The following is a 263,254-nucleotide window of genomic DNA, read 5'->3' on the forward strand; positions in this document are numbered from 1 at the left end:
CCCTTCATGAAAAAATAACTTTCAAATATTTATATAAAAAATCTAACAAACACAGCATACTCTGGATTGTTAACCATCATCGTGCAATTATAACATTTTTGCGGCTATTATTGCAATACCCCAATATTCAACTTAATTAAAAAATTCTCATCTCAATTACATCGAATAATAAATCGTTATTCGGTAATCTATGTTTCAAAATGTTTGCATTGAAAATCGTTATTCTCACAATTCTTTTATTTACATAAATCTTGAGGCTGAATCTCTGTCGAAGAAGTTAAATCGATAATCGATCACTTGAAGTTAATCGATCGGGTCGGTACTGCATCCATCCAATAGCGTGTCCCGACCTCTTTTTCCGATTTCCCTTACCACTGATTAATATATTTACATATGTACATAACTGAATACTCTGTGGCTAAGGAGTTTAGATGAAGGATTTTATGTTTAAAATATTGTTCAATGTAGAAGGAATATGTGTGGTTTTATAATGTAAATCGTAAACTATGGAGTGTGATTGAGGAAGGAAGCAAAATTCGTTACACTTTTGTGTGGAAATCGATCTTCGGGATAGATCGCTGAGTTTTGTGATCATTTATTGTAAAAAATGGCCGACTTGGAAGCTGTGCTGGCTGATGTCAGCTATCTCATGGCAATGGAGAAATCAAAATCTACTCCAGCCGCCAGAGCAAGCAAGAAAATCATCCTTCCTGACCCAAGGTACGTAAAAATTCCAACGGGCACCTGCTAAAGGGTCTGATCAAAACATAGTTCCCCCGATCGTCTGCATTAAAATATTTCATTTGAATTAAATTGATATAGAATGTAATGATTACTTTCTTCTTATTTTGCAGTGTAAGGAGTGTTATGCATAAACATTTGACGAAAATGGGTGAAGTAACGTTTGACAAAATATTTGGACAAAAATTAGGTGAGTAGAGATTTGCGGAAGTGATGAGGCGGCTCGCGCAACATCAGCTACATAATCTATACAGAGATGATAATCTATCAATATAATGTGTAATCAGACTGAGTACACACAGCTTCAGTGGGCAATGAGTAATGGATATTTAGTTCTGTTGATAGAATATTGGAATTGGTGTCTTACTTGTGATTGGGGATTGAAAATTTACTCTTTACCAATGTTGACCAATTTGAAAAAAAACTTAGTCAGTGCTTCAGTAGGTTTATTTTGATTTTTCAATGAAGTTAAACAGAATTTTTAATTTTTTTTCATTTGGTTTGTTCTTCAGTTAGATTATGCTTCAGATCCTCATTCAACATGTTCGGGACAATTCATAAAATATGGCTACCCAGGCCTGTATACACAAGGGGGGATGTGGTTGCACCCTCTTTGAACAAAAAAAAAAAAAAAAGCACAATTAAACTGTTTGTTTTGCTCCTTGTATGACCATTGAAGTTGACATTCTGTGTGAAGTCTGCACCCTCTTTGAATAAATCCAGTGTACTGGTCTGGTACCTTCCTACATGGATTTTTTCTTGTATATATCAAAGTAGAAATTTATTGTGAATGAATTTCAATGAAATATGAAGATAAAATTAACAAAAATAATTTTTTAAAGATGGGTTTGTTTTTATGAGTAAAACAGGCAAACTGGATATCTAGAGCTCCCAACATTATTTGATGTTCATGACTTTTTATGAGTAACTCCATGGGTATTTCTAGAGAAGCAGAGGATGCTTACCCTACTGGTGCACCTGGTCCATGCTCCCAGGTTTTAATGGAGTCTGAGTTGCTCATTTGCTTTTGTTACTTTGAATGATTTTATTTACTTTATGTTCTTTGTTGTGTATGTCTGTTTTCCATGTCAGGTCTTTGTCCCTGGATTACATTCTTTTGATTACTGCTTTAACCTTGGTTCCCTTGATAACTCTTTCATGTGTGTTTCCAAGGTTTAAAAAGAATGCTTGGGAAATTGGGTGTGACATACATGTACATGTATGGGTATATGTAGTAATCATAGGTATTTACAGGCAATACATCTGCATTTGACACCTTGTAATTGTCTGAGGAGACAATGAATGAGGGATAAATTGTTCTATTTGTACAGAGGCGTTGGTCTGAACCCTTCTTCATTGGTCCTATGTTTTTAATCAAAAAGCACAATGTCATGTGAGCATTTCTCTTTTTCAGGATTTTTATTATTTAAGGAATATTGTGAACAAATCTGTGATGAGCCAGTTCCACAACTAAAATTTTATGAAGAGGTAAGTGATTTGGTAAATTTATTGGTGTTTGCAATGTACTGATGATTGGAGATGGATGGATGGAGAGTGAAGTCTCCTGTAGGAATGGATGGAAAGTAAAGTCTAGTGAAGACTCCTATGGGAATGTATGGAGAGTAAAGTCTCTTATAGTTTGAATAGTGATATAGGAAATTTAATCTTCCATGGTTTGTTTGTTATACACTTGCTGGGGAACAGCTTTAATTTTTTTTTATATACATTTACATGTGTACGTGTACATGCACATTTACATTTATATTGTAGTTTGTACTACATGTATGTCACAAACTTGCTCGTGACATATACATACATATACGAAAGGGCATTGTTTTATGGACTTGTAGAATAAAACATTTTCTATTCATATTAGTTTAGAGATATAACAATAAATATCTAGGGCAAATCAAAATCATTAAAATCATTAAATTATGGATGTGTGTTTATGAGACCAATTAGTAAATTAACATGTATTTATATTTATATTCATGTTCTGTTGTATTCTGTCACTTTTACCATAATGAAAAATAATGTGTTGGAGTTGGGTGGCATGCCTACACATCTACATATACATGTATGTACATGTGTGCTGTTGTTTCTTTGAGCTAGCATGTTAAAGATCTGACTCAGTATGTTATTTTAGTACAAAGAAAGGTCTGTTTGATTGGTTCACATCCTGAAATGCATGAAATATCTGCCATAGGATGCTAGACTTGTCGCCATAATCAATCAACCAATCAGTCTACAGCCTTTCAAAACTTGAAACCTAATATGATTGGAAAGAAAACACAATCAAGATTATTTTCTTGGGATCGCTTTTGATGTCCTATTTGATATAACAGAAAATCAAGGTTAGGATGACTTGTAAAGGATTTTGGCCCTCTACTTGTTGGAATTAGTCAAGAAGATACAAGTGTACCACTCTGAAGGAAAGTGAAGAACTTTTTGCAGTATTTTGAAGATACAATACCAATTTTTCATGGGAATCATGTTGAGTAATTGCAGATCTGTAAATTTACAGTAAGACTTAATTACATTTTGATAAGAACACTTTTTTGTATTGTTTGTGTAAATATGAATCCTATGAAAATTCAGTAGAAATATAGCAACATTAACAAAGATGGCTAAGAATACCTCTATAAAAAGAAAGTCAACATGGGTACTGATATCAAATTGTACATGTATTTTGTATGTGTAATTTACTTCCTGGTTTTGCAGATATTGAAAATTGCAGGCTTCTTTTAACAGTGATTTAGATCAAGTACATGTAGTGCAGTTGAGACAGTTTACAAATACATTTAAGGAAACTTAAGTGTATATACTTATACATGTACAAAAATATATGTCTCACTTTTGTTGAGAAAACACAAATATGTTATGATTTACTTTGAGTCTATTTTTGCAACAATTTAATGCCATGGTGATTTAGTGATTTCAATCCCTTCTGTGGAGGTCAATCTCACAATATAGATTTTATCTTTTATATAGCTAATGTAGTAGGGTATTTAAGAGATAAGATGTGTAATAAAATGCTCATTCAAAATATGGAGTGGGTGTGTTTGGAAGAGTAACCACTATGAACATTGTCCAAGTACTTGCTAGAGTAAAATATTTGGTGTTTATGAAGAATTAGAATAAGTTTATAGGACTATCTCTGATGGATGAACACATATACATGTACATGTACATGTGCACTCTAACCACATACAATTAGATTTACATTTGTAGATACATATACAACTACTTGCGAACTGTACACATTTTCTAGCTTTTTGGGGGTATTTCGATGCATTTCCTTTCAGGCTGTGGGTACTTGTATCTTAGGAAAACCAGTAAAATTGTGAAAATTTAAATGTAACGCTACATGCATATCCCTATAGTTTCATCATTTGTATACAGTTTTATTTTAAAGAGTATGCATGTTTATGAACAGTCCAATTTGTCATAGAGATCAATGGATTTTAAATGAACAATTTGAAGACAAACAACAAGTAATCTACATATACTTGTCATTTCCTTCCATGTTCATCTCAGTCAGTATGTGTAGTATATGATCAGTTGAGTAGATGCATGTATTTGTGTTAAGCAGTCTCTCATTTATTAGGTTAATTTTAAGTACCTGTAACTATCAGCTGTTTAAGCAAATTAAAGAATTTATTTTCAAATTATTTCTTAGAGGTGAAATACAGAATACTTGGCTCACCTGAATATACATGTACATGTACATGTACCTCAATTTTTTATCAATTTATACTTACATGAATTACTTCAAAGTTTTCTGCTAATGTGCAGATCTTAAACCTTTGTGCATAGACAGGTGTTTTCCTGGAAGTTAATACATTGAAATGTACTTGTAGTATATGTAATATATATGAACTTGGTGTTCTAGCAGTCTGTAGTGCTCTCTTCATGAATTCTTCATATCTAGCAAATATCACTGCCATTTAGTAAGGGTAGATATGTACCGGTACATGTACAATGTACACATAGAAGTCACTATTTTTATTTTGATTTAAACATGATATGGTATAGTGGTTAATGAACATTTACATGTTTATCACAATCTTTCTTATTATTCTTGCCAACTGTCTTTATAGCAAAACCTCTTAGAAAAAATAAATACAAAGAGTTTTTTTATAAATGGGTCATGAAATAATAGGTTCATTTCAAGTCATCCTTAACCACAACAGCTTATGTCAGAGTTAATAAAGGGTAAATCATTCCACTTTCATCTTGTTAATGCTCGAAATTCCTCTACAAAAATGTATATTTCTGTGACTGGGGCATTCTAATCAGAGTATCAGGTATACATATTGATTAGATCATTGGTAGAAAGATATACTCTGTGTTTTCATTGTATTGCTTTTTAATATATTAGTAAATAACTATTAAGACTTGGCTATGTGTTTAGTGGAATTTACATACATGTACATAAAATATACATGTATGTGTTCTTTCTGGGATACCTGGAGTCATGTTGGGTATTGGACTATGTATGATTGCTGGGATACCCTAAGGCATGGTGGATATTGGACTATGTACGATTGCTGGGATACTCAAAGGCATGGTAGGTATTAGACTATGTACGATTGCTTGGATACCCTAAGGCATGGTGGGTATTGGACTATGTACAATTGCAGGGATACCCTAAGGCATGGTGGGTATTGGACTATGTACGATTGCTGGGATACCTTAAGGTATAATGGGTATTGGACTTTCCTGTTGTCTGTATGTACATGTACATGTACATGTACATGTGTATGTATCATTTTTAGCTCACCTGGCCGAAGGCCGTGTGAGCTATTGCCATCACTTGGCGTCTGTTGTCGTCATCAACAATTTTTCAAAACTCGTCTTCTCTGACACTACTTGACCAATTGAAACCAAACATGGTATGAATGTTCCTTGGGGTATCCTGCATAGAACTGGTGTGGGGATTTTTGATCCGTTGAAAAACATGGCCACTGTTACTAAAAATAGAACATAGGGGGTCAGACAGTAGTTTTTTGCATATATCTCCATAATCGTTTGGTTTAGCCTAATTCTTTCAATAGCTGAATGATCCTTATTATTAGGACTACAAAAGTCTTCAGGCATAAAAATTGTCGGACAACTCCTTGTAAGAGTTATTGCCCTTGAAAGTAGAAAAATGACCTTTTTTTTTTACAGTTTTCAGCCAATATCTTGAAAACTATGATAGATAGGAAGAAACTTTCAATTGCTGAAATGATCCTTATGATAAATCATACCAGAGTCTTCTTGAGTCAAAATTGTTGGACAACTTCTTCTTAAATTTATTGCCCTTGAAAGACAAAATTCAACCAGGTGAGCGATTCAGGCTCCTGTGAGCCTCTTGTTTGCTTGTGCCATGGATTATTATCAGTTTTAATTCGAGAACCCTCTATGCACATGTCCGATACGCATCTTCAGCATGATGACAAGCATATTGGAAGAGGTAGGGTCAATGGTATATACTGAAAACTTATTTCCTGGTTTAATAGCTATTAAATTCACTTTGGGTGACACATTTTGAGAACCCTGTATACTTGTACATATGACAACTGAAATAACCTTTCTGTTAATCAAGCGTCTCATTTGTAGCTTGAGGAATATTTAAAAAAAAAACATTACACTGTGTGAATGGATGTGCATCTCACTAGCAAGGTTGTATTATGACATGTTTTATTGTGTAATTTATATAATATACAATGTACATATTACATTTTGCAAAATAGACCTGGATTTCACCTCTAAACACATTGCAATAGATAACATAATCTTAAATATCATAGTGTAGACATCACATTGACTAGAATTAGCATATGAACTTGATGGTTTTTGTAAATATGTCCTTTGATGATTGTAGAAATGCCCAAGGTGTCAACATAATCATATGCATAACATTTTCATTGCTATACATGTACATGTTATATCTGATGCACTTGTTGATGATTTAATCTTGCAGTTTTTGTGGTTTACTGTATATGTTATATACCACTACATGTACAATGTATACTGACAATGTTTACAAATATCCAAAGGATATTGAACAGAACCAGCTGTTGCCTTAATTCTTAATTTCTTGCAATTGTTCAAGGGGGCAAATACTGTTACAGTCAATGTAAATATTGGCAATTCTGAATCCAGGTTTAAGATGTACATTGTAGTCAATCATTGGTAATCCATGAATGTAATGCATTTCTCTATTAACTGTTTTACATGTACATTTATTTGTTTGTATCACACTGTGGAGAACAGTAGCTACAGTGTACATGGAGGGTGTTTGAGAGTGGTAAAGAAATCTACTATTTCTGTACATACACATGTATGTAATAAAATGCCCTGCCAACTTGATTTTCAAAGTGTGTTGTTACATGTACGGTACATGTTGCTGTCTGTCTGTCATACTGGTCCATTATTCCATTTGTACCTTTTGTTAAAACTGAATCAGGGTAAAACTTGGTACAGTTGTACCTTTAGCTTAGTAGTATACAATGAATCTAAGATAGATGCTATTTTATGGCTATTACTTGGCAGTGTTGATCAAGGAACATTACTGCCAAATTGACCCATTTCTTGTTTTTCAATTAATTGCCTTGAGGATGGTTCATTGATACATACATCTGTCTTCAAAATTTGAATTTGATTGTATTTTATCATGCACAGTAATTTATAGAAATGTCATTTTTAGATAACAGTAATGTTGAAAAAATAATTTGATAAAGTCTGAATGTAATATTGGATCAAAATATATACGTGGGTGGAATATTTTATCACTGGATTGAATGTCAGTGTGATAATAGCTTAACAACAGATGGTTGGAGAATGTATGGTAGAAAAAAGGGGGAAGACCATTTGCACTAATTGTATTGTTTAGTGGGAGACCAATAAAGTGCTGATTACTCTGAAGGTTAAATGTTTTCCAGGTCATGGCTATGATTTCATTTCCACTTTGCTTCAAGAAGTTTCTAATTATTAGTCCCATAGACAAAAAAAATTAGAGATTTAACAAGAAGCAAACAATAAGTGTAGAAAATCTTCCTATAAATAAAAAAAAGAAGAAATTTACATTCACATTAACCATCAGAAACTTTGATGAGACTAAGTGTATGTTTATATGTGGATCATCTTACCCTACCGGTGATCTGGTCCATGCTGCCTGTTTTTACTGAAGTCCTGCTCTATTTTCCCTATCTAGTCTTTATCCTTGGTAATTTATTCTTTTGATTTCCGCTTTAATCTTGATTCTCTTTTGCTCCACAGTTTCTTTTTCAAACAGAATTTTCAGAAGTTAAAGAACACAAAGGTTGTCTTGATGTACATTATGTACTTAATACATGTACAGTATACAAGTATGTTGTTTCTTGGTGTGTCAGCCTTTTAAATACAGTGTACATGTATGTGTGTTTTATGCAAGTACATACATGTACATGTACATGTAGTTTCTTCATGCTGTTACCCCTTTAATCTGTTTTTTACAGTATGTGAAAATAGCAAATGACCTTTTCACCCTTTTCAGATTTTTACCACAATGGTACTTATAAAATGAATACATGTGGATGACAGAACTGCTTTGATTTTAAGGACAAATGTTCAAAATGTACACATACGTGTTGTACATGTACATATTACTTGACAGCATTATCATAGCTACATGTACATGTAGTCCACTGATTTTACTATTCAAGTATTATACAACTGAAAACAATAATAGAGTATTAGACACAATGACCTTGAAACAAAGATAACAGATAATTTACATCAATTACAAATGTGTGGAATGACCATTTCATATTGATGGGAATCAAGTGGTATCCCCCAGTGTTCTAAGTTAAAAATGTTTCATGAGTGTTTTTAAAAAAAATGTAGACAATTCATATCGCTGTTGCAATTTTGTAAAAAACCTGTGATAATTGATTTTTGCTTTCAAGGGAAAAAACCAAAGGTTAAATAGTCAACTTATCTATGTTGAAATAATTAATACTCCTATTTAATTTGTGTGTGGGTTAAGAATGTTCACATTTAATACCTGGTGTAAGTTCATTGCAAGGTGAAAAAACTCGTTAGCATCCATATTTTAATGAAATGTAATTTGAAATGAATATAACGCTGAAGTCTACTACTGTATTCTCAATTATTTCATTTAATAAAATTGACATGAATCAGAATCGGTTTGATAGGTTCTGATGTTCATGAGGCAGAAACAGATGCCTCATTCTCAAAAATGAGTTGGTTTGGTCCTTGTAAACAAAAGGACTCTAAGAACATTTTTCATTATTTCCAATGATAGACTGGTGATGATACAATTAAATGACCTAGGAGTTCTATGATAATTTTCATAGGTTAAGTATTAAGTGTAACTGTTTGTAAGAATCAGGCAAAATGGGAAAAATTCGAAATATACATATCAAAACCCCAATGATCTGACAATTTAAAATCACTCAAAAATACTTTCTTAATTAAGACCCCGCCTTAGGCGGATCACCCTATAGTGATCAGTGGTCAGTCATTCTGTAATAAATTCGTGTCCGCTCTATATCTAGAGAACCGTTATGATTTCAAAGTTTATACTTAACACGTATTTTGACCAACACCAGAGGGTGTGTCATAATGAATGTACAACTTCCTAGGTCAAAGGTCAAGGTCAAAAACTTTGGTTTCAGTTGACAACCCCATGTCCTGTGTTAAAGATTAAGTCTGCTCTATATCTTGAGAACTGTTATGATTTCAAAGTTTATACTTGACATGTATATTAACCAACATCAGAGGGTAAGTCATAATAACTTCAAATAATGCTGTATATCAGCTTATTTAACACATGTTATTAACAGTGGAGCCCACAGAGATGGCTCCCATCTCAATGATATCTAGTTTGAAAAGACCTCTGCATCATTGGCTTTGTTCAGAAATTTTTCAATAGATTTTTAGAAAAATGAGGTTTGTGATAGAGTTATCTACCCTTGAAATGTTCATTTTTAGTGCATTTCAATGAAATTTTATAACTCGATGCACCAACATGATATGGAAAATATCATCTTTTTTCCTTGATTCTGATGGTGCAAATAGTCAAATTACACTTTCAAAATGATGTTTTTTTTCATACTATGTTTCACCCACTGCCTGATTCTTACAGAGACTGACACTTAAATCTTTTAAAAGAAACAGAAGCATAAAACTTACAGTTGTAGGTATGCCAACCTTTTTTGTACCTTGTACTGAGTAGTTGTTTTTCATATTTGCAAATTGCAAGCAATGTTGGCCAGTTTTTCAAAGAGTCTTAACCCACCAATGCACAACAATCTGGTTGGCAGTCTCATTGGAGAAAGAAAGAACTGTAAACATTTTCCTTGGAATCTTACACTATTTTCGCTTTTGTAAGTATGTGAATGGTTTGAAATGAGTTGATTAAAGGTATCATTGTACTTACTGCAACTTAAATAAATTGAATATTTGAATTTGAAGTCTTTTGTTGTCCACTGCTCCAATTGGACAGTTAACCAGTCTGTTGGGTTGGAGAGTTACCTGCCTTTGTTTAAAATTTTAAAACTGTTCCCTGTGAAAGGTAAATTGACGGCTTATTCTGTCTTATTAGCTGGGAATTTTTTGCATTGTTTCTTATTGCAAGGAAATAACCCATCAAAGCAGGTTATTTAAAAATCACAAATCTGGAATACAATTCCATTGCAGAAAATCACATTCTTGCCAAGACACATTGACATTTATTTTCAATATCGCCAAGTACCACACATTAGGCAATAGATCTTACATCACCCTGAATTCTTTCATCTGTGTTTCCTCTGATTGTGAACAAGTTTTTACCAGAAGTTTCAATACTTAACAGCCTTGTTGTCTTTATCAGAGGTTGATGAGATTTCAATATTGATCCATCAAGGTCAGTATAATTTATATACCATAATGATTCTGACAAGTTGATACTAAATGGTCACAGGTGTTAGATCAGTAATGTGTAGAAGTTCAATTGAACTGCACTGTGAGAGGTACATTCAGGGAGGATTCGGAGGTGATCAGGAGGTTGATATAACGAGAACTTATTTTAAGCTACCTGGCAGTTACATTTAGTTGAGCTACTCATTGGGAGGAGCACTTGGTTAGGATTTAGAAGTCATGGGTCTAGAGTAGTTTAAACTACTCATTTTTGGACTTATTCAGGGAGGATTATTCTCAGTCAAAGAATGGATTGGGTACCTTTCATTGGCAGAGGAGGTTGGAGGTTGATTGAATAATTCACCTGGAGCTGCACTCAGGATTGAGAGGTCATTGATCAGGAGGTTGATTTGGATTTTTGTGAGGTCATTTGAAAGTACTCATATAGGAGGTGCACTTATTGGATTGGATGGTGCATTTAATTTTTAACTTACTTGTTTGATTTAATCAAGTACCTCTAAGTTTGAATTCAAAAGTATTACTCAATCTAGTGGTATCCTTTTTTTTTAATACTACCTTTGTGATACAAGTATTTATGTTGTTTTATCTGTTATCTTATTAAATGTACACTCACAAAGAAATTACCTATAGTTGTCTGTTGTACATGTTGCTTTCTGAATGTACATTTAAGCAATTGCATTTAGGGAGGTTACTTTAGTCTTTCTCAATCATTTGCTACACCCCCATGATTGACTGTTGATAATTTGGGTTTTTGATTATCACATGTAACTCTTTTGTACTGTATGAAACAAAAGTACATTTGGTTGCATGTAGTGCGATGAAGGTAAGGATTTCAGGTTTATCCTGACTGTGTCATTAGTATTATTACATCATATATCTTCATAAAAAAATCATTTATAATCTGTAGCATCAACCATTATTGCTAGTAAAGGTTGAAACAAGTACGGTAATCTGAAATATTTCTTTCTAATGAATTTAAGTATGCAGTGTGCCAGAGTAGTAAAGTAGTGGCGACAAAGTTTTGTCCCCTGCGATGCGTTGCGAGGTGACATGGAAATGCCATCTGTCCATCCATCCATGTTTTCCACTTTTTTTGTAATGCTTTTGCCAAATAAGTTTGTTTTTGGTATTTTGCCTCATTATGAAGAGTTACAGATTAAGTTGGACTTTGGTTAAGGTTGAATAATTTTTACTGAAGTTACAGCCCTTGGACTTTGAAAATTTCTGTGAATTTACAGTTTTCAGCACTTTTATTGTAATGCCTTTACCAATTGATTTGATCTTTTGAATGTAGTCTATGAGAAGTTACAGATGTTTGTACTACAAAAACATTAACAATAGATTACAATGCATGTAATACAAGTAAATGACCTTGTTGACACCAATGAAAAATGCTCACTGCTTTAGGAGTTCTGGGTTTCTTGAATTATCTCTTGTTTTTTTAGTCCATAGTGTTGGTTAGACTACAGGAAACACTGAATTTTCTTTATAAGGCCTAAGTTTTAATATCTTTGGGTTGTCAAGGATGCTGCTATTCACTGTCATCAGCTCTGTCTTCTTGAAGCAAGATTGAATCATTCTCACTGATGCATTGTGGGATGAAAAATCAATTTTGTGTGCATAAAACACTATCTGAGGTAATCATGTTTTTATCCAAATTTGAACAGACAGAGGAAGAAAATAGATTTTACCCAATAATGGGCTTGATGCTACAGAAATTGATCTGAAATTGATGGCTCGTCGAAAAATACAATCAGATTGTTTGTGGTTTTTGTCTGGAAATTACTGAGAATTTATTTCTTTTTTCCGACCAGACACTGAATTGATGATCATGTCATTGGCCAAGTAGACTGAAATATTAGTGAGAAAGTATAGGAATTAGCCTTGTGCAATATATACATGCTAAATATGGATTTTTATGACTTAACTGTATTTTTCTTTGAAATTCAAGTTAAAGACATAAGCTATTTGTTCTGTATAGAACAAATCTTTCATGATAGAATTAGTCTTAAGATAGGATAATGTGTTGTATGTATATCATTTCAGTTGTTTTTTTAGGGTTTTTTTCTGTCTCACCAGATTGATAGTTACTTTATATGAATAAACTTTAAACTTTTTGTACTGAAATCATGAGCAATGGCTGACAGTTGCTCAGCATAAAGCACATGCTATGAGTGAACCCTGATGGGACCTGTTTGTTAATATATAATCAGTAGTTTGAAATAAAGAGATGACTAGTGCTCTTGTCCTTAGGTGCTCAAGTCCTTTTGGCCTTTTAAAATATGATTTTCTATTAGTACATCTCAAGGCCACCCATGGGTCTTCAATAAATGATAAGAAAATCCTGACACCACAAGGGAGGCTGCAGTTGGCCCCAGAACAACAGATTTCATATAGAATCTGTGATCCTACAGAAAGACCAACACACTCTCTTGCAGTTTTGAAGTGTCTGTTTTATTATTTTTATACAAGCTTTTACTCCTTAGGCACAAGCAGGTTCAACTTTTGACCCCAGTTGTGTTGAATTTATGATCATTTTACTGCTTTGAAAAATACATTATATACACCTACCCATCAAAATATGCCAGATGGAACTGTATGTATCTGATTCTGATAGGGGAATAGTACACAGTAAATAAACTATGGTTTTTGATTTAGAGTAAATAGTAGCTAAAGTAATAATCAGTAAATGTCAAATTTTTGGCAACTTTAGAGATGTAGGTGCATACCTGGGTATTAACACATAATTAACTATCAGTTATTAATGTGAATGCACTCTAATAGTGTATGGTTGTTATTTTGTTAGATTTATTGGATTACAATAAATTATTTCAATAGTGACCTTGTTTCTTTCTTTGGTGATCTTGTTTTCAGGCAAACCAAAAAAATAACATTTTTGTGTTCTTATTCTCTCCTAAATTGTAAATTTTAGTCAGGCTCCAGAGGTTGGAACTGTTCTTTATTCAAAAACTTTGTTTATCTTGTGGAAACTTTGGGCTAAAAATGAATGGATAATAGCCTGGAATTCACCATTTTTCTGAAACACCCCATTTTCAAAATCTTTGGATCTGTAACCATAGTGTTAAGTCTGGTCAGGTAAAAATTTAGTCACACCTGCCTGGTAAATGTATGGTGGCTGTATATCTTTCATATGAATACTCTATTTTCTGAACTTTTCTTCCCTTCACTATATTTTTTTGAAGTATTTGGTCAGTTTAACACAATTCTGTTCTAATGCTTAAGATCAATACAGCTTAAATATCAATAAGAGGTACACACTTCTGTTCTGGACACTAATTCCTCCAATCAATCATTTTATCCAGAGTATCTATCATAACCTTGAAGAGATTTATCTTGATGTAGAGACAATAAATCAATACAAAAGCAATATTTGACAAAGAACCTTGCTAAAGCTTTGATTCAGCATTACTTAACTTCTTATCAGATTGTAAAAGAGATTTGATAGGTGTATTTGTATTTAGACAACATTTATTGAAACACACCTTAAAGCCTACGATACATGTTCCTATAATGTACATGTAGTGCTGAGAGTCCTGGATTTGTCAAGGGTTTGAAGGGAATGGTGCTGAAGACTAGATTTGTCTAGGGTCTAAAGGGAATGGTTCTGACGACTAGATTTGTCAGGGTCTAAAGGGAGTGGGCCTGAAGAATAGATTTGTCAGGGGTCTGAAGGAAATGGTTCTGAAGACTAGAAATGATTACCCTTTCATAGTATTTACGATAAGTTTCATCATTTACTTTTGTTACTTTATGCTCTTTGTTGTGTGTGTGTCTGTTTTCCATGTCTGGTCTGTGTTCCTGGATTACATTCTTTTGATTTCTGCTAGAATCTTGGTTCCCTTGATAACTCTTTCATAATGAGTGAAAGTTGAATATTGCAAAATATCAACTCATTTTATTTAATTTCAACATCATAACAAAAGAGCCTCTGTGAGTTAATTAAATGTAACCAGTTGATGTTTTGACATATTCAATTTCGACGAGTTATACATGTAAAGTCCTGTTTCTCTATTATTTCTTTGGAATATTTTGACCACTTGACCTTCAGCGTCTGTCATGGTGAAAATTCTAGCAATCATCTGTCTATTGGTGTCGGAAGAACGGAAGAACAATGTTAGAAATGTCACAACATTGCTTTTGACCAATCAGGTCTTATAGAAAATGATACACAGTCACACAACAACCATTCACAATGGCAAATACTTCATATCACTTGTTCTTATCATGTCATCCACGGTGTGATATCACAAATATCTAGCCATCCAAGAAGTACATGAAATAACCAAATCATAGAGAATTTGATTGATGTATAATGAACTGAAATCATGTGGTGTGCAACCTGTGCAGCCAATTATTTTCAAGCATGTACCATATCTGTTGAGGTTATTTTCAAATAGATGGATAAAATATTTCAATTATTTCTTACGATTTAATTTTTAATTTTAAATTTCAGCAGACAATATTAATTGATGTAACAGTCACATGATAAAACTACAGGGACTTAGCTAGGCCTGTTTTATTTGTACGCAAAATTACGGGGAGGGGTCCCGGGGGGGGGGGGGGGTCGCTCAAGGCCCCCAGTGAGTCATTGCATAGAACCTTTATTTCATCTTTAAAATGTGTGTTTTTATTTTTGTTACTTTTTCCGAAAGTACGTAACTGTGTATTTGCGTATAGGCAGCTACACCCCTGAACTAGCTAAAAAAAAAAATTGTTACATGAAAAATGCAACCAATCAGAATTCAAGTTTTACCAAAAAGTTAAATTATGACTAGATGCATGACTTTTTAGTCGTGATATTGTCAGTTCATAAGCTGTTCTCATTATTGATGCCCTTAAGAACACTTACGTTCTCTATGCTTGTGTACATTGTATAAATAACAACAACTCATTTGGTAATGAATAGTTCATTTCCATATAAGAATAAAGATGACTGAATCCACAACAATTGCTGTTTCAGGAATGACTTCTCAAGACAAAAGAAGATGATTTTAAAATTACCATTGTGACTTTCACCTGCTGACATAATTTTATTTCTGGGTTAGTAAGCTTTCACTTAAGAGGTTTTATAGGGATGCATACTGATGATATTGCAGCAACGGCAACACTTTTGTTTGTTTCAAGTCATTTGGCTGCCATCTTAAACCAGAAATGGATTTTGAGGAATGTCTAATTCCGGACCAATTAGTTGCATCACTTTTTAGTGTTGATATTGTCAGTGAATCCATGAGCTGTTCTCATTACTGATGCCCTTATCACTTTAACGAGCCTTAATAGACTGTTATAAAGGGTAGTTTAAGTGGATGTATGATATAACATACTACATTTTAATGTTAATGCCAGGTGAGCTATTGCCATCACTTGGCGTCTTCTTCATTGTTGTTAACAATTTTCAAACGTCTTCTCCTGCGAAACTACTGGATGGATTTGGATGAAACTGAGCATGATTGTTCTTTAGGGTATCTTTCACAAATTTCAGGCTTTTACCCTGATATTGCCAGTTGCTTTACAGGCCTAGATTTTATCAGTTTGGTAATTTTGTTATTACCCTACATACAACAATCGTTATTTCACAATACTGTCCAGGACTTCAGTATCATGTTTTTGACAAGAATATCACTTCCTGCACACTTTCAGTGCTTTGAGGTCATGATTTAGTCATTGGCCTTTTTGTAGTGGTAAAAACAATGAGATTTATGTAAGGACCTTTTAAGGTCATGACCTTCTGGTACTGTAAGGTTAACAACATTCAAAGCACTGAAAAGGTCAGGATATTGTCTCTCAGTGGAATTGATATTATTTTGTTATTTTGATGTCTCAGAACTACATGTTCATGCAGCATTTTAAAATCAAGAGTATTGTAAGAATTAGTAAAGTTGAAATTTGTTATACTGTTAGTACATGTAATACCCTGTCTGTTATAATATACATCCTTGAAGGTCATTCTATTGTTGGAGGTCTTAAGAGAATCATATTCATTGGACACTCTATAGTTATTATTTTCCAATGGTTATATATATCACTGATATGTACCTTGTCCTAACTTCAAATATTTCATGTAGGTTTCTGTTGTATAACTCTGTCAAGTCTCCTGTTGAGAAATTTGAGAAATTATGAAATTTGCACCCTTACTAATAGCTACGCATAGTTGAGTTTATGAATACATGTATACCTTACTACACTTAAGGTAAGTGGTATTATTATGTAGGAGGGGAAATGTATTTGTAGGTGAAATAATTGCATTAGAGGAATATTTTGGCTGTTTAAATCACTTGAGATGATGTACTTGTATAATGATCATGTAACATTTGCCAATCAGGTATGTATGTCGTGATTGATGTTATTTTTGAGTCTTGGCTGCAATGCTTTGTGACAAAGCTGAGGTAACATAACTTTACAAAATAATTGAAGGCTGATAGAATTAAGTCTCTCCTTAGATCACCCATTTATCACTCAGTCAGTCACACCTCAGATCATCTATTTATCACTCAGTCAGTCACACCTCAGATCATCTATTTATTAGTCAGTCAGTCACACCTCAGATCATCTATTTATTAGTCAGTCAGTCACACCTCAGATCATCCATTTATCACTCAGTCAGTCACACCTCAGATCATCTATTTATTAGTCAGTCAGTCACACCTCAGATCATCCATTTATCACTCAGTCAGTCACACCTCAGATCATCTATTTATTAGTCAGTCAGTCACACCTCAGATCATCTATTTATTAGTCAGTCAGTCACACCTCAGATCATCCATTTATTAGTCAGTCAGTTACACCTCAGATCATCCAGTTATCACTCAGTTATTCAATAACCTCAGATCTTCCATTTGTCAGTCAGTCTTCAGATTGTTGAATTGTGGGTCAGTCTGTCACTCTGCTGATTATTGCATGTTACAGTCATGAATGGGGGGTCAGGAGCCCCTGAAGGGTCATTCGTGTAAAAAAATGAGGATTTTTTCCAATTTTTGGCCTCTGTTTGTCCATAAACTGGAAGTAGTCAATACAAGGGGTTGTCATCGAAATGGTGGTGACAGAAATCATTCTTATTTAGTTTCCAGGTGAAATAGAGTACTACAGATTAATTCTGCTCTGGCGAGGGTCAGAGAAATGAACCCTTTCCCCCAAAAAGCGGAAACTCCTGACCTCTTCTTTTATCTTTCAAGTCATTATTTATTAACAAGCTATCTCAGATAGCCTCATTTTAAAGCACAGTCATGCTGCTTGCAGATGGACACAGATTGTGCTTTCCTAAACTCATTTTACACTGCCAGAACCAATAAAGCAGAACATGGTCCAATCCCGAACAGGTCTGTGCGTAGCACGACAAGGGTTAAGATAAGAGGATGGTAATACAATGTTTTGTGTGCTCTTTTGTATTCACTATCATGTAATTCTAGCTCTCACTATATAATCAAGGACAGCTTTCTTTGTCCTTCATGTCATGCACTTTTTTTCCCTACTAATATTTGCTTCTTGGAATCTGCACTGTAAAGACAAAGATTTAGAGTATGGAATCTATTGGTGCAGGCTAAATTTTGATACTTTATTTGAAGTATTTTTTAAATAAGTTCTCTGCCAAGATAGAGTTTTTGGAAAAAGGTGAATTTAAAACTCAACAAAAATTAATATAAAAACTGGTAGTTCAGCTAGATTATCTGTAGTCTACTGTCTATTAATTTTGAAATATTCATGAGCACTATAGAATTTGATTTAGATTCTGTTTAAAAGTCCTCCTACTAAAACATGCATTTATTTATGTCAAGGAGATAATATTTAGTTTCAAACATTTAAAAGTTAGTCAGGTTAAGTATATGTAAAGACTTGTACAATGTTTATCAGCCTTAAGATGGAAGATGTGGGAAGTTGAGTTTCTTCCTTATTTCTGAGGCTGTAATTATTACTGGTATATGCCTGTCATATGGTCTTACTGTAGTTGTATTGTGGTACATAATTTGCTATCCAACTGTCTGCCTTTCCACCTGTTTGTCTGTCTGTCTGTCTGTTTATGAGTTTGCTTCTTGCTCCATACATTACAAGGTATCTTTTTGTGGGTTTTTATAAGAGTTTGTCTTGTTGATAGGATACTGTTTTCATTCCATTTTTCATCATTTCCTATTTTGCATTTTTAGATTTTAAAAGCCATATTTGAAGGATGGTTATATCATGTACGGTTGTACAGCTTTATTTTTTATTTAATTCATGTCTAAAAGTCCTTTGTTTTTTCACTAGTGGTCAGTATTGAAACTGCTAGTCAGTTCCATTTTAAGGTTGTTTTAATATCAATACCGTCCATATAAGGGTTCATACAAGATTACAATTTCAGTGATAAGCCTATAAATAAGGAAATTAGTGTGTAACAGCTTAATCATTGAACAGTATGTCACTAACATACAGAATAAGGGCAGTTTTAAAGTGGAGACACAAAATATCACAGAGGTTTAATCATTGAACAGTATGTCACTAACATACAGAATAAGGGCAGTTTTAAAGTGGAGACACAAAATATTGCAGTCAGCCTAAGAGAGACCTTTATAACTGGCATTATTCTATTTATTGGTGTTGTCACTGATTTGATGTAACATTGTCAATGGAAATTTTAGTATCAAGGTAATTACTTTGGATAAAAAATATCAGGCAGTATTTCAAGAGCAGTGAAAAATGATAAAGGTACTAATAAGTTGATATTAACAGTTAGGTGCTCTTTTAGTCTTAGTTACAACATTATATCTCAGTAGTTACAGAATCGCCTTACACTGTTCTGGTTCTGTGTGTATATTACTTATAAGCTTTACATTCACTTAAAAAGCTCTTTTAAAGGTTTCAGGAATACTTTTTACCATTTGATGGACATTTTTTGTACCAGTTGTGGTTTTTATATGAAATGAGGGAAAAGTTCAATGAGTCTATTTCTATTTGATGACTTTCCCTGCTAAATATTTCTGTAGATTGAACTGTCACCTGATGCCATGGGAGGAAGTATTTTATTTCTGTACTAAGAATGATAGAAGATGGATATTGAGTTTTCACCAATATAGCATGTGTATCTTTTGGGTCATATTTTATATCATTGTAAATACATGTACATGTCTGATATTTAACTATGTTTACTAATATAAAATAAAGTAATTCTTCAAAATATAAAATAAAGTAATTCTTCAAAATATAAAATAGAGTAATTCTTCTAGATATAAAACTAGAGTAATTCTTCAAAATATAAAATATAGTAAGTCTTCAAAATATAAAATAGAGTAATTTTTCTAAATATAAAATAGAGTAATTCTTCTAAATATAAAATAGAGTAAGTCTTCAAAATATAAAATAGAGTAATTCTTCTAAATATAAAATTAGAGTAATTCTTCAATTGAAAAAGGAATAGATATGGTGAAACACATCAAACTTACCATTGTATAACCCCTATCGGAAAAATGGAGATCACCAAATAATCTTCAGTTAGTGTGAACAGACCTTCAAGTTAGCTCTGAAAGGCCCCAACAGCACAAGTAATAAAATCCACAGTAACAGAACAATGACACTTCATCAAAATAATTTAAAAGTCAAATAATAACAACAGATTAATGACCAACATTTCCTGACTGTGGACAGACCATGTCTGTGATATGGATTAAGTACATTAAAGACCATAAGTTTAGGATGCTTTGCTCAACCAAACAAAAATATTTTTTGTCCTAGAAAATTACAAATAAGTGGTAGGAATTTCTTAATATGTATTTGATAGAAAAACAGCAATTTTTGAACTGATCTATTCTTAGATAATGGGAATAAATTGTATACAGGTGCAAAAAATGAGAAAAATGAAATTATGTATAATTGATAAGTGCAGTCAGACTGTGGCAATCATGCTTCCAATCTATTGTTATTTATTTCTGGTGATTGAACTTCTATTAATAATACAATAATTAGATCTTATATCAATAAGTAATATATAAAGAACACATATTGTTATAATGATAAGATCGTGTGATCATATTTTATTTTTATAAAACAAGACTGTGTTTATTTTGACTACATTATACATTAATCTTTTTTTATCATCAAGAATCTAGTTAATTGGTTGATAAATATTAAAATTGTTAATAATTCTAAGTATGAGGTTAAGTAGAACATGATTCAAATTTGTTATGTTGTATATTGTAAATGTCCATTTTGCACTTTTGAATTTGATTTTTGTCAGAATGTATTATTCTTCTCTATTGTATAATTGCATTTTCATGAAGTCTTATTTTAGAGCACAATGGAACTTGATTGGTGTTCTATGTGTATTTTTATAGGCCAAGAACAAAAAATGAGAGTTACATACCTCATGAAAATATGGTACTCTGTAGTTAGGTAGGGTTTCTTTTTTCACAATAATTTAACCTTGAGATCTAAAGTTTAGTGATGGCCATGCCAAATGTTCATAAAAATGCACACGTTTTTTATTTAGCCTTAGTGGTTTTGGGTTCTGTAGTCAAAGAGTAATCAAGGGAACCAAGGTTATCAAAAGAATGTAATCCAGGGACAAAGACCAGACATGGGAAAACAGACATACACAACAAAGAAAATGAAGTAACTAAAATCATACATACAAAATAACAAAAGAAAATGAGCAACTCAGACTCCACTAAAAACTGGGAGCATGGACCAGGTGCACCGGTAGGGTAAGCGTCCTCAAAAGTATGACATTCTCTTTAAAACAAAACAAATGACTGTCTCAGAATATGTAACTCAAAATATTGATAGTGGTAATTTTCACATTTAAGTGAGACTGTTGCAAGTCAAACAAATTTCCGCAATTTTTCTCTGATCTTTTTATTTTTTCCTTTAATCTTCTAAAAGTTATACGCAAGAGGCTTCTCCAAAATTGGCAACTCTTTAAGTAGTCTATCTAAACAATATATTTTGGATGATCCAATATTTTACCCAGAATTCCTATTGATAAGCTTGTCTAGAGAGGTTACTATTACAGTATGACCTTGAAAACTGTCAACATATTGTGACATGGTATAGAAAATCAATACTCCACATCAGTATCTGTTACAACCTTCTGAAGAGGAGCATCCTTTTGGGAGAACCTGTGATGTTTATTGCCAGACTCCCAGCCTACCAATTTATAATGTATGGCTTTTTTCAATTTTACTTATTGTTTTGATAATAAAATATGCTGATTTTTCCGACTTTTGACTGTTTTACTTTACAGCTTCATGATCAATGATTTTCTAGTTACAAAACAGAGGATTCAAAGGTGTATCATGTTGTATTATATCAAGTTGTTTCTTGTTAAAAATGTTTTCATGGTAATGAGTTAAAGATAAGAATATGAAAATCTATCTGATATGGTAGATACTGCTAAGTATTTACTGCTAGTTCAAAAGTTTTTACTTTTTCAATTATCTAAATTTTGATGGAATATAAATGAATAAATTGTATAAGTGGAAATTTTAATGATTTTGACTAAGTCATCATAAATATATTAAAATTGGTTTTTGATGTTTTTTTGTGATCCTCCTCTAACTTCATTTCTATGATAATTTTCTGTAGTTATTGAATTCAAATTCTGTATTATTACATACTCTCATGGTCATATTTCATTTTTAAAAATCAAAAAGTAATTTTCTAGAAAATTCATTTTGAAATATGATCCTGAATTACACCAAGGTTGCATGATCTTTTAGTTTTAACCTTGTATCAATTAGATTAACTGTTGAATATGTTAACATCCCAATATGTAATTGATAAAGAATCTCTTCATCATTGATATACAATGAAGTATTGACAGACACCATCAACTTCAAGGGGAGTGAACGGAAAGTTCTGACTGACTGCTGCTTACATGTAATAAAGAGAAAAAAAAAAGATAGATATTGACTCTGTTGCTCTTGAGACATTCTAAATTCACTTTTCACTGCAAGATGACCATCATTTATGCAGAAGTATGAGGGGTCACAGGACGCTTACTTTTCAGGGGTTCAGATTTATTTCCAAGAGACAGAGGTCCTGGACATTTTCAAGTTTTTAATCAAAAGTCTGTTGGAGGAAAAAGTCCTAAGTTAAGTTGCTATTAATAAGTTAGGAACATCCTTGACCTTGGTTTATGAAAAGTTTAAGGTTAGAAATTGATAGTCCTGGACCTCCGACCCACACTAAAACTGATCCCCTGCTATTAACCTTATCACTGGCACTTCCCTGCTCACTATCGGGTTCAAATAAACAAGCACTATGGCGAATGTTTATTAATGTCAGTCAATCTGTTGGGTTCAAATAAACAAGCACTATGACAAATGTTTATTAATGTCAGTCAGTCTGTCAACCTATGTTAAATATATTTAACCACAACTGAAAAAAGCTTCATAAAGACCATTTAAAGTTTAAATTTGTTTCTGATCATAAATTGAAGGTCAAATTAGTGTTTGATTAATTAAGATTTATCATGGAAGAGTTGTTGCCCTTAACAAAAATTGTCTATTTTTTACTTTTTGTGAAGCTGGCTCTATATACCTAATAGTGTGCTCATTTGTTCAGATAGAAAGAAGTATGATAAAAACCTGTAGAAAAATTTTAATGACAACATTTTTTTCTTAATTTATATGTATATGTATATCCTATGTGACAACTTCTGATTCCTGGTTTGTTAATATTTTTTGCTGATATAAAGATGCATTTCAGCATATCATCAGCTGTTTTCACACCCACTCAGTCATTATATTTCATATGTCCTTGTAGTTACATCTTGTTATAGTCGACATTTGTGTGTAAGGTATATGAAAGTCACTTGAATATATCTGTTTCCTTAATCATGATGATACCTGCCATTTTAAATCATAAAGAATATGAAACATATTTAAAGTGCTTTCAGTTCCTTTGATTATCACAGTTAGTTACGGGAAGCATACTTTTAAATGAGGAGGATAAATATGTTGAATGATGTATAGTTTCAGTATAGTTTTTTGTATTGTAAATTATTGTAATAATTGAAATACCCATTAGATGGTAGAACTTGGTCTGGCTTTTAGATGTCTAAAACTGATAATATACTTACTGTAGACCAAGTTATTTTCACAGCAAGAAAAATGCAAAAAAATCACAGTAAGTCACATTTGAGAGTCATTAACTATGAATTCAAATTGATATCCTAAATCATGAAAAATGTGTCAATGAATTGATTTTGGGTCCCAGTAATGCTTTGGTTGAAGAATTTCCTTTATTACTGAAGTCAAACCTCACATATAAATGTGTAAACATCCCATGATTTTGTCGATGTCCTGCAGTGATCTTAAAGGCTTGCTCACTTATTGCTCACTTAAACAAGTAAAAAGATCTCAATGGACTACTCTTGTTTTCAAAAAGTTATTCCCCTTGAAATGCAAATTATGATGATGATTTTCCTTGTTTAGGGCTTCTATTATAAATAAGAAAAACTTGAAAGGCCTATTGCGAACAGTAAATCACATAACCTACATTTAGTACTGACCAAGCTACAGTTGTATCTGGGATTTACTCATTTGCCTTGAAAACTGGATTCTGGTTTTTTGATGAGCAATGCAGGCTCTAAAGAACCTCTGGTTTTATGACTCTGTTAATAACTTACATAGTATGAGTAAATTGACTATTTATTGCAAGAAATCAGTGCATATGGAGCCCAGTAAGTTTTGTTGATTAGCCTTTTCAAGTATTGAATGTTTGATCCCAGTATTTATGTGCTTCTGTTTTTCTAAGACTATTAGTTAACTTATCCATTAATGAATTTATAATCAGTAGTAAAACCATCCCAAAGCTTTTTCTAGAAACCAGTGCTTTTACACTCAGCTATTTTATCAATCTTCTAGAGTGGGTTTGACAGACGTGAGATGGAATTTCTCAATTAAAGCCAAATTTGGTTAGTTCCATATATTTTGGAACTATTTATGGTCTATATTATTCTAAATTGGAAGGTTTTGTTTACAGTAGAATAAATAAGGACAGATAACAGAGGCTTACAGACCAGTGATATTATGATTGACATACTTTAGATTTGATTTAGGTGGGTAGGTTCAATTAAAATTTCAGTAACTTTTTGTTTTCCATACACTGTTTTGCATTTTGGCCATATACTGGAATTTTAATATCTCTAAAGTGTCTTTTTATTTTGATGGTTTGGGATATGATTTAGAGCTGATAAACTTGCCTGAAATGAGCAGATTAAAATTGGATTTAATTAACTTTTTTAAATGGATAGAATCAAAATGAACTTGGTTAAGTTGCCTAAAATGGGTGGATAAAGAGTTGATTTGCTCTTATAGGTTGAAGATTTAAGTCAGACTTGAATAACTTACCCAAATCTAAAGAAGCAATTCCATTCAATTGAATGGTTAGATTAAATTTTTAGAGTTAATAATCTTGCCTAAGGCCATAATAGAAAAGAATTCCAAGATTTTTTTCCCTGCTTGACCTAATTTTTCACACCAGCCCTGATTTTTTTTTATTTTCAAATATCTGGAAATATTCCATCTCTTGTCTGGACCCAGTTTTTAATAATTGTTACTTAGTAACTTCTGGTTTGTAAAACATAGTTTTGGCTGTTTTTTTTTTTTTTTTTTTTTTATAGAAAAATGGTTTCAAATTGATGGAAACTGGTAGGGGTGTATTAGTAGAGAAGCACATACATTTTGTACTTTGATTAAGCTGTTTCTATTTGTCTGTGCTTGTGAAATCAGTAGCAGAGCTCAAGAAGATGACGATAACAACAATAGTTTTCCAGCATGGGGGATAGATACTGTAGGAAAAATAAAAAAAATAAAATTTGTTCCTCCCCACCCAAATCTTTCAGAAACGTTTTATGAGAATCTAGGATTTTTTTCTTTTATCATGGCCTAATGGTGATTAACTTGTTGGAATATAGCTTCAGAATTGTACTATTTTCATCATGAGTTTGAGTTGCCTATTTAAGGTAAGTTTTCTGTTCGTATTTTTTGAGTTCCTGCATGATTTTAATGTTTTCTCTTGGAATTTTTCCAATAAATTTTTGATTTGACTGTAGCAGTGGTTACCCAACTTCCTGGATTTGACTTCTGCAGTGGTTACCCTTGACTTTACTGTATATAGCAACAGACAATTAAGAATTTAATTAACTTTCCTGAATTAATAAAACTACAAGTAAAACTCGGATAGAAAATTTGAACACTACAATGTAAGTTTCCATATTGAACATGGTAACAGTATGTGTAAAGAAATCAGTGTATTGATCCAGGCTATTAGAATTGATGTTCGCATTCCCATGGTCACTGGTGTGATCATCGACTAATAATATCATATCATTATTCCCGGTAAAGGGGCTTGAATAATTAAAATTGATAGAGAAATCAATTGGAGTTTCTGGACATGATCATTTGGGATTCTTGGTAACTTAGGTGAAAATATAGAACTGCTTAGTAACTTGATTTATGTGTTTTCTTATATTTTGTTTTTAATTTAATTTTAATCTAACTTATTTTTATTTAAGTAAAGATTAAACAGAATGAAATATAAAAATAACAGGATAAATTATTTTGTGTTTTTCTCAGAAAACAGAATCTGTTTCCTGCTTAGCTTAAAAATTAAAGAATTTTCAAATAACAGGAAAAATTCAAAAATAAAATCCTGCTCTTTGAATACAGAATATTAGGAGAACTTTTGATTTAAGAATTTAATAGCTGTTTTGGAATGAAATATTTCTGTGGAATTGGTAATGACTTATATCAACTACACATACAGATATTATATCTTTCCCATTGGAATAATTTTTCCTTTAATGTCAGTTCTGACAAATTTCTGAGTAATCTTAGAATTGTGATTTAAGCTGAAACAGTAATACCATATAGAGCTACAGACATTCAGTACACTTGGGAGAAGTCTGTTATATGATATTACTGAACCTTTGTGGTGCTGATTTCTGCAGACAAATTATGCAAATACCTAATCAACAGCGGTACAATCAGACAATTGGAGTGACCAATATGAAATTAGGTTATGGTTTGAATATTTTGGAAGACAATCCTCCATAGATTTTTATAGCTGAAGTTTGCTGTACCCCAGCACTGAATGTATTCAGTGTCTTATGATATTTATAAATATTGATCAATTGTTCTGGTGATGTAAGGTTATTTGATGTTTTCACAACCAATTTATGCACTGCACTCCAGATTCAATACTTTCATAAAAAATTCACTAGATAGTGAAGCAAAGATTGAGAAATGCCCATGAGAAAAGAATTGCAGTGATTCAAATCAGATGATAAAATTCAACAAGAAAGTAGCACTGAGAAGAACCAGTTTTTAACAGCAAGTTATTTGTCAAGTCATCAGCAAGTACATGTATTATGGTACACATAGCATGGTTGTGGGTAGTCTTGTGTGGAAGAAGAGTTGGAAAGTGTACTGATAATTAAGTACTGTTATATACTAAAAATTCTGATTGACTGCTTGAGTACTTTAAGGTGATATATGAGACTGGTGCTACCTGAATGGAGCCCAAAGAAACAATAACAAAACTCAAGTTCTGAACCGGTGTCTGTATATATAGTGTTCATATCAGGACAGTCTTTTGCTTCAACAACAAGTACTCGTTAGTGAAAAATTCACATATATTCAAATATATTCCCGGTGATCCAGTTGTGTCCAATTTGCAGAATTTGTTTAGGGGGCATAGCATTTCATATCCTTAATTTTTATATTTGTAAGTTTTGGACTCTTGATAATAGCCTTGTATACAACTTTCCATGCAGTTAAGTTTTTGGAAAATGGGAATGCTATTCTGTCAGTTTGTCCTCTAAACTATATCCAAAGTATACTGCCATTGAGTTCTGCTTACATGTGAACCATTACACATCTATCAATTTTTGTCAACTGTTCCAGACATCAGTATAGAACTATGAAGACAGGGTCACATCATATTCAAATTTGGTACACATGTTCAACACAAAATTAACTTGTATGGCAGTGATCTCCCCAGAGGTATATAGCATCACATTACCCTGATGCTATTTTTTTTTTACTAAGATGTTATCCATCAGAGCATGAAGATTCACATTTCCACATTACCCAAAGAAAGTGAAATATTGCACAGGAAAGGTATTGTCGGTACTTTCCATATGGAAAGTCGTTTTTTGCAAGCCTCAACCTACCCTCCCTAGCAGGGTTGTCCCACTTTGCAGGCTTCACCAAGGGATAGTGAAATTTCTTCAGGGAAAGTGAATTATTTTCTTAACTTACACAAGGGAAAGTGAGATTTAAAATGATTTAAAATGATTCTTCATGCCCTGTCCATAGGGTCTATTACAAATGTGATGCTATAATTTTTAGATGCACAATGCTGTAATGAAAATGAGAGGTTACCAGGTTGCTAATGGTCCTAGTTTTGAACATGTCATATGGAAATCTGTTGTGTGTTTGTTATTACCTTTTCATGTTCTTCTGTTTGAGTCTTTCATTTTAACGTTTCATATATTGTTGAAAAAATTCATTGCATATTACTAAGTTAAAAAGTAGTTTGATAAAAGAACATAAAAAAACTATGCAATTAACTTAAACAATGAAATAAAAATAGGAAAGAAAAATTAGATTTGACAGGCAGTTCAATTGAGGTGTATGTTATTACATCTTTTTAATCGACTAGAACGGCTCTTGAACCTCTTTACAATAGGAAACCCTAATGGTTTATGACAGAGATAAAGGGAGATAATTGCATTATGTAACATGCTGTTGTAAACCTGGCATCAATTCTTATCTTAAATGGGGTCTCATAATCTTCTTTTCATGGATTGTTTTTTGCCAGTGTTTCTATTCTCAGATTTGTGTAAGTAGGTGAGAGAGATGATTGAGGAATTGAATGATACAGATCAAATATGAATAAAAGTAGCTTATCTGGTAGAATCTATAAATACTTCTATAAACTTTGTAATAAACACTGACTACCACCTTGTGTTTTAGTTAACCAGCTGTCTGTATCATTGTGTCCAACTTTTCATGTATAGTGAGCAGTAGTTTCAATTCTCATCTTAATTATTTTGTCTTGAAACAATGTGTTTCTAGAACTGCAATAAACAAAACTACATCTATGCATGTATAAGTTGGTTTACTTGAATTTTGTAATTTTTTTAAATTTGAATTTGATAGGTTAAAGGGGCTATATGAAAAAATGGTTTGTTTTGGAGAGTTAGATCACTGTGTCTGGTAACTTATAGTGCAAAACAGCAGTATGAATTGACTTATTGATTTAATGCTCTCAGTAAAAAATCAATCAATCAATCGAAATTGTATGTGGGAGATGTTTTTTGTCGCCATGTTGAAAAGTAGTCAAATATCTGTATGCGTGTATAATTTTTTATTTGAACAATTCAACACAAATGATGAAATGTTATTGAACTTCAGTCAGTTATTGTCAGCAGCTGTTAGTTTTAATCATTTCATGTACTGATGACTTAAAATGTTTAACATTAGTGATGCACTATATTTGTCTTATGTTAGCATTTGTAGGGTTTTCTGATAAGTTAAAAACACTGTGAACATTGGTAAACGAAAACATTACACTTTCACAAGCTCTCTTCCCATCTATTTATGATCAGAGCTCTTTGCATCTTTGACTGGAATGAAGTTTCTTTATTATTCAACACATTGCCTAGAAGTGTAAGCACATTTCAATTAGTAACTCTGAGACAATATAATACAAGTTTAAGATGTGATTGGAAACAAACGTTGATATTGTGTTTTTGCTCCACCTATACCAATTTAAAAAAAAAGAAAAAGATAATGATATTATATGGTTCATGTTATCAGCATGTTTACTGGTAACAATAGCACTGTATTGTCATTCTGCTAATTATTGGCATATGGTGAACAAGTGTTTATTCCTAAGAATCTCTTAAAGCATTAAGCAGAAAAATGCTGCTGTCACTTTTGAGTTATAAATAAGTTTATTTCATGATTCAGTTGCACGTCTTTAAAACTTTTTTAACTAAAAAGTTATTTGCAAAGCATTTTACTATCTATTAGGGTTTCAAGTTTACTTTTAACTAAGGAAGGACTTTTCATAGTTTCAAATTAATAGTCCATTTGGGGAAAACCAGAAGTTCTTATAAATTGTTAGTGAAAAAGGTTGAAGGTGCAAAAGGCCCTAATTGAGTGTCCTTGACTTTTGACTTGTGCTGATTTGAACTTTTGTCTATCTGTAAGAAAGAGTTTGATCAAATAATTAAATATTTAAATAGAATGTTCAGAATGCTTTTGACAGAATGGTGCTAGATTTTATAGGTTAATTTATGATCATGTCAAGTTGTCCTGCATGGTGTGTTAATGACCATTCCTGCCTTGGGAATGATATTTATAGGGGTTCTTACATTCAGTATTGTTATGATGTCATTGATACAATGTTCTAGAGTGTACAAAGTTAGGTAAATTTGATTTGTCTAAGGTGGTCATAACTCTCAGCTAATATATCTTCGTTTATTTTTGTGTTTTAGGAGATGTTATCTGTAATAGTGACTGTATGGTCTTAAATGTATTCCAATAATGAGTCTGGATAGCGAAATTGAGTCATATCCTTTGACAGAACTCTCCCCTTTTGTATGGTGGCAACTGGTTTTCTGTTAGAAATTGATATTTCTCATAGAAACCAGACATATCTTGTCAGAATTGCAAGTCAGTATGTCACTCAGACAAGGGAGAAAAGAATGATACAGTTGAAGATCGGCCTCTTGTTGGCTTATAGTTCAGACACTGTCAGATAAATTGATAAGAAATTGTGGGTCTTAAACTGACAAGTAGGAAAGAGCAGCCATGCCATATATAAATTGGTCATGTGTTGGAATCTCAAAATATTGATGGAGATTCATTTGTCTTGGGCAGGTAGTCAAAACTGATTGAAATTCTTGACATCTTATGTCAACTTAGCTGAGTAACATCATAGTTAAAGCAAAAGATTGTATGTTAAATATTTACAACCAACTTCATGTACATGTAAACAAAAGTTGCAGGTTTTCAGAAATGATTTAGATAATTAGGTAAGATTCAAAAATGATAAATTCATTATTTTTTTTATCTTTAAAACAGTGAACATCTTTTCATTTTTACATCTCTTTAAATTTTTCTGTGTTGATGTTTTCTTATTTGTGGTTGGCGTAGGAAAATATATGAACTGTTATCAGAAACATGGTAGCAATGAAAACAGTACCTATTGTAGCTATAGTGTTGAACTAAAGTTGGGGCTCTGTTTCATGAATTGAGGATTTCTTGAAATCCAGGAGTTTTTTCCTTAAATCTTTTATTTCATTTTATCTGTTTGGTAAAAGTTTTAAATAAGGAAGGATTTGAGGAAAGAGTAATCAAGGGAACCAAGGTTCTAGCAGAAATCAAAAGAATATAATCTAGGGACAAAAACCAGACATGGAAAACAGACATACACAACAAAAAACATAAAGTAACTAAAATCATACATACAAAGTAACAAAAGCAAATGAGCAGCTCAGACTCCACTAAAAACTGGGAGCATGGACCAGGTGCACTGGTAGGGTAAGTCTCAGTTTTGGATTTTTTTCTGAAATCTAGAGAATTTTTATTTCTTTTCTTCAATATTTCCAATGATGGCAAATATCAGTACTTAAAATGATCCTAAAATAATGTGCCAAGACCAATATAAACTGACAGTAATACAACTCAACATACTATCATTTGCTAGATACATGTATAGAGCATTACCTTGTCTGTAATGTATTGGATGTTGAAGGAGAATAATGGGGCTTCAGTGTCAGGAGTGATTGAGAATCTGTTAATGTGGAAGATCTAATCATAGTCCTTGCTTGGCTATAAGTGATATAATAATAATTAGAAAAAACTGTTTCCAAATCTCAGGAAAGGATATCCCCCTGCTCCCCATTCTAGTAATCATATGGCCAAAATGTATGATTGATTGATTGATTGTTGGGGTTTTAATGCCTGAGCAGGTCAAAATGTAAACAAAGTTGTAAGACATGAAGTTGAGAAAGTTGCTTGTGTCTGAAATTATAAACCATGCTATAGCTTACCAATATAAAGCTGCTGTCAAAGTATCAAATGACTGGGGTAAGTAGTCACAGAGAAATCCATATTAAAAAAATAGACAGAGCAACTGACAAACGATTACCATTATTGCTTTGCAGGTATAATGAACACTACAGCTTGCCACTCAGACCTGATGGTCTTGGCTCAGTAGCTTTACTATGACTAAAATTTTAGTACATAATAGCCTTTTCTGTTGACTAAGTGAGATTCTCATATCTTCCAAAACAAAGAGTGAAGACCATGTTGACAAAAATGTCATTAAAAGGGAGATAACTTTTGCAAGTTATAAGGAAATCTTTGATAGTCCAAATTTGGTTATGATATTTCAAAATAAATGTTAAGAAAAATTGTTAAGACCTTAACTATGTTTAGAAAAAATTATTAAGATTGTCGTCAAAACTAGGGTGACTTTTGAGTTGAGATTTCAAAATTGCTAAATTGATGCTTATAACATTAGAGCTTAGTTATGTTAGTTAAAGTTATAAGTTGACATGAAATTCTTCTTTACTGTAAGCAATTGTAGATTAAAGTAAAACTTTTTAAACAACTTTGTAGGTGATAACTTTAATCACCATCTATTTTCACCACCAGACATTAGAAAAGACATGATTATCTACTAGACAGTTGATATGTGTTTTCTTCTTTTTCAGATTAAAAAATTTGAAAAATTAGAGACAGATGAAGAAAGAATAAGACTAGGAAAAGAAATTTATGACCAATTTATAATGAAGGAATTATTATCACAATCACATGCAAGTATATTTATGGAATAATGAAACTTCTTTTATAAAGGTTGCTGGGCAAAAGGAAGAGGTGGTCAACTGAGAGAAAGAAAATATAGTAGATATACTGGGATGGGGTATGCTTTTTGTTGCTTAGGAGAACAAAGGGGTAAACTGTGAGAAGGAAAATAGGTTAGATATATTGTCCTGGGAAGGGGTGTGCTTCTTGTTGGTCAGGAAGATAAAGTAACAGGTCTAAACAGAAAATGGACAACTTACAGTTGTATGCCTTTGTAAGAATCAGGCACTGGATGAAACATGGTATGAAATAACTCATGACTTTAACTGTATAATTTGACTAGAATCAAAGAATAGAGAAAAAGGTTTCCATATCATATTGTTAAAATGACTAATTATGGCACTAAAATGAACTTTCTTACTTAATCACTTCACTTTCTAACATTTTCATAATTCAAATGGCAATCATTTAAGATAGCGATGACTACTTAAAGTGTAATTTCATTGTCAGATTGGTGTATTAATGACATGCATGTTTCAAATTTTTCGCATTTTGCCAGATTATTACTAATTGAAACCAAAAAATTCAACAGAAGTTTACTGTGATTAACTTCCTCATGTGAATTTTGGTTTAGAAGTTAGAAGTATATAATCCTAATACATGTAATTCATATGGATCTTCCTGTCTTTTATTCTATTATAAGAGACTATGTTTTGGAAATAAAAACAGTCTTTTCCTCAATTAAGGAAATTATACCGTGTGAAAAACTACATGTACTTGAAAAGACCAATCATCTTTTTATAATTTACTGAGCTATTATATATGTATTTACTTCAAAACATGATGATACAACAAAATGATAATGAATTCTACATGTAAGGTACACTTGCACTAGTAATGGGAAGGTCAAAATGATGTCAGAATTTTAAATATATCACTGTATTAAAGAGTGTAGCTTACAATGATTCTGTCAAGAGGTCTGCAGGTAGCTCATGACTTCACATTAGAATAGCAATAAAGTAATGAAGATGTTAAGGTTGAGGGCTCAGTATTGTGTTTCTTTTGCATGTAATTTGGACTGACTTGTTCACCTTACAGAAAGCAGTATGGGTAAATATCCCGAATTACTCTTAATCTATTCTACAAACTTTTATAAAGGGTTCAAGAACATGATACCATAGTCAACGGGGTGTTACAATGAGGTATCACAGTTATGACCCTTAACTCTTCACATTGTATTGTTTTTCTTTGTATCTCATATTACTTAATATATCTATGAAATTTCTACCATGTGAAGTTTTCAAATTAAATAAAACCATCATGATATGACAATATTACTGTAATCTATGTGCCAGGTGTCTGGCCCTGTTGTGAGGTAACATTTCAAATTTATGACAGAAAAAACTGTGAACTAGATATCATGTTTTTGAACTTTGTATCATATTTTTTCTTGATTATCTCCCCTATTTTATTCTCTTTAAGATGATCTAGGCTTTTATGATTATGATCTATTACTATATCTCCTCAGGTATACTCTAATATAGTATTTTCTTGATATAACACATATGTAAGATCCTGTAGAAAGATTTCACCAAGGCATAATGTAATTGTCATAGTGAAATTTACTGAACTACATCCACAATTGTTCAGTGTTACTTATGAGAAAGTAAGCTTTCACAGATTTTTAAAAGTTTAAAGCTTGTCTTAGTCTGTATAAGAGTTGCCCAAGTCAGTATTCAGTGGTTTATGAAAGTTGTAGACTTGCCTAAGTCAGTGTTCAGGGGAGGGGGGTTTACGGAATTTTTAGTTTTGCATGTCAGAGATAAGGAGTTTATAAAAAGTTTTAGGATTGCCTATGTCAGAGATTTATGATAGTCAAAGCTTAGTTGTTCATGGGCAAGCTCCTAATGCAAATTACTGATATGTACCCATGTTCAATGTCTGCTTTCCAAATGAATCATTTCTATTCAAGATTTCATTGGCATAGGGAGAGTGATAAGTTACTACACATATGTACCTTTTCTCATTGAAGGGTGATGGATGATAAGAATCTTAGAACACTGGATTTAGGACTCACAATGTTGTAATTGAATATACTATTATATTTTTGGCATTGAATTTAAATAGGAATATTAAAGGTGTAGTCCATACAGTCTGAAATTTGCACCATTGAAAAAAGAATGCTGTTGAAAAAAATTTTGTATCTAGCTGCAGAACTATAAGGTAACTCTTGAAGGTCATTTTGCTACATTTGTATTTAAAAAAAAATATGGATATGGTCCACAAAAACTTTTTCAAAATAACAGAGGACTATTAATAGGTGAAGAAGTACAGATATTTTTCTTCTTTCGAACAAGTAAGTTGTCAGATTTCTACAATTGAAAAATTTATTGATTATGATTGAAGAAATAACAAATACTTCACAAATAATGTTAGGTACTATTTCGCTAATGTTCAAACCTTATTAACATTGTGAAACAAACTTATGATTTTGGTCAAAAGGAAAACCTCCCAACTTCTTTTCTGTACTGTAGTGTTTTTATATGTACTCAACAATCAACCCATCACATAATAATATTATCAACATATCCAACATCAGCTGATAAATACATGTTGTTTGATTTGCTAAAATCAATGACAAGCCAGAAAACTAATGTTTATTAGGTTCACATAGATTTATGAGAGATCAAAACATGTGCAGACATATAATAGTAACTGCTGATCATTTCAACTTACTTCCTGAGAATCAGTGGTCGATTTCACAAAAAAATCATAAATTTAAAATAAAAAAAAGTTTTGATGTCACAATAAAATTTCCTATTATGACATCATAACTTATGACTAGTTTTTACACTTTGTAAAATCAGCCACAGATAGTCACAGATATGCTAATGAGAGTACTGAAGAGATCTTCTTTGTACATTCAGAGGAATGTTGAAAAAGGAGGTGTCAGACTTTTTTTGGATAAATTTTCTTATCAGGCAGTGCACAAAACAATTCAACAAATGGTAAAAAGGGTTTTAACTTCCTGAACTAAGACCTCCTTGGATTAGCCATTGAAATTGACCAAGAAAACATTTTTAAAACTTGTTGAAATGAAGATTCATAGGATTCATAAGAGGTTTTTCTGTCTATCTCCATAAAACTTTTGATAAATACATGTATATTGAAATCTCTGAACTTCTTTTTGTCTCTTTCTCTGAATAGATATTATCAAGTATACCAAATCTTGGAGCATGTGCATATTGCCTTGCCTATATACTTGTACATGTTCTTGCCAGATTTCCCTTTGAAATGTATACATGCTTTTAGTATATTGTGCTCCTTTGTCAAGAAAGGAAATGCTGAGAATCAATGTTGCGTTAAAGTTGCTTGGAGTGTTATATGATTAAATGTACCTGGTTTTCAAAAAGAAACAAAGCTGTGGAAATCTATTTGACAGAGTTAATGAAAGAAATAGCTTATGTTAGCATTGTATCATAATCACAATTTAAAATATCACAAAACCTTCCTAGTGTAGTATTTGTTGTTTACATGTAGCATGCTGAAGTGCATTTGAAGTTCAGCACATGTACAGTTGACTGGTAATGAAGTAGTAATTGATGGTGATGGATTATTCCAACCAGAGGGAGCCACTGATGAGTTATAGCTAATTAATAAGTGAAACTGTTAGGTTAATTAGTACATCTTTTTACATTCCACAGGCAAATGAAGCAATCGGTTTATGGTTTCATCCTTTTTAAAACCATTTTTGTATATGGCTAGGTAATTTGGTATAAGAAATTCTGACTTTTATTTCAGTGAACCCGAACTGTTTTTTTCTCTTCCAATAGAGTCTGTAAGCCTTGTTCAAATTTTTAGTTTTCAGATCAGGAATTTCCAGTAATAAAAAACATCAAAACCTAATCACCAAGTTGTACTATGTTCACTTCTTCCAGGAACCAACATAGAAGACAAGTAAACCAGGATGTTATAGACTCTTCTTGTTTATAATAAATATTAAACGCTATTGTCTCAAGGGAGTTTTGGTGATTAGATAGAACTTTCATCAATTTCTAAGCAACAGATATCATTGAGACTATGGACTTTACATATTTATTTTGTATAAAGCTATAAAACTTAGTTAAAAAAAGTTATAAATTAACTTACTCTAACTTTCAATTTGTATTTTATGTAAAAACCCAATGCCAGTCCTTTGTATTGGTACATGTGATTTTGATCAGACCTAAAACATTGTAGTGATCTTGGACTGGATTTGGTCATTTATAAATTTAGGCCTATATAAACTTTATGAAAGAATTGAATAGTATATAGTAGAAAGGAATATTTTATACCTCAGACATTAGGTACAAATGTATATAGTGTCAATTACTATTAGTGTCAGTTTTCTGTCTGTTTGTCTGTCTACAACTTTTTAGTTGAAGTTTTCTCTGTTATTACTTATCACAGTGGCTTGATATGTTGACAGAAATTTTTTATAGGTATGCTATCGAGGGATTTGATTTCTGACTGAAGTGACATTAACTTCCAGTTTGACCATATGGTAACTGGATTGGGGAGAAGAGTGTATTCTGTAGTGAGCTTTTTCAGCATTCAAAATACAGGGCTCATAAAGAGTGTATAGTTCAGGCACAGTGATAAACCAAGGAAATTTCTATTTTGTAATGACCATCTGCAGATTTTTTTTTCATAAACCGTGGGAATTTTTATACATATTATAATAAATTGATTAATGTATGTATCATGAAATGCTTTGTTTAATAAGACCATTCATATGTTTTTAGTCAGTAATAATGGCCTGCAGAAGATAAATAGCCCTCAGCATTGCCTCTCGCCATTACAACCTTGGAACAAACATCTGGTACACTATGGAAAACACATTAATTAATACTATAATATCAAAATAAGCATTTTATAACCATTCAACTAAGATTTGTACAAATCTCTTGTATTCATTCTTGTATCCTGTTGTTCAGATTATGTTAGTACCCTTGTGTTTGTAAATTGTTTCAGCTATCTCTATAAATAATGGAATTATTATTTCTTTTTTTACAGACATATACAAAAGAAGCAGTTGATTCTGTTAAAGAAGCCTTAACGTTAGCACAAAGAAGTAAAGCCCTTAGTCCTAACATATTTGAAGTAAGTTGTAATGAAACGTTCTATGAAGTCTTTAGTTCAGAATAGAGCTTGCTTTTGATTATATAGAAATTAATGTGAAAAGGCTGAATGTAGTGTCTGATCCAGGGATTGTTCTCTGGTGTTAATGTTAATGACACATATTTCAGAATTGGTAACTTACATATGTCATCCGATCTCAAAGTGCAGTTATACATACTGTGACTATCCATGAAACTATTGTTACTGGTATCTGTTTTATTTACTGCTGCAATGTGTCGTAAGTTCTTCATATGGAGATGCAGAAGAGTTATTTTCCTTGATAGGGCTACTAGTTTGTTGGATAATTTTAGTAATCAGTTATTAAAGACATCCTTTTTGATAAATGTCACTCGGATGTTTTTTTCTGCGGAAATATCATTTATTCTGTGCATCAGTTAGAGGTTCGTCAATCTTCTGCCCGTCTGTGATTAATCCAGCTAATGGAATTCTGTGGCATTCAGTATTACATAAGAGATTCATACTCTGAGAAATATTGGCAAATATTTGGTTTAATTAAATGAAAGAGCAATTCGGACAAAAGCATTAAGATTTTAATTAAAAAACATCAAATCTAGAATTGCTCAATGTTTAGAATAAATGTAACGATTTTGTATTTATTTGTAAGATTTTCTGACGCGGCTGTTGAGTTCTATGTGTACTTGAAGAGTGCAGAGTACTAACAGGTAGATAGAGAGGTCTATGGTAACTTCAGTGAAGGTCTTGGAAGTTTTGTGATGTCACAAACAATTAAGAATAAGCTAAGAATTAAATAATCTGTCAAGTTTTGTGGTGCACTAACCCAGCCTCTTGTTTAAATTTCTAAATTGTCAGTATTATCAATATATGTCAGGTAGGTAGTTTGATCAGAACTTAATATTCAACCTTCTCTATACAGTGTTTTTGTTCCATGTTCCTTATCCATAGTCTGGCTTGCACAAGTTTAAAATTAACTTCACCCACCTGAACATGACTGTTAAACTAGTATTGATTAGAAAAAAAAAGTTGTTAAAAAGTTACATCAAGTCATACTTGCTCAGGATTAAATGTAATTTACACCTACTTGTTAAAAGAAATGGTTTAGAACTAATGGATTAGAATATTTCTATGGCTATAATTTTCTGATGAACATTTTAAATCAACGAGCATAGTAATAAGCAATTGATTACAAGGTAATCAAATTTGGATTACAGATGAAGACAATTGGCAAATTACTAATTTTTTTTTTATGATTAAATTGATTATCCAATAAAGTGTTTGTAGAAGGCGTAATTATGGTCCAACGTTAAACTCCAACAATGTATTCTTGTTTCGGTGTAATTAGTTGTCCTATTACACTGGAAATTGAGTGTATTGCCTGAAAGGTCTTATTTATCTGGAAGAAACTTAATCAATAGAAATATCGTATTCTGATAATATGCAAGTGACACATTTCTCCTTACATAGTATGATCATTAGATTAGATTTTATAATATTAGGGTTCTATAAGGGTATTATAGTCTAGGTTTTACAATATTAGGGTTCTATAAGGGTATTATAGTCCTAGGTACTGTTATGAAACACTGATTGCAGGGGCGGATCCTGATACATTAAAAAGGAGGGGTACCAGGCAAAGTTCTTTAGAAAAAGGGGGGTACTTGGACATTATTTGCTATTTTTGTCAATTTTACATATGAGAATGACAAATTTTTCAATAAAAAGGAGTGGTGTACCCCCAGGATCCACCACTGGATTGGTATGATTATCAAATTATATGTAACGAAAGGGATGAAAAAAAAGACGAGAAAAACCAAACCAATTAACACTTACAGCAACTGAAACACAGCAAAAAACTGAAATTCAAAAAAATAAATCTGGTATCCAAGATTGGAAACATTTATCTGGTGATGGCAAGGCAGTCTCTGCACTTTTAATAACACCTGCCAAGTCATTTCGTCAGAATTGAGCACTCTAGTATGATGACAAAATTACATTTTTTGACCTACAGAGATTTTCTTTTATCAGTTATCGTGAACATTAACTTCTTGACACCCTCTTCGTATACAAGTTATGAACTATAATTATTGTACAAAATACTCTGATGGTATATCAAGTCTACTACAAAATTTTATAAATTCTTTGTGCAACATTCAGACTCCTGATGTCCTTTTGATAAAACAACTGTCTAGAAGCAGTTGCAAATCCATAGCCTGTGGCACCATTAAATTAAATGTACTTTTCCCCAAGAAATTTGATATATAACTGTTGTGTTGCTCTATAATTTGTGCATTGCATGTTGATGTTCTTTCTGTCATAGAAATCTACGGTGATTACGATTTAATGCATTATAATGTTTTGTTCACACGTAGTGCCATTTAATTCGGTAGTACCATTTGATTCGGTAGTGCCATGTGAATCGGTAGTGTCATTTGATTGTTAGTGCCATTTTCGCAGTATTTAAGTAGCCCTCTGGATAAGTATCATGCAAAATATGATTCATGGTTGAAAAGCTTACATATTTTTATTTTTTGCTAATTGGTTTAAAATGCTTTTGTAAACAGAAAATAACATGTGGCTTTTCATATAACTCTTCTGATCTATAGAATGTATTGTAGAATTCAAAATTAAGGGAGAAAATTCTGTAAAGGACACTAAAATACTGTAGAAATTGTTGGATTTTCATTGTAGATTATCTCCTAGGAGCAGATAGATTTGAATGAATAATTATACATTTCAGCATATAGACCTGTGAAGCAACTTAATAACATAATAACAAAAGTAAACCTTCTTTTTTGGGTGTATCACATATTACAAAATTTGCCTGATTCTTACACAGACTACTACTTAATTTGTATTAGATGAGTAGTATTGATGACATTGCTAGTGTTCAGCTTGTATACAGAATGCAGATTCTAGTGCCCTACAAATCACAGCATTTATATCTACTAAAAATAAAATTAGGCATATTATAGCTTTATGTTTAAAAAAAGCCAAAATAATTTCATTGAAATATTACTCTGGGCTTAAGGATTAAAGGATACCACTAAGCATTTGCCAAAATAAGAAATGCTAACATTTTTCTTATACACTTTTCCCCTAAAATTGCAAAATTTTTGCCAAAATTAAATGCAATACAACCAATACAGTAATATAGGGTTATTGCATAAGCTTGTGAGTGCAATATAATATTCTGCTTGGGACAATATTCACCATTATTCATGCAATAACCCTTTTATTATATAGTAATAAATATTTCAGTTAACATTATACTAATTTGTTGGATACAATGCATTTAACAACGTTGTATGTGTTTTATTGAACTAGTTCAAATATAATGCATAATAAATATATGAACTAGTGCAATTTCTGAATGTTTGATAAATTGTAGTAAAATTGAAAGGCATGCGTTTTTCGTTTGTATTATTTGAAAGAAAATGGAATCACAATAACTGTCACCAAACACAGAAATATGTTGCCCATATAAAGAGGTCATTGCCATATTTATAACAACCTGTCAGTATCCTGTTCAGCCATTTTTTTTAGCAGACGACAACAGTGCAATAAATTTAAAAACATATTCGAAATGTTTCCGAATTTTTCCAGATACAAATGAAAGTTTGTGTGCAAATACCAGGATATATTGCATGTTTTGTTTTTTATTGATTTGAATAGGAAAATTTTTATTACTATGTAATAAAGAAGAAGATTCTATTATGGGTATTCATATCATTATAGTTGATTACTTATCTCTTTCAGCCATATATAGAAGAAATTTGCAATTCATTGAAAGGCCATATATTTGATAAATTTCTAGAAAGGTGAGTTAATTATATACAGTAAGTGTTGTTCAAGAAGTAAATCACAGAAGCTCCCATTTTATCATTGTTTTACCATGAGCTGACCATTTGTCATTATTTAAGCCTTCACTATTGCTCGGGGTTAAACAATGTGACATGAATCGCGAGCCTGTGGTAAAACAATGAAAAAATGGAGTTTCTGTGATTTATTTTGATTCTTATTTGACTAGTTTCTTCATATTTTTGAATAGACACAGCCTATCTACTGCACAAAGTGTTGGTCATGTCTTTATCACTTTTTTACCATGGATGTGGTCTAAAGAGCTTTCAAGCACTTCATATTAGAATTTTCTATTGTAATTCTGTTGTAACTCCTTTGTAGCATATATATATAAGTAATAGAATATGTGGACCAGCTACATCAGTACCGTGCGCCATGGGCCTTAGTCGCATTTCCTTGTAGAATGGCACAATGTGTGACTACATGTAATGTGTTGCGTCATATGCGTGCATTAAGTTTTCATCATTGATGATGGAGTGTTGTCCACTACTTGTGACAGTAAAAAAGGCATGAACTTGTCTTTTAACAATGTTTTTATTAGCTGTAGGTGGATGTTTTGATTGCCACGTTTTCGAGGGGATTTGAAGACTGGGGAATGAGACGGTACATTGTCGATTTTTTAGATTACATATTTTTTCTGAATATAATAGCATTAAAACCTATGATTTTTCAACACTGTATACTTCTATTCCCCATACTCAGTTAAAATCCCGACTTAAAAACATTATACATTGTTGTTTTTCCAAAAAAGATGGTACACCTAGATACAAATATATAGTTCTTGGTAGAGATTCCTCATACTTTGTAAGAAATAATTCCAAATCATCTTCCAAATATACAGGGGAAGATGTTTACAAAATGCTGGAATTTTTAATCGACAACATATTTGTCCAGTGTGGTGGACGTGTTTTTCAACAAACGGTCGGCATTCCAATGGGAACAAATTGTGCTCCTTTACTTGCTGACCTATTCCTTCACTCTTATGAGACTGACTTTACAGCTGATCTAATCAGGAAGAACGAATATCGTTTGGCTAGATCCTTCAATCTCAGTTTCCGCTATATAGATGACGTATTATATTTAAACAATGCTAATTTCGGGGATTTGATACATCGCATCTATCCAAAAGAACTTGAGATAAAGGATACTACAAACACTGTGAAGTCAGCCTCATATCTTGACCTACACTTAGAAATCGATGGTAAAGGAAAACTATTGACCAAACTTTACGACAAACGTGATGACTTTTCATTCAGAATTGTTAACTTTCCTTTCATTTGTGGCAACATCCCTTCGGCTCCTGCATATGGAGTGTTCATATCACAACTCATACGTTATGCCAGAGCTTACCGAAACTACGCAGACTTTTTGTATCGCGCTAGAACTCGAACAAATAGGCTTCTGGAACAGGTTTATGTTGCTACAAGATTGAAGTCATCACTACAGAAGTTTTATGGTTGTCATCCTGAACTCCTGGATCGTTATGATGTATCCATCAGCACCATGAAAACTGATGTATTCAACGGGTCATAGTTTTCCTTTCCCCGTTTGTCAACCCCGGACTTGACTTTTTATGAGCAACTCGGCGGGTGTTTCTAGAAAAGCAGAGGACGCTTACCCTACTGGTGCACCTGGTCCATGCTCCCAGTTTTTAGTGGAGTCCGAGTTTACTTTTGTTACTTTGTATGTATGATTTTAGTTACTTTATGTTCTTTGTTGTGAATGTCTGTTTTCCATGTCTGGTCTTTGTCCCTGGATTACATTCTTTTGATTACCACTATAACCTTGGTTCCCTTGATTACTCTTGATAACATACGTGTTTGAAAGAACAATAAACCTTGTTTTAACAAATAAAAATATGTTGATGATATCAGAAAAGCATGGACTGGTGGTCCCATTTGAAGACGTTTTTAAGCTAGACCCAAAACAGAAGAAATTATCTTTGTCAAAGCCCCAAAAAATATTAATGATGGTAATTACTAAAAAGTAAAAGTATTGATAATGGTGGAGACATATTATTTGAACCTGAAGCACCTCCAAAAAAAATCCAAAATCTGATTGCAGCCAAACAAAAAAGTAGACTCTTTCCTATCATTTGTCATAAACTAATAATAGCCAAGTTGGGGTCTAACTGATGGGAGATCTGTAGACTATGATAAAGGGCTAGACAATACATTTTGTACATAAGTATAAAAACTCAAACAACAGAAAAGAAAAGTGATTTCATGTGACAATTAATTGACGTGTTAATTGTTAACTCTTAATAAACATTTGATCTGCAGTGTAAATTAAAATTTGTGTATGTACAAATGTACATTTGGTCTTCAATATATCTGTCTTGCCGGCCTTAGCTGCAATTCCAAAATTTGTCTTATGTTTTTTTTTTTAGAATGACCCATTGAGATTGAAAATGTTCCATTGAATTGAAGAGTTACGGGGCCATAGTCCCATTGGCAAAATTTTTTAATCCCAATCACTGCTACATGGCCTCTTTAGAAAAAAAAACACAAACATAAACACAAGTATGCACAGAGTTAAGAAAGCTTGCTATTTTTTAGTGTTCCTTTTTAAAATAAATCTATATCAATTTGTTTTTGAATGAAGGAATAAATGAATGAACTTTAGTCTCATTTATAACTAATTAACTCTACTGTATTGTCTGTAATACAACCTGAACTGTACTTACAATATAAAGGTGTTAACCTGGCCAAAAACAAAGTCACTATCGATTTCTTGGGTTTTTGATTTATCAAAACACCTTATGTCGCTGGTTCATGCATGGAACTTCCCTACTGTTTCTGATTCTCAAAAGTTCTGATTGGTTTTGTTTAGAAATTCTTGACTTGTACATAATGTGAAATGTTCAGAATTTTCAGGATTTACCTTTTAAGAACAAGTTATTGAAGAGTTGGAGAAGAATTGAGGAAATGTAAACACAAGATGAAAACCACCCAATTTTCGAGCAGAATTGTTTGAATGTGTTAGTTTAGAACAAAAGAAGATGAAATATATAAAAGTCTAATGAAGTAAAAGAAAAAAAATCAACAAAAAACTTTGCATCCTTGCATGGTCAGGACACATTTTAATGCAAATGATTGACCTTTTATATCACCCTTTATAAGCTGCATGTAATACAGTCTGCAGTCCATAAGGATGACTTTGGAGGTTATAAAAGTGTTCATGACAAAAGGGGAACATAACCCTCAAGATAAACATAGGAATAGAATGGGTCATGGCAAAGTACATGTAATCTCATGAAGTGTACATTGTTTTTTTCACACAGACATAGGCAGTAACATGAAATAATGGTTAGAACATGTAGTTAATCAATAAAGGTATCATTATATAGTGATTTTCATATTGCCTGGGTTATAGGTCATCAGCTTGTCACGGGCAGTCTTTGACCTATAACTAAGCCAATATGAAAATGACTATATGTAAAAATACATTACTTTAACAGAGGAATTAAGTAGCTGTCTATGTAAGAATCATGCAAAATCTGAAAAATTTATACACCAGAAAAAAGGCTACTTATTTTGATTTTTGTAATTAAGTTGTTTTATGGGTCTATACTATGAAATGTGTAATTATTCATTCAAATCTGCCTGCTCTTAGGAGATAATCAACATTGAAAATCCAGTAGATTCCATTATATTTGAGCGTCATTTACAGAGTTATCTCCCTTCATTTTGAAATCTACAGTGCATTCTATATATTTTTTATCTCCTAAGAGCATGGGCTATATGAAAAACCACATGTTAATTTCTGTTTACTATAACATTTAAAACAAAATATCGAAAATAAAAATATGTAGGCTTTTTACCCATGCATCACATTTTGCATGATCCCTAGCTGGAGTGCTACTTAATACAGTGTACATGATAGTAAAGTATTTATAATTCTATAATATAACTTAATTGCTCAATGTTTTTACTATTTAAAATTATTCCAGATTAAATTTAAATACAATGTTTTTACTGTTTAAAATTATTCCAGATTAAATTTAAATACTGTGTTTTTACTGTTTAAAATTATTTCTAATTTAATTAAGTTGCAATCATTATTACCAGAAAAAAATTGGTGATTATCTTTTCCGTTTGTTACAGAAGAATTGCATTTCAGCATGTAATGGAATTTATCTCCAATATTGCAGGAAATTCCTGTTCTCTGCCTTACTGAAGAAGTACTTTCTGTTTTTGGGTAAACATGCGTCAATTTTAATATTTTGAAATTAAAACTATTCATTCTTTTCTTCTTGATTCATGATCAGACCAACGAATAGATACTAACTAATAAGGAATAAGGTATGTAAGTCTCGTCATGTGACTGTGGTTTCACCAAAAAAAAAAAAAAAAAGGTCCTAATCTACCTTTCAAATGCATGGAAACTTTGTAATTTACAAAGCATTGAGTTCAGTATTAATAGTCAAACATCTTTCTGTGTAAAAATACTGATAAAAATGACATATATTTCTACATGATAAAAGTGTTATTAAAAGCAATATATAGAAGATTTTGCATTACATGTATAATGCAGCATTCTGAGATCCGGCAAGTAAACAATAAAATGCAGATCTGTCTTCAGATTTCAATACATTCTACTTCGAATAATTCTGGTAAGGAAATAAACTAGAATGAGACTTACAAAACCTGAACATAAAAGGGATACTATTGGAGAATTTTATGGAGTTTAAAGTTTAAAAAAAGACTGCTTTTTTCTCAAGTTCAAATTCTAAGTTGAAGAAAAGGTTTAATCAATGCCAACGTTACCCTCAGCTGATATAAGAAAAAATATATGACAGTCTTGTAATGTCTTATCATTTGATACATTCAGTTTGATCTGTCAGTAAAGTTCTGAAATTTATGTAAAGTTTAAATTTCATTTGCCAAAACTTGATAGAAAAAGTAGTTTCATTTATGTATCTAAATTCCTATACATTGATTGAATATTAATTAGAATTCTCTAATGTTACCACACAGTCTTGGAAAACTAATAGGTCTGTCAGAATTTTAATTCATAATTTTTATATTCCTGGAAATGGGATGGTGATTAGAAACATTTTTACTGCAGCTGTACTCAATTTAATCTTAACTCTTAGATGTGAAGATGCAAATTAATTTTTGAAAGTTGAAAATCCTGCTTATATTTTGTGTGTGTGTGTGTGTGTTTTTTGTTTTGGTTGTAGATGCAATTCAAAGATTATTTCTCCACTATTTAATAGTGCATTCAGTTTTTTGTTTTGAGAGAACTGATTCAGCCTAGGAATACTTAACAAAAATTTTAGCATTCCCTCTGCAAAATGGGTAGATCATTGTGATCACACTGTCTGTCTGTCCAGCCATCTTTACGTCTCATCTGAAACCAATTTATGTATCAAATGACGTAATGGTGCATTTCATATTTTTTTCCATCTGATTGACTTTTGGAGTGTTGTGAAATTTTCCTGGGAGGGGGCAGGATTACTGAGGGGGGTATCACCTAGTGAGCTTTACTCAGTTTAACAGGTTTTTGGTATGTTTTTAGTGTAAATCAATTTCTTGGTGGTATTAATTGAAAGTTCCAGTGGAAACCTTCACTGATTTTTTTCACTTGATTGATTAGAACTTAAAACCTTTGTAGAGGAAAGTGGCAGATGAGTTTGCCATGTATACCTTCATATTGATTTAGTGGCATGATTTATTTCTTCACTTTCATTGTTTTATCAAATTAATCTTAATGAGTAGACGTATCTAGATGGGAGATCCCATTTGGCTCGTAGTCGTAATGAAATTTATTTCTTTCGTTCCCAGAGGCTTACTTTTACTGGATCATTTCCCTTGTTTATATTTTCATGATTTTAAATAAAAGTCTGTAAAGTTACTGTTTGCTATCTAGATGAATTAAAAATTCATGAGTGAAATTGTTTAAAGCAAATATGAGAGAAATAGAAATGCAAAAATGGACAATAACTCTGCAATCAATTATTATTTTATCACTTGAAACAAGTATTAATTTTTTACCTGTAAATGTCATACAAGTTTACTGGCATTTTCTGTCATTACAGTTCTAAAGTTTTTAATCTAATGAAGGATAAAATGGAAGTGATATAATGTAGACTAACAGGATTTTCTCTGTAACTAATAGACCATTATGAACATGTCTTCTTTGAACATTCTTTTCAAAATAGATTATTTAAAAGATAAGATTCAATTAGGAGGATTTCATTTTAATTTAACACTTCTGTTTTGTTGTATAGACAAGAACTATCTTTGTCATTGATGCTTCAGGATAAATTTAAATAGCTTTCTGGTTGTTTTCTAGATGTGTTGAATGTATTTTATGCATAAACACCAAATTGAGAAAAATGATGTACCACCCATTGCCTGATTTTTACACTGAATGGTACTAAATGATAAATATAACTTGTCTGTTAGAGAAATTTAACAGGTCTACCAACAGTGTTATCAGTCTTTGGGTTTCAACTACTGTGCTATTCTATGTATACTATTTTTATAAGTTCACTGTGGCGTAGCACCCAAACCTCGATTTGTATGGCAGGAAGAATTTGTACTTGTTTTAGTTATTCATAGCAAGTGAAATACCCTCTTTTTTTAACATTCTTAAAAAAAAAAATTATTAGTACAGCCCCAGCTGTACCTGTCGTACCTGCTGCTTGGCTACTGGTTCAGATCAGGTATCAGCAATAACATTGTCAGGCAAAAATATCTATTCAGTCACATTTGAAACCACAATATTAAAATTAATTTAAAGGGTAAACTTCCTTCAACTAGTTCTAATTTGATTCATAAATATTTATTCATCTAATCTTTGTATTCTGTTTTTGTTGATTGAAAGCAATTTATGGAAAAAGATTTCCTGGTTTTACCGGTTATTATTTCACATGCACAAGCTTCCAAGGGTTGATATTACAAAAGTTGCCTGTATAAAACTGATTGTAAAGTTCTAAAAAGTAAAACACAGTATAAGGATGGAACGTAATATAGACTATACACTTACAACTAAGTGAAATTGACCTCTGACCTGAGCGCCACAAAACTGAATATCAATCCTTCAAGTGTAAAAATATTCTTAACTTCCATGGTAACTTCTAGCAAGGACTTTGAAATTGATATTATTACAAACAGAATTTTACTAGATGTATTGCTCTGGGCCAGGCGTCAATTTAACAAAAAGTTGTAAGTGTAAAGTTGATTGTAAGTAATGACATCATAACAGAAAATAGCATTGTTGCATCATAACTTACTACACTTATGAATTCTTGTGAAATTGACGCCTGGTCTTTATATCTTGTAACCTAACTAGTAATACCTGATTAACCTTATTGGTGTAATATCACTTAATTTAAAAGTTCTGTTGCTGAATTTGTTTGATTCAGCAATTTTCAGGATCACTAACTGTTTTCATCTTTGTTAAATGAATTTTTGCATGTTTTTTTTTTTTTTGGAAAAAAGAGAGTTCTTTAAAAGGCAATGTCATAAAAATGTCTTCATACAGTTTATGCTTTTTAAGAAACAATGATATATTGAAAGTAGATATTTACTGAAAATACTACTTTCATTTTGAAAATAAGACAAATGGTAAAAGGCTGTTATGCCCTTAAATTCTGGGCTCTAAAACATTTTTCTTTACATCTAAGTTAAAAATTGTGGTTATACCAATACTGATTAGCTTTATGAGGATAACAAGCTTGTATTGACACAAGAATAAAAAGTTTGATTTTGCAAATGTTAAGCTGAAGTCCTACTGCCTCAAATATTGTACACTTAAATTATTGTGATTGCGATTTTTTTGGGTTTTTTTTTGTGCTTATGTTTTTAATTTTTTGTGGTGAAAAATCTTCTTTGGATGTAAACTTTTTTATTATGCAATTCTTACATTTTGCAAATTGATTTAGCTTGCATGAAGGTTATCCTAAGATTTTGAGTCCCATTTTATGAAACTGCTCTTGAAATAGTCTGTATATTTCTTTTATGTTAAGAAAGTTCATATGAGAAGTATCTAGTTCATGCTTAGTAGATGTATACCCATTGAAAGAAAGATATAGGAAAAAATGGTCAATTACTACTACATTATTAGTGCCTTGCCATGATGTGTAGTGATCATTCTGCCCGTCTGTAACAAACTTGTAACAAGGCAATAACTTTTTGCCTTTTGATTTAGGCTTTTGATATTTTGCAAGTGGGTAGAAGACCTAAAGATACCATGGACAGTGGCCTGTGACCTTGAACTTTGACTTCATGGTCAAAAACCCGTTTTTTCCAAGACAAACTCGTGTCGGAGCTGTAACATTTTTGTCTTTCTATGTGGTCTTTTTGTATTTGCTATGTTGATAGATCACTCATAGATGATGTGACAAATTCCATGGATAGTGGCCTTTGACCTTGAACTTTGACCTCAAGGTCAAAGAGTAATCAAGGGAACCAAGTTTATAGCAGTAATCAAAAGAATCTAATCCAGGGACAAAGACCAGACATGGACAAATTCTTGGTTTTTTTTAGGTGACAAACTCATGTCTGGGCTGTAAATTTTTTGTTTTGGGATTTGGATTCTTGATTTTTGGCATGTAAATAGATCGAAGGGACCCACAGAGATGGATTCCATCATAATGATTTCTAGTTGGATCAAATAAACACCAACAAATGAAACACAAATGAAAAAAGTTATGAAGACCAAATATCTTCTGATGTACACATTAAAATGAAAAATAAATTCTTTAATTTTACTTTAAATATTTGTCATAGTGAAGTAATGGGCTAAATGAAAACAGTGTTGAAGACCAAATATCCTCTGATTTACACATTAAAATAAATTCCTTATTAAATTTTTGTCATAGTGAAGTAATGGGCTAAATGAAAACAGTTTTGAAGACCAAATATCCTCTGATGTACACATTAAAATAAATACCTTATTTTTACTTTAAAGTTTTGTCATAGTGAAATAATGGGTTAAATGAAGAAAGTTTTGAAAGATTGAACATTTTCATTAAGGTCTCTTATGTTTTAGCAATAAAAATAATTGGATCAGGTGTTTAAAACCTAGAAAATTGAATTTGAATGGAAAATTTCCTAATTGATGATCATAGTCTTTGTGGGTATATTATAGCTATTTTTTCCTATTAGTGTAAAAAAAAATGAAGATGTATATTGAATATATATTGAAGTTTATACTTAGTGCTTAGATCACATCCATTATTTATTTTCTCTTTTCAGTGAAAAATATACCAGATTTTGCCAATGGAAAAATTTAGAATTGAACATACAGGTGGGTACCTCTTTAACAATTGTGAGAGTGGAATTCTAAAGCTTCATGTGAACATATCAGAAAAGAAACTTAAATCATTTAGTAAGAATTTACCTGCATTAGCACCTTAAGATTGTAGGTAAGAAACTATTATCATCATGACATTAGTGGAATGAACTTTTTAAAAAAAAATTTGGGCTAAATTTCTGTTTGTTCAGTAAGAATTGTTCAAACAGAATGCTGAATAAATTGGAAGCATTTCTATACTAGCCATATTTTGAAGTATTTTGAAAACTATGCCCGAAGTTTATACATGTTTAATGGTTGTAAAACTGATTATTGGTAAAGAGCTCTACAGAGCTTATGTTGTTCATTTGTACATTCATGTATATTCACTGGCAATACATAATACTTACCTTTACCTGTATCTATTCACTGACAATACATAATACAAATGTACTTACCTTTACCTGTTTCTATTCACTGACAATATATAATACTTACCTTTACCTGTATCTATTCACTGACAATATATAATACTTACCTTTACCTGTATCTATTCACTGACAATATATAATACTTACCTTTACCTGTATCTATTCACTGACAATACATAATACTTACCTTTACCTGTATCAGTTCCAATTTTTTTCCCTTGCTCTGTAGGAGAGGGTATACTATTTTTTCCCTTGCTCTGTAGGAGAGGGTATACTATACTATAAATTTCAGGTTCTGTAACTTACAGGCTGATGATTCTTTATACAAAGCTTGTTTGGGTATAGAGTATGTAAGTCTCGTCACATGACTATGTGGTTTCTCGAGAATGGGTCCCAAATTATCACTCAAATGCAAGGAAATTTTGTCTTTTACAAAGTGTTGCGTTCAGGAATAAAAATAAAACATCTTCCATTGTAAAATTACTGATACAAAATGATGAATTTATATTTCTACATGATAAAAGTGATAAGAAAAGCCATGAAGAGAAGATTTTGTATTGTAATGTAAAGCAGTATTTCGAGATCCCAGAAGTAAACAATTAAATGCAGACCGGATTTCGGATTTCAATATGTTCTACATAGAAAATTCTGGTGAGGAAAAACGATTTTAGAAGGAGTCTTACAAACCGTATACTAAAGTATGAAATGTGTTTTCTTACTCTAATGACATCTACTTCCTGTTTACCAAGTAGCGGGGTTATCACTAGTGAGCTGTCGCTCAAAGATTTTTTTATTGAATCTTGATGAAAGGAACGCACCTGTCTATATCATACATATTCTTTGGACAAGAGGGTGTTCTTTTTTAATGGACATGTTTCACTTTGTCTTTCCTCAGACTGGAAATAGGTTCTTGAATTAAAGTCAACTGAGAATTTCATAAAAGCAAGCAATAAAATTTGAAGTTCAACCTGGCTCCTTGCTACCTCTAATTTTAATTTGATTCATAAAGTAATAAATATTACTGATGATATGTCTGACAGAAAAAATCAGCTAGATAATGTACCGAGTTCTTCCCTGTCATTTCAGTGTATAAAAAAGTCAAATGTTATTTCGCTGTCTTTGAACTTACTTTTAAACCTGTGTACATCTATTTCAGAAATAATTGCAATATTTATTTTACAAACTATTCGAGGTTGTTAATGTAAGGTTAGAACATTTAAATATTAGTTATTGTTTTTCTATGTTTTATAATTCACGTTTTATTTTACTACAAGAACAAATTTTGTAAGTTTCCCATTTAAAATAATGAAATGTTTACCCATCTCGTTAGAAATAAATGTTCTCTTATCATAGTACCCTGTGTGAGATTTTCACACAGTAGGCTCATATTACATCAATTCCCCTCTTTCTTCTGTACTGTATAGAAGAGCTAGGCCTGAAAAAAAAAGGAATAGAAAAATATATTATTTATCTAGATATATGGTATCCACGTGTGTGTTTTATCTTATTTATATAATGTCAAGTAGATGTATAAACATAGTAACTAGGCCTTGTGTAACCCCATCTTTACGCCTCCTCATCACAGTGCTTCACAGTACAGAGACTGTATCAAGTGATGTGTATTGATTTTCCGGTACTTCGATTATTGTAATGGATTGCTAGTCAGTCTCTGTGGATCTGTTAGTCAAATATGGTATCCTCAGGAGTCTTACGATCAATTTAAATTCTTTGTAAATATGATTTTGAGATTTAAGCCTTGGAGTTAAAATCCATGATGCAGTAAAAACTGAAGATTCATTTCCGTAATTGTGTAGCACTCAAATGAATCTCAAGTCATTGTTTTCTGTTGGATCAATAGATCCTCATTTTCTCAGAGAAGATAAAATTTAAGCCTTTAAAACTTGTTTCTGCATTATCCAGTTCTGTTGTACTCAGTATAATTACATAAGTTTGTGTTTTAAGAGAATATAATTTTTCAATTTTTCTCTGCTTCATTCCTGAAGATTTCAACGTGGATAAGATAATAGAATTCTGTCTAGACTCAATCAAAAACAAAAAGCCTCAGTTTCCCTGGATTTACTTACAGACAATAAGCTGCTGTAGGACCTACTGTGTCTTATTGGCTCAGAGTGAATCGATCCCCCAGAAATTAAAATATGTATTATGCTTATTTTGTACTTCAAATTATTTTTTGAGACTGAAAGGAAGAAGGAAAACCAAGAGACATCATCAAAGCCAAATCCAACATTTATTCTCAGTAACAAGCAGTGTAATTTTTTAAAGCAATTTTTTACATCCCACATGTGAAGTGTCTGTCTGTTCATAAGTCTTTTAAGCATGACCTTTCGCATACAGTAAGAAGAGCTTCATTATAGGATTGAACAGCTATTTTCGGTCATTCATGCATGTATGAAAGGATCTCGGAGCTCCCAAACTCAACGAACAGCCAAAGGCCGTTCATGTAATGTTTGGGAGTGTAAAGGTCTGTTCATACATGCATGAACGACCGAAAATAGCTGTTCAATCCTTATAATTCTATCGGACAGTCAAAGTTACCCTCTGAGAGCCTCAGTCGGTTATACTGATACACTGTTTATGTTTACACTTAATACATACACATTCCTTTGCACACGTATGGGAGCGCGGACGAATATTTACACATAATGGGCTGCATGATGACAGTGAAGCGGCTAGTTGGCATTGTAAAGTACGAGGTGTAAACAATTAACAGGAATATAATTATTAAGAAAATACAAGAAAGATGGAAAATTACAACAAGTTGTTTTCAAGGGTTCAATCAGACTCAATTATAAGTTTCTTTCCCCGAGCTAAAAATTACTCTCTGTAAACAAACTTGACTGGTAAAATCAATGTACATATTCTTATGGCTATATTATGCCGTTCAGTTCGTTGCCACACTCTTTCGAACTACACGGCCGTCATTGGTTTCAAGTTCACTGGTGTTCATGCATGTATGAACGATCTGGTGAAGTTCATGCATGTATGAACTTTCTGACAACAATGTTTTTGACCAATCAAAAATGGCTATAAGCATGAATAATCTCATGATTAGAATTATAGTTAAATATGACATTTTTTTTACATGCCACATGCAAAATGTCAATCTGTTCATAAGTTTTTTTTAGCCTGACTCCTCTCATACTATTCTATTAATTTTCATGAAACTTTATTCATATGTTTCATGTCATTTACAGATAAGCATCAGCTGAATTGAGATTTAATGTAATTTATAGATGAGCATCAGTTGAATTATTGTTTGACATCTGAAAGGGGAGATAAATTTAACAATATTTTTCTCAGTATTTAACTTCATTAAAGTTAAGACTGTTTATCAGGTGTGTCTTTGGAAGATGTTATTTTATCATCTGATAAATGCAAGCGGAGATAATCAAAGAAAAAGGATTTATGTATTTAGGAGGTAACCCTTCTGTGATTCTGCCACCAAATGAAATACTGGTAGTTACCATACATGTTTTTTTTTATTGTTTCTCTACAGCTAAGATACACTGAGGACTTTTCAAATGTAAGTTGCCACTTAGTTGGCACTGAAACGTTTACTGAAATAACCAGTTAGATTTGATCACATTAATTCACTATTAAACTCTGTTGCTGTAGTGAACATACATTTTGATGATATTTTTGGGGAATTAGTTTGAATTCGTTTTCATACTAATATTTGAAACAAGTACTTTCTATGAAAAAAGTTAGCTAACGCTAAAATTTTGTTCTTTTTACTAATATTTTTCTTTATTTCATTCAATGAAATAACACATACCATGCAATTTCAATTTTCTATATAAAACGCCACTGAGTTATTAGTATTTGGCCAATCAGGAAACAGAATTGCGATCAGGTGACTTGGGTTTCCATAGAGGTGCATCTTTAAGGTCAAAGGGTAAAAAGTGATATTATATCAACTCCATCTGAAAAACATTCTCTGTAGCTCTTTTTTCCCCATATTAACTGTTTATGAGAAGATAAACCTATTCCTTTGTAAAGTGAAGACAACCAACACTTATTCAGTAAAAAACCTGAAATGTCTGCCATTTGGAGATTAATCTACATCCTTTTTGTAACACATACGTGTACATGTATATTAACCAAATCAAAGGCAAAATAATGATATGGATATAGGCATAGCAAATATATGTCAATTTATCCCCTGTAGAATAATATAGATCACTTTTCTTTGATGTATGAATCTGTATTTGATATTTTCATGCAGTATTTATTTTTATTTTTTGTTTTAAACTTCAAAATGAATATTTAGTTGATGTTTCAATGCTTTTAAAGACGAAGGTTTAGGTTCAGTTTAATTATTTTCTGTTCTGCTTTGATGGACTTCCATTAATTGTACGTCCCCAAGATAGCTTCATATAGTTTGTTACTCACATCTATTAACCACTATAATTAGAAATATCTGTACAGTGTAAAAATATTTGTCATTATGTAAAATCAATATGAGAAATACCATCAAGTAATACCAACTTCTCTACAGGTTCCTGTGTTTGATGTAGCTTAAATGCTGTACACTGTCAGTAGAGAGATTGTATTGTTAAAAGTGCTTTTCTGAAAATTTTGAATAGGTTCTTCTACTTGTAAATAAAGAGTGTTTTATTCCTGTCAAAGAGATAATTTTGAAAACTCCTCGTCCTCTTAGAAGTGTCATAGAGAATGCAGTTTCTGTCATGTTGTCTGGAAATTATCAATAAGGCTTAAACAAAATTCTTGGGTTTCCACTAACCCTACAAACCCTAATGTTTGTGCCAACCCTAATTTTGTTTTTGCTATTTTTTAAAAGCACTATTAAATTCTGAATGTTCTACAACACAAATCAGTCAAAAATATTGAAAAAAAAAATATTGCCTATCTACCAACCCTTGTTTTTATACGACTGCATCAAATTTGGGGTTTTATAATGGTATGGCGCTGCCATCATCTTTGTTGGTAAAGCTTTCTATTTATAGAATGTAAAGGGAAATCCATTGCCTAAGGCCATCGGGCTGCAAACAGACCCCCAAGCCTATTTTTATAGGCTACAAAAACAAATACAGAATATTTTCATTATTTAACTGTACAGTATAATGTAAATAAACTGAACCCTGAATAATTCAAAAACGTTTCTGTACAAGACACTTTATAAAATTCAATTGTATCTGGAACCTCGGTAAACTGGACACCTTTCTAAACTGAATAAATTACAATATCTGATACAGATTCATCAGTTTCATTGTAATAGGACCAGCAGAAAAAAACTTTGGGTGTGAGGAGGACATTTTGCAATAAACTTAGAGACATTTTTGACACAAGTAGGCTGAAAAACTGCCCCACAACTTCCAGGTATAACTGAGTGAACTTATTGGTTATATTTTTAGCTTTTCAAAACTACCCAATCCTCTTTATTGAAAGTTATGCATAATTTGTTCTATTGTTAAATTTTGGGTTATGAAATAAATGCACAAAAACATTTTTCATATGATTTGAAAATTGCCATTTTTTGCTGTGTGACTTAAGTATTTTTGTAGATTGGGTAGGCCCCTTTGTACATTAAAAAATGGATTCAACTGTTAAATTAAAGGCTTATCAAATCCTTTACCCAATATAAGTTTCTGTAGAAGTTACTTAGATACATGATGTAAAGTTAATGGTTGTTCCCCAAGGAATCCATGGAGTATACTCTCCAATAAATGTTTCCAAGTGATGTTTCTTGTCAAGTCATCTGAGTGGAAAATCTTAATGGAAAAACATTCCTTTAATGGGACCCAAAAAAATAGTTCTTTACATTGAGAAGTAAGTGTTGACTTCCTATGGTTGTAGTTCTTTATATGCCAGATAAATTTCCAAAGAAAATGTCAGCTCATTTCAAAATGGTATTTGAATTTGACTTAGCATCTAGTATTATGTATTCTGTATGGTATGGTATGGTATTCTGGTATTGTGTTTCATAAACTTCAAATGTCATTAAGTTATAAACTTGAAAAAAGTTCATGCTTGTATTGGGGTTCTTTAAATTTAGGGGAATAAAAATGTAAGGTCTGTCAGTCTATTCTTTGCTTTCTGTCAAACCCACCAAAGGTTCTTATTTACCAAATTAAACTTATTTGTCTTCGAAAATTTGTTTCTTACATTTTTAGTGTAGTCCCGTTACTTAAAACATATGATATTAATGCCCTCCTCCCCTAGTGTTTTTTTTTCCTTTAATTCTGTCCCAATAATGCTCCCCTGAGCATTTGTGTCACTTTTTTTTTGCAAATTACAAAATTGCCCTGGAATGAATGAGTGTAACTCAAATGATGAAAAAATAGTATATGTTAATGATATAGGTCAAATTCAGAATTATTTTAAATTTAATTTTTGAATTTAAAGAGTATTATTTTCAGTATGTTGTTTTATTAATCTTAGCTTAAACTAAGGATAAATGATTTGTTGATCGTTGTCTTTAATTTTTTTGTAATTTGTTGAGAAAAATGTATAAATTTAAAAAAAAAAAAAAAAAAAAAGGAGAAATGTTCATACTCACAAGTAAAAATATGTGCTCTCTATTTTCAGTTAACCATGAATGATTTCAGTGTACATAGAATAATTGGCCGAGGAGGTTTTGGTGAAGTTTATGGCTGTCGGAAGGCAGATACAGGGAAAATGTAAGTTCTCAGAGAGTTTTAAGAAATTTTTAAATCTGTGTAATGCAAAAAACCAACTAACAAAAATACACTGAAATATTGTAAATTATGAAAACAATTGTCATCTCAGATAAATAATAATCCAGAAAACATATTGGATTATTTTACCAGTATCAGTGGTACATCAGTTTGATAGGGAATAGGAACTGGTCTTTTTAAACTAGCTGTAATGTAAATTACATGCACTTATTAAGAGAGAACTGTAAACCAATCTATTTTCACAGATAATTATTTTGGTGTTTTAGAAAGTCATTTCAATTTCATTGTTGTTGAATTTCTCAAGTATTACTGATACTCTCCGATACAGTAATTATACATTCTGGTGTTGTTTAGGGTGATTTGTTTTCATGTTTCTTTTCTTGCTAACAAAGTCAAAGAAAATAAATCATGCACAAAAATAAGTTGGTTTAAAGTATATATATGACCATGTTTCAGGTATGCAATGAAATGTTTGGATAAAAAACGTATAAAAATGAAACAAGGAGAAACACTAGCATTGAATGAAAGGATTATGTTGTCACTAGTGAGCACTGGGGTAAGTAACTAGGTTGTATTGAACCATAATATCTCCCATACTATTGGCTTAGCTATTGGTCCAAGGCAAGCCAATCGCCTAGCTGAGGACTGGTAACTCAGTTAGTATGGAAAACCTTGGGCAGTCAGCCTTGAGCCGACATTTTTTAATCCTGGTGGCGTTGTTGTCTCTTTGACATATTCACCATATCCATTCTAGTTATATTTTTTGGACTAACGAGTAAAACTAGTGTTTTGCTTTGTCAAATATTGGACTGGTGACTGGTGGAAAGCAGGCAATTATAACATACAACATTGTTGTTTGCCATATTAATTGGTGGATATCGGTCTTTTATATTGAATGTATTCATCTGACTGTGGTTAAGAGTATCTGATTTAGTTTTTGTCTGCTGGTTTGGTCATCTTATGTTGATTATCTTGCATGGAGTTTTTTTAAGGGACTGTCATTTCTTATTTCCACAGGGTTATAGTGATATTGTCAATTATAGGTTATGTTGATTACATATTAGTCATGCCTGTGTCTCAAGTCAATTGTCCAGCACCAAAATCTGGTATGAATTGATTTGGCCTACAGGAAACTTCTAAAGTGAAAATGTTGAAATTAGTTTGTTTAGGCTAGTGGCTAAATAAGTTCATGTTACAGACTGTCAGTCAGAATACACAATTTGGCCCACTTTCATCATAGGTCTCCCATTGTTCCATATAACCCTTTAATACAGCCTTTCACCAATGCACAAATCTATTTAAGATGATTTAGGGAATAGATGGACTAATTAATGACATGTAACAAATCTACAATATTGATTGACTTGTTGACTGATAAGTTAATGTTCCATGACTTATGAGTCAATTATGAATGATCCAATCCAACAATAGGAAGCCATTATCATGCTCTACTAACTAATTTAGGGTGTAAATATCATATTATAGTGTACTTTTCCCAACCACTGGGGTCGATCAAGAAATTCTGATAGGAGTAGGGCCTGTTGACTGGCTTAAGTGGGGACACTCCAATTATTTCCAATTTAATCAACCAAAACTGTTAAGTCTAAAGGAAGATAATACCATTGGGCATCTCCTTGGATCTTCCTAAAACTATGCTACATTTTGTACTTACAATGAACAAATCTTAGCTGATTCTTCTTATATCAAATTCAAAATCCATGACAAGTTACATCTAAGTTACAGATAATCCAACACATGCTGTAGGTTTTATCTAGAAAACAATTTTTTAAAGATTTTAATTTATTGACCATATTCTTCCGTGTATTACACGCATCTGTGTATTCTGCGTACCCCCTTCTTGGCAAGGGAGACCAGCGAAAAAAGTTAGTTTCCGTGTAAAATGTGTACTGGGAAGCGAGGAAAAATCACCAGCAGAAGTACACATTGAGATAAAAGGATTCCGATAAATTCCCCGAAATACGTATCATTTCATCATCAATTTTTTAAATAAAAGTATTTTCTATGTTTCCCTGCATTTGCAAGCCATTTATTAATTACAATAGTTTATAAATAGCGATGTATTGGATCTGAGTTGGCTGAAATGTTTACATTTCCTCTTCGAAAACAAATCAGGTAATTCACTAAAACAATGGCATCAAGTCCGACCGTTTATAAAAAGATGTTTTAATTTGCCAAGTTGTGTATTGATATCTGGTTTTCCGTACAAACTATGAAATGCAAGGAAATGGCATTGATGGATAAAACAACTATTAAAAAGCAGTAAAACTTTATTTGCTTATTTCACATAAAACTGTTCTCAAAAACACAATACCTTGATATTGTCTTTAGTTGACAACTTTGGTTCTGATTCTCGAAAATTATGGACCTGAAAATTATGTCTCTAGAAAAAAAATGTAGAAACTCATTGTTTTGGTGTTTACTGCACATCCCTCTTCTGGATCGAAGAAAAAGTTAAAAAAAAAAGTGTGTGGTACACACGGTAGAATACGTTAGGCAAAAGTTAGTTCTAAAAAAATGCAGAATTCATTAATGCCTTGTGTCTTTATCTTGAATTTTGTTTTTCTTTTTTTTTTTTTTAATTCTCTATTGCCATGACAATTAACAAACAATGCATGACCTAGCTGCCATAAAATGTTCTATTTTTATGCTTTCTACTACAAATCATACGTTTTTACAGTCATGCTCTAGAGTGATAATGAGCTAGGAATTGAAAAATGAAATCAGATAAAAATCAGACTATTTGATTCAGTGTAAGGCATGATACAATATTTATCTCAATTGTTATGTCTTTAGCATTGCATGATGATCTGCAGCGCTGCTAGAAATTCTCTTGGGAAGTGATTCGTATTTTACCAATAATCCTCCTAATGATAATACTCTGAAATGTGTTTTTGTCATGATGATATTGAAATTGTGTATAAGAGTACTGCTCCAGGTGAAAAGCAGGTGTGAGTGACTTGATTTGTTGAAATATGTTTTCTGTCATAATGATGTAGAAATGGTATATTATTGAGTCCTGATCCAGGTTGAAGGTGTATTTTTGTGTTATGTTGAATGTTTATTTGAGTCCTGCTCCAGATTAAGATGTGTTTTATGTGTCATGTTGAATGTTCATTCAAGTCCTGCTCCAGGTTAAAGGCAGGTGCAAATGAATAATGTGGATACATGTACCGCTTAGGTTAGGAATTAAAAATAAATTCTCCATTTTTTTCTTACCAAATTCCTTAACCACGATCAACTTTTTATCGATTGAAATTGACTTTTGTCATGCACAGGTAACATCAATACCCAGAAAAATTCTAAACATTTAAGGTCATCCAGGTAAAAGTCTGCTTTTCCAATCTATTAAGATGGATAAATTCCTTCAATAAGATAGAAATTAATTGACTATGATCATGCATAGGTCGTGTCAAGGTTAATAATTGTTAGAAGACGATTGTAAGCATGTAAGTTCAGAAATCATGTTTATTTTGCCATCTTAATCAAGTATACTTCTGGAAAAAAGAGTTTTGGAAACCCAGGTTCATTGGTGGGGTTTTAAATACATTCAGCCGTACTAAAAAGGAGGAAGAGAAGGGGATTTTATCCTTCAAGTTTTTATGTTTCATGGAAGATATTGTCTTATGGTAAAGGTTTAAGTTGAAAATTAAGTACATTCTAAATTCCAAGAAAATTCTTGAACAGGAAAAAGATTCTTTATCAAGATAGATGTAAATGAGACGATATCTCTCTCATACTGTCTGATGTATTGATTCCAGAAAATGAATGATGAATTGCAGAGTAATGACATTGACTTCTTTGACCTTGAAATCTGTAATAAGTCTGTTAGGCAGAATTTTTCAATTTTTCTTGGTCAAATTTTATGAAAAGTTTGATTTTAATGTTGATTATTTGTTTTGAAGTCTTCATGAAGCCATGTACAATGATGTAGAAGTGTGATTAAAACCTGCATTTCTAAGAACTCTTTTTTGTAGAGTTTATATTTACCTAAAAATTGAGATTTGACTCATGTAGAATCTTTTGAGCCTTAAAACCTTGTTTGATCGATTATCATGTTGATGATTTTCAAGGGATAATGTTGGTCTTTTCCTGATTAAATAGCAATCACTTTACTTAACAGTTAACTGGAAGATTTAAACTTTCTTTTAATTCCATAGGTATTTAATCTTGTATCTGTTAGAAAGTTATAAAGGTCTTGTCTAATTGTCCAATTCATTTAATCAAGGGAAGACCCAACTCTATACCCCAAAAATCATTATTGTATGTGCTATAATTTAAAATGGTTTAAAATTGACAACTTCCTACATTATCATTCTGCATACTCTACAATTGCATCAATGATATTATCGTCTGAATATAGCTGAAATATTGCTGCTTGGACGTTAAACCCCAACAAACAAACAAACAAACATCAATGATATTAGTCCTTTTTTTAAACTTTTGGTCTTATATCTAGGCATTTAGTAGAGACTTGAGCAGTATGAAAAATATGTATTCCTCTTAATGAATTCCCACTCCACCTTTAAAAGACATCATATGTGGAACAAGTTTATTACAAAGTCAGGGAAGCAAATTTTTAAACAAAACTTTCTCAGGAAGCCCTAGTTAGCCTCTTAGGAGCAGTAACAAGGTTTTATTATATTTTCCTCCAGGGATGATTTAGGGGAGTTTGGCTATTTTTAAAACCGGATTTTACCTTTAGAATACTGTTGGGATATTTTGGTGGTTAGATGTCAAAATGTGAATGTTTAATTTTGATGTGTTTTATTATGATGAATTCAGAATTATAAGTTTTATTTTTGCATTATCTTCACAGTGGAATCAAACTATTCTTTATTATCATAAAAAGAATCTAACACTACCAGTGTCATATTACCTGGGCAAAAGAAAGGATCAATTTAATAGCTTTGTAGACACATATTACAATTCTAAACTTGTTTTTGTACAAACCTACCAATACACTGATACGTATTGGCTGCCTGTATTGTCAAAAACATTATATTCAGGTTTGTTTAATTTTTGCACTTTTAAGAGAGGTGCCCAATGAACCAAAATAAAATTACTGGTACAGCCAAAATTTCCCAATTTAGGGTACCTCTAATTTTGCTGGATTTTGATTTTTTGCCGGCTATGTAAAATCATCCCTGATCCTCAGTAAAAAATAAGGGCGTAATTAAAAGGACTGACTGGAACATTTTATCTTAGTAAGCAGCAGATTTGTGTTGCTAAGAGTCTTAAGTATTGATTTTTGTTCATTAAGATAAGCTTCAGCAAATTTTCTGTTTTTTTTTTTGGTTTTTTTTGTTTTTGTTTTTTTTTTTTGCCATTTATATTTCTCGTGAATTTATCATTTATACTTTTATCAAATGGAATTAGTTTTTCTCATTTAATGTAAAACAAAAAGGAAATCTTGAGTTGAGTGGTCTTTTTAGTAGGTTTTAAAGACAAAAATATCAGATGGGGAAATGAGAAAATGGTTTTAAAAGACAAAATTATCAGAGGGAGAAATGAGAAAATGGTTTTAAAAGAAAAAAATATCAGAGGGAGAAATGAGAAAAAGAAAGTAACAGAAAAAATGTAAAAAAATTGGAAGAAATTGGTAGACATTGTTTAAAAGTGTGTGAACAAACCTCTTGATTAATGTTAAAACCCAATTATAGACTATTATAAGGAAAGAAATACCTTGACAGATGTAAAGATGACCTCCATATAATAGAACTAAATTCATGAGTTTAGATTTTTTTTGACTGAAAATTTTTTCTATAAAACTCAATATTAGGTCTGACTAATTTGTGATTTTACACTCTTTTTCATGCTTTCTTTAAAAACTAAAATTTTGTTAAATTGTATAATTTGTTTTCACTCAAGATTGTTGCCTTTCTCGTATTACTTGTGTGAAGCTGAATCAGTTATTGCTAAGCATGAACCTGTTGTTGCTAAGCATGAACCTGTTGTTAATCTCATTCTTTGTTGTTATTTTTAGCTTTCTTTTTAAGTACAAATTTGTTTTATATTTTTGAGTCAATGTCTCTTTGAGAGACCTTTTAATGAAGTTTGGAGATATGAATATTTTCAGGAATTTATGTTTGAATAAATATTGTCGAATTAATGTGTCTTTCAGCAAAACCTGGTCTCTTGCGTTGTCCAAAACTCCTCTGTAACAACTGGAATGATTGTAATGAAACTTAATGGTGTGTTAGATTATCATATGGAGATATGTGTAATGTCAGGAAGTATTGTTTGAACAAAAATTGTAGAAAAGACGACTGTTGGACTTAAGCACTTTTTTAGCAAAACTTTGTCTGATGCATTGTTAGCAACTCTCTTGTCAACTTGTTATGAAACTTAATGGGGTGTTTTATTACTGTATTGGGATATACATATTATTAGGAATTTATGTTTTAACAAAAATAATAGAAATGATGACTGATGGAACTTACACATTTTTCAACAAGACCTGGTCTGATGAATTGCCTGCTTACACGTTTTTCAGCAAAACCTGGTCTGATGAATTGCCTGCAACTTTTCCTTTACAACTTGCAGGATTGTTATGTAACTCAATGTATTAGATTACCATATGAAGATGTGTGTATTGTCAGGAATTAGTAATATTCTGTTATTGTGTTGTCAACGAAAAATGGTACTGATTGCTGTTTGGAGTTGGGTACAAGAAATGGCAGCAAATTGTATGTTAAAAGTGTGTAGTCTATCAACCATAAAAATTGCGTCCAATATGAATTGTGTGTTCACATTAGTCTTCAAATGTACAGGGTTTAATACGTTACAGGCTTCGGGGGATATTAGTCCCTTTAAGGGCAATGTCTAGGCCTCACTAAAGAGACAAGATCTTCCTATTTTTAGTAATGTGAGATTTCCTTGTCTCACCCATTGATGTGACATCACAATTTTATGTTTTTATCCATTCTAAGCTAGCTGTGCTGTATTTGATATTTCATTACTTTCTTGTTGAAACATGCTAAGGACTATGGTTATGTAATGACAAAAAAGTTTTATTGTACTTTTAAAGTATTTCAATCCATTTAAAATTAATTTTAAAGTTACTGTTAAACATTATAATTAAGCTGATGACAAAAAAAACTGACATTTTAAGCCATAATTGAACCATAATTATCATTAAGTCAATAAAGAATTTGAAATGGACATTTTTCATGCTTCTAAGTAATTGTCTTTTTTCTCTTTTGAAATTTGATCACATGAAGTTATTTTTTCAAATAGCCTAGTCACACCAAAACTTAAGAACCAATCATTATCAAATTCAGACACTCCCTGAGGTAGAGGTGATTCATGGTAAAGAAAAACCCATCTAATAAATGATGCTTTTTTGGTCAACATATGCTATATTTTAAGGTAAAAATAATCCTTTCTGTATTCTGTGGTCCTTTTCTTAAAAAAATCGTAAGTGTAAAATTAGTCGTAAATTATGACGTCATAGTAAATAATAGTATTGTGACGTCATAACTTACGACTAATTTTACTCTTATGATTTTTTTGTGAAAAGGGCCACAGATCTGTATTTTAAAGAAATCGTGTATTCATATCCCACCGAAATCAACAAAATCAAACAGACTCAAGAACAATAACTCTTGCAAAGTGCCAAGTTCATTCACAATCTGTAGAATTTTCATTTCTTTAGTGCAACAAGTGAATGACAAACTAAGATTGGTTATGTGATCTATAGCTGTTTCTGAATTAGAAATAAAATGTGAATTTGGTGGGTTTTTGATATGTATGAATCACCTACTGTCTGATTTTTATGAAGACTGGTACTTGGTAGTCAGAGGTTCTCTGCCAAGCATGCAGTATTTAGGGGATAGTCTGATGTTGGGTTGGCTCAGAGTCCAAGTGGGGTGACCTGTCTTCCTATGGGATATTGCTTCTGAGCACTAGCACAATATAATTTTGGATCAGCTTGTTGGATTAGAACAAATTAGGGTCTCTTTAAATGGACTAGAACAAAGCAGGTTCTGTTTGAATGGACTAGAACAAAGCTTGGTCTGTTTGAATGGATTAGAACAAAGCTTGGTCTGTTTGAATGGACTAGAACAAAGCAGGTTCTGTTTGAATGGACTAGAACAAAGCTTGGTCTGTTTGAATGGACTAGAACAAAGCTTGGTCTGTTTGAATGGACTAGAACAAAGCTTGGTCTGTTTGATTGGTCATTGGATTTAAACCACAATCAGTTCTCCCTTTTAATTTTGCTTTGTCTTGATAATTTGGTTGCCTTCTGTGTTTCTGAAAGAAATAAGCTTCCTAGATTTATTTTCAAACTCCACCAAATATTGAGCTGATTTTTTGTTAAGCCAGGTAAGATAATGGACTACAGGTTATATTTTGTTTTGAAATGCTGATATTTTATGACTAAAAATTTAAACCTACACTGACTTTGATGTAGATATATTTTTTCCTGCATTATTTAATTGAAATTTCTCTTCTGCAGTGAGATCCAGGAGATAGATTTCAATTTGTTAGTATAATGGTCAAAATTGCACAAAGTGTCAAAGTTAATTTTAGACAAAAATATTTGTATCATAGTAATCTGTGGTATTTGATTACTGTAAAAGTAATTTCATAGTTACTAATTTCGCTGATTCTGTCAATGGAACATATTTGCGAATATATATTTTTGAGGTATCATAGAGTTATTTGTGTTACATAGTGTTCAATATGTATTTCTATGGTGCTATTTTTTCACACTTTTTATGTTCACCATAAAAACTAAAAATAGTGAAAATTAGTACACTTGAAAATTGGCAGTATCCTTCACTGATTAGGCAAAATTTTTACTAGGTCAGTTTAATTTGGTGCTTTGAAATGATTAATTAGTGTGAAATGTCTGAAAATGACTTCAGTTATATTTTATTTGTTGACATTTTAAAGCGAAGTAACCAAAGTATAGAATAAAAGTAAACCTTAATTTTGAATTTAATATAATACCTACTTAATCCTGCCACATACTTTACGTGCCTGTTCCAAGCCAGAAACCTGTAATCCAGTGGCTGTCATTGTTTTTTATGTTCTTTGTTATTTTGTATGTGTTTTTTAGATAATTTCGATTTTTGACAATTATGAATAGTTTCACTTCATTTGTTTTGGGGTTTTATACAACTTGCTTTATGATATGGGTTTTGCCCATCATTGAAGACCTGTTTGGGGTTTTATACAGCTTGCTTCATGGTATGGGTTTTGCCCATCACTGAAGACCATAGGGTGACCTGTTTGGGGTTTTCTACAGCTTGCTTCATGGTATGCGTTTTGCCCATAAATGAAGACCGTAGGGTGACCTATTTGGGGTTTTATACAGCTTGCTTTATGGTATGGGTTTTGCCCATAAATGAAGACCGTAGGGTGACCTATTTGGGGTTTTATACAGCTTGCTTTATGGTATGGGTTTTGCCCATCAATTAAAGACCATAGGGTGACCTGTTAGGGGTTTTATACAGCTTGCTTTATGGTATGGGTTTTGCCCATCATTGAAGACCATAGGGTAACCTGTTGTAGTTTAATTGTTTGTTGCTTGGTATTTGGTAAGTGACTGTCTCATTTGCAATTATCCAACATCTCTTATTTTTATATTTTCTGTACTTTCAATATGCTGTATTAGCAAAATGTACTTAGTTCCATTAAGATAATCTATTTTGAGATTCCCAAGTGAAAAATAAAACTTTGATCATCATTTCTGAATGTATATTACATTAAAAGGTCTGAACTTTAATGATACTTCTCCTTAGACAACAGCTCTATTTAGTAGATCCTTACAATTTCATGAGCAGAAACATTTTTATATTACTATGTGTAGATATGTTTTAAACATGAATTCTCTATACCCAGATAAGTCACACAGATTTAATTGAGCTGATTATATCAGATTTTCACTCTTCTAAAGAGATTTATTTTTAACTTGTTATGGCACATTGACGTCATAGTAACACATGAACTAGAAATTTTGTATATTTATATTTGTCATGAATTGACAATTAAAAGTCCTCTCTACCAGTTAAAAGTGAAATAACTTGATTATAAAATCAGATATAAGCTGAAAGCTCATATTCTTAGCAGGTTTACAAAATGGCCAAACTGACTATTTTCTGTAACAAGCATAGAAGGATCAAAAAGGGGTGCAAATACCCTCTTTTGCTCAAAAAGTTTTGTTGATCCTTAAGATAAAAACATAAAATTACTGGGGCACCCCCTTTTTGAGCTTCTTGATACAACACTGATCTGTGATTTCATAGAGGAAAATGTTCTTATATTTTGTAACTTTGTTTTTGATTGGTCAAAATTCAAGATTTGCATGTCAAGGGTTCACATCAAATGATAGGCCTGTGGGAGATCCCTGTTAGTGCCATCTCCAAATGAAAACAGTTTTATTTAGTAGGGGTTTTTGACATATTTTCATGCTGTATTTGTTCAGCATTAGAATTAGTGGGTTGTTGGTCTTTGCATTCATCTCAGGATAAAAATGCATTTCTCTGTAGATTTTGTCATAGCTGCATATGAGATTTGATTCAACAAACATTCATCTTTCATGTAACCATGAATCAAGCATTTTATCTCAGCTATTATATTTTTTTCTGAATCTACACCAAGTAGCAATAAATCTGTCCAATCTCTATGATATAATTCAGTTGGGTCTATGTGAGGTGATATTTTCTCTGACAGAGATAAAATACATTGTCACATCCTGAAACACTCTCAGGAGGAAACACATACCATTAATTTCTGGTGTGAAACTAGTTCTAAAATAGACTATAATATTTGAAACAATTTCAGTACTGGTATAAGTGTATCACAATGTTACAGAAATCATTAGGAGTCTGAGTATGGTTGGTACTATTTGGGTAATACACATATTCAGCTGGTTAACTGTGTTTATGTTATGTAGTACAGCAAGTTGTGGCTTTCAGAAGAACTAAAGAATTTTCCTTGCTGAAGTATTTATTAAGCATGCTCATAACTATCCTGCAGTTGACTTGAAAGCATCTTTACTCAGAAAAAAAACCAACAACAACAAAAAAAGCAAAACAAAAACAAAAACAAAAAAAACAGCCATATTTTTTATAAAAAATATTGCACATGAAACTGCTTTTAATTAATAAGTAATACTCTGTACTTAAGGCATTATTTATACAGAATAATGGCAGTTTTGAAGTCACGAAGGAAATATCCAGTGAGCCCAATAGAGCAAGGCCATATTCTGTTCAGACATTAAAAACTGGTCATTATTCTGTTTATCAGTAACATCACAATCAGTAGGATGTAACGTCATTGGATATTTGCCGATATTTTTCTGTATTGCAACAGTAGCCTGAGATAGAAAATATCAGGCAGTAAAAACAATAGAAAAATGATAAAGTTGCCTTTAAGTGATCATGATGTGTGTCTTATGAATGATTTGTCTGTCTACACCTTTTTCAAAACAGTTTTTTCAGCAACTACTTATTCTTTCTTGTAGCAATTTTGGCTCTCATGGTAATCTTACTGGCACATTCATATGAGATTCCTAATTTTTCAAGTTTCTGTTATGATAATATACTGAGTATTCACATGTATATATTTTAGCCATTTAGGAAAGGATTGAATGTTTCTTTGTTTGAAATGGTTTTTGACAGTTTTTGGTTATATTTTAAGTTCGTACTTTTTAAAAACTACCATTTTCAGTATGAATCTAACATATACTGTTTTTTTTTACTTTAAAAGTTCTTTTTTTTGGCTATTTTGAGAAGTTAATCATTCAGGTAGTATTATTTGAAGTTTAAATACTGTATATATTTCTTTACATTAGTGTTACTAACACAAGTTATTTTCATGACTTTTTCAGCAAGAAGGCAGCCCTTTTATTGTGTGCATGACTTACGCATTTCAAACGCCAGAAAAACTTTGTTTCATCTTGGACTTAATGAATGGTGGAGATCTCCATTATCATCTGTCTCAACACGGAGTATTCTCAGAAAGAGAAGTTCGCTTTTATGCAGCCGAAGTTATTCTGGGATTAGAACACATGCATAATAGATATGTGGTTTATAGGGATTTAAAGGTAATGGCTACAGGTGTGATGGTACTTACTACATGTACTTCTACTATTATATAAAGAATGTATGCTTAAACAGTATTTAAGTAATGTCTTTGTCCTCCTTATCAATATAGTACAGCTACAACTTGAAGCTAATACAGATTTTTTTTGCTTCAAGCACTAATTTCAAACAAATTATATAAAGATCAAATGAAATATTATTTGAATATAGAATTTTTTTTTTTTTAGAACAGGTTGTTACAGTGTTTTTTTTTCCCCACTTACTGAAAGTACTTAATTTTTGCAAGGATTTAAATGTCAATAATATTGGTGTGTGTTGTGAAGATTTCTTCGGGAATTGTTTGTATGTATAAAGCGTATACTTTAACTGACTCTTTTTTTGCTCACCTGGCCAAAGGTCATGTAAGCTATTACCATTGCTTGGCCTCAGTTGTCATCCTCTGTCTTTGTCGTTGGTGTTAACAATTTTTCTCCTCTGACAACTGCTTGACCAATTTGAACCAGTCTTGGTATGAATGTATCTTAGGATATTCTGCATAGAAGTATTTTGGGGATTTTTGATCTGTTGAAAAACATGGCTGCAGTTACTAAAAATAGAACATAGAGGTGAGTCAAATGTTTTCCCCATATTTCTCCAAAACTGTTAGGTTTAGCAAAATTCTGACATTGGGTAAAAGTGGCCAGAATGATGAGATCTATCTGTGGTTTAATGTTTTGTTTCAATTCAGTAAGCCATGTTGGAGTTATTGCCCTTTTCCTATGTTTTTTGGCTGTTATTAAAATTGTTACTTTCAAAAATCTTCTCCTCTGAAACTACATGACCAATTTGAATCGAACTTGGTATGATGTTCTGTAGGGTATTCTGCACAGAACTGTTGTGGGGATTTTTTATTCGTTGAAAAACATGGCCACAGTTACTGAAAATAGAAAATAAAGGTCAGTCAGAAGTTTTTCCTATACATCTTCAAAACTGCAAGGTTTAGCCAAATTCTGACATGGGTTTGGAGTGTTCAGAATGACTAGATCAATCTATGGTCAATTCTATCTGTAGACAAATTTTAGTTTTAATGTGTTAAGTCATTTTGGAGTAATTGCCTTTTTTCGTTGTTTTTCCCTATTTTTAATGTTTTTTTCTTTTAAGAATCTTCTTCTCTGAAACCTTCTGAACAAAGGGGTCCATCAGAAGTTTTTCTCATATCTCCAAAACTGTTAGGTTTTGCTAAATTATTTCAACTGCTGAAATAATCCTTACTATAAGGCCTACAAATGTCTGCATTAGATTTACATTGTCTGATGACTCCGTGTTAGAGTTATTGCCCTTGACAGGTGAAAAATCATATTTTTTACAGTTTTTAGCCAATAGAATGAAAATAATGGTTGATAGAAAGAAACCTTGAATTGCTGAAATGATCCTAATGATGAGGCCTACGAAAGTCTTTGGGGGATGAAAGTTGTCAGACGACTTCTTGTTAGAGTAATTGCTCTTGAAAAGTTTTTAGCCAGTATCTTGAAAACTATAATAGATAGGAAAAAACTTTCAATTGATGAAATGATCCTTATCATTAGGCCTACCAATGTCTTCTTTTGAGTCAAAATTGTCAGACAACTCCTAATTAGAGTTATTACCTTTGAAAGGCAAATTTTAACCAGGTGAGTGATTCAGGCTGCTGGGAGTCTATTGTTTAAAGTAACATTGCTGCTTAAACAATCTCTTCCAATTACACTGCATCTGGAATGGAAAAGACATTAACATGGGCAAACTCAAAAGCACAAAATTTTCAACAAATTTTTACCCTTTGACTTTTTACTGTATAACTGGTAGTTTTTGCAGAGTAAACTTCAGTGGTTAGGTGTAAAAAATGTGTATTTCATTTTTGTTGAATATTTGCAAAATATTTCAGTCCTTGACATACTGCAAAAACATATGTTGATTAAGGGAATATACCAGCCCATAAAAGGAAGATATGTGAGATATTTCAGTTGAAAATGATAAAATTGAGTTTCTATGATTTAATGCGTTGCCCAAAAAGGGGAACCATTTTGGGGCAAAATTCTTTTAAGTTGGGTATGTTGGAAATAATGGTGTCAGTCGTATGCTTATCAAAGTTTTACCATGCCTGTGATCTAAAGACCTTTAAAGAATAACATATTAGAATTATATTTCGATCAAAGTAAATTATCCCTGCCTAAGGGTAATAAAATATTGATCACAATATTGATGATCTACTTCTACACATATAGCAGTACTTGTGAACTTGTCAAGGATCTCATTCTATTCAACAAGTACCTACCTTGTAGGGCTTTTTCATTTGACCTCAATTCATGATTTTTAATTGTCAACAATTACAAACCTGACCAATCCATCAAATGACTATTGGTTGAATTGTGGAATACTACATTTTCAATTTGTGTTGTTGTAATAAAAAAATATAGTTTGTAGTCAATACTGGCATTACTATTGACAGAAATTTCCACTTGATATTTTTACAGTTTAGTTTGTTTTTATTTTATGGAAACTGCAAAATACCACTAATACACAAAAATTTCCTGATCTTAATCTTGTTATGGAATTGTGTTGCATTGTAACAACATAATCCAGGTTGAGCGGTCATAAAAATTTAAAAAGTCCAATGTAAAAAAAAAAACAAAAACAGATTAGTTTATTTGGTTGCATCCACAGATCATCAACATCATCATCATTTACATGTACAGTCACAGATAAGCAATTAATTTGGACTTAAATTATTAAAAAAACAAACCACATAGACCAATTATGTCCACCAAACAGGGTACAAAAGTTTACCTTCTCCCAACAAGGCCAACATAACAAACATACAATGTCACAAGCAGAATACAAAAACTTACAATGTCACAAGCAAAATACAAAAACATACAATGTCACACACAAAATACAAAAACAAACAATGTCACAAGCTAAATGCAGAAACATACAAGTCACAAGCAAATACAAAAATGTACAATGTCACAAGCAAATTACAAAAACTTACAATGTCACAAGCAAAATACAAAAACTTACAATGTTACAAGCAAAATACAAAAACATACCATGTCACAAGCAAATACAAAACAAACAATGTCACAAGCAAAATACAGAGACATACAAGTCACAAGCAAATACAAAAACGTACAATGTCACAAGCAAAATACAAAAACATATAATGTCACAAGCAAATACAAAAACAAACAATGTCACAAGCAAACTGCAGAAACATACAAGTCACAAGCAAATACAAAAACGTACAATGTCACAAGCAAAATACAAAAACACACAATGTCACGAGCAAATACAAAAACACAAATGAACCACAAGTCATTTAGCTTGGTAATGATGCATTCCAAGGATTGATAAATCCTTATAACAATTCATGTTAATATCTGCAATTTTTTTCATTATCTGGAAAATACTGTTGAGTCCCTTGGCCAACTTGTTATAATCCCCACAAACAAAGTTTGGGATGGGGAAATAGGAACCACCCCTTCCATCCGTCAGTCTGTCTGTCTGTCCACATTTTTTGTATGTGCAACTCCTCCTAAACCACTTAAGAGATATTAATGAAATTTTTCAATAAGGTTGGGCATCATATGTTGATGTGCACAAAAGAATATAGTTACCGTCAGAAGACTCCAAGGGGAGATAAGTTATACATTTAATTGCATCTGAAGTAGGGTGTATTCTCTTTGTGAGTTTGCTGAACATATTTTTATTTCTATTTATTAAATGATAATTCTACACAACTTGTGATATTTTTAGAATAATACCATGTGAGGGAGAGAAAGGCTTGATAGGTTGTTATCAGGACTTATTACTTCTTCACTGTTTTAAAGGCCATGAAGCAAAAGCAAAATTTGCATTTATTAAACAATGTATGACAATGTATCTATAATCATATACATGCCAACCCTACCGCTTTAGGTGGTAGTCTACTGATTTTCTGGTGTTTCTACCGCCTACCAATTTCAGAAACTTTTCTACCGATTTCAAAAATGATTTCCGATTTTTTTTTCATCTTTATTTAATTCAACTCAACGTTATGGTCGAATCCATAATGTGACGACTTTACCATTACTGAGGATGTTTAATAAAGGGAAGTGAAACACATTCCTTCGACTGGAAGCCTTCGGAAGAACTCCTTAAGAAGACTAAGTCTGCTATGTACCAGGGACTTAATCATTAATCGGTATTTCATGACGGAGTTAGATTGTCCTAAAGTTAATGTTTGATATTAAATTTTCTTCACTCTTCTTATTCTTTGTTCCTTTGCGGCTATTTGCTCACTTGAAATAAAATTCGGGGAACAAATATAAACAAGAAAAAAGTAAATTTCTTCTGTTGAACAGTTCTTATATTTTGTCCTTTTTTCTTTCAAAAATATGCCCAGCAGGATGCAGCATTTTTCTTTATCATATAAATATTGGGGAGATGGGTAAATATTATGAACAAAATGGTAAGTTTTCACTCTCCTTATCAGGTATCTTTTATCATCTAAAATTTGCCCAGGATGCAGCATTTTGCTTCCAGGATAAAAAAATTATCTGACCTCTGCTACCACTTTTGGTTCCAAAAAGGTTGGCATGTATGTAATCACCACCTCATTGGTCTGGAAGTCTGTTATCCTCAAGTGTGGAAAGGTCATGGGTTTGACTCACAGCTGATGTATGATATTTTTTATCTGTAATCACCACCTCGATGGTCTTCTGTTATCCTCAAGTGTGGAAAGGTCATGGGTCCAACTCTCAACGGAGACACCAAAAACATTAAATTGGTAGTTATCTTAGCATATGACATGCAGGCGATTATGTTAAAAGTGGTTTGATCAGAGCCAGAAGTTCTTGTCCTGAAATGCATTGAATAAATTATGTAAGACTAAAACAACATTATCAATTAACTGATTTGTAATCCTTTGTTGTTAGGGTCATCCAGATATCAAGAACAATCATAAACATAGCTAAACAACTTTTATGCCACATTTTCCCCTTTTTTCTGCCTTAAACCAACCAAGAATTTAAGGTGTCCTTTAAACTCTGTTTAGAAACAAATTAAGTATATGCATAATTTTTTTTCCAGCCAGCCAATATATTACTAGATGAGAATGGCCATGTACGAATCTCAGATTTAGGTTTAGCTTGTGATTTCTCAAAGAAAAAACCTCATGCAAGTGTGTAAGTATATAACCACTGAGATAAATACTGGTTGTTTGTTAAAAGTAAAACAACTGTTATTACCTTGTCTGTCAAGGCCAGGTTTGTGTTTAAGCTGTTCATGGCCACTTGTTCTCCTGAGATGATCTTCTGTCACCTTTAAAACTGGCCTTTACCACTTACAATAGAATGATTGTATTGGCCTACACAACATGTACAATGATTTACATAAACTATTAAGGAACATATTAGTAAACTTTTGTTTCAGTAGGTAGTAATTTATGTTTGCTTGTATCATCTTTTTTCAGGGTCATCAGTAGCTATGTATGGCTATCATTTAATGACCATTCAAGATATTTTTATGGTAGTACATGTAATATGAAAGGCTACAATTCAATACAATATCTTATTGAAGATAAAAATAGAATGGTTATTGTATGGAAACACACACAAACAAACATATTAACAGAACATATATAACCTAAGCATTGATCTATCTACCAATCAATAACCACCTCGGTCAGTTGCCTTGTGACAGCAGTGTCCTAGTAATAGACTATATATATATATATATAACTTAACTAATGAGAAATTGTCTTCTTTAGTAATCATCTTATTTCTAGTAAAGACCAGTCCCTTGAGGCTAATTAGAGATTTTATGGATCAATATCATGCTTATGTAAACCTTATATTGTGAGATTAATTGAAAATCTTTGAAAAAATACTCTCCTTACATGAAGTTAAAATTAAGAATGAAACCAGCCATGTTTTACTCAAGCAGTGCCAGTGCATCTATCGACTTTTTCTTCTATTGGAAATGACTATTGATTTAAAAAAAAATAAATAAACATTCCTTTGACTCATTAATGCAGATTGAGAAGATCCACCCAAAGTAAATAAGTGATATTTGGTATGTCCTTTCATTTGTATGGATCTTAGAGTCACACACTGCAATATTAATCTTGAACCGTAACTTAACTGTTTTATATAGTAAAAGTTTCAGTTCTTCTCTGTGATCATTTTTTAAAATACACAAAGATTCTCTTGTATCAAAGTCTTATTCCATACACATTTGTTCAACATTATAAAAATCTAACACTGCTGAGAATGTAAGACCTAAAACTTTCACACATTTTTCAGTTAGTTTCAAGTTCTCTAATGAGACATCTGTTGATTTGGAGATCTTTGAAATCTGAGAATGTCTTAGATTTTCTAATTTCCCATTTTCTGGTGGTGTGTGACTGTTTTTCTCATTTTTAAAACTATTAATGTTGTTAAACATATTGTTACCCTGTACATATGTCTGTCTGTCTGTCTATCACTTTTGTGTAAGCTCAGCTCCTCAGAAAATACAGCCTCAAATTTATTGAAACTTTTAGTTAGTTAGAATATGATATGTAGTCGTGCATATTACCAAGAATTAATGATCCACAAAGTTTTGTTGGAGGTATACCCTTTTCAGTAGGAATATTCTTATCGCGAAAGTGAGAAAAGGAACTCTCTTAGGCTAAAAATAGAAATATTCTTGCTTCAAACTTCTTGAATATATCTACATAGTATTTATGTTGTTCATTGACAGAGGAACCCATGGTTATATGGCACCAGAAGTTTTATCCAAAGGTACACCATACGATTCCAGCGCCGATTGGTTCTCATTTGGATGTATGCTGTATAAATTATTAAAAGGGTAGGTTTTAAGGCCTTTCTAAGTTTTTTCTAAGGCCCTTTGATTGAAAGGGAATTGTAAGGCCCTTTGATTGTAATGGTAAGTTGTAAGGCCCTTTGATTGAAAGGGTATCATAAGGCCATTTGATTGAAAGGGTATCGTAAGGCCCTTTGATTGTAATGGTAAGTTGTAAGGCCCTTTGATTGAAAGGGTATCGTAAGGCCCTTTGATTGAAAGGGTACGTTTTAATTTTCTTTGATTAAAGGGCTAAGTTGTTATGCCTTTTGATTGGAAGGGTAGGTTTTAAGGCCCTTTGATTGAAAAGGTTAGTTTTAAGGTCCTTTGTTACATTTTGGTAAAATTACTGTATTTTTGAAAGGGTAGGATTTTTTAGGCCCTTTGGTAGGTTTGGTTCGGTATACTGTAAAGGTCAAGTTTTGACACAATGAGCAGCCAGGTCAGTGTCTAAGAAGCAAGTACTGTGTACCATTGTAGATACCCTGCCAGTGGTGAGGTATTATGTGATGCCTTCTGAAAAGTTGTGTAACCCTTGTTCAATTTCCCTTGCTTTCCAGATGATACTGAAAGTTCTTTTTCAAACTTTGTATTCATGTAGTTAAAGAGAATCATAAAATACAGGTCAAGCTTGAATTTCGATTAGGTTATTTACAGAAAAGTTATGGCCATTTCAAATTGTTTTCACTAACAAATTTCAATTGCAAGGTGCTATACTTTTAGATGCCCATGTTTTAGTTGGGGTTTCATGCTGGTTGTTTTGTTGTGTGTACAACTTCTTTTAGTTTTTTTTTTGTATTCTTTGGTTTAAAAAGCATTTTACTTAGAGTGAATCAAACTTTTATTGAATGTTATGCCTTGCAAACAAATGCACTAAAGTCTTACCAACAAGTAGGGATAATTTTTTTTCTTTTTATTGAAATATTAATTTTGGTCCTCTCTCAAAGAGTAATCAAGGGAACCAAGAATATATGGTTAAAGCTTAATTAACTGTTTTAAAATATGGGAATGTAGCTACTACAAAATACTGTATGATGGGTTATTTTGATGAGTGAATTTTGGCAGGGTTTTTTTTTTTGGCAAAAGGGTATACTAAAACTTCATTTTTCATGTTTCATATTTTGGTGGGTGCTTCATTGTGCACAAAGTACTGAAACCTAGGGTAAATATTTCACAGAATTTATTTTGGGGCTTTTATACAGACCGCTAAACAATGTCAAAATTAATACCTGAATAAGTTACCCACTTTGCATCATTTTGTTGAATTTTAATATAAAGCTCCGATTAATTTCTTTTGGAATAATGTGGTAGCATGTACATACTCTGCAGTTGATGATAGAGATATAAACAACTTTGGGCATGTAAAGCACAATAGTCTTTTTCCATTCCACCGAAAACTTTTACATCAATCATTAGTTTCCAGTATGCTAATAAATAAGCCATTTAGAACATAGTAAAACCAATTTTATTGAAATTCAATACTAACAGAATTCAGAATTCAGCAAGACTATCAAATGGCAAGTTTCATCATATTGGAATTATGTAACTTATTAGTTAGAAATCCATTTAGAATTTTATAGTGCTTGTAATAAATTGTTGGAAAGCACTTTGAGGGTCTCAGTGGGGGTTCCTCTATTGCAAATTATAACCCATTTAAGGCCAATGATGCATTCAGGCATCTGATGTCCTGGGTCAATCCTGCCACAAGGCATCTTTAATCATATAATAAAGGAAAGAAAACATTTCCATATATAGGTAATGGTTTAGCCGCATGCCAGTCAAAAATACATTCAGTGTATACTGCCAAATGTGTCACACGTGATAATCATATGGTGCTCGATTCATATGCTAACCCTACGATATTTAACATATGATAGTAATATGATTAATATGTGATGATGCTCATATGTTAATTTTGGCTTGAAAACATATGATAGTCATATGTTCGTGAAAAACATATGATTATCAAGATAATCATTTAATAATCATATGTAAACAAACATGATTGTCATGGTGCTCGATTCATATGATAGTCATATGATGTAAACCATGTGATTCTCATGTGTGGCACATTTGCATGTGTAATCATCAGTGAGCAAAATGAGTTTTAATCTTGACCAAAAGAACCAATTAAAATAGGTTTGAATGTAGACCTAAACACTGAGTTAAATAAACCTGAAGAGTAGTTGAAAGGAGTTTAAATCTTGGGCCAAAATGAGATAAAAAGGAATTTTAATCTTTATCTAAAGAATGAGGTCAAATGAGTTTTAATCTTGACCTTAAATACATGTATATTGTAAATTTCAATATGCTGTACATGTTTCAAGGAGTAAGCATATAGAAAGATGTAAATCCAAAAAATTATTGTATACAAGAGGTACTCAAAACCCAAACTATGGAAATTGGAAGCCAGAAACATCACTGAGAGGTTGGTGAGTTAAATGGGTTAAAAAGAGTTATAATTTTGTTCTGAACTGTAAGTTGACATAAACCTAAATAGTGATTTTAAATCTTGATCTAAAATGAATTAAAATGGGTTTTAATCTTCACTTATACAGTGAGTTCCAGTGAGTTGAAATCTTCACCTAAAATGAGTAATTTTTATGTAAACAGTGAGTGAAGTGAGATTGAATGTTAGAAGCTGTTACTTTATTATCATGTCAAAATTGTGTTGTTAGAATGCCTTTAAAACTTACAGTTAAGGTGTTAAGGCCTCTAGGCACAACATAGGACATTAAAGTACAATCAGTCAATCATTTTAATATGTTTCTGATCAGTCATTCCATTTTGTCATTAATTATAATGATTTGCATTTATAAAGCTTGCTTTTACTATTCAGCAGCAATGATAGACTATTGTTAGTCAGAAAATTGAATGTGAAGTCTTAGTTTGAACTGATTGGAATGTCTTCCAGCAAAGTACAACATCATGATTGTAGTTTTTTAATGACTGATGAAGTTTAATATTCACTGTCCTTAAATTTACTTTTGTAAATGTAGCTAAAATTGCACTTGGAAAAACAATGTTTTTTGTTTACTGGTAATACAAAATATCCAGATTTTAAAAGGTAAATAAGGTAATCATTTTATTTGATAAGATTAGTAATTTTCCTAGAAAATTTCCAAAGTGATAAAAAATCCTTGAAAAATGATAGAGATAATTTATTCAATGAGAAATTTCCTTCTCATTTTTTTATTTGTGTTGTGTGAGATATACTACATTTTGTGGTTTTGTAACATCTAAGTTCACCTACAAAATAGATTCTGCCACTGAAATGCTTTGGCTGTAACCATGTGTGTTATCTGTTAAATCTGTATCAGTTTTGTATTTTTTAGGATGATTGTCACATCACTATAAAACAATATTACCCATACTTGTATCACTCAGAATTTTTTTTTTTTTTGGACTTCTTCTTTATGGGAAAAAATCAATTTATATACTGAACAATGATAGAAAATATATATAATCTGGCTGAGAAAAATTGAAATGGATGTCTCAATTTTAAACATTAATATGTTACTAAAGACACTGAAATATTAATATTGTCTTTTTACTTCATTTTTTTTATGTTTTCTTGATCACCTAGGCATAAATAGCAAATAAGATTCATTTCAATATCAATTCTGAGTTTGTCTGTTTGATATTTTTCAGACACAGTCCTTTCAGACAACATAGAACCAAAGATAAACATGAAATAGACAGAATGACTATGACAATGGTATGTTTGTGTAGTGTTTAGGGGGTGTAGAAGATTATCCACTGGATAAGTCCAGGTCTCACTAACCACTTCTAACGTTTCTGTTACTTTACATGTTAAAAAAGTAATTTTTGAAGTTTCACTGTGAATTCCCAGGACAAATGACATCTTAATGTTGCATACCATTGCAAATTTGGAAAATAAGGCTTCCAACATCATTATGCTAATGGTACGATGATTGTAGAAATTCTTCACAAAATTTACTTGAATAAATAATACTGAAAATCCACATTTTTACCTTTTCTGCTAACTGACATCATGGAGGCAATTTACTCACACATGTCAACAATATTCATACACTTTTGTAGATAATTACATAAATGATTTTAAAGTACACATTCTCAGCTTTACTTTGACTACTTTTAATCATAATACACACAAATAATGCACTTACAATGTATATGTCTAGGTTCAGTGTGTTTTTGGTACTACATAGGGGGGTGGCCATTTGACCCAAAAGTGGTTAGTGAGACCTTCAAAACATATGAGTTTTTATGTTTTTCTTTTTTTACATTTTATGAAAGCTTGTGGTATTGTGAGTCTGATAAGACCAAAACTATTAAAATCAGACATAGGAGTACAAAGAAATAGTCATTTTTATATCATGCCTGTCAGTGATATTTTCCCTAAATTACTAAAAAATGACAATTTTAACTAACTTGTCACACCAAAGTGATACCTATGATAATTCAAAGAAGTTGTAATAGTAAACATCATTTATCATTAGGAAAAAAGGACAGATTTCAACAATTTATATCATACCTATTTCATTACTGTGTGATTCTAAGTCTGTGCTGTGTGACTATTTGAGTACTTTAAATATCCCAAGCAGTGACGTTAGGTATTTCATGGATGACGTCAAGTTATGAGTCACTTTTACCTATAAAAATCTTGTTGCTATGTTGTTTTTTAAAGTACCTTGCACAATGCACCTCTTCAAGTATAGCCAGATTACTAATATCACTATACTGATTTGATGGGAAAATGGAAATAATGACCAGGAAAGGCAATTTTCCTCAAATTATGCATTTTTCTGAAATATGCCGTCATTTAGCTCATTGTCTCACTAATCACTTCTAACGTTTCCATTACTTTACATTTAAAAAACTAATTTTCAAAGTTTCACTGTGAATTCCCAGGACAAATGACATCTTAAAGTTGCATACCGTTGCGAAGCTTGGAAAATAAGGCTTCCGAAATCATTATGCTAATGGTATGATGATTGTAGAAATTCTTCACAAAATTTACTTGAATAAATAATACTGAAAATCCACATTTTTGCCTTTTCTGCTAACTGACAGCATGGAGGCAAATTACTCACACATGTCAACAATATTTATACACATTTGTAGTTAATTACATATGTGATTTTAAAGTACACATTCTCAGCTTTATTTTGACTACTTTTAATCATAATGCACACAAATAATGCACTTACAATGCATATGTCTAGGTTCAGTGTGTTTTTGGTACTATATAGAGGGGTGGCCATGTGACCCGTAAGTGGTTAGTGAGACCCTAATACAATCTATATAAGTTATTCTTTGGATTAAGTTTTGAACAACTAAAAGCTCAGTTGTTGATACATGTACTTACACTTGTGATCATTTTAGCAGTCTAAATTATTGATATATAAACAACTTTTTGTCATAAGGTCATCTATAATATTAAAATTTCATTGTTTGTCATCATGTCACTCTCTTTGAATCAGACTGGTTATTTTTCTGGTTTTAATTTTAATTATAATTTTTTTATTTTTGGTTGCAGTATAAAGACAATTACGGTACACTTACCTAATAAAATTATTAATATTCAAATTAGGCTTTAACTTGTGAAAATGCTTGACACAGCTTTGCCTTTTCACCTTGATTCTAAGCCTCTTGTGTACATCATTTTTGTGTACAACCAGAGCTCTGTTGTTGAATTATGCAATTTCTGTGAAAACAGCGCCTAATTTACAGGTTTCAGTGTATTGTCCTGATCCTTATGTACATTTCTCTGAAAGGGAAAAAAAGTATTACAGTAAGACATATTGTAGAAATGTTGAATACGGTAGATATATAAAGTTAAAGATTTAGAGATCACTTCATTCCCACACCCTACATTGTAAGCTGTTTATATGTTACAGAATGTAGAATTGCCAGATTCCATGTCTCAAGAAATGAAGTCTCTATTAGAAGCATTACTGTGTAGGAATGTAGAGGATAGAATCGGCTGCATGGGACGTGGGTTAGTATGCTTAGATTGATGACTTCTTTGTAGCCATTACAGGTAGTCTGTTTGATGTACTTATTTCAGACCATATTCGTATTCTGACTTTTGGCATACAAGTTGTATTTATTGAAATATGTATCATCTTTGGAAACCTAGGGATGCTTCCATTGTCCTGGATTATTCAGATATATTTTGCTTCATTTTCTGAAAATGTATGTAGTTACATTCAATTTTGCATATTGAAGTTCCTTATCCATTTCATCTTTCTTAATCAACAAATGAATTTTTCATGTTTTTGTAAATTGTCAATTTATTTTACATCCAAATAATTGGAATTTAAAAGCTTATATTGGTACTTTAACATTAAGTAAATTGATTGTCTAAACATTATAATATTGTTTTGTTATTCAATTTTTTTAAATTTTTTTTTAATTTATTTATTGGTCTCATCATTGATATTGTTCATGTTGTTTTTAGATTTGTAGTTTTAAGAATATAAGAGTAAGATCCATATACCTGCACAGTTAATTTGAAAAATATGTGCGTAACATATGATCACATTGCATACAGACAGGTCTAACCTGTATTGTTCGAATACTGTGGCCTGATATATATAAATAAAATGGATTTTAGTTTATTGTGCTTTTAACTAGATTAATTATGTAAGTTTATATGTATCAACCCATAGTTTTAACTGATTTTTTTTTTATTTGGTCTTTTTATCTACTTCTTGGACAGCTAGAGATTTGGGATATCGCACCATGGATGATGATATACGATAACTAGTGATATGAAAAATTGTTCTATTGCAATTGGTTATTGTGTGGTTGTGTATGGTTTTTTGTAAAACCTGATGGGTTGAAAGTGATATTGTGATGTTTCTTACATTGTTCTCTTGACTCCATTGGTGAAGTCATAGATGAACAATTGCTAGAATTTACGCTTTTACAGATACCGACTGACGGGTGGCCAAAATACTTCAAAGAATTCATAGAAAAAAAGGTTTTACAACTTGTGAAAATATCAGCTCGCCTTATTTAATTTCAACATTTTAAGAAACTCACCAAGGCTTATTTGTTATGATGTTGAAATTAAATAACAAATTTATATTTTTTCAAGTTTCACTCATTATGGAACTTATTGATTTTGATCTTCAGGGCTCAAGAAGTAAAGGAACATCCATACTTCAGGGGTATTGATTGGACTCAGGTGTACTTACAGAAATATCAGCCCCCGTTGATACCCCCACGGGGCGAGGTCAATGCAGCTGATGCATTTGATATTGGTTCATTTGATGAAGAAGATACCAAAGGCATCAAGGTAGGTCACATTTAAAGGGATGGAGCATCAGCAATTTCCTGTATACTGTGAAAGTACTATATTTGTGGGGTACCAATTTTGGTGGCTTTTGTGGGTAGGACAAACCACGATATTTGGTCCCTGAGAAGGAGAACCCTAATGGTGTGTATACTGGAAACCTCAAAACCACAAATTCAAGAATCCATGTACCTGGGTTTCGTCACCAATCTACAAAAATTGGTATCAACGAATTGAAGTACTTTCACAGTATGTAGATTTATGAAATCTAGTCATAGGTAGTTCTGGTCATCACAGTTTATATTATGGAGTATAACTAGTTCCAGTCTTTTATCTATATCTTAAGATTTAAAACACTCCTCTTTAGAGATAACAAAGCTTCAAAAAGAAACTCAACCCTTCAGATTGATTGATTGATTGATTGTTGGGGTTTAACATCTGAGCAGCAATATTTCAGCTATATTCAGACGATGAACATGAAATAGATGATAAAATGAACATGAAATGATGATGAAATGAAAAGGATGAGACACAAGGATAATAGGGTCGACAAATTTGGATTGCCACTAGAAAAAGGGGAATGGGTAAGGTCGGGCAATTTAGCCTCCTTTGGCGGAGCGCAAAGGTTCCTACTCCTATGGAATACCACATTAGGGTTCTTTAATGTGCAAGGAACATGGCATCTTTCCCAACACGGTGCACCACTATGGTTTGCGGTCAGGTTTTCCATATTATAGCCTGACAATTCCAGCATGTAACACGCCAGGGGTACCCCATTCCACCACCTGGGGCACACATCCCAGTTGCTCTGTGGGCAGAGCGCCTAGCCCCTGGCTAGGTTTCTGAGCACTATTTAGTCGCCTTTTACTACAAGCTTAGTGCTGCTGCAAGCCTATTCTTTTGACCCCCCGGACAGCACGGGGCCAACCCTTCAGAATATAAGCATCAAATGTAGATTTTTTTTTTTTTTTTTAATTTAGATTTAGAATTAGGAACCCTTGTAGCAGAGAAAACTTCTGTATATGTATCTCTATTTAGGTTGCATACCCTGTTTCATGTACTGGCCAACTATTTGATAACCTGTGACAACATCCCTTCAGCTACTGTATATGCACTTTTTATATCACAACTCATACATTATGCCAGAGCTTGTTTTAACTACCTGACTTTGTGTATCGTGCTAGACTTATTACAGTTAGTCTTCTGGATCAGGTTTAAGTTTGAAGTTATCACTACAGAAGTTGATGGTCATCATCAACTCATGGATCATTACAATGTATCCATCTGCGCCATGAAAATTGATTTGTTCAACATGTCATAGTTTTCTTTTCCTCTTTCATCTACCTCGGACTTGACTTTTTATGAACAACTCGGTGGTTGTTCCTAGAAAAGCAGAGGATGCTTACGCTACTGGTACACCTGGTCCATGTTCCCAGTTTTAGTCACGTCCAATTTTCTAATTTTGCTAATTTACTATTATTACTTTGTATACATTATTTTGGTTATTTTATGTTCTTTGTTGTGTTTTTTTGTCTTTGTCTCTGGATAAAGTTCTTTTGATTTTTGCTAAAATCTTGGTTTCCTTGGTTACTCTTCCGTTTTCATTTATTTTCAATACGTGTTCTTATATTGGCCGACAATGAGATAAGTATCATTTAATGCCATTGCCTCACTTTAACTGTTGTTTTTTTTATTTTCAGCTGACTGATGCTGATCAGGATCTGTACAGAAACTTTCCATTGGTTGTTTCTGAAAGATGGCAACAGGAAGTAGCCGAGACTGTTTTCGATGCAATTAATGCTGATACAGATAAACTAGAGATGAAACGAAAACAAAAACCAGGGTCAGACTCCACATATGGTCATCAAGATGGTATGGAAAATAAATTACAAACTTGAATGGTTTCTATGTCCATTGATGCTTGATCCTTTTTATTTCAAACTAAACTTGATAACAATTTGACATCTGAAACATTAAAGCTTTAAGCAGGGTTTGACACTAACAATGGTCTGGTAGTCCCGTGCCTACCTAATTTCTAGGAGGACTACCTTGAAATATCAAGGGTAGTTCTTTGGGCTACCTCAATTAGTTCTTAAAATTTCATTAGTCCTAAGAACGGGACTACAAAATAATTTTGAGGACTACCTAATTATCTATCATATGGTCCTGTGGGCTACCTATCACGAAAAGTTAGTGTCAAACTCTGTTAAGCACTCTATAAATTCAAATCACGATGATCCAACAGTTTTGCCAAAATTCAAAAATTGAAATCTTCGAATAAAAATTCCTTCTTGAACTTTGTGTACTTACTGTCTATTGTAGCTACATATTAATAACTTATTTTTTAAATGATTTTAGGCCAAACAGACTGTTTGGTGGAGGGTGAAGTACTCAAATTAGGTGGACCATTTCTTCAAGCATGGCAGAAGAAACATTTGAAGCTGTATCCCAACCGATTAGAATTTTATCATAAAAGTCGTGATGGACAAATAGTGTTTGGTAAAGGGGTAGAGGTAAAGTAGTTCTGTTATATAGGGTGAGACACAAGAAATCAATGTGTACTACTTACCTATATGATGCAATGAATAACATTATTATTCAACAGATAAAGCAATTACCTTTTGGAGACAATATCAGGGGAGATAACAATGTTTACCATGAATTAATTCAGTTCATTTCATTTGTTAGAAAAAAAAAAAACAATAAATAAAAAAAAGCTTGAGAATGAAAATTGAATGTAAGGAAATCTGAGTTAACAACCTATAGTATATTTAAGATTCAAATTTTATCAATGCAATCAACATTTTTTTCTCATTGGTTGTTTCTTTTTTTCAGCTTGTTTCAATGTTAGATATAAAAGAAATTTATCCAGAGTTCCAGAAATTTAATAAGACAGAAAATTGTATTGTGATAGTTCTAAAAACTGACACCAAGTTAATTATAACATCACCGGTAAGTTCTACTACTGCTAAGATATGACAAAAATTTCATGTTACATTTTAATTAAATAATTTAATTAAGATGGAAGATTGTTCGGGAAGCAACTTCACTTTTCAATGTATATATTACTTATATCAGGTCAATAATTGTAGCTCCCACATTTGTTTAATTTATTATTATCCGATGACAAATTGACTAAACAATACCATGAATTAATCTGGTTCCCTGGTCAATATCATAAGTGACCCTAGGATCGCTAAAATATAGACCCAGGTCACCTGCGACGGATATGTACAATATTGCCGCTTATGAAATAAAGTAAAAACCAAGATGAAATTATCAAAATTAACTTATTATCGTGCATTTGTATTGAAAGGTAATCTAAGTAAATTGGAAGAAATATTTAAACATTGCTTTTAAAAAATTTGAATATTAGACCGTATAAAATAAATTAAATAACGTCATATCCACTCAGCCAATCAAAAGACAGAAGACGTCACTGGTGACCCGGGGTTATATTTTGAGAGAAACTTGTGGAACGAAAATATTACCCGGCTGCCAGGTTATACCATGAATGAAATAAAAACTTGTTAAAAAAAGTGATGTATTTACTAAAATTGATTTGAATGTATTTGTCAAGACTAGGATCCCAGATTTTTGGGATTAGAGATTATAAATATAATTCATTGCTAAGCAGAATGCAAAATTTTTGGGGTAATGGACGAGATGTGGTAAGGCTCATATTTTGCCCCTACATGACTGGAAATTAGAAATCTGTAGAAGTTCTGTTGTTTTGTATGTTCCATCACATTTATAAGCATATCATATCAAATTTCAATATGAAATATTATGTTCAATATTTGGTAAATTTGTGAATTTTCCATCAAATGTGCCAAAATGTTGGCACTTTATGGAATATCTTTGCAATTTTTGAGTGCCTCTGCCAACTTGACAAAAAATTATATCTTCTAATCTTAATTTCCACTTTAATTGGAGTCTTCATTGGGAAGATATCCCTGGGTCACATTGGCAAATACCTTTGAAATAAACAAAATTAGGATTTAAACTTGGCAATTTTCTTAATTTTGTTTTCGGCAGATTTTAGGCTTCTAAAAAACTAAACATTGATGAAATGGTGAAATTTTAAAAACTCATTTAAAAAAAAATTAATCATTCATGCATATCACATTTTTGTCATTTATTTCAAACTTTTTGTAAAATAGGTTGGTCAAATTTGGCCTTTATTGTACCTGATGCAAAAAAAAAATAAAATTTTCCAATATTAGGGGAGGGGAAACATCCCCTCTGCTCCATCTTAATCTGATATCTAATGTCTCTATTCTACAGGACAAGGTGCTAATTACTCAGTGGAAGGATGAAATAATAAATGGACATAAGACTTCTCTACAAATCATGTCAAATATGACCAGCAAAGGTTTCAAGATTTACGGTGCGCTAACAAATAGTCCCAGCACCGAAAACTTTAAACCACCATTGGAACACCGTAATAGTAATGGAAGCTAGATCATTTTTTCTGTTAGTTTATTTTAGTGAAAGAATGAGTTGACTATTTGGATACTAGGGAAGTGATTTGTTCCGTATTTCTCACATGCAATTTATTCTACGTGAGAAATGGCAACGTCACCATCTTATCATGTTATGTTTCTCAAGTAGATCTCATGGTGCCAAGGACTCTTATTTTAATCTTTAGTAACCAGCCTGTGAAGGTTGAAAAACAAATGCACAACTGATAAAGATTTGAGGACTTAGTAGCAGAGTATCACAAGAGTTAGTTATGTCATCACAAATATACACAGGATTTAGTGATGTCATAGCCAGTGGTACACAAAATTTAGTGATGTCATAGCCAGTGGGGCACAAGATTTAATGATGTCATACCCAGTTTACACAAGATTAAGTGATGTATAGATACAAGGTTTTGTGCTGTCATTGCAAATGATAGCTGAAATTGTGATGTTGGAAAAATGGCAAGGATTTAGTGATGTCATTTAAGTCACAGGTTTGCGTATCCTACACCAAAGTTGTTGTCTCAATGTGGATGTTTAACAATTAAGTGTGAGAGATTTTTTTATCAGCTGGACAATTTTGATTAAGTTATAACTGTGATCACTTTATGTTAATACTTTAGTTAACTATAAAAAGCTTTGTCTGGAATATTTGAGTGATCAGCAGCCTAAATTACAGTCAGAATGGAAGATATGAACCTACATACTTGTAATTCCATTATGCTGGCTTTTACATTGGGTTCAAACTTAGGTTTATTTTACACATTAAAATGAAACTAATCTATTTTCTTTCTCCACCCAAAAGTGTAAATTTTCACTGAAATATCAAACATGACAGTTATCAATCCAGCTATTTCTACATAACCCTGACAGTACCATTGTATCATCAATGATAATTGTTTTACATGCTGTTATATTAAGTTCTAATTTTACTTCTCAATATGTATTTGGGAATTATGTGGTATAATGTTTCAATACCTACCTATACTTTCACTGGATGTTTAAAGTGTATTAAGGCTGCTGAATACTTGAAAGTTACTGTGCTACTTTTAACACCACTGTCTGCAATCAATAATGGTATTCAACTTCTTCTAGTGTTAACAAGAAAAGTGATGTATTGTATTATTGTCAGGCAATGATTAATCAATCTACTGTCCCTATAATGTTCAATAGCTACCCCCTGGACCAAGAATGGATTACACACAGTGGTTATATTTTATCATATTAGCTGTGTATGTTTGCTACCTCGTTGTTGACTACTCGGAACGGGCCGCTTCCTGTTTCGATATTATTCATTTTCAAAGTATGTGCATCATCATTTTTGGTCACAGAGTAGTTCAGTGTATCAATGCTGTTCATGTTAATTGTGTTTTTCCAACTTTTATACATGTGTCATGAAAATCTAGTATGAATGTGATGTTATTACATTTATTTTATATTATATGTGGCAAATGGTACATTATTGTAAAACTAAGAATAATAATTTAGGGGCTAAGTTTGTTTTTAGACAAGACGTCATTATAGGAAAGAAAGTTTGGTGTTGTTGGAATATTTTCTTATTTTATTCATACTTTAAATGATTTTATACCAAGTGTCTAAGAAGAGGGTGAATTTACCTTGTTATAAAAACAAAATAGAATCTCACTGCTACTATTTCTTTTTTTTTCTTTTTTATAGAACAGTATAATACTTATGAAATGATATTTTTATTTCACTTTTATAGTTATTATATTTTGGATGAATTGCATTATACCATATTCCTTTAACATTTCTTTGCTAACAGAGCTAGCCACATTTTACAAGAGTTATCTCTCTTTCTTTTAAAAAAACATTCTAGAAGAAAGTAAAATTGTAGATACAGTTTTTATGATAAACCTTTGATTGGCATAGTTAATATTGTTCTCTCTGAAACATGTCTAGTATAACTCAGAAATATCAAATTAGCAGCAGTTTTAATCAGACTGCAAATTACATTCTTTGCATTTGGAAACTCTGGTCCATAAATAGTTATTGAAGATGTGGACCAAATGTCAGGAATGTATTTTGAAGTTTTTAGTACATAAATAAAAGCATGACCATGTCCTGTAACTAAGATAAGAAATTTCATCAAAGTTTCAGTAAGACAACTCTTGCTGATGGGAAAATATGAATTAAAAATTAAGCTTTTATTTGTTATTCAAATTAAAATTATGTTGATTTACATATTTTTCGGAAACTTTTGTCCATGATTTACTTAACTTATGTTTGTTAGTTGGTTGATTTTTCTTATAAAAATTTGCAAATAGATTTTATTAGTTTTTAAAGTTTAACTCCAATCTTAAGTTGAACTGTAGTTCATGATAGTTTTTGACACTGTATTGGTTAGGAGTAAATATAAATCCCTTGTTTATCTGGTAGAGAAGACTTGGAAAACAAATATTTACATAGAATTCCTATCAGCGTAAATTTTACCAGTGATTTTTAATAATCAAACCAATTCCAGTGTTTGTAAATAGGTGTGTATTACATAACTGCAAAATTCATTGTCAGTTAGTGGTAAAAATTAAAACCTGGGGTCATTTTCAGATAAAGTTGTAAAAAATGACATCACAATAGAATAAAGCCTTGTGACATCACAAGTTATGATTAGTTCTACACTTGCAACTTCGTATTAAATTGACTTTTCTGAATTTTGTTCATTTATTGGTTCAGTGTAGCTTCCAATCATCAGTATAAAATGTGAATTTGATAATTCAAGTATTTAATAGCAATTGGAATGAATGCTTTAGGACTTTGAATAAATAGAAACAGCATGATATCAAGAATTATTCCAATCTTTAAGTATGCAATAAACACTTGATCCAATTTTGGTATTTTCTGACCACTTTTATCAGGTCATATATTGAGGTAGAAGAGTAAAACGAAATATAGCCATTTAATGAATAAAATTTAAATTTAATTTTCAATGTGTCCTTAATGGAACAATATGAGTTTCATTCCTTGCTTGTGTGTTAGTTCATTGATTTTGACTAGCTGTGTTCAGAGTATTATAAATGCCTACTTTAGCATACTTTAGATATTTTACACATTGTATACCAAGGATACCAATTTGTTTTATCTGTTGGTAATTAACCCTGAATACTCCCTAGAGTGAAGTTGAGCTTAATAAAGCCAATGACAGTAGTCATTGTCAAGTATTAAGTATGTTATGATATCAATGATGAGGTCCAAAATTTAGTCTTATTTTGAGCATACAAATTTTTGTGAAATCAAATGCAGGACTTTAAAATGGTTTGGGTGTGTGTAAAGGGAAAGCTAGGGTCTAAATAGTGCCTCAGAAGTATTGCTAGGGGAACAAAGTAGAACAAGTATGTGTACAATAGCCATGTTTAAAATGTAAAAAGGAACTACATACAAATAAAATACAAATAAAACGTAAAAATATTAAAGAGGATGAGCCCAAATTTTCATTAGGAGCAAAGAGTGTTGAGGAGAAAAGTATCAACTGAGGATCCCTACCACACCTTGTCTCTGTGGTAGGGATCGGCAGTTGATACTTTTCTCTTCAACACTCTTTGCCCTTAAAGAAAATTTGGGCTCATCCTCTTTTATATTTTTACGTTTTATTTGTATTTTATTTGTATGTAGTTCCTTTTTACATTTTAAACATGGCTATTGTACACTTATTCATTATTCTTATTTTAAATTGGTACTACCATTTTTACTCTGAAAACATCTATTTTAAAATGGTACTGCCCTCTTTGAAAACACCTAATTTAAAAAGGTACTTCCCCCTTTACTCTGAACACACCTATTGTAATTGTCCCATTGTAAACCAATCGGGTAACTCTTGTTATATTAATTGAGCTCCATAAACAATCAGTCCAAAGCATAATGATGGGATCAGTGCAATATTCTTTGACAGTTGATTGTGCTATAGGTGGCATGTTGTCTTGTCTAATGTAGTTATTTCTTCAGACACTTTATGTATTAACTTTCATTAGGAATTTGGAAAACTTTTTACACTTTTACAAGTTAACCTGAACATGTTTTAACTAGCCTAATCTGACATAATTGATGTTAGACACATTTGGAAGCTCATTTGGTTGCATTTTCCTTGATCTTTTTTTTTTGTTTTTTTTATCATTGTTCTACCAAGTATCATGCCTTAACTGTCTTTCAAAAGCTTAACAGTCCAGTCTTGGATGTTCTTTTTTTAATCTCTATTTGTCTATCAATCTTAATTTAAACTCATACTGGTAGAATAAGACATTGTGTAATCCTTTTGTCAAGAAATCATTTAACACTGTATTTTAAAAATCTGAAAAAGGGAAGGAAAGGAAAAAAAGAAAGTCTATGGGAAACTTTGCTGTGCTGTGCATTTTTACAAATTTTAAAAGTCACTATGGTGAGCCTGGAGGGGAGGCAGGGGGTGGACCGCCCTTTTTTGGAAAATTTGGTAATATCGTTATAAGTTTTGGCAAAGAAGTGCACAGTTGCCTGGAACACTCCCTCAAAATCTCTGGATCCACCCATTGACTACATTTCAGCATCAACATTTCAATCTATAAAATCCATAAGCTTTGCTCTGACCTCATGTTATCGTCCATGTATACATTAGATGACAGTAGATCTTGACAGCTGTAGTACTTAAATCTTTATAAAAATAAGGCAGTAATTGACACATGGTCAATTAAAACCATTCCAAACTAATTATATGATATTATTGATTACACAAAGATAACCATGTTAATTCACCATTTTGTAGAATTTGTATTTGTTTTTGCCTGATTTTAAAAAGATTTGTTTAAGTTTTAAAGATAATTACTGAGAGATTCTTGGTTTTTGGATCAACTGGCTCAGCTTGCTAAGTACATGGACCATGTGCTTGATACTTTGCTATGGCAAGTTAGATGAACTGTGTCAAACCATTAGGGTAATATTACTATGATGTTCCAGTTTTAGCATCTTGACCTAAATTTTACAGTCCATTGCATGCAGAAACTCCAGAAAGAAGAATAAAGATGGAGTTTTTTATATGGGGTATTTCTATGTATGAATCTTCTGAGTATATGATTTAATTTTTTTTCATTGGGTAATAATTCTTGTACTTTTCTTATTTGATATATTTCATATATATTGTTCTTAATATCTGAATTACATATAAAGTTAACAGCTGGAATAATGACTGAATTTTATTAATCCTACATTTTATGCATTGAAAGTGATGTTGTAATATTTTGTTAAAATGGAAGTCATTCTGGACAAATTTAATGATATTAAGACTATATTGTAACTCTCCAGTTTTAATAAGAAGTGAAGAGTCTGTTTGATTCTGAACATTTTTAAGAATACATAAAATTAAAGCACTTTGTTGAATGCACCAGTGATATGTGTTTCAACTTTAATTTGAAGAAATTTGACATTTTTGTCCAGAGTGGAGCTCCATATCTTCATTTTTACCATATCATTAATTTGGCTGGTCCAAATTTTTATTTTGATAGTTAGAGATATTTCAAGCATGTTATCAATGTATATAGTTGTCACAAAATTACTCAGTTGGATTATGACAATTTGCTTCTTTGAAGTCCTAAATGTATTGAATTAAACCATCATAAAGAGTTTCTTTAACTGGCATGCAGTAACTACAGTTAAAGAGAAGTGTATTAGCTATTTTGAAAATCCTGTTTAAAAAATTTTAATTGTCTTTGAATTTAGCTAGTTTTTCTCATAACCAATTATTTATAATTCATTATATTTTAATAAAATGACATTTATCTGGAGTTGTAATTGACTTCAGGTATATATTTGGTTTCAAACATAAAAACTCCTAGAATACAAACTCACCAATAATGCATTTTATTACTGAGAATCTCTCAAAGAGAAAGGGACCCAGTCTTAAAAGGTTTCATAGAATAATCATAAATACAGAATTTATTTGTAAAAGTAAGATTTTTTTTCTGCCAAGCTTTTATGATGATGGCTTTAATTGAAGTAGGGACATTGATAATGCTTCCAAACAACTGGATAAAGTTGAATGTCATGGACCCTTTTTAAGCACACTAATGTTGAAGACTGGTGTTATTTATATAATAGTCCATTTGGTAGCATTTCACATTTGACAGATCTTATGAATAAGTGTAGATTTTAGATAATTGTGTGTCTTTTGCTATTTATTCTGAGAGTGTGTGATCTTTCTCACTTAATGTCATAAATTGTCTTAGTTGAGTACAAAAAGTCTCTTGTGAGAATTTTTTTTGTTCATTTAATCTCATGATCTTAAATGAGACAAGTTTTCAAATGAGATTTTTTTCAGATTATCTCATTATCTTAATTGAGACTTATTCTCATTTTTTAGATCAAAACTCATCTTTTTGAACTTGAGATCTTGCGATCTCAGAGTGTGAGATTTTTTTCTCATTGTATATCATTAGATCTCATTTGAGACTTTGTCTCTGATAAACCAGTTTATATGTTATGATACAGAACATGCCACTGTAATGAAATAAAACACATAAAAACTTACTGACTTTTTTTTATTTTAAACACCTTGGCAGTCTGGTGGTAGCGTGTTCACCTCAAGTGGATAACTTCAAGTGTTCCATTCTCGGCTGTTGTATCAGAGACCCGAACGTTGATAATGCCTGCTTTTCCACAGAAATTAAAATACTATATTTTAAAGCAGTTTTTGCATGACATGGGTTATGTTCTAATTGTATGACTTATGATGTACAGTGATTTTTAACCCTGCATGCTTAGTTTGTACATTTGTATAATTTATATTCAATTTCTTTATTTCCGTTAAAACAAGGGACTCGGATCTTTTTGAACTGATTTTTGGTGTGTCAAGTTGTATAATATTTTTTCCATTGTGGCCAGATTTTGTCGGGTGAGGGCAGTGATCACGCCAAAGTACTTTAACCCCTTTGCATTTTTTTGCACCTGTCCCAAGCCAGGAATTTCTGGCCTTTGTATGTCTTGTTTCGTTTTCACCTTTAGTTTATTTTTTTATGTTACTTGAATATACAGGGGCAACTCTTTCGCTGTACCTATGTATCGCTTAACTATTATCTTTTTTTGATCCTGTTATGATTTTTGTATTGGATTCCTTATAAAATCCGTACCTATGTTTTTCACTCAGATTTTAGATACTTCCTACGGTTTTTAAGTTATAAGGGATCAAAGGGGCAACATCCCAATCAACTTTTTAAACTTCTTTATTTTTAAGAATAGGTCTGATTTTTAACTTTTTTAAATTGAATTTCAAGTTTTGTGATATATTGTGTCCAAACCAATTGTTGTGCCCATAATGAATTGTAGGTCCGTATGCTTTAGTGTGTGAAAAACTAATATTGTGTCCACACTTGCCCCAACTGTTCAGGGTTCGATGTTCGATCACTGTGGTCGTATCATGCTGTGCTCCGCGAAGCCTTTTATTATTTTGAGTGGGGGCTTTGATTTGATGTATAAGAATTTTGTTCTACGCAAGCACTAGATTTTTCATTTATATTTCAGCAGCAACCGAAATCAAAATTAATATTTTAAAACTGTCATTTTAAGAGATGGAGGAAAATTTAATACAGAATCATTTAATATTTTTTTGAACGGATGAGGAAAAACATTTTTTTTCCTCCAAAGTTTGGAATTTTTTCCCCCCAAAAAAGATCCCAGACCCCCTTCGCTAATCAAATGGTCGTTGCCTAAATATTGGCACAGGAAAGAAAACATCCGAAATATCCAAATGGGACACTTCATAGATATCAAACTCAAGTATGTGGCTAAAACGTGATAACGGAAAACAATGAAAAGGGGCAAGGATGTCCTGCTCCGCCAGCGAGGCCCGTCGAAAAATCCAGTAAGCGTCAAATTTGGTGGGTTGCCAGTCCGATAAGACATGGAATTTTTCTTAAGATGTTTAGTCTCATCGTCATATTGGCCAATCAATTTTTGATGACCATAAACCTTCTGAACTGTTGATATCAACCAAGGCTATACATGCATTATTTGACCGCATAAAAATTAATGCTGTTCACAGTCTAAACGCGCTAACCTCTCGTCAGTGATGTATTTTTTTTCGTCCTCTTGATAACACAGTTTTCGTTATGAACGTTTTGCTATTGAGTGTGCTTTAAAAATTTACCAATCAAACCATACAATGAAATTGATTGTTCCACATGTAATTCGGGGTTAATCAGGCATGAAATTAAGAGGTAGACCTAGGATAAGGGATACAACTCCTACAAATCATTGGAACGTTTGTATTCAGCATTTTACATCAAAATCATGTAAGCATCAAAGTGACTTGGACTGGTTTTATTCCGTTTCAAATGAAAGCTATTTGGCGAAATTGAATATGATACAAGCCAATCACTGATTTCAAGAGTTATGTCCCTTAGCCTATGTCTACCTCCTTGAGTCGGGTTATCATGGAGCTGCCTAACAAAACAGTAATCTACATTAGTAAAATTGACGTCTTCCTACCTCAGACATATTACTGAATTGCTGCACGAAAACCCGTCATCAATCTATACCTTAAGTATTACTAATTCAGGTATCAACCCCTTCTCCGCAAAAATGGTATCCAATAGATCCCCAAGGCACCAGATTCCATAAATTATAATACTTCGCAGGACGTAGTTTCATACGTAAACAGTATTCGAACCTTCAACAGTTGAAAAACGTTTAATTCACCTTTCAAATTTGATATATAGACCTCTTATTTTTGATTGCAATGGAATGTTTACACAGAGTAAGGTTTTGATCAGACTCCGCTTCTTGATCCCTTATTCCTAAAGGTTCCAAGCACAACCCCATAACCATTCAGCATTTTGTTTGTGGTATAGCACCATGTGTTATAAAAAGATATCTATACAGAAGTTATTGTCAGGATATAACAATAATGCTTTTTTTCTGGTCCAGTTATAGCTTTTAATTCCTAAACGACACAAGTCATCGTCTGAACACCAGCTCTAATTTGTTCGTTTCTGCCCCTTTTGTCCATATTAATTAGTTCTAAACCGTTCGAGTCACATCGTTGAGACCTCAATCTAATTAAAACTAGCTCTTGATTATTAAAGTAAAAAGAAAACGTAAAGAAACAATTTTACAAAAAAAAGCAAAGAAAGCTGGACTTAGATACTGTATGAGGCTATTATGATTTATAGGGTGTATGGATCAAGTCAATATCCTCTGCTTTCTAAAGATGAACAAAAATGTTAAGTAACAAACACTGCACTCACGGCACAGATGAACAAGTATTATAGCCTGACAACCCCAACATGTAACACACCAGGGGTACCCCATTCCACCACCTGGGGCACACATCCCAGTTGCTCTGTGGGCTTAGCGCCCTAGCCCCAGGCTAAGGTTCTGAGCTCTGTTTAGTCGCCTTTTACGACAAGCTTAGTGCTGCTTCAGGCCTATTCTTTTAACACCCGGATTTGCACGGGGCCAAAAAAAAAACAGGTAAACGGGAAGTTACAAAAACTGAATTTTATCAAACCAGGTGATAACTGCATTATCGAAAAAAAAATCAACACTGTAGCGAAAGGGTGGTTGATGTTTAATGGAAGCATAGACCTTGACACAAATCAAACCCTGGAACGACAAAATGACAATGGACATACGTACTGTCAGAGATGCAACAGCGGGCAACGAGGTGCACGAGGGTGAGCAATTTTTGCTTCTTTCAAGACGTACAGAAACCGTGTACCCTGCTGAAGATAAATATTATGAAAAAGAAAGAACATCTACGTACGGACACTCTGTATCGAACAGTCGGGGCATGCGAATATCCTAGAACTTTGGGAGTGAAGACCTTATTCTATGGACAATTTAAGGGTAACATTATAGCCTGAATAAAACTGAAATATTGCTGCTCGGGCGCTAAACCCCAATCAATCAATCAATCAATCAATCAATCAATCAATCAATCAATCCTGCCCCCGTACTTAGCGTTTGGCTAGGCTGCGCTGAGCCCTATCGGTGTATTGCTAAACTGGAGAAAAACTCGGCAAGAATTAGTAAGAATAAGTTTGCCCTGCGATGAAAATAGACGAAATTTAAATTTGATTATTCAACTAAACTTTGGCACATATCATATCATTATACCCCACAGACTAAGTTTGAGGGTATATAGGATACACCCCGTCTGTCCGTCCGTACACATTTCTTATCAGCACAAGTACTCCTAAACCTCTCATGGGATTTTGATGAAATTTGATGGGAAGGTATGCATCATACAGAGAGAGAGAGAGAGAGAGAGAGAGAGAGAGAGAGAGAGAGAGAGAGAGAGAGAGAGAGAGAGAGAGAGAGAGAGAGCTTTTTACTGCATTTGGAGTGGGTGTAATCTCTTTGTAAGCTTGACAACGGTATTTCTAGTTGGACCTGATGATACATACTATTAAAATAGAAAAAAAAGTTGATCACAAGGGAAATAAATCCTCCCGATAAAATGTATATATGAAAATGAAAGACTGTAAATAAGAGAAAGACTAAAGGAAAACAAATGTTGTCATCTTCTTTATATTTATTTGAATAAAATTTCCATCTCATGTCTGGTTGTTTTGTATTAAACACCATTAAATTTTAATAGAACATATTGAAAATTATTGTGAAATTATATACCTGATAAATCATTGGTAAGAAATCGTCCTAGCTTGTATCAAAATCGATACACTTCTTTATTAACTCTGATTTCATTCAGTTTAACCTGATTCATTGTGATATCGAACAGCAGTGATCAGGCCTAATGGCTGTCTCCATATACTCGATAAACCAAGCTACTACTCTGTTGACTGAGTGAGGCCTTTAAACAAACAACCGGCCACTGAATGCGTCCTTAGAAACTGTCAAAACGAGGCTCGGAAAATACAGGTGCGAAAATTAGGAAGGAAATGTGATATTTAGATCTATGAATGTGAACTAAATTTTAAATTGTCAAGATGTCCTGGTGAAAACATTACAGATTAATTTCATAATTTAAGGTAGGTTGCGTGATTTTTACTTTGATTTTGTGTAGTACCTTTAATTTTTTACCTTGTCAATTCAGTAAGGTTGTAATTTAGCCATGAGTGTGTATTATGGATATGACATGATAAAACGTTCAATAGGGTGTTGAATTATTAAAATATGAATTTGAATGTATTATAAAATATTTCGTTTGGCCACTTTACCATTTACTGAACTATTATGTTTGAACTTTGGTCGTGATGATTTTCTAATTCCATATTTCTACTTCTTACATGTGTATATCGCACATTAAAATGTGAACATTTCGAACTGTGTGCTTATCAAATGAAGTTTAAATTTTTTCACCCGGATAGAAATTTACAAAATGAAGATGGTAACTAATTGAAATTCATGCTCAGTGTTATTTTCACGCCTGATTTAAAAGTGATGTTTACTATTTGTATACTTGTTTGTGGAATTTAATCTTGTTGGTATTAATACCTAAATAAATTTTAAATGGCTAGGATTTGACTGAATTACTTGAAAAGAAAGAGATTTACTTATCTTACGTAATATGAGTGAAATCAAGCCTAAACGCTAACGGTGTAGGTGTACAAATAAATACTCAGGTCCAATCTTTGGTCATGTATAAAAGCTAGGATGCTTCAAAATGTGTTAAAATACTAATGGTTATGATATTTATATCAAACTTTTTGTTGTCAACTTTGGTTTCGTTTTGTGTTTATACTTCTCATTTTATCGTTGTGAAGTGACTTGTTCGGGGACACATTTTGAAGGTTGTTTTCGGCGGGTGTTTCTAGAAAGGCAGAGGACGCTTACCCTACCGGTGCACCTGATTCATGCTCCCAGGTTTTAGTGGAGTCCGAGTTGTTCTTTTGCTTTTGTTTGTTTGTATGAATGATTTTAGTTATTTAATGTTTTTTGTTGTGTATGTCTGTTTTCCATGTCTGGTCTTTGTCCCTGGATTACATTCTTTTGATTACGCTATAACCTTGGTTCGCTTGATTATTCTTACATATTTAAAACTTAAATCTGGGTTGCGCTCTCTGGAACATTTAGGCGGGACCCATAATTGTTCAGTCGTCTAACAATTTCATAAAGTGCTCTTAATTTTTACTTGGTTTATTGCCCAAAATTAAATTTATTTTACACGAAACCAAATATCCAGGACTGAAAGCATGAACATTCTGTATAAAATGAATGCAGCATTGTAGTCTGTTGATATTTGACCCTAATATGTGTTGGTGAAAGCAGCACTTTGATAAATCATTCCTATAAGTTTATTAGATAGCTTTATGTAGTGAGGCTACATGGCAAGAACCTGGAAGATACTCTCATCCAATTTGCGTGCGATATAATTACAAGTAGAGTAAAATTACTTGTCAGTCTGGAGGCCTGTTATGTCACACGTTTCGGTATGCTCTGGAGCTAATTTCTGTGAAGATGAGGTCATATCATACCGACTGTAGAAGGTTCAAATTTAGTTTAACATATGGATTATTATATGAACTTAAAAAATGTGAAGTATTATTTGTTTCGCCGAAGTCATCTGCAAACAATAAACCAATGTGTCCATACTAGTTGTGGGTAATATTATAATACCTAATTAGTAATTAATCCTAAATAAATAACATCCTGTATACAAAATTACAAAGCGATTAATTAACTGGAAAGAACAATAATTAATTAAATATAACAGGGATCTAAGTACTATTTAACAATTACAGATATATTAGTACAGTGAGTTATAATCTGATCCTATACAGTATCATACCATGTAAAAAGGGGCCCGTTAAATATACATTTAGTTAATTTATGCTTTCTGCATAATTTCTGAGCAGGCTCAGTAGTATTAGCATCACTTACCCGTAAAACTGGTTGAAAACTGGTAAGAATTTTTGCGGGAAGAATTTATCTAACTGAAGTACATTGTACATGTATATGCAACTGGATTTTTTTATTTTGTCTCAAGTTAGAACAACATCTAACCTATCATTGCACTCAACCTATTTTTGTATGCAGCATCTTGAACACCCAGTAATTGCTTGCAAAAAGGTAAGGTAAATCTCTGTACCTAAAAAAATGTTCTCATTGTATCACTGTATTGAAAAGAAAATTCAATAGAATTACTTCTATCAAAAACCTTGCAATGGTTTTTACTTTTTTTACTTTTAAATCCTTCTTTCATCTCCATTCAGTTTAACAGCAATTTTCTGAACATGACCATCAAAAATTTTGAAAATGGCCGGAAATCACATGAAAATTTCAAGTTTTCCCGAATTTTTCTGTCCTTGAGGAAACTTGACAAATGTGTGGTTTCAAAGTTTATGCTTGGTCCAAATGTCAAGCACAACAAATACTGAAAATGTGCATCGTTCCATGCTCTTGATCTAGCCATATGGCGATACAGTGGGTCCCGCAATATAGTGGGAACAGAGTATGAAACTTCCATATTACCTTCAAAGAACGAAGGGGTTTCCAGCATTAAGAATCGTCTGATTCAGCCATAATAAATTTTAATTGCGACAGTTTCTAGTTAGATGTAAGAAAAACAAGTATCTGTAATTAGTGTTCGGTTCAAACTTCATGTCATGAAAATGAGTTGATTTATTCTCCACAAAAGTTATTACATAATGTTAATTGTACCCCACACAGACCACAACTACGTCATAAATCATCTCTATTTCAAATTGTGATTCGCCTTCTAGTTCCTTCACACTGTGTGTGTCGTGAGTTTTTCCTGTTAGTTCGTTTATAAATATTTACATCTCCGGTCTTGACAGCACTCCAATCAGTTATTTTAACACAATGTTGAAGATTAAGTCTGTAGATCGATTGTTTTTATCTTGTCTTAGTAAATATCCACTCAAGTGTTCTCAAGTGTGTTATCACGGGATGGTTCGAGTTAAATATCTATGTGGCTGCCTTCATACCACGAAGAAGTTGTGTAACGTAGACACTTGTTCCCAAAGTCAATTTTATCAATCTCTTTCGTTGTTTAGTCTTTTCCAATGTATTTTCAATCTATCTGTTTTAGTTACATGTATATTCGATCCATGCTTTTTGAAAACTTGTATCAACCATCAATACCACAATTAGATTTTTTCAGTGGTCCAAGTGGACTCAGTCAGTTTTGATTTTCCAGTGTTCGAGATTTTGTTTGTAATAAGTATTTTCAAAGTCTGTCGGATGAAGTTGTGTTGGAAACTCGATGCTTTAAACGGGGTATGGGTCCCTCAGTGTAAAACGACACAACGAAGACATAACATAATCGTTGTGGTTCTTTTACGTTTGTTGTTACTTATTGTAATTAGATTAGTATGAACATTTGTACACGACCTTTAATACTTCACGTATACATGCCACTATTTGAAGTTTGGTTTTCAAGCATTTTGACGCACTTATCTTCTCTAAAAGGAAGCGGATGGACGCAATAAAACGGAACCCAATATAAAACGGATAATATCAGTCGAAACAAATGCATAAAAACAGCAATTTTCACAGGAACCTATTCTCCTTGTACAATTATGAAATTGAGATAAACGTCGCAAATTGATGCCAACTTCCGCTTTCGCACAAGACACAACTGGTAACGAGTATCGATTTGGCAATTTTTATATAAACTTTCAGGAAAGTGGCATAATTATGGTTTTTCTTCAAGTTTTGTTTATGACATTTTTATCAAACATTAAAACTGGACACTGAAAAGTAAATAAAACCATTGATATTTTGGTTAGTCCTTAATCAGAAGAAACTAACGTCTTGAGCAGTGTGCTTTCTATTCAAGTAACATAGTAGTACACGAAGACACTGGTTGTTCGAACTTCTCTATCAAAACGACACAGAATATTAACATCACATTAATTGCGTGGATAAATCAGTCTTTGGAAAACCAAGACTCGATTTTTAAAAAGATCAAAGTTATCTCTTTTTAATTACGGTATTCCTCCACCAGCTATTGAGATGGATGAAGTCTTCACGAAAATGTATTAATCGTCGGTATTGAAGTAGACCAAAGTTATGATGTAAGGAAGGAATTTTGATTATTATGTGAAAGGTTTATGCTTCTGGTTGTTACAATGGATACATACTCTCTAGAGATTTCTATGAGATACTACTAAAGAACTATAGTCTTTATTTGGACAAGCTCAAACCGTGTGTGTATTATTCGGATAGAATTTTGAGGACATATTATCAAAAAAAAAAAAAAAAAAAAAAAAAAACAACTCGTAGATTATCAAACTAATGACTAAAAGTGTTGAAATTGCGATCATTTCAAAACGTCAAAATTGGTTTGTTGGCTTTGCCTGTAAAAATTATTTTTAAGGGATTCGAAGGATAAAAAGTATTAAAACAAACCTATTTAAAGAGATGACACATTTATACTCACAAAGTATTCGAACAGACCTTGACAGACCGTGAATGGTTAAATGGACAATTAAATATTGTAATTTTGATTTGAATAGGAAACCAAAAGAAAATATAGTGGGATTGAAAAAGATTAAATCTGCGTAGAGTCCTATTAAAATTTAGATCTAATCCCTCTCACAACGTTTAAAGAAAAAAAAAACAATTTAAATTAGTTAGAACTTTAGTTCTGAAGAAATTGACAAAAATATTAGAAATGACACTAGGTGTTATATAAGTCATGGAAACAATCAGTGAACTATTTGAGAGTAAGGATTATGGATCTGTTGTATCGTCTGAGAAAACAGTCAGGTGAGTTGTCTACCTTGATTACAATAAATTGTTTGTGTAACGAAAAGAGCCAGTTTGTAGGAATGACCAAAAAGCAAATATTTAATTTATATTTTTGGATAACTACACAAGTCTAAACTCTGAATAGTTTTTGCATAATTTGTTTTAATATATTTTTTTCACATCGAAGCATTAGTAATTTCCCTTGGTGTTCAATGTGGGTTTGTCTTCAAACGTATGGATAACACGTTCTAGGGAATAATTAAAACATCAAAAAAGCTAATATAATTGTTGAAATTGACTGATAATTCACTGTAAGGCAAAATGTTCCAGATGAACATTGAACATTATTAATTTGGAATGTTTTTTTATTTGTGAAATTTTTGAGCATTTCTGTTTGATCGTTAAAATAGAAGCAGACATATTAATGAATACGGAAAAAGAAGTTTACTTGAAATAAACTTTGAAAAAAAAATGTTTTCTTTCGTTTAATACTTCTAAAGAATGTAATACTTCAGTAAAGTATTCCACTTTCAATATAGTTTTCGCATATACATTCAGTAGAAGTATAAAATAACGGTAATAATTAATTATACAGACCTAATTCATTCAGAGATCTTTACTTTGAATGTTTTCAAAAGCTCGAGATCTGCCCGGGTCAGGATGATAAACTTTCCAAAGGGGACATTCCTTTAGAATACTTGGTCAATATTTGATTTATAAAATTTGTCAGATTGATAAATAAAAGAACAAAAACAGTATTGTTTGACCTTTATATTTTATCTTTCTTATTTTCAATTTATCACGGTATTGATGTATTACATTTGAACGGTTCAGATCTAGATAGAGATATAAATAGAATGGTTATATTTAAAATTATTCTCTTCTTATATTAATCAAAATACAATTCAGTTGAATATATATGTGTGTGTGTGTGTGTGTGTGTGTGTGTGTGTGTGTGTGTGTGATTTCGTTTATTTTATGACTTAAAGCATAAATTCTTGAAAAGTATACATTTTTTGTATATATTTTTACTACATTAGCACAAATATATGTAGAATATCCCTGGGTGTGACTGTAACCATAAATCTTCCAATATCTTTCTTCTTAATATTTTATCAATATTTTTCCAGTATTGATCAAATCCTCACAAGTTTATAGGTAACACTTCACAAACAATGAGTTTTATATATACTTGAAAATGGATTTAAACTTTGGAGAAAGTTATTTGAATCAATGGGATTAATGCAATAAATACTTCATATATTTTATAACCATAAGAATAGCGAAAATCTCTTCTATCTTTTTATAACATGTTCAACATTTACTTTTTAGTTTTGATTTTGACCGTATGACTAATCCTAATCACAATGGGGTTTCTGATGATGTTTTCATGGTAAAGTGGGCCTTGTGACGTCTTAGCGAACACATATTTGTATTTTATCCGGATAATCTAATTATATTTTCAGGATTAAAAAAAAATAGTCACAAATGAAATGTACAAATGTCACGACTTTGTTCCTAAATTTGGACATCAATGCTTAATTTCAGAAATAAACCTAATTCTTTAACTTATATGTAATTTCAAAGCATAAATACTCAGCAGAGACTGATTGGTCTCTGTAACTGTACATTGGTAGACAATGTCCTATTCCGTAAATCTTTGTATATATTCTCGAAAGCAATATATATATATATATATATATGCAATAGCGGACATAGGAAGGGAGTTCGGGCTATCATTGGTAATTTAAAAAAAAATGCATTCAATGAACACAATTTTTCTAACCAAAAAAGGGGGACGGAACTTACGATCCATTGCTACTGTAGTAAGTGTACATTTTATCCAAAATCAGCGATTTTTAAGTCGTCTCTTGTATTACTTTTACTTTAGTTTTAGCCCTCTTTTCATGTAAGATGTATATGACCCAGTTGTTCAAAAAATTATCCACTGGATAAATATTCACCCCTGGACACTAGACGTATCCAGTAGATGACTTTTGTCCTGTTGGTAAATCTTGTGAGCAACCAGACGGTTTATAGGAATTAACTTAGTTGAATGGCTATGTTGTTAATGAGTTACATGGATGTTTGTTTTTGTTTTTGTTTTTTTGTTTGCGATAGTGCATCTTTTGATCGTAATCACCTTGAGTGTTGAAAGAAAATTCGTTTGAATTCATCAGATTACTTCTCTATTGAAAATGTATCGTTTATGTTTATCAAATAAAGTGGAATTACAACATCAAGTTACCAATGTTGTAACGTCTGAAAGTGTAGTGATTCTGTCTACTTATTTATTGATTTAAAAGAATCACTGACTCCGTAAAATGTTAAACCTGATCTGTCCTCCACTAACGCATGAAACAAAGTCACTTCCTGTTAATAAAATTTTATTTATTAGTTAAGATATAGGGAACCATGCCGAGGTATTCGTGTGCACCAAAGCTCGGAGGGATTTATATATCAATATCATTGTGATTTATTACATAATGCTATGGAGAACCATTCAGCTGGGGCCTTTCTGAATAATGATTAATGAGGTACATGCCTTACACATTCAATTTTCAGAACATGGACATTTTCCCTCTTTTTTACAGTTATTGTTTGGTTTCAATGTTTTGCAGCTATTATTTAGTTTCGAATGCCTCTCTTCTGTACTTCATTTCTTTTCCTGAGTGGAACAAATTTCTGTATAACGACATTGTCACACTTTAATTAACACAGATAACCACAAATTATAATGTTCAGCCATGTTTTTATTAATGGCGTGTTGTCTGTATTCTTGGTTTTGTCGTTTTGTCCGAATTATTTAATACCTCGTTCCTCATGTAATCATGACAGACTTAAAAAATCTGTGAAAATGAGGTTATATTTCACATACAAAAGACAGTGCTTTCCTAGTTTTATTGTTAAAGAGCATAGTCAGAAATATGCTTAAGCCCGTTATTTCAGATATGATACACAAAAAAAAAACCTATGAATCCCTGTCTCCAGATATATTTCAATAAAAGTCTATGAGATTAACTACAGTATTGAGACTATTCAAATCTACGGATATTGCTGTAAATATGAAGAAGCTTAGCTGCAGTAATAGGATTATAGTGGTAAATCTAATCAAATCAACCGATACATGTGAATATTTTTTCGTTCGAGACTTAAACATGAATTTCGACTTAAACCATTAAAAGTTATATTTGTACAAGTTGATACATTCCACTGATGAAGTGTTAAAACAAACATTAAACCATGTCCCAAGTCATTTTACTGTTTTGTCAAAATGATTTGCATGAACAATACATGTGTTAAAAGTAAACCTTCCATTTAATCTTTCGTAAGAACGTGACTCATAGATATTGTCTTGCAATACATTAAAGCGAAGATTTTCCGCGGAATTTTATGTCTTCAACTTAAAAACCTATATAATAGAAGACTTCATGATAAGAAATTCACTTTCACGCCTACAGAACGACGAGACACATCTCACAAAGAGTTGACTTGTGAAACAGAAAAGGACAGTGGCCATTGGACTTAGTTTACAAATGATTTAATGATAGAGACCAGGACTAAGACTGTACCAGTAATTGAGGGTTAGGTATCCAGCATATGTTTTCGGGTAGCATATAGCAGACAATCTTTTCATCATTTGCCATATAATTTAGAATACAGGACTGTCATCTAAAACCGCATATACATCTACCATTTTCCAGTTTAGATTGAGCGCCTGTGTGTTTGTGTGTGTGTGTGTGTGTGTTGCCAGTATAACACAATGGATACCTACTGATGTTACAATTGTACTCATAGTAAACTAGGACCAACCAAGCAGTCTTAATTCTTCCAGCTCTACATTGCATGAATGCATGTATTCATAAAGAGTGGATTTTTGTTACTTATAGTTGTACAAAATACGATACAAGTACATATATACTAACAGTAAAGGTAACATAGCGACATACAACGATGTATAAGACGTAATGGGTGACTGTTTTTATTGTCAGGGTTTTGTTTTGTTTATCCCATTAGCAAGTCTCGTAGCTATACTCAATGGTATACACAAATCTTTTCAATATTATTATCAGTTGTAGAAACAAATTAAAGCTTAATTGGGATCTATAGAGAGTTGAATTGAGGATCGATACACGTTCTATAGAAACAGTATGGTGTATCTGTAATCATTCTGTAATGTCATGGTTCTTAAAAGGTTGAAAAGTAGTTTCATTATTTAATAATTTCTATTCATTTTGTTTCTATAACTAATTGTATTTAAAATTGTCCTGTTGTCTTCGTTAATTATCAAATGTCTTGTTGTCAATTAAGGATTCACGTGACAAAACATATAAATCTGTTTAACATACATGTATACCATCAAGTTACATGTACATGAAGCTGTATACGAAATTGCATATATTTCAACATTACTATGAAGTAAACATGACATGCATTCTGATTGTAAGTCATCACAACAATATTATGGTCGATTTTTTTTATAAACTAGTATTTTTATAACCGGGAGAATGTGGATCTAGTGATTAATAACACCCCCACCCGCGTTAGAAATAATCAAAGTGAGTCAGGGCGTAACCCCTGAACGGTACATTTGATTATTATAATTGAAGTAGACTAAGTCTTGTTTCTATGGTCCAAAACTTCGTGTATGTAGTTAAGCAGTTTATTCCAAAAAAGTGAGAAATATCAGTATGATCTATCTATACTCGACACTTAGCGGGAAAAGGGGGAGTAGAAATGAAAATATTCCGTCCTTGAGAGTTCCGAAACTGCAGTCAAGGACTTAAAAAAAAAAGAATTTGTTAAAGTTTGCTTCAATAACTTGTCGTTACTACCTTTATTTACCCGTGCTGTAGCTAGTGTTCATTGGGCTAAGTCGTCGTTTTGAACGGTTTATATGTCTATTTATACTTGCCTCTCATCTTATTCTCTTCACAAAGCCATAAACTTTTCACGAGTTACTTTAAAGGCTACGAATAGACGCCATAAAAGTTAAAAATTTGTTTTAAATAGCTTTCATTACAGTTTGGACTCCAGATAGAAATATGCATTGTCACAATTGGTCATAAACGCCGATATTATGTTGAAGTAATGATGTTTCATCATGAACCATGAATATTCACTTGTCAGCTCGTGTCGTTTATTGGCGGACATCAGACAAACTTTCCGATGTTGTTTAAATTCCGTCATTTTTTGTTCTTTTTTGTTTGTTATATCGATAATACGATATGTAACAGGACATTTTATTCTTCATCGTTTCCATAAAACAAAAAATGGGACTTAACGTCCCGGAAAACAACAAGTCTGGTCACGTGCGTTTGGTACTCGAAGGATTATGAGTATATGTACATGTACGCCATTGAAAGCCTTAAACATAATTTTTTAGCACGAGTAGTTAGATAACAAAAAGCTCTGATGGATTACTCGTGTCATTCTGGAATTCCTGCTCATTCATTCGAAAGATTTACATTTTTCACAGGTTCAGTCCAAGTACCAACAATAGTAACACGTCGTCTACAGAAAGTTATTAGTAGCAAAATACCGACCCATTATTGAAAAATGTGCCACAGAAAACATGGAGTGTTATTTTAGATTGAATAAATAAAGTTATCAAATATATCGCAAGTCCTTAAAGCGTTCTCCACCGGCCGCCATGAGGACATGTGGACCCTAACAAAAGCAATTTGTTTCTGGAAGTGTGTTTTAGTCAAAATGTTATTCTTATCTTATTTCTGGATATTTGTCAGTGACTTGGTATAAATACAAGTATTTGTTGTTAATACTGTTGTCTCCTGTCTGTGTCTTAGTCTATTTTTATGCTCTGTCTTGTAACTTCAGATACAAACAATTGTATCGATTTCTTCAGAACAATAGCTGCTACACAGTGCTTGGAAATTTTATAAACCCAAAATTGATTACATTGGCGGACTTAGGGGTCCGAGGTTGGAACCCAACCTTTTTTGAAGTTTTACATTTGTGCAAATATATAACAAAAAAATGACCAAATGATAGCCTGTCTCGCTTTTTAATTTTTTGATCGGAACCCCCTTTTATATATTCCTGGATTATGTAAAGTTCTTACACAAAGAACTCCATTGAGTCCATAAACCTTATTTGAAAAAAAAATGGACTTCGTTTTATTTTACTTCACTGAAATTAACATGACTACATAGATAATTAAGTATTTTATCAGGCCTGATTTATACACATCTGTTTGACTACAATGATCCACACGAGTATTTTGTTCTTTCAGTTTAACTCGACCCTTGACGAAATGAACAGATTTTGACTGTTCATCATAACATATATTTTATAGACCCCAGTGTATTTGTTTGTATTTTATATTGATGTATCAGTAACCAACAGAGAATAAATTTTATTTGAACATGTTTTCATGCAACCCTATGACAATATACACAAATTCTCATGTTAAAAATTAATCAATGGAGTCAAATTAATTATTCAAACATTTCCATACAATTTGTTGGTCGTTTAAACATATGTTATCTATTGACAAGAACATTTCATGGGGTGATTCCAAGGCTTTTTATTGATAACTAAACTGTATAGGAATATAAAACCCTGTATTTTAAACATTTAGAAAATGTTCTCAATATATTTTGTTAGTAATAGAAATAAAGGGCAAACTTGACTTGAATTTTATCTACTGTATCTCGATGTGGTATCACGTTTCAGACCGTATATACACTGCTACACTATTCAACAATGGCAATAGTCGTGGGAAAATAATAGCATGACAGGGAGACGTTAGATACTGTATAACGGAAGTACCCACTAGAACCATATGTACTTCATGCCCCTGCGATAAAGTAAATGGTTGTCACGAGAATCTAAGCCAAAGATATACTGCTGTGTTCAGCAATATCTATTCTCCGGAAGTGGGCTATAAAAATATAATTCATTCATTGAAATATAGATTGCGATTTATTTAAATCACTTTATTTTTACTTAATATGTAAAAAGACCCTCAGGTATTGTTATTCAAAATGGTACATCTAGTTCTTTGTACGCTGGAATTGGTATTCAAATGGTACATCTGGCTCAGTGTTGTAACACGTTGACATCTGACGCATTTTTTTCTTTTTCAGATTCAGCTTACCAGCCATTATGAAGGAACAGACGTACGGATGGTATCCGTCCGCTAAGGACGTATATATTGATAGAAGGATGGGAGCTCCAAATGCCTATCGTAAGTTTACTAATCACAATTGTTGTAATATGTTCGATTCAATGTTTAATTGTTTTTTTGTCGAGTCTATAACTGCTGATGTTTCATTTATTGTAAATGCGTGATTTATTTTTGACTTTTTCAAAAATCCTCGCAATCATCTGAAACGGTGTTATGGTATCTTTATAAACGAGAATTATACGACAAAGTTAGGAAATCGTCGCCTATAAAAGAAACTATGACAGAGCACTAACTACTTAGGAACACTAGGATAGAATACATGTAATTAAAACTAAATCGTTTACAGTTATGAGTTAATCATGATTGAATAGAAGGCCATTTCAAACTGAAAGTTTTTTATATTGATCACTTCACAGTACTAGAGTAATTTATACAGAAAGCAAAAACGTTCCAATTCTTTTTCCGTTGTAATGCACAGGGTTTAAAAAAAGGTTTCACTACACTTGTACTCATTTAGTGTTTCATGGTCATATTTGATGTTTTGTGAATCTGCTTTTAGCCAGATCACCATCAGCTTGCTCAGGTATTGTATTGGCAGTGTGCCATAACACGCTTTTGTTCTTTTCACTAATAGCACAACCCAAAATGAAAGCAAACAATTAGCTAACCTTAGGTTTATCCATGCATTGTGTGGCTACTGTATGCAATTTGTTGCCAACATTATCATCTCGTGCAAAGTTTCAACTCATTCTTTCAAATTATTCTTATTCATCATTTTTGACAAGAAATATGAAAACATTTCGTATACTGCAACATTTCGGAATTTAATTGTCAAGATGTTTAACTTAATAAAACTGTTGATGAGTCAATTTGTTATTTTTCCTAACTGTTTTTGGTAGCGGTCCAGGTAATGGTTCAATATTTCGATTTAATGTTTTAATAACATTAGCACGTGTTGGTAGAATCTGTCCAAGAGTAGTCAATTTCGTTAGATACCCCTTAGTTACTAGAACTCCCCAATATCAGTGTTGCGCTGGTGTGTTCAGCATTTGTCTTTATTTTTTAGTACTGCTTATGAATATTCCAAATGAAGAAAAGTTCAATATTTCTTGTTTTCGATATGCTTTTAATGTCAAGTGGTTTCATTAGAGGTGTTATCTTAGTGTACATAGTGCTATACAGTAGTAATACACATATTTTCCTCTTCAATTTCAGAGCTCGAAGCCATGTACAAATATCAGAACAGCAATTTCTATACTGCTCCCAAACCTATATCACCAAGACCACCAAAGGGATTTCGGCCATCACCTACGCCTACAAAACGTCCGATGTCGAGTGTTGCTAGTCACAAGTCTAGATCTAGCAACCAACAGTCTGCATCTCTTCAAGTTAGAGCAAAAAGTGCACCAATTTATGACTTTAAACCAGTTCCAAAACTTCAGATTCCAACTCCATTTCAATGCTGGTCCACTAAGGTCGCCGAAACACAGTACGGTATTCCAATACCAGACGAGTTGGAGGCACGGACACCGACGCCTTCTTGTCTTCAACAACTTCAGAATGATATAACAGTTGCTCCAATGACGGAATCTTTAGAAACACCAGACCCGGAAATATTTGAACGAAAACGAGAGCGAGTAAAGAGTGCTGTCATACCAAGACAAAAACCTACTCCACCACCTAGAACAATAAAATCAGCAGGGTCTAGTAGATATAACACCCCAACACAGGGACGACAACTCAGACCAAGGAATCCAACACCAATGAAATCATGTGTTCCTGACTACGCAGACGATATGTCCCGAGTGCCAACACCAGAACAGTATGAAAGAGACCGAGAAAAATATGGTTGGCGGGCAGAAGTTCATGGTGATCCTTTAAAAATAAAGTATGTACTCCAGAATTTGGTCTGATCATGACTGTGTCGTGTTTCCTGTTTTCTTTAGTAAGAAGACAACCTTTCTTTTTTATATTCTTTTGGGAGATTAATGGGAAATGGTTGTTTATTTTTGAAGGTTTTGTTTATCCCTCTTTATCATAGGACTACAAAAGTAAGAAATGAGAATTGTAACGTTTGATAAAGTAACGCTTTTAATTTTGGGTTTGAAACTATTTATCCAAGTATTGGTAGGAAAACTTGTGTAGAGCGGTTTCAGGTTAACCAATCAACAGATTTGTGAATATCTTAACCAGAATCATATCAATTATTACTATTATTTTCGAGTTGCACTTTGTATAGTGTGTAACTTAGTAGAGTGTTGTATGAAGGACACAAGAAACTTAGTAAATATATTTGCATTGCCAGTGACTAAAACTTTGTCCTGGTCAGTAGTTTTGTATGAATGCATTTATTCCTCATATTGTTTGCAAAATGTACCAATATGAAATTACAACTAAATACTACATAACATGCATCTTACTAGCTTAAATATGCTTACGAATTCAGGTAGACGATATCAGACTAGTTTAATACTGAAACTATTATAGGAGCTACATATTTTCGTTGTCTTTATCTCGTTTTTTTTTCTTGGTCTTTACATGCTAAATCATAAAAATTTTGCCATTTTTCATTTTATTAGGAAAACAATGCAGCGACTTCCATACTATGTACAGTGCGATGACCCGGTAATAGAACCTGAGCCACCTAAAGTCCACATGGAAAACATGGAGACGTTCTTCTATAACACCATACCACGGCGTCCATTAGGTTATACTATTCATAAGGAATGGGTATCAGAAGTAATACATGCCAAACGCATGGAACTTCAAAAACGGGAAGGAATTAAACATAGATGGAAAAACTTTGCTTTTGTATATTAGGGGAAAAAGTTTTTTTTCAATTAACTTAACCAATGTATTGTGTAGGAATATATATTTTTCCATTTCGGTATTTCGTGTAGTCTGACAAAATGTGTTATGTGCATGCATTTAGGCTGGAAAAATATTGATAAGTTACGAATGAGTTTATACTATCTTTTTGATGTTCATACTTGTCTTAAAAATATATTTATTTGAATATGGACATGAGACCGGCACGTCGGGTGCGCCCAGTTTTTTTTTAAAAACTGTATGAAGTGGACATCAAATGGGTGTGTGTATCTGTATTCAAAGGTATTTCGGTACTGACAGGGTCTGTCTTAATTGTGAAATATTAGTAGTTATTTACACACAACTTTAGTGTATAGCATGTATCCTATATGTCTCTGATACTGAATAAAATACACCAACATGGTGAACTTTTCAGTCAGTTTAAAATTAAATATTTATTTTCTACTTATTCTATTCAAATCCGAGGGGCTAAGTCGACTGGCGAACTGTTCAAATCAACTGCTTATTGTAATGGATAGATAGACGATTGAAAAAAAGATATCAAAGATAGATTTTTTACAAATTTAGAACAGTGTTTTACATATTTCTTAAGAAGAATAGAATCCTAAACTATGTCACGCATTAGAAAAGAATACTGTATTATTTCACTTTTTATTATTTTGGAATACACTTTGAAATATGTGTTGATAATTAAGTATACGCACCAAAACGGTTGTTTAGATATAGGTTATCTATACTTAGAATTATATAGAAGATTTATCAAATTCTAACTGCATTCAACAATCTTGCGTATTTTCTGTGATATAAAAAATTAAGTTTTTATGATATGTATAGATCTATTTTTTTCGACTGATCTAGAGGAGTGATTTGTTATGGGTACATGTGTGTGTGTGTTTTTTTGTTTACTCGTAGGTCATTTGTTTTAACAATAATAAGCATTTTTTCTAAAAAAAAAATACAATGTCACGAGTGAAAGTGATGTTTTTCCTTTAATTATAAAATTACTTGTCACTACTCCTCCCAAAACCTCACCTTTAACTCCTCTTGATTGGTTGAATTAAGTGGGTATTCATGTCACGTGTCAATGTGAAGTGCTCGTTTGTAGTTTGTTTTGTATTTTTTTAAAATAACGAACACAGTTTTAATGTGTTCCGTAATGTTCTACTTGACTTAATGTTGACTATAATGATAGTTCACAGCTAGCACAAAAAGTACTAAAACGATATATTGTAAAGAAGTTTAAAATATACTGTGATACTGATGTACATAATTATACTAGTAAATTTGTAAATGTAAATTATGTTACCAAATGTGTAGGTCGTTAATTTAATTTCATTTTATCAGTCTCTTACTGGTTGGTCCTCTTACAGCAAACCAAGTTATTTTGTATAATTTGCTTTGGTGTGGTGACGTCATTAATGTAGATCGGTCCCACTCCGTCAATCAAATAATCCCAAACAAAGTAACAAATTCTTATTTTTTAATTTATTTTAGTCCATTAGTAGATTTAGAGATTATGGCCTCTTGTGGTACAAATTTAAGCTATGTTTGAGTTAAATGCTTACAGAATGAGTAATCTAAATTTTCGTAGCTCATAACCCTATTGTCATTGAATGATTTCTCTGCGCCACCGAAAACACTGCCAAGCACATGTTAATTCTTTTATCGTCATGTTGTTAAATGTTTAGTCTTATTTCTGCAACTTATATTGGTGTCATGGGAAAACTGACTTACTAAACTATGGGGAAAAATGACTAAATTTAATAAATTAAATTATCGAGTTTTTTAGATTTTACATCTAATATTGAATGCATTCAAGTATTGAGAATGCGTTGAGGTAAGGGTTAAAATAATTGATTTCGTATATCTACCTCTCTATAACAGAATTCCTCCTATATAAGCAATATTCATCTTAGCAGCACATTTCTATTCATCTTTGGTAGCTGACGGTAACTGTCTGTCCAGCTCATTATGACTCCGTCAGGGTTAGCGGAGAATGGTTACTGCACGTAATTGTACAAACGTATTTAAATTGTAAATAGTTTTATCTTATTGTTTTGTTACTTGTTGCTGATTCTATAGAAATATTATTTTTAAATGTTATTTTGATTCAAGAAATTAATGTTAACAGATTATTAGATTGGTAAATAAAAATATGCTCTTAAACTCTTATGATGTATTGTATTGGTTGACTATAAACATAATGCACATAATATATAATGGTCTAGAAATCTACTCCGCATGTAGATCTATACCTGTTTCCTGTATACAATATTAATGGGCTTTGTATCACCAAGCTATAATATAAATATTTGCTACACATGGAGCCAAACTTGCCAGAATGAAAATCAACTAGGAATCATAAGGTGTTTTAAAAAACATACTATAAAATCCCAAGTTTTTGGTATCACTTCTTCATTGCTCTTTTAAGAAAGCCACTTGTAACTAAAAAAATGCACTCCCCGAGCGTAAAAGCGTGATTACAGACAATTTGCGAGTATGTATTTCAAAACTGCAGATGGACCAGAATCTTTATTGGGAAAACGCTTGCATTAAAAGAGAAAACACCAATTGTTTTTATTCTGGAAATCGTATCGTCTCGAGCCACTGACTGCATCCATTCTGGATGCAAACATTTTAATCATCAGGTCCGTGATTAACAAATTTGCTAGAGATTCCCAACCTTAGCTGGAGTCCCTCAATGTTGGAAAGAAGCCATAATGATACCAATACTGAAGAGGGGAAAGAACAAGTCGAAAGCCTCGAGCTACCGCCCAATTAGCCTAACAAGCAGTTGTTGCAAATTAATGGAGCGTATAATCAACAAGCGCCTACAGACATACTTTAAATCGCAGAACATTCTTGGTCACGAACAAGCTGGTTTTAGACAATACAAGAGCACAGAAGGTCAGACAACACATCTATCTCAAGTAGACGAGAATGCATTTCAATCAAAGAAAGTAACGCTAGCTATCTTCGTAAATCTTCAGAGAGCATTTGACAAAGTTTGGAAAGATGGCCTACTTGTGCAACTTCTTAGATTTGGAATAAGTGGAAGAATGCACGAATGGACCAACTCATATCTGTACAATAGAAGGGCAAGAGTACTCGTAGATGTGAAACATGGCCGAAAAATACTTCTAAAACAGGTTGTACCACAGGGAGGAATATTGCCACCGACTCTCTTCATACTCTATATGAATGACCTAGTTCCAGAGCTGCCAAATGGTGTACAATCAGCACTCTATGCAGATGATCTTGTCCTCTGGTGCTCTGAAGAGTATGCAACCACTGCAAGGTACCGGATACAAACAGCATTAGATATGGTAGCCAATGAGTGGTGTGTTACCATCAATAGAGAGAAAACAACAGCAACCCTCTTTACACTCTCACCTAAAACCGAATCTGCCAAACTGTCCATGGATGACATCCATATCACAATGGAAGATCAGCAAACATACCTTGGTGTAACCTTCGATAAAATACTTACATGGAATCAGCATATAATGACAGCAGAGGCCAAAGCCAGACGAAAACTAAATATCATGAGAAAACTTGCTGGTACAAACTGGGGTGCTAATGAGAAAGTTTTGAAATCTGTCTACGAAGGAAATGTACGCCCATATCTAAAATATGGCTCTAGTGCTTGGATGCAGCAGCTATAAGTCTCACCATCAGACTCTAGACAAAGTCTAGAATCAGGCACTCCGCATCATCACAAGAGCCATGAAATAAACACCTATTGCTAGTATGGAGGAAATTACAAACATACCACCATTAAGTAAGAGAATAGAGTGTAAAGCTATGATACATACCACCAAATATCAATGCTTACCAAACCACCCAATGAATGAGACTGTGACTAAAACAACTATCCTCAGGCAGACTCAACAGATCCAGCTTCACTCTAGAAACAAGAACATTACAAAGAAAACACCAAGAACATCTACCTATGCATGTCAAACCTATAGATTTTAAAATGAATGACAATCTATGTGCAGAGAAGGAGGACAATGTAACCATTCAGACAGTTACAGTTCCTTTACTCAGTGCCAAAGATGAAAAATCAAACATCGTCAGAAGGACCGTAACAATGAGCATGCTGGAAGAAAAGTATCCATCAGAATTGTGGGCAAGAGTTTACACAGACGGTTCAGCTACAAATGCGACAACAAAAGGAGGGGCCGGTATCTACATAGAATACTCAAATGGAGAACAACAGTCAATGGTAATACCAACAGGATAAATTACTCCAACTACAAGGCCGAAGAGGAAGCACTCATTCATGTGGCAATTACATTACATCAAGGAAAAAACAGAAAATGTGCAAGTAGTATTCCTAACAGATGCCCTCTCCATAATATAAGCACTGACCAACAACAAACTACCACAACCTGAAAGAGCTATTTATTCCATCAAGAGCCTTAAAACTGCCATACAGAGGATACCTTCACATTGTGGAATCATCGGAAATGAAAAAAGCAGATAAGCTAGCAAAGGAAGGCGCTCAACAACATCAAGATGGAAATTCTGTCTGCTACACAGAAATGAAGACCATCATCATGTCTCTGCACAATACCCCTCAGATGCAAGATAGCTACCATCAACTAAAAAGATCTGAGCAAACTACAATCAAACAATAATTAAAAAAAAAACTGTGAGAGACACTGAAAAAAATAAACGCACTGTCTAGTAACCTTTAAGAACTCCTTCAGATCAACAAAAAAAAGTTTTGAAGGAGTTATTGCCCCTGAACTGACGCTAAATCTGCGGTAAGAGTTGTCATAACAATAAAAGAAAAAAGTGGAACATACAATTTATGATATCCTAAAATCACATCAAGACCTAAAAGAAGGAAATGATGAAAGTATTTTCACATATTTATTGACCCAAAAAAGGATGTTTTTTTCTTAAATGTACCATGCAGGAGTGGGCATTCTTATGATTTTCGATTTCATGTGTCATTCGTTTGCCTTATCACGTGTAGATTCAATCACATAAATGAGATATTGAATAGAGTTTCGCTAATCATTATTCTTTGCGACTGATATTAGATAAATTATGGAACATAAGGAATTAATGGAACGTTAAGTGATTCCCCGCAACCTATAATGGTGATAAAATTTTTAAAACGACTTACTCGAAAACTGTATTTCGCCGAATATTACATTCAACCTGTAATAATTATTTTAAGTATAAAAAAGATCGTCTGTTCGTTCTCAGATTATCACCAGGAAACCGTCGGGGTGGGGCTGGGGATTGTAGGGACAGACGGACAGAAACGCAACTTTTAGGAGAGCATTACATAATAATGCCACCTCGTGTGGCGGGGTGTAAAAACTTAAAGTATAACATACCGTCATATAACAGTGAAACTGTAGGTTACATACCACTAAATCAACCAATGAGCTTATAGTCCTTCACAAGTTTTACAAGTATTGAAGTAGTGCACTTGTGTTATGTTGCTGTGGAAAAAGTGCACATTTGCACAAGTGAGCTTGTATTTGACATATTCTACATAAAATGGTCACTGCAACGTACTTGATTAAATATTTTTTATGGGTTCTGTATACTGAGTCAACTTTTTTGACTCGATGCTCGACATTTTTAAGTCGATACTCGACATTTTTGACTCGATACTCGACTTTTTTAATTCGATACTCGACATTTTTGACTCGATACTCGACTTTTTTTTTATCTCGATACTCGACTTTTTTTTGACTCGATACTCGACATTTTTGACTCGATACTCGACTTTTTTAAATTTTAACTCAATACTCGACTTTTTTTTAACTCGATACTTGAGTTTTTTACTCGATATTCGACTTTCTTGACTCGATACTCAACACTCTACAATAAGAAACCCTCCCAGGGGCGTGTCCAGGATATTTGAAAGGGGGGGCGTAGAATAAAATTTTTGGACCTTTTTTGGCTTAAAAACATAAAATAATAGAGAATTGCACTAATGTAACGGTTCCTGACTTGGAGCATGTATATTTTATAGTTAAAGTGTCAGGGTGTGACATTTTTTATGCCGAGTTAGTGTCACACAAAACAACCAAAATTCATGTATTATACTGATTTACTTACCGTTTTGGTTGTTTAAAAAAGGTGTCCAAGACACCTTGATACGATTTTAAGGTCTTTTGACGTTTTGTTTTTGACATCGACATCTTTGCGAATTCTTTATCACATCAACAACAATGGATACTAATCGCAGAGTCGAACACGCCGGACTCCGAGAAACGAAATTTTACGGTTGATGATGACCCATCAAATTGGGGAATCAGTATAAAAAGAAATCAGAGTATGTGTTTAATTAATGAATATGAAAAATTGCCATCATTCAATACAATACTAGCAGATTATAACGATAGTTTTTTTTTTTTTTTTTTTTTTTTTAAAGGGGGGGCGTACGCCCATTACGCCCTTACCTGGACCCGCCCCTGCCTCCGTCATTACAGGGGCGGATTCAGACACTTTGAAAAGAAGATGTGCCAGTCGGGGTTCCTCAGAAAAGGGGAGTTGTAGGACATTATTTGCCATTATTTGGGGTAATTATACTTATGAAACGGATAAATTTTCCAATAAAAAAGGGGTGTCAATCCCCTGGCACTCCTTCATAATCCACCACTGCTTTAATACGAAAATGAAACAGATCGATTGTAATGATACAACATATCAAATAAATTACTGCATTTTACTGTTAGGTTACTGTTAGGTTAAGAGATAATGTTTTTTTAAATTTATAATTTTGGGCATAGTTAATTAATTCAGTAATTTCCGTCGAAAGAATTAAGCAGTTCAGTGTCCATAGAATCGCATTGTTTCAGTTCTGACACGTGTGAAATATATTTCTACGTGGCTTTAATAAAAAGTAGAAGATCTGGAAGTGCTCAACACATATACATTTTACAAATAGTTCAAACCGGAATCAAATACATTTCATTTACCGATTTTGTTTCTGATTTTACATTGATAGTGTCGAATACCGAAATTAAAAGACGATGTCAGATTTTCAAGTTGTCAAGAGTCGCAAAAGTAAGAACAAGAAGACCCGTCAGAACAAGGGAAACGCGAATGTACAAGAAAAGGCAGATTTTATGCACGATATTATCGATATAACGAGAAAAATCAACGAATCCATGTAAGAACTAGGGCAGTATCGGGAGAAATTAAGATTAATCTCACAAAATTATGCAATGTATGGGTAGCTCGAATAGGAGAGTTTAACAATCTCATTAGTGATGTCATATATATTCTCTAATTTGCATATTATTAAGTGTCAAAACATATAAATAAGCAATTGACAATTTCATGATTAGAAACCCAATTTTCAAATCTTTATAACTTTATTTTATATCCTAATTTGGTTCTGTAAAATGTTTCATTTAGACAAAATAATTCATATTTTTGTGTGGGAATTTATAACACTTTTACTTGAAAAATAAATTGGAAATGATTTATATGTAAACCTGTATTTTCATATCAAATTATTTAAAAAAAAATTATGCTCATATAGTGTAATTTCTGAATAGTTACATGTACTTAAACTTCCATGGATGAAAGAGTTTTATTGGCAGTGTAGGGAACCAAAAGAATTTTTCATTTATCTTTAAAAATGTAAAAGTGATGATGATTTAAAGTTGATGCCCCATGTTATTCAATGGATTTTTTGCCAACTAAAACCAAGTCACAGATAAGTGATGACGTCATGAAGAACTCTCCTACAACAGAAAACCTCATAGAACATACTAAAACCTGGTGTATATAACCAAAAACCTCAATAAAACATGTTTTTGAGTGGTATAATTGCTTACTATGTTATTTAATCATACTTAAAATAAGTTTTTCACGAAAAAAAAAAGTTTTTTTTTATGAATATTCAAACATTTTCTTGATACCTAATGAAAGTCTGTACTATAAAATTAGTCCAACTTTAGTTGGGTGGTTAGTAGTTTTGTAATATGCATAAAAAACAAGTTTTTTCATAAAATAACTTATTTATGGATTATTTAAATAAAGTAGGAAGGAATTATACCACGAAAGACATATTTTATTGAGGTTTTCCTGAAAACAGATGGAAAAAAACAAATTCTAGACAGTTGGGAATCGTTGGGCCTGTAGGTTGTGCACATATTATTTGTGGAAAAAACTTAGTTAATTGTAAAAATTTCTGTACAACTGAGCAGATGACAGCCTTTGAAAGATTTCTGGTATGGATCCCTCTTTTATTATTTTATAAGCAGTGGCTGTATGTCCACTCATTCATGGATGGGGAGCCTCTACAGGCTATTTGTCCACACGTCTCTTTTGAGTCAATAAAGTGACGCTAACGCTTCTATAGACCCTTTTGTGGTAAGTTGATGAGAATGATTGAATATGGGTAGAACAAAATAATTTTTTATATTGAGCATGATCTACCCATGCTCACTGGCTATCCCACAGTTAACACAAAAAGATCTACATGTATAACAATTGTGAGAACTTCATTTCAATAAAAGTTATAAAATCATTCAGAATTAAAACAATATACACATTTAACAGGCTTTTTAAAACACAGTTTACACATCCAGAATCCTTATATGTAAAATATGTCCACACTGGTCCTTCTTTGTTGAAATTTAAATTTTAAGAACATCCCATATGTTAGCTCAGAAGTTCTTTTTAATGCATTGGATATTTACATTTTCGTCCATGATTTTATTACCAATTTTTGAGACTTCTGGTGTTTTATCATGAAATTTATTTAGGAAATTGAAATTTACTTTTCAGGTGCATATTGAGGTTATCAGAATTTTACAGTGATATGAAAGGTAAGTTTTCTTGTTATGAAAGAAATACAAATACCTATTAACATCAAATGCCCTATGAATTTGTAAATTTCATACCTTGACACAATACATGTAATTATTATTATTACTAATATTAAAAGGATTATTAATGGGCAAAAGTGAATAAGTGCTTAGATTTAAGAAGTGTGCAGAACTTGTTCCATGCATGAGATAAATCTAAATGCTTTCTTGGTATGAGTGATCATATTTTGGTTCTTCACGATAACCAGTTGATTATCATATTTAGGTTCTTCACGATAACCAGTTGATTATCGTATTTAGGTTCTTCACGATAACCAGTTGATTATCGTATATTGGTTCTTCACGATAACCAGTTGATTATCGTATTTTGGTTCTTCACGATAACCAGTTGATTATCGTATTTTGGTTCTTCACGATAACCAGTTGACTATCGTATTTAGGTTCTTCACGATAACCAGTTGATTATCGTATTTAGGTTCTTCACGATAACCAGTTGATTATCGTATTTAGGTTCTTCACGATATTTAGATTCTTCACGATAACCAGTTGATTATCGTATTTAGGTTCTTCACGATAACCAGTTGATTATCATATTTATTTATTATATAGATTTGCTCCATTATTTGTTGCAATTTTCAACATAAATTTTAAATTTCATGAACGACAGATTGATATTTATGTCGTGACATTTTATGACGTTTTTGTGGGAGAATGTGCAAGAGTGAATTACAGAATTTATTTTACAGTGTGAAATATCAAATTTTATTACACAGGGAGGGAACAATTGGTAAATCACTGTTAACTATATAATAATCTTAATTTTAACATTTAAGGTATATACGATTTGTATACTGTAAATGTAGACATTTCAGATTAGGGGAATTTTTGTTACATTCTAATTCGGAAAGTATTAACATAAATTACCATATGCAAGATTTTTGTTTCCAGACCTTGTTACCTCCCTTGACATAGAGGACATTGTAAGCTATGGTATTGGTAACTTTGCTGAGTGCTGTATAGCCCGATACCAGCTTGCTTTGTTGATATTACTCAGGGAAGATGTTTTTAAGGTAATTATATATTCACTCAACAATAGGGTGGTTTATTGGAATCACCTTGTCCTTACAGCTAGCTCTCTGTCTGTCCTAATTTTGTGACAATTATCTTGGTTCTCAATTGATGGATTGATTTCGTATTTGGAATGTAGCTTCATATAAATGGGGCATATTTTGTTTGTTATTTTGGGTGCTGACAGATATCAAATTCCTGTTTTGTAGTGCTTTGCACTTTTCACTATATGGAATGGAAGAGAAAATTTTTATTGCAAAATTCTCAGTTCCCAATGAATTGATTAATTTCAAATTAGGTGTGTGGCTTCATAGATGGGGCATACATTGTAAGTAATTTTGGTTGCTCTGCAATATCAACTTCCTGTACGAGTGTGGGCATGCCTAGCACAACAATGTGTGTACTTCATGTTTATTCTGCAAATGTTCTAGTTTAATAGTGGAAATTCATACTGGAATTCTTTTATTTGAGCAGTCGGAATGCACTTACTGTATATTTACCAGTGATATATGGTCACTGACTGTATTTAACTGTTTGTTATTACTTACGTTACATAGTTTATAAGTTGTCATGATTTGCTATTTTGTATTTAGGTTTAACATGTGCTGGTGTATTGTTACATTTCAATATATCTGTTCTTTTTCTATGACAATGTCCACTTTGTGAAAAAGCATTCTTGTTTGTAACATTGTTTTTGATGCAGTATAATCATTATAAATAGTACATTTATTTGATCAAAAGGAGAAGGGGCAATAAAGGGTAATATTGGCTTAAAATTCAACTGAAAATCAATATTAAAGTGTTAAATGATTTAATTGTGATTTTGGAGACTTGAATCCATCACAAATGAGAAAACATAAAGACTTTTGATAATTCTTGCATTGGAAGGACAGAAAAATTGCTTGAAGTTCACCAATATTCAGATATTTTGGCAAATTTTGTACTTTTTTGGTCTCTTTCTGGTCATATTTTTGGCAAGGAAATGGTTTTGACACCTAAGAAACAACTTCATGTTTAGTGAAAACATTCTTTATTACATAGTTTATGATATTTGAAAAGATAAAATTGTTTCTTGGGTGTGGACATAGTTTTCCAGTGATTGAATTTAAGGGGAAATACTTGCTAAATGCAAGTTGAAATTCAATTTTGCTAGTTGAAATTATTTCCACTTGCTAAAATTTGCTAGTGGAACTCTATATGTCATATAGGTATATAAGTCTAGAAATAACCCAAAATACTTAAATTTAGCAAGTGTAAATTTTCAGTACTTGCTAAATTTAGCTGGTGGAAAAAATTCTGAAATTTAATCCCTGTTTTCTGGATGTAAATATGTCAGAAAAAACAACACAATTTATGATTTTTGGCAGTTTTTGCAAAATTATGCAAAATTGTGCCACCACTGTCACAGTGGCATAAGTTCATTGTTATGATGTTATAGTATAACGCCATAACAATAAACTGCCACCAAATATTATTTTTTCTTTATATCTATATATTTTACTATGTTATGAGGAAATTTTATGTTATAACAACAAAGTTGGTAATTTTAGGTAGGCAATATTCATAGCTTAATTCCCCTATACCTTTTGTGCTCAAATTTTGCTTAAAACCAGTGCAATACTGTGTACCATTTTCCTGCATTTACAAGTTTCATCCACACAATATGTATATCAGTTTTGTGTCAAATTATGTATACAATAAAAATATGATTTTTATGGGATTTAATTTTTCCAAGGATTTCAACCAAATTTTGGATTTGGATTTATTTTTGGATTTTGTTTCTCCCTCATAAAAATCATATGGTTGCAACAAAAAACATTTAAAATATATGTAGGTAAAATGTAAAAAAAAAAAAAACCTGACATAATGTCACTGTTATAATGTTCAATATGTTACCTTGTGTTTTTCCATATAATTTGTTCACAAACTATGAATGACACTTTTTATCCTATAAGTGCTTTGACATTTTGTAAACTCTGGTTTGTTGCAATTACACTTGATGTAAGTTTGAATTGTTTATTTTAATAACAGGTAATTATATCATTGAATATTTTATTTTTTTTTACTCCATTTAAGGTGTCCCAAGAGAACTGTTACTTCTATGATCCTAGGTTTTTTGAAGTAGAGAAACAATATCTAAAGAATTCTGGATTTGCTGTAATAATGGAAAATGAGGTAATCCCAATATAATGTACCAGGAACAGATATTTATGATTAGATTCTGTATCACAATAGCGATTTTACACGCTTCTTTCCCTAATTGCATTGGCCTCTGGCCCCTTCCCAAAAACAGTAGGAAAGTCACTGCACATGCCAGTGATTTTGTCTCAGTTACATAGAAGTTGTAGAGATTTGTTCCAAAATGAATTTATTCATTGTTATTATTGTTGACATTTTACAGTCCCTGTACATCAATTTAAATGTACTGTGGAAGCACTATTATTCATGGGATACCAATTTTCCTGTTTTTTTTTGGTTTGGTATATGGTAAATTATGCAAATTTGGTTCCCAACAAAAAGGAAATTTCCATTTCATTTTGTATGATAGCTATAGAGTTGTCAAATTCACAAATTCAAGAATCTATGAACTGATCATTTTTACCTAGACCATGAAAAATGGTACCCACGAATAGAGTATGTAAGTCTCGTCACGTGACTCCGTGATTTCATGAGAATGGGTCCTCATCTCCCATTCAAATGCATAGAGATTTGTCATTAGCATAGCATTGAGTTCAATGTTAAAAGTAAAATATATTTTTGTGAAAAAATACGGATAAAAAATGACAAATATCTAGTTCTACTGAATAAAAATGTTAAGAAAAGCATAGAAATAGAAGATTTTGCATAGTGATACAGTGTTTTCATTTCCTGGAAGTGAACAATGAAATGCAGACCGGCCTTCAGATTTCAATAGTTCTACATCTAAAATTCCGGAAGGAAAACTGAAACTAGAATGAGACTATAAAAGTATTCAGAACTTAAGTAAATCAAACATCCATCTAAATCAAATCAATTTAACTCTCCACATAAGAATCATGCAAAATGTGATTCATGGTTGGAAAGCCTACATATTTTTATTTTTGATATTATGTTTAAAATGTCATAGTAAACAGAAAGTAACATGTGGCTTTTTATAGAACCCTTGTTCATAAGAGGTAAAAATTATATAGAATGCACTGTATTATTAAGGGAAGTTACTCTGTAAAGGACACTTACATAAGAAACTATTGGATTTTCAATGTGAATATACTCCTAAGAGCAAGTAGATTGGAATGAATAATTATTAAATTCATCATATAGACCTATAAAGCAATTTTATAACAAAAGTAAAAATGTGTACCTTTTTTTGACAGGGTGTATCACATATTTCAGAATTTGCATGATTCTTCCAAAGACTACTTCTTAAAATTAAAAAAGGGCTCAGTTTAGGTAGGTTTTACTGTAGCTAAATCATTTTTCTTTGTTTGGACTTGACAACCTCAAATTTGTACAGCTGTTTCAGTTTAAAATTTTTTTTTGTTGAAATATAATTATTTAAAGTTTAGCATAAAAGAATATTGAAAGTACTTGGAACTTGGTATATAAATTCAAGGCTTAGCTGAACATTTTTCCAGTTCTGAGACATGTGCAAACACTTATTATATTCTTCTACACTGACTAGTATCATTTTTAACCAGCAAAATAATCAGAATATCAGCAAAAATACCAAAGTGGAAAAATAGGACAATTTTCAGACATCAGAACTCAAGTGCATGGTCTAAACATGAAAACAAAAACACAGACCAATGTAGTAAACAGTGTAAGATAACACATGTAAAACAAGAACACAGACCAATATAGTAAACAGTATAAGATAACACGGAAAATAAGAACACAGACCGATGTAGTAAACAGTACAAGATAACACGTAAAAGAAGAACACAGACCGATGTAGTAAACAGTACAAGATAACACGTGGAAAACAAGAACACAGACCAATGTAGTAAACAGTACAAGATAACACACAGAAAACAAGAACACAGACCAATGTAGTAAACAGTGTAAGATAACATGTAAAACAAGAACACAGACCAATATAGTAAACAGTACAAGATAACACATGTAAAACAAGAACACAGACCAATGTAGTAAACAGTATAAGATAACACACAGAAAACAGGAACACAGACCAATGTAGTAAACAGTGTAAGATAACACATGGAAAACAAGAACACAGACCAATGTGGTAAACAGTACAAGATAACACGTGGAAAACAAGAACACAGACCAATGTAGTAAACAGTACAAGATAACATGTAAAACAAGAACACAGACCAATGTAGTAAACAGTACAAGATAACACATGTAAAACAAGAACACAGACCAATGTAGTAAACAGTATAAGATAACACACAGAAAACAGGAACACAGACTAATGTAGTAAACAGTGTAAGATAACACATGGAAAACAAGAACACAGACCAATGTGGTAAACAGTACAAGATAACACGTGGAAAACAAGAACACAGACCAATGTAGTAAACAGTACAAGATAACATGTAAAACAAGAACACAGACCAATGTAGTAAACAGTACAAGATAACACGTGGAAAACAAGAACACAGACCAATATAGTAAAAAGTGTAAGATAACATGTAAAACAAGAACACAGACCAATGTAGTAAACAGTACAAGATAACATGTAAAACAAGAACATTGACCAATGTAGTAAACAGTACAAGATAACATGTAAAACAAGAACACAGACCAATGTAGTAAACACTATAAGATAACATGGTAAACAAGAACACAGACCAATATAGTAAACAGTGTAAGATAACATGTAAAACAAGAACACAGACCAATGTAGTAAACAGTACAAGATAACATGAAAAACAAGAACACAGACCAATGTAGTAAACAGTACAAGATAACATGTAAAACAAGAACACAGACCAATATAGTAAAAAGTGTAAGATAACACGTGGAAAACAAGAACACAGACCAATATAGTAAACAGTACAAGATAACACATGTAAAACAAGAACACAGACCAATGTAGTAAACAGTACAAGATAACATGTAAAACAAGAACACAGACCAATGTAGTAAACACTATAAGATAACATGGTAAACAAGAACACAGACCAATATAGTAAACAGTACAAGATAACATGGTAAACAAACCATAATATGACTTAATAAATCTGAGCACTTGTAATATGAACTCTCATAAGAAACTGAGAGTGACATTTGGTGTTCAGAAGGGGAAACACGTCCTGCTCAGCCAGTGACTATCATTACAAATGAGTAATATCTGGTAAGATTCTAGGTACAATAATGTAGGTAACCAAGTTACTCTGTCAAGGTGTAGTATTAAAGTGATCCCATCTAAAGCAAGAGAGTTATTTATATGTCATTTAAATTATTGAAGTTTCTTGATGTAAATTACATGGACATTTTTGAAAATAGTTCCAAGTAGACTAATTTAATGTTGGAGATAAAAAATAAACTTAATAAGACAATTTAACCTTTGAATAATTTTGAATCAACCTCTTTAAGTAGTAACATTACCAGTGAAGCACAAAATAATGTCTGTTTCCTGCTACCTTACCTACCCAATTTTTTTTTGTGCCTGCTCTAAATATTTTATGACCAATATGGCTTGAACACTGTTAAAGTCTAGATAGTTACCCCATCTACTCAATGTAAAATGATTTTGAAAAATATCATTATTTCCCTACCTACCTATCCTGCTTTTTTTCTTGCTGGTAACAGGAAACAAGACTATTATTGTTTTTTGCCTTAGTCTTTTGAATGGAATGGTCCATGTATTAAGTAGTACTCCTGCTAAGAATCATGCAAAATGTGATTCATGCTTGGAAAGCCTACATATTTTTATTTTTGATATTTTGTTTAAAATGCTTTAGTAAACAGAAATTAACATTTGGTTTTTTGTATAACCCGTGCTAATAGGAGATAAAAATTGTATAGAATGCACTGTAGAATTCAAAATTAAGGGAGATAACTCTGTAAATGACACTCAAATACAATAGAATCTACTGGATTCTCCATGTTGATTATCTCCTAAGAGCAGGCAGATTTGAATGAATAAGTACACATTTCATATTACAGACCCATAAAACAATTAAATTGCAAAAATAAAAATATGTAGCCTTTTTTGGGTTGTATTATATTTTTCAGATGTTGCATGATTCTTACAAAGACTGCTACTTAACAACAATCTAATCAAGTTAAAACAATGTTACATAACAAATTTTAATGAACAAAGCATTTGATTTAAAGAGTCTATGATTCTAATGTTGATTAGTCTAAATTTTTCTTTTGTATTGATATGCATGAAAGTTACATTACTTTTAAGTATGGGTGAGCTTAAAAATTATGTGATATACTATATCAATAGAACTTAAAAACATAGGCACTATATACTCCTACTGATAGTAGCCTTATTGAAGGTTACATTCCATCAGTTTTGACTTTTCTGAACTGAAAAATCTATCTTATCCTATATGTTGAACAGGATAGCGAAATTTGAACAGAAAGATTACAGGAAGAGTAATCAAGGGAACTAAGATTCTACCGGAAATTAAAAGAATGTAATCCAGGGACAAAGATGAGACAAGGAAAACTGACACACACAACAAAAAACATAAAGTAACCAAAATAATACATACAAAGCAACAAAAGTAAATGAGCAACTGGGACTATACAAAAAACTGGGAGCATGGACCAGGTGCACTAGAAGGGTAAGCATCCTCCTTTTCTAGAAAAAAAAAACCTGTTGAGTTGTACATAAAAAGTCAAGTCCAGGGTGGACAAAAAATGGACGGAAAACTATGACACATTGAACAAATTAGATGGATACACTTTAACTATCCAGGAGTTCATGCTGAAGACCATAAAATTTCTGAAGTGATGACCTCAGTCTTGTAGCAACATAACACTGTTCTAGAAGCCTAATTGTAAGAAGTCTAGTGTAATGAAAAAAGTCTTCGTAGTCATGGCAACAGTTACAGCAAGCTCTGGCAAAATGTATGAATTGTGATATGAAAACTCCATATGCATACGCTGAAGGGATGTTGCCACAGATGAAAGGAAAGTTGACTATATGGAATGTAGTTTGGTCAGTGAAGTCTACATTATAAGAGTGGAGGAAAAGGTCAGCAAGTAGAGGAGCACAATTTCTTCTAGGAATGCCGGCCATTTGTTGAAAAATGCGTCTGCCACACTGGACAAATATGTTGTTGATCTAGAATTCTAGCATTTTATCTTCTCCAGTATATTTGGAATTATTTTTAACAAAACATGTTCGATTTTTCAGCATTTGTATGAAATTTGTTCTTCAGTTACCTACATATGGTACACAAAGTTGTTGAATTATACAGGATTCTAAGATTCTCTGTAGTTATCAGGAATACTAGGGGTTTCTTTGGATACCATGGGACTTCCTGTAATTCTGAAGACTTGCCTCAAAAACTAATGAATTGTCCGAAATACTAAGGGTTGACTGGAAAATGTAAGAAGTGCCTGGACTATTAAGGGTTTTCTGAAATACATAGCTTTTTTATACTTAGGGTTTTTCTTGAATGCTAAGAGCTGACTGGAATAATACGAAATTTTCTTTAATACTTATTGGCTGTCTTGAAAACTAAGGGTTGTCAGGGATACTTAGTGATTGTTTTGAAACAAGAGAAGGTCTATGATAGGTAGTGATCATCTGCCATACTAAGGATTGTTTGAAGAGAAGTTAGGCTAAACTGAATTCTGGAAATTATGATGGTTGTATTTAAGGCTATACATGGTTCTGGAATACCAAGGGTTGTATTTAAGTCTGTACAGGATTCTGGAATACAGAGGGTTGTATTTAAGGCTGTAAAGGACTCTGGAATACCGAGGGTTGTATTTAAGGCTGAACTGGGTTCTGGAATACCGAAGGTTGTATTTATGATTTTGCACGGGTCCAGAATACCAAGGGTTGTATTTAAGGCTGTACAGGATTCTGCTTGTACAGGGTTCTGGAATACTGAGGCTTGTATTGAAGGCAATACATAAATCTGGAATATGTTGGGTTGTATTCAAGGCTGTACAGGGTTCTGGAATACAGAGGATTGTATTTAAGGCTATACAGGATTCTGGAATACTGAGGGTTATTTTTAATGTTATACAGGGTTCTGGAATACTGAGGGTTGTATTTAAGGCTGTACAGGGTTATGGAATACCGAGGGTTGTATTTAAGGTTGTACAGGGTTCTGCAATACCGAGGGTTGTATTTAAGGCTATATATGGTTCTGGAATACAGTGGGTTGTATTTAATGCTATACAGGGTTCTGAAATACCAGGTGTTGTATTTAAGGCTATACTGGGCTTTGAATACTGAGGGTTGTATTTAAGGCTGTACAGAGTTATGGAATACCGATAATTGTATGTAAGGCTGTATTGGGTTCTGGAATACCGAGGGTTGTATTTAAGGCTGTACAGAGTTATGGAATACCGATAATTGTATGTAAGGCTGTACTGGGTTCTGGAATACCGAGGGTTGTATTTAAGGCTATATATGGTTCTTGAATACAGTGGGTTGTATTTAGTTATATTGTGTGACTGTACATTGAAATATAATACCTCTTTTATTTTCCAGGAAGGAAAGAGACAAGTCAGTAGAAAGACATTGTTTTACATGCCCCACTGTGGCAAGAGTCTGTATAACAACTTAATGTGGGCAAATTGGAATTCAGAAAAACTCTCAAAATGTATTCTCATTGGTAACAGCTTCAAAAATATACTAGACAGGTATTATTTCTCATTGTATTCTAAAAAGGTGAATTTGTCCATTTCTTTCAATCTGGCTTGTGATAATCTTCCGTGCAGAGGTTACATTCACTGTTTCAAAGCTTTACACTTGTACCACATGCAGTGTTAATCTCCACCCCATTATGCAGATTATTGCAGTACATTAGAAACAGTTTCGCAGATTTGTAATCGGTAAGGCTCATGCCCTGTGAATTTGTTTACATTCTGTATAGCAGAACATTGTGGAATGATACATAGTAAATCAAGAAGAAGTTGTAAGTCTGTGGAGGAGATTGGGCCAGTGACTGATCCAGGTGAGGGTTTCAGGGATTGAAACCCACCTTCCCCTTGTATTAGAAAATTTTGTTAATTTTGTACAAAATTTTGACAAAATTTCTATATCTGCCCCTGCAAGTAATCTTTGTGAAAACATAAACAGGATTTGGCTTCAATTGCATCTAAAATAACTAAGCCAGATAAAATATCTATGATGATTGAATGAAACAAAATAAAAATGTTAGTTTGCATAGAAATAAGCCTGGAAAATTTGGGGAATTGCAACATGTTGAAATAAGCAAACAAAAATATGAAAATGGTTCTAGCAACCTGATAAAATTCAGGTACATTGTACATAGTTGTCTTTTATAACATTGAAACTGGTAATTACACTGCAGACATTGTCAATATATCAATACATTGTCAATACATCTAATTGTTTATGGGAAAACTTGTCATTTGTTTTACAGGAATCCCAGAAGAAATCTAGAAGAAAGTTGTTGGTATCTCTATAATGTATCCTTTATATTGGAAACATTTTTGAAAGATTTTCTTTGAATAAGAAATTTTTTCCTTGAGTTCCTTGAAATTAAAAAAATACTGTGATATTTATATGATGAAAATTTACATGTATGATTACTTGAAAAATGGAGAAGTACCACAGAAAAAAACCACATTTACAAAAGAGTAATCAAGGGAACCAAGGTTATAGCGGTAATCAAAAGAATGTGATCCAGGGACAAAGACCAGACATGGAAAACTGACATACACAACAAAGAACATAAAGTAACTAAAATCATACATACAAAGTAACAAAAGTAAATGAGCAACTGTAAATGTAATGTATAGCATAAAGATGATACTCAGATCCACCTTTTTCTTTGAAGAATAAGAAAGAATATTTTTCTGTGTAATTTGCATTTTGTATAAATAAATATTTATCTATTAACAAAACAACTGAAAATAAATTATTATACATATTCATATCATAGTTAAAACTTAATTATACTAAACAAGTTTATTAATAGTGAAAAAATAAATTGACATCTTTAAGGAGGTAGACCTAGGATAAGGGACATAACTCTTGAAATAAGTTATATATTTGTGTCATATTCAATTACACCAAAGTCTATCGAGCTTTCATTTGAAACAGAATGAAATCAGTCTAAGTTATTTGATGCTTACATGAGATTGATGTAAAATGCTGAATGCAAACGTTCTAAAGATTTGCAAGAGTTGTGTCCCTTAGCCTATGTCTACCTCCGTAAGTGGAAATATCATCTCAATCTCAATTAAAAAAATGAAAAAGCTTTACAACTGTTAAGTATAGAGTTATGTATAAAAGCTTTTTTGGTAATACCTTAACCCAGCGTAGATATCTCCCTGTGTCACTGAGGTCAAGTTACCAGAAAACTTTCAATATACTGACATCTTTAATGACACAGTTATTTTGTCCTTTCCAGAATCTAGTTTGCAGGAGGTGACTGCTCAAACATGGAAACATTTTGAGGAACCAAGATATAATGATGATGATCTAGAATTTATACCCAATAAAAAGTGATTCATTACATCCATCTGTAGTTATACGATTGTTTATATCTTGTATCCTTTCCAGGGGCGGATCCAGGATTTAAGATTGTGGGGGGGGGGGAGGGGGCACAGTAAAGGGAATATGATAGTACATTGACACTACGTTTTTATCACATCATTTCAAAATGCCTAAACCACCGAGGCTTTATTCCTTGTATTGCACATTGTTAGAACCACTTGGTGATGGAATTGGCTTCCTATTTCAATAAATTTGGGTTTTTTGTACTCTTTGTTTACAATTGATTTTTGAATTATTAATAAGATCATTATCATATTGCTCATTTATCGTATTTCATTTAAATGCTGGTGATGAGAGGTTATTCATCGAAACACATGAGCAGCAATTTGCCATTGGTTGATATTTGTGTTTCTATAAGTATCCATTGAACATCTTGAAAACAATAACGGAAGAAACAGGCCGAACAAAATGAAGTTGTATGACATCCTTTATTCACATCATGTTCACAGGGCATATACTAAGATTTCAAGAAAAGAATTTTTTATTAATGCTGTTTTGTTTGTCACGTTCGTTGTTATTATTTCTTTTTACCTGCAATTTTATCGATATCGTGAAATGTGGCTCTTTTTTCAGAATAAACTTGAACGCTAAATAAATTGCAACTTTTTCAGAGTTGTCGAAGATAATATAAAATGTACGGGGAATTTATCCAGTCCAAATCAATGTGTAGTGACCTTGTTTAACAACTATCACAGAAATAAACGTACCTATGACGGAAAGCCTAGGGATAAAAGATGCACCAGATCCTGTTACAGCATATTCACTTTTAGACAGATAATAGCATTCTGTTTAGTTTACCAGTAGGTGTTCATTAGATAATAACGTTTTTTTTTTCACTTCCACCCTTCTGAAAGTTCTTAAAGATTTTGCACTCGACGAAGGAGGTGTCGCTCCTTTTTCGATGAAAACCAGATTATCCAGCATTATATCTGACGTTGCAAAAATCAGTCTTTTTAAACCAGTTAAATCTTAGCCTCATCACGATGACAATCGGAAATTTATCCACATTCCATTTTCCAACAAGGGAATATGATATTTACACCAGCAATATTCTTCATCTTAATGAAGTAGTTTTTAAAACTCCATCATGTTTCAAAGAGTAATCAAGGGAACCAAATTTCCAGCGAAAATAAAAAATAGTAATCCAAGGACAAAGACCAGACATGAAAAACTGACACACACAACAAAGAACAAAAAATAACCAAAATAATACATACAAAGAAACAAAAGTAAATGAGCAAAAACACAATATGTTCCTAATGTCTTTACAGCAACACTAAGACAGTCAGTAGTAAAATTTTCAACCATGAAAAGACATTGCAGAATCAAGAACATTTAGGAATACTTAGTCCCATTTGACATCTGACTGTGCTTCTTCTCTCTTTAATTATAGTCCTCCATGGTGGTGGACGCATTTTTCAACAAATGATCGGCATTCCAATGGGAACAATATTGTGCTCTTCTAGTTGCTGACCTATTCCTTCACTCTTATCTGATATAAAAGAAGGAACATCGATTAGCTAGATCCTTTAAACTCAGTTTCCGCTATATAGATGACGTATTGTTGTTTAACAATCCTAGTTACGGGGTTTTGATTCATCACATCTACCCCAAAGAACTTGAGATAAAGGACAATACAGACGCTGTAAAGTCAGCTTCATATCTTGACCTACTATTAGAAATCGATGGTAAAGGAAAACTATTGACCAAACTATACGACAAGTGCGATGACATTTCTTTCCGTATTGTCAACTTTTCTTTTATCTGTGGCAACATCCCTTCAGCACCTGCGTATGTAGTTTTTATATCACAGCTCATACGTTATGCCAGAGCTTGCCATAACTACGCATCGTATCGTGCTAGACTTCTTACAATTAGGTTTCTGGAACAGTGTTATGTTGCTACAGGATTGAAGTCATCACAACAGAAGTTTTATGGTCATCATGAACTCGTGGGTTTCACGGTGTATCAATCTGCACCATGAAAACTGATTTGTTCAACGTATCATAGTTTTTTCTTTTATCTTTCATCTACCCTGGACTTGACTATTTTTGAGAAACTCGACGGGGGTGTTTCGAGAAAATCAGAGGACGCTGACTCTACCGGTGCACCTGGTCCATGCTCTTAGTTTTTAGTGAAGTTCGAGTTGCTCATTTACTTTTGTTACTTTGTATGTTTTATTTTTGGTTATTTTATGTTTTTAGTTGGGTGTATCTGTTTTCCATGTCTGGTCTTTGTCTCTGGATTACATTCTTTTGATATCCGCTAGATTTCCTTTGTTTCTTGCAAATATGCAATATCGGTAATTTTAGATTTCTCCTGTCTAAATGGTGAATATAAGAGTGTCTGATTCGCATCTGAGAATTCAGACTGTCCGTCCTAAGGTAAAAGAGCAAAAAATAACAAAATTTGCTATGTTTACATTTGTTTTGCACAAATACTTGAGAAATCGGTGCCCTTGTATGTAAGAAAACAGACAAATTTATTTAAGTAATTTTCTTATCCCATTACTTAAATGTTAATAAAATTGATTTATCTTGCAGTAATTTGTCAAGAAGATTTAATGTGCTGAACATGTTCCATTTGAATACAATTATCAGTCAAAATTTCCATCCAATCATCAATATTTCATGAATGATAAACGGAAAACGAAGAGCAGTGAGATATAATTTTAACCAAGGAAAATTGGAGGGAAAATTTAAAGTGATAAAAAGTGGCTAGTTTTTAAAATCTTTTGAACTTGTTGATAAAGAAAGTTATTTTCTAGTTAAAATCACTTTTATTTGAATATAATTGCAGTGTAGGATAATACTCTGTTTAAAATCGCTTGAATGTGACTGTAAATTAATATTTCGGACAGATTTAAATAGTTGGGAAAAAGGTAAATCAGAATAAAATTTGTACATGTGGGTGATGTTGGATACTGTTTAACAACCGATACTAGTTTTTACTTAAAAAAAGGAAATTGATTGATATTTAGTTTATACGTAAATTAAAAAAAAAAGCTCTAAATTATATGAAAAATGCAAATGTATGATTATAGTTTTAATTTACATTTTGTAATCTTTTAAATTGTGACCATGCTACAATTTTCACAAGAATTCAAAACCCTCAGTGCTAACAGCACTTGGATTTTTTTCTCAGGAAAAATGTCCTGTTATTTTTGTATCACTTACTTCCTTTTTCTGGTAATTTTAAATGTTATTGATGATCATGAACGTTTCATCCATGTTACCTTTTTATTCTTATAAATTAAAGACCGCCTCGGTGGTCACAGAGAAGCATGATTGTCTTAATTGTGGGAATTCGTGGTTTCAATACCCAGCCAAGTCACACCAAAGACTTAAGAATTGGAAGTCACTGCTTCTCCACCAAGCACGCGGAATTTGGTTGGCTCGGAGTCAGAATAATGTGTCCAAGTGGGGTGGCATACCTACTTGCAGATTGTTGCTTCTATGAGCTAGCACAATAAAGATTCGGCTCAATGTGTCGGTATAGTGCAAAGAGGAGTCTATCCGAGCAGTTAATCTTTCTCGTCAAGAAATATCTGCCAGTAAACTTTAAACTATAATCAATCTGAAACAATCAGTCTAAATGGTGATAATCCAAGTTATTCATGATATTTGGAACGGTAAGCAATGATTAGATGTTGAATACTTTTAATACGTTGGAAGCTTAAAAAAAGCTTAAAAAAGTTTTCTATTTGTTTTTTATCCATTTTTTTTTAGATATTAATTACCATATTTGCTTCTATAATCTAGATGCAGTTTAACTATTCTATTGGAAAATGGTAAAAAATGCTCTATCAAAATAGCTTTTCAGGATTTAGGTTTGGCTTTGGATGTATGATTTGAAATTTAAGCTTACTATCAATGTCAAATCTTCTGTGACATGCGTGCAAGCGTTTGAAACAAAATATTAAAAGAAATTTACCGAGATCAAGTACGTTGGATATTCGATGTTCGATATTCGACATTCAAACTTTTCAATATCAAACTGAATATCAAACGGTAAAATTTTACCGTTTGATATTCGTTTGATATTCATTTCTGGCGACTTTTAAGAATGTAAACTCCAACTTTTTCAGTTTGATATTGAAAAGTTTGAATGTCGAATATCGAACGTACTTAACCTCGATACGAAATTTTAGTCATTGGTCAAGGATTTTTAAATTTGATATAAAGCTCAAATGTATTATCTCTACTTCGTGATGGTGCATTTTAATAAATACTCACGTTACAGTTCAAAGCCCTTTGTTGATGAAAAGATAGACTTTACAGATATTCTTATATGCAAAATATTAACCAACTTCGACAACATATATATCATCCTATATAGGTTTAGCCGATCCAACTGGCAAAAATTAACCATTGCATAAAAAATTAAAGACACAAGATTAAAGGTAAGTGTATTTATGTAAAATAGTTTTTGTTTTTCGAATCTGGTCGATGTAGTACTTGACGTTACTACTTGATTTTTGCTAGGACTTCCTAATTCAATATGCCATTCAAGCTTCATTGTAGCATTTTTATAGATCCTTACGTCCCAACTAGAAAGTGTTACTTGATGAAAAGGACAAACTTTTTATGTTATTAATGTATTTTAACATGGAAGTAAATAACAAACTTTGACAATTACTTCGACTATTCTACACCCTATTCTACTGACCATATGATTATCATTAACGTGTGTAAACTTTACGGTTTCAACGTGAAGTCGTTTTTATTTCTAACGCCATTTATTGTTTTGTAAATTTACGATCATTTCCTGGAAAAAATATGTGGATAGACTAAAACAATTACTCTGAAATGAATGACATCAATAAAACAATAATAATATTTAGTGCTAAAATGATCAACCTTTCAGCAATTGTCTGTCTACTGTGGTATAAGTGCACCGATTTCTCAATCATTTGTGAAGAACGAATGGAATGTAAACAAAGCAACATTTGTCAAGTTTTGCCCTTTATCTCAAGGTGAACAGTCAGAATCCTCAGATGCGAATCAGACATTCCTTATCTCACCATTTAGACTGTATAATTCTCAAATTTCCGATATTGCATGATTTGAAAGTATCGGAATTCAAACTTATCACTGATTCAACTGTTTAATTTCTTTCAACGTTTGTTGGAACGGTATCATTTTGATACTCAACTTTCGTAGAATAAGTTTCTTGTACTTTGAAATGTTAAAAAATAATTTTAACATTTCAAAGTACAAGAAACTTATTAATATTGGACTGTCGTACGACTCACGAGCAACGCTCACACCAAAACAGTTGTCAATAAAGGGATGGATCGGTCAAGACCATTCATGGTCTTATTTAGTATGTCGTTATTTTCCTGGTACGGTCTCGTCTTTGATTTTACCCCCAAAAATGTTTCGCTCGATGGTTATGTTAATGTTTGCCAATTTGCTCTTTGTCATAAAGATAGTGCCACACACGACTATTTTAAACTTGCAATTTTAAACTTGCAAATGTTGTAAGAGTAATCAAGGGAACCAAGGTTATAGCGGTAATCAGAAGAATGTAATCCAGGGACAAAGACCAGACATGGAAAACAGACTTTCACAACAAAGAACATAAAGTAACTAAAATCATACATACAAAGTAACAAAAGTAAATGAGCAACTCGGACTCCACTAAAAACTGGAAGCATGGACCAGGTGCACCGGTAGGGTAAGCGTAAAAGTTTCTACCTCTACATATCAAATTAATTATTACAAATTTCCCATTTGTTAATCCAAACATTGAAGTTAGACAACGGAAGCCACAGTGTACACAGAAATGTACAGTTTGAATACTGTGTACAATTGAATAGGCTAGAATGTAGATTTATTTTGCATATACAAGATATTAAGCACAATCGATTGGTACCTAGAAGAATCACTGTAGTTAATAAGAATAAACAGATACATTGCATTGAAAGTAAGAGAAAAACCTGATCAGAATTTTGTTTAAAAACAAATTTGCTGTACAAAAACAATATGATTAGTGCGAATCGATTTTTTTCACGAGCGATTTATTTCGCTAATTTCGCGACTAAAAAAAAATAAATAAATCGTCGAAAATGATAGATTTATTATTGAATACAAGTTTAAGATGTAGTTTGTATTGAAATTAAACGCTCCGATATTTAACTGACATCCTTATACGCGAAAATAAACTGATTTCTAATCAATATATTTTTTTATTCTGTGGCCATTATATTAAAGGGAACCACTTGCATAGTAATGATTTGATAGGAATTTAGTAAATCATTAAGGTAGGTCGTCTATAGATATCTTATCTTCACTTTCAAAATGCTAACATACTTTCGAACAATTGGTTTTGTGTCCTGTTCGTTACGTCAATATCTACATGCTGCTATTTTTCTCCACTAGTTTTGAAAATTCTATGACCATGGCCTCATTTACTGCTATGAGGACATTGTAAAACAACAAAATTCCGACTACCATAGGCGTATTTCTCTTTAAACTGACATTGGTTAGTGAATCACTTTTTTTTATTGACCGATTCATCTGTAGTTTCTTTCTACCTTTCTTTTTCTTTTTGTACGGAATAAATAGGGAGCCGTGAATCAGGAAAATACAACTATAATTTCAGTTTATGCAAACATAGTAATGTTGATAGAGTATGGCAAAAGTTGTGTCGATGTCTCAGAGGAGAGTAAACCAATCAAGGATCATATACTGGAGATCACTCATGGAAGTGATGTAAGTTAAATATTGAAACAAGAATACGTTGCCTACACGGGAAAATGTGCAACATTTGTTAACTTATTGAAATACTAGAAAAATATTGATATTGAAATATTTTTTTGCTTATGCATAACAAGCACATAAAATTGGTCTTTTTCTCACACAAATTGAAAAAAATGCAATGAAAGAGTAATCAATGGAACCAAACAAAATAAATATAAGGATAAACTCCAGACAGGGAAAACAGATACACACAACAAAGGACATTGAATAACCTAAATGGAGTACAATGAAACAAAAGCAAGTTAGCTACTCGGACTGCACCAAAAACTGGGACAAGGTGATTCAATAGGGTAAGCGTCCTCTTCTTTTCTATGAAACACATATGTTGCAATTTTATCAGTGTTAAAGGAATCAGCACTGTTTTTTTTTAAATTATAGAAGTTATCGATTGGTAAAATTAGACCATTAGATATTACATTTTGTTAAATTCAATATTCGTAGTAAATAGGGATTATTAATCACTATATGTTTCAAACTGGTAATCGGAATATGGGATGCCAAACATCAGGGGGAATAAGCAATAAATACCGTCTTTAATCGAATTATCTGATGGAGAATTGGTATTTATGAATGTTTACAATATCTTCAACATGTTCACATGTGTAAAACTGTAAACGCAAGGGTATACATTCAATCAAAATGCACGGAAAAGACATATATCATTTGGTTTGGAATTATATCTTACGATTACAATGTCTTAAGTGACTTACACCTGTCATTTTCTACCAAGGCAATATTTTAGGTTGTATATGTAATGCTCGTAATAGTTCTGGTCTATTAGTCGTAAGTGTGAAGTTGATCGTAAGTAATGACGTCATAAACTAAAATAGCATTGTGACGTCATGATTTACGAGATCAATTTCACACTTACGACTTTTTGTGAAACCGACGTCTGGTTATTATTTGCTTTAGCTGTAATTTCTGTCTTTACCCTGCATTGTTTTGTTTGTATCTGAACCACTAGGTATTACATTTTATTTAGTTCAACCAGTTTTTAGTTATACCAAAGTTTGCAAAAAATATAATTAAACTGTCATATAATATGAACCAATTACCACGTTTCCAATAACTGATGAGCTTTTAAATGTTTAGTTTCTGAAGAGAATTATTGTTTTTTATGCCTTGTGATTTTTTGTAACCTTTTTTTCTGAAAATAAATCTTTAAACTAACTGTGATATGCTGTCTATAACAGATGTAGTTAAACAACAGATGTAGTTAAAACCAAGACAAACACATACAATTTATTCTTTTGCAGGAGCATTCATTTTTAATTGGAGATTTGGGCGACATAATACGCAATTACAATTTATGGAAGAAATGTTTACCTAGGGTTCACCCTTATTATGGTATGGTTATAATTATGTCCATTATCGTATAAAATATAGTAATTTTATTTTTGCGTTTTTTATGTAAAAAAAAGTTTAATACTTTAATATGGCAGCATTTGAATACATCTTTTTTGTCTGAGCTAAAATTGCCATTAACGACGGATTATACGATTTGCAAACTTTTATAGCCAAATTGTGTGTTCGACAATATTCGACAATTTTCGACTTTGACCCAAACTATTATTGATGTATTCACAAATATTTTTATATGTGTATATTTCTCTAGCCGTCAAAGCAAACAATCTCTATCCAGTGATGAAACTTTTAGCTGACATGGGACTGTCTTTTGATTGTGCCAGTAAGGTAACCCTGAAAGTTTTGTTGAAAGTAGTGGCATATGTATTGAGCTAAATATCAGATAATGACATTCAGTTATCAATGAAAGTATTAAAACAAAATTTAAAAAAAACAAAATAAAAGAAACAAAAAATGCAAAAAAAAAAAAAAAAAAAAAAAAACAAAAAAAAACAAAAAAAAAAAAAAAAACAAGTAAAAAAAAAAGACACACACACATTATTAAACTGATAACGACTGAATGAGGAAATTTTTTCTTCTATTCAGGAAATATCATTTATTTTATGTAAGACAACATTTCTTATCCTTAAGATCATTACAGGTGTATGTTTACAAAACATTATTTTCAAAGGTAATGCTTTTGATAATTATTAGAAATTGGTTATTGCAGGCTGAAATACAGAATATATTAAGTTTAGGGGTCGATCCATCAAGAATTATTTATGCCAACACTTTTAAGCAAGTCGCATTCATCAAATATGCGTCTGATAACAATGTTTCTCTGATGACATTTGACTGCGAAAATGAACTGAGAAAAATTAAGACAGTTTTACCTACTGCTAGGTATGTACGACTTTTCTTATTGGAAGGACAAATTAAAAGTTCACACAGAGTCGACTTGCACATAATTCTTTGCTATGGCGTGTTAATGAAAACGATATCCATATCAAACAAGTAAATATGTGTATGTATTACTGCATACATTTTAAAATATTCGTTCCATACAGTTGTTTTGATACTTTGTTATCCAAATAAAATCTATCGGTGAAGAATTAAAAAAATAACTACATTATAGTCAGGGCATAATACCATATGTGTTAAGAAACAGGGTAGGCATATTAAAATAAGTGTAAAGTCATACGGGCAGGTCACCTAATTCCAAATAGAATTTTTTTCTTGTTTATCCTGTAGTATACTTACGTATTTATATATAATTGTTTTTACAATTGTTTGTTTGTTTACTGCTACTTGTACGAAATACATTGATTTTGAAGATTGGTTCTAAGAATCCACATTGAACCCAACTACAAAGTGAAATATCCCCTGGGTAAAAAGTTTGGTTGTCAAGACGTCCGTGGACTGCTACAGATTGCCAAAGAACTACAAATGAACGTTGTTGGCATTTGGTATGATACTTTCTCTGGGGAAGTTAATAATCCCTCTTCAATTACTGAAGTAAAAAATCAATTTGTTACATTTTTCCCATTTTGCCTCAATCAAACCCTCTTCTTCAAAACTGAATTTCCCCCTTATCATTTGTTTGACAATTTATCACATTTTCCTCTACGTGTTTAGATCCATATGTCTAAGTGTTTATAATAACTAATATAATCATTAATTACTTGTTGATGGTCTAAATTCGTGTTTTTCTTTTTAGAAACGGACACTTGGTCTTTTTTCTATGAACTTATTCAATATCTTTTACCCCGGGATTCGTTTTGTGTACCTTGCGTCAGTATGTAAGCTTACGTAAAATTATGTATATTTGCACCAACACTTGTCAATCGTAACATATTGAAAATAAGTTGTGTGTTCATACCTTGGTCTTCTTAAATCTACATTTACTAAAACACATCTTTTTTAACGAGTGCATAAGAAGTTGATTATGATATTTTATGCTTTGTTTAGTTTTCATGTTGGAAGCCAGTTACTGGAGGCAACAGCTTTCGAAACCGCTATTAGCCAGGCCAGACTTGCCTTTGACATCGGTCTTCAGTTGGGTTTAAACATGACGTTGCTGGACATTGGAGGAGGATTTCCTAGAGCTAATTTGAACACCAGTGGCACAGATGTACCATTTGAAAAGGTTAGCGCATTTCATTTACAATATTAAATCATCTTGTAGTTATGTGGTCGCTTATTCTAATTCCTTGTCTTAAAGGTTGAATTTTATGAATAAACTTTTTCAGAATTAATTCAGATTTAATAGGAACAAAGGATTTACGTTGAAAAGATAATTTATAATGCAAATGATCACAGCTTCTTTGACGTCTTACATGTAAAATTATAAAATTAGAGCTCTTGTATATTTACAATACTGCAAACGTATTAATTTTTGAGGTGTGTATTCAAGGGAACCAAGGTTATAGCGGTAATATAATGGAAAACAGACATGTACAACAAAGAACATAAAGTAACTAAAATTAAACATACAAAGTAACAAAAGCAAATGAACAACTCGGACTCCACTAAAAGCTGGGAGCATGGACCAGGTGAACTGGTAGGGTAAGCGTCCTCTGCTTCTCTAGAAACACCCATCGAGTTGATCATAAAAGGTTAAGTCCGGGGTAGACGGAAGAGGAAAGAAAAAACTATGACACGTTAATGATAATAAAACAAATATTTTGGTAAGAAAGAATAATCAAGGGAACCAAGATTCTAGCGGAAAAGTAAAAGAATGTAGAAAAGGAAATTTACATGTAAAATAATAAAATGTAAAGTCATTTTGTTATTCTGTTTAAATCGAAAAACAAAGATTAAACTTTATTCGTTCTGACGATATTTGGTCGATAGAAAGACATGTATACTATTAGAATCATGAGCTTCTAACACTAATTCATACGAAAAAAAATGTCCTGTTAATCTTCGATTCTGTTTTTGAACATTATTTCAGCCTTATCTTTTCTATTTTCATTATTTAGATTGCAGATACTGTCAATAAGGCCCTAGACAGATATTTTCGAGGGAATGATATACGGGTTATAGCAGAACCTGGAAGATATTTTGTTTCCTCTGCCTTTACTTTGGCAACAAATATATTGACAAAGAAAATATGCTATCCAAAAGATGGGTCAGGTATATTGATAAAAAGAGTTCGTACAATTTGTTTTTAGAATATAATGAAAGTATTACTTTGACACATAAACTAATGGGCTATATAACTGTTTTCTCTTAATTTTCTGTCTATCATTTAAAATTAATTTGAAGATATATTGTATATGACCCTTTTCATCCAGTAATATTTAAGGAGTTCCTGAATTTAAAATATGGAGGTCCTGAAATCGAATTGTAGGATCCTTAGATAATTAAAGACCCCTTTAAAAATAATAATTTCTACTACATCGCCTCGTAGCATGAAGAATGTAAATAAGAGAAACAGTAAATTTTACAATATCTTTGCTTTTTCTACAAATTGTTACTAGATACACCATTATGTGCACATATCATTAATTGATGACAAATCTCTGATTATGTCCTTTTCATAAGACTATAGGTATTAATCCAGCTGTGAGAGAAATTCGCAATTTGAAGTTGTAAATAACCATTCTTATATGACGTCAATCAAACGACATACACTATTTTAACCGTGATATCTATCTCTAGGCCATTTATATACAGAAGTCATTTTTTATTGATATTAGGAAAGAAATAATTTGTGTAAGATGTGGTGTTGTACTTATTTACATACGGGATGGCCAAATTTAAGATTAAAATATCCAGGATTACTAGACAAGACCAGCCCATGAACAGGAGGTACAACATCCTAAAATAAGTTTTGAATTTGGTATCAAGCTGAATAATCGTTTCCAAGCACAACATAAACTGATGACGGCTCACTGGAAACAACATGAGTTATAGTAAAATCCTCATTTAACACCACATGTAAGAAAGATTTAGGATTTTCGAAGAATAAGCAAAAGATTTGGTTATCAAATGATACAATTAAGAAAATAGAAAATACGTTTAACAGTTAAGATACAACTCGAACAGGCCAAAACGAGGTCTCAAAAAGAAAGAATATTAAAACAAGAAGTCAGGAGAAAAAGCAGACACAATACGAGAAACTACATCACCAAACTACCTTCAAAAGCATAGGATACCACGAATGACACCAAACCAGCATATCACACGTCAGCAAAAAACAAATACAGCAAAACCAGTAAAGGATAAAGATGGCAACATTATTACAAGATTAAAACAACAGCTTGAGAAATGCTGAATTACTAAAAGGAGAGCAAACACCAGATCCTTCTGACTTACCACATGGACAAATAACTTTATATTGAAACAGGTGTTAATTAGTTAGTCTTGAAGTTTAAACAATAACTCACATATGATATTCTGAAATATCTATTAGAAATCATATGGAATAAGGAGGAAGTGCTTGAGAGATGAAGTTACCAATACATCAATGCAAACTACCAAAGTTCGAGGACCTGAGCAGTTGTCAGAAATGGAGTGCAATTAGATACTCTCTCTCTAGTAAGTAAAGTTCTCGCCAGAGTAATGTTGGAACATACCAAAGAAGCTATTGATGCAAACCTCCGTTCCCATGCGACAGATCATGCACAAATTGGCACACAATGCAACATTATTGAACAGTCACCTCATTACATATCCTTTGTTGATTTCAAGAAGGCATTTGATATGGTTGATAGACAGACTCTTTGAAAGGTACTGTGTTATTATGGTATTCCTGACAAAATAGATCACACAAGGGCAGTGCAAAAACAACAAATCCTAGGTCATCCCCCTCTTTTTCCCAGACTTTTTGTTATGTGTTTCTGTTTTCCACATCTGGTTTTTCTCCCTAGATTACATTCTTTTGATTTCCGCTAGAAACTTGGTTCCCTTGCTTACTCACCTAAGGTTCTACACTCTCCCCATCCTTCAACGTGTATACAAGGGTACGTCAAGGTTGTCCACTGTCACATTGAATCTCGATTGTTATCGACTAAATAATGAAAACTTCAGTAACACCACCTAGATGTATTATATTGTCACTCACTACCAAATTAGATCTAGTCTTCGCAGATGATGTGAGCTTTACTATCCAACACATTCCAACATATGCAAGAGAAAACATCAGCCTTGCAGGAGGCAGCTGGGTTGATAATAAAGACTAATAAACCAAGTTCATAAGAATAAAAAACCCAGAACAACTCTAAAATTACCTTTAATGATAAACGAACATGTGCCTGACACAAATTCTTCTAATCAAATGGCCAGAAATAATCACAATGTAGATCTTTGGCATTGTACTGGATATATTCCATAAAAAATATACCATAAAAAAAGCAAATGACGATGGTTCGGACAAATATTCAGACATCTTCATAACATCACGAAACAATCTATAGGTCTTTATCAAAATCGTCAAGATAGAAGAAGGTAGGTTGACCGACAACTACCTGGAGGCGCAGATCAATACAGAGATGAGGTCATGCGACTTGTCATGGAAAGAGGCAAAGAGACCAGCCTTAAACCGACATAGATGTATGACCTTTGTGGATGCCCTTTGCCCGCTCGGAATAGATGAGGTAGATGAGGTGGCCTTTATATTCGTATTTTATACCTTACTTACGCCCGGTTTTAAATGATCGAATATAAAGACCCAGTCCATATGCAAATGAGTACAACACTCTACTCCATGATTTATTTATTCTCTTTTTTATTTTTGTATTACACGTGAATTGGTGGTCGTGCTCCACAGCTTATCTGTTCTCTAAGACAATGCAATTTGGAGTCCGTCCAAAATATTTCTTCTTCAGAAGAAACAGAAAGAAGTTATATTATTAATGATGGAATTTATGGCAGTTTTCAAGAAAGTGCATTGGATCCTGGTTGCCATGTCCCATTACACTTCAAAGTAAGTTATCTTTGTCGGGTACCCATATCGCATCACACTTCATAGAAAGATGTCTTCGTAGGGTTTCCATATCCCATTACACTTAAAGTAAGTTATTTGGGTCTAGTTTCAATATCCAATCCCACTTCAAGGTGAGTTATATTTGTTTGGTTGCCATATCCCATCACACTTCAGTGTCAGTTATCTTTGTCTGCTCGTTGTCATATTCCATCACACGTCGGAGTGAGTATCTTCGCAATCCTATTCTTTATTATAGAAATATTGTTTACAATATCATGTTTAATGTTCTGTTTAATTAATACATAAATACAATATAAAGTATAATAATAACTCAAAACTAATGGAGTACTGTCTCATCCGCATTAATGTAATTAAAGGTGTACATGTATAAACCAAACTCTGTGCAATTTTAAATCAAAAGAATGGTATCCAGGGACAAAGGCCAGACATGGAAAACAGACATACAAACACAACAAAGAACATCAAATAACAAAAATAGTACCTTAAAGTAACAAAAGTAAATGGACCAGGTACACCGGTAGGGTAAGTGTCCTCTTTTTTCTAGAAACATCCATCGAGTTGCTAATAAAAAGTTAAGTCCAGGGTAGGCGAAACAGGAAAGGGAAACCATGAACAAATTAGTTTCATGGTGCAGACGGATACACCGTAACACTCCAATAATTCAAGACGACGACCAAAACATTTCTGTAATGATGACTTTAATCTTGGAGCAACCTAACCCTGTTTCAGAAGCCTAATTGTAAGAAGTCTAGTGCGATACAAAAATTCTGCGTACAATGTAGGCATAACGTATGAGTTGTGATATGAAAACTCCATACGCAAGTGATGGAGGGATGTTGTCACAGATGGAAGGGAAGTTGACAATGCGGATTGGTTGATCATTAGTTTTCTTGTACCGTCGATCTTAATGTGAAAGTCAAGATATGAGGCTGACTTTACAGTGTCTGAAGTATCCTTCATCTCAAAATCTTTGGGGGTAGATGTGATGTATCAAATTCCCGAAACTAGGATTGTTTAACAATAATATACATGTTGTATCTATATAGTGGAAACTGAGATTGATGGATCTAGCAAAACGGTGTTCCTTCTTTTGGATCAGATCACCTATAAAGTCAGTCTCAGAGGAGTGAAGGAATAGGTCAGCAAGTAGAAGGGCACCATTTGTTCCCATTGGAATGCCGTCCGTTTTTTGAAAATCAAGAACTTTAAAACTGTCTTCTAATATCAATTGGCAGGTAACGGGAACCCTCGTCTTCACCGAACTTATTTCTCGTCTAGACGCAGCTAGGTTCATTGTATAAGTTGCATTTAGTTTAAATAAGGGTATTACTCATTTTAAACGTCTTCTTTTAAATTGAAATATATGAGCGATGAAATAAATTCTAATCAAAACTACAGGACGACAAGACAAGTTTGTATACAAGTACGATTTGGGGACCAACTTGTGATTCACGCGACCTTGTGATTGCGAATTACAGACTACCTGACTTAGAACAAGGAGAATGGATCTATTTCAAAAATATGGGAGCGTACAGTGTGGTAATGCACTCAGAATTCAATAGTATACCTAAAGCAAAACAACACTTTATATGCGAACAGAAAAAATGGTGAGTGATACTGAACTTTATGTATAACAAAACGATTTCACTTTTGCACAGCTTGAAACCTATCTTGCGAACTGAAAACGGTTGGTTGAAAATATCGTCATTCGAAAAGATGTAAATAATCTTCTATGCTATTGAATTGACCTTTTAAAATGTAACTGTGCGGTTTATTATTAGATGTCGTTGAATCTCACGTACAGTTGCAGTGTAATGTTTGTACATTTTAATTAAAAATTATAATAAAAAAAATCATTTATTAATTCAATATTTTAATTTGATGTGGAAAGTGGATATAGGTTTTCAGGAATATATTCTGTTTTTAGGGAGGAGGTATACAAGCCATAGACATAGTGTTAAATCGTGTGGAAATACAAAGAAATGGCTGATTAGTATTATTCAGATTAACACATGCTGGAGGAAACATTATAATAATTATAATAATTTTATGTTATTTGTGTTTAACCCTTGTATTAAACATTTAATGTATTGATGGAATAGTGTCTAACAAATGTTGTAGTGGACATAACGCAAATTATTTGATATCTTAATAGACATGTTCATATCGGTGTCAACAAATAAATATCACCATGAACCAGTTGCATCAGAAAGAACAACGTCATTGGCTTCTATGAATGCACCCACAATGTCTGTAATGTCAAGTTCAATAAAAACTATGACAAAATAAAGAATTTTGTCCACATGGTTGAGATAGATATGTAATACCATAATATTCAAAGTATTCATCTGACATGGTTGAAGATGCAGATGTTTCATTTTAATCTCTTAAGACATTCAAAATCAATCCATACTTTCCCTGGTGGTTTGATTGTTTGTAGTACAATTTCGAAGAAATTAATTAACTTTCACTCAAAACACCATCCATAAATCTGGAAAGTGTTTGTTTCTTACCCTTTATTCTCCTACATTCCTACTGGGCTCAAGTCACGACACACAGACCAATCTCATTATCCTCTTATGGTATAGCACATTGTGCTACAATTTAAAAACAAAATGATACATACCCCTCAAGTTATCAAAAAGAAATCAGACAAAGCACGTCTCTGGCTTTTAATTCCTTATAGATTCGAGTCAAAATGTATCCCAATCTACCTTTGGTAATTTGTCACAGCGCAGAACAATTTTACAGAGATACATTGACGAACAACCACATTATTGATGAACATCAGGGCAATGTTCGTTTCTGGTTCGTTTTAGGCTCCTCATGTTTTGACTTCAACTCAAAATGAAACGCCGTCTTAATTTTGTAAAAAATAAGAATTCATATGTATTTACTGGAAGTATATACAGCTAAAAAAATATATCAATAAAAACACACCTAACAGGATTTAGTGAAGCTACATGTACATCATAAAATGTCGAAGTAAAACGAAGTCTTCGTGCAAAATGAAAAGTAATAGCCAGGTAATATGACAAAATGTACAGTTGAATAATATTTAATTTATGAAATAGAGGGTCAATGTTGGAACCAGTAAAAACATAATTAAATTATTTACAATGATACGCTGAAGATAAGTATATTCACATATTTTACCAGATTAAAAGGATTCTGTTTAACCTTTAGAGCTTTATTACTACATTTCCATAGTAACTAGAATGTAAAATCCCATTTTTGATTTAGTTACGACAAGTACAGCCAAACTTCAGCATCAGATCTTTATATTAATGAAAGTGTTTAGTAAAATGTTCATCTTCTAATGGTCTTTTAGTGAAGAGTTGTTTTATTGTCGATGGCAGCTATATGATTCAAGTGAAATATTTAAAAATGGGAGTATAAAGTCTCTGATGCACTAAAATCACTCTTTATTGGACACAGGGTAAGTGAATGTAAAAGTTGTTTATATTGACAGATAAACGTAGCAGACCTGAACGTACAAATATTCAAGTTCTAAAAAGTCTTATGTATACATTGTCTAGATACAAAAAGAGCATATAACAGAAAACTAACGTAAATTTATATATATACCAGGCGTCAATTTCATAAACAGTCGTAAGTATGACATTGATTGTAAATAATGACGTCAGAATGCTTTTTAAGGTTGTGACGTCATTACTTACGATCAAATTTACACTTTTTGTGAAATCGACGCCAGCACAGTACTAAGAACTGTAAAAATAGTCATACATTTCATTAACGATACAAATGACGGAATTGCAATTAGACAAAAGCATTAAAATATCAATGGATATCATGATAATATATACAGCCACACGTGGCTGTTGTTTTATACACATATAGTTGTTTATATTCTGGTTTATTTGCACAACACATTGTAAATTTAACGTCAATCCATTTCTCAGCTTATTTAGATTTTCGATAAATTGATACAGGATGATCCATCACAAAAAAAATTTGTGATTCAGAATAATTCAAAAACAGTTTAGTTTATGGCTCTATTTATTTGGCAGATAGTGCTTGTCAAAATTACTTCATGAACAGAATAACACTAAAAAATGAACATTTATTTACACATACAAGCACATCGGTTGTAATTTCCTATAGAAATAGACAATTTTTCTTTTGCTTTAACTGCTAGAAGACCTTATCTAACCGGAAACTACTTTGATCGTGTTTATGATTGATTCTATATCTTATACATTCCAACGTCCCAATAGATATCCAGCGCAATCCATAATCAAATCAATATGACGATTTCCGTTTTAAAAGTAAAATTAGTGATTGTAGATATTTCGTAGTAAAAATACAAAATAACCAAACTAATACGTACAAAAGGAAATGAGTAAGTCAGAAAAAATTACCAGGTGCACCGGTAGGGTAAGCGTCTTCTGCTTTTCTAGAAACACCTGTCGAGTTGCTCATGAAAAGTAGTCTGGAATAGAAAAAAGAGAAAAGAGAACTTTGACACGGTCAGCATATGCAGATGGATAAATTACCTAATTGGACCAACACTGAGCATTAATGAAAGTGTTTATGACATCAGAAAAAGCTATTCTGTAACCTCTGATTTGTATAAAAAACACATTAGCTTTATTTCAGGGATTTTCATAAGAGCTTACACAATCATCATAAAAAATGAAGTGCTCGTTTTGCACTTTATAAGTAGAACTCAAAATAAAAATCATGTATAATATGATTTATATCAGAACAGTTGAACAGTTTCGTCAAAAGCATGAAGATGAATGGAAAGATTTCTGCCAAACTTTTCTTTAGTTGTACAAAAATTGATAACGAATTAATAGTGTTGATAATTAAATAATAAAGGTAGAAAAATCCAAAAGAACAAAAATTCTACCCCGTTCTCACTGATAAATTAAAATATGTAGAAATAATCACACATAAATAGTACGTTGCAATCTGATTTAAGTCCTTGTCACCAATGCATACTGTCATGTAACATTATGTTTTATAACTGTTTGGACGTCATTACATCTTTTTTCATCCTGGTATTTTGGTTTTTTATGATGTTTATTTCAAAGATTTAACATGTTTTTGTTACTTTGCAAGTTAAAATAAACTTTGTGAAATTTGTTTGGTACATCCCTTGAAAGGTTTAAACTTCCAACATATATCATACACCATCCCTCATTCCCCATTGAGAATTCCCCTTTGAAGAAATCTGCAAATCCCGATAGAATCCCCATTGCATATTTCTTATCGAATGATTACATTGTCAAATTAAATTTTAGCCTTTTAAATTCTTCAATATTTTAGCTTTTATTTTAAATAAATTTACTATATACTTTCATAGCAATAAACTGTTTAAAAATAATTTCCCTATCCTCCCAACTGAAAATCTTCACCTCCCATACACCATCCATATCCCAAATTTCCATTCCCCTTCCCCTATTCCCCATCCTCCATCCCAATATACCGAAGAATGGTAAGCTTTACACTTACAAGTACTGTAGGATATATTTCAATTCATGTGGCAAAGTTTTATTTTAAGATAAATGTAAACACGTTATCTTTTCAATTTTCACAATTAATAGTATAAAATATATAGTTAAAACTGTGCTTACACGAAACGGCTGTAACCAACGTTTTTATTGTAAATGGACCAGGTTCATCTTTTTCATCTTCTTGATTATGAAAATTATAATTTCCTGCTTATTAGACTATATTATACGAATATAATACAAGTGCAATTTCTTGAATTTTATCAATGAAATATATGTAGATACATACTTCTTTCACTCCAAGAAACAGGGTCTTCCAGAATATTGCCATATATACCATTTGTCACAGTTACATCTGCTTTAAAAAATAACATCAAGAGAAAGTTTAGCAACATGCTCTGAACTGTGAATTGTTACATAATCTATAATGATATGTTTGGTCCTCAAAACTGGTTGACTAAAAAAGTAATTATTCCAAAAAGATTAAATGGTAGAAGTTAACAAAAATACACATTTGGGGTCTGGCTTTATTGGTTTCAATTTTTGTTGTTTCCGTCGTTCGTTCGTTGCTTGTGAGTTTGCTAACTTGAGTTTCGTCTGTGTTCCAAGCCGAAATTAGCCGGCTGTCAAAAAGGATTTAGAACTGTCTTATTTATAGTAATGAATACTAAAATTTACCAATTTGAGTAATAACAGTTATGATAAAAGATAATGCACACAATAAAAGGAATTAAAATTTGATAATGTTTCATTTTATTATTTTTTATTAAACTTTGAGGTAGCACGACATCGTAGATATTTGTTTCCATACAGCAGATATTAAACAAAAACCTCGTATTAATTTGTTTTTTTGATTGTTGTCGTTTTACGCTGAAAATTAGAGCATAAGAACCTATCAAACAGTTCTGTAAGTTTTGATTCTCATACTTCCACTGAACTTTATTCTATCCCTCGAATCCTATTAACGTTATACTTTATAGCTTTAAGGAGTTAATGTTTTTTTAATATCATTAAATCAGCCTACTTACCTTCTACTTCGTTCAATATGTTGCACAAAATATCTCGATGATATATATGTATTCAGGTTAACCACATCAGACGTAATCCTACAGAATTGCAATTTTACATGCAATATATGTTTATCTGTCATTATAGAAATAATTAATTCTATATAACGCATTGTACAATACCGGTTTTGTAAAGGTCGGTAAATTTATACACTGACTTCAACGTGATTAGCACTGCATTTCGAGGTTCCTTTGGGATTGCATGTAAGTAATTACATGTAAGATGATTTGATGGAAAATTCTCTAAAGTTCAGGAGGTTTGTTCTCTTAAAAATAAAGAAAATAGCAAAATAAGAAAAATAATATACAAAGAAAAATACAGACAAACACAAAACTAAACAAAGCCCCTACCACAGGAAAAAAAAACAACACTCTTCCCCCAAAAAAACCCAAAAAATAAAAAAACACAAAGCAAATTTACATGTGGTGGATTTAGGTATAGAAAAATAGCAAACACCACACACACACACACACACACACACACACACACACACACACACAAAAAACAAAAACAAAAAAAACAAAAAACAAAGACAAAACAGAAGGACACTAACATTACAAAGAAAAAAAAAACAAGACAATCAAATTCAAACCTAATAAAACTAAAAAGACAAAAGATATAATATTGTCATGACTTATACATAGCCACCTGATTGTGCCTCCTTTGAAATTAATCTTTTTGTCGTATAAAACAGTACCGAGTATAAATCAGTTTTTGTAACATCTTTCTGAGACTTACACTAAATATCTAACAATGGTTAATATAGGGTATATTCTAGCTGTGGTTCTCCTTTGGGTTTCAACAACACAATCAGCATGCCCATGTCAATATCCGGATTTACAGACAAAATTTTGTAAAAGTGACTTCGGTAAGTTATAAATATTAAAAAAAAATAATACATTTAATACATTAATACATTTAATTATAGTATCAAGAACCCTGCAATCAAATGAGGCTGTTGTAGGGATAGTAACCTTAAGTTGCAAAAAGCAATTGTTTTTTGAAAGTAAAACAATCCACAGGATTGTAATTAATTAAAAAAAAATATCAATCTATAGGCAATTTGTAACTTACTATTTTAAAATATTGTTACGGAGTAATAAATTATATGAAAGTAAGCAATATTTCGTCCTCTAAGCTGAGGATTTCTTGGTTATTATTTTACATAATATCAAAACAATTCTTTAATTTTAGTATTAAACAAGATTTTTCTTTCGGTTTGAAATAATTGTTCTCCAATTCTTAGCCAGTGACTAGTAATGCATGTGATTTTAGTAAGCAGCGATTCAGTTCCTGCAAGAGATTTCTTGGAATTACCAAGTGTTATACAGATTTCATCGGATAAACAATTATCATTCAGCGTGTTCTTGATATGATTTTTGTTCTCCATTTTCCACTTTCGATAACATAACTAACATTATAACATGCTCGCTTAAGCTCACAACTCGAGTGAGGTAAGAATTAAACAACTCATTACCGAGAGAGAATCTATATCTCGACAGATAAAATATGAAAGAGTAATCAAGGGAACCAAGGTTATAGCGTTGATCAAAAGAATGTAATCCAGGGACAAAGACAACAAAGAACATACAGAAACTAAAATCATACATACAAAGTAACAAAAGCAAATGAGCAACTCGGACTCCACTAAAAACTGGGAGCATGGACCAGGTGCACCGGTAGGGTAAGCGTTTTACTATAATTTTCATTTTTTACAATTCTATTATTTTGCATGAACACATTTTAATTTTAATCAACAATAGACGTGGTTTATGTTGCAGCTTTCGTAGGTAGAATCACCAGTAGTAAACCTACTACAGATGGTACGTCTGACATTGAGTACACTGCAAAAGTAATTCGTAGAATTAAGGTAAAACCTTAACAGATCAATGCCTCTTTCTTTATCATCATTTATCTGAAATGTAAAAGAAAACAACACTATAATTGATTCTGGTAGAGAGCATTATAGTATGGAATCCAACCATAGTGTTTAGTAAATCTCTGATACTATTATTCTACACCATTTGAACATGAAATTGAGTATAAGAAAATTGTCCCTCTGTAAATATATTGACAGAGCATCAAACACAGATGTCCAATTAGAATCATCTTAATGTTTTCTATTATTACATTATAATTCGGTGAGGTGTCACAAAGTGCTATTTCTGAAATATTATGATTTTAATCTGTCAAAACTATATTATAATAACCGATCAGCTAAAAGTCGATATGCTAATTTATTTCTTTGAAAAACAAAATATCCATTCAATATCAAAATGACAATTCTATCTATTATTAAATATGTAGTTTTTTTACTCTCAAATAGTTTTCTTTAAATTACAAAATTTGGCATTCCTAATTTAAATGCATATTCATTTTCATTGTATTTAAATGAAATATGTATTAACTCGCATATTGCATATATTGTTTACAGCGACAACATTATAAAAATATGAATTTCCTATCTTTGTTTTACCAAGAAAAGAAAATTAATCAATGATTAATACATGTTCATCATATGAAATGCAATATAAAAACGATGAAGGAGAAACAACATTGCTTTTCATTTTTTAAAGGGCAGAATAAAGGTAGAAACGTTTGTATTCCAATCTCCAAGACCAAATGAGGATTGTGGTGTTGAGTTTCCTTTAAACTCAATTCAGTTTCTAATGGGAAAACGTTTAGGCTTACCAATCCCAAGTACGTATGTAGCCCAGGTTCCCATCGTCACTCATTGACCTAATACTTTGTTTTTACATTGGTTTAATATATAATTTTAATTTACGAAAAAAACCAACCAGAATTACATTGTAATCTATTCATCGACATTATTCATACATTGTATTCATTCATTCATAAAAGGATACTTTAAAATATATTTCTTGGTCAATGTAATGGAATAGTTAAGTAGCTGTGTTTGTAAGAATCATGCAAAATCTGAAAAAATGTGATACACCCTAAAAAAGGATACATATTTTTATTTTTGTAATTAAGTTGTTTTATGGGTCTATACTATGAAATGTGTAATAATTAATTCAAATCTGCCTGCTCTTAGGAGATAATCGACATTGACAATCCAGTAGATTCTGTTGTATTTGAGTGTCATTTACAGAATTATCTCCTTTAATTTTGAAATCTACAGTGCATTCTATACAATTATTATCTCCTAAGAGCACGGGTTATATGAAAAACCACTTGTTAATTTCTGTTTACTATGGCATTTCAAACAAAATATCAAAAATATAAATATATAGGCTTTTTACCCATGAATCACATTTTGCATGATCCTTAGCTGGAGTGCTACTTAAATACATCGTCTAAAATATGTATTGATTGATATATACATTTTGTAAGCGATCTTACAACTAAACAATATCTTGTTAACACAGGCAAAAAATTTAACAAAATCACATCATGTGAGGTGGATCCGAAAGAGCGACCTTTAACCCCTCCACAGTGGACATACGTCTTATCAAGAGCCACGCGAAATTCTTATGTTAGAAACTGTGACTGTGAGGTGAGAATAGTAATTACATGCATATTTGAGTTTTTTTCTTAGATTTCACTGTAGGAGTCGATGTTTTATTATTGTGTCCTCTTCATAAATTCGTTTTAAGAGGTTTGTATTATATGAATTGGTAAAGGCTATTATTTACAAGTTTTGTACTTGTAGATGCTAAAGTTTAACATCCAATCACATTCCATGATTAAATGTTTTGAAGACGTTTTGTCCCAATAAATGTATTGCCTTGTAGGGACACACACATAACTGTAGTCATGTTCTGTATCTTTTCATCTAGGTAACTTCCAGTCGTGACAAACCAGGAGACTTCTGTCGTCTTGTTGGAGATGGAAAGCTGCGCACTTGCTATATAAAGAATTCTCTGTGTACTCGGATTGGCTTTGCAAATCGCTGTGGATATACAAATACCCAACCTTGTGGTGGTCCCCTATGATTTTTATGTATTAAATGTTAATATCACTTGTTTGAGAATTTCTTGCTTATGAATTGGCTGTTACCACCAATTGCGCAACTCGTCTATACTACAACTAAAAGCAAACCTTAAGAAACTTGATTATTTAGATTCAGGAATGTCCTTTTTACGAATCTGCGAGTTCCAGTTTGTGGCCTATATAGGTCTAAATAATAAATTTAAGATAGAAAATAATGCTTAAGAATCTTGAGTGTTTAATAAATAACACTATGATTAGTTTTCCATCCACAATACATTCGTTTGACGTACAATTTGTTAAAGTGGTCGCACAAATGACAATATTATCATCACGAACTTTAATATCACCATTCGATTATAAACTCCCTTGATACAGATGCTGTAAAAAAAGAACTTAATTAGACTCAATTTCTGAGAAAATACAGAGATTCATGAAAGTATTACCTTTATCTGACCTAAGGTATGTAGGTGAATGTTTTAAGGCTTACTTTGTTAATCACACATCTGAAATACACAGGGGGGGGGACATTACTGTGCTAACATACAAGAAGTATTATGAGAGACCTGCAAAACAATTCTTAGTCTTTGTCCCTACATGCACCAGTTCCTAAAATCGTTTGACCGCAACATTATTTCAACTGATTTCAAGTACAAAGACAAATCGGGAAACCAGGAATGTAACAATTATAAAGCAAATGAATGTCTCGAAGTCACAAATCAGCCAAAAAGCAAAAACAAAATTCACATTTGTCACAAAGCAATGTAACAAATATCAAATGAATATCTGCAAACTCAAATTACTGAATGCAAATGGAGATATTATAGAATAACAATGTGTACACATTACTGAATGTCAAAGGGAATATAGACATTACTGAATGCAAAAGTGATGCACACATTACTGAAAGTCAAAGGACATGAACACATTGCCAAATGCAAAAGTGAATGTACGCATTATTGAATACAAAAGTAAATGCACACATTACTGAATGCCAAAGGAGATGTCAAACGAGATTACACATTACTGAATGCAGAGGATGTACACTTACCAAATGCCAAAGTAAATGTACACAAAACTGAATACTTAAGGGGATGTACACTTACCAACAATTGATAATCAACATTTCTATTATCATATCCCGTTTTTAGTCATATATTGTTTGTTTATAATTTCATGTCCTTTGACGTGTATGTCTATTTTCTTTGCTGGTGGTTGTCCCTGGATTGTGTATTTTTTTTAAATACATCGTAAGCTTGGTTCACTTGATTTCCCTGTCATCAACTATCGAGTGATTATGCCAAATCAACATTTAAATATATCTTCCCTCACCTCATCCGTATACAGTAGCTATAATTCACTATGAATCAAAATCAATTAAGCTCTATTAGAGGAGTTCCGAGTAACCTGTAGACAGAGTGACAGGTATCCGAACAGGTTTGATGTTTCTATATACTACTATAAACTGTTTTTGTGGAATATAATATGCTTCTAGAAAATGAAAACTGATTTATTCAATGGGTCATAATTTTCCTTTCGTCGTTTGTCTACCCCGGACTTGACTTTTTATGAGCAACTCTGCGGTGCACCTGTTCCATGCTCCTAGTTTTTAATGGAGTCCGAGTTGCTCATTTGCTTTTGTTACTTTGTATGTATGATTTCAGTTACTTTATGTTCTTTGTTGTGTATGTCTATTTTCCATGTCTGGTCTTTGTCCCTAGATTGCATTCTTTTGATTTGATTACCGCTATAACCTTGGTTTCCTTGATTACTCCTTCAGATATAATTTAGTCGGAAGAATTAAATATTCAGACGTTAGAACTAATATATGACAAAACTCAAATTATGTCAATCTTCACTGGGTTTAAAAAATGTTTTGTATCCTTTTATACATTTAACAATCTTATTTTATGAGTCGCAAAGCACAGAAATGAAATATTGATTTCACAATATTAACTAAATGTAACTTTATCTTCAAAGTCGATATTACATGCTATGTGAGCAACATTTATAATCAAACTCATGCTATGTGGGCAACATTAATAGTCAAACTCATGCTATGTGGGCAACATTAATGGTCACACTGACATCACCATGTCATTAATGCAATACATGGCTCTAATAACATAAAGTGATTGAATAAATACAAGTAAGTTGATATGATATGTCAACTGGTACATATTATGTTGGTCTTATGCATAAAAGTGTTACACATTGTTTCACATTCCGTAGTTATATAATCATTGTCGTCTGCTGAAGGATTACACTTCGTTCCTGAAGAAAATTAAATATATACGTACTGTTTCTTAATGATAAATAAAATGATAAGTAGTTGCATCATTTGCTATTACTTATTGGCTATCTTTATTTTTCTGATGTATTCGTGATTTTGACTCCGGTTGTTCTATCATTACCATATTATAAGCAAAGAAGACGAATACATAACATACTAATGACATTTTCTTTTCACATAATTTACAATATAAAATAATAATTACAAATATGTAAACTATGAGTTTAAAAAATTATAAAATATTTATTATTGTGTCAATGCGTTTGTCTACTTTTTGACAGCTATATAACAACTGAAATATGGTATTATACGTGTTTTCACTAGTCAACACACAACAATATGATTATATTGAATTTCATTAATGTAAACTCTCTACATATAGAGAACAGTTGTAGCCGTGCAAACAACATTCCGATTAAAACAAACATTGAATTTTGTTTATGTATTTGCCAATATTTCACATTAAATGTCTTTTGTATATGGTTAAAATCATGTTGTTAAATTAAAATAATACATAGTATTGAAACAAATCACTGATGTGCAAGACAGATGACACAGCGACCAAAACATCATTTTAGAGACACATATAATAACAAGAGTTAATACGGTGACTATTCCAAACATAAAACAAACACACCGGGATGAAAAATGTCAGCACAAGACTACCCATGGGTCTTCAATGAATGACGATTAAACTCACTCCAAAGCACATGCTGCAGCTGGCCTCAAAACAATGATATACACAAGTACAGTTAATTAACATGCCAGCTCCAGACCAACTTAAACCTACAAAGAGTTCTCATCGTATGTGATGGTTGATTCATCTTTACGGGTATTGGTACAGAGTAGTCATAGTACAAAAATGCTTCGTAAAACATTCGAAAGTCTTATCGTCTACATAGTATACATGTACTTAATTGCCATTACTAAAATCTAGACGGTCAGTTTTAAAAATCTATGTATTAGAAATCGATAACAGATTTTCATTATAATTCAATTCTCAATGAAACAATAAAAACTATTTTTTACCCTGTCTTGCATAAGTACTAAATATCTGTTAGGTAGAGTTTTTTTTACAGTTTACCAAGAAGGTATGCATGATATTTTAGTATCAATAAATGTGTTTTCTATAATGCAGCAGTTATATGTTTAAGTTCTGTAACAATGGCCATTAAATGACTACAGTAGTTGTAGTGCGCGGGTTAGTCGGGAACGCCGGTGCTTTAAAGCGTAACGTCGTTTCCCGTATTATTGTCTGTGACGTAGGATTTCACCGGAGAAAAATGGACGTTAGATATGAATTGTGAGTGAAACCAAAGATATGGACACAGGACGTACTATAACAAAACAGATAAGTGCTAGCTGTGATATGTTATTTACGTTAAAGTGTAAAAAATAACTTAATCACTCCACCTAATAAATAATATTTTAGTTAAAGATTCGTCATTGCAGTATTTTGTTGTGAGATTTTTTTACAATACTACTCAGCCTAAACACAAGTTCACAACAATTCTGTTTCCTGTTTTAAAACAAAAGTATTTCGTCCTCGAAATTGACGATTTTACTGTTTATTACATCGTTTACATCATACACCATTGACTTTTGATCATCTCTACCGGCACACTACAGTAGTCATCAGCGTTACCTCGGACCATAACAGTCTTTCTTGTGCAATTATTTCCGGCCTTGGACATATAACTGGTCGATTATGAAGAAAAAAACATTTCTAAATACATTTATTTTAAAAATTGGTTAAAAAATTATTGCTTATCTTATAAATCAGAATGTACAAGGATTATATTAGTACATGTATCATCTTTTCTTAATACTCAGTTTAAAATTTAAAATTGAAATGACAAAAAAGTTTTTAGTCGCATCGTGTTTGGTGGAAATTATATTTATGAACTTACATTGACATCAATACACTTGAATACATTTTTGTTTAATTACTTTGTTTAATTAAATAAATGGACATGTCCGAAAAGCATTACTAAGTAATATGAACCAGTTAACCCTATAATGGAATGGTAAAAAAAAGGATAGTGCACAGTATTTTTGTAAACCATGCAAATTAATCCATAATGTAATCTAATCTAATACTATGATGGCTCTTTTAACCTTTCATCTTTATTTTTCCTTCTTGTTTTTGTTATGTTACGTTTTTCTTATTTTCTCCTTTTATTATAGATCATGTTTTTATTGATATCTGTATTTAATTGAAGCTGTGCAAATACATTTGAAAGTCAGTTGTGTGTTAGAAAACTAGTGTTTGAACTTTGGTTATATTAAAACCATTTATAATTACACAGATCGCACTCACTACAATTGGCTTAAAACAGTACATACTGAAATGTTAGATCATATTATTGAAGAATTCTTCGATTTCATGCGCTTGAATATTAGTAAAGTAAGACAAAATATAGTCACAACATTAGAAAATAAGAGTGTTCTTATACTTGTGCATTATCACGGGATGATAAAAATAAATTAGAAAGTTATGATAGGACTACATATTACATAAAACTATATATATATAAATCATTATTCTTTTTGATTATTCTTTCAACTTAACTGTACATATAGACGACTTTCGCCTTTTACGTCGAATCTGGTGAAAACTGGTTAAGATCGATTTTTATTATGTATTTTTGAATTCGTGTTTTTGAGGTTTTTAGTATACGCATCAATAGAAATCTCCTTTCAGTTTGGAACCAAATTTCATACTTTGGCCTACCTACGAAAATTGGTACCTACTCCAACAATAGTATTTTCAAAGAGTAATCAAGGGAACCAAGATTCCAGCGGAAATCAAAAGAATGTAACCCAGGGACAATGACCAAGGTATGTTTTTACAAGGCCATTAAAAGGGAATTTTCGAATTTTTGCGAATTAAACATAAAATTATTGTTACAACGATAAAAAGTTTGTTTACAAAGTAACTCATGATGAGAACAAAACAAAAGTTACTGATTGCATTAGTCGGTTGGCTTTGAACATAGCTGAAAGAAATAACCTGAAAGAAAAATAGTTGAAGAAAGGAAAAGAAAACTACTTAAATTAGCAGTAAATTCCTGCATATATTATGATTATCGGTAATTTGCTGCATTTGCCTTTGATATAAACAGATCGATCATGCCTCTTCCAGCATACTAGCCCTAATTCAAAAATAACAGATAAGTTTACTATCAGGCGTAAAACATCCTCTCCTTAAAGATAAAATGAAAATTCGCTACGTCACAATGCTATTTGATCAATCCGTCAAATAGGCCCTAAAAAGTCTTTTTAAAAAAGTGAAGTTTGAATTTCGTAATTTGTTTTAAAACGAACAAAATGATATGTAAGTTATAAATGACCTTTAAAATAAATATTCGGCTATTGGTTGCTCATGGGATATTTCGTTCTACCGGGCTAACCTGTACACCTCAGCCAATATTAAAAAAACATATTGCACATAACATTCTGTATTTTGTCAAAGATATTGTTTTTCTTAAATGTGTATTGTTTGCGCTCTTGTGTGTTCATTTTTGCGTGGGCAAATATGGGAAGACATAGAAAAATGGGGAAAATGCAAAATAATCTACAGATTTATCGTATTTGATTAATATTTGTGTTATAAGATGTGAACTGTGCTAACATTTAATGCATAATAAAAATGGTATGTTGAAATATAGTTAATACAGAATTTGTGATTGGAACTGACATATAAAAGGACTAAATGAACTTTTTTCGGGAATGCCAAGATAAATGAGTCTTCTTTAACAATAATTTCATCGCGACTATTGAAATTGGGTTACCGAGATTTGTAAGAATGCAACATCAATTTCGACACTGCCATGATGCAAAAAAATGATTAAATGAAAATTAGAATTCTAGCGCGATATAAAAAGTCTGGGTAGTTTCGACAAGCTCTGGCATAACATACGAGTTGTGATATGAACACTCCACACGTAGGTGCTTTAGGGATGTTGTCACGGATGAAAGGAAAGTTGACAATTGTGAATGAAAAGTCAGCACCTTTGTCGTAAAGTTTGGTCAATAGTTTTCCCTTACAATCGATTTTTCAGTGTAGGTTAAGATATGATTCTGACTTCGCAGTGTCTGTAATATCATTTATCTAAAGTTCTTTGGGGGTAGATGCCATGTATCAAATCCCCGAAATTAGGATTGCTTAAAGATTATACGTCATCAATATAGTGGAAACTGAGATTAAAGGATCTAGCTTAACGATATTCTTTCTTTCGGATCAGGTCAGCTATAAAGTCAGGCTCATAAGAGTAAAGGAATAGCAAGCAACAGAGCACAATTTTTACCATTGGAATGCCGACCGTTTGTTGAAAAACGCGTCTACTATACTGGACAGATATGTTGTCGATTAAAAATTTCAGCATTTTGTAAATATCTTCTTCTGTATATTTGGTAGATGATTTGGAATTATTTCTTACAAAGTATGAAGAATCTTTACCAAGAACTATATATTTGTATCTAGGTGTACCATCTTTTTGAAAAGACATTTATAAGACACAAAACTGAATCCACATTAGCAAATATCGTTGTTTTATTAAAGTTGATTATCCAAACTTTCTAACGAGGCACAACTTTTCAAACAGTTCTTTGTGCCTAAAGTCGCTCTTGTGAAAAACCATCCTTTTAATGTTTCCACTGAATTACCTTTATTTTTTATTAAATATATCCTTTACTTCTAAAGATTGAATACCCCGTAATATAACACCGGATCTTACCAAAGTATTATACATTTTGATCAGGCAACTTGAGACACCCAGTCATAAGATTATTATAATACCGACAGTGCTTTACCAACGAATTATGGAAGATAAAAACCAGTAAATATTTAGTCAATTAACTCATTACTATATTATCTTAAGAATCTGTCAACAGTATTCTAACTTTGTTTTGACATCGCTGCATTGGAATCTCAAATTATATTTTATTATCTTAAATGATTGTATTCCAGAAATAAAAGACTTTCGTCTTGTTCTGATTAAGAGACAACTTTTTAATAAAAACACCAAGAACTAACACGATCTATCACAGTCTGAAGATTATTTGCGTTAGGAACATGAAATAGTAATCAAGGGAACCAAGGTTATAGCAGTAATCAAAAGAATGCAATCCAGGGACAATGACCAGCCACGGAAAACAGACACACACAACAAAAACATATGTAACAACTGACAACTCTTATGGGTGAAGTGATATATGAAAGAATGATTAAAACAAAAAATGTAAGAAGCACATAGATAAATTCAAAACGTTTTAATATCATGTAATTTATTACTGAATCACAAAAGTACCATATAATGCTGACCTTTTATATTAACATATTCGATAAGTTCGTATTCATTTATTTAGACTGTTTTACTATTCCTGTTAAGGATTGCAAATTCTTGTGAAATAATCAGATCAAGGCAGCTCCATTTTCGTACATTTTGTGAATTCTATTGAAAACCACATCAGCCTCTGAAAACATACTTTTGCTTCAATGATTAAATACAAATTGAATTATGGCTTTTTTCCGAGATAAAGATGATCATGGCGCCCCGTTGTTTACGAAAATGACATATTTAACTGATCGCTACTAAACAATTCGGTTCAGACATTTCGGATCATGACACCCCATACTTCCTTACAAATACAGGGCATTTCAGCTCATGACCACAATGAGAATGTATTAGGAAAACTAAGGACAAACATTGCGATATTGGGAAGTAATAAGAATACTATATCTTGATCGACAAAAATCATGAAAGGAGTTTTGAATTCATGTTTCTTCGGGAGAGTTTTAGGTTTCCCCTGTCTCATATAATTATCATATTATTCAAATAAGTTTTGTCCTCCATCTAATACATAAAACGTATTTTTTTATTTTTTTTTCTCGGAACATATTTATCTACATATTTATTTCAAATCGTTTTGATATATTTCCCCTCTTTAAGAACGATATCTGGTAAGTTAGGTGCTTTATTCATTCAATATGGTCAATTATTTTTTTCAAGAGGCAAGTTTTATGGCGCACATCGAAATTTGATTTAAACTGTCAAGATTGGAAAACCAAAATTGATCACTTGCTTAAAATTAGGAATATATCAACTCGAGATACTGCTAGCAAGGGCTATTAAAACATTTTTGTTACTGCCTGCTTCGCATGTTTTTCGCACATCCCTTAAGCATCTGCGTGTGGATAGTTCATATCACAACTCAAACGTTATGCCAGAGCTTGCCGTAACTACACAAACGTTTTTGTATCGCTCTAGAATTCTAACAAAAAGGATTCTGGAAAAGGGTTATGTTGCTACAAGATTGAAGTCATCACTTGAGGAGTTTTATGGTCGTCATCATGAACTCGTGGATCGTTACGGTGTATCCAACTGCGCAATGAAAACTGATTTGTTCAACGTGTCATAGTTTTCCTTTCCTCTTTTCCTCTTTCCGCTACCCTGGACTTGAATTTTTATGAGCAACGCGACGAGTGTTTCCAGAAAAGCAGAGGACGCTTACCCTACCGGTGCACCTGGTCCGTGATTCCAGTTTTGCCATTTCGAGTTGCTCATTTGCTTTTGTTACTTTGTATGTATGATTTTTGTTACTTTATGTTCTTTGTCGTATATGTCTGTTTTCCATGTCTGGTCTTTGCCCCTGGATTACATTATTTTGATTACTGCTATAACCTTGGTTTCCTTGATTACCGATTACACTTTAAATTGTAATCTATATGTTATATAATCCTCACTTGGAGGCACGTTGCCATACTCATTTGTATTCATACGCATGTGAAGCCGCAACTTTTAATTAAGTTTCGTTGGTCGCAACCATGAACTCATGGTGCATTAACGTGCACCCATTTTTACCATTAAAACCAATATGTTCACAGTAACATAATTTTTCTTTCGACTTTCGTTTACCCAGACATGACCTTAAATGAGTAACTCGTTTAGCTTTTATGAGAAGAGAGTTCTCATTCTCCCAGTCTTTAGTGAAGTCCGAGTTATCTTTGTTTTTGTAAGTATTATTTTGATTATATTTCATGTTTTTGTCTTATTTTCATGTCTGGGCATGTTCTTTTGATTATCATTCGAATCTTGGCTCCCTTGATTATTTTTTTCCCTGCAGGTATTCATCAACTGTTATCTTCCTTCATGAATATCTGCCTGGTAATGTCTATAGAATATAAAAGTCACTTGAGCGGTATAGGAGTAACGTAGTCAGACTGATTGATACACGGACAGGATGTGTATATACCACTACAAACCGTTTTTGAGGAAAGATGTGTAATTCATTTATAATTTAATCGTAAGAATTCAATAATCAAACATCACAAGTAATATTATTTAGATTTCAAAATTCTGTTTAATCTCATTGGGTATTGATTTAAGTAATTAATTGTATATTTTATCATATGTGTAACTTTCTGATTGAAATGAAATGTTGATTAGAAAATATTAACTACATGTAATTATCTGTCATTATCACATTCCATAGTCATTTAATCCTCGTCGTTTACTTTAGGGATAGACTTCACTCCTGAAGAAAGTAAAATATATACTACATGTATTTCTAAATGTTTTTTTTTTAAATTATAAGAGTTGCATTGCTCTTATTTTATTGGCAATCACCATTTGGCGGGTGTTTCTAGAAAAGACGAGAATGCGTACCCTACCAGTGCACCTGGTCCAAGCTCCCTGTTTTTAGTGGAGTCTGAGTTGCTCATTTGCTTTTGTTACTTTGTATGTATGATTTTAGTTATAACAAACGCTAAATTTCAAAACTTCATTCATATGTTTTGAAATTTCCTTTTATATGCGGCAACATCCCTTCAGCCCCTTATTTTGGAGTTTTCACATCATACATCCTACGTTATGCCAGAGCATGCCTTAACTTGGGAGACTTTTTGTATCGCGCCAGACTTAAAAGGTTATGTTGCAACAAAATTGAAGTCATCTCTATAAAAGTTTTATGGTCGTCATCATGAACTCGTGGATCGTTACGGTATATCTATAAGCACCATGTAAAATGGCATGTTCAATGAGTTTTGTATTGGAGTAAGAGGTACTCATTCACTTTGGTTACTTTGTATGTATTATTTTTGATTATTTGAGTTCTTTGTTGTGTGTGTCTGTTTTCCATGTATGGTCTTCGTCCCTGGATTACATTCTTATGATTTCCCCTAGAAATCGGCCTCCATATCCTAAAATCGGCCTCCATATCCTAAAATCAGCTTGGCAAATATGTTTCACATTGTTCTAGTCTTTATATATATGACTTATTGTGAAAATCTACCAGGCTATATATTTTTTTATTTTCGAACCAAACTGTTTGGATTACTTAACAAAACTTGTGTCAAAAGAGTTTCGAACTGGTCGATTCTGCATTGGCCTCGTGTTGAATGTCGCTCAGCTGCATTTGCCCTCTGCCTTGAATAAATACAATGGTCAATACAGAATCAGCCAGTAAAGTACACTATAGTAGTGACCATTTTGTATATGTCTGGTTAAACTTTCTGTATTACTTCTAATGCATGTTGTCTGAAATTGTATCGGACTTGGTTCAAGTGTATTACTTTGTATTTGCTTTATGTACACCGTAGCTGTTTTTGGATAAAGTTTTAAATATCTTTGTCGATAAATTGGCCGGAAACTAAATGATTGTTGAAACTAGACACTTACCACAGTTGCTGTTCACAGAAAAAATATTTCCTGATACGTGGCATACTATTAAATGCAGAGTACATGGGAAGTGTATAAGCTCCCATATTTTCAAAATATATCCAACTTCCTTGTTCTAAGTCTGGCAATTGGTAGTCTTCGATGATCATATCTAGAGGCATACAGGTAGGCCCCCATATTTTACACTTATACAGCTTACCATCAGTACTATTCTGAAATAAATAATAAGAAATACAATTTTTTGCACAATTTACAATATAATTTATACTTACAAATATGTTTGTATCGACTGTGATTGTAAATGAAATATCAATTGCGGTGTCAATCTGTAACAGCTTCGATACTTATCAAAGTCCCATTTCATCCATGTTTGTATTGGTCAACGCACACCAATATGGTTATAAGGAATTTTACTGAAACGTAAACATTCTGCAAGTAGAGTTCAGCTGTAGACGTAAAAACAACATTCCGTTTTTTTTAAGGGTCCTCAGCTTTATGTTACTATAGCTATTATTTGTAGATGTCTTCAATATATGACTTTGTTTTATTATCAGATTGTTAAAATAGAGTACCAAATAGAATTGTAGCAAATCAGTAACATGGAATTCACCTGGCAATTAGCGATCAAAACGATTGAGAGGCAAATGCTCACCTTTACGGGAATAGGAATGAAGCAGCCAGGGTCGTACGCAGTCTCAAAAAAACATCCAAAAATTCCATCGTTTACATAGTATTCTCTGTCGTTGCTCCTTGAGTCTGGACAGTCAGATTTACAATCAATGCATAAGAATCGATAATATATTTTCGAAATAATTCACTTCTCAGAAAAACAATATATCTACTTTATATTCTGTCTTGAAAGCGTTAGATGTTTTTGTTTGTTGAAATCTGGTAAACGATTTATACAGTTATGATTCTAAGCAATTCAATACATGTCAGGAAAGAAAAGTATGTTGTTTAATAACACACAGTCGGGTTTGATAAGACTTGTGAATGAATGGAAACAACCCTGATGTCTGATTTTTCTTTTCTCGTTTCTTTCTCTCTTTTCGTCTTCTGTCTTATATTTTCTTTTTATTACATGTACATATTTTGTTTGTTCTCATTTTCTATATATATATGCATTTGACCATTTAACCATAGAAGAACCATTGGATTATCATTTTCAAGGGAATCCAAATTTGGGCGGTTATCAATACATATATTTCAAAGTTGAAGGTTAGACAGGGAAAACAGACAAACACAACAAACAACAAGAAATTACCAAATTAACACGAGGGGTAGATGCTACAGTAAATATTGATATGATGTATTTGTAAATATTAAATTTTTCATATTAAAATCTGTAATATCCTTAATTTTTGACCAGTTTATGCAAAACAATTAAATTTTTTGCAGGTTACGCTTCATTAATGTCAAAAGTTTGATATTTTAGTTGTAGTTTTAGTTTGGTTTATTTGGAGCCTCCTGTAAAAATGCCAAAATTAAACACACCACAAAAAAACGTATGCCAATATTTAGACTGAGAATACTTATTGTTTTATTATCAATGTTGAGCGCAAGGCAAACGATGTAAAAAAAATGATTTGTTTTCTTAACTAAAATGACCCCCGTTAACCGTATTTAAAATATTATAAATGTATTTTAAGTAAAGAAATTAATCTATCACAGGTAGCATAAGGAAAAGATGGATTGATTTCGCTCAATTGAAAATGCCTGTATAAAACACACCAAATTTAAAAATGCATGTCTTGTCAGAAAAATGCCAAAATAACCCGACGCCAAAATATTTACGGCATAGATATATCGACTTATGTAGACTAATGAAGTCATTATTTTTCATTCAGGTTCAGTGATATGTATTTAGTCTATTGAGAGTTTTTGACTTACTGAGAGGAAGACAGCTTGGCCATTGACACCAATAACATGATTATTCATTATTCAAATCAAGTTATATATCTGACGATTTTGAAAATTAGATAATTACAAGGGGAGGACTTGTTAATACTGTTCATTGATTATTAGTCTTATATATTTAGAGATGAATGGTTAATTTCAAATTGAATTGACCAGACGGATAGATTTGTGTTTTCATTTTCAGCCACAAGAGAAAATTTAAGTTATCTACCTTTTTATGTGAACTGCATGCTATTTTCTTTTGTTAATGTCAAATTTTATCTTTTTACATGTCACTGGGTATTTATTCATAAGTCCAATAAATCTCTAGAACCCTACACAGATAGTTTGTATGGCATATTCGAACGATTTTACATTGCGATGTAGATATATCCCCGAAACTAGGATCGTTAAGGAAAACGCGTCATCTATATAGCAAAAACTGAGATCAAGGGATTTGGTTAACAGATGTCTCGTCGTTTGGATAATATATAAAGTTAGCCCTATAGGAGTAAAAAAACAGGTCAGCAAGTAGCGAAGCACACTATATTCCCAAAGGAATACCGTTCCTTTTTCTTTTGAAAAAACGTCATCCAAACTAGACAAAGATGTTGTCGATCAAAACTTTAGACAATACACAAAGTACACATATAATGTAGAATAAGTCAGTCATTCGAGATCATGCTTTCATGAACTCGATTATGATCAACTTTACAGAAAATATACGCCAAGATATGAGCCAACAACAGTATTCTTATATTTGTGCATTATGATAAAACAAATATAGGAATGTCACGGTGTGACAACATTTAAAGTGAAAAAGATCATCAGATCATTTATTCAAATACGATCATTCTTGGCACCATATGTTGTATGCAAAAAATAAAACAAAAAAAATAAATAATTTTAGAAACGGAAAAAAAACTTATTCTTACTAGCAACAGATTCAACGTTCGCTTGGTTTACAGTTTTCTTGGTGATGATGTTGACTGCAATAGTGAAGGCAGAAGAAACGAAGAATCGGCCTGGTTCTGCAATGACGCGAATATTATCATCCGGGAAGTATCTATCAAGAGCTGTGTTAATTTGATTGGCTATCTAAAATGAGTCATGTGATCAATGATACATGTGTAATAGACTTTATGGGAGTAAATCTGTCTAAATGTTTCTTTAACAAATAAATCAATAATGAATGTTTGTCGACAAAGTAACACATGATGAAACGTTACAAATATAAGCGAAGAACTGATTAAATTAGTTGGTTTACTAACATTAGCCGATATACTTTAAACAGACTTTTAAGTTAAAGAAAATAAGAGAAAACTATGAAATATCTGTAAATTTGTGCCTGAATATCACCGCAAATATTCAATAAAAATGGTTGACCTTTAATCTCAAACTAAATGAGCTGCATGTAATAAAATTATACAACGAATAATTTAGAATAACTCGTGAATATTTAATACAACATTTATGAAAAGCTCAATACAATTTACATCGTCAATTCGGTTGACTGTGTATTTTATTGTCAGTTGAGGGACAGATAATAATGTGCTATGCTAATTCAGATATCAACAAATATGTATTACATAATAAGACATTCATGATCATATTCCTGTATTACGTACATCTTCAAACAATTCATCGGTGAGTTTTCTTCCAGGGAAACCTCCTCCGATATCAAGCAAAGTCATATTAAATCCCATCTCTAAGCCTATATCAAACGCATGTCTTGATTGTGCAATAGCAGTTTCAAATGCAGAGGCTTCCATTACATTGCTACCAACATGGAAACTAAAACAAAACAGATATCTAACTGTCTGTTACAAATATTTATAGTTTTGTTTCAGAAGAAGAAACCGAAGCAGAGCCTATACATGGAAAACCAAAACAACGATGGGAATATAAAAGGTCTTCAGATAAAGAACAGCACAAAACAAGTAAAAGTTACAGAAAAAAGCAACAAACAGCAAGAAACCTTTATAAATCATAGGTGAAGTCAAGTGCTCCGAAAGAGTGTCCAATCCCTACTTCCTAGAAGCTACTCCCACTTGCTCTTTGAAAGTAGAGTACATTAAGATAAAATAAGATGTGTTCCATTAAAAAACTATCCCACAACGGTCAGTTAGGTCATGATGACGACTCCTGCTTCTTTGAAAAATATCTATATTTATCAGTAAAATTTTTCGAAAGCCCATTAGTTTCAGAATATTCTGTATTCAAAAGTCTGTAGAATACTTGCAATTTCTACGGAAGCGCATGAGTTTAAAAAAATACCGAAAACGCCGTAGAAGCTGGATTTGTTTTTATAAAAGCGTAAAAAAAAATACTAAAACTACATAACTAATTTGTTTGTAACAAGCTTTTTGATTGGATGGTACTCTTAGAGCAAACCAGATATTTTGAAATTGAATTATGAGGCATGTTTCCAATTTTTTAACAGGTTATACTCAGTATCTTGGTTTGATCCTGTTCACATTTCTATTAGCTCTTCGCGTGCTGTAAGTGTAAACCATCACTTACAATTTGTTTCGTATAAACTGTTTAAAAATTTAAAAAAACAAGTCCTTCAGCAGAGTGGAATATCTGCCATGTGTCTTGAGTTGCTCATTTGCTTTTGTTGCTTTTTTATGTATAATTTTAGTTACTTTATGTCTTCGTTTTGAATGTCTGTTTTCCATGTCTGGTCTTTGTCCCTGGATTAAATTCTTTTGATTACGCTATAACCTGGTACCCTTGATTACTCTTGCACAATGTATGAATATTATTAAAAAGGTTTTTCACTTCGAAAGATATTGTCAAATTTTTCATGTTATAATCTCTTCGTAGATATCAATCTGAAAATGTAATACATCGTTATGCATTTCATTATCCTTACCACAAAGCTGCATTTCTAAGAAATGGAATTAATCTTTGTAAACAGAATTAAAAAAAAACTTACAATACCGTATTATAATGAGTTAGCTTATGTACAAGTAACGCCAAATTCATATACAATCTGGGCAATATACGTCTTCAATGCTTTGCATAAGTAATAAAATGGATATGAAAGTGTTATGAAAATTTCTGATATTTCAATATATATATATATATTAAAAAAAAAAAAACAAACAAAAATAAACAAATTAAACTAAAGTATATTCTTACCAAATACCAATAATATCAAGTTCAAGGTCTTTAGCTCTATGTAGAATTGGTCTTATATCTGAAAAACGACTTCCGTACTTGTTTCGAAAATGGTGTTTGACCGCACAGTTATGGTCGATATTAAGTCGCAAAAGCAACCTTCAAAAATAAAGAAATGAGTATATTCCTTTGTTGACTAATTGAAGACAGTTTGTTGCATACATTAAATAATTTTTTGCTGTCACAAATTATCAGTTTTGAAAAATGATTTTTCACCCCTGATTGATTTCTTCCTGGACGTTTATTTTAATTTCCCGAATATTGCAGACTATTTGATATCATATGTAAGTCCTAGGACGGATTAAGTATTAATGTTTCCCGCATTGAACCGTACATCAATATAATTTATCATGAATCATGCTGATATTGATTCGAGTTTGATACAAACCTTTGATGGATAAAATGAGACATATATGTCACTCTTCTGAATATAGGATAACATATCTATTTTGTTATGTTAATTCGTACCAAACAATATCATATTGTTAACAAAAGATGTTGTATGTGAGGATAAAAATAGACCAAAAGGCCGTGATATTTTATTAGTTCTATTCAATTCCTGTTGTATTTGTCCTATTTGTGTCCTTTTGTAGAATAATTATGTGATAACATTGAAAGATGGAAACGAAATGCTAGAGTTGTGCAAAATGATATTGTTTCAGTTTGTTTGTTTGTTTGTTGGGGTTTAACGTCCGAGCAGCAATATTTCAGCTATATTCAGACAATGAACATGAAATGGATGATAAAATGAACATGAAATGATAAAAAAAGGATGGGTCACAAGGATAATAGGGTCGACAAATTTTGATTGCCACTAGAAAAAGGGGGATGGGTAAGGTCGGGTAATTTAGCCTCCTGTGGCGGAGCGCAAAGGTTCCTACTCCTATCGAATACCACAGCAGGGTTATTTAACGTGCGAGGAACGTGGCATCTTTCCCAACACGGTGCACCACTATGGTTTGCGGTCAGGTTTTCCGTATTATAGCCTGACAACCCCAGCATGTAACACGCCAGGGGTACCCCATTCCACCAACTGGGGCACACATCCCAGTTGCTCTGTGGGCAGAGCGCCTAGCCCCCGGCTAGGTTTCTGAGCACTATTTAGTCGCCTTTTACGACAAGCTTAGCGCTGCTGCAGGCCTATTCTTTTAGCACCCGGACCTCCACGGGGCGATATTGTTTCAGTGGGATAGTGAATAATATTTTCTTGTATCAAACTAATCAGGTTTACTTTGCCTCCGGGAAGGCAGACTTTATTTTCTGTAGTTCATTTTCGCAGTCAAAAGTCATCAGGGATACATTCTTTTCCTTGGCGTATTTGATAAAGGCTTCTTGTTTGAACGTATTGGCGTAAATAATTCTTGACGGATCTATTCCTTTATCAAGTACCATCTGTATTTCATCCTGTAAAACGAAGTTACAGTCTGTTGCATAGGTGTATAAACAGTCTGTTCTTAGTATTGTATTTGCAACAATGTAATATGTTTTACTTAGAAAAAATAATACAAAATAAGGTTTCAGGGAATTGTCGCTTGTTCGAGTAGTAGTATATACAAAATCAGGTTTCAGGGAATTGTCACTTGTTCGAGTAGTAGTATATACAAAATAAGGTTTCAGGGAATCGTCGCTTGTTCGAGTAGTAGTATATACAAAATCAAGTTTCAGGGAAGTCCCCGGATGTTTCAGTAGTAGTATATACTGAAACAAAATTGTTGAAAATGACAAAAATCTTCCAGGTAAAATGTTTTTAATTCATATGATTTTCAGCAAACTACCATGAATTAAATGACAGTGGTTAAGCGTCCCATTACGGGTTTCAAGACGAAAACTTTTTATTCAATCGAACTTACTTTTATTTGTACTAGTTCGACAAGCCGGAAGTTGAAACTTTATTATCCTGGTTCACGGGACTAAAAATGTTAAGCATTTTACCTTACTCGGATACACCATTCAGATTCCAAACCAATCAGTCGTAACTTTATCCTCTAAATACCGCAAGGTTTGCAGAGAAGGAGTGATTACCAATTTTAAAGTCTTTGGTGTAACAGCCATGGATCGAACATATGATCTGCTATCGACACAGAAACGATGATCTGTGACCATCGTTATTGAACTCTTTCGTGAGGGCGTCCATGCAAAAACCAGGCTAGGGGGAGCGCACGACAAATTATGTTTAAACACAAATCTTCTATTTCATATAACAAATGCATCTTTTCTCAAAGTTGAATGTTGGTTTTTTTTTGATTTACTGCAATGGTTAAAGAGAAATAAATTACATAGTTAACACTGAAATTCATTAAAAAAGGAGGTAACTCATTCATTTTTGGCAAAATTTGGTTGATTTCCTAAAGAATATTAAAATTAATTTCTGAACCATCCATTGTAACTTTGTACTATTGGTAATATGTACGATATAAACATTGCAATGGAACAAAATCATTAGTGGGATAAGATGTAATATGTGCCATCACTATCAGAGGAACTGCCTCGTTTCTAAATGAACACTCTCTTCACAAATGCGTGAAGTCAGCTTTAAGATAAAACATATTCACCTTACTGGCACAGTCAAACGATACACCCATATCGGCTAATAATCTAATCACTGGGACTTCATAGTTTGCTTTTAAGGCTGAAAACGTGCAGGGGGTACAATTATTTAGGTGGTTTACGTTCATTAACTGAATGTATTTACCAATTAAAAGAATAAACGAATACCAATTATATTTTCTTATCCGGTTAAAGTGTACTTGTAGTAAGTTGTTTTGATGATGTATTCCTACATATAAAGTCTTCTTCTAATATTCAGATGACCGTATAAAAAATAAAGAACTTTTGAATATTACATTATATAGAAACGTTTGTTTTGTTTTCTTTTTATTTCATCAAATTGTGTATCAAATAGCATACCGTAAAATGGCTCTACCCGTGGAAGGTATTTTTTCCACATTTTATGTTTCTTTATAATTTCTCCTAAATCTCCAATAGAAAACGAACTTTCCTTTAAATATAAAACAATTAAAAGTATAAATGTATTAATGACACAGTTAATTTTAAAATTACGCAAAGGTAAATCTCTTAAAATATAATCTTAAATTAATAAAAGAATAGAAAAAATATAAGTACTAGTAATCATTTAGTTACATGTAATGATCACAGGTGATGGATTTTAAAAAACGCTAAATTTTCAAAATTTTCAAAAAGATAAATCGTCACGTATAACATGCAGTCAAAGTAATCAAAAACAAAAAAAATGTTTTTAATCTGTTGCAGACATACGGTTGATAAAATTGGAATGCTTTCGATTGCCTGAATTATAATTTCTTAATACTTTATGATTACAATTACAATTAGATTGCACATTTTTTGCAATGTAATTAATTTTTAACGATTACTTTCATCATAAAATCATGACTACTTTGGATTACGTTTGATTCCTTTATATTTTTTCTCAAAGACAGTAGGTAATACCACAAATTCAAATTCTGGTATATGTTGGATGACCGTATAAAAAATAAAAAAAAACTTTTGAGTACTACATTATATTGAAACGTTTATTTTTTGCGTATGGAGTTTTCATATCCCAACTCATACGTTATGCTAGAGTTTGCCGTATCATAGCGATCCATGAGTTCATGGTTGCGACAGTAGTACAGTCCTTGAACCGATCCGCGCAACGATTTGATGGATCGATGACCGTTGACTGATTGATATTGATAGCTGACGGACCGATAACCGATGACCGGTGACCGATCTGATCGCAGTTTTGTTATGTAAAATAACGTAAGATCTGTCTGAAATAATAGAAATGTAAAATGAAAGTATAAATTGATGTTTAAGTCTATTACATTAAGTAAATATGTGTACAATTGACAAAGAAAACAATAAAAAACCGTAAAATACAGTAACCGATATGTGGTCACGTGATGCGACCACCGGTTTGACGGATCGATGACTGACAAGAAACTGATCGGTGACCGATGACCGATCGCAAATTGTGTTGCACGGAGCGGTTCAGGTACTATAAAGATTTATGTTTCAGGTCGTATTTCCGGGGGAGCACCCCAATGCGCATCCGGTGACCGTGGACCGGAAGTCACCGGTAGAGGGAGGGGGACCGGAAGTGGACCTTGGGTGACCGAAATATAGGGGAATCAATAAAGGGAACATGGGGACATTTCGAAGTAAAAAAGGCGGGCTTTAATGTCAGGAAGGGGGAAACCATCTCCATTGATATCCTCATTTAGTGTCCTAATTAGTGTCATTATGTAGTATACTATAAACAGGTAACTATAAAAAGGGGGGTGTATTATGACAGGAATTATCTTTCTTTTTTTATATATATTTTTTTAATTTTACATTTTCATTATCGTTAATTGTTTTAATCATGTTTTGTAAATTAATTGTAATTTCATTGTCTTTGACAGATGTTTGAAACTTACCATTTTACTGATGATTTCAACAGCCCATGATTTTTAACCGTTTTTATTTTCTTTTGTGAATACATTACAGGTGTAAGGACGTGTTGTGCAATGTATACCACCAAGAAATAAATTTTTATCTTTGTTTTTATTGTTTTTGTTTTAATTTTGTTTTGTATTCAGTTTGAATAATCAATGTTTCTATTTTGACTAACGTCTAAAGATTATACTGACTATAGGAAGGTTTACACGTTGTACCTTTAGAACGTTAATAGCCATTCATTTTTAGTATAGTTAGATTTTTATTGTCGACCATTTCACCATCTATAATAGACACACTCAACCTTTTACATTTTATATGGGGCTCTAACAGGTAAACCGATTACTTTTTTTTCAATTTTTTCAATATATATTTTCAATGTTTACATGTCGCGTGTACTTGACCTGATGTTATGGGGGTCTATTGGGTAAACCATTGACGAATGTTAAATTTCTCTCCATATTTTCATTTCTCGTTTGTTTGAGACTTATATGATCGCTCAATGTTTGTCTTTTGTTATTATAAGGAGATTGAACTTTTAACTGCTCTATATAATATGTTTTCGATATTTGTATGTCGCGTACACCAAAACTTGCATTGAACGTGTTATGGGGCTCTAGTGGGTAAATTCTTTTTTTTCATATTGATTCGACCCGTTATGGGGCAAACCATTGAACTGTATACGTAATTTTATTTTTCTATCCATATTTTCATTCGTGGTTTGTTTCCTTCATCCCATTTAAAATGTAAAAGGTTGAGTGTGTCTCTTATAGGTGATGGAATGGTCGACAATAAAAATCTAATTATAATAAAAATGAAAGGCAACGCACCATTCAAAAGTTATTAACGTTCGAACGTATAAACCTTACGATAGTCAGTTTAATCTTTAGACGTTAGTGAAAACAGAAACATTAACTATTCAAAAAATACAAAAAATATTAAAACAAAAATAATTAAAACAATGATAAAAAATTATTACACCTGTAATGCATTCACAAAGCACAATAAAAACGGTTAAAAAATCAATACATGGGCTATTGAATCACCAGTAAAATGGGAAGTTTCAAACATCTGTCTAACCCGTGAGACATCTATTCAAATTACACAATCCTTTGAACACACAGAAAATCAAATCAAAATTTAAAATCTATTCAAAGTACCCATTCATTTCGACATTATTACACAAAGACAATGAAATTACAATTAATTTACAAAAAAAAAGATTAAATTACTGATAATGAAAATGTAAAATTAAAAAATATATACAAACAAAGAAATATAACTCTTGTCATAATGAACTCCCCTTTTTTATACTTACCTGTTTATAGTATACCATATATTGTCTCTAATTAGGACACTTAATGAGGATATCAATGGAGATGGTTTCCCCCTGTCCAACATTTAAGGCCTCTTTCCTACTTCAAAAGGTCTCAATGTTCCCTTTAATGATCCCCCATCTAAGTCCACTTCCGGTCACCCAAGGTCCACTTCCGGTCATACCCAAGGTCCACTTCCGGCTCACCTCCTTCTATCGGGCACTTCCGGTGCACGATCACCGGATGTGACGCCATGCGCATGCGGATTTGGGTGCTCCCCGGCTTACCCGGGAAATATGACCTGAAACGTGCATCTTAACTACTGGCGACCATAAAACTTCTGTAGTGATGTAAGAGTGCTAGTGCGATACAAAAAGTAGTTACAGCAAGCTCTAGCATAACGTTTGAATTGTGATATGAAAACTCCATACGCAGGTGCTGAAGGGATGTTGCCACAGATGAAAGGGAAGTTGACAATTTTAAATAAAAAGTCATCACGTTTGTTGTAAAGGTTGGTCAGCAGTTTTCCTTTACAATCGATCTCTTAACGAAGTCAATATATGAAGCTGACTTTACATTGTCTGTAATATCCTTTATCTCAAGGTCTTTGGGGGTTGATGTAATGTATCAAATCCCCGAAATTCGGATTGTTTAACGATAACACCTCATCTTTATAGCACAAACTGAGATAAAAGGTTATAGCTAAACGACTTCTTGTCTTTCGGATCAGATCAGCTTTAAAGTCGGCGTCATAAAAGTGAAGTAAAAGGTCATCAAGTAGAGAGGCACAATTTGTTTCCATTGGAATGCCGACCCTTTGTGGTAAAGGAGTTTTTTTTACTAATTTTACTTAACTCGCCGTAAACGAACGCAACTCAAAGAAACTCGCCATTATGGAACCTATGCGACACACCGTGAAGGAATGGAGAAATAAATTTTGATCAGTGCATATGAAAACCATTGAACCATCCTCATCTGTTTCCCAGTGCACATCTTTACATGAGATCTCAACAATATTAACATTTGCAACCTGTGTTTGTATATTTAATAGAGATATCAAAATTTGATGAAGCGCGTGATATATTTTTCATGATCATGTGCAGAATATAAAATACCATTTAAAGTCAAATACATAAAAAGAAATAATACTGACAAATATGTGCAAGAAATATATAACTGTGATGTTATCGTGATATCATTTAAATATGTTTTCACACATTGCCTTCATGAGGTGTTTTATGATATGTAGCTTTTGCAAATAGTTTTTTTTAAAAAAAGTTCACACTTTACAAAATTAAAAAAACGTAATGTTGATTTTTTTCATTCTGGTAATATAATAATATGTAGAAGTATTGACAAACTGTAAAAAAAGTAAATAAAGCTGAAAAAAATAATGGGAGACACATTAACAATCAAAAGTTTTCTACCCTTTCATTATCCCAGGGATAATCGAACTAAAGGTACGTATGAAATTTTATGACTCAATTTTCAATCTAATGAATAAAATACCCAGTTTGTAAAGACATTACATTTATTATGATTTTATTTTCAAGGATATAGGAAACAGTTAAACCCTAATTTGTGCATTAATTCTAACTTCTATTCTGTTCATCACCACATGACAAAACAGGCTATCCCTATCGGTACGTCCGTTCTTTCGTCAGTTTATTAGAAATCTCTGGTACGGGAAAACAGACACGCAAAACGAAGAAATTAAAATAACCAAAATAATACATACAAAGTAACGAAAGTAAATGAACAACTCAGACTACACAAAAAACTGGGAAGATTTGTCTGGCGCAACGGTAGGATAAGGGTCATCCGCTTTTCTAGAAACACACGCCGAATTGCTCATAAAAAGTCAGGTCCATTATAGACAATTAAAGATAAGAAAAAATATGACATGTCGAACAAATCAGTTATCATGTTGGAGATGGATACACTGTAACGATTCACAAGTTTATGACGACGAACAAAAAATTATTTAGTGGTGATTTCAATCATGAAGAAACATCACCATGTTACGTCAATACATACAAAGTAACGAAAGTAAATGAACAACTCAGACTACACAAAAAACTGGGAAGATTTGTCTGGCGCAACGGTAGGATAATGGTCATCTGCTTTTCTAGAAACACACGCCGAATTGCTCATAAAAAGTCAGGTCCATTATAGACAATTAAAGATAAGAAAAACTATGACATGTCGAACAAATCAGTTATCATGTTGGAGATGGATACACTGTAACGATTCACAAGTTTATGACGACGAACAAAAAATTATTTAGTGGTGATTTCAATCATGAAGAAACATCACCATGTTACGTCAATACATACAAAGTAACGAAAGTAAATGAACAACTCAGACTACACAAAAAACTGGGAAGATTTGTCTGGCACAACGGTAGGATAATGGTCATCTGCTTTTCTAGAAACACACGCCGAATTGCTCATAAACAGTCAGGTCCATTATAGACAATTAAAGATAAGAAAAACTATGACATGTCGAACAAATCAGTTATCATGTTGGAGATGGATACACTGTAACGATTCACAAGGTCGAGATATGAAACTGACTTCAAGGTGTCTTTAGTATCCTTTATCCCTAGTTCTTTGGGGGTAGATACGATGTCTAGCATCCCCGAAACTAGGATTGTTTAATTATAATACGTCATCTATATAGCGGAATCCTGGAATAGTCACCTATAAAGTTAGCATCGTAAGAGTAAAGAAAAAGGTCAGCAAGTAGAGGTGAACAATTTGTTCCCATTTGAATACCGACTGTTTCTTGAAAAACGAGTCCACAACACTGGACAAATATGTTGCCGATATAAAAATCCAGCATTTTGAAACAAATCACGCTTACCTATCCGCCATATAAGACAATGTTAAAAGCAACGCACGCTCACCAAACTGACGAACAGAAAATGTATTATATCGGACATGTCTCCTCAGCTTGTAGTTGATATTTGTTTTATTAGCTAAAATAATCCAATCTGGTAACGTTATATAAATCCTTACACTTAATTATCAACTGTGTAAGAGAGAACGTATCGTGATGGAACAGTACTTAGACATTATTGACTAAATTGTTATTTTGAGAAAGGGAGGAATGTGTTAATGGATTTAAGAATTAGTATTGTTCATGTTAATTATAAATTGAATTATATATACTTAAGGGTATAAAACAACCAAAAAGGGGAATTAAAGAACATATTATAAAAACAAGTAACTATACAATAGCAAAAATACCTAAGGCTAAACAATTAAGGTATCAGCAAATGCACATACAAAAATACCTCGGTGAAAAACAAGTAATAAAGAAATGTATTGATACCTGGAGGACAATAATTACTTGTACAAAAATAATAAATGGGTCAGTAAATCATACGCAATGTAAGTAAACTGGCCACATAGAATGTTTATGTCCAGATTCACATTAAATTAAGGATATGTCTTATATAATTGAATGGTATATATTTGAACATGTTGTATATTCTGAAAATCTCGCTTTTACTATTGTAATAAACGTAGAAATCAGTGTACACGTCTTGGAATTATTATCCGTGCCAGACTCTGTCACATATTTTTGGTACCGTGACCATTTCTTCCTGAAGGTAAGTCGCTTTAATGTTATGTTAGATTTTGTTTTCTGTTAAAATGACTGACAAAAACCCATTTGATGGTTTGACTGCACAATTAGCTAGCTTGTCGTGTTCGGTTAATGTACAAACAGTTCTAAACCGTATTAAACCTTTTTACGGGGATCCAAAAGATTTTAAAGGTTGAGTTAAGGCTCTAAAAAACATGCTTTTGTCAGTAAGATACCTGCTATTGAAATTAAACAATTAGCTTTCTTAACTTCTAAGGGTTATGTAAGTGACACAATTCAACGTAAGAAAGATTATTGAATCTGGCATATGGTGATCTGCCGGGGGGAATCGATGCTCATGAGCGTGAAATTTTGGGAATTTGTATTGATGGGTTCTTAGAAGATTCACTTAGATTGAAATTAATGAGGGAGAATCCTGATTTTGCAACAGCTGTTAAAAGTGCCACTTAAGAACAAAATTTAAGACAACGATTTTCATTAAGAACAGATGAGTTCATCATTGGTCTCAGTCATCAATTTAGCGGGTGCACAAAGTTTATGTTTACTTCGAATTCACAATCGTTATCTACGCACGTTAATCGACAGTGGCGCTCAAATGTTCCTATTAAATTCTAGAATTTTTAATTCTATGAGAAATAAACCAAATTTGAAATTTGTTAGGGTTCATGTTCAAGGGGTTGACGGGTCTGCATTACATGTTCAAGGAATTTGTGAACTTCAGTTTAAAATTGGAAAGGAAATTTCGACACATCAATTTTATGTGGTTAACAATATAAATAGGAATATTATTTTAGGCAGGGATTGGCTTTCAAAATATGGGATGAGGCTATATTATGATTTGCATTCATTGAAAATAAATAGTTCATATGTACCTTTAGAGAACGACACGCGTATAGCTTCCATGGTACGTTTTAAAAGTTTTAAAACCTCAACGAGTTTATGTTTGTCAAGTTATATTAAATCCTAGATTTCAAAAATGTCAGTTTATTCAAATTGAAGCCGCCGATGCAGGTTTTCTTGCTTCTCATCCAGGTATTATACTAGGGAATAGTTTAGTTCAAATGCGTCAAAGTAGACGTTATCCGCTTATGATTGCGAACAATACAAATCAAACGGTACATCGTGGGTGTTTTTTGGGTTACGCTCACCCAATCTCCGATGAAACTATATCGCAAACGGACATGTCGAATTTTGTATCATGGGGAGAGCCGGATACACATATTGAAATCAATGCGGTTTGCAAATCTGAATTAGAAAGTCATGTCCAGGTACCAGACGAATTTAGCGATCAAATTAATGAGTTGATTATAGCTAATGAGGATGTGTTCGCACAAACTGATAGGGATTAGGGTAGGACTAAGACTTTGAAAATGTCCATTGATGCTGTGGATCATCCGCCAATTCGGTTCCGTCCGTACGAGGTGCCATTGCATTATCGTCATGAGGTAGATGAGTGTATTGATAAAATGCTTGACGCAAATGTGAACAAAGAATCTGATTCACCATGGGCTTTTCCTTCGTTAGATGTGAAGGAAAATGATGGGACTTTGAGAAATTGTTGTGATTTTCGGAAATTGAACAAAATTACCAAGACTTAGAGTTGGCCGTTGCCTTTGATAGATGATATTCTCTCGCTGTTCGGAAATGCAGTGTATATGTCTTCTCTTGACGCTAGATTTGCGTAGTGGGCAGATGAATTAGATGAAAAAGCAAAAAAGCATGCTTCACATGCCCGCATGGTGTATTTTCTTTCAACGTCATGCCATTTGGGCTTTGTAATGCTCCTTCTCTTTTTCAGCAGTTAATGTCTATTGTGTTTAAGGGTTATCAAAAGTTTGCGATTGCTTATCTTGATGATATTCTAGTATTTACTAGGTCAGCAGAAGAACACATGCGTCATTTACAGATGATTTTTGATCGATTGCGAGAACACAATATTAGGTTGAAATTAAAGAAGTGTTCATGTTTGCAAAAAGAAAGTAATTATTTAGGATTTGTCATTACAGACACCGGTATTAAACCAGATTGACAGAAGGTCAAAGCAATTTCCATCTCCAAAAACGGTAAAAGAGGTTTGAGCTGCTCTCGGACTTTTCAATTGGTATAGGCGGTTTATCAGTGGTTTTTCTGAAATTGCTATTCCTCTTGTTGAATTAACCAAGAAAAAGGTAAAGTTTGTATGGTCTGAGGATCAACAAAAAGCTTTTGATTTATTAAAGTCCAAGTTGTGCGCAGTTCCATTGTTAAATCACCCAGATTTGTAAAAAAGATTTTATACCCTCAACTGACGCAAGCAAATATTGTGTAGGGACAGTTTTATCTCAGTTAGTCGAGATGCCAAATGGACAGATGCTTGAGAAACCCATATATTTTTTATCACACAAGTTAAATGAATCTCAGGTTAGATACAGTACCATTGAAAAAGAAAGTTTCAGTATATTTTATGCTTTATAGAAATTGGATCATTATTTGCATGGGGCAAAATTATTTATTCGAACAGACCATCAACCGTTGCGTTATATTTTGACTCACCAATTCAAAACAAGCGCATTCAGCTCTGGGCTACTTTTATTTCTAGTTACAATTGTACAATTGAATATACTGCAGGCAAAAACAACTTAGTGGCGGATTTTCTTTCAAGGTTGCCCGCAGATATTTGATAGTAATGAGAAGTATCAGGAACTCGATATAAGTGATAATGCTTTTCAAGTCAATACTTTGAATTCTAATCATTTTGAGCAAAAACAGTTTGCCACATGTGATAAGCAAAATCTAGATTTTAGTCATGATCATAATCGTTCTGACGAGTAAGATACAATAGATTTGAAAGCTGAGCAAGAGAAATATAAGACCATTGTTTTGTTAAATTGAGAGACGATCTGTTAACTGGCAAAGCGACGAAAAGCATTCAGAATAAGTTTATTGTAGATGAAGATGGTCGTTTGTATTTTTTCTCTAATAGTGACACATCTCCGACAATGCGCTTGTACGTCCCTTCACACATGCATGAAATGGTTTTCAAGGCGTTTCACGATAACATGGGTCATCCAGGTTCGGACAGAATGTTTGATGCACTGAAAAGTAAATATAGTTGGCCTAATATGTACAAACAATTGTTTATTTCTACTTGTGTATCTTGTCAGACCAGAAATTTGACGAATATCAAACTACCATTACAGCAGACTGGCATACCACCTTATCCATCTGCTTGTATTGGCCTAGACCTCAGTGGACCTTATCCGACTACTCTTACCGGAAACAGGTACGTCATTGGTTTTATTGATTTATAGAGTGGTTATCCTGAAGCCTTTGCAGTAAAGTCTAAGAATATTGACAATGTCATAGAGCTGCTGTTTGAGCATATTATCAACAGGTATGGTTGTCCTTTGCAAATGACTACTGATAATGGTCTTGAAAGTTGTAATCGTATGATGAAAGAGACATTGAAGGAATTGCGAATAGAACATGTTAAAACAAGTTTTTAACATCCTAAAAGTAATGCCAAAATAGAGCGTTTTCATAGAACATTATATGACATCCTATCTAAATTAATTGCAGACGATGTGCACTCTTGGGATTTACATCTAAACCATGCTTTGGCAGCCATTCATTTCAATGTAAATGAGTCTTTTAGGCAATCTCCATTTTTTGCTTTATTTCATAGAGTTTGTGTTCTTCCTTTAGATCATTTGTTAAAACCTCGTCGAAAATATGAGGGAGAAGAGTTTCATAAAATTATCCTCCAAAATCAACATCGTACTTTTCTGGAAACTTACAAGATCACGAAGAAATCTAAAAGGAAACAAGCAGAAAAGGCAAACAAAGGGGCTAAGGTCGTGGCATTTCAAATTGGAGATCCCGTGTATTCCAAAAATCATCTCAAAACAACTAAGTTACAATGCAATTGGCGGCCGTATTTTCTGATTATTGATAAGGTAGGTCCTTTTACTTTTATTATTAAGAATCAGTTAGATAACAGTACTACTAAAGCTCATGCTGAACATTTAAGATTAGCAGCGTTGGAATGGGAAATACCAAAAGTCACAGGAAGAAAATTACGCAAAGCTAGGTATGTAGTACCTCCAGAGACGTCAGAAATGGACAGTTAAGGTGAGTCAGACTCAGGAAGTTCAGATCCACCAAAACAGATGCGATAACGTCGGATGATAATATTCCCTTGGCTCAGTAAATTAAACCAAAGAGGCACAAACGGGTTGTTAAAGAGGAATCCACTTCGTCGTCTGATGATGACACCCCATTAGCTCAGGTAAAAGGTATCAAAATTAAGCAGAAATCTCTTTCTGAGACTGATATAGATACTGATACGGAAGTAAGTACTACTACTTCATCTGGTGAAAATTCTTCTTCTTTTTCTTCGTCACACTCTGATAAGTACTTTTCAGAATCCTTTTCGTCGAAGGTCGGCTCAACGTGGTCAACCGGGTTAGAGAAGAGAGCAGTGGAGAAGAGATGTCAGTGGATGCTGTTACTCCAAAACGTATACTTTCACCACGTAAAAAACGTCGTTTTTCTAAATCCTCGAAAGAAAATGAAACATTGAAATTGACTTTAGATGTCTTGCAAAAGATTGCTTTGCAGTGCGTTTAATTCATTTGTCATATTGATCTTGTGGTTCTGTTGTCAATTTTATTGTGCACAGTTAAAGTTTTTATTTGTTGGTCTGTGAACGATTCTGATGTTTACATAGTTTTCATTGTAGTCATTGCATTCATTTTCATTGTCTTATTTTTAATTCGTTTTGAAATCTTAGTTATGATTCTTTTAAAGTTAACTGGAAATGGTGGTTCAGATCGAAGTCAGTTGTTGAACTCGTTGGCATTTAGCCAAAACTTTTAGAAGTTATCTGTTGTCATAACATTTGGTTCATGTATCATTTATGCAGATGGCACCATCCTATTGTGAGATCGAGCCATCAATGCTGACGCTGTTAGCAGCATTTCTCATTAAATCCAGGACGGCTTTACATGAAGTGAGACAGTCAGAGATCGACGAGATGGAATATCGGCTAAGGCGGTGGTAGAGAAGGTATGGCGGAAAGAAATCAATGTGGACCTTGCTGTACCGCCAGCCATCTCCGACGACGATGGTAGAGAGGATGATGAATGTGTTCATTCCCTTACATGCACTTTGTGTTATTTTCAGGGGGTATTTTGCCTCCGGAAATTAAAGGTATCATTTGGATGATGTCTAGTGAGGATAATCCAGATCAGTCGATCCGATCCCAAAAAGGACTTGTGGAATTATAATAAATCTTTAACATGTTCAACTTTACTTCAAGATGATAAACGTTTAATTATTTTTCTTTACCTTTGCTTGATTATCAAGGAGAATTGGAAATTTTCCAGGCCCACAATTTACCTATTCATGTGATGTCTAATCGTAGTGGCAGATTATCACTGATTGCTAAGTGTAAATTAGAAAGTAATGCATTGGCAGTTAATAAGGCTAGAACGCAATATGTGATGTTGACTCCAGATGAATTAAAACAGTGTTCCAATCCATTTTGCAACATTAAAAGTCCAGTCTACCCAGTAAACTTAAGTAAGACATGCATCATTACTCTTTTCATGGAAAACAAAAAATATCTGAAATAAACGTTGTCAAACATTCATTTATCCAAATTCGATTCTCCCTATGGCAGATCACATACGGGAAGGTCTTTGGGTAATAGCCACACACAAAAAAAGATTAAGACTCTGTAGTTTGTCGTCATCCTTCTCAATTATCTACCACAAGAATAAATCCACCTATTGGATAAGTAAAGTTACAAACTTCTTGTGCTGCCAATAGTGATTCTTTAACACTTTTACCATATTAGTTCATAACCATTAAAAAGATAAATGGAAATTTACAATGTGTCAGAATTCGCAATATGGAACCCTTTTCATTTAACTTTGCCTAATTTTACTATTGATGAGCTTCCCAACACATTGCAACATATGGAAACTATACCAATGACAAATCTAATCAATCATTTAAAAGATTTACGAAAAACTGATACTAGATTTCTAATTCCAAATTGGGGGTATTCAGGTATCTCATTGTTAATTGCCATGTTAATTGGGATTGGGATATTTTGTTATTGTCGACAAGCTTGTTTTTGCAGACACTCATGGTTGGCCAGGAAAAACAAAGGCAGGTCTGACGAACATGAAGCAGCTGAAAATGGGTATAAACTGGAGACAACGGTGTCGACAGATGATGACTCTGGGTTACGTAATAGACGATACTGCCACTTAGACGAAAACAAAGTTGAACACGTGGTCATAGTCTCCAAGATATATCCTTCGTTCGAGACACAACATAATAGATAACAACATTAGCGGTGATGAAAATTACCCGGGAGACGACTATGGCAACCTCACATTTTTGTAATATATTGTTGCATTTGCCTCCTCATATTTCTGACGAAAATTATAACTGTTGCGTAAGCTATATGTTGGTAAAAGGTGAGTCATTTCCAAGATGGCGTCATCTGTGAAAAACAGAATTCACAGTCGAAAAGCTGAATAAAACATACTCTTAGATCAACTGTACATCATTGGACATATGTTATCGATTAACGAGAGTTGGCAAAAGAAAAATTGCTTCCCCGCTACAAGTATGATTCTTTTTGTCACCGCGGCCAGTTCATCAATTAATTGAAACGTTATGTTCACATTTATATTGTATCACCGAGAAAACGTTATTTAAACAGATTTTTACTGATCACAAAATTATCAAGATACATTGAGAATAACGCAGACAAGTCATTATATAAGTAGTAGCTTGTTCGAATTCACAGACGACGCCATCTTGGAAATGACTCAAATTATACCAAGGCTTCTGGAACAGGGTTATGTTGCTACAAGATTGAAGTCATCACAACAGAAGTTTTATGGTCGTCATCATGAACTCGTGAATCGTTATGATGTATCCATCAGCACCATGAAAACTGATTTATTCAACGGTTCATAGTTTACCTTTCCTCGTTTGTCTACTCCGGACATGACTTTTTATAAGCAACTCGGCGGGTGTTTCTAGAAAAGCAGAGGACGCTTACCCTACCGGTGCACCTGGTCCATGCTCCCTGTTTTTAGTGGGGTCCGAGTTGCTCATTTGCTTGTGTTACTTTGTATGTATGATTTTAGTTACTTTATGTTCTTTGTTATGTGTGTCTGTTTTCCATGTCTGGTCTTTGTCCCTGGATTATATTCTTTTGATTACCGGCATAAGTTATCGATTAACGACAGTTGGCAAAAGAAAAGTTGCTTCCCCGCTACAAGTATGATTCTTTTTGACACCGCGGCCAGTTCATCAATTAATTGAAACGTTATGTTCACATTTATATTGTGTCACCGAGAAAACGTTATTTAAGCAGATTTTTACTGATCACAAAATTATCAATATACATTGAGAATAACGCAGACAAGTTATTATATAAATAGGTGCTTGTTTCGAATTCACAGACGACGCCATCTTGGAAATGACTCAAATTTTACCAATGTACAACCTGCACCACAGTGATTGAATTGCAGCCTTCTTCAAGATATTTTATTTAATATAATTTAATGCAAATTGGACGTTCCATTAACCGATAGAATCTTATCAACCAATTATTAATACAGTTTACCAATGCAACATTATTTTTATACTTACATCGGTTTCTTGTTCTTCTATCTTCTTTATGATAAGTTCCCTAATTGGTTTTCTCTCGTTTAAGACATCGACGTCGGTCATATAATCATACTGTAACATTGTTTTACCTTAAACTATATATCTCTTATGTACTAGTACTGCATTTAACAAAACTAATAAACAAATATCATACTGATTTTTACCATGCACGAAACGAACAAAAAATAAAAGTGAAATTGGTAAGATTTTGATATGCATATATCACTCCCTGTCTAGACTAGTATTTTAGCTTAAAGTTAGATTTAATTTTACAGCGAATTGAATCATCTACACAAACATTATGTTCAAAACCGAATCAAAATTATTCATAACATAGTTAAAATATATTACCTTCGTTCTATCGTATCGTACAACTTGTTTTTTTTCACACTGCAGTAGGTCTGCTCTATAGTTCGTAATTTTATTTCTATGTATCATAATTCAAATGAAGCGAACCATTTGGAACATTTATAAAACGAACACACGACGAAAATAAAAATGTATATATATGAAAATATATGTATGAATGGGTAATCAAGGGAACCAAGGTTATAGCGGTAATCAAAAGAATGTAATCCAGGGACAAAGACCAGACATGGAAAACAGACATACACAGCAAAGAACATAAAGTAACTAAAATCATACATACAAAGTAACAAAAGTAAATGAGCAACTCGGACTCCACTAAAAACAGGGAGCATGGACCAGGTGCACCGGTAGGGTAAGCGTCCTCTGCTTTTCTATAAACACCCGCCGAGTTGCTCATAAAAAGTCATGTCCGGGGTAGACAAACGAGGAAAGGTAAACTATGACCCGTTGGATAAATCAGTTTTCATGGTGCTGATGGATACATCATAACGATCCACGAGTTCATGATGACGACCATAAAACTTCTGTAGTGATCGACTTCAATCTTGTAGCAACATAACCCTGTTCCAGAAGCATATTTGCTAGAGTTCTAGCGCGATACAAACAGTCTGCGTAGTTTCAGCAAGCTCTGGCATAACGTATGAGTTGTGATATGAACACTCCATACGCAGGAGCCGAAGGGATGTTGCCACAGATGAAAGGAAAGTTGACAATTCTGAAAGAAAAGTCATCACGTTTGGTCAATAGTTTTCTTTTACCATCGATTTCTAAGTGCAGGTCAAGATATGAGGCTGACTTCACAGTGTCTGTAGTATCCCTTATCTCAAGTTCTTTGGGGTAGATGCGATGTATCAAATCCCCAAAATTAGGATTGTTTAAAGATAACATGTCATCTATATAGAGGAAACTGAGATTGAAGGATCTAGCCAAACAATATTCTTTCTTTTTGATCAAATCAGCTATAAAGGCAGCCTCATAAGAGTGAAGGAATAGGTCAGCTAGTAAAGGAGCACAATTTTTTCCCATTGGAATGCCGACCGTTTGTTGAAAAACACGTCCACCACACAGGACAAATATGTTGTCGATTAAAAATTCCAGCATTTGGTAAACATAAAGTCGTAAGTGTAAAGTTGATTGTAAGTAATGACGTCACAACCTAATATAGCATTGTGAGGATATAATTTGCGATCAATTTCATACGTACGACTTTTTGTGAAATCGACGTCTGGAATATTCAGAACTCTTTGGAATATCCGGTTTATATTCATGATAGAAAAAATAACCACAAAACAAAATTAATCTCAATACAAATAAACAAATGACTTATTTACTTACAAGCAAGTTACTGTTTGATAAGTGAAAGACGTCAGTATCGTCGGACAATGGTTTTGAATCTGTTCAATGCATTTGCATATTACACACATAAAGATAAAATTTGACCTTTTTTAATATATGCCTTACATGTTTTTTTTTAATTTATACGAAATGTCGTCATTTATCTAGCGTTGTTCACAGGAGTTGAATATTTTGTCCCTGATCTGAAAATTAACATTCATTATGTTTAGTAAAATTGTCACTTTAAATTATTTTACTTTTTTTTCGTTTCTGATATTTCCATGGTAATTACTTTATATCCAGACATTTATCTTTATTATAATTTTGGTATAATTATTGGTGTACAATTGAATCGGTGTTTAATAGTACATGTATATAAGTGGTATTCAGTTTTAGGGACGATTGGAGATTATTTTATGTTGTAAAGGGGTGTGTTTTCGGAGATCAGTGATTGTTTTTAGAGTCATAACTTGCCGTCACTGGAAGTTGACTTATTTTTTTATGACGTTTTGTTTATGTTTTTTTACGTACATGTACACTTGCCTTAACAGTACATATTTGTATTCAGGATGTTTCGAGGTTCTAGACTTGGTTGTCGTCGTCTGTTGTGTTGTTCCTCTGTGCAATGTGAATCCAATCGGTATCAATTTAGGAATTCTGGAACTTTTGGAGAATAATTTGTTCGAATGCACCGTATATGGGAATTTGCCTTATTTTCTGTTATCAAAATTACCTTTTCCTCCTGTAACATGTATTTCCTGTATAACGAAATCAATTGTAGATTAGTGACAATTCTCTTTATTAAGTGAACCTGTCTAGAATTGTGAGCATCTTTGCTTCTGTCGTTGAAAATACACGCCAAACATTTGTGTATACTCAGCTGCCATGGCAATCCTTTCATCTGTTTTGATATATTGAAACTGTGTTATATTGAAATACCCGTGAGTTTGATAGGTTGACATTTATTATCTCGGTGGGAGTTTGTCAATCGGTCGAGCACTTGAATGAGTCTGAAGATATATCATATATGTGACAATTCTAAGGGATCATGTATTGAATAATATGTTGTCTGTGATAATTTCCAGGGTCACGTTTTGAGAAATATGGTGTCTGTGGCAGTTCTTAGAAAGTATTGAATTATATGTTGTCTATATGACAATTTGTAGGGGTCATGTGTTGAATTATATATTGTCTGTGATAATTCATACGGGTCTAGCACGCACGATGAAAACAAAACTGTAAGAAACACATATTATCCCTTTAATGTATTCACAACATTTTAATATCATGTAATTTCATCACGAACACCATATACTGTTGATGATAAATATCTTAATTAAACACGTACGCTAAATTTTTATGTACTTGGTTTATCACCGACGTCATCAGGAAAATGTTACTTACGGTAGTATTGTATTTATATATACATGTACTTGTGCAATATTATGTTAAACAGTCTAGAAACACAGATCAATAGATACGTATACGCTCGCGGATGGAGGGACAATGATTGTATCACTTTTCAATGCAAACTAATAGCCAGAAAAACGATCCATATTGTTTTAACAAAACTAAAACTGTTTATTAATATTTACAGAGAAACATTATTTATCTATCTGAGAAATTATTAGAAATACAGACGGAAAATGAATTTCTGACATATAGAAATAAAACAAATGGCGACAATATCTCTTACTGAGAAATCATAATGGCTCATAATTCATCAGATGCACTTGCTTAAAATGGGGGAAGAGTAATCAAGGGGAACAAAGTTTTAGGAGACACAAAAATAATGTTATCATGGGACAAAGACCAGACAGGGAAAACAGGCATACACAACAAAGGACATACAATAACCAAAATAATACATCCACGCACTCCACTAATACTGGTAGGATGGCCAGGTGCACTGGAAGGGTAAGCTTTTCTAGATACACCCACCGAGTTGTTAATAAAAATGTCCAGGGTAGACAAAAGAGGAAAGAAAAACTGCCACGTTGAAATCTGTTCACATGGTGAAGTTATATACACCGTAACGATACATGAGCTCATGATGACGACCATAAAACTCCTGTAGTGATAAATTCAATCTTGTATCAACATAACCATGTTCCAGAAGCCTAATTATAAGAAGTTTATCGCGATACAAAAAGCCTGGGTAGTTACGGCAAGCTCTAGCATACCGTATAAACTGTGATATGAAAAATCCATACGCAGGTGCTGAAGGGATGTTGCCAAAGATGAAAGAAAAGTTGACAATACGGAATGAAAAGTAATCGTGTTTGTCGTATAGTGTGGTCAATAGGTTTCCTTTACCATCGATCGATCTCTAAGCGTAGGTCAAGATATAAGGCTGACTTTATAGCATCTTTAGTACCCTTTATCTTAAGATCTTTGTGGTAAATGTGATGTATAAAATTCTCGAAACTTGGACTTCTTGACGAAAAAACATCATCTATATAGGGGAAACTGAAATCAAATGATCAGGCTAAATGATTTTTCTTCCTTTGGATTAGATCAGTTTTAAAGTCGATAAGTTTTGAAAGAGTAATCAAGGGACCAAGGTTATAGCGGTAATCAAAAGAATGTAATCCAGGGACAAAGACCAGACATGGAAAACAGACACACACAACAAAGAACATAAAGTAACTAAAATCATACATACAAAGTAACAAAAGTAAATGAGCAACTCGGACTCCACTAAAAACTGGGAGCATGGACCAGGTGCACCGGTAGGGTAAGCGTCCTCTGCTTTTCTAGAAACACCCGCCGAGTTGCTCATAAAAAGTCATGTCCGGGGTAGACAAACGAGGAAAGGAAAACTATGAACCGTTGAATAAATCAGTTTTCATGATGCTGATGGATATATCATAACGATCCACGAGTTCATGATGACGACCATAAAACTTCTGTAGTGATCGACTTCAATCTTGTAGCAACATAACCCTGTTCCAGAAGCCTACTAGTTAGAGTTCTAGCGCGATACAGTCTGCGTAGTTTCGGCAAGCTCTGGCATAACGTATGAGTTGTGATATGAGCACTCCATACGCAGGAGCCGAAGGGATAATGCCACAGATGAAAGGAAAGTTGACAATTTTGAATGAAAAGTCATCACGTTTGTCGTAAAGGTTGGTCAATAGTTTTCTTTTACCATCGATTTCTAAGTGTAGGTCATGATATGAGGCTGACTTCACAGTTTCTGTAGTATCCTTTATCTCAAGTTCTTTCGGGTAGATGCGATGTATCAAATCCCCGAAATTAGGATTGTTTAAAGATAATACGTCATCTATATAGCGGAAACAGAGATTGAAGGATCTAACCAAACGATATTCTTTCTTTCTGATCAAATCAGCTATAAAGTCAGCCTCATAAGAGTGAAGAAATAGGTCAGCTAGTAAAGGAGCACAATTTTTTCCCATTGGAATGCCGACCGTTTGTTGAAAAACATGTGTACCACACTGGACAAATATGTTGTCGATTAAAAATTCCAGCATTTGGTAAACATCTTCCTCTGTATATTTGGAAGATGATTTGGAATTATTTCTTACAAAGTATGAGGAATCTCTACCAAGAACTATATATTTGTATCTAGGTGTACTATTTTTTTTGGAAAAACAACGATGTATAATGTTTTTAAGTCGGGATTTTAACTGAGTATGGGGAAAAGAAGTATACAGTGTTGAAAAATCATAGGTTTTAATGCTATTATATTCAGATAATAGTCTTGAACTGATTGTCTCCAAAAGATCTATCGAATTGTTCATGATTCACATTGAATTAATACCACCACGGGAGTAACGAGTGTTGTGGTAGGACTGCAGACCCTCTTTGACAGTTGTGGATGTAGAAGTTAAAAGTTTTGAAAGACGTTTGGTGGTACATTTTGCAGATCCAGCTATGAAACGTTGTTTGTATGGATTCTTGTGAAGTTTAGGAATCCAGTACATAAACGGTAAATCACAATCATCGTCCTTGGTAGAGAGACCAAAAGAGGATAGCACAGATTTATGGTTTTCCACAATCTCTTCTTTGGAGAGAGTGGTAACAGTATAGGTCTTATCACTACTATTTTTTTCTACGTCTACCTCTGATAATAAACATTGGAAACATTTTGCAGACAAAAACAATGTTGTTTTGGGCTTTGTCTGCTGGTACGACAACACATTTGTCATGTATGATAGACAATGTTTTTGCTACATCGGGGTCTTTGAAAACTGATGTAGCCTTGGCACTCATTGACCTACTTAAAACTTTCATGTCTTTTCCGTATATTTGGAAGGTGATTTGGAATTATTTTTAACAAAGTATGATGAATCTCTACCAAGTACTTCATATTTGTACCTAGGTGTACCGTCTTCTTTTGGAGTAAAAACAATGATAATATCTAATGTCTGTATTTTAACTGAGTACACTACCAGGAATTTAACTACACATTTTATGTACTTTTAATGCCGATATAAAATCAGTACTTTCCTTTCACAAAACATTTCAGTAAGAAAGTTCGTTCGGTAATTTCAGTATTTACATTTTCGTCCTTTTTACAGTACTATGAATTTCAGTCATTTTTCAGTACTTTGAATTTTAGTCATTTTTCACTACTGTGGTTTTCTCTCGTTCCTTGGTACTTCTATTATTTCAAAGGAAACTATATTTTCTGATTTGTTTCATCTCTAATGAGAATGTTTTCCCTGAATGTGTATATTGTTGTCTCTATCTTTTAGGGTTTCTTGCCCTACACCAATTTACAATTTTATTCGGCGAAAGCTCCAAACATCTTTTCAAGATTCGTTGTTGAGACATTTTCTTCTGATTTCCTTCTATTGTTATATTAATTTTACATTTAATTTCTGGTTAAATGCTTTTTAGATTATGTAAATTGGATTTCAGGGCGCGGTTTCATTTGTCCGAATATGAATACATTATTATGAAACTTGGTACATGTACACATAAATTTACAAGCATGATATGTGTTATGCAACAACTCTTAATGGTTTTCTATGTTACCAATTTTTATTCAATGCAGAAATAGCACATTTAAATCAATTTTTAACTCATAAAGTAATTGTTTCATATATATATCAATAATAACTGGAAAGGGTTTAGAACGACTTTCATGGACATATAAACAGCTGTGCCCTGAAAACGTAAAACCCATCCCCATATGGAAGTAAACTGAAAACCTGCCAAAAGTGTGCGCAGCTTCAAACAACAAGTTTCTGAATTTTAATTGCGATTCAATATTTCATACAGAAACTAATTTGACCAAAATCACAGTGGCATTCCACAATAAGCACAACCCCCAAATCAGTCGTAGCCTTCCTATTGTGGTATGACACCTTGTGGTACAATTGCAAAGAGATTCATTCATATTTTCTCAAGTTTTTTTTCAAGAAATCATAAAAATGCTTGTTTCTGATACCTTTTTCCTGAACAGTTCCAGACACTATCCAAAATCAATCCCAGACTTCCTAAAAGGTATGTCATCTTGTAGTATAATTTCATAAACATATACAATTGTACTCAAATTAATGTCCGGAGATGAAGGGTCTATAAACAATGACAACAGCATACCATTATATGATCACCATTTAAAAAAAAAGGATTTGCAGAGGTCAATTTCAGAACACTTTAGGCATTTAAGTACACAACATTTAAACTTGATACAATAAGTTTAAACGTTGATAGATAGCATAAGATTCTTAGTAGAAAAAGAAAATGGTAAATGAACAAATTTCAATAGGGCAATACAATAAGAACAGAACTTAAAAAAAGAAAGAAAATATAATAAGATAATAATGATAGCAATAATAAAATGTGATCTGGCACTTAGTGGTACAATTTCAAAGAGATCCATTTACTTATAATAACTTTAGAGTCTGAATTTCTGGAAAAGGCTTGCTTCCTGTCTATTTGTGTTGCTTCATTCCTAAAGGGTTAAAGTCTTAACCCAGGTATAAATTATTGTGGTACAGCATCAAACATCCATATGCTTCCATTGGAGTTATATAGTAAAATTATATTAAATGCTTTAAGTTTTAGCAATTTGTGTACCCTAATTCCTAAATAGTTGGGCAATAAGATCTATTTTAGTGGTCATGTAAAAATGCTAATTATAAAAAAATAAGATTGCTTCACAGAGCCACATGTCCCTCCTCGCCAAAAAAAAGTTCAAGATCATACGCCCCATAACTCATGTAAAATTATTCAAAGTACAATTGCGTACAAATATGATCAACGAAACATGGTGACTAACAATCCGATAAAATTTGAACAAAACCTGTACAGCTGACTTCCGAGGAGTTGCATCCACAAAGTATATCTATAGTGTAGCATGTACAATTTCAAGAATGTCCCATAACTCCTGTAAAATTTGTCAAACCAAAATGGTGGCGAAATATGATAAATCAAATATGATGACTAAATTTGAACAAACTCTATACAGCTGTGTCCGAGAAAATGCATCCACTCAAGTGTTCTTATAATGTACAATTTTAACAGAGTCCCATAACTCCTGTAATATTGGTCAAATTAAAATGGCAGCCCAATATGATCAATTATTGACTGATGTTCAAATATTTTCCTAACTATGATAAAAACTGCCTATACAATACAAAGAACAATAGTGTGCAAATATGGGATTTAGCTGTCTAATACGTCATAATGGCATGACAAAAATCCATATTTCCACAGGGATGTTTTGGACTTATAAAGGTATAATTGGGTTAAGGTTTTCCATATTGGCTGAATTATTGGTCCACGGGCGGACATATTGCACCAATATGAAAACCTTACACAATAATAATATACATGTATATTAAATATGATGACTAACAATCCGATATCATTTGAACAAAATCTGTACAGCTGTCTCTGGGAAGTTGCGTCCACAAAGCGTTCTATAATGTAGCATGTACAATTCAACAAAGCCAAAAAACTCCTGTAAAACTTGTTTAATCGAAATGGTTGCCATATGTGATCATCTACATAAAGTGACTAACAATCCTACATAATCCCTCAACAAAGTCAAATGTGATGGAATTTCCATACATGTATGTTCTTCCATGTAGCAGCAGGGAACAAAAACAAGACTTTTAGTTTTACAAAAAATGTATTCTCTCATACAGTTGTAGCAAAAACTTTGAATTTGGACAGTTTGAAGTAAATTCAACATGCTTTTTCCAAAATGCTGTAAAATCTTGACCCTCGACCTTTTTTAGAAAAAGGCTCATAACAAAGAAAAACTAGAATTTTCTCTTAAAAGTATACAGACCATAAAACCATGATAACAAAGAATTTTACAAAGTATAAAAATAAGGTTTACTATTCAAGGGATTAACATATTACATGTTAACACAGACAGTTGGATGGATATATGTATGCGTACCATAATACCCATCTCTAATTGACAAGCATACATGTATGAAAATTGTTTCCTTAAATCTTTTATCATGATGATAATATAGTTTCTTCAATATTGCTCTCTAGGTTCATTCCTTTTGTCAAAGAGGGTCTGCAGTCCTAGCACACCACTTGTTACTCCCGTAGTGGTATTAATTCAATGTGGATCCTGAAAAATTCGAAAGATCTTTTGGAGACAATCAGTTCAAGACTAATATCTGAATATAATATCATTAAAACCTATGATTTTTCAACACTGTATACTTCTATTCCCCATACTCAGTTAAAATCCCGACTTAAAAACATTATACATCGTTGTTTTTCCAAAAAAGATGGTACAACTAGATACAAATATATAGTTCTTGGTAGAGATTCCTTATACTTTGTAAGAAATAATTGCAAATCATCTTCCAAATATATAGAGGAAGATGTTTACAAAATGCTGGAATTTTTAATCGACAACATATTTGTCCAGTGTGGTGGACGTGTTTTTTAACAAACGGTCGGCATTCCAATGGGAACAAATTGTGCTCCTTTACTTGCTGACCTATTCCTTTAATCTTATGAGGCTGACTTTATAGCTGATTTGATCAGAAAGAAAAAAATATCGTTTGGTTAGATCCTTCAATCTCAGTTTCCGCTATATAGATGACGTATTATCTTTAAACAATCCTAATTTCGGGGATTTGATACATCGCATCTACCCGAAAGAACTTGAGATAAAGGATACTACAAACACTGTGAAGTCAGCCTCATATCTTGACCTACAATTAGAAATCGATGGTAAGGAAAAACTATTGACCAAACTTTACGACAGACGTGATGACTTTTCATTCAGAATTGTCAACTTTCCTTTCATCTGTGGCAACGTCCCTTCGGGTCCAGGTATGGAGTGTTCATATCACAACTCATACGTTATTAGGAGAAATGACCCGGCCAGCGAAAGCTATATTTTTATATAGCCTAGCTGGCCGAGTGGTCTAGGGCGCTGGACATTGTGCAGGTGGTGTTACCATAGATGTCACAGCGTGAAAAAAGTGTTACAAAAAGCGCCAAATCAAATAACAAAATATAGAATAGTTTTCACGTCATTGGACAATCAATTGATTTTAGGGAGAGCTAGCTAGTTGCCCGTTTACTTTGTCGTACTTCAAATTATAATTTTGTGTTGTTTTGTACATGCAGAAACAGTATAAATACCATAATTCAATTAAAATCTTCTTATTGAAATGTATTATTTAAATACTTTAGACACACATTTATTTTCAATACTATATCTCAAATCTCGAGAAATGATGTGCAGCGATTGCCTTGCCATTGGACGTTTAAAAAGCGACATAACAAGTAAATTGACTTTAGCGGCATTTTAGAATTGCATAAAGTCATTTGAAAGGACAAAATATCCCGTGCTTTATTCCATACAACATAACCAATTATCTGCAAAATCTTTCAAAATATGACACTTATCCAAAACTTTGAAGTTGAAATAAATTATGTGTATATGAAACGCACTCAAGCCTGTAAGCATTCAAACGAAGTTCTGGTTGATAAATGACTAATTCTAGACTATAATTAAATATCTATGACTTAAATTTTGCATTTTGCATATACTTTCGCAGTTTCGGAGCCAGAAGAAGTCTGGGGTTTCGAAATTCTTTATTCTTGGAAAAGTTGGCGAATTTGATGCATAATTAGGATAAAACAAGCTATTTATAGCCTTGTATCCCGCTTTTTCTCCCGTCCACCTTCCCTATTTTTAATCACTGGAACCACCTCTGTTGTCGCATGTATCTGCTTATCGGAAGAACTGCACAGAATATGAGATTAAATATTGTTGATTTTTAATGAAGCTATGAACTGTGAAATAGATACGAATTGTTCCATGATTTTCATCTGCACTAATTATAAGTAATTTCCCCCGTCCTTCACGGTCTGTCGCATAAGGTTCTGTTGGGTCGAGTTTCGTTGAGTTACGTTTACGACGAATTCCGTCAATATTAGTGGAAATCTCTATTAGAATATACCTATAGATGTAAATTTGGTTAACCATGATCCCCTATTGGAACATACATATAGATATAATATTGGGTTACCCAAGGTCATCTATTGGAACACACATACAAATGTATAGATATAGCATTTGGTTACCAATGGTCCCCTGAAGGAACATAAATAGAGATTCGGATAACCATTGTTAGTTTACGTTTTTCTCCGATATGAACAAGGAACACGGTAACCAGTCCTTCATGTATATTCCATCTGGCAAAAATGCCGGATCACGAATTATCTGCTCACATTGAGCATCAATGTCCAACTGAGCTGAAGCGTTAAGCCTGTTTTTTCTTAATAGGTGAGGTACTTGAATACATCTTTTCTCCAGATAATGACGCATAGACAATTCTAGGGGACTGTTTATTAATACTACCTATGTAAAATCGGCACACTTGCCGTCTAATTTTTTCCCGGAAATCGTCAGACTTTGTTGGAAAGGGAACAGCTACTCTAGCTGACGTGTCGGTTTCCATCGGATTGTGTATTGAAATGCTATGGCGATTATCGTTTATAGACACATTCTGCGACTGACTAAGCGCAACTTTCAAGCAAATTTTAGGTTCTTTGTTTTTATCAGTCATTTCTGTATTAGATCTAGTGTTAAAGACATCTAGCTGGGTTTCATTGATTTGTTGGGAAGCGTCTCTGTCGGAAATGTATTTCAACAATTTCTCTCAATGAGGAGGCGTATTTGTTTCTACTCTCGAACGTTTCGTAGAAGAAGAGCTTTTGCTGGTTTGCTCACTGATTTCTAGTACCTGAGATATAGTATTGTTCGATTATAACATGTCAGAATTTGATTTAGTTGACTTGTGCAAGTGTTTTTAACTCTTTTTTTCAGTATTGGTTAGTCTTTTTCGCAACTCACTTGAGATAGTATAGGACCGGAACTCAGTGTTATTTGTTTTACTGTATCATCAATTACTTCCACTTTGTCACTAAGTATGTTGGCTTTTGACTTGAGACAACAAACCCCAAGTGACCGAGTGTCGCTGAGGTTATTCACTCTGACTAAGATTTAAAGCATTCCGTGAGTAATGGTCTTATAGTCACGTTGTATCTTGTTTACTGTTCACGTTAGTTGTGCATTGTTGTTTTCGAAATCAGACACCTTGAATTTTAGCGCTTCATTTTCACTTCTATACTTTTCTAGATCAAGTTTACTATGCTATGTAATTGTTTATTTTCCCTTCTCAATCCGAAACAGATTAATTGAGGTGTTCAATTTCTTGAATGTAGTCACCTTTTATGTCACTATCAATGCCGACTAATGTTTTTTTGGTATAACCCATCAGATAAACTGCTAACTTGATAGTCGTCTTACGCGTGGTTAGAGTTCTAACATTTATCGTGTATCTTAAATCATCTGTATATTCACCAATTGTCGCAATATATAGTGCAGAGCCATCATTACCAAGTTTGATCTCGTTTGTTTCGCCGTTAGGTTTCCTTTGGCTCGCGTTCGAATGTGGAAAATCTTGTCGGTTAGCTTGCCACTTCAAACAATGCATATATTCAATATCGTCGAGTTTGAATCCATTTATCTTAATTTAAACTGTGTAAGAGGAGTTTTTATTATATATATATATAAAGTAAAGTAAATCAAATAAACCAAATTTAAAAAAAAAATGACTGTTTTTGTCACGTGTCCTTTGAATGCTTATTTGTTTATTTGTGTGGCTGATCGATGAGACGATTTCGGTAATTATGAAAAAAATTTAATCAAACAAAAAAAAAAAAAAAAAAACAAACAAAACAAAACAAACAAACCAAAATCGATATGCACGTTTCTTCTTTTTACATCTAAAACATATATAGTTCACACTGAACATTTTTACATAGAGAACAACACCACAAGGAGATATCAGTGTATTTAGAAATACACACATTGACTTAATACCACTTCGGTAGTAACCAGTATCGTGGTAACATTTAAGACCCTCTTGACAGCTGTAAGTATAAAATTAAAAGTTTTGAAAGAGACTTGGTGGTATATTTGCAGAACTAGCTATATAGCTTTGTTTGTATGGATTGTTTTTTTTATGAGTTTAGGAATCAAGTAAGTAGATAGTATATCACAATCACTGTCTTCGGTAGAAAGACCACAGAAAGTACAGATTTATGGTTTTCCACAACCTCGTCTTTATAGATCGTATTACTGCTATTATTTTCTGCTTCTACCTCTGATGATAAAAAATGGATGTAATACATTTCGCAGACAAAAATTATATTTTTGGGCTTTGTCTGCTTGTACGACAACACATTTGTCATGCATAATAGACAATGTTTTTGATACATAGGGGTCATTGAAAACTGCTGAAGCATTGATACTCATTGGCCTTCTTAAACATTTCTTACCTTTCAAAAGTAAAATTCTTTCAGCCTTTATTCAGTCTGACAGTAAATAAATGTCTTTGATCCATTTTCTTACAGTCCTCCACGGCATCCTACAGACGCAGTGAAGTCAGAATCATATCTTGACATGTTAGAGATCGCGTGTAAAGTTGACCAAACTATACGACAAATGCAATGACCTTCCATTTCGTATTGTCAATTATCCTTTCATCTGTTGCAACATCCCCTCAGCGCGTGCGTATTGCGTTTTCATATCACAACTCACATTTATACCAGAGTTTGCCGTAAACGCGTAGACTTTTTTTACGACGCTAGACTTCTTACAATTAGAATTTTGGAACAGGGTTATAATGCTACAAGATTTAAGTCATCGTTACAGTAATTTTATGGTCGTCATTATGAACTCGTGGACATTTCGATGTTTCCATCTGTACCATGAAAACTGATTTGTTCAACGCGTCATAGTGTCCTTTCCTCTTTCTTGTTTCTTTAACACTGCAGTGAGTAAGATGTTGACTTTACTTGAAATTATTTTGATAAGTTATTAAGCTTTAAATGAATGTCTTATTATGCACCTTTCTATCTAAAAACAAAATAAAGAAAAAGAATATTTTTAAATTGGCTTTAAATGAATGTTTTACTTGGATTATTCAAAGAATTATGGTTAAGCATATAATACCGTAGACGGGCTCTATTCTCGGAAGGCGTTTCTTCCACAATTTATGTTTCTTTATCATATTGCCCAAATATCAGATGAAAAATGACTTTTCTTGCAATTTGAAACAAGGTAAAACATTTATAAGTAAATAAAAATGGTCAGAAATACCCTAATACTAGTGGAAATTTTAAAATAGACGACAAAAAGGTTACAGTTATTGAGATTAGGTATTTTATTGACATTGTAAAGTATGCATCATATTTTAATATATCTTTCGAATTTAAACAAATATCTATATATTGACGCTATGAAGTTTTTTTTTCACCAATGTTTCTATGTTAAAGGTACCTTTTTCATTTTTAATGAAACGTTATAACCACGTAAATCCGGGTGTATGCCAAATGAAAGTTGCACAAGAGTCATTCAGACATTGACATGTAGGGTAAGCGTCAGGACAAGGTGTCAATGTAGGGTAAGCGTCATATCCTTTTTTTGTTTGTTAATGTGTTTGCTTTTTATTTCTAAACTCGTAGTGAAGCTCATAAAATACCATATCCCCAGTAGAAGCAATAAGAAAGGAAAACTATGACATGTTGAAGAAATATTTCACCTTTTTATGATTTATGAAAAAAAAAAATAGTTTAATATTAAGTGTAGTATGTTTCAGTCCAAAACTTCAGTTTCTAATATAAAGTATAATGTGTGATTCTTGGATTTACAAATATCTTAATCTCATTTTGTATTTATTTTGTTTTGGGTTGTGCATCTCATTTTACATGTGTTTCTGGCTTTGTTTTGTCCAAGAATGCCGTTTGTTAGTCCTTTTTTTCAAACAATCTTTTAAATTTTCGTAAACATATTACAAAATTGCATCCTTTCGGCATACAACCCTTCATTTCGTTGAGGTAGGATAAGATCCTGAGGTTAAAAATTTTAAAATTACTGAAACTGATAATAAGCTTCATATTCAACCACTTATTCAGGGTACGAAAAAGTCAAACAATAGGATAAAGTTTATGACTCAAACATTAATTGAAGTCTTTGAACGTATGTGTCTATACAAGGCTTCATAAGTTTAAATTTTGGTCTGTCTTACCACTGGCAACCCCCCCCCCCCCAAAAAAAAAAATAAACTTTTAAAAAAGTATTTTTAAGAACACAATACAAACAGAGAAAATGTAAAACAAACGGCAATTATTTACTCTCAATGCCAGTTAACTTTCCCAGTCCTTATAGTCTTTTATTCACATGGGTGTCATTCACCCCTGACAAACGCCGTAATGTCAAACATTTTTGCATTATATAACTATACATACTGTTAATTTCATTCTCTTCAAATACTGAATTAAAATGAAATTACTAGGTATTTTCATCATTTGTGTAAGGGGTCGTAATTGTTTTACCCATTCTTATATTTTCCCGCTCAAAATAATTTGTTTTTTGCGGGGTTTTGTCTAAGTCATTCATTCAGATTTTAAATGTTTTTTTTACTAGACATGACTTAGTGTTTCATTTGGAATATACTATGTATTATGTATTATAATAAATTACACGTTGCATCGGCGTTGTTGTGCGGCTATCCACTTTAACATGACTTTACAGTTATTCATCTTGCAAACTCAAGGTTAATTACCAATACAGTTTCACTGTCTAGGTTAAAGCTTCGTGTCAAGTTTAAGGTTCAAGCATTATTTTGTGTCCGTTATTTGTGTAATACATAATGATGAGGGGTTATAACGAAGATAATGTTTTATCTTTGAAATTATTATATTTTCTATGCATTTAATTTTGTTTTTATATTTTTTAATATAGTTACACTTTACGTATTTGATAAATAAAAATTTTTTAAAAAATCGGGTAACTCAAAAACAATTCTAATCAAGAAATCAAAATAACCAAAAGGGAATTAAATATACAATTTAATTTTAAATTTAAATTTGACCGTATTTTTTTCAACCACCATCAAAAGTTTGAGTGCACCGGGTGATTACACTATATTCAGGTGCAAAATGCATGAGAATAAGCAATGTTTTTTTTTAAAACATTGGTGTTCAAGGATAAAAAAACCTTATATTTTTAAAGACTTAGATAATTGTAAAATCTGAGAAATAAATTTCATTATCAAATACCAAGTCATTGCTCGAATCAGTGCACTAAAATTTGACTTCATCTGAATAGGGTACACGATTGGACAACCTAATACGGGGAGATACACACTACACTTTTTTGCTCAAGAATAGTCAAAAGAAATACCTGTTAAAAAGAAGAAATCCATATAACAATTGGTAACATTAAGGCAAACAACGGAAATTTGGGAACTGGTTTAATATATGAACTTTTGATAGAATTATTAAAAAAAAACAAGACGTTATAGCGCGATTAATCATCTTTTTTTCAGAATATGGGTACTTGGATCATGCACATTGCAAAAACATAGACCACAACAAATTGCCACGTGACAAAGTTGGTTTTCTTACCTTGTCATATTGATATTTTTAAAAAAATAGTTTGGTTTTTTTTTCATTAACAGAATATTTCCTATTAAGATCTGGATGTCAGAAACATAATTTTTAAAGCTGTTATAAACTACAATGTGAAAAAAGTTCGGTTCAACTTAAGATTTTAATTTTTTATTTTGCATTTCTTTTTGGCATTTTTCAAAGAGTATTGCAATCTTTTAGTTTTACAGCGAGTTGTCTGATAATAAATAAATACACGACAAGATTGATCTTTAGTTATATTTTTTTTGGTTTGCGGTTAGCCACTCTTCAGATCGCTTATGATAGAAAAAACATTATATCACATGAATTTGATGTTACAAATGAAGTAATTATGCATTCCCACTTTGTTATGTAAATGTGTGCGTGCAAACGCTTAAATATTTTTTTAGTGCTTAAACGTGTATTAGCATATAGTGTTTGACAGAGTCGTCTTTTTTGGAGTACAGACGATGTATAATGTTGATAGAAGTAATTATTTGTATGTTATGGTACAATTGAGGATGATGCGCTTTTCCACTTTATTTAGGAACAAGTTTATGTAAAAGCCTTGTAATGCACTGACCTGAAACCTAGTATGTGTTACTAATACAATAACGAAAGATGGTGTATAGTGGAAGGTTATCTAAGAAATTTATTTTTCACTCAATTTTGAAAATTCTTATTTTAATTTGTTTTTATGCTTTACGAATATTTATTAGATTTGAAATTGCATATAGCATTTTCAGTCTATAGGACCAAAGTGGGGCCACATCTTAAAAATAAACTTTTATTTTATTTTTGGGCCGATATTGAAAATTCTTTTTCATACTTATGATAATTCATGACGTATTATTAGTCTGCAACTATGGTATATCTTATCGTTTTTGGGGTTATAAGAGGTCAAAGGGCTATACAAAAAATATTGTTTTTTTTCATAATGTATGATCCATATTGTATACTTCTTTTTTCATTATACATCATCTTGAATTTCATACCTGTATTTTACAATCGGTAATGGAATATTTCTCGCCTTTTGTATTGGAAGAATAAGTGATAAAAGGGACCGGAAAAATCATTGTTATAGAGCATATATTTTAAGTCTTTAACTTTTGAAAGTTTGTGTCCGTTTTGGAAATTTCGCTCTTTTTTATATTATTTCTTTATGAATTTTAGCATTTAAAACTACTAGATCATTGGAATTGATTTGAATGTTAGGGTATTGTGCATAGATCTTATGTAGAATTTTTGATCTGTCGATTAACATGGCCGATGTTACTTAAAATAGAACATAGGGGGTCAGTCAGAAGTTTTTTTTTATTAATCTCAGAAATTGTGAGGTTTAGTCAAATTCTGACATTAAATAAGAGTGGTCTGCATGATTGGATTTATCTATGGTAAATTTGTGTTAACCTATTTTGAATTGTGTTATTGCTTTTTCGCGACGTTTTTCGCTCTTTTTAATGTTTTTTTTCTCAGAAACTTTTCTACAGAATTCAATGAAAATTGATTTGATTGTTCCATTTGTTTGAGCGTTAGGAATTTTTATCCAAGAAAAACATGATCATTTTTATAAAATAGAATGCTGGTTATGAAACCCGGTGAGCGATTTAGGATATTTAGAGCCTATAGTTTCCTTTCTGTTTTATTGTGTTGTTTGATATTTAATTACTGTTTTGTTTACTTTAAATCGTCATGTTAATTTCAAATACCATTGTAAACTTTGTTTTCTTTCCTTAAGATTTTAATCAATGATAGCCGACAAATTTCAAATATTTCACATACCTTTTCTTTACTGATGTAAAATATTATTAAATATATGAGGAACATTGGATATTGAGGAATCTATTTGTAAACCGACGAACTTCAATGCACAATTACTATTTCATACCTTAATGTCCTTATCAAAGGCATATCAGTCGAACATACATTTCATTTCCTCTATAACTACCGTTGATTTTCACCACTCCAAACAATTTGGTATATCCCGGAACATTGACTATAGTATTTTTTTATCTGGAAAAATGAAGATTAAATCTGATATATTTTACAGGTATTGACGAACAAAAATATTTCTGATTAAACGAACTGTCCGTGAAACTTAATGTAACTTGTTTGATGATTTTTATAATATGTTTTTATACATGTATATACATTCAGGTACGATCGATACTATTATGTATACAGAGTAAAATACTTTGAGGATGAAATGCAATTGAACGCATTGCTTTTGTTTTTGTTTACCAACTTATTGTTTACTCATAAATCACCCTGCTTGTTCTTATCAATAGTTTACACGTTACAGTTTGTAGTTGTCCAATATCAGCAGTTTTTATCGTGACATCTAAACAGATAATATAAACCCTTATTTGTAAAACAGTAAAGAATCTAGTTTATCTTTGAGTATAATGTCATATTTATAAAGCAATACACAGCCGCAAATCTTCACAGTGGGTACAACATATTTACTATTGTTTATACTTTATTAAAAACAATTATTAATGCAGTTATAGGCCTTTATATTGCGTTCTTCTCGAGTATAATTTGCAATCCTATGTTTTTCGTTTTAAAGAGAGGTTTCACACCGTACATATTGCAGTAAGAAAATGAGCAACATCATTGAAAAATTCAAGGATAACTAAAATATCATACAAACATATTGTAACTAAGGCCGACAAAATCTATACCCCCTGAAACGTGTCCCATTCCCGATCTCAGGCCCACGAATCATACACAAGAATCCCAAGAAACAAGCACACGATACATGTAAGCCACACAACATAAACAGGTTGCACGGATCACAATACATGAATGATTGTGTTCGCCGGAAGTATTCACCTGTTATTGGTATACTTCGGAATTTAACTTGCAATTTTAAACTTGCAAATGGTGTAAGAGTAATCAAGGGAACCAAGGTTATAGCGGTAATCAAACGAATGTAATCCAGGGACAAAGACCAGACATGGAAAACAGACATACACAACAAAAAACATAAAGTAACTAAAATCATACATACAAAGTAACAAAAGTAAATGAGCAACTCGGACTCCACTAAAAACTGGGAGCATGGACCAGGTGCACCGGTAGGGTAAGCGTCCTAAAAAACTAATGATATATTTCATTTGTCACTCTACGTCAGTACATCGTAATGTGTTGGTTGCAAACATCATACATGTAGTTTTACATGAATATGTTTCATGCTATCGTAAACATAAACGTTATATAGAACATTTTCATTTCCGTATAAATGTCCTCATAAGATTTTATATTGTCATAAAAATATAGTTGGACGCTGCAAAACATGGTTATTTTGTCAAGAAATATCAACGTCCTTGATTTTGTCATGCTGGATTCAGCATTGATGTGTCGGAAAAATTGTTATTTTAGTATAGTTTGCATTAAGAAAACATTTTTATTGGCCTGGGATATTAACTTTATTGAAATTTCATAAACTTGGGATAAAATATTTTTTGGGTTAAAAAGTATTGTTACTTGTGTAATACCATCTAATTGCTCTGAATACGAAAAGAATGTAATATCTATGTAGAAATGAATGTCCTCACTTGTTTGATATGGACCATATGGAACAGATATTCCTTGTCCAGGGCAATGAAAAAAAAACACAATTTCATTACGTATTTGTAAAATATACTACCTGAAGAAGTAATATATTTTATAGCTATTTATATCAATCATGTAAATGTAATACTATCTCATTTGCCCAAGAAAAAAGAACCGGTGCACGATAAACGAAGAATGAAGCACAAAGTGTGTACATAAAAGGCACACGCACATAAATCCAACGCTGCATGTAACATGATCCCACGATACACGTACACAAAACACACGAAACACGCACACGACGCGCTTGGAACACACTGAAATGGGAATGTTGTACGTTTCAGGAGGTTTAATAACTTACAACAATCTACCCTTGCATTTATAAATACCGAAACACTTCTGCCTGACTGTTAACAGGATCTAATTAAAAATCTAACTTACTAAAAAGAATACAATCTTCAACAAGACATGAACGTTACATTTTATGTCAAAAATTCGTTAAGATTTTGTATGTATTTTTTATTACTTTTTTAAGAAAACATTTATCCTATTTAACAGAGCTTGTCATTACGTGCAAGATCAAATTATGATCAAATTCAAACGACAAAAAAGGGTATGTTTTATTTCTTGTTTGTTTGTTTGTTTGTTTGTTGGGGTTTAACGTCCGAGCAGCAATATTTCAGCTATATTCAGACGATGAACATGTAATTGATGATAAAATGAACATGAAACGATGATGAAATGAAAAAGGGATGGGACACAAGGACAATGGGGTCGACAAATTTTGATTGCCACTGGAAATGGGGAGAGGTGGGTAGGGTCGGGCAATTTAGCCTCCTGTGGCGGAGCCTTCTGGTTCCTACTCCGGGAGAATACCACAGTAGGGTTATTTAACGTGCAAGGAACGTGGCATCTTTCCCAACATGGTGCACCACTATGGTTTGCGGCCAGTTGCTCTGTGGGCAGAGCGCCCTAGCCCCCAGCTAGGTTTCTGAGCACTATTTAGTCGCCTTTTACGACAAGCTTAGCGCTGCTGCAGGCCTATTCTTTTGACACCCGAACCTGCACGGGTCGTTTTATTTCTTAAGTATACCGTTAATACTGTTCACTTTTTTCCCCATTTTCTGATCAGACAGTTAGCAATAAGCACACAATTGCAAATACAGTCCCTGTAACACTCAATTTTCCTACTTGAGTCCTGGTTGATTCAGTAATAAGCATTGAGCGATTGAGCGGAGAGCGATGTGTTTTGTAGAATCAGTAAATTGAACCATACACAATAAGTGATAGTTTTTTGTGATGAGCTGTTGAGCTGTAAATGAATTGAGTGACTGAGTGTTTGAGCGGTGACCATATGCATCGTGACATTCATAGATATATAACAATAATTTTTGATTTATTTTTAAATATTTGCTGAGGCGAACTGAATAGCTATTATTTTTCTTAATTTTAAAAACGGTTTCAAAACAGTATTACACGCGTTTTATTTTGCAATTAAAACTGAAAGAATTTTTAAAATAAACTAGCGCCAAAAACATCTTGCATTTATATTCATCAAAGTTTAACATTTAACGTGTAATAACAGACATTGTTAACCAAAAGTGTTTGCATCAATTATTACCTTTAGATTATGTATTTGTTTTTAAAGAAACTGGTCTGAAATTCTTTTTTCAGACGCAGTTGACGATACGATAAACATTTACAATTAAAAAAGTCCATAAAATAGTATCTCAATCAAATTGATATTAAAAGAGTTTTCACTCATGTATGTTGAGAAAGAAGCATTTCATTTTTTTAGAACTTAATATGAAGTACACATGTCACAGTCACCCGTATTATATTAGTATTGACACTCTTAATAATTAAAGATTATTATTATATGTTAATAAATATGTAATTTTATATTGGCCTTGTTATAGGTTTGACGTTTGTCATATTGGTTGAGGGTGTCGTATTGGTCCCGAGGCATCTCCGAGGGCCAATACGGCTGTCGGGGCCAATTTGATTGACCGAAACCTATAACAGGGCCAAATTACAAATTTATTGACAATTTTATTAACCAACTCGACTAGATGATTTGTAGAACAGTTGTTTTCGTGTTTTACCAAGAACATGTAGGTTTATTTGCATTAATCAGTCTTAAATATCCTTTTTGTATAAAATAGAAGACTTTTTGAGTCTCTGCACTTTTATGTCCTGGTGATCAAATTTCACGAAATCCAATTCAATCTCAAAATGGCAATGTCAAACGAACGGACGTTATGATGCCGTATTGGCCCTGGTGTGACCCATATTGGCCCCGTAAAGATGCCCGATTTGAATTAATATCAATTGGTCAGTTTTTGACATATTTTAACGTTTTTTTGGTAGTTGGTTAATAAGGAAATGTAAAGTATTCGCACTCTACATTTTTTTTTGAAAAAATGTCAATTTTTATAATTAGGATTAAAATATACGTGTCACAGGCACCCATATGCAAATGATACTATTATTGACAATCTTAATTTGTTATGCATCTAATGTTAATTATATATATATATACGTCTCAGAATGAGATTTGCTACACTGCTCCATCGGATCAATTTGATTCAGGGAAGATATATAAACACATAGAAAGGTCTGAAAAATTCCAAACGATGTTAGAACTGTCAAATTTGCGATGCAAATGTTTGGTCGTTCCCTCCGCAGGACTCGAACTCATACTGCTGTGACATCTGTGGCAACACCGCACGCACAAAGTCCAGCGCCCTAGACCACTCGGCCAGCTAGGCTATATAAAAATATAGCTTTCGCTATATATATATATATATATATATATATATATATATATATATATATATATATATATATAGACTCTCAGACCAATGGAATATAGATCTCTTCAAGATGAGACCTGCAACCACTTTTCGCCGATTGACACAGTGAATGTGTTCGTAACATCGGTGGTGCATCAGGGTAATACCCTGGGGTATATAATAAATAAAGGAACTCTCGTAGTTAGGGGAAACACCCATATTTTACGAAAAGTGTAAACTCAGTCAGTGCTTACTCTTTACTATTATGGTATTCAAGGACATTTAGGACTTTATCATGTTGCAGTTCAGATCTTTACACATCGGGATCACGATTGGCTCACATGACAGGATAGTTTTATTTTAAGATAAAAAAACCAAAGAATTAAATGGCAGAAAAGTAAGTTCCTTTCACGTTCCATGGATGATAACTTTTGGGTGACTGGTTTCAAAATATAAGAAATATTCAACCCCCTCTTTAAACTTCTAAAAAGTATCCTCCTGTCTGTCTTATGAAAAATTCTAAAGTATACTGAAATTGAAATTCACTATTTTGGACAAAAAATGTATGTAACAAATGGTCATATGAATTAATAGTTAAATTATTTAAATTAGTGATATGAAGTCAATAGTGCTGATACTGCTCATATTAAATACACATTTTGATAACATAGCATTTTTTATAGAGGGATTATTTAAGGATTATTTGTTTGAAAAATTATCTTAGTGGGTTTTGTCAATTTTAATTGAGTTATTATTAAAAAAAAAACCTTTATGTATAGCTTGTTTTTTTTATTATTATTTTGTTTTATTTATTTATTTATTTATTTATTTATTTATTTATTTATTTATTTATTTATTTATTTTTGGTTTATTTGATTGTTTTTATTTTTTATTAATAGTTTTTATTCGTTGTTTTTTGTTCTAATTTGTATTTTTTATTTTTTTTTCGAAAATCTGTTATAGGCTAAACTTATAGATTTTACATAAGCAATTCTATGATATAATATTTATAACATAAAAATCATCTAATAATATCAACTCTTTATACTTCTACTCGCAATACTCAGTTAACATACTGAAAAGAATTATCCATCCTTGTTACTCCAAAAACGACGGTACACATCGATACAAATATGTAGTTCTTGGTGGAAAAATATACAAAAATAATTCCAAATCATCTTCCAAATATACCAAAGCAATTATTTTCAAAATGGTCGAATTTTTAATAGACAACATATTTGTCCAGTATGGTGGACTCGTCTTCTAACAAACCGTCGACATTTCATTGTTAACACAATGTGCTCCTCTATTTGCTGACCTACTTCGTCACTCTTATGAGGCTGACTTTATGACTACAATGATCCAAAAACAAGGAAAATCGTTTAGGTAGATCCTTTAATCGCAGTTTCTGCTATATAGATGACGTATTATCGTTAAACAATTCTAGTTTCGAAGATTTGCCACATTGCATCTGACAATGTAAATGTTGTTCTGGGCTTTTTCAGCTGGAACGACAACATATTTGTCAAGTATAGTAAACACGGTTTTTCCTACATAGGGGTCCTTGAAAACTGATATAGCATTGACACTTATTAACCTATTTTAAACTTTTATACGTTAAAGACCTCACAGCCTTTAATATTTAATATTTAAATCTTCCGCATTGGAAGGACCATATTTGAATGGGGAGTTCAAGAACAGTCATGTTGTTTAGCCTTGAAGTCCTCAATCTCGAGGTCCTACAATTGCCTCGTATAATTAATAATTTTGGATGCAATTGATGAAGAATAGGAATATGAAATAATCGCTATTGATTTGTCTTTGAAATACAGAGGAATTTTTTCCGTGACTTTTTGTGATGGAGTGTGTCAGCCAGATTCATCAAATAATCAAATTATAGCTGTGCAAAAGTACAATAAACCACTCGCAAAAGGTCATGAGACTTATATAGATAATCCTTTCCGTTAAATCTACATAAGGGTCATTTTAGTATGGCAATCGTACATGATTGAACTGAAAGCAATTGACATAGAAAGGAATGTTAATTTTAAGTATTTTGTTTTATGTACTTGGAAGATCAGTAGGACTTCATTGGGAATGATAAGTACCTTACTTGTGTGAGAAATTCTAAGTAGTTGTTAAGCACAGCTATTTCTAATACACAGATGGGTCAGATCACAGTAGAGATTAGTTTGGAGACTTTGTGTATACATAATGTTTTAATCTTATTGCTCTATATGAAATGGAAAGTTATCTTAAATGAATTGGGTCTAAAAGGGTAATTCATACTTGCAAAGTCCAGAGTTGTTATTATTATGTCTGTTTTTCGTGACTGGCCTTTGTCCCTTTGTTGCGTTCATTTGGTTGCCGCTGTGGCCTTGGTTCCCTTGGTTGCTCTTTCAAAGAGAATTTCGTATTATATCTATCTGAGGTGTTCAAATCAATATCTAAAATCAACATGCATGCCTTTTTGTTTTAATTGCAACGTTCATTTCAATTTGAAACTGAAGTAATTGTGTTTTCACTCTTATTTATTAATCACGTCAAGCCTGGTTTGTACAAATAATTGTATTTATTCCCTAACATTTATATACAGTGTAAGCGTTTTTATTTCTTTTTAATTTTTTTTTGTTTTTTTTTTGTTTTTTGTTTTTTAATTTTTAGGAAATTGGAATATCTTGGTGAAAATGAATATATGTAAGCATTTTTTCATACAAACGATTTTCGATAGTTTTCTTTTGTTTGCTTTTTGTCACCTGACTAAAGTAAATGCAAAATGTGAAAGAATCGTTATACCCTCTTGCAGCGATACAGGATACATTTGGACAAGGTTTCCGAACAGGTTAGGGCACAAAAATCAAGAAGATGTCTGAATGATTTTTATCAGTTTCTTGAAAATGAAATAATTGGCGATTGTGGTCCTGGACTTAAAACATTCCTTTGAAACGTTTATGCTCCTCAGTGTGATCCATCGTATCCGGACTCCATAGTTAGTTTACCATCTAAGCAATTACGCGAAAATGCTAAAAATGGATGCGATGATTTTGTAAAAAGATATTACCAGTTTCCTCAGAACTTAGATTGCAATCATTTTGAAGGTAGCATTTTATTGTAGAAACAAATAATCATTAGAAGAAACTTTTAGAAGTTACATTTTATTTTCAGATAAAAATGAATGAGGTATATAAGGGACTATTACAATGCGATGCACCAAATACGTTTTTGAGATTGTCTATTTACATGCAATCTCCTGTCAAAGTTGTAATTTCAACCGAAATCGTTAATACCTAATCGTAATACAATGGCGTATATTTTTTGGTGATGGATGTTTATGACCGTTGACGATTGTGCCAAGTAAAACCAAATTGCGTAACACAGACAGAACCGCGACATATGATTCTTTCTTAATTATACTAGTCGAAGATATATCGTGCAAGTTTTAAATAATCATTTCCATCGGAAACATCTGGTAAGGTACATTGTCATAGTTTCCATTTTGTCAGTTTTTTTCTTTGATATTTGATATCAACATTTGTTAAATGGACTTTTCCTATTGAGTACTCTTTCTGTATTGTACATTTAATCAGTTTTGTAACTGTGTTTTTACCAAATATATGTAAAACAACCCAGAAGTTTTAAAAAGCTATCTTTTTTCAATTTTTTAATTATAATGGTATAATTAACCACTTTACTACTTTTCTGTCTAAGAAACAGGCGAAATGTGCATAAAATATGGCACATGAAGAAAAAAACCCAGAGATTTTATTGAATTGTCCAAGTATTTATACCTCATAACTTTCAGAAATTACTTTGAAAATGTTTGTATAGCATTGCATTTTAAGATATTGATGGTCAAACTTAGTTGAAATGTACTATGGAAAAATGGTGCGAACATTTTTCCTATATAAGCAGTCAAAGATACCTACTTCACAGATGCTTCGATAAACATGAGTAGCTTTTTAGTTGTTTTCTAAGTGTGTCGAATATATTTGAGGCAAAATGATGTACCACCCATTCCCTAATTATACACAGTATGATACTTAACACAGTCTTCTTTGCTTATTAGATGAAAACGAACAATGGAAGATAATTTTATATAGTCTTGTGAAGAATCATTTTCAAGAAGTTTTCATCTCAAAATAAAATAATGAAAATTTTCGTACCCAATAAAATCTGTTCTTAAATTTTATTTTCACTGAAGCAAAAACCCACAGAAATATCTATTATTTCTAATAAGGACAATTACAGAGCACATAACTCAGTCTTAAATTGTCATTCATTTAATGGTATTTTCGAGATAAAAAATTATATAGATTGTTTATGAAATTGGCACTTTGCAGGAGTTGTCTTTCTTGATTTTATGTGATTTGGATGAGCGTGGTGGGAGATGAATGTTTGTTTTTCAAGAAATAAAGAACTGGTCACAAAAGGACTATTGATTCGTGAAGTGAAAAATTGGCATTTGTAGACCAACAGATCATCGTTTGCTCAGTTACACAACGAATCACTCAGTCTTTATTCAGTGACCGATTTTTATAAAGCGTGATTCATGCAATTAATCTTGAGAGTGATACATTGTTGTGTACGTTAAATGTATATCAAAAATATTAGAGCTTTGATATGTATTCAGAGTTATCCTTCTTTTTCACGGGTCCCTTCTTTAGAATTCAGAATTTAAATAAAGAAAACAAACGTTAATTGTATTCTACGCGCTGGATCTGCAGTGTAATTACATTCAACGTTAATAAACCAGGAAATACGGCATTATATATTCTGTTTATTTTTGTTTTTACTTTCTTACTGTAGAAAAAAGACTATTCTGCTTTTGATAATGGTATTATTCGGAACGCAGATTTAAATTTAATTTAATCCCAAACGTAACATGGAAGAAACTGTCGGGGTCAAATAGAAAAGGTAATCTGTATTGTTTGTTAATACTTTCTATATTGATTGGATGGTGAAAGATTTAAAAATGTATGTTCATAAAAATACAATTAGCTCATTTAGAATTAGATATTGTACATCTATTCTTTTAATAGTCAGGTTTGCATGAAAACAAACATAGATGAACAAATTTTCAAGGTGACTATTTTACGCTTTTATTGGTGACTGGCTACTACGACAGAGCTTCTAGAAACAGTAACCCAGTTGTTTACGTCAATTGGATGGTAGTTAATATCCCAAATGGCTAATTCGATGGTGGAGTTACGGTAAAAGAATACAACAGACCACTTCCGGTATTACAGACACGCAACTACGCTGTTTTCTTTCTTTTTCATTACCATCAACCCTTGGATATGGGAAGTCTATACACGTACAACAATCCGGAATTTTCCAGGTGAGAGTTCTTTACGATGAGTTTCCATAAGTCAGTAAAATTTATTTTGAAAGATATAGCATAATTTCCCTTCTCTTTCCACTTTGACTTTGATGTAACTTGTTTCTATTTAACTTTATTTTGCATTAAGTTTGCATTTCTGATGTTTGTGTATAGTGGTGTGTGTCTTAGACAGTGAATGGTATTGATTTCATGTCGCTCAATCAAATGGATTTATCAAATCAATTTATGCAATTGAAAAACAAGTCATATAAAGACATGAGGATAAAGGATATGAATATTAATAAATTATTGACTGAAATTGCTATTATACTGAAAGCTTTGTTACAACTTATTAAATAGCACTCCAGGTAAGAATCATGCAAAATGTGATACATATTATTTTTATTATTTTTTTTTAAATGTAACAGTAAACAGAAATTAACGTGTGGTTTTTCATATAACCCTTGTACTTAGGAGATGACAATTAAACTGAATGTACTGTTGAAAACAAAATCAAGAGAGATAACTATGAAAATTGCACTAAAATACAATAGAAAGTGTAGGATTTTCAATGTGGATTATCTCCTAAGAGGAAACAGACTAGAAAAAAAATAGTTATACATTTCATCATATAGACCTGTAAAGCAACTTAATAGCAATAAAAATAGCTGCTACGTAAAAAATTGAACTTAATCAGCTTTTTATACTTTATTATGACCGAATGCCTTTCTAACTTAATATACTTAAATACGCAATTTTAATTTTAGATATAAGTTTGACTTGGATACTTTTATCACGAACAACGATATGGAACTATCTGCTAAGAAACAAGTACGTTTAATGCCCGATGAGAACTCTAGGTATAGATTTGTACAAGGATTGTCCTACCAGCTTCAAGGCGGTAGAACGACTGAAGAGATTCTATGTAAGGATGTTGATGGATACGAAAAAGGCTGTCCTGGGACAAATCGACATGAAATATTAAAGAGATAGACTTATCGTAGTTTTCTAAGAACATGTGTCTGTATCAATATTGGTATACATTTTCTACATGTAAAGGGAATTTTTATGGTAAAGAATGGGGAATTCGGTTTAAATTCACATGTCTAGTTGAAATTGTATTTAATCTATACAAAATAAAAATATTGATTAATTGTTTTGTTTCCCTTTTTTTGTCTACCCCGAACTTGACCTTGTTTATGACCAGCTTGGCACTTACCCTACCGGTGCACTTTGTTCATGCATCCATTTTTGAGTGGCGTCCGAGTTGGTCATTTACTTTTGTTGCTTTGTACGTAGTATTTTGGTTAATTCATGTTATTTGTTGTATGTGTCTATTTTTCATGTCTGGTCTTTGTCCCTGGCTTGCAATCTTTTGATTTCATCTAGAATACTAGTATGGGTTCTCTTGATTATTCTTTTAAAAATTGAAGAATTGAAAACAAAAACTTAAGATTGAAAATAATATTGGTATGATAAATAAAAACGATATTCGAGTTATTTTGGGGCACCAGAAGATGATATGAGTATATGATATAAATGGAACATATATATGATTCATGAACTCATTTTTATTTAGCCGTAATGAGAAAGAACATGTTTACAATTTTTGTGTTGGTTAAACTTAATACAAATATACATTTAACTACCTAGACAAAAAAAGGAGAACAAAACAAGATCAGATCATGATATTTATTTTCACCTTTGAAACTTTAAAGCAAATAATAATGTATATATTTCATCATAAAATACAGTATTGTTATTTTCTCAAATGCTCTTTACACGCCTTTGATACAGATATGAGTTATTCCCCTTACCTTCTATATCTTTATGAGTTTAGTTTGATTTGTAGAAATGGAGTTTGCTTACGATTCGTTTATTTTTCTGTGTGAGTTTTTTTTTAAATTTTAATTCAGTTGTTGTTTTGTTCTGTTTTTTTCTTCTTGTTTGTATGTCCTTGTTTTCTTTTATTTGCTTAAGTGTGGTTATTATTTATTGTTTCTTTGTTATCTTCACTGCTGCATTTTGATTTTTTAGCCTTTGCTGTCGGAAAAATCGATTCTCATTTGAATCATCAAAATAAAAAAAAAATAACCGTAAATCTTCTTGGGATAATTCTCCGTTGGAATTTTGATTAGAACAAAGTGTTTTGGCGCGCTCAATCTTCTGGCTTCCATTATAGTTAACGGAATAAAGTATAGTGCAATAAAACATTATAAAAAAAAAATGCCAAAGGGCTAGTTATGTTTTATCAGTACCATATCAAAGATTTGATAAAAATCCGTATTCTTGATTTTTTTGTCAGAAGCAGACTAGTGATATTGGAAATAAATTTACCTTATATCTTTAGTATACAAACTTTCCTAATTTTTCTCAGAGATGATCTTTAATGACCATTCTTCAAAATTGTAATATAAAACAAAGGTCACCATACTTAGTTTCCAAAGGCTAAACAGACTTTTTAAAATATATTTTTATATAGAATATGTGGGGAATTTTTGCTCTTTTTTACAACTATTAAAACACTGGAACACTTTTAAATTTGCACGAAAAATATGTATTTGACATTCTTTTAAGTTTAAAAAAGAAATTTGGTGATCACCGAACTCTTGTAATATGTACAAAACGTAAATTCCCATTTCATTTCTCTAGAACATTTTTCCGCAAATTGTATTCCTATTGAAAGAAAGATTCTGCCAATTATTTTCCGTTAAAAGATGCTTGAAATAATGCTGGATAAATTTTAATGACGAAAATGCTTTTTAAATGATTAAAACATGTTATTTTTACATGATTAAAAACACTATTAGTAATTGAAAGAATAATTAAGGGAACAAAAATGACCAGACAGAGAAAACAGACAAACACAACAAAAAACGCGAAATAACAATAGTAATACGTACAAAGAAACAAAAGTAAATGAGCACCTCGATTTTCACTAAAACCTGGGAGGCTAGACCAAGTGCACCCATAAGCGTATTCTGTTATTCATTGTAGAAATACCCACCGTGTTGCTCATGAACAATCAAATCCGCGGGGGACTTACGGAAGGGAAACTATGACGCGGCAAACAACTTTGTTTATGGTGCCGATAGAAACACTGTAATTATCCACGAGTTCATGATGACGACTATAAAACTTTGGCGGCTGTTTTCATAGTATTCTGTAGTATCCTTTATTTCAAGTTCTTTCGGATAAATGCGGTGTATGAAATTCCCGAAACTAAAATTTTTTAACTGAGATCAAAGGATTTGGCTTGAAGGCAGGGTCAGCCAGTAGACTAGTACATCTTGTTCTCATTGAAATTCCGACCATTTGTTGAAAAAAGAGTCCACCACAATAGAAAACTATGTTGTTGATAAAAAATTTCAAGCATTTTGAAATCATCTTCGGTATATTTGGAAGATAATTTGGAATCGCCCGGACTTTACTTTTTATGGGAAACTAATAATAGCATTAAAACCTATGATTTTTCAACACTGTATACTTCTATTCCCCATACTCAGTTAAAATCCCGACTTCAAAACATTATACATCGTTGTTTATCCAAAAAGATGGTACACCTAGATACAAATATATGGTTCTTGGTAGAGATTCCTCATACTTTGTAAGAAATAATACCAAATCATCTTCCAAAATATAGAGGAAGATGTTTACAAAATGCTGGAATTTTTAATCGACAACATATTTGTCCATTATTATGGACATGTTTTTCAACAAACGGTCGGCATTCTAATGGGAACAAATTGTGCTCCTTTACTTGCTGACCTATTTCTTCACTCTTATGAGGCTGACTTTATAGCTGATCTGATCAGAAAGAAAGAATATCGTTTGGCTAGATTCTTTAATCTCAGTTTCCGCTATATTGATGACCAAACTTTACCACAAACGTGATGACTTTTCATTCGGACTTGTCAACTTTCTTTTCATCTGTGGCAACATCCCTTCGGCTCCTGCGTATGGAGTGTTCATATCACAACTCATACGTTATGCCAGAGCTTGCCGAAACTACGCAGACAGACTTTTTGTATCGCGCTAGAACCCTAACAAATAGGCTTCTAGAACAGGGTTACGTTGCTACAAGATTGAAGTCATCACTACAGAAGTTTTATGGTCGTCATCATGAACTCGTGGATCATTATGGTGTATCCATCAGCACCATGAAAACTCATTTATTCAACGGATCATAGTTTTCTTTTCCTCGTTTTTTTACCCTGGACTTGACGTTTTATGAGCAACTCGGCGGGTGTTTCTAGAAAAGCAGAGAACGCCTACACTACCGATGCATCTGGCCCATGCTCCCAATTTTTAGTGGAGTTCGAGTTGCTCATTTGCTTTTGTTACTTTGTATGTATGATTTTTGTAACTTTATGTTCTTTGTTGTGTGTGTCTGTTTTTCATGTCTTGTCCTTGTCCCTGGATTACATTCTTTTGATTAACGCTACAACCTTGGTTCCCTTGATTACTCTTTAAACAAAGTATGATAAATGCCTACTAAGTACTACTGTATCTAGCTATTCCGTCATTTTTCTAGTAACAACGATGTTTAATTTTTTTTTTGAGAGAGTCGCGATTTTAACTGAGTATGGGGAATAGAAAAAAAACAAAGGTTGAACTACCACATATTTAGAATGCTATGATATTCTGATAAACATCTGTTAATTGGGGGTTCCAGAAGACCTGTTGATTCACTCTGATTTAATATAACTACAGGAGTGACATGTGTCTAGGTAAGACTGGAAGCTGTCTCACACAGCTGTTAATATGAACAGTGCTGTTTTGAGCTTTATCTGGTACGACAACATAATAGTCATGTAAAATAGAGAATGTTTGGCTTCATCGGGGTGTTTGAAAACTGATGTAGCATTGACACTCTGTAACTACTTTACACTTTCATAACTTTTATAAAATAAACCTCATCTAAACCCGCTCTGACAGTGAACCAAATTTTAGTATGTTTGTGTGATTTTGCCAGATGACGGACAAAAATGTTTCTTGTTATAGGTATGATCTACTTTGCATTTATTTTTTCAGGAAAAGTGATGTAAAAATACATTGCTTTAGGTGTACAGCGAGAAAACAAATTCAGTACATGATAACATTGTTCTTTACCTTGATGGCTTTGTGTTATCTACAATACAGATTTCTTATGATAGAGAAATATTATATTCTGTGTGTTTTATGCTACTTATCATTTGTGCGATTCCTCATGTGATTATATGCGTGTAAACGCTTAAGTATTTTTCTTGTGCGCCGACATACATTGACATACATTGGCATACATTGTACGACACATTGACACATGAACCTGCATATTATTTGCACATGTTAAAAGGCTTTGTGTCAATTACCTTTTGATCTAATATTATGAATAAATGTAATCTTAATTTTATAAACGTTATACGTACAATTCTGATGAAACATACTGCATCCACAGCAAAATATTAAGCACACAGACTATATGGCTACAATTAATAGTTAAACCGTCACCTGACGTATGTTATTATTCACCAGAACGGTATTAATATAAGTCATACACTTTAAAATAAAAGACATACAGACCCAAAACCTAGTAGTCTGACTTGTCTGACCACGAACTATATATTATTTACCAGAAGATGCCACAGCACAATATTCGAAGCCGATCTTCCTTCTATTGAATGAGGGTTATACGTGTAACAATTCCTTGAAAACACTGTGGTAGAAATTATTGGCCCTGGATTAAGTTATACATTGTTTTTGTTTTAGTGATAAATTCGTCATGACGACGATTTACTTTTGAATTTTGAACTTCCTTCAAAAAAGGGTCTTACCCTAATTGTGAGACCTTATATCCTGAACCATGTAAACAGCCTTCCCAAATTTCCAGTATTAAAATGGTTGGTATAATTGAGTTAAGAAACCACTAGGAGTAATCAAAGAACCAAGGTTATAGCGGAAATCAAATGAATGTAATCCAGAGACAAAGCCCAGACATGGAAAACAGACATACACAACAAAGAACATAAAGTAATTAAATCATACATAAAAAGTAAAAAAAGCAATTGAGCACTGAAAACTGGGACGATGACTATAGGTCCCGACGACATTCACCAACCCAGACTTATTTACACAGCTTATTTATCGTCAACCAAAATTAAAAATACTTAAGACTTAAGCGAAACGATATAAAAATTGTATGTACACGTAATTTTTAGTAAAGTTGTTTTAGTAAGACGATGCCTTCCTTTACCATTATGATCAGACACATGTTCATATACAAATGTATGAGCTATTTGATGCACTGACATTAAGTCGATGATTTGTGACTTATACAATAACCAACTACAGAATAAAGAAGGAAATACTTGCTGTATAGATTTATCGTTTGTTACTGAAAATTGTTTTTTTTCAAAGAAGGGTAGAATTCGTTTTAGCACAATCAACTTATTAATAATCATATTGATAATGCAGCAGAATCAATCCTTTATCACACATTTTGCATATGTGAGTTAATAGCTTTAAAGGTTTTAACATAGGCTAGTTTTAGGCTAGAGTCGGTACATGTATATTTGTCTTTTGAGGGGCCAGCCAAAGACGAACTACATTCAAAGGTCTCATCGTTCACTGAAATCCAATACATTGTTTTATTCCCTCTATGATGGGGTTGTTATGGCTTTAATACTTCCCCGTTTTCAATTCGTATTAGTATGGGTATATGATTTATTCAAAACGAAATATCATGAACCTGTTCTCAATCAGATGAGATAGGAATAGGTTCTTTTTCCAGACATATATTTCCTTCTATTTACTGTCACGGAGATGTCAAAAACAACTAGGTATGTGTATGTAGAAATACCCAGAGATGTTGTTAAGAGTTCATGGTTTATGTATTTTACCTTACAAAATGTCGATATCGGTTTTAGAGTGTCTAATCCAAACTTAATATCTAGAAATAACATAATTTGACTTCTACTACTTCTACGGTAAAGACAAATACTTATCCATTTTCATTAATGGAACATTATCATGTTCGCGGTATGTCTAGCATACTTCCTAAATATACATTATCAACTCGTTAATATTTCTCTAGAAAGGCAAATTGAGGTTATTTTATTCCTTTTATTTTTTATCATCTGTTATTATGTGTTTGATGTTTCGATTACTGTTTAGTTGACTTAAATTCGTAATGTTAAAATGTAAAATTACCCATATCATTTCTAACTTTGATTTATTTTTTTTTAATGTTAAGCGACACCTCCTGACAAATTTCAAACATGAGCAAACCACAAGATATGTTCTTTATTGTTTTAAATGGGCACTATAAAATAATGGGGACTTTCTAGAATGCATATCGGACATTGAGAAAATGTATTTTCTAAATGCTTAATCATTGATTACAGTGCTAAATGTCTTCGTCGCAAGAATGACAATAAAACATTCATTTTTTCCATATATAGCTTTGGTTTTTCACCGCGTTACACTTTTCAGTATATCCCGGAACATTGCTACATATTACTGACTTCGGATATGGCCATTTAAATCTGGCATAAACATCATTTTCAATCTTAACACGTTTTCTGCCAACCAACTTCATGGCGTTGTCTTTCGTAAGATCAAGCAAGTTAATTTCCTGTTGCCCACTACAATGACAAAAAGTGTTCATTTGAATTTATTGATTTGTGTGTCAATTCTATTTGTGTTCAGCAATACTGTTCTGATTGCTACAATAAGTATGTCTTAGGCATATCAACTTAAAATACAATTGTGAGTCATCTTGATGTCTTTCATAAGCAGATAATTGCAAACATGAGGTACAAAATAAGTTACTTGTTTCACCAGTGTGCCCCTTGTCAAAATATTAGTCTGGATGATGCAGTTATTTTGCTTCTTCAGCATCGGGTTTGTATACTAGGAAGTTAAATATCTACATGTACATACTTGTTTGTCTCAAAGTAGGGGTCAATGGATGCGACATCGACCTGGTTGTCATGGAGATACAACAGAAAGTGAACTGTATTTCCCCTGTCTTCTGAAGGAAGGGGTCCATTATATTCTTTTACGGTGGTCCAGTCCCCAGATAGGCCTACAGGTTTGTTGGTTAGTAACCAATTGGTTATAAAGCTTCCCTTCTTGTTGATGTTGTCATCACTGGTGACCATTATCATGGTAAAATATCCACCTACAAATGACGAAAATAAGATATTCAGCCTTTACAAGTATATTCTATAATATCATAAAATACTATATTAGTACGTGTATTCATAAATCTATTTTTCTACGTACATTATATATATCCACGTGTATGTGTAGGTGTGGTAGCGTCCATCTTTAAAGTACAAGGGGGCTGTGTTGTATTAAAGTTAAACTTCATATTTATGAACATTTATTATCACATTTGAATATATGGAAAAATGAAGAGTAAATCTGTTTTAGTTTATAGATACTGAAGACAACAATGTAATAATCCACCTAAACAAACTGTCCGATAAAATTAATATAACAAGTTTGACGATTTGTTACATAAACATGTTTTTTTATTGATAGCTTCATTTATCCTTCACGTTTTTACGGCATTATATATAAATATATAATACAATAAGGTAAACAGAGCAAAACATATTGCTGATGTAATAAAATCGAATCCATTTAATGTGATTTCGGTTTGCATTTGTTCACCTATAAATGGTTTACTCCAAGGATATTAAATAAATCACCCTGCTTTTTCTTGCCATGAGTTCGTTTCCACGTCACTATTGGTTGTTGTCTAATATCGGCAGTTTGTACTATGACGTCATCAGATAATCTAAACACTTTTTTACTGAAACGATAAAGAATAGTGTTTATCTTAATTGCAGAATATTCTTTGCTGATATTAATGAATAGCTTTCTACATTTTAAGCAATACAATGTCGTCAATGTACTTACTGTTGTTTATACTTAATTTAAAGACACCAGTTTATTCCCTCCCCTCTCTTCACCCTCTTTCGACTACCGCGGACTAGACTATTTTAGGATCTCGCCGGGTGTTTCTAAAAAAGACAGTTTAGTAGAGTCCGATTTGCTTACTTACTTTTGTTTCTTTGTGTGTATTATTTTAGTTATTTTATGTTCTTTGTTGTATGTGTCTGTTTTCCATGTCTAGTCTTTGTAAATGGAACACATTCTTCTAATTTCCTCTAGAATCTTGATTCCTTTGATTACCCCATTTCGATTGTGATCAGCAACGTCCAAACATCAAAGATGTCTTATCACTTCTCCGATCTTTACTTTTAAGGAAAAACACGATTAGTGTCTGAGCCGTTGAATCTTCTGGCATCAATTTTACAAAAAAAGTCGTAAGTGCAAAGTTGGTTGTAAGTAATGACGTCATAACAGAAAATAGAATTGTTACTTCATAACTTATGATCAATTTTACACTTACGACTTTTTGTGAAATGGACGCCTGGTGTACCCGAATAAACCACATGATTCGCGCTGTCCATTTTTATTCATATTTTGTTTCTGTTTTAGTATTAGTGTTTTAGATGTTTTAAAATTATTTTCCGTCATTCGGACCTCAGATATTACCAGTACTACTTCTTTGTAGAGATTAAAGAAGGCTAACTTTGCTATCTGTTTTATTTTTCAAGTAGTTTCAACTTTTGATAGTTGTGTTTCATACACATATAATAAAACAAATAAATATATTTTGGTTATGGATTATTAGGAATGCATAACTATCTGTTTAAAATGGTTTAGTTTATTACTTTGTATATTTACTTATCAAATCAAATATGTGTTTCGCGATTTGTAATGTAATAGAAATACAAAACAAATACTTTAAATTAACTACTTAGCCTATAAAAAAACTTTTAAAATATTTCGTACCCAAGTCTGTTTCGACTGAATTAATGGAATGAGTCAAATAACATGTGCTTATGATTGATTCTGAAATTTGTAAAAAAGAAGGAATTCCCAAGAAATCTGATGAAAGTGTGCTCTAGTCATAGATATGTGGCTTTGATATTAAATTCAACTACTGACTCAATTTTCATACTATTACTTAAATAATACTGTTATGTCTATAGAAGGTAAATAAGGGGTAGTGATTGAAAAAAATGATCATTTATTCTGTACATCTTAAATTCAAAATTTGAATAGAATCTGTTATTGTTCAGGAGTGTTCTTTTAAGAGGAGGTTTCAACCGTATATAAATGTGGTTAGTAAATGAAGTATGCCATTGAAAGGAAATCCAAGCATAAAGAACATTACGTGGATTTCTTATCATGAAAAGAAAACTGCACTTTGCATTACAAAATGTCATGCAATGCAATTAATTACAATTATATATCTAATTACTCTAGCACAGCAGCCCTTTTCACAAAAAATCGTAAGAGTAAAATTAGTCGTAAGTTGTGACGTCACAATACTTAACTCTATTATGATATCATAACTTAAGACTTATCTTACACTAACGATTTGTTTGTGAAAAAGGCTGCTGCTGCCTAAGTGTTAGTAGGATATAATTAAATCAAACTTACGGAAAAGAAAATAATCTACAGCAAGACAAAAACTTTATAGATGTTGTCGTATACTGCACATTAAATTCGAACCATACACCCACAGATGGACTGGAATTAGTTGGGGCAACTATCGTTGAGGTCGATGTTTCTAAAATAAAAAGTAATTGCATAACATCAACATTTAATGTGTAGACGATACAAAATATTTTTATCACGTTTTGAGAGAGTAATCACGGGAACAAAGGTTATAGCGGTAATCAAAAGAATGCAATCCAGAGACACAGACCAGACATGGAAAACAGACACATACAACAAAGAACACGAACTAACTAAAATCATACATACAAATTAACAAAAGCAAATGAGCAACTGGGGCTCCACTAAAAACTGGGAGCATGGTCCAGGTGCACTGGAAGGTCTCCGTCCTCTGCTTTTCTAGAAACACCCGCCGAGTTGCTCATAAAAAGTCAAGTCCGGGGTAGACAAACGAGGAAAGGAAAACTATGACCCGTTGAATAAATCAGTTTTCATGGTGCAGATGGATACACCATAACGATCTACGAGTTCATGATGACGACCATAAAACGTCTGGAGAAACACATTTATGTCAAGATGTTAAGCGTACTGTATATAGCTTGACTTTGCTTGCAAAGATGTTCAGTTAAAATGCCAATGTCACAGTAAGTTCTTTTTATTTCAGGATTTTACTGCAAACACTCGTTACTATCTTCCATTTTTTAACATCAGAGAAAGTTACTAGAGAGTTAGCAATGAACATACAATTACATTGTTGTACTTTTGAAAAAAAAAGTTATTATTGTGATGAGAAAAGAATTACTTCAAATAGGAATAATATAACAATTCGTTGAGATTCTGTTCAAAATACAACAATTCAAATATGAAAAAAAATGACTTACCTAAAAATTGTTCACATTCTAGACTCTCAGGCCAACGGAATCCATATTGATTCATCAGAGAATTACAACCACTTTTCGCTGCTTGACACAGTGAATATGTTGGTAATTTCAGTGGGTCATCTGGGTAATTTGGATCACACTCCGGGGCATATAATCTGCACAGGTACTCTCTTAGGTAGGGGCTACATCCCACTTTTACCAGAGGGAAAAACTGATGCACTTCTAAACCAGCAACCTCACCATTTTGATGTCCAAGAAAATTCGGATACTTTGTCGTATTGTACGCAAGACCTTTACACATTGGAAAAGTAATAAGCTCACAGGAAAGGATGGTTTTCACGTTAAAATAACAAAGAACTGAAAGGAAATAAAGTTTCACTTCACGTTCCATGGCTGTTTTCTTGATGATTTTACTGACAAGGATTTCGACGAAGTGCTTTATAACGACATCTCAAACTAATCATCATCTTAACTTAAGTGAGGGCTTAAACTAAGAATAGACATAATGTAATTTAATATGTCTCCTCGAACTTGTCAAAATGATATTTAAACAAAGAGTCACTGAAACAAAAGTACGTACAAAATTGTGATTTGTAGTTAGTTTCTTCTTACATTCATAACCGAATTAATAGCTAATACCCTAAACTGAGGTACGGTTCATATCTCCAAGGGTAGGCGGACAAAATGTTAATTTGCCTTCCTTTCCCCTTTCGTCTACCACGGACTTGACTTTTTATGAGCAACTCGGCGTTATTTCTAGAAGAGCAGAGGACGCTTACCTTACCGGTGCAACTGGTCCATGCTCCCAATTTTTAGTGGAGTCCGAGTTGGTCATTAACTTTTGCTGCTTTGTACAAACTATCTTAGTTATTTTATGTTCTATATGTGTCTGTTTTCTGTCTAGTCTGTTTCCAGGGACTACATTCTTTTAATTTCCGCTATAATACTGGTTCCCTTGATTCCTCTTTGATGATTTATATGAAATAGGAAAACACGTAAAACGTGATTTTAAAGTAACATGCCTTGTACCAGCTTGTGTTTCGTAGCAAAGATTTCAAGGGAATTATTTTTTTTTTGTTCCTCTGTTGTGGACCTGTGTGTATTTTCCTCCATTCGTCCTCGCAGCACAAGGAACCGATATTTGTAAGACTCCTCAGATTCGATGATCGTTATTCACAACATCATGTAATTGATATTGTAGCATCATCATATTCATTCAATCGGAGTTATAGTAATTCTAATTAATTCGGCATGCGCACTAAAAAATCTCTTTGATGACAATGCAAGTGTTAAAATGTCCCCTACACAAAGAGTACATACTATAAGTAAGTGGTTACAACTATAACTAGTCAACAGTTATTAACATTACTGGAGTACACGGGCACAATTATTTCACATGATTTTCACACGTATTTCTCATGATTTTCACCTGAATTGAGCAAATAATCTAAGTGACAGAGTTCACGTGAAATTCGGGTGAATGGAGCCTTCACGTGAAATTCACACGAAATGTTCACATGCAATTCGTGTTTAGTGAATTTCACATGAAAATCATGTGAATTTCACATGAATTTCACGTGAAAATATTTGCCTGTGTACTTTAATGATATTAAATTAAATGTCATATCTTTTTTGTGTGCGTTTGTGAGTATTACTGACAACAACCGTTTTTAGAAAAGAAACGGAAAAAAGTTTCAAGACATTTTGTCGTGATATGACTGTGCTTGAAATATACACCCGTGACTTTCTTAACTCAACTTTTAGAAATACCCAAAATAACAATTATATATAGAAGTGTACTCTAATAAATGTTTAAAGGTGCAGCAGTACACTAAACCACTTAAAAGTGATGAAGTCATATTATTTATAAATCAAAGCCTCCTTGAACCAGTTAAACCTGAATAAGGACATGAGGACTTATAGATCATCTTCAAGTATGCTTAAGATAAATGAAGTTTCGTTTTCTTCCCCAACTGAATTTTTAGACAATTTTGATAATTGAAAATTTGGATTGAAACAATAAATCATCCCGTTCTTTGGTTACAATTCTTAAAGCATTTTCTAAATCAAAATTTAAACGTATCTTACGATCATTACAATGTAGACATATATTTGTCGGATATTTTAGGACACGTCAAAATAAGATACGGCTTTTCAAACCAACTCACCAGGTCCCGGTTATTGTTTAAGTAACTTAGATAACAAGCCTCTGAGCACTAAGTACTAATTCATTGCCAAATTTATTATTCTGGTCCCTACTTATACATAGATATAACTTAACAGTTTTCAAGTACCGTTGTTTACTATGACTTTTATCGTAGCTATACTATTTTTTTTCAATAAAAGAAAGGATATGTTCCTATGAAATAAAGTATGTATTCGGTAAGATCACGTGATCTTGAGGATTCTGGAAGACAAAGCGAAAAGTATGTTTCCGAAAAAAATAAGGGCGACTTCTGTGTTATCATGACAACACAAATACCGGATTTGACCACTGTTTCCCTTTTCCAGCGAATGTTGTTGTTTAAGGTGATGCTCTAGTTACCGGGTACTATCAAATCATTACAATAACATCGTCTACAACTAAAACCTGTGCCTCCTATGGTTAAAGCAATCTATTCATTTTTTTCTGCTTGGCACTAAAGCTCCGCTGACGCTTTCCTTAAAAGAAATATTAGTATTTCTGACTTATTTCTCCGTCTTACATAATCATGTTTAACATTTAAAAATGATTACAGTATGCAAATAGAAAAATGAAATATCACTAAAACCATATTTTGAATCGATACCTATATAGTTCTAATACATGGAGTCTTTTGAATTGGTTTGCAGGGAAGCAATGATGTCACTGTGTGTGTTCTCTTTTAAGGAAGTAACCCTAGGTAAAGGACATAACTCTTGAAATCAGTGATATGTTTGTTTCATAACATATTTCGCCAAAGTTTTTAAAGCCTTCCTTTGAAACAAAATGAAATCAGTCCCAGTTACTTTGATGCTTACATGAGATTGATGTAAATTGGTAAATACAAACGTTCCAGTGATATGTAAGAGTTGTGACCTTTACCTTAGGTCTACCTCCTTAAACTGAGTCAGTTTTATCATGGTGGAAAAAGAGCTTTTCTATAAAAAAAAGTATGTATTATTTCCCATTTTTTGTTTTTGTTTGTTTGGTTTGTTTTTTTTTATATAGAGAATGAAATATTTAAGTGGCATTACATGTGCATGTAAAATGTATAACCGTGTATAACATGTGACCTTTATGACTGTGTTATTTTCAAGAAGTAAATTTTTGCTAAGTTGATCAAGTTGCAAACATTCGACAAGTATTTACATATTTTATGTTCAGTTTTTGTTTTTTGTTTCTTTGCTGTTTGTCTATCTACCTTGTACTTGTTTTGACCAGAAATACATACAAAAAACTGACTTTTCCATATGATACACTGTGTTTGTTTTGAAATGTCAGCAATGTACAATACTTTACTTATCGTGTGTTTTTAGAATATCCTAACAGTGCATTAACTGCTGATCTCCCAACTCCTTGCAAACGTGTAGGTTTCAGTCATAATATCAGGGTTATTGTTATATCAGTTTTGATGAAATAAAAAAAAAATGTATATATATGTAGATGAGTTTAGCTCCTATTGGATTTGTATCCTTATTGAAATATATGGGCAGTACACATAGTTGATTTATCTAATTATACAGTGGCATCTTCGCAGCAATTCATACGGACAAGTTTCTTCCAAAATACATATTTATTGCCATAGTCTTTTCGCTTTGAAGTTGAAATCAAAATCAATACTGTACTTGCTTGATTTTCAACTCCCGTTTTTGCGCTCTGAAACTTATACAAACGGTATGGAATGGATAATAGACAACAAGACGTCTCGTAACGGTTCCTCATTATTTCTACTTTTTCTTTGATGTCTGACGACATAAAGGGTCTGGACTGATCACAATGACTTAACATTATACGTATTCTACCTATACACAGTGATCGAAGTAACTTAACATTATACGTTTTCTACCTATACACAGTGATCGAAATAACTTAACATTGTACGTATTCCCCCTATACACAGTGATCGAAATAATTTTATATTGTATGTATTCTACCTATACACAGTGATCGAAATAACTGGATATTGTACGTATTCTACCTATACACATTGATCGAAATAACTTAACATTATACGTATTCTACCTATATATAGTGATCGAAATAATTTTATATTGTATGTATTCTACCTATACACAGTGATCGAAATAACTGGATATTGTACGTATTCTACCTATACACATTGATCGAAATAACTTAACATTGTACGTATTCTACCTATACACAGTGATCGAAATAATTTTATATTGTATGTATTCTACCTATACACAGTGATCGAAATAACTGGATATTGTACGTATTCTACCTATACACATTGATCGAAATAACTTAACATTATACGTATTCTACCTATATATAGTGATCGAAATAATTTTATATTGTATGTATTCTACCTATACACATTGATCGAAATAACTTAACATTGTACGTATTCTACCTATACACAGTGATCGAAATAATTTAATATTTTACGTATTCTACCTATACACAGTGATCGAAATAATTCAATATTTTACGTATTCTACCTATAAACAGTGATCGAAATGAGTTTTTGTTTTAATTTTTCATATGTTTGCTATGCACATTGTTAAAAAAAAGTTTTATACTATGAACATGTTTGCTGTACATTTCCATCGAATCTGAATACCAGAATTGGTTTTGAAATAAAAAAGAAGTAGTTTTGATATTTTTTTTCATTCTGTACAAATTTTAAAGCATTGTAATTACTAATACAAGACTGAATTGATTTCTTTAACATCGCAATAAAATATTGCATTCATATGTATTGTTCTACCCCTTTTTAATTACAAATAAGGTGATTCTTTCGTCAAAATCCGGCAAGTTTTTAACTTATCATAGATACAAGTATGTATTCATTTTACATGGAAAATATTAAGCTGTTGAGTATAGAAATCGTGAAGACTTTTGCAAATTAGCCTTCCTACCATGGAGTTACAAGAAAAGGTGCATACATTCACAGCTTATGTCATAACACAACTGACACTTATCGCCCCTATTTGTGTTTGTTTACAATTACATCTGTAAAATGATTTATTACGTGGACCCACACTCATCAAACAAAATATGATTTACAGGTACACTTAAACCTACCATTTATAATTAACAACATTACAGTAACGCTTACGATTTTAGAGATTTGTTTTAAAAATATGTACCTCTAATCGCACGGAAAAATCGCTTAAATTCAAATAATTGTCAAGTCAAAACTCGTAGAGTTATGCTTAAGTTCTAAAAGGCTTATTTGGTATTTTCTGTTTATTCCTATCACAATTGATACTTCTGTGGTTCACTTGATGACATGTGGCGGTTTTCGTAGTCAGAATGTATTGAAAAATTGCATAAGATGCAATTTTCAATTTTCCGATAGAAAGTCACAAGTATTTATTTCTCAACCAAAACGTCTGAAAATCAGTTTCATTCGATAAATAATTCAATTTTCTCCATAATAAAGCCACTTGAAATTCATTATTATGATAAAAAGATAGCATTAATGATGGTTTCTTAAAGCATCAAGTCCTTCCGATTGCCGTGTCTCAATATTTCAAATGATGTTGACAGCACTGCATCTAAATGCAATTTACCATGTTCAAAGAACTTCTCTGTAAAACTAAAATCAATCGACTAGCGTATCAATTACAACTGTCGCTATATGAAGTGGTGAAATACGTCACTACAAATAGTCCATGGCCGAAACATCTATATGTTTGAAATATCGGCATAAATATCGAAACTGCTATCATTCTGAGAATCAGTTTTTATATTAAACAATACAAACATATTATTTAAACCTATATAGCTTAAAATGCCATCCCCAAAACCCGGTAGTGAAAGTAAACGTAAATGACGTCATTTATGAACATTGAAGATGGTGTCATTCAACTTGGTTAAAGTATACTATAATCAATATTTGTTACTTGGATAATAAATCAAACTTGTAACAAAGATATAGTAACATCACAAATAGGACTTTTTGGGAATGTGCTTGAAGCATGTTGAATGAACATTGATCATTCCCAAATTTAAGATCACGATTAGAGTAACAATGAGACCTTATGCATATTACACTATTGCACCTTAGCTTTCTAAGATACAAATGTATTCATATTTAAACTATTCGGCACAATTGGCCGAAATAATGGTACCCCACCCACAGTTTGAAAGAAAATGGTCGTTTTAGCATACTTCAACTGTACATAATGTCTTTCTAGCATTTATTATGAACGCTTTTTTTTGTTTCAATTATATTTTCTAGCAAAGATGCCTAATTTATTTGCTTACATATCCCTAACATTATGTCAATAGATAAGAGTTTCTATTCAGATGTATCTTGTTCTGTGGTAAATAATGGTCATTTGTCAGAGGTTTTTTTTATTTCAAATAAGAAGGGGCTAGACAAGGAGATCCTTTAACTCTTGACATATTTATCCATGTACGGGTACTTTTAATGCAGTCCTAAAATGATTTAGAAGAAACTAGTGTTAAGCATACTTTAACTGTACACTGATGGATCTAAGTAGTTGCTAGTGTAAGTCAGTATGCAGACGAATTCACTTTTATTTTGGATGACAGCCCTAGATCATTAGAAAGGGCATTACAAATTTTCGATGGCTTTTCTATTTGTGCTTGTCTGAGAGTTACATAGGAAAAAACTGAAGTAATATGGGTAGGCTCAAGAAAAGGGGGAATGTCCAAAACAATCTCCCTAGGAACGTTTAATTCAGAATATATCAGGTTAATGTAAGATGCTTCTTTTGATATTATGGCTGATAACAAGACTTTTTCACAAACTTAAAGATACAATGAAAAAATTAAAAAAATGTTTTGAAAGTGTGTAGAAGGACCTTACGTATGTTGGAAGGACAACTGCCATCAAGACTATATCAGTCAAATATTTCACAGTAATACCAAATCCAACATTGGAGATAAAAGAGTCAAGAGACTTTTTTTAATTTCAGTTGGATGGAAAACCAGATAAAATGAAGAAATATTTTATTAACGATTACGAAAATGGTAGATTAAAATTCCCACATGTAAACTGCTTTCTCAATCCTTCGAGATGATTTGGCTTAAAAAAACTTCTTAATCCACTTAATCACACCCCTTGGAAAGGATTATTATTAAGCGATATCGGAAAGTATGGGGTGACATAATTGTATACTTTAATACCGAGGATGTAGAGTACCGGTGTTTGGGGGACGTTTATAAAAATTTCAAAGATGTACTAGGAATTCAAAAGCGATCCTCTGAACTTGATGATGGTGGATTTGGTAATACAGTGAAGTATTGGACTGATATCGTTACTAGAATTGAAGGAGCTGAAGGCACAATTGTTTAGATAAAAACCGGTTTCCGTTTAAGCCTACTGACGGTCGCATACGTGTTTTGCGTGAGAGAATTAATGCTATGAATGAAATTCATATTGTTGGAACAACTACTTTCGGTGGTTGTGGCGTTACCGTGTGCGGGTGCTTTCAAATGATTTTAAGCTTATTTTACAGATTATGGACAGTACATTGAATGGTCAGAAATACCACGATGACATCTTGCATGATCATGAAAGACCACATTTTGATAATCATTCTCTTGCTGACAGATCAATGTTCCAGGACGACACTGCTCGAGCCCATCGAGCCCGTATTTGGAGGGAATTTATTGAAACAGAAGCTATATACATTCAAACACTACCATGGCCAGACTTTGGTAACTGATTGTTGCAATACTATCTTTGACGTTGTTTTCACAGACATTGGTCAATGAACAATATTTTGGCTACAATAAGGATTTTTTTAAATGTGGATATTTAATTTGTGCATTGAGTATAATGAGCGTGCGCTCTAAATTACTTTAAAATGGTCCTCTTATACATGTAGTTAGAAAAACCTGCAACTACATGTACGAATAAGCTCAATTGATGCAAGAAAAAAGTCAAGGGCCACTAGCAACCTGAGTGGGGCGGTTAAACCATATAGTGCAAGACGACAGGGGTCCATCGGATGCGGGTATTTGTTGGAAACAGAAATGTAAGGCAACGTTGAAAATGGCGAATGCAAATGTATTGACTTAAGGCCATATTTTAATACTCTTCATTCGGATAATAATTAATCGAACTTTTTATGCTTTAAGAAATTAGAGACATATTACTGTACATTCTTAGAAATTATTCATTTTTTCATGAGGTTGTTTTTATGGCTTTATAATTTTTTTTTATTTTGATGAAAGTCCAATGTGAGAGGACGGCTTCTGAAATTCTGATACGTTGTATGCGGCATGCAACAAATAATTTCAGATTTTTCAACACATTCTTGTTACCTGATCTAACCCTAAAAACAGTAGATCCAGGCCTGTATTGGTGTCTTATACAGGCGTATGGAAAACTCGTACGACGCAGATGGATTGTTTCCCTGAAATCGTTTGGTAAACGGTGATGGCTGCATATAAATCGGAATATACAACAGATAACAAAGAACTGTTTCCTAATGATGATATAAAACACGACAGAGTATAAAAGCCATCAAGCCGCAGAATTTGTAACATAAATCAAAGGGTTCATGCAATTTGACCTGTTCAAGCAATGCATACAATTACATAATAATATATATATATTCACAAAAATTGTTACATGTCTGATCGCATATTAGTATATCAACACAACTCGTCATTGATGTATAGCGTACAATATGGTAAGATATAATGACATTGCATATATGCGTGTTGAACACATTTGACAAAAGAATTGGGTAGAGAGAAGGTAAGAAAGAAGGTAATTGCATGGTAGCTCAAAATACTTCTAAAGAGGTACCCAGTAATCAGAGGTTTCGACATGGAAATATTCCAAAAGCTTAGAAATGGCATAGTCTTTCTGAATTGGATCAGCTCTTTGCTTTAGTTGCGTCAGTACTAAGCGATGAAACTTTTTTTTAGTCTATTGGCTGTGTTTTAATCGAGAACCGGTGCTTCTCTGACTGCCCTGCCAAATATTTAATGTTTATTGCGGCTTATTGCCACATCACAAACATGAAGTAAAAACATGCAAGACTTGTCAGCTACCACCTAATCTTGTGATATAAAGCATTAATTTTATGAAAGTGTAAGGTCTTAATTAGAACTTTTTTACCTAATATATAATGCAGTTGCAAAGCGATGCCAATGTAAAGAGTGAAAAGAGCCTTTGTATTCAATGACAAAATGCATTCGGACAAAGATAAACTTTCCCTTATATATTCATATGAATGTTTATTTTCTATGTTTCTGTAAGATTTACCATAAAAAAGAAATTAAATAAATCCTGCCGATAAGGAAAGTAAAATCTCTAATGAATTCATCAGTGACATGTTTTAAACCTTGGTTTCCTTGATTACTCATTTGCATAGTAGGACATTTATTGAGGAACAGTGTTCTTAATTTTGCGTATAAGCTTCCAAATACAACGAGTTGATTTCGTTGGTATGATCTTTTTTGGGTGTCGCAGACATCTGTATATAACAGATGTCTGCGTCACCTAAAAAAAGATCATAAGATCATAGCAACGAAATCAATTCAATGCTACTGTAGATAATCATGGTTGAAGACGCTGTTAAGTGTAACTTAGCGAGGTCGCGTTATAATTAAAGCGAAAGTGAAAGTGAAGTTCACTATAAATAGTACAGCTATAAATATTATCTTGGTCAAAAATCATAATTCATCTTTCTTGTATTTATTATACTTCCATATATTTTACTAATTTATTTTCAAGTGTTAAAATGTCGGTTAAGTTTCGGTTTATACTTTTGAACAAAAAATGTTTCTTTATTTATACGTTCTTGCTTCGTTGTTTCATCCGGAAAGATTTACCTTCTAAAATGTAGGCACAAATACCACACCTTGATTGTTTGTATTTTTTAACTTCAGTTTCCGATATGCTGGTATCAATCTTGCCGACGTTAGTAGTTTCTTAGAGGATTGTGGTTGTCACCTACTTTTAATTATCTTAAATGTGTCTAAAATATTGTTCATCCGTTGATCTTGCATTAATATCGATAAATATGCATGAATTATAAAATTAAACATTCCGCAGGTTGTACTTTGAGATATATGGGATGCTATATTTGCCTATATATATATATATATTAATCGTCCTCCGTGGATCTTCAATTTTAATTTGCGATGTTTTTTTTTAATTCCAAAATTAATTATTGCTTCTGGATATTTTCTTTTGATTAATGTTTCTGTCAATTCCAATAACCGCCTGTCTTTGGTATTTTTTTTTACCGGATGTTATTGTGCACAATTGTGTCGCTAAACTGCATGGAATGCTCAATTGTGTATGTTTTGAATGGCATGACTGGAACATTAGATATTGTTTCGAATCTGTAGGTTTGAAATAGACATCCGTTCAAATTACAAAAAGCCAAGATATTTGTGACTGGATTGTTTAAACTTCTGGCTTCTGTGTATCTTGTTTCGCTTTAATTTATTTTAAATGTTGTTTGAGTATGTAGGGACAACTCTTTCGCTATAACTGTGTATAATGATGTTTCAACAAAAAGCAAGAAGTACATTTCTACATTTAATGAGGATAGCACAATCTGACACAACTATTTCTGCAATGGAGTAAATAATACAGTTAGTTTTGTTGCTTATCCTGACTATTAAGAATGATAATGTTAATTCAGTGTTGAGTTAATGTATAAATGAGCAATAGATACAGTACAATATCTATACACCGTATCGTGCTTACTTACTGTAAAATATCTATACACCGTATCGTGCTTACTTACTGTAAAATTCCTTAAATTGAAATTACGGTCAAAGAATTTTAAACATAATGAACGGTTTATCTGCGCCATGAAACCCGATTTGTTCAAAGTTTCATAGTTTTTTTCTTTTTTTCCGTACTTGAACTTTATGAGCAACTCGATGGATTATTCTAGAAAAGCAGAGGACGCTTACACTACTGGTGCACCTGGTCCTTGCTCCAAGTTTTTAGTGGGCTATGAATTACCATTTACTTTTATTTCGTGGTTTGTATTATTTTGTTTATTTCATGTTCTTAGTTTTGTGTGTAGGATTCACTTTGGAATTATTAGAACCTTTAGACTATTATCAATTGTATGAGAAATGATTATTAGTTGAAAAATACTGCTGTTTCTAATGTAAAGGTAGGTCATGCCACAAAAGTGATTATCCGATTTTGTGTGCTTACGTTGTTTGTTTCAAAATTCTGTTTAAATATGAATTTGGTCAAGGAAGCTAAATTCAGTTAAATATTTTTTAAGACTTTTTATTGTAATATTTAGATTTATCTCCTTTTTAAGGTGCATTTTAATCTTTCATTATTATCACTGTCTAGATCAATATCGAAAAAGTAGCACAGTGGTGCTTATCTCAAGTCGACACTGCAGTCAAAGTTTTTGTTTGTTTTTACCTAGCATGTGTCGTTGATGGTATAAACAATCACAAAATTAATTAATGTTTTACTGTTGTTTGTCCTTGGTCACTATCCATCAGCAAAATACCAAAGAATTGTTATACAATTTACAATTATACAGATCATATTTGGTCATGCTTTCCAAACAGTTTTAGACCCAAAAATGAGGAAGATCCCAAAGACGATTTTAAGGGTAGTCTTGAATATGGAATAAATAGAGGGTTGTGGACCTGGACGTAAAACTTTCCTGTGTAATGTTTATGCTTTTTAATGAGAGCCATCTTATCAGGATTCCATAATTGTTTACTAAAACCTTTTTAGAAATTGCATTTTATGTCATATTAGAAGGCTGTAATCATGCATTTAATTCTCGCGAATTGAGTTTGTACGCATGCGAATTACTATGTCCTAGTTAGAATTAAAATTTGCCTAAGAGGATTCCGGATCCTACTGGATTCCAATTTGTCCTGTAACATATACATGTGTATATATTTCTAATGATATCCATAAGTATAATATCAATGAAAATACTCATATCAGGGCTATGACGCCTACCCTACCGGTGCACCTGGTACATGCTCCCAGTTTTTTAGTGGAGTCCGAGTTGATCATTTGCTTTTGTAACTTTGTATGCATGATTTTAGTTACTTTGTGTTCTTTGTTGTGTATGTCTGTTTTCCGTGTCTGGTCTTTGTCTCTGGATTACATTCTTTTGATTACCGCTATAACCTTGGTTCTTTTAATTACTCTTTTTAATCCCGTACAACAATTCTGATGAAAGTGAAACAAAGAAATATTCTGTTTCTTTATATAATTCCAGTTATGTCATAGCACTTAGTGCCAATGACAAAATCACTTAATCTAAATAAGCCATTGATTGATGATTGTTGGGGTTAAACGCCCGAGGAGCAATATTTCGGCTAATATTCAGGCGATGAAAATAAAGTGGATGATAAAATGAACATGAAATGATGATGAAATGAAAAATGGGATGGAACGTAAGGATAATGGAGTCGACAAATTTTGATTGCCACTGGAAATAGGAAGAGGTGGGTAGGGTCGGGCAAATTAGCCTCCTGTGGCGGAGCTCAAAAGTTCTTTCTCCTATTGAATACCACAGCAGGGTTCTTTAACCTGCGTGGAAGGTGACATCTTTCCCAACACGGTGCACCACTACGGTTTGCCGTCAGGTTTTCCGTATTATAGCCTGACAACCCCAGCATGTAACACGCCAGGGGAACCCCATTCCACCACCTGGAGCACAAAACCAATTTATTATGTGGGTAGAGCACCCTTGTCCCCACATTTTACGACAAGCTAAGCGCTGCCGCAGGCCTATTCTTTTGACACCCGGACCTGCACGGGGCAAATAAGTTAGTTAACAAAAGGTATTGCCATTTAATATTGCATTAAATCCTAAACCATTACATTTTAATGCAAATCATTTCACTTAATCACAAACTGCAATTCCAATAGAAATAGCACTTTAATCCAAATCTTATTTCAATAAAACAAACCTTTGTGCTACATCCCAAACTACTTATTGTGTTAATGAAAGTCATTACACTTTAACCCTGCAAATATATAAATGGAATAAACACCATTGCACTACAGGTAAATGCCGAACGGAAAATTAATTGCACTTAATCCAAAGAAGTTTCAAAGTAAATAACACTTACATTTTTCCGGCGCAGTCGGTATAGTGTCCCTTTTTTACCCTTTGACATTAAAGACTCTCTTCCATGGAAATGGAAGTCACCTGATCGCTATTTTGTTTCCCGATTGGCAAAATAATGATAACTTAGTTGCGTTCGAAAAAACTTTATCAAAAATCAAAATTGCGTGCCATGTGTTATTTCCTGAATGTAATGTAGAAAATTATAAGTAAAAAGAACAAATTTTACCGTCGGCTATCTTTATTTTTAAAGATAGTACTTGTTTTTTTGTTACCCAGATCTAGTATTTTATCGAAAATATTTGCACTTATAATCCCAAATTATAATTTCAACCGAACTTAATGCTGTCAATCCAAACTAAAACACAAATGAAATTATAATTATCATTGCACTAAATTCTTAACTATGAAAACTAGTTCAGTTTAATCTGGAACAATATAGTTCCAATGAAAATCCTTCATATTTTATAAAGCACCTATAGTAATTCCATTAATAAAATTCAAAAATTGTATTTCACATGAACCCAAATTTTTGCATTTTGTATAACACTTGTTCCTTAACTTTAGTCGGAATCATACACCCTTCACTAAAAGGGCACCTTAGTAGGAGTATTCCAGTTTATGACGGAGGAAATATACATTAATTGTGGTCTCATTTCTTAAACTTATATGTAAGACTACTATGCATTGGGTTGAATTGAAAAAAAATATATTTTAATATATTATTCTGAATCATTTTTGTCAATCTTGTCAACAAAATACAAAACAAATTTAATTCATTAAATTTGAACTCACCTCACTAATGAAAAATAGATTAACCCAACTAGCTGCTTCAGATTTAAATAACCAGAAACTGGCTATGAGAAGATTCACAGGTGAGTTCAATAGTAACTCTTCAATGGTTTTGTCAGTCCTTTTTATAGTTCGACAGATTGATAACAAAAGAGTGTAATGATTGTAGAAAGTCTGATACATAGAAGAACAAGCTTAAAAATGTTAATCTATATTTTGTCCGTATTATGAATATTCATTAATATTTGAACATTTAAATTTCTTACATTCAATTGATATATAGTATAGCCAAATTTGTTATTTGTACATTTGTATCAATATTGTTTAATAAGACTCTCCTAAAAACTTTACAAGGTTACTGTTGGACCCTTTTATTGGTGACTGGCTACCGGGGCAGCGTGAGTGGAGCCACTAACCCAGTTGCTTGGTAGTTACTATCGCATATGCAAAACACGATTGTGGAGCTAGGGTAAAGGAGTTTTCCCGTCCCACAAAAACGCAACCAGTTTGATTTCTTCCTTTTTTTACAAACGCAAACCTTTATATGTGGGAAATCTATATAAATACGACGACACAGGATTTTCCAGGTGAGAGGTCTTAATGACTGATTTTTCCTTCAGTCGATGAAATGTACTATCAGAGAACTGTCCGCTGTGTTTATTTGTGGCTTGCTATCGTAATATTTTGCATTGGTTTAATTTGAATTTCGTATGCTTGTGTACAGTGTCATTAATTCATTTATTCATTAGAGACAATTGTCATTTTTTGGAGTTTGATTTATATGTTCTTTACATATCTACATGGAAAAACACACTCATTCAGATTGGAGAACTAATTTAAATCAAGAATAAACTGAAGGGGACTTGGTTTCTTCCATGAAATCTATAGAAAACTCGGAAATGTAAAATGGTGGGAGAACTCTCGCAGAAATTTAATCACCGCCCGTTGGTTAAAAAGTCACGTGTATTTTTAATCATCGACTTAGAATGGGAGAAATAGTGATACAATTAGATATAGAAGACCTTATTTCTTACTATTTCCCAAAACACTAAATGATCAATAAACGGACAATTCATACATAATATCTAACTCTAAGTTCTTGGACTAAAAATGACGACAGGAAAAAACTATCCACAAACGTAATGTGGCAAACAAGACAAAACATATTTGAACTGATGTAAGGAAAATATAATATTACACAAAACTATATAAACTAGCAATAATAACCTTCAACAAACAAATAAGATGACATCAGATGCCTTGAAAAGGAAGCATTTCCTGCTCCGTAAGCGGCACCCGTCGCATTGCAGAGAAGGAAAACATTCATTTCTTTAACAAAAAGCGTTGATTTTTCCAGGCGTCACAGAATTCGGTATACCCTGGAACATCTTTACACACATCAGACTTCGAGTATGACCACTTGAATCTTGCATAAACATCAATTTCAATATTTACACGTTTTCTGCCAACCAACTTCATTTTGTTGCTTTTAGTCAGACCAACCAAGTTAATTCCGTATTGTCCACTATAATAAAAATGGCAATGATTTCAATATTTGCAGTCTCCTATTTTATTTTAGGTGGAAATTTGATCCGTCTAAAGCAATACTCTTTAGTATTTTTTACAATAATAATGTTTCAAAGCATATTAACCTTAAAAATAAATACTTCAACTTCCATATCCGTTTACTGAACAACTTGATAATGTAAGCGTAATCAAAGGAACCAAGAACAAAAATCAAAAGAATATAATCCAGGGACAAAGACCAGACATGGAAAATAACCACACACAACAAAAAACATAAAGTAAGTAAAATAAAACATATAAAGTGACAGAAGCAAAAGAGGAACTCAGACTACACTAAAAAAACTGGGAGCATAGACCAGATGCACCAGTAGGGTAAGTGTCTTCTGCTTTTCTAGAAACACGCGCCGAGTTGCTCATAAAAAGTCAAGTCCGCGGTAGACGAAAGAAGAAAGGAAAACAATGACACGTTGAACAAATCAGTTTTCATGGTGCAGATGGATACACCATAACGATCCACGAGTTCATGATGACAACTTTAAAACTTCTGTAGAAATGACTTTAATCTTGTAGCAACATAAACCTGTCCCAAAAGCTTAAGAAGTATAGCGCGATACAAAAAGTCTGCGTAGTTACGACAGGCTCTGGCATAACGTATGAGTCATATGAACACTCCGTGCGCAGATGCTGAAGGGATCAAACAAATGAAATGTTTCTACCTAAATCAGTGTCTCTCTTTTCCAACAAAAATTTGCATTTAATTTGTTTCCTCAATAGCGGATTGGGACTTGAAGTATTTTAATATCTACTTATACATACTTGTTTGTCTTAACGGCGGAGTCAACGGATGCGACATCAACTTGGTTCTCATGGAGATACAACAGGAAGTGAACTGTATTCCTGTTCTTAGTAGGTATGGGTCCTTGATATTCTTTGACAGTGGTCCAATCACCAGATAAGCCGACAGGTTTATTGGTTAGTAACCAATTGGTTATAAAGCTTCCATTCTTATTGATGTTGTCATCACTAGTGACTATAATCATGGTAAAATATCCACCTTCAAATGACGAAAATTAGGTATTTAACATTTACAAGTATACTCTACAATTACAAGATACTATATAATATATACACGTGTATTTGTATTTGTGATAACGTCTATTTTGAAGGTACTCACAGAGTCAAAAATCTTTTGGATATTTTGAACATATATGGCTACCATCGCCTTGAAAGAAAAATAGAACAGATTAAGGCGTGAAACGGTATTATTTGCTTTATTCCATTCATTTTCTACATAGTATCATTGAGATTAACAACCATGTCCCACTTTGTTTGAATACTGCCATTTGCAATATCAATTTTAGGGTGACATTTCACCCAAAGAAGATAGAAACGATAAATACAGTTCATATAGTTTACGATTAGAATTTAGAATTACTAGGAATAAACACCGTTTTTTTCTGGAATTTATGGATGTATAAAATCAGATCTTTTTCTCACAAAACTGGCATAAGAACCCTTCGAACTAATTTTTGTGAGAGTGAACATTCGATTAATAGAAAAAAAAACCAGTGTTTAATCCTATGATAAAATCGAGCGCATTTATATATGTACAATCAAAACGATTACATAAACAGATCAAATCTGAATAATGTTAGCAAATCTAGTGCGTTTAATGTTTTCTGTTGTTTTTTCGTTCGTTTTTTGTAAGATTTAAGGAGGTAGATCTAGGGTAAGGGACACAACTCTTACAAATCACTGGAACGTTTGTCTTTAGCATTTTACATCAATCTCATGTAAGCTTCAAAGTAACTTGGACTGATTTTATTCTGTTTCAAATGAAAGCTTGATAGGCTTTGGTGTAAATGAATATGATACAAGTATATTACTGATTTACAGAGTTATGCCCCTTAGATCTACTTCTTTAATCCTGTCTGTAACTGTTCAGGTTAGTGTGTTCATATAATAAAAAAATCACCCTGATTTTTCATGCCATGAGTTCGTTTCCACGTCACTTTTGGTTGTTGTCTTATATCAGCAGTTTGTACCATTGCATCATCAAATAATCTTAACACTTTTTTACTGGAATGATAAGCAATCATGTTTATCTGTAATTTGAGTATTTTCATTACCGATAGCACTGATGTTCATGATAGGCAAGACACTGTTGTAAATCTTTTTGATGGAGGGTACAATGTATTCACTGTTTACCCCGCAATTGGTCAGCCCGTGGTGAATCAAGGATCAAATAGAGTCACAAAGAATCATTTGTGTTCTAATCGAACTTGTTTCTTGATGTTTGTGAAAAGGAGCAGGCAATTTCTTGCACGAAGTAATGGAACAAATGTATGTTGTTACGGTAGTAAAATTAAGTAAAACCATCCAAACCGTCGAAAATATGACCGGCATACGCATTTTACGTAGATCATATGTTTATCACCATATAATCAAGTCCCTAGAGGCACGTCAGATACGAAACTCCAAAAAATGTTAGTTTATATAGTAATAACCCTTTATATCATGTACCTTTTTATTATCATTACCGACTTTTCACTGTCATGCATTTCTCTACTCCCGTCTTTTTCTTAAACGAACAGCATAGTTTGTGTTTTTTAATAAGCAGGAATTCCCAGTCTTCCGGTGTACTTAAGTTAATCCCCGGATTTTACTTAGGTTCGTGCTTTTCGTTTTTTCAGCGTGTATCTGTTCCGTTTGTTTTAATTTTGGTGTTCATGATGTTGACTTGTAAAAGGATTTTTATTCAATTTTTTCATTTTTCTACAATATTTTGGAGTGATTGAAAGATTGAATAATACAGGGTTATTACATGAATATTTGTTAATATTAGTCCGATTAGATATCATATTGCATGAGAGTTTGAGGTGTAATTGATTTTATCATGTTTTTAATCATTTCAAACTTAATTTTTTATTTCATTTTTGTGACTCATTCATTCACACATATGAAACAAGGGAATATGTATATGTAACTGATTGTCTGCTATATGACAGAGCTTGTTCTTTACTTTAGAAATGTAATTAAGAAATAACATATTACCTTTAATTGGAGACTTTAATAGAAATGATAGAGAATGCAAAAGAACTAATACTCTACAATCACAACTTATCAAATACTTCATACCCATGTCTTTTCCAGCCTCAACAAACTATTTGATGTGAATTAAAATTTCCAAGATACATGAATTTTAATAGAAACAAAGACTTAAGTTCCAGTCTATCATGGAAAATAATCAAATTTTGGCGATAAAATTTTTATATCACCCTTTTGCAATTAAAACTTGTTAAAACTAGTGGTACATATAGTTCGGTTCCTCTTTTTAAAAGACAGAATATTTTATACAGAATGTCAAACTAAAAGAGTGTTCATTCAGACTGATTCTTAAAATTCGTAAAATAGAAGTAATTGATGAGAAATCTGATGGAGGTATGTTTTGATCCCAGACTGAGGTCAATAGTATTGCTTTCATATTTAATTCAACATTTGACACAAATATTTAATTATCAATTGTAGAAATCATACTGTAATGTCTACAAAAGGTAAAACGGAAGTGTTTAAAAAATAAACATTTAGTCAATTATTTTATAAAAAATACCTTTTGTTTTCTCTTTTTAAGCTTTTTTTTTATTGAGAAGCTCCATACTTTACACAAACGTGTTAAAGACATTTCTTGCAAAATAAAAATTTCAAATTACATAAAAAAAATAACATGTTATAATTAACTTCAAGTCAGTGCGTGCTATCATTACATTTCTGAATACCTTAAATACTACTGTCTGACTCTAACAATACTTTACTTACGGAAAAGAATACAATCTACAGCAAGACAGAAACGTTATAGGTGTTGTCGTATACTGTACATTTAATTCGAGCCATATACTCTCAAACGGAATGGATTTAGTTGGGGCTACTGTCGTTGAGGTTGATGTTTCTAACATAAAACTAACTGTTTTTAACATTATTTTATGTATTGACAATTGTAAATATTCTTTACAGCTTTTGAAAAACAACTTACAAGTCAAAATAGCTTATTGAACATAGTTAGTCATTACGTGCAAAAAACATATTAAGTTCAAATGCCAATGTACAGTCGGTATTTTTTTAGCCATTTACAATGTTCACTGATTTCCGATATTTCAAATCTTCAGGGATGAATAGAAGACAGTATGCAACTAACAGAACATACTAGGTTAATTATTTTTTGTACATCTATAAAGCAATTATAGTGTTGATGAAAGAATTACTTACCAATTGGTAAAAATAATAATCTGTCGAAAGTGCGAACAAAGAATATTCAAAATATAAAAGTGACTTACCTAAAAACTTTTCACATTGTAGTCTCTCAGGCCAAGGGAATCCAAATTTGTTCATCACAGAACCACAACCACCCTTCGCTGATTGACACAGTGAATATATTGGTACCTTCAGTGGTCCATCTGGGTTGTTTGGATCACACTCGGGGGCATATACTCTACACAGGAACTCTTGAAGGTAGGGGCTACACTTAACTTTACCAGAGGGTAAAACGTATGCAGTTCTAAATTAGCATCCATAATATTTTGATGTCCAAGAAAATTCGGAAACTTTGTCATGTTGTAGTCAAGATCTACACACATTGGCATGGTAACTTGCTCACAAGAAAAAACGGTTTGTATGTTAACAAATGAAAGAACTAAAAAGCAATAAAGTTCCCCAACATGTTCCATGACTGTTGGCATCAGCATTTTATGGAAAAGGATTCCAACGCAGCAGGTTCGGACCACTAGAACTCTGACGTACAAATAATATCAAGCCTCCATGAAAAAATATAGTGATAACAATTTAAATATGTTGACGTATTGTCAAATGCCCAATAGATTTAGTTATTTTTGTTAACTATTTCAACTGTTCCGACAGCTGGCCATGTTAAAATGTATTAAAATTCTTTTCCGCTTTCCAGTTATGCTTCAGTTCCCATTCCATTTTCTGTAAAAAACAAATAATAAAAATGGTGTATGTTAAATATGCTATATGCAATAGATTGCATGTACCGTTATAAAAAAAAACTTGTTATTTATTAGGTGAAAAGTACTTGACAAACTTTTTACTTAATTTTGATAGCATGTATAAATGATGTGGACAGTGTCAAAGTCCCATACAAAAAAACAGAATATTGTAGAGATAAATGGCTGCATTAACAAAATTAACGAACACTAATCCGATCCATAATCAAGTCAAGTCCAAAACAAATCTAGTAAAAAAGATATTACGCCACAATGAGATACATGTATTTGCGCCCGGAACGTTTTAAAATCTACCAACTAATAACCACTTGCGATGACTTTTAGAAAGTGCATTACACTTATCTCTGCAAAAGTAGAATTAGTCACTTGAAATTGAAAAGTCCATGTAATTTATAAAGTAATCATTCCTTGAACTGTTAGATTCTACGTAAGGACTTATAGGTTATCTGCAAGTATGCGTTACATATATGTTTTTTCATATTTTTTTTTAATTTTCAAACCGTTTTTTATGTATTTGTTGTAATTGAAAATTCTAATTGAAAAAAATATGTCCCATCCCATTCTAAATGTATTACAATTCCAAAACAATTTTAAAAATTGAAATATAAGGAAAAAACGATATGTGAACGTGTCTACTATATTTCCCCGAGGTTTTTCATTCGGTTTTAACTTTCGGAAATTGAATTTATATTTGTATTAATAAATACCACGAGAATAGGTATGGTGTATATGTCAAAGAGAAAACAACCCCCACCGATATGAAAATGTCAGCCCAAGGCCACTCATCGGTCTTCAATGAACGATGAGGAAACATTCATATCTAAGGGCAGGCTGTAGCTAGCCCTAGAACATCATTATACACAGATACAGCGAAAGAGTTGCCCCTAAATACTCAAGTAACATAAAAATATACTGAAGGTGAAAACGAAACAAGACATACAAAAGCCCGAAATTCCTGGCGGGACAACTTGTGACTGGGTTTCAGTACTTCGGCGTGTTCACAACTTCTCACTTTAAAATCTGGCCTCTGTGGAAAAAATATTACACACTTAAGTACACCTAAAAATCAGTCCAAAAGGTTCTGAGTCCCCTGATACAACGGAAATAAAGAAACGGATATATAAATAACATAAATGTACAAATTAAGAACTACTAGCATTAATTGACATGCCATCTCTTGCAGACAAATTTAAACCAACAAAAAGTGATGTTCCCATCGTATGTGAAATCAACCCCAATTCTTCCCATGCGAGATTGAGAATCACAATTCACCTTAGGTCATACAAATTGTGCACCTCTACTTAATGACATATTGCTTCACTCATATGAGGCTGATACAAAAGAAGAAACATCGTTTAGACAGATGCTTTAATCTCAGTTTAAGTTATGTAGATGACGTATTATCGTTAAACAATCCAAGTATTGGGGATACGATACATTGCATGAACCCCAAGAACTTGAGACAAGGATAAAACAGACCATGTGATGTCAGCCTCATATATTGATTTACACTAAGAGATCGATGGTAAGGAAAGTGTAATCAAGGGAACCAAGGTTCTAGCAGATACCAAAAGAAATTGATCAAAGGGACAAAGACCAAACCTGGAAAACAGACATACACAACAAAGAACATTAAGTAACTAAAATAGTACATAGAAAGTAACAAAAGCAAATAAGCAACTCGGATTTCACTAAAAAACTGAGAGCATGGACCAGGTGAGATATAATCACTTTTATGATTTGACCCACTTGTGTATTAGAAACGGTTGTACTCAACGAATAATAAGAATTTCTAATACAAGTATCACTAGTCTTTAGGTACTTATCCTTCCATTTAAAGTCCTTCTGAGCTTTCAAGTACATAAAACAAAACACTAAAGATTGGCGATCCCTTCTGTGTCAATTGTTTTACTTATGTATATGTCATTGACACATTTCTCATATTATGTCCATTCGATGCGTATTTTTTTTTTGGCAATCCTTAAATAAATTGAATAAATCTGTGACTTAGTTACTTTGTAATTTTTTTACATATCTTCTCTTGATTGAATAAAAAAAAATACCTTAATTGAAACTTACTTCTTGAATTAGTCCATTGTGTAATTGACATTAGGACATTACTCTGACTATAAACAATAGGATAAATCTGGAGAATTGGTTGGGTAAACCGTATCTAATTTTGAATGCTCATTGACGCTCTAATCAACCTACGATGGTGTTTAAAATGATATCGACAAAAAAATGTCCACATATTTTTGATCGCAAAATTCGTACTGATGTGAAGAGAAAATTACTTTTAAATTTATCCAATTGAAAATATCTTATTTTGTTTCTCAAAAAGCGTTTGGTTTCTTAAAATATTTGATTATAGTTCAGATATAAGAACAGCTGGTCAGTCTATTAATTATCTTTAATTTGTTATGTCTGTAGATTCAATGTTAATTTGTTTACTGATAACACCAGTAGCTGTCTATAGTATCAAATGTTTAGAGACTTTATTACTGTAACTGTCCATCGTTAAGGGTAACTAATCTTGTAACTATTTAAGTCAGATAATTGGTGAATAGTGGTAGTCAGTTCAGTGTGTATGAGTGTAGTTGTGAAATTGTAATCAAAATATGTAGGCGTACGTTCGTTTTGGTCTGACTGAATTGTTAGTCAAGTGCATATCGGGACATCGTATTGTAATCGTATTCGAATATTCGTGTAAAATGTGGATGCATTTTAACGACAATATCATGAGATATATTTACATCTCAAGAACAGATTCGGTCAACAGTTTTATATAGTTTCTACACCAGTGCGTACCCAGAGGAATCGTGAACGCAGTGTAAATCGCAAGAAATGGAAACATCGAAATAACAAAACTACGATTTCAAAACTCATCACAATTTCTAAAATAATGAGCCTAATCAACTGTTAACCCACCCATGTTTAATACCAGTCATTAGATTACACTATTCTAGATAATTGTAATGAAATTTCGTTCAGCAGTACAAAATATAAAACAATTCCAATTTTAATTTGCTAGAGTTATTCCAAAGTTATCCAAAAATATACCGTCCAGAAAATTACAAAAAGCATTTTCTAAAACGTAAATATTTTGATATAGGCTTTGATTTCATCAACAATGCTGGTATATTAAATGATCATACAGTTAAGGAAACTATCCCTGCTTATTTCGGTAATACTGAACTCCACTCTATCATATCTTCACAAAAAGTCAACCCTTATATATATATTTGATTATAGTGAGTTATGCAGAGATGGGAACATTAAGGACAATATGCTGATATCTTTAAATTGAAGTAATTCAAATTATCTTTATTGTCCCAGTTCCCATGTTGTTACAGGTAATCTGAATATCGTTTTCGACCGAGAGCTGAAAACATTTCTACAAAAAGGACCTAAGTATCGAATCGATTTCCAGTCACTATCAATTGGTAAAAATGTTGTAACATCATCCAGGACTTACCCCATTCATATTGTATAAAATGGATAAAACGCGAGAAAGTAGGCAAAAAGCATTTGATTCTTTCTTCAAAACAGTTATGAAAATAGTTGACAACTAACATTTTGAAGAACATTTTATTTCTAATAAACAACATCAAAACCGTACTTCCCAAATAAAACACAAATTGAAAGAACTTAGCAAGGATTTGGTTTCGTTCCTGCTGATAAAGCTGAAAATATTATTGTTATTTGTCGGAAATTTTGTATTGAAATTCTACCAAAAAATACATTTTCTCCAACAGTTCAACTGTTCAAATTGGGAAGTGAAATTTTGAACAAACATAAACTCGTCGCTACCGCTTTACGAGCCTAGTAATTTGGAAGTTCAAAAATAACGCTAAAAATATATATATATATATATATATATATATATATATATATATATATATATATATATATATATATATATATATATATTTAGAGTTATTTTTGAAGTGTGGGACGTCAGTACTTATTAGGAACTTCCAAATTACTAGGCTCGTAAAGACATTCTTTATTATCAAAATTTGCCATATTCAAAGACTAGTTGTGGACTTAAAGAGGATATATATATATAATTTTGATAATAAAGAATGTCCGTTTCTTGATTTTAATATTTATATCGATAATGGTAAACTTTTTAAAAAAAAATACATATATGATTTTAGTTACTTTATGTTCTTTGTTGTGTATGTCTGTTTTCCATGTCTGGTCTTTGTCCCTGGATACATTCTTTTGATTGCCGCTATAACCTTGGTTCCCTTGATTACTCTTCTATAACTTTTCAACAATGTATACTTTTATTCCTAATGTTTCTTGATTTTAATATTTATATCGATAATGGTAAACTTTTTAAAAAAAAATACGTTAAAAAGAATGAGTTTTACTCCCTTCCCTACTGTAAAATATCCATATATGATTTTAGTTACTTTATGTTCTTTGTTGTGTATGTCTGTTTTCCATGTCTGGTCTTTGTCCCTGGATACATTCTTTTGATTGCCGCTATAACCTTGGTTCCCTTGATTACTCTTCTATAACTTTTCAACAATGTATACTTTTATTCCTAATGCTCAGTTAAAATCCCGACTCAAAAACTTAATACATCGTTTTTCTCCCCAAAACATGGTGCATGCTTTTTTTTCAACAAACGGTCGGTATTCCAATGGAAACAAATTGTGCTCCTCTACTTGCTGACCTACACTCTTATGAGGCTGACTTTATAACTGATCTGATCTACCCTAAATAACTTCAGATAAAGAATACTAAAGACATTGTGAATTCAGCCTCATATCATGATCTACACTTAGAGAGCGATGGTAAAGGAAAACTATTTATTCCGCTTCGTAGCCAGACAGGTACAGATAGATAACCATCTATGGGCCTCAATCAAAAAACATTTGAAGTTCACTTTTATTTGATGAATGCACATAGTGTGTGGTAAAAAGCTGAAAATATACAAAAAAGGATTTTCCTAAATAATTGTCCAATCAAAATTATCATACATTCAAAATATCAAAGATATTCATCAGAATCAAAATACAGATAACAAATAATACATCACACAATATTTTAAAGAAAAGTGTTATGAAATAAACTTGAATTATCTCCCTTTATGATGCAGGGGTAAGATCAATTTTTCAAAAAGGAAAGTCTCCCCCTCAAAGTATCTCAAAATATCTCAAAACTGGTGAAGGGAATGTGGGATGCATAAATAATTATGATATATCATATTTTACGTCACAACATCATTAATACTGCAAGTGGAATGAAAACAACTCAAAATACCTATCATAAACTATAAAGGCATGGCTTATCTAGGCAAAATGTAAGAAAACAACATGTGTGCCAATTGTGTAAAAAATATCATTAATTTCTCTTTTCCCATCAAAAATATGTATGCAACTATAAAATATAAGCATTAAAGATAATAATAAGACTTACATAGTGGTCTGTCATGAAAAGATTGACTCAAAAAATATCGATGGAAAACGCATTGGTTCAATGCTCTGACTTATGTGGTTCACATGTAATCTCAAGCCCGGAAACAGGAAATGACTCAAAAATGAAAGTGAAAGTACAATATCCAAAATAGAAATCAAGCGTATCCTATGGTCATGAAATAGGACATAGGAATAGGTTAATTATTAGAACATCTAAATATATCAAATGTTAGATATAACCAATGAAAATATAACTAAACAATACCTATTGGGACAAGGGAAAAATATCAAAATTGTAATTGAGAACATCACACTATTGATCAAACCTTACAACAAACGTGATGACATTTCATATTCAGAATTGTCAACTTTCCTTTTATCTGTGGCAACATCCCTTCAAGACCTGCGAATGGAGTTTTCATATCACTCATACGTTATACCAGAGCTTGCCATAACTAAGCAGATTTTTTTGTATTGCGCTAGGAATGTTATAATCAGGCTTCTGAAACAGGGTTATGTTGCTAATGCTTCTCTCACACTATGTCGAATGTCCTTTCGAATAAACACATTAGGCGTTCGCAGAAAATTCATCAGAAATAATGACGTTCATTGACATCCAATACATGGTTTTATCCCTCTATGAAGGGGTTGTTATCGCTTTGATACTTTCCCGTTTTCACTTTCTTCATCAATATTTGTATAAGTATGGGTATCTGATTTATTCAAAACGAAGTATGAACCTGTTCAGATGAATTAGGAATGTGTTCTTCTTCCAGACATATATTTCCGTCTATGTACTGTCACAGACATGTCAAAAACATCTAGGTATGTGTGTGTAGAAATACATAGAGATGCAAAACATACACGAACTGCCACTAAACATTTTAACTAAGTTAGATTTTATCTCCAATAGAGAAAAGATAAGAATACCATGCCGTTCGATTATTTCCCATTGTGGAAATTGCGTAGACGTCTTGACGTATTTTTGCCACCTATATTTAAAGACCAAGGAACGTATGTATGAGACAGCTCGGAACCTTTACAGTTTCTAAATGACAACAAATTTCCTATGTACTTATGACATGACAAGCATGTAAACAAGCATGAACAGTAATGAACTAATTAAGGCGGCTGAAAATGTTCACTTTGAAATGAAAAAAAGAAGTCTATGCTATACTTTCTATTAGAATTACTTCAAATTTGAAGTTGATCAAAAGACCCGTTAAAGACAATAAAGCCATCGTCTCATAGCTAATTGTGTTGTGCTTGTTTGGGAACTTTTCAAACATAAAGTTAAGAAGTTCTTATGCTTGTATGTTGCACATGTAAGGGCTAGGGATTGTCCTCATTGCACATTGCATTAAGAAGTAATTCTAATAGAACAGGTATGGTGTATATTTCAAAAGAATGAAAATGTCAGCCCTAGACCACCAAAGGAACGACATACCACAGGGTAGGCTGTAGTTGGCTACAAAACATTTTTATACACAGAAACAACGAAAGAGTTGCCCTATATAATCCAGTAACATAAACATAAACAAAAGGTGAAAACGAAACATTACATACAGAGGCCTGAAATTCCTGACTTGAGACAGAAGCAAAAAAAATGTGGTGGGTTAAAGTACTTTGGCGTGATCATAACTCTCCCTTTTAAAGTCTGGCAGATGTGAAAAAAATATTACACTATTTAAAACACATAAAAATCAGTGCAAAATGGTCCGAGTCCCATGTTTCAATAGAAATGAAGAACCTGAATACAAATTACGCAAATGTACAATTTAAGGACAACTAGCATTTAGCTGACATGCCAGTTCCTGCCGACCAGTTTAAACCTACAAAAGTTATCTTCCAATGTTATGTAAAATCAATCCCAATTCTTTCCATGCGGGGTTGAGAATCACGGTGCATCATAAGACATACAATAAGGACACAACCCATATCATGCCCAAAAAAACTACTTTTAAATATAGTGTTATAATTTCTATATAATTCTAATCATGAGATTCGTCATGCGTATAGCCTTTTGGTTGGTCGAGAACACAGTTGCCAGAACGCCCATACATGTATGAACTTCGCCAGATCGTTCATACATGCATGAACGCCTGTCAACTTGAAACCAATATGGCGGCCGCGTGGTTTCAAAGAGTGTGGCAACTGAACGGCATAATATAGCCGTAAGAATAGTTATTGAAGATATAACCTCACACATTTATCCTTTACAAGTACGTCTGTATTTGAGAATGAGTTCCTTGTATCGGTTGAAAAAATTTGTGAATGTTATTACGAGAACGTGTAATCGAAAACCTTGATGTAACACTTTCGCGATTATATAAAGATTGCTTTCGTTAACATCAGAAAGATTGTTACAAATACGAACCAATCCAACCAACTGAGATGTGTAAGCACTTTATGATGGTAATAAGGGAACGTTACCATCTAAAATGAATAGTTGACAATAGGGAATGCAAAATCAGTCCTTTTCTCGCAAATTTTAGTATTAAGTTTATAATTATCGATATGAATACTTAGATAAAAAATCGGACATTCTTTTTTTTATCAATATGTGCTTATGTGTTTATTCAAAGTCAGTTTTACAGGATATATATATCTTTAATATAAATATTGAAGTCATCGCTGTTTAGAGCCAAGCTATCGTCTAAATATCTAAAAGTGTTACTAATTTTTTTACCAAATGTTGTTTGGAAGGTTCTTTATTTATTCTAGTTAGAAATTGTGATTCTTAATAGTACAGAGAGAGGTCCTCAATAAGTGGTGCACAATGAGTACCCTTGGGAATACCAATAACTTGACAATAAACGGTTTCGCCAAAGCGTACGAAATATCTCCTTACAAGAATTTGAGTGCTGTAAACATATCAACAGAAATCCATTGAATGTAGATTTGATGTTTTTCGTTCCTGAAAATTATCTAAATGGGGAGCAAAATTTGTTCCCATTGGAATGCCGACAATTTGTTGAAAAACGCGTCCACCGCACTGGACAAATATCTTGTCGATTAAAAATTCCAGCATTTTGTAAACATATGCTGTATATTTGGAAGATGATTTGGAATTACTTCTTACAGTGTGTGGAATCTCCACCAAGAACTATATATTTGTATCCAGGTGTACCATCTTTTTGGAAAAAAACAACGATGTTTTAAAAAAACGGGTTTTAATGCTATTATATTCTGATAATAGTCTTGAACTGATTGTCCAAAAGATCTTTCAAATTTGTCAGGATCCACATTGACTTTATATACCACTACAGGAGTAACAAGTGTTGTGGTAGGACTGCAGGCCCTCTTTGACTACTGTAAATATCGAAGTTAAAAGTTTTGAAAGAGATTTGGTGGTACATTTTGCAGATCCAACTATGTAACATTGTGTGCATTTGTTTCCTGTGGAGTTTGGGAATTCAGTACATAGAAGGTAAATCACAATTATCGTCCTTGGTAGAGAGACCAAAAGAGGATAGCACAGATTTATTGTTTTCCACTATCACGTCTTTGGAAAGTGTGGTAACAGTATAGGTCTTACCACTGCTATTATTTTCTAGGTATACCTCTGATAATTAAAATTGGATGTAAAACGTTTTGCAGACAAAAACAATGTTGTTTTGGGATTTTTCTGCTGGTACGATAACATATTTGTCATGTATAGTAGACAATGTTTTTGCTACATCGGGGTCTTTGAAAACTAATGTAGCATTGGCACTCATTGACTTACTTAAACCTTTTATTCGTTTCAAAATTAAAGACCACTCTGACGGAGAATCAATGTCTTCTTTCTCGTTTTATCCATTTTCTTGCGTAGTCTTCAACGGCATCCATAAGAACTTAAAAGTTATAACTCCAATTTATGGGGCGTGGTTCACGGTACTTGGGACCTTTAGAAAGGATATTACGCAGAGATTCCTTTTCGATGATAGATAAATCTCTCGTAACGACGTGACCGGAAGGACCATATTTAAATGGAGAGTTTTTGCAAGAACAGTATAGTGGTTTAGCTTTGAAGTCCTCAATCTCGAGGTTCTGCAATAGTTTTTTTTATAATTGAAAATTGTGGATGCAATGGGTGAAGTATAGGAATATGAAATAATTGGTATGGATTTGTCGTTAATATATCAGGGGATTTTGTGGGTAACGCTTTGCAACTATACCTTTGTTGACAAACGGTTTTGGAAGAAATGATCGTTCTATAATGATGAGGTAGGGCCAGAAACGGAGTGTCAAGACTTGTTTTGTAAAGGGAGTGTAGTAGAGTGAGAGGTATATAATACAGTTTGGTTCTAATGTGATTAAGTCCAAGAGGTTTTTGTACGAAAGGAAGGAAATCATCTATGGAGACATCATGTAACTTAGGTGACGTATAGTGGCGATGTCCATGACTCCTTTACCGTCATGGATTTTTGTCAAATAAATTCATCACATTCATGCCATAATTATATTGGCTTGAAAGGTTTCCTATACTTTTTGATTGTCTGAATATAGCTGAAATATTGCTGCTCGGACGTTAAACCCCAACAAACAAACAAACAATATACTTTTGATGTTGCCATTGCATCCATACCAAGTCTTTTCCTACGATATTTTTTACTTAGAACGGGACTGTTCGTAAGATGGTAATTTATTTCTACAATACGAACTTTCATAGAGTGGATTGAATGATCTTTTTGATTAAAATGTTGATCAACGGGAATTTATTCCCGAACGAAGACCGAACATTCTTTTGTTTAATCGTTCTTGTGTTTCACCGACATATACTAAACCGCATAAGTTGCATATTAATCCATATATTAAGTTTGTTGATTTGCAACTTAAGTCATCGTGACTTCTTATATGGAAGGTTTTATTTGTAAGGGAACTAGAGAGGTAAGAGTCGGTTTTAAGAATATAATCAAATTTATTATGGTACTGAGCACACTAGTGAGTACCATAGGAAGTGTAGTTGTTTAGCAATGACTTTGGGTGGAATTGAATCTATATTTATAAGGCGAATTGTAAAGTTTGGGACACCAATACATAATAGGAACTTCCACGCTACTAGGTTCAGCTTTTAAAGAGGTAGAGACGAGTTTGTGTTTGTTCACAATTTCACTATCTGAAAATTTGGTCAGATCGAATGATCTTTTTGTAGAATTTCAATATAAAATTTACGACAAATAACAATAATATTATTTGCAGCTTTATCAGCAGGAA

The 263,254-nt window shown here is 32.5% G+C and overlaps 7 protein-coding genes, 2 long non-coding RNA genes and 1 pseudogene across 13 annotated transcripts; 6 read left to right on the top strand and 4 right to left on the bottom strand.

Annotated features, from left to right (window-relative positions):
- The first annotated feature begins 370 nt into the window (after positions 1-370).
- On the top strand, positions 371-88,615 carry LOC148608259 (G protein-coupled receptor kinase 3-like). Its single transcript, XM_088546989.1, has 19 exons — positions 371-720; positions 855-931; positions 2,156-2,229; positions 32,372-32,473; positions 37,518-37,604; positions 41,355-41,416; positions 50,666-50,717; positions 57,704-57,795; positions 58,270-58,369; positions 69,674-69,889; positions 74,973-75,067; positions 76,626-76,733; positions 80,379-80,445; positions 82,613-82,713; positions 83,856-84,018; positions 85,716-85,887; positions 86,374-86,528; positions 86,851-86,967; positions 88,303-88,615. The coding sequence occupies exons 1-19, from the start codon at positions 608-610 to the stop codon at positions 88,477-88,479; spliced, it is 2,130 nt and encodes a 709-aa protein (XP_088403115.1). The 5' UTR covers positions 371-607; the 3' UTR covers positions 88,480-88,615.
- Positions 88,616-99,184: 10,569 nt separating this feature from the next.
- On the top strand, positions 99,185-116,277 carry LOC148608260 (uncharacterized). Of its 2 annotated transcripts, none has more exons than XM_088544464.1 (4): positions 99,185-99,445; positions 111,242-111,342; positions 112,498-113,170; positions 113,862-116,277. In XM_088544464.1, exons 2-4 carry the CDS (start codon positions 111,261-111,263, stop codon positions 114,100-114,102), a joined length of 996 nt encoding a protein of 331 aa, XP_088400590.1. In that variant the 5' UTR covers positions 99,185-99,445; positions 111,242-111,260; the 3' UTR covers positions 114,103-116,277. The 2 variants fall into 2 exon arrangements, with proteins under 2 accessions (XP_088400590.1, XP_088400589.1); XM_088544463.1 differs by lacking the exon at positions 99,185-99,445 and adding an exon at positions 103,132-104,150.
- A 4,817-nt stretch (positions 116,278-121,094) lies between these two features.
- On the top strand, positions 121,095-134,632 carry LOC148608261 (SRR1-like protein). The gene is made up of 7 exons (XM_088546381.1): positions 121,095-121,258; positions 122,887-122,927; positions 123,876-123,997; positions 126,072-126,170; positions 132,631-132,782; positions 133,529-133,574; positions 134,434-134,632. Exons 1-7 carry the CDS (start codon positions 121,119-121,121, stop codon positions 134,617-134,619), a joined length of 786 nt encoding a protein of 261 aa, XP_088402507.1. The 5' UTR covers positions 121,095-121,118; the 3' UTR covers positions 134,620-134,632.
- A 4,299-nt stretch (positions 134,633-138,931) lies between these two features.
- Positions 138,932-151,029, top strand: LOC148608262 (ornithine decarboxylase-like). Of its 2 annotated transcripts, none has more exons than XM_088545992.1 (11): positions 138,932-139,069; positions 141,237-141,383; positions 142,688-142,778; positions 143,047-143,123; positions 143,506-143,678; positions 144,110-144,241; positions 144,744-144,921; positions 145,757-145,910; positions 148,607-148,704; positions 150,124-150,332; positions 150,653-151,029. In XM_088545992.1, the coding sequence occupies exons 2-11, from the start codon at positions 141,291-141,293 to the stop codon at positions 150,672-150,674; spliced, it is 1,227 nt and encodes a 408-aa protein (XP_088402118.1). In that variant the 5' UTR covers positions 138,932-139,069; positions 141,237-141,290; the 3' UTR covers positions 150,675-151,029. The 2 variants fall into 2 exon arrangements, with proteins under 2 accessions (XP_088402118.1, XP_088402117.1); XM_088545991.1 differs by having other exon boundaries at positions 141,274-141,383.
- Positions 148,699-155,658, bottom strand: LOC148608263 (uncharacterized). The gene is made up of 5 exons (XR_015915324.1): positions 155,234-155,658; positions 154,495-154,563; positions 153,077-153,178; positions 151,239-151,322; positions 148,699-148,949 (listed from the first exon to the last, which is right to left on the bottom strand). It is a non-coding gene; the product is annotated as an uncharacterized LOC148608263 (long non-coding RNA).
- A 322-nt stretch (positions 155,659-155,980) lies between these two features.
- Positions 155,981-159,259, top strand: LOC148608264 (uncharacterized). Its single transcript, XM_088544862.1, has 5 exons — positions 155,981-156,141; positions 157,055-157,143; positions 157,850-157,973; positions 158,663-158,790; positions 159,074-159,259. The coding sequence occupies exons 1-5, from the start codon at positions 156,027-156,029 to the stop codon at positions 159,227-159,229; spliced, it is 612 nt and encodes a 203-aa protein (XP_088400988.1). The 5' UTR covers positions 155,981-156,026; the 3' UTR covers positions 159,230-159,259.
- A 9,302-nt stretch (positions 159,260-168,561) lies between these two features.
- Positions 168,562-192,572, bottom strand: LOC148608265 (ornithine decarboxylase-like). 2 transcript variants are annotated; one of them, XM_088546636.1, is made up of 10 exons: positions 192,326-192,572; positions 178,188-178,278; positions 177,833-177,909; positions 176,512-176,684; positions 175,242-175,379; positions 173,723-173,888; positions 173,030-173,192; positions 170,851-170,954; positions 170,199-170,410; positions 168,562-169,056 (listed from the first exon to the last, which is right to left on the bottom strand). In XM_088546636.1, the coding sequence occupies exons 1-10, from the start codon at positions 192,422-192,424 to the stop codon at positions 169,038-169,040; spliced, it is 1,242 nt and encodes a 413-aa protein (XP_088402762.1). In that variant the 5' UTR covers positions 192,425-192,572; the 3' UTR covers positions 168,562-169,037. The 2 variants fall into 2 exon arrangements, with proteins under 2 accessions (XP_088402762.1, XP_088402763.1); XM_088546637.1 differs by lacking the exons at positions 168,562-169,056; positions 170,851-170,954 and having other exon boundaries at positions 170,326-170,410.
- Positions 192,573-220,306: 27,734 nt separating this feature from the next.
- Positions 220,307-221,888, top strand: LOC148608266 (uncharacterized). Its single transcript, XR_015915294.1, has 2 exons — positions 220,307-220,681; positions 221,431-221,888. It is a non-coding gene; the product is annotated as an uncharacterized LOC148608266 (long non-coding RNA).
- Positions 221,889-227,744: 5,856 nt separating this feature from the next.
- LOC148608267 (uncharacterized) lies at positions 227,745-232,535 on the bottom strand. Its single transcript, XM_088544257.1, has 5 exons — positions 232,066-232,535; positions 231,167-231,296; positions 229,360-229,463; positions 228,584-228,824; positions 227,745-228,285 (listed from the first exon to the last, which is right to left on the bottom strand). The coding sequence occupies exons 1-5, from the start codon at positions 232,454-232,456 to the stop codon at positions 228,084-228,086; spliced, it is 1,068 nt and encodes a 355-aa protein (XP_088400383.1). The 5' UTR covers positions 232,457-232,535; the 3' UTR covers positions 227,745-228,083.
- Positions 232,536-244,995: 12,460 nt separating this feature from the next.
- LOC148608268 (uncharacterized) lies at positions 244,996-252,984 on the bottom strand (annotated as a pseudogene). The gene is made up of 6 exons (XR_015914986.1): positions 252,870-252,984; positions 251,937-252,585; positions 251,422-251,566; positions 249,581-249,684; positions 248,422-248,659; positions 244,996-247,603 (listed from the first exon to the last, which is right to left on the bottom strand). The product of XR_015914986.1 is annotated as an uncharacterized LOC148608268 (transcript).
- Positions 252,985-263,254: the final 10,270 nt, after the last annotated feature.

This window comes from Perna viridis, chromosome 9 (assembly GCF_037379345.1).
Source record: "Perna viridis isolate PV_CMFRI_1.1 ecotype Kerala chromosome 9, ASM3737934v1, whole genome shotgun sequence".
In the NCBI taxonomy this organism is placed as follows: Eukaryota; Metazoa; Mollusca; class Bivalvia; order Mytilida; family Mytilidae; genus Perna; species Perna viridis.

Bases quoted from the DNA above. Each gene is read 5' to 3' on its own strand.
- LOC148608259 (XM_088546989.1), top strand. From the start codon at position 608: ATGGCCGACTTGGAAGCTGTGCTGGCTGATGTCAGCTATCTCATGGCA. The intron at 721-854 runs GTACGTAAAAAT...CTTATTTTGCAG, and splicing joins ATCATCCTTCCTGACCCAAG to TGTAAGGAGTGTTATGCATA. The intron at 86,968-88,302 runs GTAAGTTCTACT...TCTATTCTACAG, and splicing joins AGTTAATTATAACATCACCG to GACAAGGTGCTAATTACTCA.
- LOC148608260 (XM_088544463.1), top strand. From the start codon at position 104,080: ATGGAAACAATCAGTGAACTATTTGAGAGTAAGGATTATGGATCTGTT. The intron at 104,151-111,241 runs GTGAGTTGTCTA...TTTCTTTTTCAG, and splicing joins TCGTCTGAGAAAACAGTCAG to ATTCAGCTTACCAGCCATTA. The intron at 113,171-113,861 runs GTATGTACTCCA...TCATTTTATTAG, and splicing joins GGTGATCCTTTAAAAATAAA to GAAAACAATGCAGCGACTTC.
- LOC148608261 (XM_088546381.1), top strand. From the start codon at position 121,119: ATGTCAGATTTTCAAGTTGTCAAGAGTCGCAAAAGTAAGAACAAGAAG. The intron at 122,928-123,875 runs GTAAGTTTTCTT...TTTTGTTTCCAG, and splicing joins ATTTTACAGTGATATGAAAG to ACCTTGTTACCTCCCTTGAC. The intron at 126,171-132,630 runs GTAATCCCAATA...TTTATTTTCCAG, and splicing joins CTGTAATAATGGAAAATGAG to GAAGGAAAGAGACAAGTCAG.
- LOC148608262 (XM_088545992.1), top strand. From the start codon at position 141,291: ATGTTGATAGAGTATGGCAAAAGTTGTGTCGATGTCTCAGAGGAGAGT. The intron at 142,779-143,046 runs GTATGGTTATAA...ATATTTCTCTAG, and splicing joins TAGGGTTCACCCTTATTATG to CCGTCAAAGCAAACAATCTC. The intron at 143,679-144,109 runs GTATGTACGACT...TTGATTTTGAAG, and splicing joins ACAGTTTTACCTACTGCTAG to ATTGGTTCTAAGAATCCACA.
- LOC148608264 (XM_088544862.1), top strand. From the start codon at position 156,027: ATGGTTAATATAGGGTATATTCTAGCTGTGGTTCTCCTTTGGGTTTCA. The intron at 157,974-158,662 runs GTACGTATGTAG...TTGTTAACACAG, and splicing joins TTTAGGCTTACCAATCCCAA to GCAAAAAATTTAACAAAATC. The intron at 158,791-159,073 runs GTGAGAATAGTA...CTTTTCATCTAG, and splicing joins TTAGAAACTGTGACTGTGAG to GTAACTTCCAGTCGTGACAA.
- LOC148608265 (XM_088546636.1), bottom strand. From the start codon at position 192,424: ATGTTACAGTATGATTATATGACCGACGTCGATGTCTTAAACGAGAGA. The intron at 173,193-173,722 runs GTACGTAATACA...GACTCATTTTAG, and splicing joins CCGATGAATTGTTTGAAGAT to ATAGCCAATCAAATTAACAC. The intron at 170,411-170,850 runs GTGAGCATTTGC...TATTTATTTCAG, and splicing joins TCATTCCTATTCCCGTAAAG to AATAGTACTGATGGTAAGCT.
- LOC148608267 (XM_088544257.1), bottom strand. From the start codon at position 232,456: ATGGAACGTGAAGTGAAACTTTATTTCCTTTCAGTTCTTTGTTATTTT. The intron at 228,825-229,359 runs GTGATTTATTTA...CGTCATTTGTAG, and splicing joins TCATGGCAAGAAAAAGCAGG to GTGGATATTTTACCATGATA. The intron at 228,286-228,583 runs GTATGTACATGT...TTGTCATTGTAG, and splicing joins CCCTACTTTGAGACAAACAA to TGGGCAACAGGAAATTAACT.